The 245,199-nt window shown below is 38.0% G+C and overlaps 6 protein-coding genes and 1 non-coding gene across 9 annotated transcripts; 5 read left to right on the top strand and 2 right to left on the bottom strand.

Moving 5' to 3' along the window:
• The first annotated feature begins 44,065 nt into the window (after positions 1 to 44,065).
• LOC134804212 (insulin gene enhancer protein ISL-1) lies at positions 44,066 to 109,169 on the top strand. Of its 2 annotated transcripts, none has more exons than XM_063777187.1 (9): positions 44,066 to 44,861; positions 91,206 to 91,395; positions 98,113 to 98,243; positions 99,621 to 99,688; positions 99,974 to 100,073; positions 105,772 to 105,889; positions 106,565 to 106,727; positions 107,126 to 107,326; positions 107,446 to 109,169. In XM_063777187.1, exons 1-9 carry the CDS (start codon positions 44,759 to 44,761, stop codon positions 107,551 to 107,553), a joined length of 1,182 nt encoding a protein of 393 aa, XP_063633257.1. In that variant the 5' UTR covers positions 44,066 to 44,758; the 3' UTR covers positions 107,554 to 109,169. The 2 variants fall into 2 exon arrangements, with proteins under 2 accessions (XP_063633257.1, XP_063633250.1); XM_063777180.1 differs by having other exon boundaries at positions 106,565 to 106,730.
• Positions 109,170 to 112,186: 3,017 nt separating this feature from the next.
• On the top strand, positions 112,187 to 150,303 carry LOC134800990 (endoplasmic reticulum metallopeptidase 1-like). The gene is made up of 20 exons (XM_063773490.1): positions 112,187 to 112,434; positions 127,636 to 127,728; positions 131,864 to 131,980; positions 132,431 to 132,611; positions 133,063 to 133,224; positions 133,562 to 133,689; positions 134,011 to 134,109; positions 134,474 to 134,618; positions 135,011 to 135,162; positions 136,031 to 136,175; positions 136,872 to 136,992; positions 137,373 to 137,475; positions 137,753 to 137,945; positions 138,539 to 138,720; positions 145,037 to 145,177; positions 145,550 to 145,679; positions 146,658 to 146,739; positions 148,565 to 148,683; positions 149,355 to 149,533; positions 150,136 to 150,303. Exons 1-20 carry the CDS (start codon positions 112,381 to 112,383, stop codon positions 150,301 to 150,303), a joined length of 2,694 nt encoding a protein of 897 aa, XP_063629560.1. The 5' UTR covers positions 112,187 to 112,380.
• Trnak-cuu (transfer RNA lysine (anticodon CUU)) lies at positions 140,236 to 140,308 on the top strand. The gene has a single exon. It is a non-coding gene; the product is annotated as a tRNA-Lys (tRNA).
• Positions 150,304 to 157,766: 7,463 nt separating the features above from the next.
• Positions 157,767 to 182,546, bottom strand: LOC134804370 (serine/arginine repetitive matrix protein 1-like). 2 transcript variants are annotated; one of them, XM_063777406.1, is made up of 19 exons: positions 182,526 to 182,546; positions 182,137 to 182,335; positions 181,619 to 181,774; positions 180,931 to 180,991; positions 179,839 to 179,925; positions 179,003 to 179,130; positions 178,011 to 178,677; positions 177,757 to 177,849; positions 176,807 to 176,912; positions 176,102 to 176,233; positions 174,781 to 174,907; positions 170,872 to 170,990; positions 166,812 to 167,026; positions 166,257 to 166,431; positions 165,449 to 165,558; positions 165,012 to 165,094; positions 164,840 to 164,905; positions 164,151 to 164,495; positions 157,767 to 160,161 (listed from the first exon to the last, which is right to left on the bottom strand). In XM_063777406.1, exons 1-19 carry the CDS (start codon positions 182,534 to 182,536, stop codon positions 160,030 to 160,032), a joined length of 3,012 nt encoding a protein of 1,003 aa, XP_063633476.1. In that variant the 5' UTR covers positions 182,537 to 182,546; the 3' UTR covers positions 157,767 to 160,029. The 2 variants fall into 2 exon arrangements, with proteins under 2 accessions (XP_063633476.1, XP_063633484.1); XM_063777414.1 differs by lacking the exon at positions 177,757 to 177,849.
• A 6,565-nt stretch (positions 182,547 to 189,111) lies between these two features.
• Positions 189,112 to 195,290, top strand: LOC134804483 (zinc finger protein 809-like). Its single transcript, XM_063777534.1, has 6 exons — positions 189,112 to 189,795; positions 190,251 to 190,512; positions 191,429 to 191,556; positions 192,249 to 192,376; positions 193,074 to 193,161; positions 195,176 to 195,290. The coding sequence occupies exons 1-6, from the start codon at positions 189,183 to 189,185 to the stop codon at positions 195,235 to 195,237; spliced, it is 1,281 nt and encodes a 426-aa protein (XP_063633604.1). The 5' UTR covers positions 189,112 to 189,182; the 3' UTR covers positions 195,238 to 195,290.
• Positions 195,291 to 204,790: 9,500 nt separating this feature from the next.
• On the bottom strand, positions 204,791 to 212,298 carry LOC134804206 (ELAV-like protein 4). Its single transcript, XM_063777168.1, has one exon. It carries the CDS (start codon positions 211,929 to 211,931, stop codon positions 210,870 to 210,872), a length of 1,062 nt encoding a protein of 353 aa, XP_063633238.1. The 5' UTR covers positions 211,932 to 212,298; the 3' UTR covers positions 204,791 to 210,869.
• Positions 212,299 to 231,514: 19,216 nt separating this feature from the next.
• On the top strand, positions 231,515 to 239,233 carry LOC134804587 (titin). The gene is made up of 7 exons (XM_063777701.1): positions 231,515 to 235,491; positions 235,571 to 235,782; positions 236,783 to 236,987; positions 237,305 to 237,411; positions 237,688 to 237,863; positions 238,364 to 238,473; positions 238,899 to 239,233. The coding sequence occupies exons 1-7, from the start codon at positions 231,663 to 231,665 to the stop codon at positions 239,198 to 239,200; spliced, it is 4,941 nt and encodes a 1,646-aa protein (XP_063633771.1). The 5' UTR covers positions 231,515 to 231,662; the 3' UTR covers positions 239,201 to 239,233.
• The last annotated feature ends 5,966 nt before the right edge of the window (positions 239,234 to 245,199 follow it).

Raw genomic sequence — 245,199 nt, 5'->3', positions numbered from 1 at the left:
AGCCTGCCTATACCTACCGACTTTTTAGGGTAAGTCAAATAGGTAGCTAAAAATTTGGATTATTGTTTGGACTCTGATAGAGAAATGCGTGCGTTTTTTGTTTGACCGCGTGTGAACCTGTGAACTATAGGTATTTGAAATAGCTCGCACCAACAGCCAACCCTATTGAACTAAAGCTAACGTGAACATATATCTATATATTATATGTACTAAGAAAGCAATCCTTTCCAAACTCGGGAAAAATCTTACAGAAAACCGCAGCCACATGAGTTACTTAGATACACTGCCCACCTATTTGTGAAATACAATTTAACGTACAAAACAAAACTTAATACTTTTTTGGAGTTTTTGGCAGCCGTTGGAGCTGATGAGATCCCTGGGCTGAACGTCCTGTAGCTACTAAACTTTTAGGTCATCATTTTTTTACAGGTGCTCGAACTGGGATTGACCTTAATCTCATTTGGATAAAAGTGGTAACGGAGATGAACCCACTGGCAGTTAAATAGACGATGAGACCGCAGGTGCTACACATTCATGCTCCTTGGTACCTAAGTTCGGTATTAAAAAATAATAAGTAGTTTTGACTAGCTCATAAACTAATTATATCATAATTTTGATGGTTGATAGATGAGCATGTGGCGTCATATGGCACATCGCATGCGCACGCGTCATTGCCCGCACGCGCGGCTCGGGGGCTCCGCTCCCGCCCATTAACCAGTAATCTAGTCTAGTCCGTGCCGGGTAATTAAACTGCTTGTTTACATGTACGAGCAAGCAAAATAGGTATTCAAAAAGTGGAATTTCGAGCGTTGAGAGGGTTTCAAAGGCACGAGTTGAACAAACTTTCCTACCGCGAGAAGCACAAAATTTTTCACCTCACTAACACGAGGAAAATACTAACTGTAAGACATTAAAAATATTTATCATTCAAGATCATCGCTTAATAGTCAGTTACACCAGCCAACATGAGAAATTAGTAAAAAATTGCATCATATTAATTTTCCACTCTTGTGGATAAAATGTAACTTTCTCATCAGATTTTGAAGCTGCTGTGGTGAAAAAATATTTACTTTTGGATACCTAGGAAAGAAGTATAAAGGACTTTTAGACAACCTTTGATTATCTAAACTACAAACTTATGTTGGTAGGTTTCCAAGCTCTCTTCAGGTGGTGTGTGTTTGTTTCTTACATTTTAGCATAAACAATTTAATAAAATATTGGTACCTATAACCACATGGTAAACATCATAGCATAAACAATAATTAGGGTTTGCCTAAAAAACTTATAGACAACCTCATCTTTTATCGCAGCTATGTCTATAGTTACTGCATATCATTAACTTCCCACATTAGCTATGATGGACATTGGTGTCCACATGACAGAGCAAATGCCCTCCTGTTAACATCGCGAGATCGAAAGAGCTATCTCGCTGTCACATCGAAGAAACACCTATAAACCAAACTACCAAGTTAATGAATAAGAATCAATAACAATCACTTAACTCCCAGCTGTGCACCCTCCAAGATTCCAGGTCAGCGCGCAGATTGCGCGGGCGACGCGTCGCTGCCCACCCCACGCACTCGAGCGTGATGGTGTCAGCAAATATGGCACTAATGCTGCTGCCGAATGGTGTGCGATTACGACTTATGCGTTTTGAGATTGTTTATTGACTGTAAGTATTAAAATTGATTGAATAAATACATAGAGAAAGAAAAATAAAGATACCTGTAGCTTTACCTATCATGAATTTGACACTGACACATATTCGCTAGCGTGAGCGGAACTTACTTTCTATGCAACTCGCTCGAGTCGCTCGTACTGGCATATTAGTACAAGCCAGATGTATTAGAAAGTAAGTTAGCAGACGTTAGCGAATATGTCAGTTACACTGATAAGGCAGTCGCGGTATACAGTAGTATCTACCTTAAAATAATATGTTGATCTACTAAATAAGTGCTAAAATGCCAACAACATAGGTATCGAAGTAAGTATTATAAAGTAACTAAGCTTTGCTTCTAACTAAAAAATACCCACTAAAACTACCACCTACGTGCCATCTGCAATTTCCATTTTTTTCCCACCGCATATTCATACATACCGACATCGACATAACACGCATGTAAAAATTCACAGATTTCGTGCCTCACACGACTATCGAGCACATTGGAAATGAATCTACGGAATTCGAAAAAATATTGTCGCTGAGCGACGAGAAAGTCTGGATAAGGAAAAAGTTACAAAATAAAACTACAACGTTGAATGATAATTATTTTATTCTTAGACTAACACAAGTATCCTGGACATAACGCATGTGAACAAACAAATTGCAAAATTTCCACACGCTTATCCAAGTTTGAATAATTGTCGCCGTGGCGCATAAGTATAGGTACATATTTCATTTTTCGATTAATAAGCAGGATATATTAATGTTCAAAGTACAAGAAAATTATTACACGGCCAATCCGTAGTCAACTCGAGAAGTGGTGATCGGCAGCGGCGCCAGCGGCCCATTTGCTGCAAGATATGAAATTTTCTTGACAGCAGTTTGACGCGACGAGAGATGACCATAACAGCGTTTGTCTATGTTGCACCAAACCTGAGTTCCAATAGGTACAACCAGGGTTCAGCATCAGCTCTATCTTGGGTACTACTCTCCTAAGTGCTCATCAAGACGAGTCGGATGACCAAAACAGCGTGTGCCTATGTTGCAACAAACCTGAGTTCCTTTAGGTACAGCCAGGGTTCAGCATCAGCTCTATCTTGGGTACTACTCTCCTAAGTGCTCATCGAGACGAGTCCGATGACCAAAACAGCGTGTGTTTATGTTGTATTAAACTCGACCATTTCGTGGCACTTTTTCTTTTTTTGTTTATAAGTTTTTATTTTGTGTTTCCTTCCCTCTCCCTCTCCCTCTCCCTCTCCCTCTCCCTCTCCCTCTCCCTCTCCCTCTCCCTCTCCCTCTCCCTCTCCCTCTCCCTCTCCCTCTCCCTCTCCCTCTCCCTCTCCCTCTCCCTCTCCCTCTCCCTCTCCCTCTCCCTCTCCCTCTCCCTCTCCCTCTCCCTCTCCCTCTCCCTCTCCCTCTCCCTCTCCCTCTCCCTCTCCCTCTCCCTCTCCCTCTCCCTCTCCCTCTCCCTCTCCCTCTCCCTCTCCCTCTCCCTCTCCCTCTCCCTCTCCCTCTCCCTCTCCCTCTCCCTCTCCCTCTCCCTCTCCCTCTCCCTCTCCCTCTCCCTCTCCCTCTCCCTCTCCCTCTCCCTCTCCCTCTCCCTCTCCCTCTCCCTCTCCCTCTCCCTCTCCCTCTCCCTCTCCCTCTCCCTCTCCCTCTCCCTCTCCCTCTCCCTCTCCCTCTCCCTCTCCCTCTCCCTCTCCCTCTCCCTCTCCCTCTCCCTCTCCCTCTCCCTCTCCCTCTCCCTCTCCCTCTCCCTCTCCCTCTCCCTCTCCCTCTCCCTCTCCCTCTCCCTCTCCCTCTCCCTCTCCCTCTCCCTCTCCCTCTCCCTCTCCCTCTCCCTCTCCCTCTCCCTCTCCCTCTCCCTCTCCCTCTCCCTCTCCCTCTCCCTCTCCCTCTCCCTCTCCCTCTCCCTCTCCCTCTCCCTCTCCCTCTCCCTCTCCCTCTCCCTCTCCCTCTCCCTCTCCCTCTCCCTCTCCCTCTCCCTCTCCCTCTCCCTCTCCCTCTCCCTCTCCCTCTCCCTCTCCCTCTCCCTCTCCCTCTCCCTCTCCCTCTCCCTCTCCCTCTCCCTCTCCCTCTCCCTCTCCCTCTCCCTCTCCCTCTCCCTCTCCCTCTCCCTCTCCCTCTGCCTCTGCCTCTGCCTCTGCCTCTGCCTCTGCCTCTGCCTCTGCCTCTGCCTCTGCCTCTGCCTCTGCCTCTGCCTCTCCCTCTGCCTCTATCTCTATTCTACAAGAATGCATAGATTGTCGAATAGTGCGTTATCTACGTACTATCCTGTTTGAGACGGTCAAACACTTCGAGCAACACGGAAGGGAGGCGGCATTCGCACTATTTCCCCTCTGCCGAGGTATAAGATTAGCGCGTCAATCTAATCTAGCGCGGATAATAAAACTAGTTGCACTTGGATTTTTCACTAGACCGAGTCCAGACGCGCGCGTGAACACTGCTGCACAAAAATGCCTGTTTGCTCGGTTTTTTGTTATAAAAAGAGGTCGGGGACATCAAATTTATAAAAAGAAAGTGTTACATTTCACATGTAATATTTTTTTTAACATATCATACGTTTAATTACATTCAAACACAATTGTTATATTTTAGTCTCATGTAATTGTTGGATTTATCGATTTTGCTCGCTCAGTACAAATTGCGGATCGGTCGAGCGACAAATCCGACTTCTCATCTCTCAGAATACAATAACATACTTCAACGAAAATGTGTTAGTGTGCGTGTTGTGACACTTGTCACTCGTCCGTACACAAAAAGAGATCGAGGTTTGCAAGATTTGTCTTTGACGTGTGTCATTTTCTATGTATTTGTGTCGTCATTACAGATTGGATTTTGTATGTAAGTGTGTGAGAAGTGCGACTGTGTGCACCTTTCCCCCCGCGAAAAATGGCAGAAAGATTTGTACGGTGAGATATCGCTTGGGCCCCTCCCTTCCGATGTGTCGGAAGCCGGTGTTGCTCGAAGGTCAAACAGGATAGATAGAGTTAGACCAAGAAAAATCTGCAGCGATTTTGAAAGCCCACGCTTGCACTGGCAAGTGTTATTCTGCCGTCATAATCCCGATAATTCACAACAAACACCGATAACGAACTCTGCGAAACATGAAGTCATAAATGTCCTGTGAAAAATGTCGTTCTGACTTTTTGACTATTTTAAGGTTAGGCTACAGGGCAAACCCTTAACCCGATCGTCTTTGTTTTAGGCTCAAATTGTAGCTGACTAAATTGTCCAGAGCCGTTTTTCTCAAATTTTTGATATCATTCTTCGTTTCCAAATTATCGAGCACCAAAATCAAAAATTCGGAAAAAATTGAATTTTATTTTCACTATTTCGACCATAACTTTTTTTGTTTTTGATTTTCTCGAATAATTATTTTTGCACCTTACAGCTCTCGTGATTATGCGTCTTTTGAGCCTATTTTTTAATATCATATCTTCGCAACTTTCCGAGATATAAGGGAATCGCACTTTTTCGTGAAATCGGACCGTATACTGGAGCGAACGAAAAGACATTTCCAATGTCAAAAAATGTCGGTACCGACCGACTCAAAAAGTATCGCGTCACAACGCGATATGGTCCTATTTTGAGACAGTCAAGTGGCAAGTGTAGCGCTTCGCGGTTTTCTTTCATGTCGGCAGCACCAAGCACTCCAGTCTGAAGAGCGCGGATGCTGCGTAGCGCAGTAGCACTATAATCGTACTAATACGTACTAAGATGTATACCAGATTTGAGTGGTGGTAGCTAAGAAGAGTTCGCATAAGTTTGGTATTTATTTTATTTCTGCCTAAATAATTGTTTATCCAAGTTCAAATCATTGATGATACAATGCTTATTTAAGGATGACTCACGACTTACTTTTCTATGACATGACAGGTGATCACGTGATACTTTATACTTTCCATAGAAAACGATGCGCCGGTAGCTCCGGCCCGGTCTAACGTGAGCCATCCTTTAATTTATGTTTCTGATAAATGTGAAGCGAAATAATAATTTAGTGTAAGGATACAACTTTTACGTACCTGCCTATTTAGCATAAGTTTGGCTTAGGGTAACAGCATCTCAATGTTGGTCTCAATTGGTCCTTAGAGCCGCATATGAACCAGCGACCTATGGATATATTATATGTATAGCTATACTTACCTACTCTCCAATCAAAAATCTGTCGAAACTCATATCATCATTGTTCACGCCTAGCTACTCCTATTGTAATATCCAATATTGTCCCATGAGCGAGAACAATTGCGAACAATCGGGAATATCCGAGTACAATTGGGAATCATTGGAGCGGCCGTTGTCATCAAGGTAGACAATGGCAAGGGTTGCAACAATGAATGGTAATCTGCGGATTTTTGATTAGTCGCCATTTAGACTACATAGGAATGTATGGGATGTAATGTCATAAAGTGTCATAATTGCAAACGGCAGCTTGCCGACAAGTTCTTACGACTGCATAATTATGAATACATAGATTTAGGTATTACCTCGTAGGTACTTACACCTAGCGATTACTATTGGTAGGGTTTGCAATCCGGATCCGAAATGTATGAAATTATCCGGATCTGGATCCGGATCCGCGGATCTTTCCATACATTTCGGATCCGTCGTGCAAACCCTAACTATTGGTTAGAGTTATATGAGCTCACGGTAAAATATTATCTGGGCAGTATCTATCTATGAATAGTAAATTAGGTAATCTAATAGATGTAACACTAACAGAAAGGATATGAACTTTACTACTCACTTAAACTGATAATACTTAATGTTTTAACCGACTGCAATTTTTTTTCAATATTTCGGGAGTTAATTTTATGTTGGTCTCATGTGGTCATCCCATCATCAGATCTCGATGACAATTAGACCTCATGAAACCAACAATACACACTATATTTGTAGTAGGTAGGTACCTCAGGTCAGGACAATACAATTTTCCTGTAACGTTCACGTCACTTTAATATCGCGTCCTAAAACAGTTGTGTTACGCAAGCGCGGAGCGGCTAAATATACGCGGTATTTGTGGTACACTCCAGCCAGGCGGGCTTATCTCGGCGCTAGGGATGCCGGGATATCCGGATTTTTTACGCTTTCATATTTCGAAACTTATTAAAATTGTTTTTAGTGATATTGAACGCAAAACTTCTTGATGAAAATGAACATCATTAATACGGCGAATATCTCTAAGTGGTATCTTGCTTAGTATATTTATTTCTTAATTATTAGTTTCTGCCTGCGACTTCGTCTGCGAGGAATGATGATCGATAAAAATACTCTATGTCCTTCCGCGGGCTCCAAACTATTATCAGTGTAGATAGATTATTTATTATTGATAATTATACAGTTATTTTCTTGCCGTTTAAATCAGGCGGCAAGGCGCTAATGCCATACAAACCCGAACCTAAAAACGTCTCATTTTTTAAAGAGAAGTTGTCAGCCCTACTCGCTCGTGGCGCCGGCGCCGCTTTGAACCGCGTGGGAATGCGCAGGAGTCGAGTGCTTATTGATTGCGTTTCCGTTCAACATCACCCTCATTTACATCGCTTACGGCCTAATCTACATCGGCGGACCACTACAAGGTTGACCTATAGATCCGTAACAATTCTGCGTCATGTAAGATCGCCCTTGCATTGGTTCGTCGGAAACGAGAGCCCGATATGCGATGAGTATATATGGTCATGTTGTGGTAGCATATAGCTGCTTGGTGCCGCCTTTTAAATGGAATTGTACAATGGTGATATGATATAAATCGGTAACAAAAAAATTTGCAGGAGCCTGCAAATCTTTCCGATAATTTTAACTTAAAAACTTCCGTGACCCGTGAGACTTGAACATACCATCATTTGACTAATAATTACGTGCTAAGGTCAATGTGGCTAATTCCGTCATGCATTAGGGACTATTACGTCCACTAGCGTTTTTCTCTAACAACGAACAACATTGATAATTTCGTCGACAAAGCAGCGATTGCTTTTAGTTTCAGCAATCAAAAGCAAATGGTTTTTTTTCCTACGATTGAAAATCAAAGAAATATACGCTCGTGGACGGAATAGTCCCTATGACGGAATTAGCCACATTGACATTAACCCTGTTGTAATACTTAATTTTAATATCTTTCAGGTAGGAAAATATATTCGGTTACTTATATCAAGTTTTGTAAATCATTCCACCATTTTAGACATAAATATACCTACTTATGTATATTTTATCTAGGTATACATTTTAATTTCTCAATCATACATCGTCATCCTACACGTCATCGTTATGCTACAAAATAGGCTTACTTTATAAAATTACCCCAATCATTGGGCCTAATGTTAAGGCCAATTTGACCCATAAGAACTCAAATGATAGACCGCAAACTATAATTTAAAACGTAATAAAATAAGACATTTTAGATAGTATCTACCGCAACAATAGGATGAGACCATCAATCGATTTTAAACCTTAACAAAAAGGTTTAAGATTGAGATTGTACTAGAATTAAAAAGAGGAAAAAATGAAAATATTATGACACGCCATTGTCCAAAACCGAGGCCAATTTATCAAAAGAGCTATCTCACCGTAAAATGACGGCAAATTCATAAAAGGTCCGGACCACGCCCTCCTTCTTGGCGGCGGCGGGCTTCGCTGTGATTGGTCGGGAAGGCATCGCGTGCGCATAACTTTAATCTCTACATTGTAAAATAATGCACATTCCATAGGTATTTATTAGGAAAATTTTGCCAGAACAACGATAACCCATACCATTGACTAGTAAAGATACTTGACTGCTCCGTCTAGCGTCAAATATTTAACATGATAGTACCAGTAGGTACAATCAGCATTCTATTCCTGAAAAATAATAAAACATAATAATATATATGTATGTACATATGTGCTTAGTTTAAAAATAAATACACTCTTGTTAAGAACGGTTTACTTGTTAAAATTTCGTCACTTGTTATTAGATAAAAATAATAAGTTTAGACACGTGCTAATGTATGGTTGAAAGATTTATATCTTTGGTAAGTAGATCCATCGTCGAGCCAGTATGATGTGTGTCGATGTAGAGATCTTGGTATTGGCATTTCGTTTGCGTAAACATCTCGGCGAATTTAATATAAAACCCATTATACAATTTATTTTCATAACATATTGAATACTGCTTTGCTGCTAAACTATATTTAGATTTGATATATTTCTTATTAGTGGTGTGGCGAAGAGTCAGGGCGAAATAGGAATTAGGCTGCATGTGTGACAAAGTCGTTTTTTAGGGTTCCGTACCCAAAGGGTAAAACGGGACCCTATTACTAACACTCCGCTGTCCGTCCGTCCGTCTGTCTGTCTGTCACCAGGCTGTATCTCACGAACCGTGATAGCTAGACAGTTGAAATTTTCACAGATGATTTATTTCTGTTGCCGCTATAACAACAAATACTAAAAACAGAATAAAATAAAGATTTAAGTGGGGCTCCCATACAACAAACGTGATTTTTGACCGAAGTTAAGCAACGTCGGGCGGGGTCAGTACCTACTTGGATGGGTGACCGTTTTTATAGATTATGGTACGGAACCCTTCGTTTGCGAGTCCGACTCGCACTTGGCCGGTTTTATTTTATTAAAATGTTTTATTAAGGTCCCGTAGGTTCTTGTTCTTCTCTCACTCTCACTGAGCGTAAGCGTGAGCGAGATGGATGTGAAGTTAGTAAGTTTATTGCAAACCATAGGTATACTATGTTACAAATTCTAGAAAGATTCACATGGATCCCGGTGGGGTGTAGTGTAGCTATTATCCTCACCTAGGTATAACGTATAACTACTGTGTGCGTGATCGGTACCGCTGATATCATGATTTTGAATTTTATATTGTTGTAAGTTCCCTCAAAAATAAAAATTGCGCATCTTTAGAAGAATTTTTCATATTTTCAGCTTTTGTACATGACTTACTTGACTTAAGATCCTATGTCAGAGGCAGGGCAAAGGCAGGGGCAGAGGGCGTCCACAGTGACTCTCCATGTAGATCGATCTTGAGCTTCTCGCTTCATTTCGCTCCAAGACTTTTGTACATAAATTGTTACAAATGATTAAAGTGCGTTTTGGGGTGATATATCTCAACTTCGAAATATGTTTCCTTGATGTTTCATTTAACTGCACGCGTTTTTTTTTTCAAAATCCAATTATACCACAATTTTGAAAATGACATCCTGTAAAAGCCATCGACTTAGGTTAGACTAGTGACCGTTCCAAAATTTCAACGGTTTTGAGAAAAAACGCCGATCAAATGATCATTTCGGGATTTTAATAATCAGATTTAAATTTTTCGGAGATGAGATAGGTATTAAGGTAACCGCGTTTTAGATCTATATTCGTGATTTTTTTCTCTCGAGCGAAAGTCAAAAAATCAGAATTCTTTCAATTACTTAGTACTTATTTTAAAATTTCATATCATACATATATGTATTTTGATTTGTAGGTATAATTTTTTTATGTTTTAAAAACATTTATTTATGATTTTAAAATTGTAACTACAGGTAGGTTCCTTAATTTAATAATTTAAATATGAACTCAAAAATGCGCGTTTACCCGGAGATAAACCTAATAGTTAGATAAATTTTTCGGCCCCGAAAACCCCTATATAGCAAATTTCATCGAAATATATAATATAACAATTGCTCGTTCATTTTCGCTCATTTTTCATAACGCAGGGCCATATCAGAAAGCTTTTAACCCGCGTACCCTAAAAATCGCCTGTCAAAACATTGTCGGCGCATCAAAGAGGGTGCGCCTTTAAACTTCCCCGGGGTGAGTTGCAGAACCGAACCACTCTCACCGACCAACGTGTATTTAACCAGCAAATGGATGGATCTTTGAGTGATGGCTAATTTTAGCTTTAAAAGCCGGAAGATGTAATTTTGAAGTATGTACCTACACGTGTAAAATATAGGTTAGGGCTGTGGGCTTCGGCTTCGGTTCAGTTTTTGCATATTATGCAGTAAGTAGTAAATAATAATGAAAAGGGTTATTTGTAATACATAAATCAGAAATTTACAAGATTGGTTTCAGTTATCGCAACGCAACGGTATAAAATGTTTACTCCTAACAGTTTAAATCCAGAATATCTACTAGGGTTATCCGAGTTATTAAATCCCACTACTACATCATCTACTAGTCTCCCAAGACACTGCCTATTCATCTACATACATAGGTAGGTAGTAGGTACATATTATAATCAAAGCCCATGAGAACAAAGGAGCCAATCGCGATCCGAGTATGCCATACAATCACATCTCTGAATCACGAAACGAATTAAAAAAGAAACTTCTCAAACAATAGGCCGATGAACAAAAACAAAATGCAAAAAGTAACTGGCCGATAAAGAAACAAAACGCAAAAGTAAGTAACTGACTGAAACAAAACAATGGCCGATCGAAAACATTCGAATTTCAAAGTAGGAGCCGCCATTGGCCACAATGGCGTTCAAATGTCAGATGTGACAGGTGATAAAAATGTTACGTCAAATTTCAAAACCCGACAAGAAGAGTCCGAGTTTTCTATACATCTAATATTGAAAATAAATTACCTATAATATTTATAATAAATGTTATAGCAGAAAATGCGGAAAATCCAAAATAGGGAGGGGCTTACTACTGAATTAAAATAATGAGGTCAATATTTGTGTTGTTAACTTTGCAAGATTTGGATTTTTAAGATATTAGTAGAGTTGGACCAAGTTAACCATGCATGCATGGAATTTGCAATTAGAAAGTGAATGTCAAACTTCTATGAAAATCAGACACTTATAATGACACTCTCTCACTTTGTTATCTTCAAGTCGGTGTAAAGGTAGCTTAGACGGACTCTACATATATTTACTAACCTACTTTTTTGCACCACCGTTGCTAAATTTAATAATTCTATGAAATAAGTAAATGTTGCAATTACCTGCCAATATGGCCGGTTTGCCGTAGATGCTACGGTACCCTAAAAATGATTTGGATTATACGAAAATATTCTTTTACTTTCAACAAAGGCCAGGAGTTTTCTAATGTTGATAAGATCGGTCCGGCACGGCAGCTTCCTTTAGTAATCGTTTAATAATGGATAAGAAAAAATGAAGCTTTTATGTGAATTAAGATCGGCTAGGTTCACGTTACCTATAATTATAATTATATCATAGATGACTTCAAAATTTTATTTAATTTGTAGAGTGTGGCTATGAGACTGTACACAATTAGTTGTTAATATTAAAATATGTATATACATGTAGCATACATATTCACATGGTTCCCTCGACAAGGGTCAAGGGGAGAAAATGCGTCTAAAAATACATGTGAAAATTAATTTGAACCCAACTGTTGACCTTCTTACTTACCGTAAAATGGGGTGAGTAGGGTCAAAACTGAAATTCAAATCTCGATAACATTTTATTTTTACATATGAAAACTGAATAGTGTATATAATAAGTGTTCCGGACGTTTGTTTTAGTTTTTATTTTATTTTGGGTAGTTCCATTTCATAACTTTGACGATAAAGAGGAAAACCCACCTCCACCTCACCCCGTAGTGCCTCGTATTTGGAGTGAGACGGTTTTCATACAAAGGTGATTTTGGAAGATTGTTGGATCGATTTTTTTTTATTATGCGTATTACTATAGCTCCATTTTAAATTGGAATACATTATTTTTGTAGCATTGGCCTTAAGATCCCTTCTCACCCCCCTCTCAAACCTTCTCTCCCCATTCATAACCCACCTCTCCCCGCGAAACCTACTCACCCCGTTTTACGGTACCTCTTTATTTAAAATATTATTTGAAAACTAAAAAAATAATTTAAACTTTGACAATAATGTTTGAACGCATGTGATAATACTCGTAGATAGTTCAAAAATACTTAAAATTAAAAAGGTTCAAAATAATTTTCATTAATTCAGTATCGGCTAGATTCGCAACGCACTTGAGCAGAGGTCGTGAGAACTCAATTACTGAACATATTGTGCACAACCCTAGCTGTTCTGTCGGGGAGGTTGCTCTACCTACCGCGTCTTGAATGTCATGACCTTCGACTTAGGTCGACAACGGTCAATGTTATAAAATATTAGGCAGCAAACGCTGACCAATTGGATTTTAAGGTCTCTATTTATTTCAATATCTATTTACAAAAACAAAACCAAATTACACATTGCAAGAAACGTCATTCAGAATTAGGTAGGTACCTACTATAAAATATTCATTCACGCGAGTCAAGTCTTAAACACGTACACACTTAATTGGTACTGGATATAGATACGTATCTGATGAGGATATTAAAATCGCATCACCTAGAAGTAGAGTATATTATCGACAGGACTAACCGTGTCGAATCCGTGTCGGATGAAAACAGGGGAGGCGCGGCGTGGGAACGACACCGTGACGGATCCGCGCGTGCGACAGTCCTAATGAACCCATACAACCAATCAGACCATGCAAACTATACACCAACAGCGAATCCCATGAAAAGTAAGTATGTAGGTCCTTTTACTTTTTTTCTATAATTTGTTTATCAGCTCAAACTGTACCACCAATATATCACTAATGTTTTGAAATTGATGCAACATATCGACTAATCTAATTGCCTTTACGTCACTTAACATGCCTTGGACCGTTAGGTATGCAACTGCACCATTTTTCAAATGTTTCAAACAGAAAAATTGTGCTGATCCAGTTGCTGTTGAAGTTGACATAAAATCATAATATTGAGCATATTAGGTAATAACGACGATATATTATACCTACTGTACTCTCTCGCACGTAGATACGACAGCCATACCCCAAGGTTTCCAATGTCACCATCTGTCAAATATAATGTGGAATTGCGCTCCATGAAAGCACCATTAAACATCAAGGTAGTCAGCTTCACGTTTCGACCTTAATTTGTCAGTGTGTAGATTTCTTAATGCATAAATATCCACGTTTACCGGGTGCTAAGTAATGATCTAATGACATCACGTACCTGTTCCTATTCATATAGATTCCACTACTTAACTCTGGTAGGTAAATACAGGGCGATATTATTTCAGTTCAGTCGCGAAGGCTTTTAAGGAAATTGTCACCGGCACGCCTCCCTCGCGGTACACTGCAGGCCACTACCATACGACGTAAATATACATACAATAGTTAAGACTAAATTCGTTCGACTTTATTCTTCCAGTAGAGTAGATCTAGGTCCATTCGTTGTCCACAAGGTAGGTCAGTTGTCAGTCAGTTGTAATCATTTAACGGACGTTAGAATCTAACGTTGCTAAGCAAAAATGTCTCAACCCACTTTCATTTTGCAAAAAGATGTCAATAGTCAACCCAAAAAATTGACGCTTTAAGTTGACATCTTATTGCAAAATGAATGTGGGGTGACATTGACACATTTTTGCTAAACAGAATCCAGATGACCTATGGCATTTATCATATACGCGCTACGTCTCAATTAGCTATTAGTTGTATGCCTTAATATCTCATTTGAAACTTATATTTGTAAGAAAGGGATAAAACGTAAATTAACTAATTGAGGCGTTTAAAGTTTTACGGATAATGGAGCTATTCGGTAGTGACGATTCTACAAAGCTGAAGATGGCTTCGTACTTCGGTAAGACCATTTATTTCTGCATATTTTGAATATTGTTTATTACAATGTCCCTGAGTTAGAGTGTATTAAAGTATAACAAATCAATCTAATACTTACACCACAGACCTTATAATTACGGGTTACTGTGGAATGAGGTTGAGGTCTATTTGTGTAAGATTCTCCCATCATTATAATATTTATTTAAACAAACAGCTCGTTTAATAGCATAGGATAGCGAGATATGTGCGGCGGGCATACCGTACCCAATTCATTGTCCCGCAGTGTACCGCAGGTAGTCTACAATTTGAACCAATTACTGCATTATGTGCCGACTAATATCACATAATAGCTCGACCCAGTTCAGAACTCTACATAGAGCGAGTAGACGAGCTTTATTGGTACCAATAACTAAGTTTATGGAGCAAGCAATAAACAAGGGTACCTACAATATATACTGCTATACTAAGCCTACCTACGCTTTTTGCTTTATTACCAGTGATCGTACATTTACCAGCAGTTTGGTGCAGCGAAGTGTTGTTAACGGAATTGGTATAAATAATTTCAATCCTAATGATTAATTAGCGTTTATTGCGTTGATATTAACCTTAATTTACCATTTCAGTTGAAATTATCTATAGCAATTCCGTTAACACCACGCGAATCGATTTGGTGCAGCGGAGTGGTGTTAACGGAATTGGTATACTCGTAAATAATTTTAACCCTAATGTTTAATTAGCGTTAATTACGTTAATATTAACCTTAATTTACCATTTCAGTTGAAATTATCTATACCAATTCCGTTAACACCCTCTGTTGCACCAAAAATGCTGGAAAATGTACGATCACTGTTTATTACAGATCTAATTAAAGTGGTCGGAGTGCTACCCCTGAAAATATATTACCTACCTAATCTACCTATTGAAAATATATTTTAGTAGAAGGGCGTTGGCCTTTGCCGCCTTGGTTAATAAGCAGCAGCTTGCTTTTTTTCAAGATTTTAAGTAAAAGCTATTGTATTAAAATAGGGAACTCGGCGGGAATCGAATGTTATGAACTTTCCATTACTGATATCTTTGTTTATTTGAGCACGGTGAAGTAGGTACTACGTACTACGGTATCGGTATAATACTTGGGCGTTCTTGACAATTGCTGTACAATAAAATTGTACGTATTTATTGTACTTATTTTTGTAGTTACTTTGTTGGAGTAGGTAATGCATGAAATACTAATCGTACCTACCTACCTAACCTAATTGTTTAAGTATGTTCAGTTGAATGCTAATGTCCCTCAATGTCCTATTGTTCTAAGTGTAGGTCACTCCGCCCGCCCGACCGCGACTTCAATGCTTTAACAAATCCGGAGTTAAAGTAACTTCTCGTGTAGTAAATGTATTAGTATATTTAAGTAGCCAAGGGAATATTACAACATGAGAACATCGTTTGCCTATTGTTTTGCACAGCCGCGGCAATGAAGCTCAAAACACAATGGGCGACGAGCAAAATAGGCACGTCATCAAGAAATCGGTAGGTAAATGATTTAAAAGGCTGACCGGGAATATGAATATAATTTATTTTCGGACATATTATGTTCTTTAGTATTCGGAAGCTAAAGCACGACTGAAAAATCAAATAAAATTAATATCAATCAACTAAATTACCTCTAATAAACTAAAACTATAAGACTATAAACTAACCTAACTTATTAGTATCTCAATTACTAGGTATAAAAGGACACCAATTTCCAAATTAACAACTTAGGACATTACCTAGTTAAATTTTAAACTTTGAAATTATTAAATGAAGGTAAGGATACAACACCATCGGTGCTCAAGATTCAAGATATACACATAGTTTATTTAGAGTCTCACTTGATTTGAAATATAATTTTACGATAATCTATAACTCGAGTCGAATTCCAAACTCGCTTCTGTCTATCTGCTTATGCTTACTAATCTGCTTACGGCACCGAATACAAAAACAACCGTGACCGGGGGTGGTCGGTGTGTGATCAGCCTAATCCCCCTTCATGATCCGTGTGTTGCCGCCCTAAGAGGGTGGATTTTAAAATATCTTACAATTGCTGAGGCGTATGGAATTAAGTAGATAATATAGGTAGGTTCCTTTCACGATAGGTAAGTATTTTGGTTTTGAATATTGCCTATAGGTAAACATTTTATTTTCAGAAGAAATAAGAAACATTGCCAAATAAACTTACACAAGCAAGACGAAACCTTAAGTTAAGGGTAAAAAAAAAAAAATTGCCGAGATCACTGTCACCGTATTGCCTCTCTGAATGTCTATACTTATTCGCTATTCGAAATAGTGGCCAGCCCTCTGATCACCAGAAGCCTCTATATTAGGTGCGCTGCTAAAAAACATCATATAGCCGACCGATGCGCGCTTGGCCCCCATGGCTCATAGACAAGTGCTAATTTTAACCTCCTCGGGCCTAATAGGTAGGTACATAGTGACGTCATGTTTAAATTTTAACTTTAGCACTATAGTTAATAATCAGACATAGGATTCTATGGGGCAGAATTTATTGACAGCTAGGGAGTTCCTAAGTTCCTATATCGATAAATTAAATTATCGATACTTTTCCCTAATACTAGTGATCGCCTCCAGTTACGTTTGTAAATGTATATTATTTGTAGTATTATTTCGGGGTCGATGATAAAGTTTACACAAAGCCTATTTTATATGGCCGCTAGGTTAAAAAAAATACGATAAGTGAAGTTTCAAAAATCCCTTTAAAATAAAGAAAAAGGGAATTTAGTTATTATTTCGTTTCATGTTAATACTTTGAATAAAATTTTATTTTTACAAACAATACTTGGAGCGATCACTAGTTCATGAGAGAAGCATCGATAATTGAGTTTATCGATATAGGAACTCCCTAGCTGTCAATAAATTCTGCCCCATAGAATCCTATGTCTGTTAATAATAATACACCATTATATATTTAAAGTTAATTACAATATATATTAACAATATTTACATAGGTACTTAATCAATTTTCGACGAACCCTAATGCAGGTGACATTATTTTCTTAATTTCACTTACATTCGAATCTGATAATAAAACAATATGTGTTATTTAAGGGCGGAGTTTAAATACATATCACATATTTATGTATTTCATATTTATATTCACATATATATTCATATTTTCATCGTACTATTTACATATAGTAAGAATTCGATGTCGATTGTTTGTTAAGAAGCTTTTCAATTAGATAGTGGATTAAATATAGGTATTTAATATCTCTGTGTCTCACTGAAGTTTTGTTATTAAAATAGATACTGGATTTATTTACTCATTTATGTGTAAAATATTCCGCACGATCGAAGACGCGACTCAAACTAGAAAGCAACTTAATATTCAGTTAAACATTAACATTAGCAATATTTCAATAATCTTAAGCCCCCCTGTTCGCTCACATCCAATTTCCCTAATGTGGCATGCGGTTTCTCGATGCAATTTTCCATGCGGCCGCCGCATGAAACATTCATGAGATAATCTCGTACACGCCAAATGTTATTGATGTGCATTGATTCCGGGGTTCGTAATCGACACTGGCGATTAGCAAACGTGACAATGGTACCGGTACCTCTTCGCTTCGCCGTATGGCTATGTTGGAAAGTTTTTATAACTACTCAACTATTTGAATTACGGCTCGATTCGGAAAATGAATTAGTTTTCTACTAGACTTCAACAAGTTACGATACGGATAATTTAAAGATATTTGTAAGATAGATATGTCAAATTTGACGTTTCCGCGATTCTGGAAGTCCTCTTGAACGATTTCGACAAGTTATGACTTAGATATCCAAGTCACATCTAGTCGATATCTAATGTAGATCTAATTGATCTCTAAATCGCCTCAAGATCTCCGAATCTTATCCAAGAAATCCGAATAGGCCTGTTATACACATTTTCTAGGTAGGTGTTTGCGCATAATGCATTTAATGATTATAAATAATTTGTAACCTAGCCTAGTGAAACAAGCTTCATACTCGTAGCTGACATGTGGATAAGCTACTGATGAACAAGCTCGCAGTGTAGAAGATGCCATCTGTGTAATTTACTACCAGATGTAGCTATACGAATGAATCGTATCAAGCTATTTTTCTAAGCGAAAGCGTTTAATATACATTGGTAAAAGGAAATGCTATTAAGAATATTAAGATCTACAAGATCTAACCACGAAATATAATAATAAAGTATCTTATTAATATTTCCTGCTGTAATGGCAACCATGAGAATGAACATTCTGTGGCATACTACGGCCTAAAAAGTGCCTACCTAATCCTTTACAATATTAACACCATATTTGACAGCAATTGTGGTATTATCTATGAAAAGGGACCTTATTGTCGATGGCGCTTACGACACTAACATCGATGAGCACAAAACGTAGTAGTTTAAAATTGGGGATTCTGGCCCATTTTAGTTATTTTGATTTCCAATTTAGCAATTAAGTTTCTTTGATTACTAGAACATTCAATGTTGCTGTCTATCCAATGCGGAGGTCAATTTATGTTATGTGACGCTGATGAACTTATCAGTCATCGGGTTTAAAGATCCCTTTGTAGTTTTTTATAAATAACTCGTAAACGGTGACCTGTAGCAAAAATGTTCTGATACATAAGTAATCTGCGTAAAATTGTCTACATTAAATATTCTATACACTTTTTCGCTAGGATCAGTATTTAAAAAAATATTTAAGGTAAAAAGTTAAATATGATCAATTGTTAATATTTTTTGTAAATAACTCGTAAACGGTGGCCTGTACCAAAAAATGTTCTGATACATAAGTAATCTACTTAAAATCTACTCACACCAGAGGATGCTGAAGACCGGACGCTTAGCTAAAACGCTAGGTTGAAGGAGAAGAAGATTGATCCTAGCGAAAAAGTGTATAGAATATTTAAGGCGCTCTTATACTCGAGTTTTACGTTTTCAAGGGGGTGAAGCAGACGAGTGGTAGAATGGGCAGGCGGGCGCCCCGCGCGGCGCACCGCACCATTCCCGCGCAGCACGTCTACGTCCTTATTCTGACGACATCGGTATTCTGAATCGTCAGTTCCGAGATTTTTAGTTCGGCAATTAATATTGAAAAAGATTTATTAGTAAATTCGAATTTTGATGAGTACTTAATGAAATTAAAAACCGGACAAGCGCGAGTCGGACTCGCCCACTGAGCCCACCGAGGGTTCCGTACTTTTTAGTTAGTATTTGTTGTTATAGCGGCAACAGAAATACATCATCTGTGAAAATTTCAACTGTCTAGCTATCACGGTTCGTGAGATACAGCCTGCTGACAGACGGACGGACGAACGGACGGACAGCGGAGTCTTACTAATAGGGTTCCGTTTTACCCTTTGGGTAGGGAACCCTAAAAATGGTAGGTAAGACGGTGAGGTCGGTGAGTGTACCTAAATAATTATTAATTATATGTATACAATATGAGTGTATACTTGACTGATCATGTTTTTGTAAAAATCGATTTCGACTGGCAAAACATATTATTTTTTGGCAACCGGGTTTTTTAACCTAATTAGACCCCGCTGAATCCGAAATTGCCAGTTGATTGATCGAATTCTTGACTGGAAGTGAGATAGTTGATATTAAAGGTCCCTTTTTTTTAGTTTTTCGTAAATAACTCTTAAACGGTGGCGCATAGCAAAAATTTTCTTAAACATAAGTAATCTACATAAAATTGCCTACAAGAAAGATTCCGTACAATGTTTCGCTAGGATCAATATTCAAAGAGATATTAAGGCGGCAAAGTTAATTATAATCACTTTTTGAAGGTCTCTTTTTTTAGTTTTTCGTAAATAACTCGTAAACGGTGGCCAATATAAAAAAAATGTTAAACGTTAATAATCGATACAACATTTTCAATAAAAAAAGATTGAGTACATTTTTAGCAGGGATCAATATTTAAAAAGATAATAAAGAGGGAAAGTTAATTATAATAAATTCTAAGGTTCCTTGTTTTTATTTTTTCGTTAATAATTTGAAAAGTATGACTCATAGCAAAAACAAATTTTACACAAATAATAAACATAAAATTAAAATTTCCTACAACAAACATGTAGAACACTTTTCTCTAGGATCAATATTTAAAAAGACAAAGCATCCGGTAAGTCAATTATAATCAATTTTAAAGTCCCTTTTTAGTTTTTTGTAAATAACTCGTAAACGGTGTCCCATAGCACAATAGGTTTTTATGAATAAATAATCTCCATAAAATTTTCTGCAAAAAACATCTGAACACTTTTCTCTAGGATCAATATTTAAAACGATATTAAAGGAAGAAAGTTAATCACAATCAGTTCACAGGTCGCTTTTTTTTTCGTAAATAACTCGTAAACGGTTGCAACGGGGGCAGTTGCAAAAAATATTATACATAAATATTGAACATAAAATTGTCCACAAAAAAGGTTTTGTACACTTTTTCGCTACGATCAATATTTAATGAGGTAGGTAAAGGGGGTAAGTTAATTATAATCAATTTCCAGGTCCCTATTTTAAGTTTTTCGTAAATGACTCGTAAACGGTGGCCCATAGCAAAATAGGTTCTTAATGTTAACTAACCCCCCTTGGCTAAAAAGTGGCCTCCATGTTTAAAATTCATTTGTTTACGTAAGATGTCCGTCTTTGGGTCACGAATTTACATGTGTGTACCAAATTTCAACTTAATTGGTCCAGTACTTTTGAAGAAAATGGGCTGTGACAGACGGACAGACAGACAGACAGTCGTGCGCGGTCGGCCAAACGTCACTAACGGATGCTCGTAAATTTTGCAATTTTAACGGGCAAAATGGAGAAAAGTGATACGAATACATTGCAAAACTTGCTAATAGACCTAATCAAACCGATCGAAAACAAAGTGTCGGAGTTAAGTGCAGAATTAGACGACTTATTTGCTGAAATACGTGAAGTGAAATCAGTTTTACCGATCAAAAATACTGTGAGGTCAACCGATCTGTCCAATAACAGCGTAAACAACAGCGCCTCGTCTACACCATGCAGCGCGGTGTCGACACCGACTAGCCGTCCTGCTCGCACGCAGGCGCCTGCGCCGCGTAAAACGCGCGCTTCCGCCATCCGAACGAAAGAGAAGCTGGCTGCGCTTGTAAGCAAACCGTCAAATTTCAAACAAAAGAACCAGCTACCAAAACCGGAGTCCCAGCGCATACCGACCGCCATGAGAATACAAAATGACAACGCAAAAAATGCTGAAATTATCAAACCAAAAAGTGACCAAATTGTGAATGACATTGTACAAACGGATGATTTAAGTAAACAAGTGAATAATACCCCACATAACCCTGTACCGAAAACAAACAGTGAAAGTTCGTCTACCGAGCCCTCTAACAAAGAGACCCAGCCCGAATAGCCTGGTTGGGAGCCCCCAAAGAGCCGTCACCAACGTCGGTGCAGTCATAAACCTGCCCCCGTATCAATAAAGGGGACCGCAAAAAACACCGAGGTCGCCGGAGTAGAAGTGCTTAGATACTTACACGGGTGCTACTTCAAGTACGATTCAACGCCTGAAAACATTATTAGCCACCTAAGAAGTATTTGTGATGATGTCCAGTACACCGTGGAAGCTATACCATCGAAAAGAAATACTTACAAGTCATTCAAGATAGGCATACCTACAAATGTTTATGACAACTTCCTAACGGCATCTGCATGGCCCTTAAACACCTGCATAACCGATGGCGGCCCTTTCTCCGACCCAGGGAGTCAAGAGCTCCCAATGCAGATGCCAACTAGTAGGACGCCCTCACCTGCAAACCTAAACAATGATACAAGACCATTGCATAACACCGTACAAATGAAGATTTTACATCAAAACATAAATCGACTAGCAAACAAAACGTATAAAATTGAATCTGAACTACTGATAAGTGATCAAATTGACGTGCTTTGTTTTACTGAGCACTGGCTACAGGCTAATCAAATAGATTCTGTTAACATATTAAACTACAACCTGAGGGCCCAATTCTGCCGATCAACAAAGAACGGTGGAGGGAGCTGTATCTATGTCAGGACCGGAATCCCATGCATCGAGCGAAAAGAAGTCACGGACCTCGGAATTGAATCCCAGTTCGAGATCTGTGCTGTGGAGTGCATCGGACTTGACCTCGTCATCGTGTGTGTATACAGACCCCCGAGCGGTGATGTACCTTTATACCTATCTATGCTAAATAAACTTTTAAATCTTAATTTTATTCAAAATTATAAGGTGATAATAACTGGTGATATCAACATTGATTTAATACCTAAATGTAGTAATGTAAAATCCCTATTAAATAAAGTACATCAATTTGGGTTTAAGCAACTAGTAAATGTACCTACTAGGATAACTAATACATCAAATACCTGTATCGATCACGCATATAGCAATATAAATAGAAATGACATTAAATCTGTATCGTGTTATGACTTGAATTTATCTGACCATCTCTGTGTATGTATAATTGTTGACATTTCAAATAATCGATTAACTCAATTAAATCACATTTCCAAAAGATCATTCACATTTCAACGAAAAAATGACTTCACTCAGTGTCTAAATTTTTATCAATGGGATCAAATTCTTAATAAAAGTGACTGCCCTAGCAAAACAACTGAACTCTTAATGAATGTCATCAAACATTATTATGATATCTATTTTCCTATAAAAAAACATTTAGTAAAAAATACTGTAAGTGTGTGGGTCAACGAAGCTGTAAAAACTTTACGTAAAAAGATAAACAAAACTAAACAGGTTTTATCATCGCACTCGCAACCTGACAGCACTGAGTCACGCACCGATCGGCTGACGCTGCAAAGTTTAGAATCTGACTACTGGACAACGTTGAGACAAGTACGTAGTAATTTTATTAACAACCTGATATCGAACAGTAATGGTGATAACATGTGTAGAAGTGTATGGCGGGTAATATCGGCAGAGACGGGCAAAAATATGAAATGCAAGGGTGGTGCAATTTATGTATTTGTTAGTAAGGCTGCGGGCGACAGCGTCGGCCAGCGCGCGGCCGCTGCCGCCGCGCAGCTAAACAGGTATTACATTGATGCGAATGTAAACAACTCAAACCCGTGCGCTCGCACCGCGCTCGCATATCTAGATCAATACCTACAAAATGCACCGCCTGCACCCTACGTGTTTGAACCATTCACGTTGAATGAAATTTTAATAACATGTAAGAAAATTAAACGCAAAAAATCCAAAGAAAATAATGACATGTCTACTGAAATTATTGACTGCTTCCTTCCAGTTGTAATCTCATTATTCCTATTATTATTCAATAAGTGCATTCACGCCGGAATATATCCTGATAGCCTAAAGGAAATTAAAGTACAGCCGGTTTACAAAGGCAAAGGTGAAATGCACCTACCTAAACATTTCCGTCCGATATCACTGATACCAGTTATTTCAAAAATATTTGAACGAATGATGAGCAATAGGATAATGAATCATATTACATCTAATAACCTATTAAACCGGCAGCAATATGCCTACCAACCCGGGCGGTCGACGGCGGACGCGGCGCGCGATGTTGTGACGCGGGTGCTGGCACACCTGGAGGGCGGGCGACAGGTCGCAGCGGTGTTCTGCGACCTGTCGCGCGCCTTCGAGATGATCGACCACTTACTCTTGCTAGCCAAACTCTCCCGCTACGGCTTCAGTGGAAGTTTTCATGACGCTGTTGCCTCGTTTCTAAGCAATCGAAGGCAAGCTACATACGTGCTCAATACGAAGTCAATTCTGGAACCGATAGGATGTTCTGCTGTTCCTCAAGGATCCGTGATGGGCAATAACTTGTTTCTGATCTTAGTAAACGATATCACAACCGCTTGTCCCTACCCCGAGTACGTGATGTTCGCCGATGACACCTGCATCATAGTCAACGCCGATAATTTCGACAACTTAAAATTGAAACTTGCCCATGTAATGCATCAAATGGCCGAGTGGTTTACGGCAAATGGTATGTTACTAAATGTCGATAAGACTAATATAATTCATTTTCAATTAAAAAAGACACACAACCCAATAAATATAAAAATGAACGATATCACAGTTCCCCAAGTTGACACGACAAGGTACTTAGGGTACATGATCGACGCCGGGCTGACGTGGGCCGCGCACGTCGACCACATGTTCGACAAGCTGTCCTCGGCATGCTACGCCCTGTCCAGACTCGCGCCCACCCTGTCTGCCAATAACCTGCGTAAAGCGTACTTTGGATATTTTCACTCTGTCTTAATCCAAGGAATTGACTTATGGGCCACGTCGGCCACCTGGGAAAGACTCTTTAAATTACAGAAACGTGCCTTACGCATCATTGATCGGAAACCACTCGACCATCCGGCGAAAGAAATATTTAAAAATCATAAGATCTTAACCTTGCCACGTATATATATACTGACAGCTTGTGACTACATACGCGAGAACCTACATAACTACCAAACACTAAATAGGACGTCACGTAGGCAACCGCTGCTAATAGCTCCGAACCGGCGGCTGGCGAAGGCCCGTGCAGCGCTCAGTGTTGCCGGGGCGAGCATATATAACCATGTTCCTCTAAACATAAAAGAGGCTAAAAGCAACGCAGCATTCTCGAAAAAACTGAAGGCAATATTAATGGACCTAGCATGTTACACTGTCTCAGAGTTTCTGCAAATGACCAACCCGTTGACCCTAACACATCAAATACCTAATATGTAAATCATAACCTGTAGGTATGTTTACTAAAAACAAAGGAATGTAATAAATAATTTTAAGATAATATACTTAATGCATAATGTAAATAATTAATTAATTATGAACTGTGTGTACCTATTGTGTGACTTATAAATATGTATGTGATATTTACGAATAAATGATCTGAAATCTGAAATCTGCACGAGTGATCCTATAAGGGTTCCGTTTTTTCCTTTTGAGGTACGGGACCCTAAAAACTAAAAAAAGTGACATGTGAATTGATTGTAATGAACTTTCTTCCTTTAATATCGTTTTAAATATTGATCCTAGAGAAAAGTGTTCAGATGTTTTTTGCAGGAAATTTTATGTAGATTATTTATTCATAAAACCTATTTTGCTATGGGACACCGTTTACGAGTTATTTACAAAAAACTAAAAAGGGACTTTAAAATTGATTGTAATTAACTTACCGGCTGCTTTGTCTTTTTAAATATTGATCCTAGCGAAAAGTGTTCTACATGTTTCTTGTAGGAAATTTTATGTTTATTATTTATGTGTGATCAACAGGGTAAAGACCGGTAGTGATCACCGAATCGTAAGAGGCACACTGAATATCAATATTAAACTTGAAAGGTCCAGCCTGATGAAGTCTACGCTCCGACCTACTCGAGCCCATGTTCAAAACCCCGAAAGCTTTCAACTCGAGCTCTCTAACCGCTTTGCTTGCCTAGAGAACTTGGCTTCAGTGGACGAAATCAACGACGGGCTAGTGGAAACTGTCCACACAGTAGGGTCTAAGTTTTTTAGACCCCGCCGTAAAGATAGACCTCAGAAATTGACCGAGCAAACCTTAAACCTCATGGCTGAACGACGCTCGCTACAGTTGCAGTCTCCCGATGACGCGGAGTCATATAGGCAGCTCAATAGACGTATATCTAAGTCCTTGCGACATGATCTGCGTCTCTTTAATACTAACCGTATTAAAGAGACTATTGAGCGAAACCAAGGCTCCAAAGTGTTCGCAAAGGACAAAGCAACGCAAGCAAAGCAAGGGTCTATTGGGCAAAGCCAGCTGACAAAGCTGAAACGGGAAGATGGCAGCATAGCGTCGAGCAAAGCGGAGGTTTTAGGTGAGATCGAGAGGTTCTATGGACAGTTATACACTTCGATCGCAAAGCCCGTTGACAGCTTGGTAGGAGATCCAAGAGCCAAGCTGTCCCGACATTATACCGAAGATATCCCGGACATCAGTCTGTACGAGATTAGGATGGCCCTGAAGCAGCTTAAGAACAACAAGGCGCTGGGCAAAGACGAAATCACTTCAGAGCTTCTGAGAGCGGGTGGAACACCGGTACTTAAAGTCCTCCAGAAGCTCTTTAATTCCGCCTTGTCCGAGGGCATAACGCCTGAAACATGGAATAGAGGCGAGGTGGTGCTGTTCTTCAAAAAAGGTGATAACAACCTATTGAAGAACTACAGACCCATCACGCTTCTGAGCCATGTCTATAAGCTGTTTTCAAGGGTCATCACGAACCGTCTCGAACACAGACTTGATGACTTCCAGCCTCCCGAACAAGCCGGTTTCCTAAAAGGCTATAGTACCATAGACCACATCCATACGCTGCGGCAAGTTATACAGAAGACCGAAGAGTATAACTTGCCATTATGCTTAGCGTTTGTGGACTATGAGAAAGCCTTCGATTCGGTGGAAACATGGGCGGTGATTGACTCTCTTCAGCGATGCCATATTGACTATCGGTACATCGAAGTGTTGAAGTGTTTGTATAATAACGCCACCATGTCGGTCCGAGTACAGGAGCAGAGCACGAGGGCGATTCCATTGCAAAGAGGCGTAAGGCAGGGAGACGTTATCTCTCCGAAACTGTTTACTGCCGTAATGGAAGACGCCTTCAAGCTCCTGGAATGGGAAGGACTTGGCATCAACATCAACGGCGAATACATCACTCACCTTCGGTTTGCCGACGATATCGTATTCATGGCAAAGTCGATGGAGAAACTCAGCATGATGCTCGATGACCTCAACCGAGTTTCACAACGGGTGGGCTTGAAAATGAACATGGACAAGACGAAACTTATGTCAAATGCCAATGTTGTGCCCATCCCAGTCTCTGTTGGGAACTCGGTACTCGAAGTTGTTGACTCGTACATCTACCTAGGACAAGTAGTCCAATTAGGTAGGTCCAACTTCGAGAAAGAGGTCAACCGCCGAATCCAACTCGGTTGGGCAGCGTTCGGGAAACTACGTAATGTCTTTTCGTCCGACATACCTCAGTGCCTCAAGACGAAAGTCTTTAATTAATGTGTGTTACCAGTGATGACTTACGGCTCCGAAACGTGGTCTTTCACTATCGGCCTCATCTCAAAACTCAAAGTCGCTCAACGAGCTATGGAGAGGGCTATGCTCGGAGTTTCTCTACGTGATCGAATCAGAAATGAGGAGATCCGTAGACGAACTAAAGTCACCGACATAGCCCAACGGATTAGCAAGCTGAAGTGGCAATGGGCAGGCCACATTGCACGCAGAGAAGATGGCCGATGGGGTCGAAATGTGCTCGAGTAGAGACCACGGACTAGCAAGCGCAGCGTAGGACGTCCACCCACAAGATGGACAGACGATCTTGTTAAGGTCGCCGGAAGACGCTGGATGCGGGTCGCTTCCAACCGGCACGTATGGAGGTCCAAGGGGGAGGCCTATGTTCAGCAGTGGATGTCTTATGGCTGAGGTGATGATGATGATGATGATTTATGTGTAAGATTTGTTTTTGCTATGAGTCATACTTTTCAAATTATTAACGAAAAAATAAAAACAAGGAACCTTAGAATTTATTATAATTAACTTTCCCTCTTTATTATCTTTTTAAATATTGATCCCTGCTAAAAATGTACTGAATCTTTTTTATTGAAAATTTTGTGTAGATTATTAGTTAATTTTTTTTATATTGGCCACCGTTTACGAGTTATTTACGAAAAACTAATAAAAGGGACCTTTAATATCACATATCTCACTTCCAGTCAAGAATTCGATCAAGCAACCGGCAAATTCGGATTCAGCGGGGTCTAATTAGGTTAAAAAACCCGGTTGCCAAAAAGTAATATGTTTTGCCAGTAGAAATCGATTTTTACAAAAATGTGACCAGTCTAAATTATTCAATTTGATTAATTTTATAGCCTTTTAAAATATGTTTACACAATTTATCAATCGTGACTGAATTCCGGATTGGTTAGATGGGTGTGTGCCTTTGCTGCCCAACTTGTTATAAAATGACAATATGACGGACGAATGTCTGAAATGTCACCGTATTTAAGAATTATTTTGCTTTTCTTCGTAAGTATGTTGAAAAACATTGTGTGTATAACATATTTGCATATTTATACTGTGATTACCCATTTTATGAAACGTCCGCTAAACTAGCACAGGTCCGACGCTGACAGTGGTCACGGGCGTACTGGCGTGAGGAATAGGCGCAAGGTATTGCCGCGTAGGGTGTAATTTAGTAGGCAAAATGTTGAATTCATCAAATGATGAATGAATAAATTAACGTATCGATAAAAGGACAAGCAATAATGAAGATTTACTTAAAAGCTATCGACTGAAGTAAGTTTCATATACATTTTCGTCCTAGTACTTCTAACATAAGGAAATAAAGACAGTGTTAGGCATGTTTTCAACTTAAGATTCAATCGAGAAAATAATGAGCCGTCGTGTTTCTGACAAGCAATAACGTAGTTCAAGGACTGAAGTTATACATACTAGAAAATAATGCATGAAATCCTTGTAAAAGTCTGTAAATATGGTGACAAAAAAGTGCATTTTACTACACACCGCGCCTTAATGTAGACAATTTGATTGTAGATTACTTATGTGTCAGAACATTTATTGCTACAAGTCACCGTATACGAGTTATTTATAAAAAACTACAAAGGGACCTTAAACCCGATGACTGATCAGTTCATCAGCGTCACATAACATACATCCAGTAATCAAAGAAACTTAATTGCTAAATTGGAAATCAAAATAACTAAAATGGGCCAGAATCACCAATTTTAAACTACTACGATTAGTGCTCATCGATGTTAGTATCGTAAGCGCCATCGACAATAAGGTCCCTTTTCATAGATAATACCACAATTTGATTTGGCAGCATGAACATTTTAAAACCTTAAGCTTTGCGGTCAAACGCGCTGCACCTGTTCCAACAAATGTTCGCTAAAGTTTAACCGCGATTACTATAATCATAAGAATGCCTGTAATGTTGTTTGTTTATGGACTCACATTCGCTACTGTGGACATTGCGAGGGGAAGGTTTACCATTCAATTTATAAGTTTTGCGCCGTGGGAGATTGTTATCGGTGCATTTGTAATTAAATACTATTAGTCGATATCTAAAACCAGTTTATTACCTACTTAGATATATACCTACAGTCATGCGAAAGGAACAAAACAAACTTGAATAGTTAATAGTCAGGTATATTACCTACTAAGAAATACGGGGTATTTGCTATGTATCGTTTTTCAATGTATTTAAGTAGGTACTCAGTTATAATTGTAAATGACCATGTTAGCTTGTAGTTAGCAGTTATATTTTAAATTCCTATAAAACGTTATGTTTTAAATTCCTTTGTGAATTTTATACATAGGTACATAATTATTACTGTTTCTTTCAGTTATTTAAGCAGGATCCTGGTCTGGGCAGTCTAAGGTCCACTTGCACCATCCCACTAACCCTGAGTTAAGCGGTTAAACTTAATAACCTAATGTCAAATTGTACTGGTAACCATGGTAACTCCAGGTTTAACCGGTTATCCCCGGGTTAGTAGAATGGTGCAAGTGGGCCTTAGGGTTCCATTATGCTAATGTAATTTGAATTACGTGAAAATGAAATAAAGCAAAATATGCTATGCTGAAATATTTACCTGAAAAAATATGCTGAAATATTTACCTGAAAAAATATTTTCTTTTCAATCATTAAAAAAAACGGAAACGATAAACAGAAAAAAAACATGACGGGATAATACTTCCGACATTCGTAATAGCAACCGGAAGTGCTCGCGAATCCATCAGTCATCCGGTAGTCGCCATTTTGTCGCGGAGCCGGATTAATGGGATGGTGGATAACAATGAGCCCATGTAACGTGCGCTGAAAATTGTTAACGTTTTGGGAAATCCAAGATTAACTGGGAAGGTATATACATATAAATATGAAGCTTCTTTTAAGATTGCGCGATGTTGATGGTGTAGCTTATATAGGCCAAGATTTTTAGGGTTCCGTAGTCAGCAAAGTTCTTTCGGATTTTTATTTAGACTAGACCATATTTTGTAATAATCGCTGCCGAACCCAACTTGAATATATTGCTCTTGCCTTTGTATTTTGATCTAAATAATCCTGCCATACGCATCGTCTAAAATTACCTATGTCAAATTCGCTCACGTTCTGCTACTATGTATTTTAAAATAATTTCTCTTTTTGTTTTAGTTTTTGAATCGTATTTCTGCTGTAATGTAGACTAGTATTTTTACTTGATTTAATTGTTATTATGCTAATGCAACAATAAAGTTAAAATTATTTAGTAAATAGCTGGCCACGCATTGAACCATCACATGGATCCACTACGAAGCCACAACAGAGTACCCAATTCGTCAACTTATTGTAAACTTTTCCAAAATTTCCGTCGCCAAAACAATAGTGGCCATTTGCAGCACGCGCCGCGCACGCGCCGCCACGCGGCGACATGGCGCTCTGCCATTACTTTGACAAACTTATCACATCCCCCAACCGCGGCATCACCCTCTATGCCAAACTATACTTTACCTTAGTTTTATGGCTAGTTCAATTTTTTGGCACCGCTTGTAGTAAGTTTGTGGATTTATCCATTACAATGTTTTGTGTTGATTAGATTAATGTTTTTTTCTCTTAGGAAACAGTTGAGGAAGTAAGGGTTGGGATTCTTTTTATAGTTTTTTAGTACAATATGCGACGATAATGTTTCCGTTGCGGTTCAATTGGTGGCTAATTTCGAGTAAAGGGAGGGTAATTTATCTTGATGCTTGCAATATGATATTAAATTAGTTCTAGAGAGGGTCAAGTATGCATTTTATTCATATTCTGGAGTCAACTAAAAACTGTATCAACAACGTTAATGCTAGTAACTGCTAAACATCGACTACTAAACTTAAATTTGATGAAATTTACAAAAAAATGCACTAATATTTGTAGATATTACATATATTTAAAAAGAAAGTAGCCAAGGATTCACCCTAGCGGCACTCCCCTATTCAGCCACGTAACTTGTAATCAACGGCGCGGGTGTGAATGCCAAACACGAGGGAGCTTTCCCATAACGATAATGCTTCCAAAAATAACAAAAAACACACTTTTGTATGCATTTTGCGTTTAATCAGAGGACAATCACGGAAATTATTTGTGTCAATAATTACACGTCGTGATTTGTCCGATAGCCGATGACTTTTGGATGCACTTTGGTGATTATTTTTGATTAGTGAGGGGTGGACGGGTGGTTTATGTAATTTCCTGTTACTTACCTAGTTGCGTTTTGTTGAAAGGTATTGTCATGGCGTACCTGCTATTTAATAAGTAGGTAGTAGAGAAAATGTTGTAAAAAGTTACGTATGTGTAGAGCATAGATCATTTAATTATACCTACGTACTACCTACTTGATCCACGTAATATACTTACTTATAAATGTTGACTACTTACATTAGTATTCAAATACAATTATATTAAGTAGCACATCTAATTAAAAAAATGTCCAGTCGACAACCACTCAAATCTTTTTTGTAAAAAAAAATTGTAACTGCGTTTCACGTAAGTGAGGTGCGCAATAAGGATAATTGTATTCACCTCAATAGTTCATTATAAAAACAATCAGGGAAATGATGTAAGCTAGTAAGCGGAGTGCTTTAAACAAACTCCATCCTACGATCCCATATGGTATAGTTAGCATTCATGCATGACGAGTGCATGTGCTCCTCACTACAGCGCACCCCCACCGGGGGCCAGTGACTGACACCTAAAAGAAATCTCTTTCAATCAATGTATGAATATTAATTATATTAACATTATTATTAACACAATTCGGAAATATCCGGACAATAGAGCTGTACTTTTCTCTTTTAATGATTAAATAATGGAAGGGGTTGATTTTTTGTTAATGCAAATAATGCGAGTCTTTTTTTGTGTCTGTCAGTGTTGAGGTATGAATAAAATATCTATTGAATTGTATCTCATTGTGTAAATATACAAATATGAAATAATGATGAATAAATGAAATAACATAGTATAGATAAACACTACATCATTTATTCTTGTAGAAGTAATATGTGAAAAGATAAATTAGAAATACATATTAATTCCACCAAAAACATTTTCATGTAATTGTAAACGGTTGCCAAGAGTCACAGACGAGACCAAATAAAAAAGCGGCAATTTTTTAATAGCTTGACAGACTTTATTTTACAGAATTTTTTTGTTTTGAATTGAAAAGTATACACACGGGAAGTGGTCTAGATATTAATGAGCTCAGCTACAGAACGTGGCAATCTAACTAAGACCATACCACATATCACATTTATTAACAAGACCAAGCTTTTAATATGTATGTATCATAATAAAAATAGTGCAAATTAAAATAAATGATACCCCACAAAGTGCTGGTCATGGCAAATGCGCGCACCGGTAAAAAGTATAAAACTTATAAATGAAAATAAATGATGTTTGATCTAGTTACGAACGTCATCGTCATGCTGTGTATTGATCGGGAAATACAAGGGGTCTTTGTGATGGAATACACGCGAATTTACTGCCTACATTGCTAGCTCTCGATGTCTATATTTACTTCCATAATATGACATCTACTTGAGTATTGAAGTAGGTTTACCTACAATCGAGGTTATTTATAACTAGCCTCTGCCTGCGAATTCGTCCGCGTACCCACCGTCATGAAACTGGTTGGAGGAACAAACATCCAAATAGGTTCTGCAAGTCCAAACATAGTTGCAAACTGTCACATTTTATAAATTATTAAGATCAGTAGGATTCTTGCTACATTATAAGTTTATGTTTCGGATCCGATATCGAGTTAAACGTATAGTATTTACGAGTATGACGAACTATTCCGAGTTCCTCACTTGAGGGCCATCAGATGAGCTAAAAATATATTAAACAAAAAAAATCTAATAATGTGGGTCAATAAGCAAGATGCTTAAGCCACGTCAAATTAATAAAAATGTTGTAAAAGCCTCAGTCGTTACTAGAGCGATATCAGGACCCAATTAGGAACCCAGTCGGCGCAGGTAGGATTTATGCGCGCGATAAGTGTCGCCGCGGCGGAATGTCCGTCCGTCTGTCCGTCACGGTCGCGGGGACACGTCGCCGAACCTATCAGACCTGCGACCGGCTTAACTGCGACAAAGTACCTAAAGGATAAACAATCGACAATATCGACGTCACTGCAAAAGTTAAAAGAACTAAAAAAAAACATACCACTGTGTGTATTATCATATCAAGCAGAAAATACGTAAGGTACTCGTCACTAGTAGTATTTTAGTAGTAGACTACTCGACCATCCGAATGTTTTGGAAACTGCCCCTTAGTATGATCCTCCTACCAGTTCTACATTCCTGTTTGTTTGGAATATTTTGCGCTCTTTCATTCGTCCATAATTATTTCAGAATAAAAAGAGACAAATAGGAACATTAATATTCGTTGAAGAAACAATAATATATGGGGTACTTTAATTCTGTGTCAAGTGTGTAAATTTTTTCTGAACTATTTAAGTTTTAACATCCGTTAAAACTTTGAGAATGTTGCCATTTTTTTTACTGTCTGCTCTCGACTCGACCTCCGACTCGGAGCCTCTACCGAAATAGACGTAACCGTCGCGTGTTCGTAATACGAGGGCCGGCGGCCGACCATGTGCCGAACCATCTGGGGTTGAGGACTTGATAAGTTTTTGCTGCAAAACTGAAAGTGCGACACAAAAACTTTTCTACTTAGCTCCGGAAAAATATGTCGTCGCAGTATGTTCTTGAATAAGTGCGCAATGTACTTACGTTTTGAGGTTTCAGCAAGAAGGTGGCATTTCAGAAGTCAAAAAGTTTTATTTGCTGTTTGCTAGCAAACTGTGATAAGTTGATAACGCGACACATACCACACAGACATATGGCAAAAACAGCACACAGCAGCGAAACATCAAATACGAAAAATATACAAAGTTGAACCTGCATTATCGCCATATGTCTCTAAGTAGCGATATTGATAGGCTAATGCAAGCTTTCACGCTGGCACACAATCGAATTACTCTATCTGATAACGTATCAAATCCACTTGTTAAAAGGGATATATGATAATGATACCTTGATACCACATACAGTTTGTTCAGCATATTGTCATGCGTTAGCTTAGAAAAACAAGTATTATAATGATACCTTTAATTTATAATTATGTTAATTAAGGCATAAAAACTTGCAATAGGTAGCCAGTATACAAGTATTAGGTATTAAATTTTGTAACATGAGTCTGGGTCTGTATTTAAACACAGCTTTGGGCTAATAGAAGCCGCTAGACTACCAGGTTACCTTTTTTTGGAAAAGTAAGAATTGGGTAAGAAGGAGAAAATCAACATTTGGTATTCCAAATGCAAAACTTTACATTTCGCTGGCGGTGGCTTTTTCATAGGTACAAAAGTGGCTATAAGATCGCCATGTTACGAGCTGTCAGTAGTCATTAAGTAGTACATTATTTTACCTACTGGACGTAACGTTTTAGGCTCATTTGTGAAAAGTACTGAAGGCAACAGAGAAGAGTGTGACTTTTACCGAAGTAACCGAACAAATTATTAACTTCCTATTTGTGGCGCTGGGCATATGTTAAGATAAGATACAAAAAGCTATCCAATAAAGCCTAACCTAAACACAAAAATATGTTCAAAACAGTCCATAAATTCAGTGTATTACGGACAAAGCACTCGAAGCGAGATAAGGGCGTGTTTACAAAACGCTGCCCTATCGCTAGCATTACCGTCGATCACTGTGTACGCGGCCTTATCAAACGCAACCGCTATACTTATGCACCGGCTTTACACAAACGTGGACTTTACTATTTGTGGAGCAAGGGTGGTAATGAGCGACTCACAAACTTTGTGGCTATCGATCCATTTATGTAGTTCGGTTTCATGTTTCAGCAGAGGTAAACAAATTAAAACTTTATGTAGTGTGAAGAAGAAGGGGTGGTGGGTGTGGTAGTAAGTTTGCAGAAGTGATGAGTATTAGGTGGGGACCTTAAACTTTTATCAGGAATTAGGTGGTGGCCAAGGAACGGTTATTTTTGTTTTGGTATTGTATTAGGTATGTCAAATGTTTTTTTATATATCGGAATAATCTTGCAGATTCTATGTGTGAAATAAGCTACCACAACACAACGGCGTCTTCCAGATATTATAATTCAATATTTTATCAGTCGTAGATCGTTCCCAGCCATATGCCCCTCGAAAATAAAGCTTCATTGTAAATCTCAAGTGCATGCACATGACATGTTCTTTGTACATCTGGAGTTAAAAAATGTTCAACTACAAATTAATTTTAATTTCTACTGGAAATTTACGAAAAAGTAATTTAATCAAGTTTAGCAAATACTTATGCATACATATTATGATTTCTTTTCTTTCTACATTTACAAAGGTATACAAAATGAGACCAGAAAAAATATAATAAGTATAAGTATTCGAAAATAACAAGTGAATCCTGCCACAGTGATTTCACGTTTCGCGTCACTATAAAAATTCGAGACACGAACAGAATGTACCGAAAAGAGCAGCGATTACCACTTACCCGTACAATGGGGTAGACAGGATTAAAAGTGTGGAAGGACCTTTTTACCATTCCTGTTTGCTGCTCTTAATGTTCTCCCGTATGACAGTCTTACGAATATAGACTCTATATTCCGGTGTTAGGGTTACGTATTGGGTGAACATTTTTATGAACTTGTTAAATTGGTGTCATATTGCTTCAGTAGTTACACACTGAGTACAAATATATTTGTGGAAATGTGATGATTTTGGGTCCTTGGGATTAAGAATTGACACATTTTTCACCACACTTTTATAAATCGACGAAAAAAAGGGCTTTATTTGACTTTAATATTAAAATAAAGCCTATAAAATAAGATCACATTTAAATTATTTATCTGAATAAGTACTATTCATGATTCGTATCCTAAATACCCGTAATACTAAGGTGAGCAATCACATGGGCGGTTTTATATCTTTACACGATTTATCGCTACGACGAAGCAGGGCACCAAAATGTATGCAGTTGCTTTTATATTGGTACCTTGCTTCGTCGTGACTCGTGACAGTCGTGACGATAAACCGTGTTGTTATCGTTATCGATCACGATAAAAAAAGCGCCCATTCAAATCCTGAAAGCATTACGGGATCTAGAGGCGGCGAGGCGCTAATGTTTTTGTAGTCATATTATGTTCGCCTATTTAGGTAATGCTAGGATAGGACATAGGTACCTAAGTATGGTTCTTATGCGCGCTGTTTCTTGCACATTCCGATACTAGTCATTGTAGGAATTACTTGATACGTTTACCTACAAAACAAAGCCAAGATTTAACAAAGAAAATTTCAATATGTTTGCAAACACCGCCCACCGCATGCACGAACGGACTTCGTCCAACAATAGGGACACATTAGCAAAACCGAACACACTCTAATACCTTCATGACGCAATGTACGCTTCATCGGTTTAACACGATTTCAATAAGCTACCGTACAAAAAATGAAAAGAGTAAGTGACAAAAAGACCAACTTATTTATAAAAAAAATGGATCGTGATAAAACATATTAGGTGACCGACAAAGGTATGACAAAGCTTTTGAAAAAAGGTAAGAAGATTATAAAGGTTTTGTGATAGACGCGTTTAACACATCGCTAGGCGCCGAATCTGTTATCAGAAGTTCAGATCGGAGCCATAATAATGGGGATTTATGCCTTTATTGAAAAGCGAAGAGAGATGCCGATGCAGCACATTTCTATCTAGTCATCAATTTGCTTATTATCAACTTTCATACGATAGGTATTTTTTTAAGAAATTAAATATCAAGCGCAGCATACCTAGTCAATAAATAAAATTAAATTATAGCACCAACCTGTAGTACTGTTTAATATCTACAGACGCAATTTTACGAATTTCGAAGTAATCTACTATACATATAGCTATAAAGATCTCAAAATAATTTCAAGTATGAAAATAGGTGTGCAAAACTTAAATGACGTTTTATTTTCTTTCTATTACTGGCTTCTTTTCTAACAAAGCCTTCTTTGAATAACTTTGTTCTAAACTAGACGATAGTATTCATTTCGTTATTAGCAGGGATCGTACATTTTCCAGTGTTTTTGATGCACGAAGTGTTGTTAACGGAATTGGTATAAATAATTTCAACCCTAATGATTAATTAGCGTTTATTACGTTGATATTAACCTTAGTAGTGGTTCTAAGTTCTATGTATATAAGTATGTATTTATCTATACAAGTATGTATATCGTCGCCTAGTACCCATAGTACAAGCTTTGCTTAGTTTGGGGCTAGGTTTGATCTGTGTAAGATGTCCCCTAATATTTATTTATTTATTTATTTAATTTACCATTTCAGTTGAAATTATCTATACCAATTCCGTTAACACCACTCTGCTGCACCAAAAATGCTGGAAAATGTACGATCACTATTAGAACGTTGGATTGACAATCTAAACAAACAAATTCTATCAACAGAGAAATGTACTAATTAGGTTAGCTCCTACTCAGGGCTCCTAGTCTGGAAGAAAGTTTACTCGACGAGTGGGTATCTGTGTGCGCTGCATGCCGGACATGCCCGCCTGAATTTTCTTCGAAATCCAAAAATATAATTTCGATTTACCCTACATATGCAAACGTAGGTAACTATGTAGTTTAAAGGTATACCATACATAACGACTACTGTAGGCTCAAAGGGCTTAACGGACAAAACGCGATTTTTCAGGAGAGCCAAAAAACAGTTTTGTTTTGAGAAAAAAAATCATAACTTTTTTGCTTCTTTGAATAAACAGATGCCTGTATGTCTTCTTCTTAACTTTTTGAGCTCTTTTAAACTGATTGCTTGATCTTATAATACAATGCTTATTTACGAAAATAGCATGTCCGTTACGCCAAAAAACACGACTGTTTTTAAGACGGGCGTCCGTTACGCCCTTTTTTTATGGTTCATCTTATTATAAAAAGGGCGTAATGTACAAAAAAAAATTAACTGTTTTAGTACCATTTGGCGTAAATCCTACAATATCGTTGCAATATTTGCAACTTACAGTTAAGGAACACTATACTTCTAAGTACTATAATTTTCAATTATTTTTTCAAAACTTATAGAGATATATTCACTGTTAAGTTTTTTCCCCATTTTAGTTATTTTTTATACTTAAACTTGGCAAAGGTCGTTTTTTAGCCACAAAACCAATGTTTTCTTTTTGTTTATTTGTTATTATTACTTGAACAGAATCACTGCTGTCCTACCAGCTATTTATGTATATCAAAACAATTTATAACAATTACTTTTACTATAGAAAGTATTAGGTTTGCGTTATATCTGTTTGTAATCTTAATTTGATCATAAAATTTACTTTTACACACTATAATACTCTTCGAGCAACACCGGCTTCCGACACATCGGAAGGGAGGGGCCCAAGCGATATCTCACCGTACAAATCTTTCTGCCATTTTTCGCGGGGGGAAAGGTGCACACAGTCGCACTTCTCACACACTTACATACAAAATCCAATCTGTAATGACGACACAAATACATAGAAAATGACACACGTCATAGACAAATCTTGCAAACCTCGATCTCTTTTTGTGTACGGACGAGTGACAAGTGTCACAACACGCACACTAACACATTTTCGTTGAAGTATGTTATTGTATTCTGAGAGATGAGAAGTCGGATTTGTCGCTCGACCGATCCGCAATTTGTACTGAGCGAGCAAAATCGATAAATCCAACAATTACATGAGACTAAAATATAATAATTGTGTTTGAATGTAATTAAACGTATGATATGTAAAAAAAAAATATTACATGTGAAATGTAACACTTTCTTTTTGTAAATTTGATGTCCCCGGCCTCTTTTTATAACAAAAAACCGAGCAAACAGGCATTTTTGTGCAGTAGTGTTCACGCGCGCGTCTGGACTCGGTCTAGTGAAAAATCCAAGTGCAACTAGTTTTATTACCCGCGCTAGATTAGATTGACGCGCTAATCTTGTACCTCGGCAGAGGGGAAATAGTGCGAATGCCGCCTCCCTTCCGTGTTGCTCGAAGATAATACTATTAGGTACTTACAATAGTAGTTTTGACATTTTGTATGTCTGTTCAGTAAAACTTAATGAATATGCCATTATTTATGACATAACATCAGAGTAGGTAGCAAAAAAGGCACATGGCCAAGCCTACGTACTTCTATGGATTTAAGTCCAAACGTCATAGACAATAACTTTCATAAGGTTAATCCTATAAATTAGGGTTTAATTTAAACAAAAAAGTATTAATATTACGTCTAAACCAAATTGCAAATGGCCCAGTCACATACAAAACTAAAAGTTATCAGTCTAACCTTAATTAATCGCCATAATTATCATTTGAATATAATCATGTTTTATTATTTTCATAAAACTGATGAAAAAGGTACCCACTAGTTCAGTTTAAATTGTCAAATTTTAGTAAAAAAATATATAAATTATTAATGAGCACATGAGCAGGTAATGCAAGCACCTACTAAATAAAAAAAAATTACAAGGAAAGTACTAGGTCATCCCACTTAATCACAGAAAAGCAACATTTATAAACTCGAAATTGTACATAGTATGTCGGCGTATTTCTTACATTGAATTCTTTAACATTCGTATAAATATCCACTAATTGTGGGCGTAACGTACATTTAGTACTCAAAAATCTACTGCAAATAGGCGTAACTGACAAAAAATTTGCACAGATTTATTAAAATTTTCGATGCAAAAGGGCGTATCGTACAAAAAGTTGGGAGTTACGCCAAAATGTCTCACAAATTTTTTTTGAATTGGAAGATACGGCAAAATGCGTTGGAAAATTGTGTACAAGCATTGATTTTTCATAGGGCTTAACGGACATTTTTTTCAAGTTATCGAGACGTTAAATATACCATTCGATAGAGAGAAAAAAACTGAGTATAACTGCATTCATAACTCATTTTCGCCATTTTGTCCCTTACGCCCTTTGAGCCTACGGTAGTCGATAAGTATTATACAGTATGTATCAGAACGAAAGGCAAAGAAAGACGCCCATTAATGTTTAGGTCATACTGAGCAACTTTTACTATGGGACCAACCCCGAAAACGCGGAAAAAAATTGACTCTCCCATAGGAAATTTCAACATCAGACCAGCAAAATGTATGAAACATCCAATTTTTTTTCCGCGTTTTCGGGGTTGGTCCCATAGTAAAAGTTGCTCAGTATGACCTAAACATTAATGGGTCTCTTTCTTTGCCTTTCGTTCTGATGGTCGAGGGCGAGGGGTATAATAGAGTCGTCATGCGGCCCATGTTTCTCGTATTAACACCGCTTGTTTGTTTGTGTGTCTGTTTGTAGTAAGTACAAACAGACTTGTAGTGTGCATTACGTAACTTCCAATTGGAGCAGTAGAGGTAGAGCATTTGAAATTGATGGTTTTTTTTTTTTGTTTATTTAACCTACTTGTATATTTGTGGCTTTCTAATTCTATTGTCGCGCAGAGCAAGTTGCACTGGTTGCAAGAGACCAATCCAACCGAACGGTTTCAATTTTTTTTTTTATAAAATAGCTACGCTCGATATCAAATTACAATTAATCACAAGGCCTACCGCGAAACACAAAAATATAATTTTCGTTATCTGCTTCTATATCTCTTCCATACTCGAGCGATAGGGAGGCAAATAATGATGTTCGTGTTTCACTCACGGTAGTGCTCTGCACTTTTTGACCAATTCACGTTTAGAGTCTGTGCGGAAAGAGAAGAGTCGTGGAATGTATGAGACCTAATACATTCCACTACGAGTCCTCTCTTCCCGAACACGACTCTACTTATACAAAACTAGTTTTGGGGTACAAACGTCAAATGGCAACTAATTTCCCGAAATTCATCGCAACCCGATGCAAGCGCACGGAAGCGAAATGAATTAGCCGCAATCAATAAGATGGCGGACGTCAGTTCCGGTCAGCGGCTTCCGGCCGTTTCCGTTTCCTGCCGAGCCCTGCTTCCGGTTGGCGAAGGAGCTGCGATTTGGGGATCTTTGTCTTATTTTGAAAAATGCTGGGTTTTTAGGTTTTCTAAAAGGGCGACTTCTTATACTTACTGGGTTTCTAATTTCTTAGGAAATTGGGCGTATATTAATATTATACAAGACACGGCAAGAATGTCGAATATTACATTTAGAAGATGTAGCATAGGTAACGTTTAGTAAGATACAGATTTTATATGTATCTATATCTAAAGCTAAAATAAAATAATAGTTAAGGGACACGCGAGGAAAGCGGTGTTGTGTGGAGGTACACTCCTCTTGAATATTTCCTACTTAGTCTCTGATGCAAGGTAAAATAAATACTTCTTTAAGTTATAAAGTAGATCATTCTCCAGAAAGTTTGTACAAACCTATTTCAAAGCCTTTCTTTTTACGGTTGTTCTTGATTAGAATCCACACAATCTATCTTGTGATGTGATGTGTCGACCTGAAAAGGCCAAATTAGGGCATATATAACAACTTTGTCAGTAGAAAAAGGCGCGAAATTCAAATTTTCTATGGGAAGATAACCCTTTGCGCCTATACATTTTTCAAATTTGCCGGTTTTTTCAACAGACGGAAATGGCTTGACAGACTACTCGTATCTACCTTATCATAGTATAACAAACGACACAAGTTAAATTAAATTTAAAAAATATTAAATTTACAACTAGGTATGCGATAAATATCCTACGACCTACGACCCCAGTGGTTTAGGAAGAAAATCTAGCTGGACAAAATATGGATATCGAAAAACATAATGTTTTGAAGAAAAGGTACCTAAAATTTATTAAATATATTAAGAACGGGTCACTCACGTATACGTGAGTAACCCGTTCTTAATATATTTAATATGTCTGTGTCTCACGGAAGTTTTGTTATAACCTAAAATTTAGTATGAATTAATAGGCATATGTAGATAAAAAAACAGATTTACGATAGAATATCGTCAAGAATTGTTCCTAAATTTACTGTCCTAGTGCCACAAACCCAAACCTATAATCATATAGGCATCAGTCTTCTTTGTAGATCGGGTGAAACTCACGTCACCTGGGCGGAATGTGTCACGGTTTACGAGCAAAAACAACCCGGCGCCGGCGCCGGCGCGTCGTAAATGGAATACTTTGATAATTGCGTAAGGGGTGCATCGATTTGGTGTTCATAACGTCCCGTCGATATGTCACAAACGTCAAACGGACAATCAAATACAACCAACTTTTTAATACGCATACGTCGCAGATATAATAGGATGGTCGATTTTAGTTGTTAAAGGGGTACATAATCTATTCCTTTTAATTTTATTATAACCGATTTCAAAAAGGTGGAGGTTCTTATTTCGCAGAGATCGTTTTTAAATCCCGATTATTCTAAGATGGAGAAATAATTTCGATGATTGTTTTCTTGTTTTCCAAAAGGGTTGGATCAGGATCTCATGTTCGAATCCTGGAGAAATCGAACAAATTCTTCTTATGTTATAAACATTGATATATTTAGTGTTGCTTTTATGGGCTTAAATCCGTCCTACTGAAACTAATTAAAGACACAGTTACATTTTCACTTATCATTCTATCTTTATTTATTTATTTATTTATTCTTATTAGATATGAACCTAAATAATTTAAAAGCATGGCTATTATTATAAATTAGGTATTGTTTAAATTTTCCCTCATAATAGTCACTAAAATCGATGCAAAAGCTCAATTTTATGACACTGTAATAAAGATAAAACTACGTTCTTGACCTTATATAGGTACTTAATGTGTGTTATTAAACAAAACAGTGCATACTTTTCTGTAAAGTAAAATTTTATAACCCGATAAGTATCTACTTACCTACATGAAGTTCAGTTTTTACATTAAGCATGTCTATAAATGTATCTACTTACTTGTACAATTTTATGTAAATAGGTAGTAGACTGTAGGTACTCATTTTTAAATTTTTATCTATTCCCTATATCAATTCATTTTTATTTTTTCGCATCTGTTCCTGTTTCGGAAAAATATTTGTCGTCGTATCTACAACAGGTTATACCTCAAAATGAGAGGTGTACCTACTCAAGAACGAAATAAAGTACTGTTTTATAGTTAAGGTAATATTTTCCTCTCTAATCTGGCGATTCCACCACATTTAGCAAAAGTTTCGGAAATAGAAAAGATAACGTTTTATCTGTCATCTGCTCATTCAGAAGATAGTCTATCTGTTGTCTTATCTATGGTCCCTAATGACGTTTGGCGCGAACATTTGGCGCCGAAAGTTTTTGCCCTCACACGTTGACAAAGTAATTAGACGGGAATTAATGATCACCTTTTTTTTAGTCATTTTGGTCGAAAAAACTGCACACTTAATTAAAAAAAAAAAGATTAATTAATGATGTACGTAACTAATCGGCAGAGTCACAAAATAATGAAATATAATTCATGTGTGAAATGTTATTTAAATATAAAAATAAAAATGACAACTTAATTAAACAAAGTATCGATTTGTGAAAATAACTGATTCTAAGACAGTGGGTAGGTAGGTAATAGGCAGGCATAAAGTAAGTAGCTACAATAATATTGACAAAATTCAAGGGACATAAGTAATGTTAGTTTTATGTTCCTATCACTTCCTATGTTTACAACTTTGCAGATTTTTACTGAAAATAATTGAAGAATAGAAATGTGTTTTACCTAAATATTGCACACAAACAAGATTAAATTTTTTGTCCTAAACACTGATTTGTACCACTTTCATAATTTATTTCACATCTGAACTCAACACTGAACATAACGAAATATACGCAAAATAATATATAAATAAAAAACACTGGAGATGGAACAAGCAAAAATCAAGTCACGATTAACAAAAACAAACCAGCTAAAACACGAGAGATTAACATGGTCAGATTAAAAAATAAAGTCAGAAAAAGGAGCTCACGGATCAAAACCATAAATCATGCTCATTATATCCGAACCGGATTATTTTTTACCGAAGGAAATGTTCAAAAAAGCATCAAAAGGCTATAGGGAAGCGCCATTTTGTGAGGGTACCTTCGATCAGGGCGGGAAAACAGTAAGGTGGTGACCAATAGAATCACTCGCTTTTAAAAGGCGTTCTAAAATCCAGCCAATAAGCGAAAAGGTCGATCCACTCATGCGCTCTGGCGTCGATCCATAGAATTATAGATATAGCACGGCAGTGTGGGCTTGGCCGCTGCCGCGACAGGACGCGCATGTCTGTACAAAAACATTTTTGTAAAAAAAATATGTCGAAGTGCCTCAAAAATTTAAATTAGTGAATACTATTTTGGTGTAATAAGTTATTTCAACCTTAGTGTTTGGTCTTTTTAAGTGTCTACCTGACAATAATAGAGCTTAATTATAGTCTAATAAGGCGTCAAGATTGCTAAGAAGAAGGTAAAACGTTGTCGCACGGAGTTGGCGGTGAGCGAGGGCGTGATGGTGATGGCAAGCGGCGGCGGCGGGCTGGTGCAGTCCCCGCCCGACATGCTGCATCACCACAACCTCATGGACACCTCAAGCCACGTCGAGATGATGCCCAGTGAGTATGTCCAAGATCCCCTGCCCAAACACTTTAAAAGTCTGCCAAAAAGCAAATATTTATCCTTTTACTACATAATTGGTTTTACGTATATTGATATATGTAGGTACCTAGTTGGACACTGTAAGCTGTGTAGTACCAGTACTGTAAGGAAATCCCTTAGTCTGTAAGTCTGCCAAATGTTAAATTCTTATTCGATTTTTCATCAAGTAATTAAGATATTTACAGTTTAGCTGATTCAGCTTTAGCTGTTCTTGTTGAAGAAGGTTTTAGACAGCTGATAGTGATAGCTGATGTTATACCATTTAAGATAATATTTCAATCGAGGGGTTCGCCCTTCATTCCATGTTTATTTTACAAAATTTGACAAATAAAACTTTGTAACATGCGAAATCTTCCTGTAATTGAAGAAAAGAAGGAAAAAATATTGAAATAAAGACATAATGTAGTCGAACTGATACATGCAATTTGTTTATATTCAATTTCATTGTTTCTTATTTGAATTAACCTCTTAAAGCATGTCATAAAAATGTTTATTTAAATTTAAACTTTATTATATGTCAATAGAGTTGAATATTATAACTTCCATATATGACTGCGTATGCTTAAAGGGTTAAGGGTTTACTACGTCTAAAATGATAAGGTTAATAATATCAACTAGGTATTAAATTTGAATGTGAGTGGTTTTACTATCCGACAAACTATTTTATGCAATTCAGTTGTCTAATACTATACTTTTTAAGTACGAATAAGTTATCTGAGAATGAAACCCTTATCTGGTTTTTTAAATTATTTTACCCTTGTCTAGATAATTTAATAAATTTAAACCATTTCTTTTGTTCAAGAGAACCACTGTGCAAGATGTAAGTTAAAGTAGGTACCTACTACCTACATTTTCATTTTTTCGATATCGTAATATCGTCCCATTTTTTAACACGATGTTGGCAAACAAGCATGCTGTCCGCCTAATGTTAAGCAGTTACCGCAGCCTATGCGCGCTGGCAACTCTACTAGAGTTAGACGAGGGTGCTGACCCTATACTATTAAGCTTACAGGGATATTTCTTTGGGACCACTGGCAACTTTATTCACCATCCTATAGAAATCTATATACCTACTGGGTAAGTACTTATCAGTCGAATTAGAATAAATTGTGCTCTACTAAACAATCTACTTATTTAGCATTATTATTTATTATGATCTGACGTCCTGCGTCCTACACATATGGCATAGGCCCCAATTAGTATTTTATACAATTGTGATATAATAGAGAGTTTTTCAGTGTACCTACCGTGTTTAGGCCATGAAGCTTGCTGAGTGGCCTAAGTAAGGTATGAGATTGAAAAACTTGATTATATGACTATTGTTTACGATACCTTTTCTATGAGTAAAACAATATTTTTTCTACAATACAACGTAAATATTTGTTAATTGTGTTGAAACCAATTGTGTAGTGAGCATGTCTCATTAAACACGTCGAAAAAATATAAGACGAATAGGACATACAACTTTTAACGCACAAAGCGCTGCGGTAGAAATTTTACAGGTATCAGGGAAATATCAAAATATATTTTTTCTTAACGTCTCATGATTGGTGCTGTTACCAAATTTCCCGTTAGGTACATTAAACAAAATACACAGACACATTAAGTAACAATGCAATAGTAGGGCCAGGACAACTTACTCAATAAATTTCGTCTAACCCTAATGTCAGCATTAGCTGAAATAATTCTACCCCTCTTATAAATCAGGAAAGACTGATTTGCCCTCCCGTAACTTTTATTTGTTGGTGTATGCGAGAATTGCGAGATTTAATTTTTAATTTATTTAATTAGGTACCTAACTGTTTTCCTTTGGTGGGACACACTTGCTTACGCTACTATATAGGTAGGAATGTTTTTTGTAGCAATAAATAGGTTGGCAGATTATTATACATAGTTTGTTTTTAGCCATCCATGCGGTAGTAGGTAGCTAATCTTAAACAAACAATAGGTTTTTTAATAGTAGTTTAATAGTTATATAATTAATAGTAATATTAATAGTATATACTCGTGTGATCCTTTTATGAAACTCATTTCATTCGTTTCATAAACCCACACTCGTATTTTAATGCCTAATTATGTACAGTTACATACACTGCTTTATCTACACACATATTATAAACTTTCTATGGTATATTCACCAACCTCATATTACAGCCGATATTGGGGCACTTTGTTCTCTGGCGGAATTCGCGGATATGAGGCGGCGTCTCCGAAATATCTTTATCGCACATTTTACACGAAACTTTTGTTATAGTTACTTTAAAAACAACAAAACAAATTATTTTTTACTTAAACACTAATTAAAAGATATACTGTACGTCAAATGGCGGCAAATCGCTGCCCCAATATTACAGGGTTCTATGTTACATTTTCAAGATAAGTTAGATAAGTAGTTGAAATTCGACTTAACATAGTGACAACTATGACAATGTTCAAATTTCAGTTCGATAAAAGTGAAACATATAGCTGGTCAAGCAGATCTTGTCAGGAGAACAAAGCGGCAAATTTGAAAAATGTAGGCGCGAAGGGATGTCAGCCCATAGAAAATTTGAATTTCGCGCCTTTTTTTACTGATAAGATTTGCTTGATCAGCTATAGAACCCGATTGGGGCAGCGAAATGAAAACTTTTTTCACGCACGTCACGCACCCGTAGTTTTTAGGGTTCCGTACCCAAAGGGTAAAACGGGACCCTATTACTAAGACTTCGCTGTCCGTCCGTCCGTCCGTCCGTCCGTCCGTCCGTCCGTCTGTCACCAGGCTGTATCTCACGAACCGTGATAGCTAGACAGTTGAAATTTTCACAGATGATGTATTTCTGTTGCCGCTATAACAACAAATACTAAAAACAGAATAAAATAAAGATTTAAATGGGGCTCCCATACAACAAACGTGATTTTTGACCAAAGTTAAGCAACGTCGGGAGTGGTCAGTACTTGGATGGGTGACCGTTTTTTTTTTGCTTTTTTTTTTGTTTTTTTTTTTTTTATATGGTACGGAACCCTTCGTGCGCGAGTCCGACTCGCACTTGCCCGATTTTTTTTAATTCAGAGACAAACTAGAGTCGGGTCCGATTGCCATATCGTTCGATACCAACTAACATGCGAGATTTGTCAATATTGTATGCAATTGTCATTTCATTTCGAATAAAACGTCATCTCGACTGATATTAGAATAGGGGTCAAATCAAATTGCTTTTTTTTCAGAGCTGTTCGAAATTTGAATGCATTACCAAATCGATTTTGATATAGTAATGAAGCTATAGCTGAACAAGCAAATCTTGTCAGTAAAAAAAGGCGCGAAATTCAAATTTTCTATGGGCTGACATCCCTTCGCGCCTACATTTTTCAAATTTGCCGCTTTGTTCTACTGACAAGATCTGCTTGACCAGCTATATTACAACATTTTCACAGATAAGAAATTTACTGTAACAAAACAGTTTATCGTAATGTGGGCCATTATTTACGGATTTTGAAGGCATCATAGCGGGTTTATGATATGTGTGTAGATAAAATATTATATTAAATACTAGGTACCGACATAAAAAACGGGAAACTTAGCACTAAAGTCCTGAAGTACTACCACACCACTGGGTACTCACTAGCTTACTCATAATAAAATAAAATGTTCCTAGTTATACTGTAAAAGCATAGACTTAACCGTCGTAAACGCTGACCACCCGTGACACAGTCTGACAAAAACGTCTGTCCAGCTATACCAACCAGCCATATCTGTATTTATAATCTTTAGACAGGGGGCATTCTAATTTAGCCCTTATTACTACTACTTAGAGGCTACTAGTCACCCTAAGCTGGCCAGGGTTAGGACCGGCCACTTTCAGCTTGTTTGCTCCTGCGCACTGCGCAGCTTTATTACTGCGCTAAACGTTTGCGCAAATACTGCTTGGAATTTCTTCACTTTGTTAAAAAGGAAATTGCAGTACTTAAACCCTATTCCCCTCGTTGGCTACTAAAACATTGTGCGAGATTTTTTAAATATAAAATGCCAAAGAAAACAATAATAGGTACATTAACTTTTTAATGATAAACCCGTAAGTAGGTACTTACTAGTGATTAAAAAAATATCTAAGTATTAAAATAAGTATTTGAAATTAATAGGCACTAAAATTATATCCTACATAGAATGATTGCGACAAACGTGCCGATTAATAGTAGATTGTTAACCAAGGGATGAAAGCTCACTGCGTTCGAGCGCCAAACTACCTCGGCAGAAATGATGCCTTTCACCCGAGTTAAACACTCTACTTTTCATTTCGAATACGAGGAAAGTAAAATGCATGTGTTTTTTTAAAAACATGACTAAGTATAAATTTTTATAGTATTTTTTGAAGGTACTTTCAATTAACAATTTAGGCAAAAGTATCGTTATTTATGGAATGGGAAGTCAAATATCAGAATGGAGATTGTATAACAAATCCATTTACACCCAAATTTCAATTGCATATCGTAAAAAAATAATAAAATCTAGTGCAGAAATGTATCAATTTCTGCACACCTTTTAGAACAACAATGACACTCTTTCAGAGCATGAGAAATGAAAAAGTTATTAAATAAAATAGTTACTTTACATTGAATTATCGTTGAAATACAGATAAATACGGATACATTGGATACATAGACATAAAACATTAACCGTTTTGTCTAAATCAGTTTAATGGGCAAGCCACGGCGCTGGTATACTGCCTTATATTTTTAAGCTTCATACATAATTTAGACTAAAATTTTTGTCCACGGTGGTGTCTTGGTCAGCGGTGAGCGACGGGTCAGGTCAGGTAACCGGACCACCTCGGGTTTATAGGGGTGCGAACGGTAGCTCGCACCTTCAGACTAAGCATGTCTGAGTGCCACTGCCATCGGATGCCAGTATAATATTTATACTTACGTGCTTTTTGGACAACGATACAAGATGCTACCTGCGATTTCGTTTAGGATTTGTAAAAATGTTTTGGTTTGGTAAAGCTGTTGCCAATAGGCCATCTTCCTTAATTTCTGTTTTTATTTACTTCGAGGTACATTTAATAATAGTCAACTATGTTAACCGGGTAACATAGATATTCGCCACATCAGATATAAGATATTGGTATAAGGTACATACTTTTTACTTGCTTTTTATTCTAATAACCTAAGTATGTACCTAATCCTCTCAAATTTTATAACATTCAAATTCTATATTCATGTCGAATAATTAACCCTTACTCGTCCCCTGGACACGGCCTACGCGTGTCGGCACCTATGATGGGCACATTATGGCCTTTTATAGCCGGAAGCGGGCCGATTTGTGATTAGCACTGTGCGCCTCGGTTGCCCAACACCAGTTTGGGCTTCAAACAGGTTGCCCTATTGGGAGATTCTGACATCTTATTTGATATAGGTAACCATAAGTCGTTGCTTATGCTGGAAGCTTGCTTGCTTTTTTGTAGCTAATTCTAAGTCCAGAAAGACCACGCAAAAAATGAGCCTTAAGCGGAAAATCGTATTAAACGTGATCGTATTAGACGAGCTTTTTGGTATACGAGCTTCCCCAACCAAGAAAACCTCCCAAATACATAGCGTGGTTCAAAGGTTTGAATCAAACACGTTTATTTAATTTTCACGACCTCCACTCTGAACTCTTTTAGCGTCACCAACTGTTATTATCTACATGAACTTTCAATTGTTACAAATATTCACGCCTTCTTGATATGTACCTTATTGTGAAGGTGTTACAAGCTTTTCAATCATAATCACAAACTTGGAGTTGCACCTCTGTAATGTCTTTATGAGTGGCTGCGCTGCCGTCGCCCACGTTTCATGAACGTCCCAAAATAAAACACAAACAATCGCCTACGACAAGACTCGCTCGATTGATTGTTTTCTGATGCTAAGTGATGCTGTGCCTCTAATAAAAATGTAAGCAGTTACTTTGGGAGCCGTTTGGTTTCGCTAGATTTTCTATTCGGTTAGTTTATTTCTAACCAAAGAAAGTCGATTATTATCAGCTTGTGTAGTACGGGTGTCTATACTGACCCTATGCTATTTTATAAATAAGTAAAGGGTTATAAGTCTTTAGTAAGAGCATTTACGAATGCTTACCTATCACTTAGTTACCAAGATTTTTTTAATAAAAACAATTATGAAAAGCTGTGATATTTTAACTACAATATATTTGCAGGTTGTGTGTGCACTAGCTTGCAGCATGCAAATTTGTGGCAATGAGGAGCTTTTGTTATACATAGTTTGTAAGCGTACTATGCCGCAGTAACCACCCACGGCTTTTGGTTCCGTAATATATGTAAGTTTGCACTTGGCTAACAAACCGTGAAACCAATGACTTTCTAGTAACATTTCAATACCTATGCAATGTTTTCCAGTATTTAGACTTAATAAAAAAATTAGACATATTATAGGTAAGTGCTACTATATAAATTCGACAACGTAGGTACCAAATAAAAATGTAGGTAATAATAATATAATCCATAATTCATATGTAATAGGTACTGTACCTAAAACACTAAATTTTTTTGTATTTTTTTTTTAGTCACTATAAGCAGAATCATGAAGGTCGCCATAGGAGTCTCTCTACTCAAAATCTTTCTGCGGAAAGAGGGTTAAATTGAGGGTTCGGTTTTTACCTCTTCCCCGTATTAACTACTACATCACTTTTTTCTGTCTTATTATTTACTTTCTAGGTATGGTTAAGTTAATCTACTGTTTTTAACATTTGAACTGTGTTCGGACCATAAACACGGTATTATATAGGGGTCGTAGAATAACATATGTTTTGGAATTACCGGTATCTGCTAGTAGTACAAAGCGACGGTAGTAAACTTTGATAGCGTTATCACACCGCAATATGCTACAAAATGTTCACGTGATATTGTTACCCGTTCCCCTATAGATATTTATTCTGAATTTTGAACACTGCTTCCTATTAATAATTGAAGATAATAAACTTTTGACGTCATTTGCATCGGCATTTAGTAGCCTGCCTACATTATAGTCACCATCAGATAAGTTTTTACATAGGTATTAGTTATTTACATACTTATTATTTTAATATAAATTCTAGTAATAAATAACACAATCTATATGCTTAGTATTTATAATGTAAAATGCATAAGAAAACTAATTTGACAGTAAAAAGGTACAACGACATGGTATAAATATTCAATAAAAGTCAAAATTAATTTTATAATGCAGTATAAACACGCGGTATTTACCTACCTTTGTAAGGTATTTTATGAGCGGTGATATATTCTATTGGTTAATTAAATTAAAAGTTACAAACATGTTGAAAGTTATACCTAACTATAAACTAACCATGTTCAGTTTAAGTCAGGTTGACAAAAAATAATATTTGTGCACATAACATCATTTTTGTTCACACTTATAGGTACCTACCTAATAACCTAATATTAATTGGCAAAGCCTTGAACTTCGACGGACGGGAAGATGTAGGAATACCCAGTTTGACTTAACTAAATAGGCATTATAATTTTATAACAATGTATGGTATTACCTACTTTAAGTATCGAGCACCAAACATCTAACTGAAAAAAATCTATTGGTAGGTAAATAAAACTTACCGAGTTATTGCCTAGTTCGGCATCGTATTCAAATGTACTTCGGATGCTGGGCTTAAGTACGGCGGGCCCTTTGATTCCAATCAGATTTATCTTAACATCGAACTTCCGTAAGACTTAGGGATGCAGCGAGAGGGTTCTGTGTAGACCTGAACACTGCTTAAAACTTTTTTTTTTACTTTAAAAGTGTTTTGAAAATCTGGACCCACCAAGATTAGGGTAGGTAGGTACCTATGCCTACCACAAAAGCCATAAACCAAAAACCTTTGCCATGCGGTCATTCCTGTTTGTAGTTATTAATTTGTATACAGGATTTTTTGGCACGTGGTTTGGTATGATATATTATTTTTAATCCTGTTAGTATAATTCGATTTTTACACTATAGGCAATGCAATGCAAAAAAATTGTTACACAATATAATATTTGTTATTTTATGTAGGGTTTGGCCAGGGCCTTATGGGCGCCCAGTAAATTTTTTTTAAGAGCAAAGTCGCTGTGGTAATTTTCAATGCCAAAAAACTAAATAGACGATTTTATACACTCAGTGGGTATAATATCAGAATATCACCCAATCGGCGACAATCGGTTTAGTTCTGTCTACTGTAATTTTGATAAATGAATTTTATTTAATGTAATAGTTCCAAGTACCTACGTGTTTTTAGTTTTTTTTTCTTTTTGATTGTTTCCATGAATACATTTTTACAAGTACCTACGTGTGACACCCAATAAAAATACGGAACCCAAAACATTGTAACCATAATGCCTTCAAATTTATTATTTTTTTCTTTTCGGTCAGCTAAGGCGCCAAGTATTTTTTTAATGAGACCACGTTCGGGACATTTTCGGGTTCTTCATTTTACAAACTCGTAGGTACCTTAAACGAAAATTTTCAAAATCAATTCTATTGCAATCGAAATAAGTTTACATTTACAATAAATCTCACACGAGGATACGACATTTTAAATATTGTCAAGTTTGGAGCGGAAAATTAAGGTCTTTTATGGAGTCAAATTGTCACCGATAGGATCTCCGATCTTTGATTACGTTTGCTTTAATTTTGTTAATTTTCGAAGCCTTATTGATAATTAGGGATATAATTTAATTCAAAGTGAGGTAACTTCATAAACGAGACCCAAGTGTTCTCAATGTGAAAGTTGTTATTTTATTGACTCCGTAATACTTGTATATTCATTTTTTACATAACTAATTTACGTCGTCATGCACAAAATTATTGACCTCATTGAAGATCTGGAAGCGGTAAACATTTACAACTTTTATTTAGGTACACGAGCCGCATCAATCCTGTATTGATTTGACTTCATTCTGTCTTATTTTTTTCTAAGTTCAGAGAACAACATTTTAAAGTTACAAATTTGAAAGAGAGGTCGTCAATAAACACGAGGCGTCAGACCTGAGTGGACAACTTACTGGCCATATGGACTTCATGAGCAAAAAATGCCATTTCGAACTGGCTGGAAACGACGAAATTACATACCTACTTAGTTTAGGTACTTTTAAAAGTTCACGCAATTTAGAACTTTTAGCGGCGAGGAGAAGGGGATTAAAATGTATAAGTAGGTCTTAAATGATCTCTACAATTGTTAACCTCAGAAAACGATTTACTCGACTTATTACATTACGCGTATTTATCATGGGCATCCTGGCGTAGAAAAAAAAATCTGTATTATTTTATGTACTTAATAATTCGTTTATACTTATAGTGTGTCAAGCCATTATCGTGAGTAAAAAAAAGCGGCAAATTTCAAAAATGTAGGCGCGAAGGGTTTTCATCCCATAGAAAATTTGAATTTCGCGCCTTTTTCTACTGACAAAAGTTATTTGACCGGCTATAAGTTAGCAAACAAATGATCTGTAGTACAGATTCTGCACCTACTTGTTTCAATTTCCGACGTTATTACTCACACTAAACTTTCTCTTAGGTAGGAAATTATCCTATCCCGACCGCTACCTAAAAAAAACCTAAACGTCAGCCACAACAAGTACACAATAAATCATTAGGGCAACTACACACGGACCATATTTTAACGCCATGGTCACCGACCCAAGATTATAAAAAAAAAACAAAAACTCCGGATGTTCGACGCGCCGGTGTTGGCGACAAAAATGATGGCGCCTCTATTTTTTTTTCTTATCACAATTAAACAAATTCACACCCTCGAAGATTTTAAATAGGATTCACAATCGAGTGGCAAAGTCTTCTTCTTACCAAAAAGAATCAAATTTCAATTGAATACGACATTACTTTTGTCTAAGTATTATTTAAAACAACCTAAGTATTTAGGCTTTATTATGCTAAGCTGGTGACCCCATCACCTGAAGTTTAAGCAAATATTAAAATGAACTAAGTAAAATTTAATCTGACGATGACGTTTTTTGAATGACTTCGTAAATAGTAGATTAGCATATTCTGCAGAATTATTTGCCTAGTTTACAACTACCAGTCCAAATCGATAGTCAAAAAATCAAACTAGTGCCATATTAACTTTGACAATGAAGTACCTAAGTAACTGTGAATTATATCAATATTAATTATTAAATATGAGTTCACATTTCCTATAAGATAAATCATACAGATACACGTCAAAGAAACAGATCAAACAGACATACACCCGGGTACGGGAACAACTAAAATTAAAAGCTCTAGAGTCGGACCAAGAATAGTCTGCAGCGGATTTGATAGCCCACGCAGTGCAAGTGTCATACGATATTCATGTCATCATATCATGTGATATTTATACGTCATAATTTCATAGAAGTTTGACTTTTAAAATAACACGTGCACTGCGTGGGCTATCAAATCCGCTGCAGACTTTTGATGGACTGACTGACCAACTTGGTACCAAGTCTACCACTTATTATCGGGACATCGATACGTGTATAGCGCTGTCACGCTCATACACCGGAGCGACGTGCGAATTTGCATCACTGTAAACAACATGTTTTATAAATATTAAATTCATTATTGTAACATAATAATATGTACGTTTTTGAGAATAAAATAAAATATCACAAAAAATGTCTTTACGTGTCATACATAAATTTAGGAAACAAATAAAAAAATAACAAATAATTTTGAAAGTTGAAATGACTCAACAGCTCATCACTACACTTTATAAAACAAAGTCCCCCGCCGCGTATGTCTGTTTGTGTGCATGTATGTTCGCGATAAACTCGAAAACTACTGAACGGATTTTCATGCGGTTTTCACCTATCATCATCATCATCATTCGCTTGCCCTTGTCCAATTCACATGGCGCGGCGCAGCATGTCTTTTTCTTCCATACCTCTCTGTCGCCCGTCATCTCATCGCATCGTTATGACTTGCGTTCGTTTCATATCATGCGGTTTTCACCTACCTATCAATAGAGTGATTCTTGAGAAGGTTTAAAAGTGTATAATTTGTTGAGGTTTTTTGTAACCCGTGCGAAGCCGGGGCGGGTCGCTAGTCTTATCTAATGCGAAATTCCAATAACATCAGATCACCGATGAAAAAGTTTGAACATAGAAAATACCTATGACGGCTACGAGTATAACCCAAGAAAAAGGTTGTAAAAACTAAACAGCTAAATCTTAATAGATTCCTCGGGAACAAAGACAAATTAGCAGGTAGGCTCACCTAATGACGCATTTCTTTGGCACGTGCAAAGGCCAAGGCGCCACCTTTATCAGCCTTTAACAGTAAGCAAAGTTCCTAAAATAAATACACCATGTCACTCAAAATATTTTGCAAATGACAAAAAAGGCACATTGTCATCGTATGCCTTTAAAAGTTATGAAGCTGTCAGTATAATTTGGCAGCTGTCAAAATGGGCGGCAAGTTGTAAAATATTTTGCTCTTAATCGTTTTGGTTTGTTGGCGTTCCTATCGGCCTGGTTTTGCTCTATTAGTTATTTTTTTCGTGTGTGTCTTCATTGGTCAAAGTTTTTTAATTAAAGACTCTATAGCAAGCCTCTAGATTTTTTAAATCTTGTTTTAACAATATTGTGTAGTGGCGGGAGCTCGAAATTTGTTTACAGATTTGGGGTTGTGCACCCCCCTCCCCCTTGGTGATATTTGGTGAGGTTTTTGTCTACCCCCCTCCCCTCACACAACCTCACGTGTATTTATTAGATTTTTTTTCTTTCGACCTAATTTTAAGATAAATAGTATTGTATATAGAAAATCTTGTTTATTTTTCTATTTTCGTTAAATAGATACGCTATTTTGAAGTGCATAGTGAAGATTTATGTTTAACGAAACCGAGAAAAAGTATCTACTCATGTGGTAGGTTTTTTTTTTTGAGTTTCGTTTACTGTAGAAAAATACACGTGAGGTTTCCTTATACCCCTCTCCCCCAACGTGATCTATCGTGATTTATTCGTGACCCCCCTCCCCCTATCGAACCTAGCGTGATTTGTGCACAAGCCCTTCGGCCTAACGGCTGGTTGAGGTCACTGGCGACAAAAGAGCTGGCAGCTTCCTCGCTCAACGAATAAGCGGTTACAATTCAGCGAGGAAAAGCTGCCAGTATCTTTGGCACTATGCCCCAGGGGCCCTCTTTAGATATAGATTTTTAGTTTTTTTTTAAGTAGTAGTTTTAGTTTTAATTTCAGGTTACTTTTTATTGTTAGTTTATACTTATGTTGTTGTTCAATAAAGATTCATCATTGTAGTGGCCAGTTCTTAGAGTTGATCATTTCATGATTTGTCAATCATTACACTCATTAGATATAATAATCATGAAAAAGTCAAACCTAACCTAACCATATCATAAACTGATCTAAAATGGCATTTCATGAAATTATCAAAATAATGAGATACCTGCTACTAATAAAATAATTAAGGTTCAGGTGTACGAGTAGATGTCAGATACCAGCTTCTTCATACTAGTCCTGAATCCTGAATAACCCAACCTTATTTAGCAACGTATTACTGACAGTAATACAAGTTAATTTATATCAATAATTAATTGCGATATTATAAATATGTATAGTAATTTAATGATATTATTGAAACAATTTCTTTTAGGCATGCTATGGTAATGCTAATGATATCTTAATTAATTTTGAATGAATGAATTTATGACATTTAATTGATTTAGCCTGAGTGTGCGTAAAGATTTTGTGACTAGTTAAAATTTGTGTTGATTCGTACCCACCCTGAATCTTAGATCTAGGTAAGAGTATCATTTTCAAACCATATAAATAAAATAACCATTTGCAGAATACTAATTCGCAAAGACGATTAACTACCTATAATAGAAATATTATTTAACGGAAAAATTTGACCCTAATAGTGTAAGCGACAACCTACGGATGCTAATTTGCAATCGCAATTTTAAGTTACTTATAATCAGCGGTTTTATCGCAGTATGAATAGGCCTGATTACAGTAACAAAGAATCATGGAAATAATGGTTTCAAAGAAACATGTATCTTTGTATCTTAATACGATTCTAAAAAATGGCCCAATCTCAGTATAAACATTAGGATTATTAATATATTCAATAATTTTTTTTTTACTAGCCCATGTGTGTGTCCCACTGCTGGGCAAAGGCCTCCCCTCTCCCTTTCCAGTCCTCCCTGTGCTGAGCAAGATGATTTATTCAATAAAATAAAAGTGCGAAATTCTCCAATCGGCCATTTTGACTGAAACGTCAATCAGAAGCGAGCTAAGGATTGACGTCATCAATCCATGACATATTCCTTAGAGCAGCATAGACAACCTCATTGACGGTAATCCATTACGTCCTAACCAAAGAGTTAGGAGGTTCAAAAAAAAATTTTTTTTGCCACTAAATATTTATTACATCCAAAAAATATTATTACACGATATAAAGTCAATATTTATTTGTTTTTATATAAATAAAATGCTAAATAATACGATATTTCACCAACAAACTTTTAATTATTTGGCTGAATGGAACTATCATTGCCAGTCTGCGCCGGTCCGTCACCGTAAACGCTAGCTCCTGATGACACTCCTCGGTACGGAGTGAAACATGTCGAACGTTTTTCGACTTAAAATACGTGAGTGACCCGTTTTAAATATATTTAATATATCATTGCCATGTTGGCTGTCGTAACTAGAAAAAATTAAAAATTCAAAAGTAAAACCGGCGCTCGGTGATTTTCACTCAAAATTTACATGTACAATTGTACATATGTGGTATTATCTATGAAAAGGGACCTTATTGTCGATGGCGCTTACGATACTAACATCGATGAGCACTAATCGTAGTAGTTTAAAATTGGTGATTCTGGCCCATTTTAGTTATTTTGATTTCCAATTTAGCAATTAAGTTTCTTTGATTACTGGATGTATGTTATGTGACGCTGATGAACTGATCAGTCATCGGGTTTAAGGTCCCTTTGTAGTTTTTTATAAATAACTCGTATACGGTGACTTGTAGCAATAAATGTTCTGACACATAAGTAATCTACAATCAAATTGTCTACATTAAGGCGCGGTGTGTAGTAAAATGCACTTTTTTGTCACCATATTTACAGACTTTTACAAGGATTTCATGCATTATTTTCTAGTATGTATAACTTCAGTCCTTGAACTACGTTATTGCTTGTCAGAAACACGACGGCTCATTATTTTCTCGATTGAATCTTAAGTTGAAAACATGCCTAACACTGTCTTTATTTCCTTATGTTAGAAGTACTAGGACGAAAATGTATATGAAACTTACTTCAGTCGATAGCTTTTAAGTAAATCTTCATTATTGCTTGTCCTTTTATCGATACGTTAATTTATTCATTCATCATTTGATGAATTCAACATTTTGCCTACTAAATTACACCCTACGCGGCAATACCTTGCGCCTATTCCTCACGCCAGTACGCCCGTGACCACTGTCAGCGTCGGACCTGTGCTAGTTTAGCGGACGTTTCATAAAATGGGTAATCACAGTATAAATATGCAAATATGTTATACACACAATGTTTTTCAACATACTTACGAAGAAAAGCAAAATAATTCTTAAATACGGTGACATTTCAGACATTCGTCCGTCATATTGTCATTTTATAACAAGTTGGGCAGCAAAGGCACACACCCATCTAACCAATCCGGAATTCAGTCACGATTGATAAATTGTGTAAACATATTTTAAAAGGCTATAAAATTAATCAAATTGAATAATTTAGACTGGTCACATTTTTGTAAAAATCGATTTCTACTGGCAAAACATATTACTTTTTGGCAACCGGGTTTTTTAACCTAATTAGACCCCGCTGAATCCGAATTTGCCGGTTGCTTGATCGAATTCTTGACTGGAAGTGAGATATGTGATATTAAAGGTCCCTTTTATTAGTTTTTCGTAAATAACTCGTAAACGGTGGCCAATATAAAAAAAATTAACTAATAATCTACACAAAATTTTCAATAAAAAAGATTCAGTACATTTTTAGCAGGGATCAATATTTAAAAAGATAATAAAGAGGGAAAGTTAATTATAATAAATTCTAAGGTTCCTTGTTTTTATTTTTTCGTTAATAATTTGAAAAGTATGACTCATAGCAAAAACAAATCTTACACATAAATCATCATCATCATCATCACCTCAGCCATAAGACATCCACTGCTGAACATAGGCCTCCCCCTTGGACCTCCATACGTGCCGGTTGGAAGCGACCCGCATCCAGCGTCTTCCGGCGACCTTAACAAGATCGTCTGTCCATCTTGTGGGTGGACGTCCTACGCTGCGCTTGCTAGTCCGTGGTCTCTACTCGAGCACATTTCGACCCCATCGGCCATCTTCTCTGCGTGCAATGTGGCCTGCCCATTGCCACTTCAGCTTGCTAATCCGTTGGGCTATGTCGGTGACTTTAGTTCGTCTACGGATCTCCTCATTTCTGATTCGATCACGTAGAGAAACTCCGAGCATAGCCCTCTCCATAGCTCGTTGAGCGACTTTGAGTTTTGAGATGAGGCCGATAGTGAAAGACCACGTTTCGGAGCCGTAAGTCATCACTGGTAACACACATTAATTAAAGACTTTCGTCTTGAGGCACTGAGGTATGTCGGACGAAAAGACATTACGTAGTTTCCCGAACGCTGCCCAACCGAGTTGGATTCGGCGGTTGACCTCTTTCTCGAAGTTGGACCTACCTAATTGGACTACTTGTCCTAGGTAGATGTACGAGTCAACAACTTCGAGTACCGAGTTCCCAACAGAGACTGGGATGGGCACAACATTGGCATTTGACATAAGTTTCGTCTTGTCCATGTTCATTTTCAAGCCCACCCGTTGTGAAACTCGGTTGAGGTCATCGAGCATCATGCTGAGTTTCTCCATCGACTTTGCCATGAATACGATATCGTCGGCAAACCGAAGGTGAGTGATGTATTCGCCGTTGATGTTGATGCCAAGTCCTTCCCATTCCAGGAGCTTGAAGGCGTCTTCCATTACGGCAGTAAACAGTTTCGGAGAGATAACGTCTCCCTGCCTTACGCCTCTTTGCAATGGAATCGCCCTCGTGCTCTGCTCCTGTACTCGGACCGACATGGTGGCGTTATTATACAAACACTTCAACACTTCGATGTACCGATAGTCAATATGGCATCGCTGAAGAGAGTCAATCACCGCCCATGTTTCCACCGAATCGAAGGCTTTCTCATAGTCCACAAACGCTAAGCATAATGGCAAGTTATACTCTTCGGTCTTCTGTATAACTTGCCGCAGCGTATGGATGTGGTCTATGGTACTATAGCCTTTTAGGAAACCGGCTTGTTCGGGAGGCTGGAAGTCATCAAGTCTGTGTTCGAGACGGTTCGTGATGACCCTTGAAAACAGCTTATAGACATGGCTCAGAAGCGTGATGGGTCTGTAGTTCTTCAATAGGTTGTTATCACCTTTTTTGAAGAACAGCACCACCTCGCCTCTATTCCATGTTTCAGGCGTTATGCCCTCGGACAAGGCGGAATTAAAGAGCTTCTGGAGGACTTTAAGTACCGGTGTTCCACCCGCTCTCAGAAGCTCTGAAGTGATTTCGTCTTTGCCCAGCGCCTTGTTGTTCTTAAGCTGCTTCAGGGCCATCCTAATCTCGTACAGACTGATGTCCGGGATATCTTCGGTATAATGTCGGGACAGCTTGGCTCTTGGATCTCCTACCAAGCTGTCAACGGGCTTTGCGATCGAAGTGTATAACTGTCCATAGAACCTCTCGATCTCACCTAAAACCTCCGCTTTGCTCGACGCTATGCTGCCATCTTCCCGTTTCAGCTTTGTCAGCTGGCTTTGCCCAATAGACCCTTGCTTTGCTTGCGTTGCTTTGTCCTTTGCGAACACTTTGGAGCCTTGGTTTCGCTCAATAGTCTCTTTAATACGGTTAGTATTAAAGAGACGCAGATCATGTCGCAAGGACTTAGATATACGTCTATTGAGCTGCCTATATGACTCCGCGTCATCGGGAGACTGCAACTGTAGCGAGCGTCGTTCAGCCATGAGGTTTAAGGTTTGCTCGGTCAATTTCTGAGGTCTATCTTTACGGCGGGGTCTAAAAAACTTAGACCCTACTGTGTGGACAGTTTCCACTAGCCCGTCGTTGATTTCGTCCACTGAAGCCAAGTTCTCTAGGCAAGCAAAGCGGTTAGAGAGCTCGAGTTGAAAGCTTTCGGGGTTTTGAACATGGGCTCGAGTAGGTCGGAGCGTAGACTTCATCAGGCTGGACCTTTCAAGTTTAATATTGATATTCAGTGTGCCTCTTACGATTCGGTGATCACTACCGGTCTTTACCCTGTTGATCACACATAAATAATAAACATAAAATTTCCTACAAGAAACATGTAGAACACTTTTCGCTAGGATCAATATTTAAAAAGACAAAGCAGCCGGTAAGTTAATTACAATCAATTTTAAAGTCCCTTTTTAGTTTTTTGTAAATAACTCGTAAACGGTGTCCCATAGCAAAATAGGTTTTATGAATAAATAATCTACATAAAATTTCCTGCAAAAAACATCTGAACACTTTTCTCTAGGATCAATATTTAAAACGATATTAAAGGAAGAAAGTTCATTACAATCAATTCACATGTCACTTTTTTTAGTTTTTAGGGTCCCGTACCTCAAAAGGAAAAAACGGAACCCTTATAGGATCACTCGTGCAGATTTCAGATTTCAGATCATTTATTCGTAAATATCACATACATATTTATAAGTCACACAATAGGTACACACAGTTCATAATTAATTAATTATTTACATTATGCATTAAGTATATTATCTTAAAATTATTTATTACATTCCTTTGTTTTTAGTAAACATACCTACAGGTTATGATTTACATATTAGGTATTTGATGTGTTAGGGTCAACGGGTTGGTCATTTGCAGAAACTCTGAGACAGTGTAACATGCTAGGTCCATTAATATTGCCTTCAGTTTTTTCGAGAATGCTGCGTTGCTTTTAGCCTCTTTTATGTTTAGAGGAACATGGTTATATATGCTCGCCCCGGCAACACTGAGCGCTGCACGGGCCTTCGCCAGCCGCCGGTTCGGAGCTATTAGCAGCGGTTGCCTACGTGACGTCCTATTTAGTGTTTGGTAGTTATGTAGGTTCTCGCGTATGTAGTCACAAGCTGTCAGTATATATATACGTGGCAAGGTTAAGATCTTATGATTTTTAAATATTTCTTTCGCCGGATGGTCGAGTGGTTTCCGATCAATGATGCGTAAGGCACGTTTCTGTAATTTAAAGAGTCTTTCCCAGGTGGCCGACGTGGCCCATAAGTCAATTCCTTGGATTAAGACAGAGTGAAAATATCCAAAGTACGCTTTACGCAGGTTATTGGCAGACAGGGTGGGCGCGAGTCTGGACAGGGCGTAGCATGCCGAGGACAGCTTGTCGAACATGTGGTCGACGTGCGCGGCCCACGTCAGCCCGGCGTCGATCATGTACCCTAAGTACCTTGTCGTGTCAACTTGGGGAACTGTGATATCGTTCATTTTTATATTTATTGGGTTGTGTGTCTTTTTTAATTGAAAATGAATTATATTAGTCTTATCGACATTTAGTAACATACCATTTGCCGTAAACCACTCGGCCATTTGATGCATTACATGGGCAAGTTTCAATTTTAAGTTGTCGAAATTATCGGCGTTGACTATGATGCAGGTGTCATCGGCGAACATCACGTACTCGGGGTAGGGACAAGCGGTTGTGATATCGTTTACTAAGATCAGAAACAAGTTATTGCCCATCACGGATCCTTGAGGAACAGCAGAACATCCTATCGGTTCCAGAATTGACTTCGTATTGAGCACGTATGTAGCTTGCCTTCGATTGCTTAGAAACGAGGCAACAGCGTCATGAAAACTTCCACTGAAGCCGTAGCGGGAGAGTTTGGCTAGCAAGAGTAAGTGGTCGATCATCTCGAAGGCGCGCGACAGGTCGCAGAACACCGCTGCGACCTGTCGCCCGCCCTCCAGGTGTGCCAGCACCCGCGTCACAACATCGCGCGCCGCGTCCGCCGTCGACCGCCCGGGTTGGTAGGCATATTGCTGCCGGTTTAATAGGTTATTAGATGTAATATGATTCATTATCCTATTGCTCATCATTCGTTCAAATATTTTTGAAATAACTGGTATCAGTGATATCGGACGGAAATGTTTAGGTAGGTGCATTTCACCTTTGCCTTTGTAAACCGGCTGTACTTTAATTTCCTTTAGGCTATCAGGATATATTCCGGCGTGAATGCACTTATTGAATAATAATAGGAATAATGAGATTACAACTGGAAGGAAGCAGTCAATAATTTCAGTAGACATGTCATTATTTTCTTTGGATTTTTTGCGTTTAATTTTCTTACATGTTATTAAAATTTCATTCAACGTGAATGGTTCAAACACGTAGGGTGCAGGCGGTGCATTTTGTAGGTATTGATCTAGATATGCGAGCGCGGTGCGAGCGCACGGGTTTGAGTTGTTTACATTCGCATCAATGTAATACCTGTTTAGCTGCGCGGCGGCAGCGGCCGCGCGCTGGCCGACGCTGTCGCCCGCAGCCTTACTAACAAATACATAAATTGCACCACCCTTGCATTTCATATTTTTGCCCGTCTCTGCCGATATTACCCGCCATACACTTCTACACATGTTATCACCATTACTGTTCGATATCAGGTTGTTAATAAAATTACTACGTACTTGTCTCAACGTTGTCCAGTAGTCAGATTCTAAACTTTGCAGCGTCAGCCGATCGGTGCGTGACTCAGTGCTGTCAGGTTGCGAGTGCGATGATAAAACCTGTTTAGTTTTGTTTATCTTTTTACGTAAAGTTTTTACAGCTTCGTTGACCCACACACTTACAGTATTTTTTACTAAATGTTTTTTTATAGGAAAATAGATATCATAATAATGTTTGATGACATTCATTAAGAGTTCAGTTGTTTTGCTAGGGCAGTCACTTTTATTAAGAATTTGATCCCATTGATAAAAATTTAGACACTGAGTGAAGTCATTTTTTCGTTGAAATGTGAATGATCTTTTGGAAATGTGATTTAATTGAGTTAATCGATTATTTGAAATGTCAACAATTATACATACACAGAGATGGTCAGATAAATTCAAGTCATAACACGATACAGATTTAATGTCATTTCTATTTATATTGCTATATGCGTGATCGATACAGGTATTTGATGTATTAGTTATCCTAGTAGGTACATTTACTAGTTGCTTAAACCCAAATTGATGTACTTTATTTAATAGGGATTTTACATTACTACATTTAGGTATTAAATCAATGTTGATATCACCAGTTATTATCACCTTATAATTTTGAATAAAATTAAGATTTAAAAGTTTATTTAGCATAGATAGGTATAAAGGTACATCACCGCTCGGGGGTCTGTATACACACACGATGACGAGGTCAAGTCCGATGCACTCCACAGCACAGATCTCGAACTGGGATTCAATTCCGAGGTCCGTGACTTCTTTTCGCTCGATGCATGGGATTCCGGTCCTGACATAGATACAGCTCCCTCCACCGTTCTTTGTTGATCGGCAGAATTGGGCCCTCAGGTTGTAGTTTAATATGTTAACAGAATCTATTTGATTAGCCTGTAGCCAGTGCTCAGTAAAACAAAGCACGTCAATTTGATCACTTATCAGTAGTTCAGATTCAATTTTATACGTTTTGTTTGCTAGTCGATTTATGTTTTGATGTAAAATCTTCATTTGTACGGTGTTATGCAATGGTCTTGTATCATTGTTTAGGTTTGCAGGTGAGGGCGTCCTACTAGTTGGCATCTGCATTGGGAGCTCTTGACTCCCTGGGTCGGAGAAAGGGCCGCCATCGGTTATGCAGGTGTTTAAGGGCCATGCAGATGCCGTTAGGAAGTTGTCATAAACATTTGTAGGTATGCCTATCTTGAATGACTTGTAAGTATTTCTTTTCGATGGTATAGCTTCCACGGTGTACTGGACATCATCACAAATACTTCTTAGGTGGCTAATAATGTTTTCAGGCGTTGAATCGTACTTGAAGTAGCACCCGTGTAAGTATCTAAGCACTTCTACTCCGGCGACCTCGGTGTTTTTTGCGGTCCCCTTTATTGATACGGGGGCAGGTTTATGACTGCACCGACGTTGGTGACGGCTCTTTGGGGGCTCCCAACCAGGCTATTCGGGCTGGGTCTCTTTGTTAGAGGGCTCGGTAGACGAACTTTCACTGTTTGTTTTCGGTACAGGGTTATGTGGGGTATTATTCACTTGTTTACTTAAATCATCCGTTTGTACAATGTCATTCACAATTTGGTCACTTTTTGGTTTGATAATTTCAGCATTTTTTGCGTTGTCATTTTGTATTCTCATGGCGGTCGGTATGCGCTGGGACTCCGGTTTTGGTAGCTGGTTCTTTTGTTTGAAATTTGACGGTTTGCTTACAAGCGCAGCCAGCTTCTCTTTCGTTCGGATGGCGGAAGCGCGCGTTTTACGCGGCGCAGGCGCCTGCGTGCGAGCAGGACGGCTAGTCGGTGTCGACACCGCGCTGCATGGTGTAGACGAGGCGCTGTTGTTTACGCTGTTATTGGACAGATCGGTTGACCTCACAGTATTTTTGATCGGTAAAACTGATTTCACTTCACGTATTTCAGCAAATAAGTCGTCTAATTCTGCACTTAACTCCGACACTTTGTTTTCGATCGGTTTGATTAGGTCTATTAGCAAGTTTTGCAATGTATTCGTATCACTTTTCTCCATTTTGCCCGTTAAAATTGCAAAATTTACGAGCATCCGTTAGTGACGTTTGGCCGACCGCGCACGACTGTCTGTCTGTCTGTCCGTCTGTCACAGCCCATTTTCTTCAAAAGTACTGGACCAATTAAGTTGAAATTTGGTACACACATGTAAATTCGTGACCCAAAGACGGACATCTTACGTAAACAAATGAATTTTAAACATGGAGGCCACTTTTTAGCCAAGGGGGGTTAGTTAACATTAAGAACCTATTTTGCTATGGGCCACCGTTTACGAGTCATTTACGAAAAACTTAAAATAGGGACCTGGAAATTGATTATAATTAACTTACCCCCTTTACCTACCTCATTAAATATTGATCGTAGCGAAAAAGTGTACAAAACCTTTTTTGTGGACAATTTTATGTTCAATATTTATGTATAATATTTTTTGCAACTGCCCCCGTTGCAACCGTTTACGAGTTATTTACGAAAAAAAAAGCGACCTGTGAACTGATTGTGATTAACTTTCTTCCTTTAATATCGTTTTAAATATTGATCCTAGAGAAAAGTGTTCAGATGTTTTTTGCAGAAAATTTTATGGAGATTATTTATTCATAAAAACCTATTGTGCTATGGGACACCGTTTACGAGTTATTTACAAAAAACTAAAAAGGGACTTTAAAATTGATTATAATTGACTTACCGGATGCTTTGTCTTTTTAAATATTGATCCTAGAGAAAAGTGTTCTACATGTTTGTTGTAGGAAATTTTAATTTTATGTTTATTATTTGTGTAAAATTTGTTTTTGCTATGAGTCATACTTTTCAAATTATTAACGAAAAAATAAAAACAAGGAACCTTAGAATTTATTATAATTAACTTTCCCTCTTTATTATCTTTTTAAATATTGATCCCTGCTAAAAATGTACTCAATCTTTTTTTATTGAAAATGTTGTATCGATTATTAACGTTTAACATTTTTTTTATATTGGCCACCGTTTACGAGTTATTTACGAAAAACTAAAAAAAGAGACCTTCAAAAAGTGATTATAATTAACTTTGCCGCCTTAATATCTCTTTGAATATTGATCCTAGCGAAACATTGTACGGAATCTTTCTTGTAGGCAATTTTATGTAGATTACTTATGTTTAAGAAAATTTTTGCTATGCGCCACCGTTTAAGAGTTATTTACGAAAAACTAAAAAAAAGGGACCTTTAATATCAACTATCTCACTTCCAGTCAAGAATTCGATCAATCAACTGGCAATTTCGGATTCAGCGGGGTCTAATTAGGTTAAAAAACCCGGTTGCCAAAAAATAATATGTTTTGCCAGTCGAAATCGATTTTTACAAAAACATGATCAGTCAAGTATACACTCATATTGTATACATATAATTAATAATTATTTAGGTACACTCACCGACCTCACCGTCTTACCTACCATTTTTAGGGTTCCCTACCCAAAGGGTAAAACGGAACCCTATTAGTAAGACTCCGCTGTCCGTCCGTTCGTCCGTCCGTCTGTCAGCAGGCTGTATCTCACGAACCGTGATAGCTAGACAGTTGAAATTTTCACAGATGATGTATTTCTGTTGCCGCTATAACAACAAATACTAACTAAAAAGTACGGAACCCTCGGTGGGCTCAGTGGGCGAGTCCGACTCGCGCTTGTCCGGTTTTTAATTTCATTAAGTACTCATCAAAATTCGAATTTACTAATAAATCTTTTTCAATATTAATTGCCGAACTAAAAATCTCGGAACTGACGATTCAGAATACCGATGTCGTCAGAATAAGGACGTAGACGTGCTGCGCGGGAATGGTGCGGTGCGCCGCGCGGGGCGCCCGCCTGCCCATTCTACCACTCGTCTGCTTCACCCCCTTGAAAACGTAAAACTCGAGTATAAGAGCGCCTTAAATATTCTATACACTTTTTCGCTAGGATCAATCTTCTTCTCCTTCAACCTAGCGTTTTAGCTAAGCGTCCGGTCTTCAGCATCCTCTGGTGTGAGTAGATTTTAAGTAGATTACTTATGTATCAGAACATTTTTTGGTACAGGCCACCGTTTACGAGTTATTTACAAAAAATATTAACAATTGATCATATTTAACTTTTTACCTTAAATATTTTTTTAAATACTGATCCTAGCGAAAAAGTGTATAGAATATTTAATGTAGACAATTTTACGCAGATTACTTATGTATCAGAACATTTTTGCTACAGGTCACCGTTTACGAGTTATTTATAAAAAACTACAAAGGGATCTTTAAACCCGATGACTGATAAGTTCATCAGCGTCACATAACATAAATTGACCTCCGCATTGGATAGACAGCAACATTGAATGTTCTAGTAATCAAAGAAACTTAATTGCTAAATTGGAAATCAAAATAACTAAAATGGGCCAGAATCCCCAATTTTAAACTACTACGTTTTGTGCTCATCGATGTTAGTGTCGTAAGCGCCATCGACAATAAGGTCCCTTTTCATAGATAATACCACATATCTACTAAATAACTCATCTTAAATTGCAACCATGTGAGAGTTTGTGTATAAAATGAGTTATCGTGATAAAATTTTGTAATGTATTTATCATCCCTAATGGTAATATATGGTGCTGAATTAACAATATCATTCGGATTCAATGGAAATTCGTAACTAAGTATGTAAACGATGTCTACCACCCTACCACCTACTAATTTATAACGTCACAAATGGCGTGCGAGGCGTTTTCGCGCGAGGTTTAAACTAGCTATAATAAAATGCAATTATTTATGTTAAATCTTATGAGTATAGCTGAAATATTGTGTTTCTCGGAACCAATACGAAATACGAAAGTGTGCCGACAATATTAAAAGGGATTTCAAAATTTGTCATCAGGCCTATTATATGTTAAGTACTTATAAATATTATCTATACAATATAAAAAGTTGTGAAAATGTTGCCGAACGGGTTTACTTTACTTTACACACATATACCGTTGAATATCTAGTTTCACTATTTCTACAATGTGCCCTATCTCCTCATATCAAAGCCGATTATTCAACAAAACACTCTCAAACTCGGACATACGTTATCTTCTGTCCCCCATAAAAGACCTACAATGTCCCTTAAAAAAAAACAAAAGAAATGTTTGAAAAAGCGTTATCTGTGGCCGGCGCCAGTGGCAGCGAGGCGGCGTTTTTTTAAAACCTTTTTTCGAAGCAAAAATCTCGTCTCTTGCCTTCGTAATTGACAGAATTTACGTGCGAGATAAGACGGTTTATATTGTTAAGAATAACCCGTTTGGTTCCCTTTCGATTTCTAAATCTGTTCGTTCGGGGACAGTTCGATTTTTAACATTGTATTTTGTAAACTTATTGGTAGGTAGGAATAAGTTTGTAATAAACGCATCCATTAACCTTATATTATCAGTAGGTACGTTGCACTCCACTCCACTGTAACATTTTTGTTACGTGTTGGTGAGTGCGTGCAAAACGATCGTATAGGTACTTACAACTAAGAGCGTTTTCACATTGTCCGATCCGATATCGGAAATCGGAAGGAAGTAAAATTTAAGATATAGGTATGTGTTTCTCTGTATTTATTTAATCATTTATTAAATAATTATTACTAAAAAACGATGAATAACGCAAAAAAGGCGGACTTTATGCCAATGGCACCTCTCCTGCAGCTGGTTTTGTCATAGACGCCTTCCGACATCCGATATCGGAAAGGCGCTTATCGGAAGCGCCTTTTCAGCCATGTCGGAGCCCTCCGTCAGCTGTCGGACCGATAATATTTGTTTGTGTGCGTATGTATAGGCATAATGCTTGTTGTAGTGTGCGTGACCGCTAAAGACGGCGCCCGCGCCCCTGCGGCCTGACTACGCGGATGTAGGATCCTATACATCCGATATCGGATCGGACAATGTGAAAACGCTCTAAAGGTAAAGATAGCAAGATGATACCGGTTCAGATAACATTGTGTATCAAAACTGTATATCTGGCGTTTTTACAATGCCTACCAACAGATTCTACTTAAGTTTCTCACACATCTCTCATCAATTAAAAACGTCACTCAATACGATTATTTGCTAATCGTGGGAACGTACGTCTGTCCGTCTGTCACGTCCACGTCCCTAAGTGCGAAGGAATTTGTATTGAATAAACAGCAAATATTGTTCCAGATATTCAATTAACGGTCGGAAATAGTGGGCGCAATTATTAATTTAGATCCACTTTCACGATTGGCACAGATTTCTTAATTAGTCAAATACAAATATTAGTCGGGACTATTGAACTATTTTGCAATTACATTTGGTACTTATTCATAAACTAAACACGGAATAAGAACGAGTATTTTTTATACAGTTGGCCCTGGTCGCGGTGCTCCTGTGCTAAGCCTAATACAGGTGTCACTGGTGTCAGAAAACTCTGAAAAGAGCCAACCGCAAAAGCAATTCTTTATAGCTTACACAGACAGATTAAATGATTACTTGTAATATTACAGGTTAAAGCTTCATACGTTAGATAAGTTGGAATTTCGACTAGCTTGTGTTTATTAATTGTCCAGTATAAGGATTTACATACTATAATACTGATAAGTTCAGAAACCACTTTTTAGGGTTCCGTACCCAAAGGGTAAAAACGGGACCCTATTACTAAGACTCCGCTGTCCGTCCGTCCGTCCGTTCGTCCGTCCGTCTGTCACCAGACTGTATCTCATGAACCGTGATAGCTAGGCAGTTGAAATTTTCACTGATGATGTATTTCTGTTGCCGCTATAACAACAAATACTAATAAAAAGTACGGAACCCTCGGTGGGCGAGTCCGACTCGCACTTGTCCGGTTTTTTTCCATATGATTTTGTCAACTTTCATCGATGGAATAGAATTAAAAAAAAATCGGACTTATGCCTCTTATGTAGGTATTTAATCCATATTGTACATCCATACGCAATTAGGCCATTTCCACTTAACTGTCTTCCGAACATTAAGGGCCGGTTAGCAGTCGTCAAAACTCTGACGGCCAATGTCACTCCCTATACCTATACATTTTGTCATGAAAATGACAGTTAGACGTGACTTAAACATAACTTAAGACGCGCTTTAACGTAGGTACGAGTTAAAATGAAATGCTCATTCATTACATAAGCTGATAATTATCTAGTTCAAATGTATAAAGATTCTGTTCCATTCCCAAGCCTTGTATTTGTCGTATCTTACACTTCCCGAACTACGCACTTCGCATACAGTATTCGATATAATATTTTTAGATGCATTTTATAAAAGTTGAGGCTGCGATCAACTTTTTATCCATCATTCATAAAACCACGTTGTCATAAAACCCTTTCCGGCTACTGGTCAGGTTGTGTACATTTTTTTAGTTACGGCAGTGTTACACTGGGCGATTATTAATACATATTTTTAACACGATTACAGGTCAGTATTTATTTTTTAAGTTTCTCCAACTCCAACGCAACGCAGATCGGTTACCGACGTCTAGGTGTATTTGTGGAGGTCTAGATGACAACCTAAACAAACAATATTTTGAAGGTCAGAATGGACTAAATATACGGGTAATGCAATACCCATGCACATAATATTTGCATCCGGCATTTGTAATTATGCTGAAAAAATGTGATTCGGTTCCATTAAATTTGACGAAGACTGAAATTCAATTGAAATAAAACTAATGTGGCCAGGAACCAGGATAAAGTCCTGATCCTTCCGTATTTTAACGCATAATCTCGCACAAAATAGGTAGTGAGTTCATACCTCCTTAATGCTTAAATTTGTCCTAGTGATTCTGGCTAGGAAATAAGTGCAATTATATTGTATCCTAGTTATCCAGGTCCAATACCTGACCTACACTGCGTACTTAACCCTCTTTTAGGCATAGTACGATTTTTGACCACAGTTGATTTTTTAGGCTCTGGCTCTAAGGTTGAATTTCTATTGAAACGTATGTCTGACTGGTAGATTTAAGGTTCAAAAGGACTTTCGGGAAATCTGACTTCAGACGAATCATCAAACCTGAATTATTTGAAAAAAAGGTTAATAGGCAAGGAAGTAATGCATTATTAGTCAAGCCCCGTATAATCCGTCTGGATATACACGGGGCCTAGTGTGCCCCGGTCGCTAAGCCAGGTCCCGATAATCCGACGTCCTACCGGGCTTGTCGCTAAGTCGACGATGGGATCTTTAGCCCACGTACTTTGATTGGCATGTTGTTTCAACTTCGTATTAATATAGAGTAAAGCGTGTTTATAAGAATTATAAGTGAGACAAGAAACTTCGTGTCAAGTAAGTTTTTGATCTGAGATTGGTCGGATATTGAATATTTTATTTTGTAGGACAGAATTTTATTAATGTAGGTACGCTAAACAATTATTTAGCTCCCTACTCATGTTTCTATTTATTTCACTGCACAGACAATAAAAAGCTTGTTGAGATGATTGCTTCCACTATCATAAATTTAAATACTCTAAGTCTTTGTGATATTATATTTCAGTTTTTATGGTGAAATTCTTACTCCATCATCAGTTATAGGGTTAATCGAATACACGGAAATGTCTAACCTGTATTTTTATAATTTGTTTTACTTTAGGAGTATACTTTTACTTCAAATTATAAGAAGAAAATAAGTAGCTGGAGAGAATTATTGTAATATGCTACGCTACTTAGGTACATCATATATGTACCTTTAAGCAAAACTTCCAAATATGTACCAATCTACCAAGTGGGTTGACGTACGAGTATGAAATTATATATTTGTAAGTGTAATTTTTTTTACTACACAAAGGTAATATTGATTACATATTTATACCTATTTTATTGAACTAAGTGCGTTATACTAGCTGATCAGTGCAGTACGTACTTTAATAACCTTCATACAAATTAATTCTCATATACTTACCTGATTCATAATGTAGAGCTCGTAAAATGACTTAAATGACAAATCAATCGATCGGGCCCTGTAATCTCCCATCTTTGACGCAGTGACGCCATCTAGACGGAGATACAGCCGTCACATACCTTTATCTGATCCTGTGGGGCCAGGAGAAACGTAACAGAGTTGAAACAAGTTACAGCATTTTGACTCTATAAAATACGATTATGAGCCTATTTTGCATGCATACTTTTATCTGATCCTGTGGGGCCAGGAGAAACGTAACAGAGTTGAAACAAGTTACAGCATTTTGACTCTAGGTAAAATACGATTATGAGCCTATTTTGCATGTATACTTAACAAGCCTTAAAATATATAGTTTAGTTCATTATTTCTGTATATGGTTATTTTAGATATTGTAATCTTCTTGACAGAGGTGAATATATTTTTACTCACGGCACGATTCGGGAAATGAATTAGAGATTCACTAGATATGAAATAGCAAAGATATCTTGCATTTGCGGTTGAGGTCATAACCTCACCAAAGGCACCAAAGTTACCACATTATAAATGAATGGCATTCCTTATCGGAATTCATACCCAGGTCCACCAGCTTCTTAGGTAGTCACTATCAATTCGGCTAAGGGGGCCGTTACCAACAACATCAATACTTTCCGCCAGTACCTATCTCCCCAGAAGCAAAACCCCTGAAATTTGACTACGATTCGCTCTTTCCCTGGCCCACACCGCACGGTAGCGGCGTTACCAACATATCGATGGATTGATAACATTTCAGAGTGACTCGCAGAATTCAGTTCACACGCCTAATCCGCGCCTGCGGCACAATGTCCAAGAAATGCTTCTCGGATGCCTTTTGCCTAAGCGATCAACTGATTATCTGTGTAATCACTCTTAGATCTACACAGGTACCTAATGAGAAAAAGCCGTGAAAGCTAATTGCAGATGGCGCTTTCGAAAATCCCCTATCCCTATAAGTTTAAAGGACGTCTTGATCACCTTCAATAGAGGCACATAATATATATTCAATATACTTACTTACTTACTTACTTACTTGGTTGGCGCGGTGACCCAAAATGATTCTTGGCCTCCAACACAAGAGCACGCCACTTTGATCGCTCCAGAGCGAGGTTTATATTCAATATAAACTAATGAAATATGCTCACTATACAAGCAGTTGTTCTACACTTTTTTATTAACAGATAATATATGCTACAATTTATAACCCTCACTTACAGTACAGGCTCAAAGTTCAACTTATCTACTTAATACGAGACATGTTAACCGGGGCAAACAGTTCAACAATAAGCTAGTTTCGTCCGCTGTATTTACTCACATATTTGCCCTTCCTATTACCGGCGCAGCCCTTTACGCTATACCGCAGTAGGACCTGCTAATTTTTACCTCCATCCTTTACAAATATCTTTAAACCAACAAGAAATTACATACGGGTCAAAATCCCGTCACATATCAACTTATATCCTATACAAATTGCATGCGTAATTCTTTTACCCAACGCGGGATTCTGACCGCTATTGACAGTGTTAAGTCGACTTTATTTGTTTGACGAGCAGTTTGAGCTGGAACCTGGTGTTTTGTTTCGCCTTTCGTGCAGAAGGGACAGAGACGAATGTAGAATTGTAGATACAGATATATAATTATTGATTGAGACTAATTTACTTATCGAATTCAAGTTCGCTTTAAAGATAAGGTAAGTAACATTGTGTTCAAACGTTCATACACTAATGCCATTGGGTCCATTACTTACAGATCTCATTTGGTTTGATGAAGCATGCAGTCCAAAACCACTTTTATACACAACCCAAGATCAGGAAACTGCTTGACCAGGCACACATTACACTGAGCTTTCTCCACAAGCGTGGCGCATGTACCGACGCGCTAGAGATAAGCGTAATATGTGTCTGGTAGTAAACTACCAGGCCCAATATGGACATTGCATACCGAGCACGAGAAACTCGTTCGTCTTAGGTGAACCAGTACAAGCGTATCCACCGATTGTATATATAGGTGTAGGCAAGTGTAGGTCACAGTTAAACGGTTAGATGGGTCGCCTGAATTACGCGATGGGAACAGTCCAGAGCTGGCGCAGCATTCCTTTGATGAATATAAGAAGACAGATCTGACAGATAATAGTGGTTAGCTTCATGACTTACGGGGTTGATTCAAGACATTTTCAGTCGAACATCGGCATTTATAGGGTTCCGTAGCAAAAAGGTACAAAAGGAACCCTTATTATATTGTCTGTTTTATCAATTCTGCGTATTTATAATGAGTTTTACGGAAGACATTATCTTTGCTCCAATCCGATACAAGTCATACAAGACTTATCAACAATTGAGATAAGACAATCATCGAAAGTAGTTAACTACACAATTCAGCGTTTTTAATCAATCTACAAAAAAATTATGAGTCGGGATTCTTTGTAAACTCTGACAGGTATTACTCCCAAAAAAAGTCACACACAGTCTTTTATTGAATGCTACTTAACATTGCCCGATATTGACTCGATTTCTATTTGTCTCGTAATTTCGACCATAAATGACTCCGAAGTAGCTCCATGTCACGTCGCCGAACTCTGCCCATTAAAAAACCTTTCAAAACAAAAACGGGCAGGTCTTTTTTGGTCCAGAGGTGGTGAGTACACACGCGGCGCGCTTTGGCGGCTTTGGGAAAGAGGAGACAACACTACGGGGTGGCTTATGCATACAGTGGCTATATCTATTCTAAACTAAGATTATTATTGCGAAAATACGATTTGGTCACAAGGGAAAACAAAGTTCCAAACACTGTCATGAACTTGATAACTTTCGTAGACGGCCAGCCTTACATTACTTATGTCATATTTACCCTGCAAAACTCACTTTTTAAAATAGAAATAAAACCAAATGTATAATGTACTTACTTAAGTCTTACTATAGTTTCTTGATTGGGGTATTAGGCGACTTTTATGTTATTTATTTTGTATTATTTTTATTTTATTGCTCTCAAACTCGTTTCCTAATTCGAATGTTATTTATTTATTTACGAGTATGTAAATTTTATATCTGTCGGCGGAGCGGCGAATTTGAATTGAATGTCTATAATGCTTGTTAATTATTCATCTCATTTAGGATTATTAATGCAACAAAAATTTAAGATTCAGATTCCAGAAAAATATTCGCTATTAACATTGTAAATACTGCTTTAGCTAAATTTAGTCCGTACTTTGTGGTTTACAACCAATGAAACTTTTAATGTGTTCAACGATTGAATTTCCACCGTGTACCTAATGTTAGGTTCAGGGAGTAACTTACACGATAAATTAAGTAACAGTAATAATTACTTAAATACCGACATAAAAAACTCATCACACATATAAATGCTCTTCCCGGGATTTGAACCAGGGACCTTCGGCTTCATAGGCATGGTCACTACCACCCCCTAGGCTAGACAGGTAATGTAGGTACATAGTTTGTGATCTTCTCCTCTCGTACAAGGGAGTAATGTATGTTAATCAATAATTGCACTTCACCTGTAGTCTCTCTGGCTGCCCCGCACGGTGCACATATAATGGTCGTGAAGATAAGCCGATAGCGGCGTCTTTGAACGAGCCGCCTCCCGATTCGATTATTGGACCTAGGGTTGCCACTGTCTGACGTAATTTATGGAAAATGGAAAGTGAAAGATGTCTTCTTGTAGATTTTTTTTTCTTTTCATTAAAGACGTGCGGAATAATAACGCCTAACTCGGTTTTAGTTTTGGCATTCGTTCGTAAAGAATGAGAATTCCGCTACAATGCACAATTTTACGTGAGACTTATATGTACTACAACTCCTAATACCCTTCTGTACGGATATGATGGTCGTTTTTGTCTAGGTACGTGACAGCGTGATAAAACGGTGTCCGTCACTTTCTATCCCGCGGAGTTAAAAAGTGACAGTAATTTTATCACGTGGATAAAGATGGATAAAGCCATCCATATTACGCTGGCTGAACTAATACATATTAGCACCTATTGCATGGATATGGACTTAGTCACCCTATGGGGTTACCTACATTGTGAACAAACGAATTCAGATATTAACTGAAAAATAAACTGTAATAACTGTAATCGTAATCGCGGCTTTGTACGAAAGATATGGAAATTTGTATAAATATTAACAAAGGTTGTGTTACACATATAAGTATGCTAATTATGCCACTGTTGAAAGTGTTGAATAAAATGACTGAATAGGTAGGTATATATATGTAAGTAAAGAGGAATGTCTACGATTGCATTTAAAGTCTACAGTCTACATGCAGTAATACCGTAGGAGGAACTTATGAAATCTGTATCTATAAATAAATTCGAAATTTTCACTTTTACTAACGCCGCCAGCCCTATCACGCGACACGGCGGCGGCGGTCAGCTCATTATTGACACAATAAATTCTAACGCACGCGTTTTAAAACCAGCCTCACACACACGGACATGCACACCCAAACACAAACAATGTGCGCACGCAGCGACGATCTATGGATTACGGCGCGAGATCTCGTGCTGATTAATCCAGCGGATCAAGATGATGTCATTCGTACTAAATAAAGTGATCGAAGGGTTTTTAGAACGTAATATCTGGTGCAAATCTTCCATAATTCACCATGTGATTTGGAACTATCATCGTCTCCGTTTTCCTAATAATAAATCAGAATACCGTTAAGTCATGTTAGTATCTTATTTTGGATAACTATGTTACTTATTTTCATCTTTTATAGACAACAATTTTGTTGCAAAACAATAAAACATGTTATCCTACACACAATTAGACTAAATATCATAAAAATAAATGCATGCATTGGTATTTCATTTGAATAAAGAAATTAAAATATTGTGGTATTATCTATGAAAAGGGACCTTATTGTCGATGGCGCTTACGACACTAACATCGATGAGCACTAAACGTAGTAGTTTAAAATTGGTGATTCTGGCCCATTTTAATTATTTTGATTTCCAATTTAGCAATTAAGTTTCTTTGATTACCACCACCATATTTACAGACTTTTACAAGGATTTCATGCATTCTTTTCTAGTATGTATAAGTCCTTGAACTACGTTATTGCTTGTCAGAAACACGACGGCTCATTATTTTCTCGATAGAATCTTAAGTTGAAAACATGCCTAACACTGTCTTTATTTCCTTATGTTAGAAGTACTAGGACGAAAATGTATATGAAACTTACTTCAGTCGATAGCTTTTAAGTAAATCTTCATTATTGCTTGTCCTTTTATCGATACGTTAATTTTTTCATTCATCATTTGATGAATTCAACATTTTGCCTACTAAATTACACCCTACGCGGCAATACCTTGCGCCTATTCCTCACGCCAGTACGCCCGTGACCACTGTCAGCGTCGGACTTGTGCTAGTTTAGCGGACGTTTCATAAAATGGGTAATCACAGTATAAATATGCAAATATGTTATACACACAATGTTTTTCAACATACTTACGAAGAAAAGCAAAATAATTCTTAAATACGGTGACATTTCAGACATTCGTCCGTCATATTGTCATTTTAGAACAAGTTGGGCAGCAAAGGCACACACCCATCTAACCAATCCGGAATTCAGTCACGATTGATAAATTGTGTAAACATATTTTAAAAGGCTATAAAATTAATCAAATTGAATAATTTAGACTGGTCACATTTTTGTAAAAATCGATTTCTACTGGCAAAACATATTACTTTTTGGCAACCGGGTTTTTTAACCTAATTAGACCCCGCTGAATCCGAATTTGCCGGTTGCTTGATCGAATTCTTGACTGGAAGTGAGATATGTGATATTAAAGGTCCCTTTTTTTAGTTTTTCGTAAATAACTCGTAAACGGTGGCCAATATAAAAAAAATGAACTAATAATCTACACAAAATTTTCAATAAAAAAGATTCAGTACATTTTTAGCAGGGATCAATATTTAAAAAGATAATAAAGAGGGAAAGTTAATTATAATAAATTCTAAGGTTCCTTGTTTTTATTTTTTCGTTAATAATTTGAAAAGTATGACTCATAGCAAAAACAAATCTTACACATAAATCATCATCATCATCACCATCTCAGCCATAAGACGTCCACTGCTGAACATAGGCCTCCCCCTTGGACCTCCATACGTGCCGGTTGGAAGCGACCCGCATCCAGCGTCTTCCGGCGACCTTAACAAGATCGTCTGTCCATCTTGTGGGTGGACGTCCTACGCTGCGCTTGCTAGTCCGTGGTCTCTACTCGAGCACATTTCGACCCCATCGGCCATCTTCTCTGCGTGCAATGTGGCCTGCCCATTGCCACTTCAGCTTGCTAATCCGGTGGGCTATGTCGGTGACTTTAGTTCGTCTACGGATCTCTTAATTTCTGATTCGATCACGTAGAGAAACTCCGAGCATAGCCCTCTCCATAGCTCGTTGAGCGACTTTGAGTTTTGAGATGAGGCCGGTAGTGAAAGACCACGTTTCGGAGCCGTAAGTCATCACTGGTAACACACATTGATTAAAGACTTTCGTCTTGAGGCACTGAGGTATGTCGGACGAAAAGACATTACGTAGTTTCCCGAACGCTGCCCAACCGAGTTGGATTCGGCGGTTGACCTCTTTCTCGAAGTTGGACCTACCCATTGATATAGAATAAGAACTGGATACCCAATCAGCCGCAAAAAATGGCCCCGCAAAAGTAACGTTAAAACAGATCACGCGTTACTTTTTCGTTTAGTCTTGTATGGACCGCTCAAATGTGAAGTTGTCAACAATGTCGTTAAAATATGCAAAAATAACAATGATAAAACAAGGAAAAAGCATGGAATGTATTTCTTTCGGTTAGTGCTTTGGATAGCATTACATAATTTATGTAATCTGGTGGTAATTTCATGGTTTTGAATAAATTATTTTGTTAGTACCAAAGAAGGGATGTGAAGGAACAAAATCTAATGAGTCGATGTGAGGTTAATACTTTTTTATTTTTATATGGAATTCGTAACATATAATATTATGTTTAAATTCAAGATTTCCAAGAAAACCTATGCGACGTGCAGAGTGGACTGCTATTATAGCAAGAGATAGGGGTGATGCAGTTTTAAACAAAGGCAAAACGGCACTTGTGTGTTCAGCCCATTTCCTTGTTTCCGACATATACACGACCAATAAGGTCATCGACTAACTGTAAATGCTAAACCTGTCTGAACACAGTGACAACCACAGGATTTTTTGATAAAGACCATAACCAATCAGTACCAGTAGCGACCTAAATGTCCCCGTGCACTATATTGCAAAGAACTAAAGCGCGAAGAGTATTATGTAGATCTAAAATACACAGTTATTTAATAAGTTGAATTTATTTCAAGGAAAATAGTATTTAAAGACGAATGCTTACTTATTAAAAATAAATTTGTTTTATGATAACTTACAAGGGTTGTTACCATGAATTAATTTTATTTGAACTCCCGATCAAATTAAATTTGTTTCATTTATTACTTTGATTTTTCTGTACAGTAATACCTATTAAAATGTACCAAAGGGACTCTATTCGTTCATTATTCTCGTTTGACGTTGTTTGACGTAAATACAATGGTGACGTTACGTTTAGTGCCATCGGACTTAAAAGTTTTAACAGTGTTGGTACTAATGTTTACAAATTTGACACTTAATGCTTAAGACAGTAAGTTCTTTTCCGTACAAAATATTTATCTTGACTCAAAATTTACGTAAGCGTTTTTATCATCAATGCAAATTTTCCGCTAATGTCATTCTGACCCACATTTTGTTGACGTTTTTGTTCCGCTCTGTGTGTCTATTTCTAATATTAAGTCAGTGGACCTACCTAATTGGACTACTTGTCCTAGGTAGATGTACGAGTCAACAACTTCGAGTACCGAGTTCCCAACAGAGACTGGGATGGGCACAACATTGGCATTTGACATAAGTTTCGTCTTGTCCATGTTCATTTCCAAGCCCACCCGTTGTGAAACTCGGTTGAGGTCATCGAGCATCATGCTGAGTTCCTCCATCGACTTTGCCATGACTACGATATCGTCGGCAAACCGAAGGTGAGTGATGTATTCGCCGTTGATGTTGATGCCAAGTCCTTCCCATTCCAGGAGCTTGAAGGCGTCTTCCATTACGGCAGTAAACAGTTTCGGAGAGATAACGTCTCCCTGCCTTACGCCTCTTTGCAATGGAATCGCCCTCGTGCTCTGCTCCTGTACTCGGACCGACATGGTGGCGTTATTATACAAACACTTCAACACTTCGATGTACCGATAGTCAATATGGCATCGCTGAAGAGACAAGCACCGCCCATGTTTCCACCGAATCGAAGGCTTTCTCATAGTCCACAAACGCTAAGCATAATGGCAAGTTATACTCTTCGGTCTTCTGTATAACTTGCAGCAGCGTATGGATGTGGTCTATGGTACTATAGCCTTTTCGGAAACCGGCTTGTTCGGGAGGCTGGAAGTCATCAAGTCTGTGTTCAAGACGGTTCGTGATGACCCTTGAAAACAGCTTATAGACATGGCTCAGAAGCGTGATGGGTCTGTAGTTCTTCAATAGGTTGTTATCACCTTTTTTGAAGAACAACACCACCTCGCCTCTATTCCATGTTTCAGGCGTTATGCCCTCGGACAAGGCGGAATTAAAGAGCTTCTGGAGGACTTTAAGTACCGGTGTTCCACCCGCTCTCAGAAGCTCTGAAGTGATTTCGTCTTTGCCCGGCGCCTTGTTGTTCTTAAGCTGCTTCAGGGCCATCCTAATCTCGTACAGACTAATGTCCGGGATATCTTCGGTATATTTTATAATGTCGGGACAGCTTGGCTCTTGGACCTCCTACCAAGCTGTCAACGGGCTTTGCGATCGAAGTGTATAACTGTCCATAGAACCTCTCGATCTCACCTAAAACCTCCGCTTTGCTCGACGCTATGCTGCCATCTTCCCGTTTCAGCTTTGTCAGCTGGCTTTGCCCAATAGACCCTTGCTTTGCTTGCGTTGCTTTGTCCTTTGCGAACACTTTGGAGCCTTGGTTTCGCTCAATAGTCTCTTTAATACGGTTAGTATTAAAGAGACGCAGATCATGTCGCAAGGACTTAGATATACGTCTATTGAGCTGCCTATATGACTCCGCGTCATCGGGAGACTGCAACTGTAGCGAGCGTCGTTCAGCCATGAGGTTTAAGGTTTGCTCGGTCAATTTCTGAGGTCTATCTTTACGGCGGGGTCTAAAAAACTTAGACCCTACTGTGTGGACAGTTTCCACTAGCCCGTCGTTGATTTCGTCCACTGAAGCCAAGTTCTCTAGGCAAGCAAAGCGGTTAGAGAGCTCGAGTTGAAAGCTTTCGGGGTTTTGAACATGGGCTCGAGTAGGTCGGAGCGTAGACTTCATCAGGCTGGACCTTTCAAGTTTAATATTGATATTCAGTGTGCCTCTTACGATTCGGTGATCACTACCGGTCTTTACCCTGTTGATCACACATAAATAATAAACATAAAATTTCCTACAAGAAACATGTAGAACACTTTTCGCTAGGATCAATATTTAAAAAGACAAAGCAGCCGGTAAGTTAATTACAATCAATTTTAAAGTCCCTTTTTAGTTTTTTGTAAATAACTCGTAGTTATACAGAACATATTTTTATAGCGCAAAAAAAATGCATTCGTGCAATACTTAACTTGAAATACAGGGAAAGTTGTGTTCCCGGTTTCAAATATTTAAAGCTCTTAACTTTTCCTTCGATTTACATCCTAGATATAGCTCTATTTGTAAAAAGTAACCCTCAACTATTTGTACTCGCATCTCAAGGGCGCAGGCTGCCAGTGAGAACACAATATGAGCATAAGTTACGAGCGCCAAAAGGAAATACAGCCCTGTTCAATAAGAACATTCTTAAAATGGCTCCTATTATCTATAATAAGATACCAAGTGACATCCTAAAGCTAGATACAAAATATTTCAAAAAAAAGCTGACAGAATTACTAATTCGTAAATGTTATTACTCAATCAATGATTTCCTAAACGACATAGATAATTGATATTGTAAATGGAATTCCTTTCCCATATAAATTATTTTTCACATTTTTACTGTAATATCATTTCTTTAATAATATATTTTCATTTTATATAAATTGCATATGTTATGACCTTATGACATCATACGATATAGATATTTTTTTTTTCAATAACTAGTATTTTGTATTGTTTGCAAGTTTGATTGTGATATTTGTAAGAATATTATTAATGTCAAAGTATGCACGCAGCATGTTATTATTTAGGTTAGGCATTACATTAAATTTGTACATCCGCATTTGTGGATAAAACATAGTGATCGAAATGTATTAAAAGTACCACCTGTATTTATTACCTATGTTATACAAATAAATTTCTGATTTCTGATTTCTGAACGGTGTCCCATAGCAAAATAGGTCTTATGAATAAATAATCTACATAAAATTTCCTGCAAAAAACATCTGAACACTTTTCTCTGGGATCAATATTTAAAGCGATATTAAAGGAAGAAAGTTCTCACTTTTTTTAGTTTTTAGGGTCCCGTACCTCAAAAGGAAAAAACGGAACCCTTATAGGATCACTCGTGCGACTGTCTGTCTGTCTGTCCGTCTGTCACAGCCCATTTTCTTCAAAAGTACTGGACCAATTAAGTTGAAATTTGGTACACACATGTAAATTCGTGACCCAAAGACGGACATCTTACGTAAACAAATGAATTTTAAACATGGAGGCCACTTTTTAGCCAAGGGGGGTTAGTTAACATTAAGAACCTATTTTGCTATGGGCCACCGTTTACGAGTCATTTACGAAAAACTTAAAATAGGGACCTGGAAATTGATTATAATTAACTTACCCCCTTTACCTCATTAAATATTGATCGTAGCGAAAAAGTGTACAAAACCTTTTTTGTGGACAATTTTATGTTCAATATTTACGTATAATATTTTTTACAACTGCCCCCGTTGCAACCGTTTACGAGTTATTTACGAAAAAAAAGCGACCTGTGAACTGAATGTGATTAACTTTCTTCCTTTAATATCGTTTTAAATATGGATCCTAGAGAAAAGTGTTCATGTTTTTTGCAGAAAATTTTATGGAGATTATTTATTCATAAAAACCTATTGTGCTATGGGACACCGTTTACGAGTTATTTACAAAAAACTAAAAAGGGACTTTAAAATTGATTATAATTGACTTACCGGATGCTTTGTCTTTTTAAATATTGATCCTAGCGAAAAGTGTTCTACATGTTTCTTGTAGGAAATTTTATGTTTATTATTTGTGTAAAATTTGTTTTTGCTATGAGTCATACTTTTCAAATTATTAACGAAAAAATAAAAACAAGGAACCTTAGAATTTATTATAATTAACTTTCCCTCTTTATTATCTTTTTAAATATTGATCCCTGCTAAAAATGTACTAAATCTTTTTTTATTGAAAATGTTGTGTGGATTATTAACGTTTAACATTTTTTTTATATTGGCCACCGTTTACGAGTTATTTACGAAAAACTAAAAAAAGAGACCTTCAAAAATTGATTATAATTAACTTTCCCGCCTTAATATCTCTTTGAATATTGATCCTAGCGAACAATTGTACGGAATCTTTCTTGTAGGCAATTTTATGCAGATTACTTATGTAATAGAACATTTTTTGCTATGCGCCACCGTTTAAGAGTTATTTACGAAAAACTAAAAAAAAGGGACCTTTAATATCAACTATCTCACTTCCAGTCAAGAATTCGATCAATCAACCGGCAATTTCGGATTCAGCGGGGTCTAATTAGGTTAAAAAACCCGGTTGCCCGGTTAATATGTTTTGCCAGTCGAAATCGATTTTTACAAAAACATGATCAGTCAAGTATACACTCATATTGTATACATATAATTAATAATTATTTAGGTACACTCACCGACCTCACCGTCTTACCTACCATTTTTAGGGTTCCCTACCCAAAGGGTAAAACGGAACCCTATTAGTAAGACTCCGCTGTCCGTCCGTTCGTCCGTCCGTCTGTCAGCAGGCTGTATCTCACGAACCGTGATAGCTAGACAGTTGAAATTTTCACAGATGATGTATTTCTGTTGCCGCTATAACAACAAATACTAAAAAGTACGGAACCCTCGGTGGGCTCAGTGGGCGAGTCCGACTCGCGCTTGTCCGGTTTTTAATTTCATTAAGTACTCATCAAAATTCGAATTTACTAATAAATCTTTTTCAATATTAATTGCCGAACTAAAAATCCCGGAACTGACGATTCAGAATACCGATGTCGTCAGAATAAGGACGTAGACGTGCTGCGCGGGAATGGTGCGGTGCGCCGCGCGGGGCGCCCGCCTGCCCGTTCTACCACTCGTCTGCTTCACCCCCTTGAAAACGTAAAACTTGAGTATAAGAGCGCCTTAAATATTCTATACACTTTTTCGCTAGGATCAATCTTCTTCTCCTTCAACCTAGCGTTTTAGCTAAGCGTCCGGTCTTCAGCATCCTCTGGTGTGAGTAGATTTTAAGTAGATTACTTATGTATCAGAACATTTTTTGGTACAGGCCACCGTTTACGAGTTATTTACAAAAAATATTAACAATTGATCATATTTAACTTTTTACCTTAAATATTTTTTTAAATACTGATCCTAGCAAAAAAGTGTATAGAATATTTAATGTAGACAATTTTACGCAGATTACTTATGTATCAGAACATTTTTGCTACAGGTCACCGTTTACGAGTTATTTATAAAAAACTACAAAGGGACCTTTAAACCCGATGACTGATAAGTTCATCAGCGTCACATAACATAAATTGACCTCCGCATTGGATAGACAGCAACATTGAATGTTCCAGTAATCAAAGAAACTTAATTGCTAAATTGGAAATCAAAATAACTAAACTGGGCCAGAATCCCCAATTTTAAACTACTACGTTTTGTGCTCATCGATGTTAGTGTCGTAAGCGCCATCGACAATAAGGTCCCTTTTCATAGATAATACCACATATGCGGTCCTAGTTTCTTATCTTGTCGATCTGACGTTGAGTTAACTAGACTAGTCAGATAAAGCAAAGTTAGACTAGATATAAAAATGTTCTGAATGATGAATTACTACTACTACTAATTAAATGGAGTAGTGTTTAAATAACATCATTTTACCCAATTAGGTACATGTGCACGTTAATAAAATTATTAATTGGCATTATAAAGAATTACTACAATATTACAATTTGATTGTCTTTGTAATTAATTTAATTTAATTTATGAAAACTTTCAGTAGCCCAGAGCTCAAGCCCGACGAAATACGATATGTATATGGGGAGTACGGGAGTTTTGCCTGGGTTGGAGATTTGGACTATTTTATGAAAAAAATGCCAAAAACGAATAGCTTAATATTTAATATTTTTTAATGTGCACATTAAACATATTACAATATATTATATAAAATCAACTGAAAAAAAAACACTTCCGTTTTGTACTCGTACGTACTTTCGTGACTGTACGCTCCACTATAGGCTCCACATGTAAAAATGTATAGGTACAGTCGACGTCAAAGTTGTGTTAATATGTTTACAAATTTGCACCTTACTCCTTTGTAATAAGGCGAAAAATGTAAACATATCTTTGACGTCGACTGTACCTGCCACATCGACCGTCGTGGCCATTGTCTTTTTTCTTTGAAGACATTTTATCTTTATGCCTCATTAGAACTTGTCCTCTCCCATATTATTACATAACTAGATTTATTTTCCACGGCAATTACGTTAAACATGCTTGAATGATAAGTTAATGATAGTTAATACCTTTGTAATGTAAGTACGGATATATAGCATGTTTGATGCTAATGATAAATGATAATTTGGCATGTACGTACTCGTATAGTAAAAGGCTGGATATTTTAACGATCTGCATCATTTTATTTGTGGCGGTAGGTTTAACTATCTATTACCTATCTCGTAGTAAAACTTTTACGATTGTTACTTAACTAAGTACTAGCTTACTTGAAGAATGTCTTGACAAGCCCTCGTCGTATACAGTAACATCAAAAGTAGTACTTAATTATTTAAGTACTCTATTAACGACTATTAAAACAGACACAAAATTATCTAAGAATTTTGATGTTTATATGACCAGGCAAAAAAATGTTGTAAATCGCGTCGTTTAATTTTCTCCTCTTTCTGTTCTTTGAATAATGCAAATTATAACATTGAATCAGAGTTCATGTTTGCCGTCCTATGCCTCGAGGAAAATCACCTTAAATAACCTATATTGTAATATAACCAAGTTGTGTAAAATTAACAAATAGGAAAATAATGCAAAAGACAGTTTAATTCTTAATAATACATTTGAAATACATATAATTAAAAGTAAGTAATTTAAATCTTCCCTTGAACTTACAATCCAGCCCTGTTCAACATTTTTCTTAACATTGTAACGATGTGAGACATTCATAAATATAAAAGAAACTGCAAAAATAAGCGGATCCTAACTAAGAAAACAAGCAATTAATAATGTATGCACTTGTCTATCAAATGAGTAATTAATGTAATTATTTCAATTATAAACTGCCTTGCCGCCTGTCCGTTTTGTAGCGCCATGTTTATTTGTCTAATTACGTAGACGTTTACAGTTTACTTAACGTTATTTGAAATAGTAATGATTGTACAAAAAATTACTCAAGAATGCCTTGTTTTCCGTTCTCCTTTTACTTTTTGATAGGTTTTGAATGTTCCTTTTATTCCACCACGTTGTACAATCGGCTGCAAAAATATAATAAATAGTAATAATCGCACCGCCCTTGCGTTTTTACTGTTTTTGAAGAACACCCACACTGTGATGGTCAGACATTTTTATAGTCAAAAGCAGGCAACAAGCGTAAAGTTAAATCCGTCACAATTGTTTGTACTATAAAAAAAAATTATAATGACGGGCAAACTGGTGGCCCACTAGTAGGCGAACATCGTGACCTAATAGAGACATGTTTCACATGTTCTCCAACATACTTAATGTGTAATATGTATATGATAGGTTGTGTTGACAGCAGTAGACACACGTGACAGTAAATCTGACGCAACCGTGTTGCCATTCACAAAACATAAAACAGGAATCGTTTACCGCCCCCGCAGGCCATGTTATCGTTAAATTAATCATTAAATTTAATTAATCATGAACGTTTATGTCACGTCATTCATTAGACTATAAGCCGTTTCGATGTAGCAAAATTCCTGGGCGGCGTTTTTGAAAGAAGCTTTATTGGACGAGGTACTCATGCATTCGTTAAGAACATTTTTAGTTTTTTGCAATCTTCACATACCAACCTTTAATTGGGGTTTTAATATTAGTCCTCCGAATGTTATTACAAATTTTATGTTTCAAGTCATTGGAAGTTTGACTGTTGAATATTTATACTACCTCACCTTCTACTTCTACTCACCTACTCATTTGTTCTTAAGAAAGAGAATCCCTGGCTGACGTGACGTGATACGTTCTTGGCTGATCCCAAATGCTATTTGGTGTTATTGGGACATATTCTGGGATAACATTTGGGTGCTAATTTGGAGCTAATAGGACAAGCTAAGTGCAATTATAATTAGGTACATATGTTGTTTGTTCGTTATCTTTCTTTCTAGAACAGAGCTAATAAAACTTAAAAAGGCTTCATGGCTTAAACTTATTAACTTATCTTAAAGCAATATAATGCTTGCTTTACGACATCCTTTAAAACAATGCAAAGGATTCGCAAATAAAACTTAATAATTAAAATAATTAAGCAGGTTTTAGCATTTTACTGCACCGTTGCAGGTTTACGAGGTATTGACTTCGACGAGATCGAACCATTTATTCTTAGCAAATCTATAAATCTACATAATTAATAATGACTTCGCCTAGTGAACCTAGTCTTTTAACCATCATTTAGGTATATGTTCAAAGAACTTTTAATATCGTCAGGTGACAAGCAAAACTCACTAAGTACTATCAAAAAAATAAAGTAACAATGCACTTTATTACACTTGTAACACGGTTTATTGTCCAATAATTTCAATGAGGTTAGTTAATGACTTTTGCTTGTCACCCGACGATATATAATTTATTAATTATAAAATAATACCTAATCATTAAAAAATAAAACAGTAGGAAATATAGAAATATTTGAACATTAGTCAAGATCAAGACGAGCAATGCAAACGTCTTGTTTGCATGTATATGTGCGGTCACAAAATAGTAAATTGACATGAGAATCAATTTATATGAAATAGGATTTGTCAAATTTATTAACTAAGCAAACGTATGTTACTTACATATTTTATTAATTCTCTCGTGCATGGTTCCTTTGCGCGTATGGCGGTCCCGTCACGCTGCACTCCCGCGCACCGCGAATCGTCGACCTCGCTCTCCGCATTGTTTGAGCCACGGTCAATAGCCTCAGCCAAGCGAATTGTTGAACCTGAATAAAACACACACATGTACAGTCAGCGTCAAATAGATAGTGAAGGCCAAAATACATCATAAAACACCTTTATTAGGTCCCATAGAAATAAGGATGTGCCCCGATCCCGATATATTTGGTCACTTTCACGAGTTTGACGGCACTATAAGGTATTACAGTCTACGCAAGCGAAAACTTTTTACTCAGAAATTATTATGGGACACTACTAGAATTTCGGATCCTGATATAATTACAAACATTGTTTGCTGAGAGATTTTATATAACTCCACATTTAATAACATTAAAAAATAGCAGTGCCCTCTGTTGATTTAAATCAAAAACACCTGTCTGATGTACCTATGACAAATCCTTTACAGAAAACCTCAATCAATAAACTATTCTACTATCTATACTATATTCTTATACAACCTCATAATATAGCACATTATGTGTGACAGAGACACCCCACTGCGCTCGGCTCCGTCCGTGGGCGCGGCCGCCACGCCCCCTCAAATTATCGATCAGGCGTATAATTTATTCATAATTCTTTTATTATTGACGTATTATGATGTTTCGCATAATTCGGCTATTTTTAAATGTTCTGAGATTTTCGGCCATTAAAATATCATAAGAATTAACTTATATGCTCCGACGGTAGCGGGTATTATATCGAAATGATATTGGCTAGTGTGTCCAAGTGTACGAATCAGACTACGCGTCGAAAGTATTCTTCATTATCTAATAATTTCACAAAAAGGTATAAGGTTATATTTATATGTATGTAGTATGTACGAACAATTAGGTAACTAGACTGTGACAGATGATTTAAATCACAAACTGTAGAGATATGTGACGTTTTGAACCAAAAGGTACCACTGGTACCACATTGTCGGTTGTCGATAAGGTTGATTTCAAGTGAAAGCCATATGGAAATAGTGCCTTATTGACAACCAACAATAAGTACCCTTTTGGTTGAGAATGGCACATATATTTACATACCTACAACTTATCGGCAGATACTTTGGAGCGTTGTTTGATCCGCTACTATTAATGCCGTCTGTACCTACCTACTACCTACGACGTAGATGTCTGCGAGAGCGACACACTAATAGTCACATTAGAAATTGTTCTTACTGCTAGCATCATAAATAGGTACGAGTAGTTTCTTCAAGCTCTATCTAATCTATCGTTATTTTTGTTACAGAAAAGCTCCGGCTGTCGTTATGCGTCGGGTGCGGCGGGCAGATCCACGACCAGTACATCCTCAGGGTGGCACCCGACCTGGAGTGGCACGCCGCCTGCCTCAAGTGCCAAGAGTGCCGCCAGTTCCTCGACGAGAGCTGCACGTGCTTCGTCAGGGACGGCAAGACTTACTGCAAGCGGGACTACACTAGGTTAGTTGAAGATCCAAGTACAGAAAACGCTGTCGTGAAATTGTTCCAAAACCAATGCCGAATTAATAAGTTAGCGGTTAGGGTACCATACCATGTCTAGGGACACCAAATCTGAGGAATAGTTTGATTCAATGGCTGAGCCTGGGGAGAGTAGCGGAAACATTCCGTAGAAATGCTTAAAGCATTAAAATTTTGTCCGGCAGTGCCCAAAACTAAGGGGTGACGGACAGTACGGACACAGCCTCCAACCTCCGATCACTTAACAAAAACGTATTACTACATTAAAATTTAAATGTCTGAACTTATTTTTCCTTTTATAAGATGAGGATTTGGGATCCAACCGTAATATTAATGAAATGGATCGAAAAATATGTTAATATGACGACATTAGATGTGATATAAATGATAAGTAGGATATACTTACTCGTACGTATGATGTCTGTTTTTTGAAATTTAGAATCAAAATAAAATTAAGTAACTACATCTAAAACAGTTTCAAAAGTCTATTTACAACTCGTAAATTATCAGTTTCTCCACAATAAAAAAAAATGCTGCAGTTTGAAAGCAATGGGAAGCGTAACCCCAAATTGAATGAGCGGTGATTTCCCGGCCTCCCCCGTAACTTCCGACCCGCTATTAGCGTAACCTGATTCCGCCATCTTGGGTTACAGGCATTAGCTATTTACAGGAGCGAAATGTTTGGACTGATGCATCGCTTGTAGATGAAACTTCAGGCTTGTTAATAGCTAGTCTATTATTAAAAATAGACATACACACATTCTATAAAACACAAAACATAAAAAACCTCTTTTTGTTTAAGGTACTTATTTTTGAAAGTTCTTAGTTGTGGTTTTCTGTGGATTAATATGTAGTTAACAATTAATTTGTATGAGACGCCCAGCCCAGGGGCCCCAGGGTGCCTAGCCAAGGCGACAATCGCTTGCGCTACGATAACTAAACGCTTTGAGTCTCTCTATCACTCTTCCATATAAGTGAGACAGTGACAGTTGGGTTTCTTTCGCTACACACCCAGGTGTAAAAATATACGTACTAAAGTAGATCCTATGATTCTTAAAGGAATAGAAACTGTTCTCAATACATCATCTCAGAAATAAAAATTTCGAAACTCCTTTCTTTCGAAAAATACAAAATTATGTTTAAAAATATCCCGTATAGGTACTACATACCTACCTATCTATACCTAACCCTTTGTCGTAGCGAGCGGAAACATTTGTTTACTCTCCGGACCATCCCCGCCAGTGACGGACTCGGATAAACAACGGAAACATACTCATTTACAATCAATATTATTTATGGTTTACCGATCAAGTACATCCTGTCAATTTTGTAATTGCTTGTTAATGATTGATTAGATGAAAATATAAACAAATAAATCCGGTGCATGAAAGAGTTTCAAATCTAAGTTTACGTTTTTTGTAACTTTAGGAAATTGTTGTGCAATGCTTAAATATTTAAGTGGGTAGGTATAAAGCCAGGTGGTTTATTTTTATTCCTGCAGTGGTTTATTACGAAACCGACTTGTTGAAAAGGTCATTCTGTGATCATTTGTCGTCATTATACCTATGCGACGACTCGAACCCAAAGAAAGAATAATACTCACTAGGATCTGGATTCTTAATTACTTATAATCTTATGACGGTACCCAAATGAGTAAGTAAAGCTTTGAATGACTGATTAGGTGTCACCTATAGTTAGGTAGGTAAGGTTAGGTTAAGCCTACTTATACCTACATTTTTATTTGAGAAGCTGCATCCTAAGTCGCGTACATCAACGGTGACTAGGTATAGGGTGCAACGGGGCAATTTCGATTGTGGGATAATTTCAACTAATCGAAATATCTTCCATGTTTTACATTATTGCAGTCGAAATAGCCCCGCTGCACCTTAGTCTGTCCGCGGCTTTTCAAATAAAAATGTAGGTATGTAGGAAGTAAGTAGAGTGACACGCAGCTTTGTAAACCAAAACATTACAACTTATTTACAGAAAATATACGAGATAAAAAAACGTAATCGAAAACCCGCTTATCCGGCCGGTGTAAACGGGAACAAACATACCATAGACATATCAGGTTCCCGCCGCCCGCCGTGCTGTCATACTGACGTTTGTTTTGGCGCCAAAATACATAATGCTCAGTCAAACCTCGTTTGTTTTCTCTTCGGCACATCAGAGTATAGACTACAAATATTATTCTACCGTCGTGAAATCCATTTCTGAATTTACGCGTGAAATTTCAACACTTATTTCGTGGTAACAAGGTCGAGATATTCGTAAAGTCCTAATACCATAGACAATATTGGGTTGTTGATGTGTAATTCTATATTTTACCCGCGAGAGATGGAAGGGTGAAAAGATAAACATTAGCGGTTATTTTAGTGAATTCATCTTTGGTGTTGAGTAAAAAGAGGCGCCGGCGGTCTGATTGACGGACTGTTGGTTCGATCCGTTTTGGCGACTTTCTCTGTGTAAACAAACTCGTCGTTTAAGCTTTTATTGCAAACGGGAATCCATGACATAATTTTAGTTTACTTTACTTTACCTCTTCTTACATTTACATTACGCTGTAGCTCTATCTTCTATACTATCATCGTCATCATTTAAATTAATAATTGTGTCGCCTAACTTCAAACTCGGCTAAATCCATTCGACCCTCTCAGCAAATCTCTACCCTATTACCTTTTCTTGATACCAAAATCGCATAATCTGACAGATGGATTTACCCGAGTTTGAAGTTAAGCGACTCAATTATATTATCTACTACATATAGAGTTGACATTTTATTCAATAATGTTGCAAAATGTCATTTTCTTATCAGTGTATAGTGCGTGCATTTCGCTCGTACTTGTTCGTACATGTACCACCACGGGCGAGTGATAACAAAATTACATCATTTTATGAATGCAAATAAATAACTTGAAAAAAAAACTTGATATCATTTTGACATCAAAATGTAAGTTCGAATTATCCTCCTGTATTATTTAAGACGTTGTAATCTATCTATCTACCTTTAAACGAGCAGTTCTTGTTTATTTATTTATATATTATATTTCGGGGATCTCGGAAACGGTTCTAACGATTTCGATGAAATTTGCTATATGGGGGTGTTCTGCTATTATGGGGCGATATATCGATCTAGCTAGGTCTTATCTCTGGGAAAACTCGCATTTTTGAGTTTTATGTTTTTCGAGCAAAGCTCGGTCTCCCAGATATTCATACAATAAATAACCTAGGTATATCAAAATAGCTGCCTACCTATTATACATATTAAGTACCTACGAGTAGCTATTTATTTCACTGTGTGTGGTCACATTTCGCAGCTGCGTCTCACACGGTACATGTCATCTTTTGACATTTGACAGAACTGTATACACACAGTATGAAAGTATTATATTTCATTCGTGTTGAAAATATAATTATTATTTTTATTATCATATTTGACCAGGCTCCAATTTCACCACGGTGACAGGTGCGACAATTGTAAAACATCACTGTTGCTGACGTCACAGGCATCCATGGGCTACGGTTACCGCTTACCATCGGGCGGGCCGTATTCCTGTTTGCCACCATCATTGTTTTATTAAAAAAAACTTTATTATATCGGAAAAAAACAGATATTTCTCTTGCTAAGTTTATGACAATTGTCACAAAAACACTACAATTGTCACGAAATTCCGACATATAACTCATTACCTGTCAAGAATTACCTACAATTCTTCTAAATCTTGACAATTGTCAGAAACTTCGCAAAAGAAATATCTGTTTTTTCCGATATAATAAAGTTTTTTTTTAATAAAACAATGATGGTGGCAAACAGGAATACGGCCCGCCCGATGGTAAGTGGTAACCGTAGCCCATGGATGCCTGTGACGTCAGCAACAGTGATTTTACAATTGTCGCACCTGTCACCGTGGTGAAATTGGGGCCAGATGTTAATGTTGTAATAAAGTCATCGGTGTATAAATAACTGATTATTTTGAAGTACTTAGACTAAAACGCGTTTCAAACTGCACTTTTTCTCGGATAAGGTGGTGTAACTTAGTCCCTAAGTCTACCCTAAGGAGTAAACAGATTTAGGGCCACTTGCGCATTCTAGGGTTAACCAACTAACCCGGAGTTAACCCTTTAGCGCCTCTTACACCATCCCACTAACCCGGGGTTAACCGGTTAAACCGTTAATCCATTGTCAAATTGTACTGGTAACCATGTGGTAACTTCAAGCCCCGGGGGCCACTTGCACCATTCACTAACCCGGGGTTAACTAGTTAAACTTGAAGTTACTATGGTTACCAGTACAATTTGACACTGGGTTAACGATTTAACCGGTTAACCCCGGGTTAGTGGTCAGAACAGTTTAAGCCTGTATAAACTGATATAACCCTGTATGGCGACGGCTATGTTCTTGTGGCTCTTAAATAAAAATGTTTTATTTCAACTTCGTGAAGCCTACAAAGCGAAAAGATCCAATAGCGAATACAGAAACCTGAATATAATGCCGCACCCTGGTCCTATTTATACGGAAGCGTCTGGAACTCTTTCGTACTTGCTTTTGCTTTTGTCCTGAAATTCGTCACTCGCTAGGGTTGTCAGAACGTCAGCGTTTAATTAATTTTTCACTTCTCATGCTCAAAAAGTGCACCTTTATGTCGTGCGTAGACGACATAAAATCGCATTTTATGCTCTAGAGCATAAAGTAAAATCATCTATTACGACCCTTATTGACTTAGCAATAAAGTCCATATTCTGCCATACAAACTGCCAGCCCTGCCGGCGCGCCCCCGACCGGCGCTCTCCCGATCGGCGTGTCCCGCGCCTCCGACCGGCCCAAGAACAATTTTCTTTAGTCTTGAATAAATACGTTAAAATAACCTAAAAAAAATGATTTTTTGTATATTTTCCTCGCAATCGAAGTGAAAAGCAGAGTGTACAACAAGGGCATAAATGTCCATTTTTACCCTCGTCTACTATTTTGGTCTTCGCTTCGCTCAAACCAAAAAATTGCCTCGGGTAAAAATGGGTCACTTTATGCCCTTGTTGTACAATCTACTATTCTTTAGTCTGAGGTACCTATGTCATTTGATATTTACTGTGAGGAACATATTATTATACATACATTATGGTGAAAAAAAGCGACGTCTTACATTAGCGAATTAAAGGTATGTGAGTGTAAAGTTTTAAACCCGTGTTGTGCCAGAGGGGGAAATATTCAATTCCCTCTTGTGCAGTAGGAGGCCTGTGCTGCTATTATAATTTGCTTTTAGTTCTAATTATTAATGATGAAACAAAAATATATAAAAATAAATTATCTACATAAACATAATATCATGCGTCATGAACTCGCTAGTAGAATGTTTAACAGAATAAATAAGTAGCAAATCCTGTATTAACTATATCCATTAGGTAACTGTAATTATTAACCTGGCTTCACGGTTAACGATTCCAATATTTAAGTAAGCATATTTTTCTTCAAACCTACCCCCTCATCGGCAACCCTAGCGAGCAATGCTTTTAGCCAGATTGGGGCGGCCTCATCCGCTAAGTGCCGGTCAATAACCTCGCTCAAAATGTGCTTAGGGGTTTGGGGTTCCGTAGCTGACGAGAATTTACAATGGGGTTCCTTATTTTGATGTAAACCTCTTGTGGGGTATGAAAACAACGCGTCTCGTGCTGTGTGAGATCGATAGCTTGGCAGTAAATGCAAAGGCTGACTCTAATTACTCTGTAGATAAAGAGATACGTATCTAACAGTCATCAAAACTAGCACCATACATATTTGTATGCAAGTGTGCTAAGCTAATAGTTTTGCTGACTGTATCAATCTAGACTATTATTTGTGGTACAGTTGCCATCAGATATATCGGAGCGGCCAAGGTGTCCAAAAATATCTGATCACGCACCACTTGATAATAGAGGATTTGTTCAGATATTTGTGAACACCTTGGCTGCTCCGATATATCTGAAGGCGACTGTTCTGTCAGCACCACGTGCACCATTCCACTAACCCGCGGTTAAGCGGATATACCGTAAACCCAGTGCCAAATTGTACTGGTAATCACCATGGTGACGCCAGGTTTAACCGGTTAACCCCGGGTTAGTCCGCAATCCACTACCAATACAGCTCTTACTGAAACAAAGAGCAAACGGCCGCCCGTATCTCTAGCGAGGACCGATTGACTCAAATCAATTACTCAAACACACAAAAAAAAACCCGGGTTAGTGATTAGTGCAAGTTGCCCTCAGAAGCAAAACTAATAGCCAACACGGTCGAAGAATTGAAAATTATATGCGACTGAAGATTTAAGAATAAAGCTTGACATATCTACATGAACACTGTTTTCTGCGTAACTATACTAAATTAGTAACTAGTCTGCTGATTGTCTTATTATTTATAAGTAAATAGGAGTAAATAAATAGGGTCCGTAGGGTGTGGAAATTAAGTACTGCAGCGATAAAAGTTACTTTATGCCCTTGGATATTATAACTCTTCTTTTCTTAAGCCCCCTCCAGACTATGCGCGTGAATCGCGGGCGAAGCCGCGAACGCGAATGTGGAGTCGATTTAGCTGTCTGCGAAAATCGACGCCACACTCGCGTTCGCAGCTTCGCGCCGCGATTCGCGCACGAGTGTGGAGGGGGCTTTAGAGCCATTTACAAGCAGGGGTATGGAAAACATTAATAACATATTGCTGTCTTTGTCTCGCAGGTTATTCGGTACAAAGTGCGACAAGTGCGGGTCGTCGTTTAGCAAGAATGACTTCGTAATGCGAGCCAAGACGAAAATCTACCACATCGACTGCTTCCGCTGCTGCGCCTGCGCGAGACAACTAATACCTGGTCAGTATTAATACGGGACTGTGACTGCCCGCACGCACATTGCCCGTAGAACCGATGGACGTTGGGGCCGAAAGGTTCTCAAGTGGCGACCACGTACCGGGCGCAACGTGGGTAGACCCCCCACAAGGTGGACTGACGACCTGGTAAAGGTCGCGGGAGTCCGCTGGATGCGGGTGGCGCAAGACCGGTCATTGTGGCACTCTTTGGGGGAGGCCTATGTCTAGCAGTGGACGTCCTCTGGCTGATATGATGATGATTATGATGTGACTGCCCTGAACACGCCCTTGACTAGTTTTGTAAATATTTCTGATATTTATAAATACTTTTATTTTTTCGTCGGTATTAGATAAAATTTTGTGGATAGGTAGGGCGATTGTGCACTATAATGAATTTTACTGTCCGGCAGTCCGAGTTTTTACGGTCCGACATGGCACGCCATTAAATGTATATAGTAGCTTGTGCACTACACGTAATTTTACCGTCCGACATTTTACTTTTCCCCATTCCGGAGCGTTTTTTTCCGGTCCGAGATGACAGTTATGAAAAACGTGTTTATGCTTGTGCACTGCGTCTGGAATTAGTATTATTCATGACTTGGCCGGGCGGGGGGGGGCGGGCTAGGGGGGGTGTCTGTTTCATGCCACTGCGCCGCACCTGCAAGTAAAAAGACGGACAAGTGCACAAGCCAATCATCCGTTTTTTTCATGCCACTGCGCCGCACCTGCGAGTAAAAAGACGGATAAGTGCACAAGCCAATCATCCGTTTTTTTTCATGCCATATCGGACCATGAAAACTCAGACTGCCGGACAGTAAAATTCATTGTAGTGCACAATCGCCCGTAGAGTTCCCTCAACTTTGGACATTCATAGTAGAACGTCTAGTTGTGCAAGGAAGAGTGGGAGGTGACAGGGCTAGAGGAAGATCACCAATGAGATGGACCGACCAAATCAAAGCGTGTCGGCCACAGTAAGCGAATGCTCACGGAAAGCAGCTCTACGGGAGGAATGGCGACGTGTCGTTAAACGAGTCGTTCAAAAGTCTACATAATGGCCACGACCACTCTGTCAAGTCAAGAGTGTAATGAAGAAGAAGAGTTCCCTACTTTGTACTCTGTAATAATAAGTGTAAATGATTTCACTATCCTAGCAACTCTTCCTCTGAGTTATGGTTTAAGGTAAACGTACTGGTGCTCGACGCGGTCCCAGTACATGTCATCTTGAAACTTAAGTCATTGCCAATAGAGGTGACAGCAAGGTGTCATCTATTGGACATTAGCATGTCGAGCACTAGTTTACCTTACCTTATTGGAAAAGACGTTTACCTGATTGGAAAAGAAATCGAGAACAAAATAAAACCGGGCCTTATTATTATTGCAGGAGACGAATTTGCGTTGAGAGAAGGCGGTGCTTTATATTGTAGAGAAGACCACGATGTTTTAGAAAAGGTACGTATGTGGTAAGCCATTCACTTCTATATTTTTTATCTTTTATATTTTTCTACCTCTTTCTCGATAGCTATTTTAGGGTTAATAAATAAGATCCAATGTGTCTATTTTATCTTTTGTGGTGGCCCGGCTACTGTTTTTCACATATATTTTTTTACATTTTCGTCTACGTCATGTAAAATACGTATATACCTCACATAGATACTATATTGTGGTTTATAGATGTTTAGTTAGAAAACTGTGCTTGGGCACCACGAGCAAAACTAAAGCAGTGACTCCTTCCAGACTGCGAACACGAGCAGCGGCAGCGGCGCCGAGAGCAACAACAACACCACCCTTAGCAACAACAACTCACACCATCCGCACGAATTGGGCTCTATGTCCGGTGAGTAAGACTCATAATACAATGACACATGCATTACAACATAAGCAGGTTGTCAAGCAACAGCAACCTTCACAACAACAAGTCACGCCATCCGCAAGAGTTGGGCTCTATATACGGTTAGTAATGATCATATCATATAAGTAACTAATTGTGCCTTCATTACTGGTCGGAGTCAGCAAGCCGAATAGGTCCGAATAATTAAGATAAAAACCACTGGACAAAAGCAGCAACCACACCAAAAACAATAGAATATCCACACGAATTGCGTTATACATATGTCCGGTGTGTAAAAAATCCTTAAAATTAACAGATTGAAAAAGTTGAAAAGGAAATTCTTAAAGTTTGATAATGGTAATGCCAAAACAAATATCCGAGAGCGAGAGCGAGAAAGGAGATATAAGTTTTCGTAAAAACGATTTAGAGCCATTCAAGTTTTAGGCAAAATTGTAAAGACAAAAATAAAAATAATTACGTAGATCTTAATTTATGACATGACTATATTACACAAAGGTTGAGTATCTCGTTAAAACCGCACAGTTTAAGTACTTTGAAACCATTCCCTGTAAAATACCCGCTTTACTCATTTTATCCAGGTTCAAAGTTATATTTTTTCAATAGGCCTCATATATAACCGCAATAAAGGAATTGTATAGAAATTAGTTGTTTGAAGTGTCGCGGGGATAGTTATCGGTACACGAGTAATTAGACAGTTATCGCGCGGTTTGGTGATACAACAGATTTGTAACATAGGGCTGACACTTGCGCTGTGAGTAATTCCAATTGACAAAAAAAACTTAAGGTAGGGTAGTAAGTAGAGTATACCTACTGTTATGGACGCCTATTCAAACTTTAAGAATTCTTACTTTATTTGAAATTCATGCGAATGCGAAATGCGCTGCAAGTCGTGTTAAATGTAGTCAGCTGCAGAGGAAAGTGACCCCGCTGCATACAACTTTGTATGCAAAGCGAATAGTAGATGCTGCTGACTGTACCTATACTCCGAGTCGTAATTAGATTCCAAAAAAAGTAAGAAATGTTGCCACTGCAATAATTTGTTTGTAAAATAGTAAATTTGTTTTTATAAATAAACACGCTAAGATAGAAGATTTATTGGTAATTTTACTCCTACGATTTAAAAAAGTACTTTTATTTACTTATTTTTACATAAATACAAGACGCGCTAGTAAAAAGTGGCAACATTGTCTTACTTTTTTTGGAATCTAATTATGATTTTTAGTTTACTAGTCATCAGTTTTTAAAATCTCTATGCCACCCATTCCCGATAATGTGTATAAAAATCCCATTGCCTGGCCCCTTGAAGATTTTATTGGCAATGTTGTACCAATCGCAAAAACAAACCAATTTCAGACTGAAGGCAAATTTCAAACTTTATTAGGTGTGTAACATCGGCAAGTGTATAAATATTTTTTTTTTATATTTTAAGTTTTTTTCAATATGTAAAAACAACTTCATTGACCGGTACGATCATGAGGCGTATTCTGATTGTAATAACCGAATTTACTTGAAATATATTTTTATTTTTGTTTCGTGAAAGAAACTAATTGTTTTATAACTTTTTTAAAGTACCTATTAACTATCATAACAACGCTTTGAATATTAATCAAGTTTCTAATTAAAAAATGCTCTATAATCAAGGTTCTAAGAGTATCGAAAACTCCTTCAAAAAGTTTTACAAGCTCGTAAATGTAACGTAACACTGTTTAACGTAAACGATTTGGAAATATTTAGTGGCAGCCCTAGCTGAAGTGGCTATCGATATCGATGGCGCAGTGATTGGTGTATCACGATCACACGCGCCGACAAACGCACGCCGCGCTTTCATCTCGCCGACGCTGGTTCCCACAGTTGGGCTTCTACATCAAAATACCTAGTAATATTACAAAAACTACATTATTAATTATTGTGATACCTATGCCTAGTTACTAGGCCCTAGTAGGTAACTGCATAATAGGGGATATTACTGCAATGTTCTGCCGCCAGAGTGCAACAGTATGTAGTAGGTACTCTAGTAAATTCATAGACTAACTTATACACACTGTACCTAAAACTGTTTTTTGACAAGTTTTCACAGACAATAAAATATGACATTGATGCATCAAGGCGGTTTGTTAACAAGGGCCTACCGGTAAACGCGAAAATCGAAATTTAGGTATCTGCCTTTTTATCGCTCGAATATGCAAGAGTGATAGAGAGGCAGAAACCGAACTTTCGATTGTCGTGTTTCACGGTAGGCCATGTGATTGACGTAGTGACGTATGATGTGTCATTGATGTTTGTTTACTGTATGTGTACTAGTTACGCCACCTACGCAGAGCTTTGCCTAATATTTCCTATTGCAATGTTACAAGTAATTTTTCGGGACAATTTTACAAGAATTTATATAAAAAAATAAATTGTTTTTGTAACAGATATCATTTCGGACAATGTAGATAAAAGAAAGATTACGAAGATAAAAAAAAACTGTAGGCTTCCGGCTTTAATATCGATATTATTTATTTTACTTCCCGTTATAATTATGTCGCTAGCGCAATCTAAATGAAAGGATGGCGATGGCGTCGTAATACCGCCGCTGCAAAGACGTTTAATATAAACTAAATTCTATTTTAACTAGCTTCTGCCCACGACTTCGTCTGTGTGCTGCGAGGAAAGATGATAATAATGATACCCTATGTCCTTCCCTGCGCCTCAAACTATCTAGATACAATCTGATACATACCAAATTTCATCTAAATCAGTTCAGCGGTTTAAGCGTAAAGACGAGGTAACATACAGACCGACCAGAGACAGAAAAACATAGCCGACATAGAGTAGTTTTTATAAATAATCATCATCATTATACACGCAGACGAAATCGTGGGCAGAAGCTAGCATGTATTACAAATGTAAAAGTAACTGTCTGTCTGTTATCTCTTCAAGCTTAATTAAACCACTGAACCAATTTAGATGAAATTTGGTATTGAGATAGTTTGAGACCCGAGGAAAGACATAGGATAGTTTTTATCATCATCATCATCCCACGCAGGCGAAGTTGCGGGCAAAAGCAGTGGGGAGACACTCCTCTTTTCGGGCAAACTCGGCTCCATTCGGCTCAGCATTGCTTCGAGCGATTATTAGGGTTGGCACCACTTGACGTCCTTTTGCGTGCACGACCACAGATAAGATAAATACATACAAGACATGCAGTCTGCCACTTTTCCTAACGTTCCCTACATAATATCAAAACACACATGGCTACAGATTTTAGAAGTTAATGTTGCTAGACTTCATCTTTACATGACAAGATAATATGATATGATGGAATACTTTATTACCTTGTTCACCAATGAAATACCCTCAATAATTATTATGACGATATAAATTCCATTTCACACGTCCACGCCGGATTAATGCCTCGTGTTTGACACGTGTGAGGGGTACTTTAGGTGCTTACCTCGATATGCAAATGGACATCGTACATTATTAAACAGACTGGAGCAACCGGAGCCTTATTTTCTATGCATTTGACGTATGAAAATAACATTCGAATACTTAGTGATGGTCTCGTACTTGCACTCTATGTTCTCATTTGTTTGTGCATTATTATTATCGGTCGGTGGTCTCTATCGAATCAGACGTAAAAGACGAGATAATAACATATCTGATACACATTAAAAATAATAAACAAATAACACAGGTATGGACTTTCGCCCTTGTCGATGAAAGATAAAAGATTTATCTAGGTTTTTTCAACCTGACCTATTTTACTTACAAATACTTAGCTGTAAGTTTCCGACAATAGCACAAGGTAAGTACATATCTATCACATCATTTGCATCGCAGTGGAAATCGCATGCGATTTGTTGCAAATAGCAATTACCTACTTACAAATTGTTACCTAAGTGTTATGCAGAAAGATCCAAAGGGACCATCATCGAATTCGAAAATAATTGCCACTCAAATATTACAAGAGCGATAAATTTGAACGAAACTTATGCACATTAAGGGTCGGTTGCACCAAACTGTGTGTCACCGTTAAAGCATTCGCTAAATGTTAATGTATGGGAAGTTTCATGCCACACTGTTGATTAACGTTGATCAGTTCGTTAAATGAGGTTGGTGCCTGTCATCGTTAAAGCGTTCGCAAAATTTTATTGTATGGGTATTTTCATAGTTCTCTATTGATCAGTCTGTCAAATGTGGTTCGTGCAACTGGCCCTTAGAGCCGTTACGCAATGTCGACTAGTCGCCGGCGACTTGGGCTCTCGGCGACAAAACATAGGCCAGGAGACCAAGCCAAGCACAAGCATCACTAAAACATATTGTGTTCTTCACAATTATGTTCGAGAGACAGGACGGATACAAATTTGTCGTCTCGACAGTTGCTCGCAGTGTGAACGTTTCCATTTGAACCCGCGTTCCTAGTGGTCGTCGGCGACCAGCAGTCGCTTGTGCGTCGCCACTAAGTACGCAGCGAGTCGCCCTGGTCGCAGTCGCTAAGTGCGTAAATGCCTATATAAAATAAGGAAGTCACAGTCGCCGTCTACTGAATGAGTCGCCGGCGACCAGTCGACAGTGCGTGGTCGTGCGTGCGTGCCCTTGCTACACGGTCGCCGACAAGCCTTCAGAATTCAGACCGCGTGGCCATGGTCTGTCCCGGACCGTGTAGACAGTTGTTTCCAACAAAATTTGACCAAAACTGACCAAGGACAGACCAAGGTCAGACGGTTAGAAGGCTTGTCGGCGACTGTGTCTTGCTACACTTGCTTGTGGGCTTTTACTCTTAAGACGTTCGGACTTCGAAATAGTCGCCTAGGGCAAAGACAGACACGCCGAGTCATAAATCTAAAGAATTATATATCGATTATTGGGTCATTAGTCTATAATCTGCATTCATCTTAGATGATATCTTATCAATCCTATACATGTAATATAAGTTTTCATCGCATTGATTTACAAGAGATACCTAGGTACAATTATTTTTTGTTTTGTACATTCTAATGATTCTATCTCTTTTTGTGGTTAGTGTGTTGACTGTCAAACGCAAAACAAAAATAGGTAATCAAAAACATTTTATTCATAAAATACGCGGTTCACGTTAATTAAAATAAATTGTGCCCAAATAAACATTAAAACGCCTGCTCGATTTATACCGCAAATATTAACACTTGAGAACTTGGCTACAATATAAAGGTAGGGGATAACTAGATAAGACATTAATTTACTAGATCTATGAGATGAGAATAGATTGGTATAGTAGTGAACAATAAGTACAGTGACATTGTGATTATACTGATCAAAAACAACACTTTGACTGCATATTATTAATCTCTCGGACACGCGCTTACAAGCCGGCGAATAATACATTTACAAAGGACTTACTGGACTTAGCCCCCGTCCGGCTGGGATTAGCGTAGGTGTGAAACAGGCTCAACCCTTTGTTGACCCTTCAAAATTAGAATGACTTTAATGATTTAGGTGCCAATTATTGTAACTTAATCAAACAACGAACATAAACATAATTCTCAAAAATATCCGTTAAGCTAGCACGATCAAATCAAACTTCACAAGTTTATATTTGACGCTTTGACGTAAAGCGTGGTATTGCCAATTGATAAAAAAAAAACAAAAATCGGGTAAAATATTAAACTTATATTATAAGCAGCTTTAGTTATAACCTTTATTTCATTTGGTATTTCAGATTCTGGCAGTGAGTCAGGCTCCCACAAAAGCGGCAGAGCGCGGACTACCGCTGCAGCTGACGGAAAACCGACGAGAGTTCGCACTGTACTTAATGAAAAACAACTACATACGCTTAGGTTGGTATTTCACCTGTCTAATTTCTTGGTCCAATGTGCATTGCGTCTCACTCTCTTATTATATGTGAGACGCAAATACACATTGGACAGAGAAATTAGACAGGTGGAATACCACCCTTAGGTATGTTCTTTTTTTTAATTGTACCGCTACCGATAACTTCCTAATGTGTGATGTAATGTATATTATGTGATGTTAGTTTGTTTCTGGTCTTTTTTATCTGTATTTCATTTACCTTGTTGTTTGAATGTTTGCCACGAGAATATACAATTTCTATTCTATTATATTCTAATTATCTTGGTCGTGTAGTACCTATTGGAGGCCCTACCGCGGACACCGAATTTCGCAAATTGCGGGAATCTTTCTCTACCATTATAATTACGCTTTAATTGGAGTAAAAGAGAAAGATGCCCGCAATTTGCGAACATCCGTATTCACGGTAGGCCCTCTGCAATGATAATTGAATTGTATATCGATTCTTATGCAATTAATCAGCATGTATACTGTGTCATCTGTGTCTGATATTTCTTAAAGGTTGTACTTAATCTTAGGAGCGCATTACCAAACTAACAAACTAAACAGGTAGATAGGTACTTTGTACTGTGTAACAACGCTAATCTCTCAAAACCATTAATTATAAAAATGTACTACTGTTAATATTCGTTGATATATTTCAGAACTTGTTACGCGGCTAATCCACGCCCCGATGCTCTGATGAAGGAACAGTTAGTGGAAATGACTGGACTCAGTCCCAGAGTTATAAGAGTCTGGTTCCAGAACAAGCGTTGTAAAGATAAGAAAAAAACTATACAGTTGAAAATGCAGATGCAGCAGGAGAAGGTGGTAATTTATCCTTTGGTATACTTTTTAATTAATAGTTTTTAAAACTTAAGTAAGTTTAAGTACCAATTAATGTAAAAAATTGCCATTAAACATCTGCAAATGCTATTTGTCAGCATAAAAATAATAACCTGGCATTTCATACTTGAAAAGAAAAGATTTGTTTCAGTTTAACATCTCATGGACTACATGGGTACACCCAGCTGCAAAAGGGCATATCTTATTTATGAATGGAATTTAGTCATAAAGTGGGAATGCACTTTTGCAGCTATACACCAATTTCGTTACTTTCGCTGCGAGTCCAGAGTAGTTAAATTTTTTGATAATGTATCACACTATCACAAACGGTAGATATGTTATATGTATTACCAAATTAATCACCTATCCCTATACTGCAGGAAGGCCGCCGCATGGGGTACATGTCGATGGGCGTGCCGCTCGTAGCGGGATCGCCGGTGCGGCACGAGCCGGCGGGCAGCCTGGCGTTGGAGGTGACGGCGTATCAGCCGCCATGGAAGGCGTTGTCGGATTTCGCACTACATGCTGACTTAGATCGCGCACCACATCACAGCGCGGCTTTTCAACAGCTTGTAAATCAGGTACTTTTTGTTAATATTTCGAGTAGATATTACCTAATAATACAAGTTTATAAATGCTGATTGATAGGTATGTATATGTGTTGCGTAGTACATATTAATATAAGCGTTATTATCAACAGATGCATGGTTACGACGTACCATCCCTGCCACCTCCACGGCCGCCTCACGGTGAGGACAACTACGTGACCTACCTCGAGAGTGATGATAGCTTGCCGCCTTCACCCTAGTGCACCCTAACGTAATGGCCGCAAGGCCCTAAAATCAGTGCTGTCTGACTGAAAATAAACAGTGCATTGTACAGGAATATTTCGCAAATAGCATGACATTAGATAAAATCTTAACGACGCCGATCAAGCATTTGTTGGATACCTATCACTGTATCTTCAGTCAGGTTTAAATTTCAATGGACTTTAAAATTGGAATACACGAGAAATCATACCAGTTAGCGTTAAATTTTCGTCTTTGTTTATGGAAATTGAATGTAGGGGATAGTGCAAGATTAATGCTGTATTCATTTTTATATCCGTGGTTTGATAAGTTATTGATTTTGAAAATAAAAACTGCCGGTGATATCTGTCGTCTGAGTACATTCTCTGGAGCACGTGATAACTTAATTGTTTGACTTATAACCAAATACATACTAATAAGTAAAATTACCTACTACGAGAGCAATACCAATACACAATAATATATGTATTCTTTGTTTTGTTATTATTGTTGGTAAAACACTACTTAAAGTACCTATTAAACATTTTCAATGGCAAAGTTATTGAGCTTCTCGTGCGTAAAAAGAATCTCATTATAAGTACCTAAACATAATACCCAACGTGTAGGGAAGGGTAAATGAAGAAAGATAGTTTACCGGTTACCTAAATAGACTGTGTCCTCGAAAACTCGCTTATTCAATGATGGCATTATCGTGTATATCTGTGCGTTATCACGTGACTGTCAAGCAATTTAGTATGTTGATGTTTACGTCAAATATTTTATAGTTTTTTTCTACTTGAGGAAACTACTCATTTATTTGGGATGTTGTTATCTATGGAGGTTCACCTTAAGACTCTTCATTAATTTTCTCCTTCCTGTCACAGGTTAAAAATCATATGAACTATTCAAATGAAAATATACATAAATTGTATATTTGTAAAGTTAAAAATATTCAAATATATGTTATAACTTGCTTTTATGTGATGTTTACCATTAGTTTGTTAGTTATAAATAATTTATGTATTTTCATATTTTGACTAAGTAATGTCTATTTTTTACATAATTGAACTAAGATCACGACCTGTTAGCCTTTGTCATGTATATAGGTTTTGTGTAAATATAATGTAAAAATTGCATATAATATACATATTGAATAATTACCTACTACTAGCTACTTAATAATCAGTATAACGTAATTTAAGTGAACAAAATAAACTGCGTGTTTAAATGTTCTAAAAATATGACAATGAGTGTAAACACAAAGTCTTTGAAACAACTTTTCTTAAAATATTTCTGGATAAAAAAATCGTATAAACAGTTAACAGTTAGGCCACACGAGTGCCTTTGCAACGCGCGTTAAAAAAGCGCTCGAATCTGTCCGCAGCCGCATGCTAAATTCGATTTAACGACCAAGGTAAAGTCGAAAATCCAACAACGCTTGATGAAAAGCGCCACCGCCATCGTATGAATAAATACACATGTATCCATCCTAGGGTGGTTCACGTTTGTATGGGATAAATTCAAACTCTAGCTAGAAGAAGCGGCACTCCCTCATTTTGTTACACTTGTTGTTTACAAAATACGCCAAGTTTTGTAATCTTATCTCAACTACAAGGGGGTGCTCAAACACATTGAAAATTTTAAAATTTGTATGAAATACAAATAAATCAATCTATTATTTTTTTTATTTTTATGTAAGTAGTAGTTTTCACATTATTTGAAAGTGTGATTTAAAATTTATTGTGTAAAAAAACTGTTTATTTCTATTTTTTATGATTTTTAGGTGAAATTAAAATAACCTTACTTTTGAAAAATTATAAAAAATAGAAATAAAAATGTTTTTCTACTTTAAAACTTGTAAATCACATGTGTCAATAGTGTGAAAACAAATACTTCAATAATATTCTGAATAATAAATACTTTTTTTTTTGGGTTTCATACAACATACAAAATCAAATTTTTTTAAACATGCAGATACGTCTGCGAGCGATATTCCAAATTTTATATTAAAGGAAAAAAATAATAATAAAAATTAAAATAAAATTTGGAACATACAAAATGTCAAAGTGGTTGAATACCCCCTTGTAGTTGAGATAAAATTACGAAACTTGGTATATTTTATCAGCATAATAAGTGTAACAAAATAAGAAGGTGCCCCGTCGGAAAAAAAATGTGTTTTGAACCACCCTAATCCATCCATTTGTGTCATTCCAGCGCTTTTTTAACGCGCGTTGAAAAAGCGCTCGTGCGAATGAATTTTGCCTTTTCCGCACAATTTTGTACAATCTTATCATCGTATAACCATTTTGACTTTACAGATAAAACAAGTATTCCTTTGGTTTGTTGTACAATAAATTCAAACAATTTTGAAGAGATTACCAACTTTTAATTTATTTTGTAGTTAATAAAACTATACAGTGTACCTACTTAGATTGTGAGCATAATAAAAAAAACGGTGAGTACTTAACTATTCGTTTTCATATTTCAAAGTTTCCATATTGATTGATATGACAAGTTGACAACCTGTGGCCTATTTTATAAAGCTACAAGTTACAATTTACAAGCGGAAGTCTCTTTCTAACCCTATGTGTTAGAACGAGACTTCCGCTTGTAAATTATAATTATAAAATAGGCCACTGACCTCTCCCCTATCCCTTAACAATCGTTGAAATAAGTAGCTATAGATTGACCCAGGACTGTCTCATTTCAAACATAGATCTAGAACAGTGGTGGGCAAACTTTTCTTTTCATGGGGGGCCAGAAAGTTTAGGAAATTTAAGTGGAGGGCAGAATTGTAGCTAAAATTTATTTAGATTTGTGATAATCGTGGGCCAATGCCATATACCTACCTACTAATTATTTCATAGGACCGGCGGTGGGCCGGATAAAATCCATTCGCGGGCCGCAGATGGCCCGCGGGACGTCCTTTGCCCACCACTGATCTAGAATCATACTGTCTTGGTATTAAGCTAGTAAAGCCTGACCAGGAATATATGATCACGCGCCATGTTGCGGAATTTTACTGGAACTAATTTTTCGATACCATACCACACCATACTATACTGAACTGTCACCGTATACAATGAGAGTAACAGCGCCCTCTTGACAATGATCATGTAAGTATTCCTGGCCAGGCTTTACTAGCATCCAAAAGAAAGGGATGAGTACCTATAATTTTCCTGGTTCTTACTGACCGACTAGTTGAGTTTGCCAGACTATAGTACCGTAAAACGGGGTGAAAAGACACGATTTTCAACTTCAAGGACGATTTTCGCCAATAATCCAAATGTAAAAAGTAAACATTTTGATATTATTTTTTGAGTCTTGGTTAGTTCTTCAATTTAGCATTTGAGAAATAAAATTTTACCTAGCCAATTCAGAGAAAATCAAAGAAAACTACCTGTTTTCTCCATATCCTTAAAACGGGTTCGATAGACACAAGAAAGGGGTGAATATAAATATTAAGTTTTAGTTGTCATAGGCATCGAATTTGGTCATTATTATGTTGATAATCTATTGGCAAATGGTATATATATCTGTTAAACAGCTATTTCACACAAAATTAGTTTTTCGTGTCTTTTAACCCCCAAGGCGTGTCTTTACACCCCTTTGTTGTATCTAATCTCTCCCTATGGCCTAACTATTCACCCCATATGCGTGTCCACTGACCCCTTTATCACGTAAAATTGCTATTATTAGTTTTTTTTACAAAAAAAATGCTTCTTTATAGAGAAAATTAGTGATATTATTTATTATTTAGGTACTACAGATACTATATTACCAGGTTAGCTAACTTTTACTAAGTTAATGTCAAAACATTTACCGCTAGTTCAAAGTTCAGACAGGCTTCGTTTCTTACCTCGGCGAGACCTTACTTTAGAGTAAAAAAAATCTAACTTTTAGGCAGTTTGATTAAGTTATTTTAGAATCAATGTAGAGAATAAATAGTCTACTATATACGCATTCCAAAAAATCTAATTTTAGAGATGTACGTTTTTAAATATAACAACTTGAAAGAAAAGGTTCAAAATGTCTCTATTCACCCCGCGATTTCTGTTGACCCCGTTTTACGGTACTGATAGTAACCGGCCACTGCAGCTTACTCACCATCAAGAACACAGCACTATACTATGCGCTATACATATACCTAGGTATTTCCAGCGCGTTTTTCACTATGTCCCTACGGAGAAAACGGCTTCGGCACCATTTTAAGTCGTGTTTCTAATTTTGTAAGGAACAATAAGCTTTAAATATCAATAATATTGAGAAAAAAGAGAAAAATGTACATACAACATCTACAGAAGCATTGATTGTTGAACTTCAGAAGATATTTCTTTTCTACATGTCTACGGTCCTTTGCAAAAGACAAATTTAAGGGACGGTTAAGACTGATGTGGCTTTAATAATAAAAATTATATGTTGAAGTTGTAACCTCTCGCGATACCTACTCTATTTCAGCTAGTGAGTATTATATTCTTTGATTTCAGCCTAGAACTACATTTCTTTTTTAACTATCCTATTCTTGTACATATACAATAACCAGGGAAGTTTTTAGTCTACTGCTGGTAACACTATATCTGTCAAAAGTGTCAATGTCAGTTAAATATCATTCTATGCTATTGCTACATTCTACATTGGAAGGAAAGAAGAAAACGTCTGATAACAATACAGATTAGGAACTTTTTATTTATTGGGCGAACTAAGCGCGGCAAATCCAGTCTTATGCTTTGGATATGCCGGTTGCGGACTGCTATTTTAAATAGATTGTAAAAAGAAATTTTATATAATAGTAAAGTTTTAGAAACACTGTATGTGTAAAAAACCTAAGTGCCTTTGAAAATAATAAAATGAAGTTCGAAGATGATCAAGATGACCGCTTAAACCTGAAAAATAGGACTAAGGTGAGATATTTTGTAATTAAATTATTTCCGTGATTTGTAGGTAAGGGGCTGTCCATAAATTACGTCATCGATTTTTGGCGATTTTTGACCCCCCCCCCCCTATAATCATCCAAAAATCATGCTTCAAATGACCCCATTTCCTCCTACTTCATGCTACCGTCATCCGATGTCCAGACCCCCCCCCCCTAATTTGAAATGACGTAATTTATGAATAGCCCCTAACAGAAGGTAGGTTTTTTCCCTACAAATTTAACGGGACACAAACCTCTTCAGACTTTGAATGTACTTAATCAATTTTTTTTAAACATTTTTATTTATGACAGTTTGCAAAATCCAGTGAGTATTAGAACATAGTGATTATATGCTCTTTGGTGAGTATATATTATTATGTGAATAAGTGATGAATAAACTTAAGGATTCACAGTACCTATTATCTCTTGGTTAAAAGTATTACATCAAAATCTATGTATTGGTCTTATAATGGCTTTCTACAATTTCTTCCTTCGGGTCAGTTTTTATTTATTATTGTGAAATATTTTAATTAATAGGGTCATTTAACATATAGCCATGGAGGTCACCTATCCTGTAGGTAGACTATACATCTGTTAGACTTTTTGGGCATTATGTATTAATATACAATGTATTGTTACATTATTAAAATTGATGCAGTTTTAATAAATTTGAAAATATATTGTCATCACTGTAAAGAAACATTCAACACACTGAAAGAATGACTCATTAGGGGTGTTGATTGGTTATTGGCTACTGAATCTAACACAGGGGTTCCCATTTTTTATCAGTGTGCGCCCCACTTGCAAGTTTACATATAAAATTACAGCGCCCTAACCTAGTTATTCGAAATAGATAGGTGCATGGTGAGAAAGATTGCCTCACGGTGCCCCTCTTTACTGTCTGTGGCGCGCCAAGGCGTCGCGACGCACAGTTCGGGAACCCCTGCTCTAAAAACTGCATAAATAAAACACTGGTCAATGCAAATGGCCCACTACTTAAAGTAGAAAATTTGGATTTGCATTATTTCAAACATATTAAGTACAGGAAACTAGAGTACCTACTCGTACCATTGATTATTTTTAAGATTATTTATTCTTTACTTCTCACCATTAGGCCATCAAATACAAGGAATACTAAAGTTTTTATCTTACAATATTCAAAATAAACTTAATTTATAATTAACTTAATTTATTTGGGTGATAAATTTAAAAGTAAGATGAAAGTTGTCTAACTGCCCCAAAAACCGCTGTTCATACAAGCACAGGCCCCATTTTCCTCTCTGGTTATTAACATTATTAGAAATATTTTGACACAATTTGATGTAGGTATATTGATGTAGACCAGCGGTCGGCAACCTTTTAGCAACCAAGGGCCACATAGTAGTTAACGAAGTTGACGCGGGCCGCACTTTGTTAATATGTGTGAATTTATCAGACATTGTACAAAATAGCCAGGAAGGCTCGCGGGCCGCAAGTGAGAGGTTCCCGCGGGCCGCCTGTTGCCAACCGCTGATATAGACCATTGATTATTACCTACAAGAGTTAGGAGCATTAAAAAAGGCATATATTAGCATAGCTATGCCCTATGGTTAATACCTATACTAAAAGTTGTGTTAAAACATGACATCAATATCCAGGGAGGAAAATGTGGATTATGTTTGTATGGAGAAGTGGTTGTCCCCTTTTCATCTTAAACTATGGTTTACTTGTACTTGGTTATTATTTTGTTTTATAATGTAAGAATTTTAACAACTTATTCCTTGGATAATTTGAGAAATCTACTTGATAAACTCTGCTTGAACTACACGTAGCTAAATTGTGTCTACTATTTAGATTGTATAACTTATCATAATTTATAAAAGGGCTTAAGCTATTATGACCATTGCTGAAATGTTACTATTCTACAATGTTGTATTTCACATGCATTGCCCCTGTGATTTGTGAGTTAGCTGCTCCATTGTAATAAGATGAAAAAGGTATGTATAAAATAATATTAGCCATTAGCAGGGGTGCGAAACTCCTGACTTCGGTCAAACTCGGCTCCGCTCGGCTCAGCATTGCTCCGAGCAATTATTAGGGTTGGCACCACTTGACTTCCTTTTGCGTGCACGATCACAGATAAGATAATCACTTGATTTTTGACAACCCTAAATAGCCGAAAGGGATAGTGCCATATATTAGAAAGAGACAGCATGATTCGACCCTGAACCGCTGTCAAACTTCGTTTTTGTAGGAAGTTTCCTTTTTGTACGGTAGTACTATTAATTATTCTGTGCCATTAGTGAAATCAACTATACCTATACTTACTATATTTAGGTAAGTCTAGTAAGCTTGTACTTTTTAGGGTTCCGTAGCCAAATGGGAAAAAAACGGAACCCTTATGGATTCGTCATGTCTGTCTGTCTGTCCGTCCGTATGTCACAGCCACTTTTGTCCGAAACTATAAGAACTATACTGTTGAAACTTGGTAAGTAGATGTATTCTGTGAACCGCATTAAGATTTTCACACAAAAATAGAAAAAAAAAACAATAAATTTTGGGGGTTCCCCATACTTATAGTTCGTTTTTTTTAGCATTAGAAATAAGGTAAACAATCTTGATGTGTCTTTTAATTGAAAAACACATTTTAAAAATAAGTTACGGCAAATATGTAACAATTATGAACCTCTAATACGATCTTTTATATTCTTCTGCTTTCATAAGTAATAGTTATTGATTTTTATAAAGCGTTTTTTCAATTAAAAGACATGTCAAGATCGCTTACCTTCGTACAAGTTCTTTCTAATGCTAAAAAAAACGAGCTATAGAACTGAAACTCAAAATTTTCTTTTTTCATCAAACCCATACGTGTGGGGTATCTATGGATAGGTCTTCAAAAATGATATTGAGGTTTCTAATATAATTTTTTTCTAAACTGAATAGTTTGCGCGACAGACACTTCCAAAGTGGTAAAATGTGTGTCCCCCCCCCCTGTAACTTCTAAAATAAGAGAATGATAGAACTAAAAAAATATATGATGTACATTACCATGCAAACTTCCACCGAAAATTGGTTTGAACGAGATCTAGTAAGTAGTTTTTTTTAATACGTCATATGTCGTAAACCGCAATTTTATTCTGTTACTTGCTGCTACGGAACCCTTCATGGGCGAGTCCGACTCGCACTTGGACGCTTTTGAAATTTGAAATTGTCTTACAATATAAAATTGACGTTGTTGTATGATAAACACAAAGCACTAAACATTTGTTATTTTGCAATCTTTAAGATAACCAAAAGATTGAAAATAAGGATGGTAGCAGTTTGAGATAAATTGTTATCTAATCAACCCACATCTCCTGTTAGAGATTTTTTGCGTAACTTAGAAAAACTAGGTAAGTGGGTAAGGGCGCATGATAGCGGGCCCCGGGCTCAGAAGCAGTAGCTGAAAGATAAACGCTAAGACAAGAGAAATAGAGTCGGGCCACGCTAAGTTTTCATGCCAAGTGCCATAGGCAGGTTTTTGTTTTTACCTATTTTGTGTGAAAGACACGCAGCACAAATATTTGGATAAGTACGGCTAGGTAGGTAGGTATGTGGTGGACCTAAGCCTAAACCTACAGTTCATACCTATTCAAGTAGATATCCCGGAAATTCGATATGTTGATTCAAATTGTCATAAAAAGATTAATAATAAAAAATAGATTAGCGTAGAAACCAATAAATATTTGATATATTACTTTAGTGCAATAAATGTTAACAACCTTTCCTATCTTAACTATGGCTCAGTCTTTAGTGATAAAGCTGGCATTTCGTGGTACATTGGTAATGGCAATGAGAACTCTAAAAATAAACTATCCGCATACGTAATAGGAAGTATAAACTAGCAAAAAGCAGAGCTTTGTAAGGGCTCGCGGAATTTTTCTACCTATATAGTTATAATTACTAAGGTAGTTTTTAATATGAGATTCATCTTAAAAAACCGGACAAGTGCAAGTCGGACTCGCCCGCCGAGGGTCCCGTACAAATTTAACGTATTTATTAATTTATTTACAAAAAAAATTGTTTTCAAATATTTTCCCAGTACTTGTAGTGACGATATTACTTGCCAAATTTCATAGTTCTAGAAATTCTAGATCAATGGGAATTACCATACTTAAGGGGGCCCACAGATTACCAGTTCGCCGGACGATATCAACCTGTCAGTTGTTCGGAGCTGTCAAATTTTGCGTTTAACTGACCGGCTGATATCGTCCGGCGAAGTCCGTCAGTAGGCCCCTTTATAGGTACATTTTGATTCCTTTGAGAGTTTCGAAATATAATTTTTTTGCGGCATAAACGGCCGTATCTTTTTTTCCGATCACTTACAACTCTTAGAAGTTTAAATTTTTCACAGCTTTTAGGACCTAAGTTATGCTTTTAATTTCAACTCGATACATCCACGCGTTCCCGAGATAAAAGGTCTTAGTAGACAGACGGACGGACAACAAAAGTGATCCTATAAGGGTTCCGTATTTTTCCTTTTGAGGTACGGAACTCTAAAAATGATATGATATGATATAAGGGCTTCTATAAATAATTAATACCCCAAATCATTTTGTATTATATTATATCAAGAGTGTTTGTATTATATTATATCAATAGGTACTTATATTTAATAGTTTAACTCCGAGCAACACTTACAAATGTCCGGAGCACCTATAGCTTCTTGACCGGTAGACATGAATATGGGCGTAGCGATGTGACAACCCCATCGCGTGCTGATGGACCAGTACAATCAGTCAACGCAGGGTAGCTTGTGGAGAGCTGTTGGGAAGAAACATTCCCACGGCTCCTGGGAAGTGGGAAGTTCTGCCACCCGATAGAAGGGTGGATAAAAAGGGCCCTCTGCCTCTGTCTTGCTTTAGCCGGTCGTCCAGAGTGGAAAGCGACATCGTTATTGACATTTGAAACGATAAGGCAGTAATATCGCGCTGCAATACTGCTGTCGACTGCGATATTAGTGCCGACTATATTACTGCAAATGTCAATAATACTGGCAGCGACATCAATTTTGACATTTGCAACAGTAAGGTAGTAATGTCGCGCTGCAATACTGCTGCCGATTGCAATATTACTGCAGACTACATTACTGTCGCAAATGTCATAAACCCTGGCAGTGACATCGATTCTGTCTTCTGAAACAGTAAGGCAGTAATATCGCGCTGCAATACTGCTGGCGACTGCGATATTCCTGTCGACTGCATTACTACCGCAAATGTCAAATACCCTGGCAGCGACATCGATTTTGGCATTTGAAACAGTAAGGCAGTACTATCGCCCTGCAATACTGCTGCCAACAGCGATATTACTGCCGACTGCATTACTACCGCAAATATCAAAAATCCTGGCAGCGCCTGTCATTTGCGCGCTGCAATACTGCTACCGATTGCAATATTACTGCAGACTACATTACTGTCGCAAATGTCATAAACCCTGGCAGTGACATTGGTTTTGTCTTTTGAAACAGTAAGGCAGTAATATCGCCCTGCAATACTGCTGCCAACAGCGATATTACAGCCGACTGCATTACTACCGCAAATATCAAAAATCCTGGCAGCGATATCGATTTCGACATTTGCGCGCTACAATACTGCTGCTGACTGCAATATTACTGCCGACTACATTATTGCCTCGAATGTCAAAAACCCTGGCAGCGAAATCGATTTTGGCATTTGAAACATAGGCCAGTCATCTTAAGCCTAAAAAGGGGCTCAACTTCGGAATGAGAGATATAAAGCTGGAAACTCGTATACACCTTCGTTATGACGTATTGAAGGTTCTCTTATAAGTCATGGCATATTGGCATATATCGTGTGCGCGTCGGAAGTTATTCCAGGTCAAAGGTCAACAAAAAACGGGTTTTTCGCGGATATCAAATTTTCTATAGCTTCAATATTGTTTACATGCAGGTAAGAATTGTAGGGCATTAAATTTGCGACGAGTTAGGTATCAAACATTTTTTCATGCGATTAGCCATTTTCAAGATATACGGCATAGAAGGCGCAGTGATCGGACATACGTACTATTAGTTGATTTGATAGTGAACGACACCTTGCATGTTGTGACTATGCGCTGAAACTTGGCACAGTTGATTCTTAGCTGGTCTTGAGTAGATTCTGTTCGGGAGCCATCGAGAGCCACGGCACATTTAGTGGGGGGAGGGGGGAAAAGCGACGCTGCCGCGCTTCAATTGAAGCATCATTTCTCTAAAGCTATATATATTAGGGCATTCATTCCCGGATAAATTAAGGACGGGGAATCTATTTTTGGAACAAAAACGATGCACTTTCTAACAAAAAAATAATAAGAATGAACTGAAAAGTACTTCAACTCGCTATTTTAACTACAGATAAAGAATTTGAATCAATTAGATTAAAAGACACGTGTGGCAAATTTTTTTCGCTCCCAGTTCCATACATTGGTTTCGAAAAAATTGCAACACGAGAGTTTTTTTTTAATTGAACTGGTTCAAAATTATTATCTGTAGTTGAAATAGCGAGTTGAAGTAGTTCACAGTATTTTTTTTAAGAAATAGGTTTCAGTACAGTAATTTTATCCATCTACGGTTCCCATCATCAGATCAGCTCGATATCAATACATTGTCATCGATTTCTTATAATGTATGGAAAATTTTAGCTCAATCTGAGACCATTAAGTAGCCGAGAAATGGTTGGCAAATATTGTAGCCAAGTTTCATAGTTACCTATGAATATCGGGAGTTAAATAAAAGCATATGAAAACATTTTCTTGTATTATTAGTACTTAAAATCTACCTCTTTCCTGTAGAAATACCTAAAGTTAAAGGCTATAAAGCTTAATTTGCTGATTAAACCTCAATAAAGGGTAAAACCCCTTTTTGTATTAAACTATGTTATAAAATCATTACATATACACACACAAGCTGTTAACTAATGTCCACAGGAGGGGCCACTTTTGTTTTAAAATCTATGTATGATCCATAAGTGTCATTTTAACGATTAAAAAACTTTATAGAACGTTTTATTCACACAGATTACCAGCTCGCCTTGCGTCATAGTGCGTTTTCCGTGCCGCTGCGCCTTCTATGCCGTATATCTTGAAAACGGCTAACCGCATGAAAAAATGTTTGATACCTAAACTCGTCGCAAATTTTATGCCCTACAATTCTTACCTACATGTAAACAACATTGGAGCTAAAGAAAATTTGATATCCGCGAAAAACCGATTTTTATGACCTTTGACCTGGAATAACTTCCGACGCGCACACGATATATGCCATGACTTTTAAGAGAACCTTTAATATGTCATAATGAAGGTGTATACGAGTTTCCAGCTTTATATCTCTCATTCCGAGGTGAAACCCTTAATTTAACTGGGCTAACAGTAAGACAGTAATATCGCGCTGCAATACTGCTGCCGACTGCGATATTACTGCCAACTGCATTACTGCCGCAATTTCGAAATCAATCACGTGTGATTTTAACCGCCATAGTAGTAAAAACGATTATCGATTAAATCAAAAAATATATAGTCACGTATTAAATTTCACCCATAATTAATTATGATTACCTACTAATAGGGTATTTGACTGTACTTAAGATAAATTATTTTACACCATGCAAGAAATAAAGCACCAGAAGATTAATAGAGAAAGGTAGATAGCAGTTATTTTTAGTGTCAATTTCTATTTTAAAACCCGATAACAACTATAAAGAGTAGGTAATTTGCTTGTGACGTCACATGCTAGTGTTTCATATAAATTCCATAGTAGCAAATCGTTTTGACAGTTCGAAAAAAGAAACTCATTTGACTAGTATAGGTAGTCAAACAAATACCCAATTATATTGAGCCACAAAAACCCAGCGCATTTTAACGGAACAACCTTTAACCTTGTCACTACTAACGCCATCTGTTAGAAAAAGAAATAACTAACATTAGTCCAACAGATGGCGTTAGTAGTAATACACATTATTTACCCTTTTATTTATTTTTTATGTTTATATAATGATATTTTTATGCTTGATAACACATCTAGACATGAATATAAATTACTACGTTAAATCTCAAACCTAACAGTGCGATAGTTTTTCCGTAAAGTGTACCACAAGAATGCATAGATTGTCGAATAGTGATAGGGCTCGCTTCGCTCGCCCTAATAATCGATTTGAAACTATGTACCTATTAAACAAGTTGAAAAATAACGCCGACATTTTGTAAATATGTAACTGATTTACAAAAAGTCGACTAGATGAGAGTTGGACTACACGCTATCTGTATAAGGTTCTCTAACTTCATATAATACAAAAATTGTGACTTATAAAATAGCCTCATACCTAATAATTAGCTAGAACACTTTAGGCTGGAGAGAAGGGCATTGTGGTGCAAAATGCGGCTGCGCATTGGTACCGGTGATTTATGAATATAATTTAGGACTTCGGAGAAAGTAAAGGGAATTTTGAAAAGAGTCACAAGAGTCAAGCAAGCTTCGGTAGCTCAGTTTGGTTAGATTGCAGCGGTGAATAAATAGGTCCTGAGCAGGGATGTTACGGAGCTCCGGTTCCGTTTCCGTTAAGGCGGAACTTCCGTTTGGTATTACACATCCGTTTCTGTTCCGGTTCCGTTATGTTTGAAACGGAAGTTATAACGGATGTCATACCAGTCATTCGCTGATCGCCCCGCTTGCCACGTGCTACGCTAATTTGTTGTTTGTTTGTATACTTACTTTGTTTTATTCGTGTTATTAAAATTAAAATCGTAGATGTCCTGTTGTGTACTGACTACTGACTGTGTGTAGTGTGTGTGGTGAATGTGAATGTAATGTGTAAAAAAACGCACAATGAAGCCGAAATCAAGTTCGCTTTGGAACTATTTTGATGAAGTTAGTGGGGACACGGCTATAAAGTGTAAACTTTGTCTGAAGGTTTATTCTAGAAAGGGGAAAACGACTACATCGTTAAAAAGTCAGGCTCCGATTCTGGTTCCGATTCCGTTTTCGGTTCCGTTTCCGTTTTCGGTTCCGTTAAACTAAATTGAAAACATCTGTTTCCGTTTTCGGTTCCGATAAAACCACATCCGTTACATCCCTGGTCCTGAGTTCGATTCTCACTCATGAGTCATGGTGATTTTTAACCGACTTCCAAATCTCAAAGAAGGTTATCAATTCGGTTGTATGTTTTTTTTTTATGTTTGTTACTCCACATCTCCGTCATTACTGGACCGATTTTGAAAATTCTTTTTTTGATTGTATGTATATGCATACAGATTGGTCCCGTTTTTGTCAAAACCCAGTTCTGATAATGGGATCCATGAGGAATCGAGGGAACTCAAATCTTAAAGGCATACATATAGTGATTTTGGGGGGTTTTTATCAACAAATCAAGCTTATACATCCAAAAAAGTGACATTTGATGAAGTGGCACTGCTGATGATGATCAGAACGGAACTCTTCAACGACGCATAGTTCACGTTTGGCGATTTGTCCTCTTCGTTATGTTTGTTAAGCAAGTTAAGTTTTTAAGCCACATTTTTGTCAAGCTCGAGTTCTGATGATGGGATCCATGAGGAATCGAGGGAACTCCTCAAATCTTAAAGGCATGCGTATAGAGATTTTTGTATTTACATCAGAAAATCAAGCATTTTCATTAAAAACTGTCGCATTTCATTAAGTGTAACTGCTGATGATGATCAGAACAGAACTCTTCAACGACGCATAGTTCACGTTTGGCGATTTTTCCTCTTCCTTATGTTTGTTAAGCAAGTTAAGTTTTTAAGCCACATTTTTGTCAAGCTCGAGTTCTGATGATGGGATCCATAAGCAATCGAGGGAATTCCTCAAATATTAAAGGCACACGTATAGATTTTTTTTGTATTTTTATCATAAAATCAAGCATTTACGTTAAAAACTGTCGCATTTGATGAAGTGGAACTGCTGATGATGACCAGAACAGAACTCTTCAACGACGCATAGTACACGTTTGGTGATTTCGAATTTCGATTTTGACTTGGACTGGAACCCGGACTCGGACCCAGAACCGGACTCGTACCCGGATCCGGTTCGGACCCGGACCCGGACCTGGACTCGGACCCGAATTCGGACCCGGACTCGGACCCGGACTCGGACCCGGACTGGACCCGGACTCGGACCCGGACTCGGACCCGGACCTTGACCCGGAAAACCACTATGATACCTTAACTAAATAAACCACTATGATTACCTACCATAAAATGTAGGTATAAAGTATGATGATGCCAATCTTACTAGCCCCTCCCGCTCAAACCCCCGTACACCGCACCGCATGCGCCGTTAAGTGGGTTAGGTTAGGTTTGAACTGCGATCCTCACAGAACCGAACTGCTATCAGAGAAGTGGGTTAGGTTAGGCTAGAACTACGACCCTTACAGAAGCGAAATGCTAGTAGAAAAGTGGGTGGTTTTACCTCCTTTTCTACATAGTGCACAATCTACAATAATCTTTCAGCGGCCAGCCGGCCACCATAGAAGTCGGTTTTTTTTTCTTAAAAATTATTTTAGCTAATTTATACCGACACCGTGTTTAAAGTTGTGTGTCCTGTTTTGACCTTTTAAGTATTTCATTTTGCACTTTAGATATTTCGGATTGTTAGTCGTAATCTTTAGGTTTAGACTTTAGGTACATCGCGATTTAGACAATCTGCTGAAGAAACGGAATTCTAATACCTATAAAAAAGACTTCCTACCAAATCATTACTAAATCCATAAAGAGGGGCCGTATTAAAGCTAGAAAATTAGAAGAACCTAAGGTGTTCAAAAAATATGTAATCAATGCCTCTATTATTAAGATGTTAAAGTGCAGGACCGATACCGTGCTTGACCCCTCATATATATCTGATAACGAATGTACCTATGTTTAGTTTTCTACAGAATTTTATACAATGGCAACAACATATTATAAACTCATCTGTTTGTTGGAAAGTTTCCGTCATCTTTTGCTTAGTTCACTCGGTCCCACAAGCCGAGTAGCCACAGGACTGGAATCTTGCCTAACAATCTAAAGGTGTTAGGCTGCCGTTCCACTGAGGTAGAGATGAGCGGAGATGAGGGGAATCAACCAATGCTATTGGTTGACAACTGGAAGACAACCTAAAAGTGCATCCAGAATTCCAGATTGCCCGAATGCGTAGAAAAACTAGAAAATGCGAGATTCACGCGCTACGCACGTGCATGTAAGCTTTAGATTGCGTGCTTAAGCCTGATATAGAATGGCGCGTGCAACTGCAAACCATGCACTATAGTAAACAGCGCGCATGCGTCCTTCGTCCGGGTCTGCGTCGCTTGCGCGTCGAAATAAGTATTAGACAGATAATAACAAACGCGCTTTCGACGAGTACCTACCTAATAATAAATATTATACATACCTACTTATCAAGGAATTCTTTACTCATTGTCATAATATGTTGCTGAGTAACATAAAATAAACAAAGGCCCTTCCTTATACCTAGAGGCGTGCCTGGGGTTTTGCGCATACCTATACTCATTTAATGCGGGTAAGAATTTCAGTGATTCATTTCACAAACATCTATATAGTCACAAAATATAATCTATATCATCAATTCAACATTCTACTTCTTAGAATAAGGCCTGATGACAGTAACAAAGAATCATGGAAGTAATGGTTTCAAAGAAACATAATATATGTTAATATGATTCTAAAAAATGGCCCAATCTCAGTATAAACTGAAGGATTATTAATATATTCAATAAAATAAAAGTACAAAATTTTCCAATCGGCCATTTTTACTGAAACACCATCAGAAGCTTCGAGCAACACCGGCTTCCGACACATATCAGAAGCGATCTAAAGTAGTGACGTCATCAATCCATGACATATTTCTTAGAGCAGCATAGACAACCTCATTTACCGTAATCCATACGTCCTTACCAAAGAGTTTGGAGGTTCAAAAAAATACTATTTCGCCACTAAACATTTATTACGTCCAAAAAATATTATTACACGATATAAAGTAAATATTTATTTGTTATTTTATAAATAAAATGCTAAATAATACGATACTTCACCAAAAAACTTTTTAAATTATTTGGCTGAATGGAACTATCATTGCCTGTCGTAACCAGAAAAAATGAAAAATGAAAAAGTAAAACCGGTGCTCGGTATTTTCACTAAAAATTTACATGTATCTAAATGATTAATCTTAAATTGCAACCGTGTGAGGGTTTTTGTATAAAATGAGTTATTGTGATTATTTTTTGTAATGTATTTATCACCCCTAATCATAATATATGCTGCTGAATTAACAATATCATTCGGGTTCAAGGCAAAATTCGTAACTGTAAGTATGTAAACAATATCTACCACACTCTACCACCATCTAATTTATGACGTCACAAATGGCGTGCGAGGCGTTTTCGCGCGTGGTTTACTAGCTACAATAAAATGCAATTATTTATGTTAAATCTTATGAGTATAGCTGAAATATTGTGTTTTTCGGAACCAATACAAGTGTACAGACAATATTAAAAGGGATTTCAAAATTTGTCATCAGGCCTATTGCCCACAATGCTAAATGTGAATTTACTCGAGCACTGCATTGGTTATACATAAATACCAAAGATACATTGATTGAGTAATAAGATGCGTAAAATCTAAGGTGGTGGAATACCACATTTCATTCCACCTGTCCAATTTCTTTGTCCAAAGTCAGTGCGTCTCACTCTCTCACTAAAGCAAAATGTGAGACGTATTACACATTGGACTTGCACAAAGAAATTGGATAATAGGTGGAATATCACCCTAAGACAAATTCGTGCTTCGAATTCCACAGGTAAACGAGATGGCGCTGGTCATCGTGGTATGGTCAGCTCCATACATTTTGCAGTAGGTAACTCGAGTTACTGCAAAATGTATGGAGCCATTATGGAGCTGTACAGCGCCAAGTAGAGAGGCACAGTCTAAGAAAAAAACATGTCCCTTAGTTTGACATCCAAAAGTCATTTTTAGGGTTCCGTACCCAAAGGGTAAAACGGGACCCTATTACTAAGACTTCGCTGTCCGTCCGTCCGTCCGTCCGTCTGTCACCAGGCTGTATCTCACGAACCGTGATAGCTAGACAGTTGAAATTTTCACAGATGATGTATTTCTGTTGCCGCTATAACAACAAATACTAAAAACAGAATAAAATAAAGATTTAAATGGGGCTCCCATACAACAAACGTGATTTTTGACCAAAGTTAAGCAACGTCGGGAGTGGTCAGTACTTGGATGGGTGACCGTTTTTTTTTTGCTTTTTTTTTTCGTTTTTTTTTTTGCATTATGGTACGGAACCCTTCGTGCGCGAGTCCGACTCGCACTTGCCCGGTTTTATTTTATTATTTTTAGCAGAGATATATATAACTCCGTATAAGATAAATAAAGTCTAAGAAAAAAACGTGCCTCGGAAATCAAGAAAAAGACATTCTCGAATAGATGGCGCCATACCTTTGGCATATTCTCGGCTAGATGGCGTTGACAACACCGTTTGATATTTAACAATTTTAACACATATCAGTGAAAGAACATGGGTCAGTATGGAACAATAAAAATTAAAAATCATTTATCCGTAAACATATTTTGATTAATTTATACATTTTCAATTTTATTTTAAGTTTTAATCGGTGTGTCGATAGATGGCAGTAAATGTACCGTGACTACAAAATTTACTTTGGCAATAGCCCTCTATACTATCTATTCTCTTTGTTTTTAGTTAACTCAGACTCAACAGTTATGTCAATGTCTATATAAAGTAGGAAATTCTTCACTAAATATTCAGCGCCATCTATTGAAAGGAAGTGGAGTTGTTTAAGCATCGAACGAAATGATTGGAACTAGAGTCTTATCAGTTATCAGCATTGGAAATCATTGTAATCTACAGGGTTCTGTTTTGTAGTTAAATAAACTTCTTTCAGGTCCTTATTATAAGGTACCTACTAATCTCATCTCATTTACCTATTCTAATTCTAATGTTCCTTCATCTGTATATTATACCAGTATTAATATCTTTAGTAAATAAATCTTATTCATTACTTATACATATAGTGATAATGTGACTTTTGACTTATTGCTATTCTACTCTACTTGATAACGGATGTCATATTTCTCAATGGAACTCATTGATTTTTATGATATCGTGTACGTAATCTGATTTAGGAAGTTCAAAGATAGTCAGTTAGTCAGTGGGCGTGAGCCGTTAAGACCGTACAAACGCTTATCGTAATAAAAATGGGCAAGGCGTATAAACATGTAAGATGATTTGTGATTTACCGCTAGTGTTTTAATCACTTATTAATTAAATTGCAATGTTACTAACGTTGGAACCATCACGTTTTATTAATACCTGTGGCCTTTGCAATTGATACAATTAATACTTTTATTACGTGAATTGAATTACCTGTTTTCTTTTGCTGTTTCCATATCTTTTGATTTAAAAAGCGTAAAATTATTCACATCAATGATACTTATGCATATGACAATAAAGTGTAAACTAGACTATAATCAAATCGTTAATGAATTCCTTAAGTGTTAATTAGTGTTGCATTGATCTGCAAATAATTATGGAATTAACTAGGATCATTCTTTTGAGTGCTATCTTATCCGCCACGGCTGATATGGGCGGTTTTTTATATGATACTCTGCGCCCATGTCAGTACAGCAATACATGAATGATTTAGTGTTTTATTGAACTGTTGCTTCTATTTTATTTGAGTCAACAATAAGAGGCAGCTCCTTATCTATCATAATACGATTTTGATTAGGTTTAATTCGGCTTGTTAACTTGTGTAGAGTCGTTGTTGTCGTTTATATATTGACTATGTCATTGACTTGTCGTTTATACGTCATAATTTCATAGAAGTTTGACGTTTAAAATAACACTTGCACTGCGTGAGCTATCAAAATCGCTGCAGACTTTTCTCGGTCTAACTCTATCAGAAAATTAACAATCTGCATGTCGAATAACGGCGTGGTACTACATGGCACTTTTTCCAGATATTTCATAACTGCGCTCGGCTCCAACGATTAATACTTTGTACCTAAATCTAATCATTGGGTTTCGTTTTACAGGAACTAATTTATAATCTGTTCACATCTCACCTCTTTCAAAACTGAACATAAATACAAGTGTTTGTCAACTATACTTCATAAATGACAAGATCGATTTTTGCAGAATCGTCCACATATTAACTATGAGGTTCCGGATCCGGAGGACCGCCAGGAGAAGCCATGGCAGCGGGTTAATAATACTCCATTCATTAATACGGTACCAACTGACCAATACCGCCCTAACACATTCTGTCCTGGTGAATGTATTTGTGTTTGTACTCTGTCGATGTACCAGACATTAAAACCCTATGTTACATCGGTAAATTACTCCATTTGAATGAGTAAGTAATGTAACGCAGGGTTGTATGCGTGTTCGGGCGAAATACAGTGATCAGTAGGCCAAGCACATGATTGGTGCGACAGAGTATCTCGCGGCGAGATAGACTACCCGTCATTTTCTAACAAAGTTAATAAATAAAAGAGGGACGGGTAGTCCATCTCGCCGCGAAATACTGTCGCGCCAATCATGTGCTAGCCCGGCAGGTGCCTGTCGTATTTTGGTTTTGTCGTGTTTTCTCCATGCATGATTCAAGAATGACCGGTATTATTAAACATTCAGTATGCTTGTTCATTCATTGCATGGCTTCATACGTATCGGTTTCATTAAATAAGGTCTAAGTACCTTCCATCTATCGCTTTTACCCAAAAGCCTAGTATTAGGTACCTACCTACTTTAGATTTGATCAACTCTCAATAGTCCTTACACCCCTGTAGGTGTAGGGGTCGCCTCTGCGTGCGTCCCATGAAAATGTTATTCATGTATGTAGGTATATGTATAGACTACATGTAGTGTTCACCATCATCCATCTGCTGCTATTCTTTAAAGAGTGATGTCTAGGACAATCACTCATCACAACAGAGCTCCCAGTCACTATAGGTGTCTAAAAAGGTCGTGTTCATTGGTTACATATCAGAATACCGAAAGTTGATTTACCTAATGTCAAATCACCTATGCTCGATTCACCTATTTTTTTAAACACCTAATGGTTTATTAACCTAAGCTCATAACACCTAATGAACGAATTACCTAATGCACGTTTCACCTATATTTTTTTTACCTAAGCTCAGAATACCTATGGTCGATCTACCTAAACTTGATACACCTAATGCTTGAAATACCTAAAACCGATTTACCTAATACATGAAACACCTAAAGCTGACATACCTAATGGACGATCCACCTAAAGCTGATATACTTAATGAACGATATACCTAAAGTTGATTTACCTAATGGATAAAATACCTAAAACTGTTATACCTAACGAACGAAATACCTAAAGTCGATATCCCTAAAGGACGGAATACCTAAAGTCGATATACCTAATCCACGTAATACCGAAAGTCGATATACCTAATGTACGATATCCCTAAAGTTGATTTACCTATTGAACGAAATACCTAAAGTTAATATGCCTAAAGCACGTAACACATAAAGTTGATATACCTATTAGGTACTGTTAACTGTAAAAATATGGGTGCACAAATCATCTCAAAAATATGTCCCATAGCTCTTATGTCAGCGAATCAAGAACTATGGGACATATTTTTGAATAAGTTGGCTACACCCATTGACGTAGAATATCTAAGGACGGGCTTTACGGGCACTAAAAATGGTACTAGTTCAGCGGTGTTACTCACGAATTCCAGCCAATCATGCAGTCTAACGCAACTAGTTGCGACCAATAGCGCGCGTAATGTGAACTCATCAACCAATCGCGCGCATGATGCGAACTCATCAACCAATCGCGTTGTAGCGGTTTCACACCGCTATACTGGCCCCTGTCATGCCTCATTATTATTGCCCGTAAAGCCAGTCAGTCCCTAGATATCTATGTCAATGGCTACACCGATATTTTTACTGTTGACTGTATGTAATGAACGAAATACCTAAAGTCCTAATAAAAAATCATTTACTGCAGATAATGTAAGTAAATATAGCATTAATAATAAAAATAAAAATAATATTATATATAATTAATAGATACCTATAATAAAATTATTAAATGATAAAATTCATACATTTATTGATTAAATTCAGATTAAAATCTCTAAAATAAAAAGCAAAATATAGTTTAAATCATATAATGTTTATGCGCAGTCGAAAATAAATTAGAATGTGAAACTTAAAACAGGCAGTAAGAAAAAACGCCTTTCTTTGACAGGCGTTTCGACAGCTATTCCGTTCCATTCAGACAACTTATTAAGAACGGTTTTTCAATATTCAATATTAAAAAAATAAACGTGTTATAATGATGAAGAGGTAAGTAATAAAATATGAAATATGTATATTTTCTTACATTAACAGTAGGTTTTTATGTTGATTACGACGTTTAAAGGAAACTAATATTAACACTCATCAATAAGTAGTCATGAATTGGACAAGTATAAATTAAAAAAAAATTGAAAAGCTCTAGTTCGCGAAAACCAACTTTATGCACGCTAAACAGCTACGTAAAGTAGCACTTTTTGAGCTGTATATAACTGTATTAACTGTATAATTGTATATAACTGTGTTTATTTTAATTACATGTAAACTTATTTTTTTATCGCGTTCTAAAAAAACTATGGCCTTCTACCCTGGAATTACCCTAACTACAACATTTATGGCCACAAGTTCAAACCCTTGATAAAGCAATAAACTATTAATAACAATTTTCTTTTTGCTGATGTTGTCTGAAATTTTTACATCACTTTATGAAAACATTTTCCTTAAAACTCCGGCATTCAATAATAGTCACACCTGATTGAAGATATTCGAGTTTATTATGGCCCAAATTTTGGAATGTAGGTACCTAAATTTATGGTACCTACAATAATGTAGGTACCCTACCTGTTTGAAGGTATTAGCTATAGGTATTTCGTTCGTTAAAACATATACCAGCCTTAGGTATTTCGTGCATTAGGTATATCGACTTTATGTGTTACGTGCGTTAGGTATATTAGCTCTAGGTATTTCGTTCAATAGGTAAATCAACTTTAGGCATATCGTCCATTAGGTATATCGACTTTCGGTATAACATGCATTAGGTATATCGATTTTAGGTATTCCGTCCTTTAGGAATATCGATTTTAGGTATTTCGTTAGTTAGGTATAACAGTTTTAGGTATTTTATCCATTAGGTAAAACAACTTTAAGTATATCGTTCATTAGGTATATCAGCTTTAGGTGGATCGTCCATTAGGTATGTCAGCTTTAGGTGTTTCATGCATTAGGTATAATAGCTTTAGGTAAAACGTGCGTTAGGTAAAATGTGCATTAGGTAAAACGTTAATTAGGTGTTTCATCCATTAGGTTAATTGAGTTTAGGTATTATAAACTTAGGTCATTCAATGTTTAGGTAAAATGATCGTTAGGTAATTAAAAAATAGGTGAATCGAGCATAGGTGATTCGACATTAGGTAAATGAATTTTCGGTATTCTGATATGTAACCTGTTCATTGAATGATATTATTTCAATATCTATATTATTTGTCTCGTATGCGTAAAATATGTGACTCTTGACTACTCTACAAGCATTTTACACATTTAACTTCTTTTCTAGATTTTAGGTAGCTACTTGTTTAAATTTTTACCGTTTAGCTCCGGTGCTAAAAATATGCCAAAGTGCATATCAACGTTGGTATAACCTGATAAGGTGTAAATGTGAAAATTTAATATGGCGTAAAAATACCTTATTAGGTAGGTACTTATTAGCATGTTTATGACTTTTGCACGAAATGACGTCGGTGAAGTTATAAGTATATAGTAGTTTGTGTTACAAGGGATCAAAATGATTTATTTCCGTCAAGTACGCCCTTGACGGAAATAAATCCTAAGCGTAATGAGGGATTCAAGTATTAACGCCCAAGACGAAATCATTTTGATACCGTGTGACACATAGGTACTGCTTTTCACATCAACTATGAGGAAAATTAAAAAATCTTAGTGTTGACACAAATTATTATGTTTCAAAATATTATTCAAGCTAAAAAGAGAATGCAAAAATTAACAAAAACAGTGTCCTAGAACAGAAAAGTGCCACTTTGATCTCCCCTAGCAGGGAGGAAAAGTACCACTTTGATCCCTCCTAGCGGGGAAGAAAAAGCCCTTTTCCGAATAGGTGATATGAAAAGTAAATTTGTTGCATGCCGGGCGGTTACCGTGATATCGAAATCTATCTTCATCTCTATCGCTCTGAAATCATTCGAATGCAGACAGAGGATCATCGCATTACGCGCGGTAACCTTTCAGAAGATGCGACTAATAATATTCATAATAGTCAATCTCAGACAGCATACATTTTCTGAATCAGGTCCCCAGTTATTTCATCATTCTCGTGCTGGGTTTCTATCTGCTGTTGGCGTACTCGACGCAGGCGGTGGAGGATGACATGCCTCGGCCCGTGATGGATGCTGACCTCAATAGAGAAGTGAGTTTACTTGCATAAAGTGTAAAGGTTCAATATTCAAGAGCAAAGGGTAGGGGCCATCACAAGGCCTTGTGATGCAGTCACAGTCACAGCCAATGCAGATTCGACCTTGGCGTCTGCATTTGGGCCACCTGGAATGGAGGATCGTCAGGAACTTCTTGACGATTGTGCTTGTTGGTGCGCTTATCGCGCATTATTTTGGATTTAACACTCACCTAATGTTTTGTATACAATTCTTTAGAAAATATATCCATATTCTATGCTCGTAATCTATTTATAATGCTATTTATAGGCGAAAATGGAACTAAACTGTATGAAAATTGGTCTAACTTAATGTGTGTGAGATTTAGCTTCAGAAAGATCGCAATTAACAACAGAATACTTAAATTTGTATACCTACAATACTATATTTTTAGTTTGCATTGTGTTAAACTATCTTAATGTTAACAGAACAGAATAGCGTTCAGCGAAGAGATGGCTCTGCAGTACCTGTACACAATAATGGGGGATAAGCCCCGCGTGGCCGGCACCGAGTACCACCTGCACCAGACCGAGGTGGTACGCGACCTGCTGCTCAACGTCACCAGGAACGCCACGCTCCCGGTCACGGTGGTGTGGCAGACGGGTACTGGTGAGTCACCGTTTTGTAGTTTGTACCGTTGTATTGTATGCATTCTTCGAAGGAAGGAGAGGTAGTATATTAAAACCTGCCTAATTAATACTAATACTACATATCAGGTACGTTCAATACGATTTCCCACATTTAACACTGGTCCTTGTAAGTGATTTCCATTCATTTTTTCACGGTTAAAACGCTTTCCCGCATATGGCGTGTTTTCTTAAGCTTATTTTATTTTGTGGGCAAGTCATTGTGAGAACAAGGAACGAAAATAACTATGATGCGCCCCCAATATGCCACGCAATATTTTTTTAGCGATACATATTAATTTATATACCTTTTGACTTCTCATGAAAAAAAAAATGTCTACCATGTGGCATGGTTTGATCTGTTAGGTCGAATCCTAAACTTCAATGTGCACTAAGTACTAGTACAGACATTTTTTTTTCTGTTTTTATTCCAGGTGCCTTCAAATTAGACCACGAGATACCTTATTTGGGGTGGTACTACAACGCGTCCAACATCGCCGCGTTGTTAGAGGGCGATAGCGGGGTGCGAGCGAACGGCGAGCTCGGCACCACCCTGCTGCTCAACTGCCATTACGACTCTGTGCCTTTTGCGCTGGGTAAGTAGGTCTATTCTGTGTGGCACGATGGAGATCAGAGAATAAGTTACGTTTTAATAGATGCATGTATAAGATTAGGTGGGGTAAGAGAAACACCGGGGCAAGATAACCACTTGTAGGGAATCAACATACTGGTTCTCTTGTCCCGAGCAAAATAAACTGTTTCTATTATCCCACCTGACCTCATATCATTTTAAACACTTCGCCTCGCCGGTTTACTTAACCACGTCTGCCTGCCTGTTTAAGATTATGTTTAGGTATGTCACGATTGATTTTATTTACTGAAATTTATTTTAGGTACTGATTTCTGTGACTGATTAGTGTTCCGTTTTTGCAGGGGCTTCCGACAACGTAGCTTTCTGCGCGATTCTGGCGGAGATTCTACACCGGCTGGCGCAGAGAACCACCAAGTTTAAACACAATCTCATCTTCCTATTCAACGGTGCAGAGGAGAATGCTCTCCAGGTATACACATACAACCAAGACATACCTGGAAAGTAGTATTAGATTAGTAAATTTCAAAGTAAAGGTCTCGTAAATAAATAATTTCTAAGTGACTTGACGGGAAGACTTACGTTACGTGTGCATTGTAAACGAAGTGATTCCATGCCATGCATGCATTCCGTGGCCTTTTGAAAATTCCTCCCATGCCATTTCATTTAAATTTTTTTTTCAAACAAGGTTTTAGTTTGTAGATGGCAAGAAGCGGGCTCTCTTTCTTAATAAAAGATATAATGATTTTCAACCTTTACCAAGAAGAATAAGATCGATTTTTGTGTGTTATAGGGCTCGCACGCGTTTCTGCAGCACCCGTGGGCGCGGAACATCACCGCCGTCGTCAACTTGGACGCGGCCGGCATGAACGGGAAAGCAAACGTCTTCCAAGTATGTAATTACAATATTAATTACTTACGTCTCCTTTTACCAGAGGACAGCTGTAGACTTAAGTACTGATTTCTATCACACTCTTCTGAAAGGCAAAGAATGACTGCGAGGATCAGTGCATCCACATGGTACCTGGCTTCTAAGTTTTAAATTACAGTGCAAACCGTCAAGGAAGTTTGCAATACTTTCGGGTAGACTAGTGGCTCCGTGACCTGTAGACCTCGCAATAAGCTTAAAAAAACTTCGTTGATTAATTACTACAGCAAACTCACAATGGTCTTAAGTGCCATCATAGTGCCATAGAGCCTACTGGCGCTTAAGTCCTGCAAACTGTATTGTTATTATATTTTAATGTTTATTGTAGACATTAGACACCCGGCTTGTCCGCGCATACGCCAAGTCCACCAACCGGCCTTCAGCTCAGTCGTTCGGAGAGTTTCTGTTCGGGTCCGGGCTCGTGCCTTCCGACACCGACTTCAGGGTATGGCGGGACTACGGACAGTTCTACGGTAAGGATGGGGATAGTCATCACTGGCATCCCTCTTTTTGGGGTTATATTATAATACTAGTATTATACTAGCATTATATACCTACTAATACATGCTAGCATAAGAAAAATAAAGCTAGCAGTATGACTATGCCTAAGCTCCACTGATAAGCAACACTTGCCAAACTATAATATGGCATACAGTAGGCGAGATTCCGTTTAACATTAGAAAACCATATAACAGCGAAATGTGCAGTTATAAAATACAATTGCGACATTAATAGCGGTATCTGGAATAATTAGCCAGCATGGGGCGCCAACGAATTTTTTTTTCGTCTGTCTCTTACGGCTTGCACCATTCACTTACCCTGGCGCTTGTGTTAAAGGCTTTATTTGATTAGTATCTGTTGGCAGGTATCGACATCGCGTTCACGAAATGGGGCAACGTGTATCACACGCGCAACGACAACCCCACCAACCTGCAGCCCGGCGTGCTGCAGGCAGCCGGGGACATGCTCCTCAACCTCGCCACCATCATGGCCGACATGCCTGAACTTGACGAAAAGGTAAACATCCCCTTATTCATAAACGTTTACTAAAGTTGACAAGCCGATAATAATCGTTTGTCCCTTTCCGACGTATTGGTATGATGGAAAGGAACAAACGATTATTATCGGCTTGTCAACTTTAGTAAACGTTTATGAATAAGGGGGCTACACCTTAAATAATCGAAGGAAATGAATGTCGAAATGTCGTATTTTGTTATTTTTAATGACGCGTTACGCCTGTAGTTAGAAAACATTTATTCTCCATGTTAATAAATTTTATTGCAACTTTTACCAACTATAGTTCGTTTTTTTTAGCATTAGAAATAAGGTAAACAATCTTGATGTGTCTTTTAATTGAAAAACACATTTTAAAAATAAGTTACGGCAAATATGTTACAATTATGAATCTAATACGATCTTTTATATTCTTCTGCTTTCATAAGTAATAGTTACTGATTTTTAAAACGCGTTTTTAAATTAAAAGACATGCCTAGATCGCTTACCTTCTTTCAAGATCTTTCTAATGCTAAAAAAAAACGAACTATAGATGGCGCTTTATTTTGTTTTGTGGTAACTGACTCGTCAAATGTCAACTTTTGACAACCTGGGGCCGATTACATAAAAACTTTTAACTAATATATAGCAGAAGTCTCTTTCTAATCAAAGGAATTGGAAAGAGATTTCCGCTAATATTATTAGTTACAAGTTGTTATACGTTCGGACCCAGAGTTACCGCATTATGCACGGGGTCCTACAGTGACATGTATTTAGTTATTATAAGCACGAATCTTTCTTGGAAGTAAGAAAAGTAAGAATTGTTATTACAGTCGCCTTTTTGTAATCATGTTGTATTGCAATTGTTAGTGATTTAATTGAATGATGACAGGCGGAGCCGACCACTATGGTGTACTACGACTACCTGAACAGCTTTTTGATCGCGTACCCGCTGTGGGCGGCGTACTTAGTGGACGCGCTGTTCGCCGTGGTGGCGCTCATAAGTGTGGGCTACTTCGTGTTCATCGTTGGCGTGCGTGAGTATAATAATATTATACCTGTCTTACTAGTCTTACTACATACTACCATCTACCCTATGTAAGCAGCAGCATTTTGGTCTATCCGTACAAACGTGTTGTTTTCGGGTAGATAATGCTTCTTTTATTAAGATTTAAGGATTTAAGCTAAGAATTATCATACAAAGTCTAAGATGAAATGGTGAAGATAAATTTGTCTTAACTTGTCAGATCTATAAATCCAAACCGTTGACCAGTTTTAGGGTTCCGTACCCAAAGGGTAAAACGGGACCCTATTACTAAGACTCCGCTGTCCGTCCGTCCGTCCGTCCGTCCGTCCGTCTGTCACCAGGCTGTATCTCACGAACCGTGATAGTTAGACAGTTGAAATTTTCACAGATGATGTATTTCTGTTGCCGCTATAACAACAAATACTAAAAACAATAAATTAAAGATTTAAGTGGGGCTCCCATACAACAAACGTGATTTTTGTCCGAAGTTAGGCAACGTCGGGCGGGGTCAGTACTTGGATGGGTGACCGTTTTTATAGATAATGGTACGGAACCCTTCGTGTGCGAGTCCGACTCGCACTTGGCCGGTTTTTTCTTTCCTTTTCGTTTTTCGATACTCCAATCTGTGATTTTTTTTAAAGTTTGTAATATTCTCTAACTTTTACTCTTATTTTTGTGAAACAAAGTATAATTGATGACATTGCAGGCAAGTCTACGTTCCGCGGCTTAGCTTGGGCGGTGCTGGGCCGCTTGGTGTGCACGCTGGCCGCATTCGGCGTGGGGCTCGTGTTTGTGCTCATCATGAGCGGCACCACCACGCAGCTCAGGTACTGATATACTAGCGTCGTATACGATGTGTCCCGACTGTTTTATTCAATTTTGCATTGTATTGCAGTGCTGACCGAGTAAGTTGACGAAAGCCCAGAAGTTGGCATCATCACACGAATTTGCTTTTATACACGAATTTTCTAACTACTTGCTGCATTTGCCGGATTCTGATGTAAATACGTTGCCTGTCACAATTTTTAAAGACCGCGTACGTATTTTATATGGGATGGTCGTAAAAGGGGAAATTAAAGCAAGGAAGTAATACAAAATCGTCGGTCCGGAGAAGTTAACATTGCGTGTTGACTATAGACACGCGAGAACTAAATATCTTTTCACACAAATAGAATGTAATCATGAATCTTCAATTAAATTTTTGCAGATATCTGTCTCATCAGTGGATAACCGTCCCGATCTACTGGATACCCTATGTCCTGGTTGCCATGATTACATCCCAACTCTATGACGCTTGGAGTAGCAAAAAGGTTCGTACTTTAAAGGCCACGAACTTCCTATTTTTTTTTCTAAAAAGCCAGGTCGCTTATTGACGCTGTTTTTCGTGTCAACGATAAAATGTCTGCTCGATCATATCTAAAATACGAAGAACTTTAACAATTCAAAGGAGCGTCATGCACTTCTGTAAAATCATTTGACTTAATCAAAGAATACCATGTATTACAGTGTAGTGTACATAAGTAAGAGTACCTATATATCGTATCTAGGATCCAAGCAGATTAATTGATGAAAATGAAACTGTTCCAGTCGGGACTTAACCGGTCGTTCCGCGCGCTGGAAGCTTCAGCGGCGACACGTTTCATTCTCGCCGTGTTACTCCTCATCATGACATGCATCCCCTCGCTGACGACCATGCGATACATATTCGCGGTGCCGCTGTTCCTCATGTCTGTCTTCTCCGTGATCCCTATCATGCTGGTGCGGTATCTGCGAGTACCGGGTAAGTGTCATATTTGTATCTCCAATCAGTAATTTTAACACTAGTGCGCCGCGATAGTATCGCGCGCGCGAGATAGACTACCCTTCCTTTTCTAACTCGTGTTAAGCTTGTCCAAACCGGTCGTTATACGCGCGCTTCAGGCTTTAGTTGCAATGCTATTCATACTCGCCAATGGCGAGTCGGAGTCGCTGTACCTATTGTGTGTAATGTGCGCTAAGCGCAAGAAGGCTATCCGTCTGCCCGCGTCCTTGTCCGCTATCTGTAGATGTCTGGTGTTTATCTCCAGTTACCAACGATCGTTTATTGTTAAATATTGCGCCGAAAGCTACAACCTCACCTATGAATTGACCTATCCATCCTATCTACTCGTATCCTCCTATCTATTCAATCACATTGAATCGGTGGCTAACAAACGAAATTTAGGTAGTATGCCGGGTGCGTCTCGAGCCCGGGTGTTCTCCGCAACAAGTCCAAGGTCTTCCGTATCCTTTATTGTACGTACCCTGTTCAGGAACCATGCACCGTCATTAATGATGATGACCAAATACTAATTAAAGGAGGACATAATTTTAATTTAACTTTGTTGCATGCAGCATGGCAGCAGCTGTTCGTGGAAATGCTGGTGTCTGTCCCGGTGCTGATGTTCTTGTTCGCGCTGTGCCTGCGCATCAACTCGCTGATGCTGCCGGTGATGGGCCGCAGCGCCAGCAACTCCCCTGACTTCCTCGTGGGGTTGCTGAATCTTGGGTTGGCAGCACTGGTCACCAGCGCGGTGGTAAGCGATCACTGTTCTAGGGAATGTTCACTGTTCTGCTGGTGTCCGTTCCGGTGCTGATGTTCTTGTTCACGCTGTGCCTGCTGCCTGCGCATCAACTCGCTGATGCTGCCCGTGATGGGCCGCAGAGCCAGCAACTCCCCTGACTTCATCGTTGGGCTGCTGAATCTTGGGTTGGCAGCACTCGTCACCAGCGCTGTGGTAAGCGATCACTGTTCTGCGGAATGTTCACCGTTCTGCTGATGTCCGTTCCGGTGCTGATGTTCTTGTTCACGCTGTGCCTGCGCATTAACTCGCTGATGCTGCCGGTGATGGGCCGCGGCGCCAGCAACTCCCCTGACTTCCTCGTGGGGCTGCTGAACCTTGGGTTGGCAGCACTGGTCACCAGCGCTGTGGTAAGCGATCACTGTTCTACGGAATGTTCACCGTTCTGCTGGTGTCCGTTCCGGTGCTGATGTTCTTGTTCACGCTGTGCCTGCGCATTAACTCGCTGATGCTGCCGGTGATGGGCCGCAGCGCCAGCAACTCCCCTGACGGAAGTCAGGAATCCACGAGGAATCGTGGTGCTGCTGAATCTTGGGCTGGCAGCACTCGGCAGCGCGGTCGTAAGCGATCACTGTTCTACGGAAAGTTCGCTGTTCTGCTGGTGTCCGTTCCGGTGATGATGATCTAATTCGCGATGTGCCTGCGTAATACTCGCCGCAGCGCCAGCAACTCCTCTGATTTCCTCGTGGGGCTACTCAACGTGGGCCTGGCGGCACTCGTCACCATCCCTGTGGTATGTAAGACTAAGCTATCTTTCTTACATGCGGCTTTCATTTATGCCTCATTAAGACGGATCAAGAACATCCATTCGATTATCGTTACATTACGGTAGCTATTTGGTCGATCGACTGAATTCATTGTACTCTGTAGTTAGCAATGTATCGAATATTACATGCAAGTTCCTCATCCGTCTAAATGGGGCGTTGGTTTCGTTACCACTTAACTTTCATTTTGTCACATTGAGATAGACTGTGAAAGTTAGAAGTGATTTTACTTCTAACTTTCACAGTCTAACTTGCTGTAATTTTATGGTTTTCATCAGCGGTTCCACTAGACTAGAGCTTACATAGTTTCCGAGAGCAAAGAATTACATTTTGTAACCTAAATCTGCTAATTTATAGGTTATAAAATGTACTAAGAACACATGTGAGAAAAGAATAATTAATTAAGTATATCAATTATGTATATGTGTAAATGTTTTTTTTACAATGATGAATTTTTGAAATTACGAAATCGTCGGTACTCGTATTGCTATTAATTTTAACAGTTATATAACATAATATATAGCATATCTAAAATGATATAAAATTGTGTGATAAAAAAGCATAATACTTCTGATGTTTTGTATGCTCTTATCATTTGAACCCGTTACCATGAGTATACCCGTATTTGTTCTTTTGTTGTTCTATATCTGTTAACAAAATTAGGAGGAAGTAAATATGTTTCGACACTTTCGACAAGGCAGCCACAGCCCGGCTTGCTCAGTCGGTAGAGCATGAAACTCTTAATCTCAGGGTCGTGGGTTCGAGCCCCACGTTGGGCGCAAATGCATTTTTGTTTTTATCTGATGTTTTTTAATTTTTTCAATGTTTTGGCATACATAGAAATGCATTGTTTAATTTTGTTTATAAAAGATACAACGCCATTGAGGTCAGATGCAAAACTCATTTATTTCCAAACTACCTTCAGCTGTCATTACAATTCAATCCTGCAAGTACCCATCTGAATACATAACATACCTTTCCACCATAATCAACAAGTCTAAATCAACACATTATTCATTACAAAATAGTTATACAATCAATAATCATTGGGAATTCCTATGATGTCGGGCCATAACTCTGGTGGTGGAATCTCAATAGGAGGATCTTCTTCAGCTGAAGACTGAGACCCAAATTCAAGCTGTCACAAGTAGGAGCTTCCATCGGCTGTCTCAGTGCTCGAGCTATAATTTGATCAGCGTGGCGACGATGCAGCTCTCCATCTTCCGTTCTTACCACATAAGTGCTGGGTCCCTCTATTGTCTCAACCTCGCCCTTTGCCCACTTAGTTCCTGGCGTGTACATTCGCACGAGCACCGGTTGATGCAGACGGAAGGCGCGGGCGCTCGGCCTTTGCGCTGCCTGTTCCAGCTGTTGTTCGGCACGGCTCGGCGTGCTCTCTGGGTGTAAACTTGATATGGCTGTTCTGTACTTGCGTCCGTTAAGCATTTCCGCCGGTGTTTTATTAGTAGAGCTGTTAGGGACGGTGCGCAAAGCGTATAAAGCTTTTGCCAGTTTTTCACTCCAAGCCATGTTTGTAGCTGCCATTTTCTTCAATTTGTTTTTAAATCTTTGCACAGCCCTTTCTATCTGCCCATTCGAAGCTGGGTGGTAGGGCGGAGTGAATATGTGTCTGATATGGTTCCTCCTTAAAAATAAATTGAAGTCCTCAGACGTAAATGTCCTGCCGTTATCCGACACCAAGAGATCCGGCAAGCCTTGTGAGGCGAAAATGCGTCTCAAAATAGTAATTATGGAATCTGCGCTCATAGATGGAACAATTTCTGCCTCTATCCACTTGCTGTAAGAATCGATTAATAGCAAGAAGGTTTTTCCCTGGAATGGACCAGCAAAATCGATGTGGACTCGACTCCAAGGTTTTTCAGGCATGACCCATATTTGCGGATCTTTAGGTGGGTTGTTCCTCACAGACTGGCAATCCTCGCACTCAGCCACGACCTTTTCGATTTCCTTGTCCATGCCGGCCCACCAAAGATACCCTCTAGCGTATGCCTTTGTCTGTACAATCCCAGTATGTGGAGCATGTAGCAATTTAAGTACCTTTTGGTGAAGCGAAGTAGGTATGATGACTCTGTTACACCACAATAAACAATTTTTATTGTGTGAAAGAGCATCTCTGCGGATCCAATATGGTTGCATTTCAGGATCTGTATTGGAGCGCGGCCACCCATGGAGTACGTTAAACAACACCTTCTGTAGCATCTGATCTTTCATGGTTTCTTCAGCAATAGCTTTTACATCCAGGTTCCATCCCAGTGGTTGCTCTTCTAGCAAAAGTACCAGACAGTCTATATTTGGGTTCACCGAAGACGTCTCCGGTTCTGTCCACCTGCTTAAAGCGTCCGCATTTCCAATCAATTTGCCTGGTCGATATTTGATAGAATAACTGTATCCGTTAAGTTTTAGCGACCACCGTAACATTCTAGGCGATATTTGGTCAGGAATTGGTTTCTCCGGGTTGAACAGACCAACTAAGGGTTTATGGTCGGTGATGATGCAAAATTTCCGTCCGGCCAGAAATTGATGATACTTAGTTAGCCCGAACATTATCGCGAGCGCTTCTTTGTCGATCTGCCCGTAGCGTATCTCGTGTGGTTGTAGTGTCCGCGACGCCATCATCACCGGCCGTTCGGATCCATCTTCCATAATGTGAACCAACACGGCTCCCAAACCATAATCTGACGAGTCACAGATCAGTAACAAATCTTTATTTAGGTCATATCCGACCAACGTACAATCCGATGACAAAAGATTCTTAGCTTTATTAAACACAGCTTGTTCCTTATCACCCCAAGTCCACGGTGATTTCGCTTCCAGCAACCGGTACAATGGTTCAAGTAATGTAGCTTTGTCGGGTAAGAATTTCTCGTAGTACGTGTATAGTCCTAAAAATGCTCTTAATGTCTCTTTGTTTGTGGGCGCTGGTTTACCCTGAATCTCTTCTACTTTCTCCGGAGTCGGATGGAGCCCTTCGGCGTCCAGCATATGGCCCAAAAAGGTAATACCCCGTGAAGCAAAGACGCATTTATTAACGTTTAGTCGAAAACCCAGATCTTGAAGTTTTTTCAGTACTGCATTCAACCTCTGGTTATGTTCTTCCATATTTCTCCCTGTGATGGCTACATCGTCCAGGAGACACGCGACTCCTTCCATATCTGCCAGGGTGGTAGACATGAGCCTTTGGAAGATACCAGGCGCAGCGCTCACTCCGTAAGCCAAACGATTCACCTTCATTAGTCCGATGGGTGTATTTAGTGTTAGCAGCGTCGCGGTATCATCGTCAACCTTGAGCTGAGTGTACGCCTGCTTCAAGTCCAGTTTGCTAAATATACTTCCCCCGCTAAGCTTCACGAATGCCTCTGTCGATGTAGGGAGCGGGTATGTGTCAACATCTATTGATGCGTTAACCGTAGAACGATAGTCTCCACAGATACGCAAAGATCCGTTATCTTTCTTAACAATTCTTAAGGGAGTAGCCCACTTTGAATATTTGACTGGTGTTAATACGCCATCCTTAATCATTTGACGCAGCTCATCGTCCACTTGTTGTTTTAGTGGGAATGGTACAGGGCGCGCTTTCATGAATCGTGGCGCGGTCCCGGGTCGCACGTGCAGTGACACTGGTGGTCCCGTGTACTCTCCTAAACCCTCCATAAACAAATCTGGATATTTATTCTTCCATTCAGCTACTTCCTCTTCTGACCAGCCCACGCCATCCACTTGCAGCCCCAACTGCTTAAACCAGTTCCTACCGAGCAAGCTCGATCCGCGGCCGGCGACCACCAACAGTTCACACTGGGCTTCTTTGTCGCCTAAAACCACTCGTACGTGTACCAACCCTAAGATTCTTAAAGGGGCACGGCTCCACGTAACTAGTTTCACATTTGTGGTATTTAATGGGGGTGGGTTGGACCACAACTTTTTAAATGTCTCCTCAGATATTATAGACCTTGAAGCTCCGGAATCTATTTCCATTAATAATTTGGCACCATTAAGATGCACATTTGCTGTAATCGGTTCACAGTAATCTTCAGCGCAGACATAGATCCCATTCATCATGTCTTCCTGGTCCGAGTTGGAGTCACATGAACACTTGTCTTCGGTCACATGGACCTTACCTTGTTTCTTATTGCAGGCCGAAGCAATATGTCCATGTCGCTTGCAATAATAACACTGAGCCTTACTGAAAGGGCACCGCTCATTCGGTTTATGTACCCGGGCACAATGTTTGCAATTCACTGATTGTATTTTATCAATTTCCATCTGGTCACTTTCGTTATGTGGAGTTTGCTTAGATGTACTAGCACGCGCTTCAGGATACAAGTCTGGGAACGTCGCCTGGTAGTTAAGACAATACTGAACGGCCCCCGTATACGTGAGGTCCTTGGTCTTCAACAATTCGCGGCGCAGGCGCTCGTCACGCACCCCAAGTACTAGTCTATCTCTCAACTGTCGCTTAAGATCGGCAAAGTTACATTTAGCACCGAGCAAACTTATCGCGCCGATAAACTCTTGCACGCTCTCTTGTTGTAGTTGTACGCGTTTATGAAACTTCCCCGCTTGTAAAATTTCATTTACTTCCGGCTCAAAAAACTGGTCCAAAACACGGATAATGTCCTCAAATGCAACATTAGTTGGCCTCAGCGGGACCAGAAGTGATGCAATGAGTGAATAAGTGTCTTTGCCACACTGGGACAGAAACAACGAGCGCGCCCGAGTCGGGTCCAGCGCCACGCCCGCCACGTCCAATGCACATAGTAATTGGTCCTTATAATCACACCACTTGTCCGTTTTTGGGTTAAATTGTCCAAGAAGCACCACATTAGAAAGATTACTGTTCATTTTGCGCACAAATTACATTAATTTACCGTAGTCGCCAATAAAAGATACAACGCCATTGAGGTCAGAAGCAAAACTCATTTATTTCCAAACTACCTTCAGCTGTCATTACAATTCAATCCTGCAAGTACCCATCTGAATACATAACAGTTTATGATGAATACAATTCCTAGTCTTGCATACATTTTAACCGACTTCAAGATTTTACAAGGAAGTTCTCAATTCGGTTCTATATTTCTGATATTGTTAATTTCCAAACTAAGATTTCGTGAGGTTGTACGAAGTAGATATTGTAGATCACTATTACCTGCCACCAATTATCCATTATCATCAAAGCCTCCGTGGGGGCTCCGCAAGAAAAAGCGAAAGAAATCAATAACCAGCTCTCCTGTATCTCTGGTCCACAGTTAATTTGTACAACGAAATTTTTTAATTTGGGGCTCCGCCAAATATTTTACTTTCAAAAAAGGTTCCGTCGCCAAAAAAAGGTAGCGAACAGCTGCATTATCCCCCTGTCATTATTGCAGTTTTGAAATTGGAACCTTCTGTTATTCCATTTTAATTCAAATTTCGATTTGGATTAAATCCTTTATAAAGGCCTCAGGCACTCAGGAGGATATTCTCTCCTAAGCATATCACACTGATTGCAGTCGGGCATCGAGCTGCTGTTCTCCAGGAAGCGACTGTGGCTGCCAACGGCAGTGGCAGGTCTGGCGGCGCTCGTCATCATGTTCCTGCCTTTGGAGCCCTACGACGCCGCGGGCACCGGCCTGCAGCGGCACTACTGGTTTGTGAGTAGCTTCCCTATATCTAGATAACTTTGCATGTCGCTTTGTCGCTTTAAGAAATGGGGACGATGACTTTCGAGGCTAGATGTTCTATTAGAGAATATGACGCCACAGTGAAAGCCAAGACGCTGGTTCAAATCCTCCTCGGATACCGGGGTGGCTATGTTTCCAACCACTGGCGATGTCTTCAGTCCATCTCGGTAACTTCTTTCCAATATTCTTACACCTTACCACGGTCCAAGCCTCCGAGGCCATCATATCTTTTAGGTATCGTATTTATTAGGTAAACCATACGGGGATTTAGTTCGAAACGTATAATTAAGTAAAATTTATATTGCTATTAAATTTTCTCATCACGCCGTTTTCCACTTTCAGCACACAGAAATAATAAATCACACGGTTACCCCGCCGACCAGTATCTCTGGCGTTACGGTGACGAAGATTGACCCCTACACCATCTCTCGGACGCGGAGGGCACTGGCTGACTCCGGCCTCAACTACACAGGTACACCGTTATAAATACACCGATACAATCCCACGTGAACGCCGCGACCAGTATGTAAGAGGTTACGGTGACGAAGATTGACTCCTATACAACTCCTGTAGTATCGCGTGGGTGCAGCGCGCCCTGGCGGACTCCAGCCTCAACCACATGTTTACCTCCACAATTATAAATACACATGTTGCCACACCTTATTGATTATAATCGATGCAATTATTGACTCTTTCTATCTAGCGCCAGCAGGTTTAAAAGTGACGTTTGTTATATCATGTCGACACATAATGTGTCCTTCATAGGCAGCGATAAATTTTAACCAAACAGTTAAACTGACAGCTACTTATCATCCCATAGAGAACATGCTGTATGTATAGATCTCGTTATTAAAATACGAATGTATATTTATTCCAGTTTACAAATAGTTAAGTATCTATTGTCGAACTTACAAGTAAGTTTACTCTCACGTATTTGAAACTTAAAGGAAATCCCATTCTCTATCGTTGCACTTTTTACCCAGTGTTCAAATCATTATTATAAGTATTAACACGCCAATGAACAAACCCTGACTGACCTGTGACATTATGCTATCTCTTTCACTTTTGCTACGACACTAAAAGTTTGATAGAGATGGATTAACCTCCTGAGACTAAATGTACATTAAAATGTACATATTCGTTGCAATCTAATTTGAACCTTTCATGAACTAAATAAAGTTGCATTTCTTTTGTTTCATTGCTGTTTAAAACAAACGAAATTCGTTCCAATTTACTTAGAGCATAAGGTTCAAATTAAAAATTAGGAAACTTTATATGGTGGGTCTTTCGAGGTTAAGACCCCGGTCGTTTATTTTATTGACGGTTAACTGTGAGTGGTATTGAAAGCCGCCTTGGCCGATCTATCCTACAGGAAATTACGTGATTTGGATCCTTATGTTTAGGGTTTTTATACTTCACTTCGTTTAATGAGTTTTTCTCTTATTTACAGTGAAAGCTGACTTAACGGAGGACTGCGAGCAATACATTTTCTGCAATCTGCCGATGTTCAGAACCAGGTTGCCTAATTCCTAGTATGTATACATACTCAATACTTTTTTATTCGCGTATTTCATAGATAAAAGAATTTTTATTTGTGTAACTTTGGCTTGGTAAGTTTCTAATAAAATTGTTGTTATGACACTGTTATCTCGCTAAAGGCTGGGGCCTTGTACTGGGGTACACAGTGGTGAAGGATGGGCCATGCCACGCCATCGCCATTGTGTACAGGGGGCAATGGTATACAATGACGGACGACTGGCCGTCAGTTGTCAGCCGTGGTGGGCAATCGGGAAGTTGTCGGTTTTTTGGGACACACCAAAGGAATCGTGGCGTACCGTGGCCTATGGTGTTCACACAGTCGCCATTTTTTGTTTAGTTTATCACTGACAGCTTGAATTCTTGACCATTTGATTAAATGTTGATAGCCCAAAATGTCATTATCGTGGAATAATGAAGAAACTTTTCAGTTTATAGATTTATATCAATCAGAGACCCGCTGTTGTGTATATTGTATGTATATGCATGTATATGTATATGCACCATCCAGGCCTTTAACATCTTGACAGATGATTTATGCAGCGTCTGTAAGCGAGGAACAACGTCTCTCGTGGCTACAAGCCAATGCGGGACCGGCATTTGCGACCGCAATTTATGGCAGCTGAAGCAGGGAGCCATGTCGGCACCATCAGGTGGATTGTGCCTCTTTGCGCGTTTTCGGGCAAGGTCTTGGAACCATGCGTTGTCGTGAATTTCGCGACCTTTCGCGATGGTAACCCTCCATCCATCGCGATCTGACGCGAGCTCCTCCCAAGTGTCCCTATCGATATCAAAAGCGACCATGTCGCGTTTCGCGCAGTCCTTAAAACGCAGCAAGGGACGTCCAATGCGGCGCTTTTTAAATGCTATCTGGCTCAACATAATCTGCCTAGGCAAACGAGTGCTATCCATACGCTGCACATGCCCAAGCCACCGCAAGCGCCTCTGTTTCAGCAGGGCGGTGATGCTAGGAAGCTGTGCAATTTCCAGGACTCTCTCGTTAGTGACCCTGTCCTTCCAAGTGATGTTGAGGATACTCCGAAGACAGCGCATGTGAAAGGTGTTTAGTCGACGTTCCTGATTAGCGTACGACGTCCAGGTTTCGGCTCCGTACAAGAGCGTGCTCAGGACGCAAGTTTGATAAACAATCATCTTGGTCCTGATAGTAAGATGTTTGTTATTCCACACTCTTGTACGCAGCCTGCCGAACGTCGTGGCCGCCCTGCCGATGCGAAGGTCAACCTCACTGTCGATGGAGAGGTTGCTCGACACGGTGGACCCTAAGTAACAGAACTTGTCGACCACCTCTAAGGGTACAGTCTCCAGGAGGATGGATGGTTGGAAAGTGTACCCTTGCGCTAAAATTACGGTCTTCTTCGTATTGATAGACATGGAGAACAGGGAACACGCGTAGGCAAGTTTGTCTATCAGATTTTGGAGCTCGTGGGGTGTTTCAGCTACGAAGGCGAAATATCTACGTGATATAGGCCTACAGTTGCGCATTGCAAATCATGGACCATCCTTGTGTACTGGAGCCTTAAAGTAGTATCCCGAATTAGACAGACTGACACCAGTTCGGAAAATATTGACTTGATTTTTTTTGTGTCATAATTTCAAGTGCCATTGTGGTGGTAAGTAAGATTAACTCCTCGTTAGAGTGACGTCTCGAAAATTTTCATGTAAAAAAAAACAGAACTTCGTACGAAGATTATGAACTCTGTTTTTTCCCTAATTGTTAATCTTGTTGTATTGATCTTACATTCTAACAAAAGTAAGGAGTCTATACAAACAGAGCCATTGAACTTTAAACCTTATTTCCAGCGCGGAAGCCCTGTTCATCGAAATGCCGCCGCCTACAGCGTTCGCCACGATGCCCAGCTTACGGCTCGAAAGCAGGCTGTGCTCTGGCACTAACTGCACGCTTCACTTCGCTTTCGACGGTGAGTCACCGTGACATACGATATAGAACCTTATCTTAAGCGCACAAGGTTCACCGACTGCTTCCGCTACGTCTGAACACTTATTTTTAATGGTTAGACCACGGTTAGACAATCCATTCCATTCATAACGTTACGTCCTCATTTACGCTCATGGTTCATAATAACACTGCCGACGGCATTTTAAAGACTACATTGATATCATAGAATTACTGATTTAAATTCGTCGGCGAGTACCGTACCGTTTGTGGACGCTAGTTTATGTAATCTCAGACTGTACTGTTAATTATTGGTCTCACTGTTATAGTGAAGGGGCCCATTTCTCGAACGGTTTTAGACTAATAATATTAGTCCATGAACTGTCAGTGTCAAATCGTATGGGTTGCCATGACAACACACTAATAATAGTAGACTACGCCTTATGGGCCCTTGGTATGCTTAGGAGCAGATCAGCTCCATATATATTCAACTTAAACATTAAATTGTCATGATTGCTATGTAAATGGCAACTTTTTGACAGGAGCACACGAAAGGCTAATATAGTTCGAGAAATGGGCTTAAGAGCTATTGAGCGGGCACTAGATCATCATACGTCATTTCCTCTCGCCCATTAGAGGAACCTCGCAACAGAATGCTTTGCTTCTGTTTATATGTATAGACGTTTTTTTTTTCAGGGCCGGCACACAACACGTTGACCCTATGGCCCCGCTCCGGGTCCATCGTAGCGTGGTCGTTCGACGCGGACTGCGACCCATCCTTCATACAAAACGACCGCCCCGCGTACACGATCGTGCAGGCCTCGGCCACCTACAGCGATCCGTTCGACACGCAGTATTTCTGGATCACTTTGGAGGCAAGTTGCCTACTTCGGTTTCTTCATCGAACTGTGAAAACGCGATATGTTCTCGAGTAACGTAAACTCTTGTATTTGACATTTTGCTTATTGCTTTGGTTTCTCATCACTTTTTTATTACGAGGTTAGTTAATGTAACCGTGCTTACAAAATCATAATCCGATGTATGCATGGTTAGTAAAGTTGTTTCTATATACCTACAAAATTGCATGGCCACTCTATGAATGAATTAATTCATATTGTGTTCATGTAATTTTGCAGCTCGCTGTACTTTGTATTTCCCAATTTAAAGACAGCACCAAACTCCATAACTAAAAATTAGGGCCGTCCTGAAAAATTCCGCGTCATCAGGGTCACCCTAAATTATAGAAGTTTACATTAAACGGGTCCCGGGTGTTGCACCATCACTTGCGCTAGTATAGCTAGATCAGACCATAATAAAAATTATAGACGTTACACATATATCGGATCGGCCAAGGCGCTCAAAAACATCCGAACATGGACTTTACCGTCTCGATAATGTTCAGATATTTGCGAACACCTTGGCCGCCCCGATATATCTGATGGCGACAGTACAACATTGTAATTTTCATATTTGACAGGTGCCGGTAGCGCAGCAGTCGCAGGCGCTGCTGGACATAGCGCAGCACGCGCACAAGAAGCAGCACCCCGAGCTGTTCACGCGCGAGTACCAACAGCTGCTCGACGCCATGCCCGACTACTTCAACATCGATAGCTCGCTCTCCATACGGAATAACTACGTCTTTTAGAGCAGACATTCTCAAAGTGGGCTCCGCGGACCCCTAGGGCTCCGCAAAGCCACAAATCAATAACCAGCTCTCCTATATCTCTGGTCCACAGTTAATTTGTCAAACGAAAATTTTTAGTTTGGGGCTCCGTCATATATTTTGTTTTCCAAAAGGGTTCCCGTCACCAAAAAAGTTTGAGAACCGCTGTTCTAGAGATATACCAGCAGCTTACCCTACTATGCATTCAAGGTCTACCGTTTAACTGAGGAGGTTGGTAAGAAGTTGGTCAGGTATTGTGAAGCTAATTTCGTCAGGTGACAACCAAAACTCACTAATTACTACCGCAAGTTAATAGCAAGTGAACCATATTAATACTATTACATAATAATAAATAAGGTTGATTTTTGTTTTATTTATTATTTTTTTGTAATAAGTGAGTTTTGGTTGTCACCTGCCTATTGTGTCATGTAAAACTGTAATATATAACAAACTAGTTTTAGTTCTAAACTCTGGTACCTTTTGCTTAAAAATCAATCCGCAACTTTTTTACCAACCGCCTGAGATAAATGGTAAAGTTATAATAGGACAGTACTTGCCGCCATCCAGCGTGGCTCACTGTCTATTTTTATACCACTTATACCTTATACCTATTGGTAGCCTGAGTACTTTTTATTTATTTAAGAAACAAACAGTCTTTTATAGTCAGTTTTTGCATTGAAACTGACTGAAGTAGCATGAGTAGCTTGACAAGTATCCGTTTCCGAAATAATACGATGGGAATGGATTATTCACTACATCTGTAAGTAGCTATTACAAATTCGACCATTTTTCGTAGAGAAATTAAGTACTTAAATAGCCGTAAGTAGTTGAACAATATGTCATCAATCGTCAACTATTTTAATTGATTTTATTACCTACTCATAATTTTTACAAATGTTGTAAAATAAAATGGGTTTGCTGTAAACGATTCTGATTTCTGAATAATTAAGTTGTTAACGAATTAAGACCGCAACGAGTCCTCGTGTGTGGCAGCTTGACTTATGAACGTTGCAGTTATTAACAAAGTTGCTCAAGTTAGACTTTTATACTCTGGTTATGTTAAGTTTATATAGTATTTTTCAAACACGAAGTAGTAAGTGGCTGGTGTCATCTCCATATAATTTTAAACTTTAAAACGCCAAATCCCGCAAAATTATATTGAGATATGATATGACATCTGTCAGCGTACCCTTCCTGTTTGAAAAATACTATAATACGATTAATAAGAGTAGAGTTGTTATGGTTTTTAGGGTTCCGTACCCAAAGGGTAAAACGGGACCCTATTACTAAGACTCCGCTGTCCGTCCGTCCGTCTGTCACCAGTGTCTGTCATCTCGTGATCTGTGATAGCTAGACAGCTGAAATTTTCACAGATGATGTATTTACGTTGCCGCTATAACAACAAATACTAAAAACAATAAAATAAAGATTTAAGTGGGGCTCCCATGCAACAAAGGTGATTTTTGACCGAAATTAAGCAACGTCGGGCGGGGTCAGTACCTACTTGGATGGGTGACCGTTTTTATAGATAATGGTACGGAACCCTTCGTGTGCGAGTCCGACTCGCACTAGGCCGGTTTTTTCTACTCCGGCTCTATTCATTCGTTCTAAATATATGTATGTATTTTATGATTACCTATAGGTACTTAATTACGTGGTATATTTCAGTATGTAATGGTATGGTCAAAAATCTGAAGACTATTTTATTCGTAGTAGTCTTTCTATTAGATTTTTTAACCAAAAGTTTTTCTATTGAGAAAGATTAAAAAAAAAGTCTTATCTAATCGTCTTTTAAGTAATGGTTTGACATGTAATACGTATTGAATGCCTTCATTATGTTATTAAAATTACGTGAATAATGCCGGAGCAGCTAAAAACGTTGAAATCGACCCATTTACATTAGAAATATTAGCTAGGGATACGCGTACAGTCAGTACGTATATGTTATTTAATATTTTTTTTCTATTTTCTGTTTCGTTGTTTGTGCATGTAATTTTGTTTACACACCGACTACTAATATAGCTGTTTACATTAAAAACTTGATTTTTATTTTCGAAAACTTTTAATACGAGGTATAATTAAATATGAATATATTCATTTGAATAAATGCGCCTACAGCTTTTATTAAAAGATACTGCCATTCATGAGAAAGACCCCCAGCAGAATTCGAAGTAGTGGCAGTAAGTATTATCAAAGTATTATTAAGTAGGTCTTCGTGGCTCAAGACTGAAAGTTGTGTAGTGGTAATCACACACACAGCACACAGGCTAGGTGTGGCTTTATCGCCATTGATACCTACTTGATAAGATAGTCTCGAAACATCCAGATTGGAATATTTATAACACTACGTTTTGGGTGTAGCAACTATGACGAAAACTGCGCTGTGGATTGATATTGTATTTTATGAAATGAAGTTTCATTACTACTTGAATAATGTCTATAAATGAACACTGCCAGGAACCCGTACTGAGCGCTCGTAACTTTGGCCCCGATGTAAGACAACCCACTAATAGGCGGGTTATCGGTATGGGTAGCCATTGATAACAAGCGGGCGCATATCGCTAGCAGGGTTGACACCATATTAATTAGCAGTGATCGTACATTTTCCAGCATTTTTGGTGCAGCAGAATGGTGTTAACGGAATTGGTATAGATAATTTCAACTAAAATGGTAAATTAAGGTTAATATTAACGTAATTAACGCTAATTAATCATTAGGGTTGAAATCGGGGGGCACGGCAGTGCCCCCGCCAAGTCGAGCGCGAAGCAAACACTGCCGTACCATCCTTTACTGGAACAATTTCGCCGCATTTTCAGGCCCCTATTTGAGAACCTCTGGATAAGACCAGAACGCAGAAATGTTCGTCATCCAGTAAGCTATAATCACATACTTAAAATCCAAAATTTCAAGTCTGTAGGACATTTAGTTCCGAAGTTAAGCGAAAGCAAAATTTCGCATTTATGACACTCACTCACTCATGATCAGAATAGAACTAGTACTTCCCATAAACTCAGAGAGCTGAAATTTGGTACAGAGTTAGGGTTTAATGGCCACATAAAGGGAAAACTATAAAAACTAGGATAATCGAAGATCTGGAGTACCTGGTGACCCTGATTAGAAAACACAAGAGCCCAACCAAACTATTAGAGATCGACATACCGCCTCTACAAAAAATATTCAACTTGGTGGGCCGCTTCATTTGATGTTAAAAATCGAAGGTCTGAAGTATCTGATGAAGAACCCTCAGCTGTATTAGAGATATGGTAATGCCCCGTTCTCCTATTGGTACATAAAAAAAATTAATCAATATGCCCACGTTTCTACAAAAAGAAGTGAAATCCCACCAAAAATATTCTGTAAAAAACTAGCCAAGTCTCGATGGAGCTGCTTGTTTATCTCTAAAAAGTAATGAAATCTAGACAAAGTCGTGCCAAGTCTAAGGTTCCTTACTGCGATTTCTTTATTATTATTATTATAGTTGTGTGACTTGGCCGTTGAAGGGTACACAAGTAGGGGTCACAAAACCGTGCGTATTTTAGAAACCCCGTTTTTCGGTTTTAGTGAAACAGCAAAACCGGGTTTCCGGTTTTTTCGATGATTTCGATTTTACGTATAATTTGTAAAATAAGCAAGTATTTTTAGGATCAATATTTTCTTCCATGGAATTTCTATTTACTTTATCTTTACCAAGACCATCCAATTCCATCAATAAAGTTTTTAACTAAGTAAGAAATCTAAAACGGAATGCCTAAGCAAAATATTATATGACTACGGTGTTGACACAGTCCTCCTTCTGGAAATACACGCCGCTGATGATGCCCAACTCGCTAAACGAGGTAAAATACCGGGATTTGATTTGGTAGCGGCATTATATCATAAACAATAATAGAACTTCGACATTACGGCCGGTCTTCTCTTACTGCCCTGGTCAACGTTATTTCAAATAACATCGATGGCAAAAACACGCCACCACGATTATTCAAATCGGCGAAACGCGGATATATGCAACATATATAAGCCTCCATCAGCTCCACGTAGCTGCTTCCTTACTTGGAACACCCGTCCCTTTACATTTGAGACTTGAATAGCCACCATACCAGCTGGGGATATAGGAAATCTGACGCCAACGGGGAGGCGATCATGGACTGGGCAGATTTCTTTTTTATTTATTTATTTAACAATATATTTACACGGCATTACAGACAAGCCAATACACCGAGAAATTAAACATTGCAACACACACAGTATACAAACACATGAAATATATAAGGAGACATTAAACATAAATGCTGGACAGCCTGTCATCCATCGTCTCGCAGAACTTCAGACATTCACGGCACACAGTCGCCCATCTCCAAGCAAACAAGTCACATGCAGGTGCCGATGTCAGGAGCGCATTGAGCAGCGTCAGCGCACGATAGAGCGGCGAATTCCTATGCGACACCGTGCGCGCCGCCGGCACTGCCAGCAGTTGACGCGCTCGCGGCCTCAAAGTGATTTTTGGCAAGTCCGGGACATACAGCCGTAAAACTCGAGCCACAAGCTCCGGGCAGTCGGACTCCCCACGCAGTATGCGACAAGCATTGGTCATCAATTTATTGTTGCGCCTTACTTCTAGGGAATTATATCCGAGGCATCCGAGTAAATATTTCGTTGAATACGTAAAAGGATAATACTTAACCAAATTTTTTTTTAATAAGAATCTTAAGAATGCCTTTTGGATCTTCTCCAGAAGTAAGGCGTAAGTGTGGATTCGTACGGGTGCCAGATGATTGACGAGGCCTCAAGCTTACTTCTGACCAATGCGCTGTAAATCATCCCTATGGCCCCAATGTCCCAGCAGTCCTTGACATTGCGGATCACAAAGCCTAGTCTCCTAAAAGAACTATCCGCGAGTGTACGAATATGCTCGTGAAAGCTCAGGCGCTCATCAAAGGTCACACCAAGATCTTTTACGGTAAAGACCCTGGCGATCACCTCAGTTCCCAACGTGTACTGCGGAAGTCGGGGGGTAGCGGAACGACTAAACGTGCACACAGAACACTTGGAAGTATTAAAAAGCAGTTTATTGGCTATACTCCAGTTTGTAACTGAGGTAATATCCTCTTGAAGAGAGACAGTATCCGCTCCACTCTTTACTCCATACACAAGCTTCAAATCGTCAGCGTATAACAAACATTGAGCATGCTTGACAACAGATTCCAGGTCATTGATCATGAGTCCAAATAAGAGCGGGCCAAGTATCGAACCCTGACTGACAGATAGGTACAACACTGTTTTAGTCGTTTCTAACAAAAGCAAAGGAACATTCAAATCAGCTCGATGGAGAAGTGACCACAACCCGGACCTAATCTTCACAACGAGAGCAATAGACGGTACCCCAGTGGCCGCCGAGCGGTACGTGCTAGCGGATTTTCCACACTCTCAACACCACCTAGTATTAGTTGTCATAGGTCTGAAAATACCGATGGTTGAGCCGCATCCTGCCTATCACCACATTGCGGAAGTTTGCTTATGCTGATGACCTGCCCCTTGTGTCACAAATGGCCAGCTTGGAAATGGAACCAATACCCTGGAAAAAGACCTGGATCTATTAGATAACTATTTCTTTCGGTGGCATTTGTGCCCCAACACTTCCAAGACCGAGGTGTCCTGCTTTCACCAGTGCAACAAACTAGCCAACAAGCAGCTGAGAGTAAAAATTCAGGGGCAATCTTCTCCGACACAACTTCCTTCCTAAATATCTCCGAAACGTCCTGGATTGAAGCCTTAACTTCAAGGAGCACCTATAAGCAGCCTATCTGCAAAACTGGGCAAATATATATAACGTCGGAGACTAAAAAGCTGTTCATTTATGCAATTAGTGCGTATAATGTAGGTAATTTTTTTTTTCATTTGATCTTCCAAATAATTAGACTATGTATATAAAACTGTAAAATCGAAAAACTCGAAATTTACGGAAATGAAAATAACAGGATGTTTGATTATGAAACTGAACAGCCCTGGCGCCCGTCTAGTGGGCGCTCGGCGTACACTATGTACCGTAAAACGGGGTCAACAGAAATCGGGGGGTGAATGGAGAAATTTTGAACTTTTTCTTTCAAAACGTACATCTCTAAAACTAGATTTTTTGGAATACGTGTATAGAAGACTATTTATTCTCTACATCGATACTAAAAGAACTTAATCAAACTGCCTAAAAGTTAGATTTTTTTGACTCTAAAGTAAGGTCTCGCCGAGGTAAGAAATGATTTGAAATGAAGCCTGTCTGAACTTTGTTCTAGCGGTAAATGTTTTGACATTAACTAAGTAAAAGTTAGTAGCCTGGTAATATAGTATCTGTAGTACCTAAATAATATCACTAATTTTCTCTATAATAAAGCATTTTTTAGCAAAAAACTAATAACAAGCAATTTTACGCGATAAAGGGGACAGTGGACACGCATATGGGGTGAGTAGTTACGCCATAGGGGGTGATTAGATACAACAAAGGGGTGTAAAGACACGCCTTGGGGGTTAAGACACGAAAAAATAATTTTGTGTCAAATAGCTGTTTAACAGATATATATATCATTTGCCAATAGAGTATCAACATAATAATGACCAAATTCGATGCCTATGACAACTAAAACTTAATATTTCTATTCACCCCTTTCTTGTCTCTATCGACCCCTTTTTTAAATATATGGAGAAAACAGGTAGTTTTCTTTGATTTTCTCTGAATTGAGTAGGTAACAAATTATTTCACAAATGCTAAATTGAAGAACTAACCAAGACTCAAAAAATTATATCAAAATTTTTACTTTTATTTTTGGATTATCGGCGAAAATCGTCCTTGAAGTTCTAAATCGTGTCTTTTCACCCCGTTTTACGGTATTATGTTGCTCGTTATATGTGGCTGCGCCACCCACGTAGCGGGCGCCTGCCCATATCATATGGTTTTTGGTTTGGAGTAGGCACTTTTTAGTTTTTTTGTTTGGCAGTGTGTTTTGTGTTAAGGGAAGTAATTTTACAAATAAAAGTCCAGAGAATTTGAGATAGGTGTTTATTTAAAAATTCAGTCTAGATTTTTTATAAAAATCAAATAATGACCATTAAATACATATAAGGCGCCAATGAAATCATCTCTATGAAACAATTTAATTGCACCATCTATTTCAAGATCATTATTTAGTGCATCAAAACGCAAACGTAACCTTAGAACTTAATATGTATACATGTTTACAGGGTCAAGTTACAATAAAAACACGATTTAGAACTTTTTTTAGTTTTATTTGAGATCTGTACATTTTTCTGCTCTGCAGGTCTGGACATCAGCGTCAAAGGCCGACAAATAGCATTCTGTCCCTGTCGCACTAGCTGTGTGACAGGGACAGATGTTGTATACCGGCCCCAAACACTAAAGCACGGAACCAGTAGGCACTTTCAAAATAACAACAATATAGTTGAACATAATGGTTTATTGAACAGCGGTTACATGTGGAAGCAACTATGTATTACATCTGTTGGCCTAATGCAACACTAACTTTGTGTTGACATGTCCTTTGTCTGTCTTCTCACATCAAGATATATGTTAAACTTACATTAAAAACTTGCATTCATTCTTGCATTAATAGCTTAATACAACAAAATTAAATGTCTTAAAATCTAACATGGTGACATTAAATTATAGTCCAATAGTCCCTGCATACCAAATTATAAAAAAATAGCTAATTGCACGTTTTGTTGATAGTTAATTTAACTACTACTTCTAAATATTTTGAATGAGGTATCATAATCCTCTGGACAAATAATGAAATCAATAAAACTCTATGTAACGTTTTACCAAATTAATGATAGTATTAACACAGTCACACAAATTGCAGTAGTCATTTCAACGAAAACAAGAGTGGAGAGCTTATTCAAAATCCACAGCAGTCGTGCTAAAGTGATTACGTAATTACTGTAAAATACAGAATGAATATTGTTCTTCCTACATTCACTAACTTTTAGTAATTTTGTCCAGAAACAGAGACACGTTGTAAACTTTAGTATAAATGCAACTTTCATTAAGATGAAATGATGGTATCGAAAATAGAAGTTATAATTTGTATTGTTGCTACCCTTTATAGCAAAATATATAACTAGGCATAGCAACTATTCACAAGTGTCATGATTATTATACAATTAATGTTGCAAATACAAACACAATACTCACTATTTGTATGAAATGTTAACCATTTATTGTTAGTATTTGTGTAAAACTAGATACAACAAATTATTGTATGAACTATAAACTAAGAGACAATTTTGCATTAGTAATAGTCATCTAAAAAAATGTATTTACTTGTTATTTTTATATTCGGACTGAGCAGGCAAAACATTTGTTAAATAAAAATAGCCATGCCCTTTAATATATTGATAAGAAAATAACAGACTGTAACTAATATAAATTTAGCATTAATTTTGAGACCGAATACAATTAACTTTATTGGGGTGCAGATTTAACATAGATTCGCTCAATCTTATGAAAAAATAAACTCGTATTCTATACATACCTATAACTTTTTTAACAAAGAAACTGAAATATTTGCTTACTGTACCGATGTTGTACAAATAATGGTATATGTGTATACCTTGGTTACATCTAATTTGCGATTGACACATGAGTCTGGTAAGTCTGTCAGAAAAGAAATACTATTTTCATATTAGAAGCCTCATACTATTAGATAATGGGTTTAAAAATATCGACGGCAGGAAAATTTATGGATAATAAAAACACATGTCAATCATAAAGTAGAGGTAATTTATCTACATTAAGATATGTCAATACAATAGGAGATGGCTTCATAAAATATGCAACATATACCTACATTTTTTTTTCATGCTTTGAGTTAGACAACACACATGGTTTTTAACATTGTATAGTCACATGATAGGTACAATTAAGCTATCACTAAAGACTTCATAATCAGGTCAGGCCTAAGCTATAATTCGTATTTTGTTTTATTCTCACACTTAAAATGCAAAATATTGAAGTTTTGTAGTAATTTAGTGTTTTGTGTGCCATAATTTTCACAAAGACAAAAAAATGCGATAATATTACAATTAACAAGGAACTAATACAAAATGTAAATAATGTTTCATCAAGCTAAACCCAAAAGAAGCTTATTAGAATTAGATTGCCGTGAGGCCTAAATTTCACAAAATTTGCCTGTTGAGCGTTGTGTTATACGTATATCAATGTTTTAACCATTCATTCTATTATAATGACAGTTGTTTTCTAATAAAAAATGACATACAATTTTATAATATGACCATGTAATTAATTTCAGTACTCATACATTTCAAAGATTTGATTCCAAGTCAGTCAATGGGTTTAGTAAAAGCAGACGTAAATAATAATTTACTTAAAAATAAAAATTTTACTAGGTGTATACATTATTTCAAGGTTTTTTACTATATTTATTTTATTTTATAGCACATCTCACTGCAGTGTAAAAGTGTTACGTATATTTGAAAAATTATCTGAAGAAAAAAAAGAACCTACGGCATACTATCTCAAAAACATCTAGGTGACATTTAGAGAGGTACAACTGATTGAAATAAATCTGCCTCTAAATAGTTTTTAATAAATGAGTAAAATAATTTTACATTATACAATGAAACTTTGCACTTAAATGAAAAAGAAAAAGCATATAACGTATTGAAATAAAGTAAGTAGTGTGACTAAAGTAAGGTGACGGTAAGGCGGCTGGCGGCCACCATTTTGTTGTTGAACTTCTTGCGGAAGGCGCCGGCCGCCACGGTGCTCTTGAACGTGATCTTGGCGCTGCGATCTTCCTTGTCCAAAATTAAGCTCTGGAACATTTAACCCAGGATTTCGTAGTGCTTCTTTCTCGTAACTTATTATTAATATAAAAATGACTTACATCTGACTATACATTAGAGGCAAATTAAGAAAAATGTTAGGTAGCTTAAATAAGTACAATAATATACAGTTAGGTAATACTAGAATATAACAACAAGTAGCCAGCATAATGTTGTTAAACGTTGAATGGCCAATGACAGTGTAACATTAGCTAATTTGAACCAGTTACAATTATAGTAGGTAATTGTGAGGACATTCGAAATAGCACATAAGTATATTAACTTATTTGAGATCGTCATAGGTACATACATTGAATGATGAACATTATTAAATCATATTTACATCCTTTTTTAAAACATTTTTATGGTTGTAGTGCGATCTGTTTCTTTTAAGCACTTAACACTTTTCCTATTTCCAGCATGCAATCTCAACATGAACTTATAACTATAATATCAAAATCGATTGCACTCGAGAGTTGATTACAATTATGCTGATGCTCTGGTTAAGTATTATCACGTTGAAATTGTATAGTACAAAATGATTTTCAGTAAGGCATGCATTTATTATGACCACAATAATTCGCTTAGGTAATGTGACAAGAAAAAGTTTAAAAAAATCGGTTTACCGATTTGAAAATACACTTACAAACGTCTGTCATAGTCTGTGTGGAAAGAGAAGAGTCGTAGAATGTATTGGATCCCATACATTTCACGACTCATCTCTTTCCGCACAGACTCTATCAATATCACAATTGCAAATTGCTGCAGGCAATTAACTTTGTACAGTTTACTCTTTTAGTCTTTGTAAAGACAACGAGAAAGTAAAAATAAAGAACATCCAATGTAGCCTCAGACATACTCATTTTGATTTTAGATCTAGTTAATGTACAAATTAAAGTAGGTAGTTAATCTATTTTTTTCATTTTCTATTATGGCTTCCATTATCGGTACTTGATAAGTACCACATGCCATTAAATGGACGTAATTACGTTTGCAATTGACATAAATTAATTTATGTCAATTGCAGTAAATGTCTAATAAAAAGTTAATTTCGCCTAAATATAAATACAAAAAAATATTACATATTTTTTTCGTAGCACTTACTCTTCATATTATTGCATAATACACATGTACCCAAGTTACACTGAAAGTTTTTAGAATGGCCCGATAATGCCATTTTAATTTTTGAAAACGTGCAACTGTGCTTATTATTTGAGGTACATTCTTCGGCTGTCATTTGTTTTTTAAGATAAAATTAGAAGATTTTTTTCGACGATTGGAAGAAGAAAGTTAGAATAGTCTTCTGTCATCTTCCTCGCGTTATCCCGGTATTTTGCAACGGCCCATGGGAGCCTGAGGTCCGCTTGACAACTAATCCCATGATTTGTTGTAGGCACTAGTTTTTACGAAAGTGACTGCTATCTGACCTTCCAACCCAAAGGGGAAACTAGGTCTTATTGGGATTAGTCCGGTTTCCTTACGATGTTTTCCTTCACCGAAAAGCGACTGGCAAATATCAAATGATATTTCGTACGTAAGTTCTTAAAAACTCATTGGTACGAGCCGGGGTTTGAACCTGCGACCTCCGGATTGAAAGTCGCACACTCTTACCGCTAGGCCACCAGCGCTTCTTAGAATAATCTTCTGTATTTTTTTAAAGAATTTTCTGTATTTTTTATTTGATAGTTAGAATCACACTACTACAATACCAAATCGTCATACTAAAAGTTCGTTAGTAAGATTGAGCCGGATGTGCTATTCAGATTCTATGTTAAAAACATGTATACCTACGCGATGTGTCAACTTGTGTCGGATTGAATAAGTATCATAAGATTCATAAGATATAAAAACTTTCAGTGTTACCCAATACTCAAAGATATTCAAGATCATTTATATCTGAACAATAATGGATCCAATATAGCTGAACAGCGTACATTCTTATAGTATTTTTCGCATAGCTTGGGTACGGTGACAGCTATCATCTCAATACAATTTATTATCTTGGTAACGAAGATACGTACTGAGATGACGGCTGTCACCGTAACCAAGCTGTTTAAAAAATACTATAAGGATATGTGTACACATATGTACATATATCAATGTTTTAACGACGTTTGTTCCTATGTAAATGAACCTGACTATTAAAAATTCCTCATTATGAGAATTACATTCACAAGTTCAGAGAACAATTGCAATTCATTTACAAAATTAATAAACATGTTACTATAAAATAATATATTTATTTCTATCTGTATGTATATAGGTACCTATATACATAATGTATATATGTATATAGGTACCTATTTATCATATACAGTAATATACACAAATAAATATCACAGCTCATAATCACAGTATGTAAAACAGTCAATTTTTTTTTTGCTCAATAAAAGTAAAGTATAATAAAGTAAAACAAGCAAACCTTAAAATACCACAAGAGGTAAGTAGCTGTTGGTGCTCTAGATAAAAAACAATCCACATTTTATTCTACTACTACTCTAAATACAAACAATATTGTAGCTAAAACTTTCCCCACGAGAGCTTGTCTGTTGTGTGCGTGATTTTGCTGCTTGATTTTTATATAATACTTCTAGTATTAGTCTATTTACTATTATCTAGTATTATATATCACCATTGTTTTATTGGACGGTTTGCTGGACTATATAATATCTTCGTCAAGCATTATCATACCATGTTTCATAGGGTAACGCTAGTTTGGGTTAACTAATTTAGAAGTTTTGGCATGTGTTAAAATTGCCACGTGTTCTAGGTATTTATAAGCTCTTCAATCAAGGAATAATAGAGTTATTTTTGTATCTCGTCCATCAATTTTCATTTAATTAAAACTTCATTTTGTTTATACAAGGCCAATTAAGAAACTATTGAATATAGAAGAATGTATTGGTATGGTGCTTCGAATTATAATTATTAATTTGAGAATGAATATAGAAAAATATGGTAAAGGTCATGTAACAAACACTAAACTTACACATTATCGGAATCCCTTCAGTTGTGAAAAAGCTGTTATGTTATTGGTTGGAGTTGGTAAAATCTCAAAAGAAAACAAGGTGCAAATGACTAGAGTATGACTAGTATTAAATACTTATTATACTCTCTTAAGAGGTTAATGGATAGTTAAGTTACATAAATAACAAATATCCTATTGCGCAACCTGTGCGAAAAACTGGATATAAGCAATTATTTCATATTACGGGTTATTCTACCTACAACACCAACAGCACTTGATATATCGCCGGGAGAGTTCTTAGCGACATTTATGACAGTTGCACACCACACCTAATCAATGTGATAACAAAGTCTATCATGCCCGTTTCTTCATTTTAAGTCATGTCATGTTATATAAGAAAATTGATAACCGACCGATGGCGTGAAGTCGATATCCAAGAATGGTAACTTGTGAATGTGAACAACTAGCGCGGGCTGAAGCTGACACAGAGAACGCTTTGGAGAAGTTTTTCTTTGCCATGCAATTTGATGTTTAATTGGCGTTGGGCAAGGTCTTACGTAGAACAGTGCCATTTGCGTAGAGCTCTGCGTTATCAATCTCTTTTCAAACATTTTTTTATTTCTGGAACTACTGTTTTCGAAACTGGAGGTGCTTGAGGTTTCGACTGGATATTAAATAAAAATGTAAAATTCACGCCATCATGGAAAATGGTCAGTTTTTACATTATGCGCTCCCAAATGGCATAAACGACTCCCGAAATTTACAATGGGAATTATTATTGGAATTTGCATGCATAAGAGTTCCACAAAATTCCAAGTTTGTACAAAGTAATCGCAGCATTTACTTCTGAATGCATGATAACACGTTTGTAATAGGGGTGTAAATAAAGTTCTTGCAGAGCCAATATGTTATCTGGTGAAATCCATTCATTTTGCATCTAAACCAATACAGAACTCAACTGCCATAACTGCCACAAGTCTACACCAAGTCGATATCTGTATATAAGTATTACCTGCACGTCACTCCCCGCTAACGTTTTCAACCTGGTGTCGGTGATCCCGTGCGGGAGGTTGGTGACGCTGGCGACGAGGCCGCTGTCCTCGTCGAGCAGGCGGTCGTCGTCGGAGCCGCTCTCGTACTCGATCTCGGGCTCGTCGCGCTTGATGACGATGCGCGGCTTGTCCGTGCCGATGGCGGTGCGCACGGCGCGGCTGAAGATGCCCGGGTTGGGCTTGCTAGGGTCGTTTACCTCGATGCGCGAGAACACGGATTTCTCTTTAGTCTGAGTGACTTTGCGCTGTAGGACGACGCGGCGCGTGAAAGCCTTGGATTTGTCCTCCTCTTTCTCTTTTTCAAGCTGTAAAATAGGGTATTATACTGTATTTAAAATAAATTATTTTACACCATGCATGAATTAAAGCACCAGATAATTATTACAAAAACACAGATAGGAGTTATTTTTAAACACTAGTTCTATTTAATAAATCGGATAGAAATATAAAAAGTAGGTGAGTTGACCGTGACGTCACGATGTAATGTTTCATATAAATTCCATATTAGCAAATCGTTTTGACAGTTCCAAAAAAGTAACTGATTTGACTAGTAGGAAAATACCCTATTGATAATTAAGGTTACATATGGCAGCTCTGTAGAAGATGTCTTATTATTATAGAGAATAAACTGAACTGGATAGTAACTTACCTCTTTGTTTTCAAATATTATTCTCTGTCGAGATTTGTTTGTAATCTGTTCCGTCGTTTGTTTTGGCTGAAAAATAAAACACAGTTTATAATATTAACCGAATTTGGAAAGCTATTTAATCACCTTTTATATTTCATTGTTCGTTCATTTATTATTACTATGCGAGATTTACCTTAACAACTTTTTTCTGAGGAGTCTCAGTATCGATTTTGGTAGAGCTTGTCACAGTCGGTTTCTTAGCTGGAGGAGATTTTTCTGCAAAATTTTAAATTTGGTTAGAATAATGCATATTAACACGTTCGGCGGCGATACTTACGGTGATACTGCTAAATCTTAATGTTTAAACTCAATTGGCAAGTACAGCTATAGCCGTTACCGCTGCTGAACGTGTTAAGGTTTTAGTTATATAGTTTTAAAGGATAATTCTGGTGATTTTCGGCCTTACGGGTTGTAGGAAGCGTAAATAATAATAGATTAATACCTATTAATCTCATTTAGTCATAATTATCATTAATAATGGCCGTGCTTTACCTTGTTTAACTATTATTACCAATTAAATGGTGCTAAAGGTCGGAGTGTCAAAGTAATCAATTTATCTAGTGTTGTTACCTCTCCTCTTCTTGGGCTTTTCATCGTCGAAGACGATCTTCTGCCGGGGCAGCCGCGGTGGCAGCTTGGAGCGCAGGTCCACCGCCGGCTTGGGAGGCGCCACCTCCGGTCTGAATCAGAATAATAACACATTACTACAATATATACTTACATACAGGCAAAATTTGCGTTTAGTAAATAAAGTTATCCAAACCTTCAACAACAGTTTTAAAAAGATGGCACGCAGGACTGCGCCGCACAAACAAACTACTGTTTTAATGTATATCCAGTAGGCTTGTGGTGGACAAAGTAATCCACGTAATAATGATTGAAAACTGGGCCATGTTGCATAACAAACTACAACTAATATTACAAGCGGAACTCCTTTTCCAATTTCACTTATTAGAAAAGGAGTTCCGCTTGTAATATTAGTTGTAGTTTATTATGCAACACGGCCCAGGTGGTAATATTTAGTGATTTGTGCTGTTTTTAATCAAAAGTGTACCTACTTATTATCGGTTTTTAACAATTTCAATTAGAAATCAACCTTATCGACAACCAGCAATGTGGTACCTTATGACTGAAAACGTCACAATTGACAATCTTGTAGGTGTTAGAGCAATTTTTTAGGAGTTTTATATTTTAAATACGCTGCCGGAACTAACTTGTTAGTTTTCTCCTTGAAGCGACCGCTGTCCTCGTCGTCGCTGAGCATGTCCTCGATGTCGCCGAGCAGGAAGGCTAGATCATCGTCCTCGCTGCAGCGCCTCTCCTTGCTCTTATGGGGCAAGGGTTTTAAAGTCATACATAATACGCTGCCGGAACTAACTTGTTAGTTTTCTCCTTGAAGCGGCCGCTGTCCTCGTCGTCGCTGAGCATGTCGTCGATGTCGCCGAGCAGGAAGGCTAGATCATCGTCCTCGCTGCAGCGCCTCTCCTTGCTCTTATCGGGCAAGGGCGGCGTCAGAGCGCGCTCGGGCGACGCGCGTGGTGGTGTCAGGTTTTCTGCAATTAACATTCATTTATAAATTGCCACTTCCAATAAATATGGAAACTTTTAAATCTTGCAATATGAGCATTTTAAATGGACGTTTCACTACGTGTTAATCTAAAACACGAATATTAGTCGGCAAGCTACGAAACAAACAAATCGTATTTCTAGTACATATTTAGGTTGCTTTTAAAACAAGTTCTTGACATATAAGTTCTAGTCATATTCGTGTATGAATTGCCCATAATATTTATTTATTTAACTGATAGCGGAGCCATATAAGGCCAGTCCAAAGATGCAGTAGGTTTTTTATGGTCGTATTGTTATAACAATAACTTACTAAACAACTAGACTTTCCCTATATCTAACTGTATCTGGGTATTTAATCACTTACCGCAAGTAGAATTGACTTCTGCCGCTTCCTCCTTCACTGGTGACCGGTCTCTCTTCACAACCTCAGGTTTTGCCTTCCTTTCCGGAGAAGACCGTGTCGTATCAGGTTTATCCAGCTCCGGGCTGGTTGTTGAAGGTTTGTCTGGAGAAGGAGCGGGTTTACTTTCTGGCGGCGGGTCAGGCTTAGGCTCTTTGGCTTCGTTGCGTTCGCGCTCTCTGAAAAATGGCCATTAGTATAGAAAATGTAATTAAACTTTCACGAATCTAATAATTGGCATTTACATGGAAAGGAACAAATACAATACGTCATGCTCCCTGGAAACCCCACTGTCTGTTTTGTGATTTATTGAAACGTAATGCTGATGTACACAATATGTACTGAATTAGTACATACTTAAAAAAAATTGTACCTCAATAGATCGAGAGTACAATTAACTCAATTCGGACTTGCTGTAGAGCATCTCCCCAGCAACCCCAAAATTTAATTAAAGAAAATCACATAAATATATACTTTTTAGCAAAAAAGACGCCTAAAAAAAATTGTACTGCAGTTTTTAACGTTGATTAGCCATGGCTAGTTAAATTACCTAATTGTCGCCAGGACGCAAGCGCCTCCAGCAGACTTCTCAAACGTACGAAACTTTGTATTTTTATACAGGTACAATGAGATACACACATTTTATTTATGTTATGAACTTGGTTTCTGGTGAGAGTACCAATATTTTCTTATCAACCAGCAATGGTGTAGTTGCATTGATCATAAACGTATGTACTTATTTTTAGTCGTGCCTACGTGTTTTTTATATGACGTTATTGAAGTATCTTGATAACGTTAAAACGAAGATTAGGTACTTTTATTTTTATTGCTAGGTAGGTACTTATAGGAGTTATAATTCATAAAACCATATTTTTATATCTCATTTTTAATTGTTTAACGTAAAATATCACATACGACAAGAAAACATAACAAACAAATCGATTGCAAAATTATTTTTAAGTTATCTTATTGACAAAATATCATCATCTAAACATAATATAAACCCATATAAACATTATCACCTAAACATATATAAAACTCGATTGACTTTTTGCATTTTTAATAAAATTAAATATTGATGTAAATAAGTATGTTTGATTGAAATGGTTTACCAAAATTTATTTTATGTACAGTCATCAGCAATAGTATGTTATACAACTAGGGTCGCAAAAATATATGACGCGCTCTTATTGCGCTCCAAATAAGAACGTGTCACATATTTTTGCGGCCCTAGTTGTGTAACATACTATTGCTGATGACTGTACCTTTGTCTTGAGATCATCATAGCAGTACCAGTAAGGTCCCGTTTTACAATGAGCTGTAAAATGACCAAGTCCTGTTGCAACTGTTGGAGGTACAAACTCAATAATTGACGCTAGGTCGTATCGTCTGTTGCTTTGCAGAACTAATGTTTTTGGCACTTCTTTTATAGTTACTGACTACAGTCACGACGACTTCAAATATAATATGATCCGATAAATTATAGGTCATTGTAACTGCGCCAAAAGATTGTTCGTTATTACACTTTGTATATTCATTGCTCAACATAGAGTTGGGTAGTTTTAGTTTTACGTTAAAAAATTAAAAATGAGATAAAAAATATGGTTTTATGAATTATAACTCCTATAAGTACCTACCTAGCAATAAAAATAAAAGTACCTAATCTTCGTTTTAACGTTATCAAGATACTTCAATAATGTCATGTAAAAAACACGTAGGTACGACTAAAAATAAGTACATACGTTTATGATCAATGCAACTACACCATTGCTGGTTGACAAGAAAACATTGGAACTCTCACCAGAAACCAAGTTCATAACATAAATGAAATGTGTGTATCTCATTGTACCTATATAAAAATACAAAGTTTCGTACGTTTGAGAAGTCGGCTGGAGGCGCTTGCGTCCTGGCGACAATTAGGTAATTTAACTAGCCATGGCTAACTCGATCAACGTTAAAAACTGCAGTACAATGATTTTTAGGCGTCTTTTTTGCTAAAAAGTAAGTATTTACGTGAATTTTCTTTAATTAAATTTTGGGGTTGCTGGGGAGATGCTCTACAGCAAGTCCGCATTGAATTAATTGTACTCTCGATCTATTGAGGTACAATTTTTTTTAAGTATGTACTAATTCAGTACATATTGTGTACATCAGCATTACGTTTCAATAAATCACAAAACTGACAGTGGGGTTTCCAGGGAGCATGACGTAATACAATTCTTACAGATTTTCCGCGTGAAACCTTTCGAGCGTTAATAAGGCATCCGATATGGGTATAACGTACGTTAATTCATGTCATGTATAATCTCCTGGTACGCCTGGGGCCTATACCACGAAACTTTACAAGTGTACAATTCGACAATATTGTTAAATTGTAAACAAAAATACGTACCACAGTCATTTTACATATGTCACATGTACAATTCTACAATTTACTAATATTTTGCATTTGAGGACCGTAACACAAAACAGAGGGTATGTCAAGATAACATACATAATTGTGACAAATGTAAAATTGTATTTATTACAATTTAGTTTTTAGACAAATATGTAATAATATAGTGACATACGTAGAATTGTATTTATTACAATTTGACAAATATGTATTAATATTCCTCACTTAGTTTATGTTGAGAGTATTTCATTTTTATCGTTAAAAATACCTTACGAGCATAAATAGTATATCTTTTTACGTTGTCATTAAAATCGGCTGAAAATGTTTATGCAAAACAAAATTACAGTTTTATGCTTTCGCTGTACGTCCTATGACGCCTAACAACTAATTCTTCTTCGCTACTACTATCACTGGTACTGAAAATTTTAACGAAACAAAAAGTACTGCGGTAGAATGGATCTACAATCATTGTATTATGCTCTTGCAGCTCTTCACACACGCCGAGAGAATTGTCAACTTTTATTTACATTTCCACATATATGTATGGTTCTTCTACAATTAGTTGTAACACAAATCTTTTACGTACAATTGTCAATTACAAAGTTGTCAAATTTTCCGGAAAATTGCTTGTAAATTGTAATATTTGGTGATACGCGTAATTGTAGATTAGTCGCGACAATTTACATATTTGTATAAATTTTCCATTACAATTTTGTCATTTGTAAATATTGTGATATGCCTAGTTGTACTAAAGACATATTTGTAACTTGTCACTTGTAAATTGTAATTGTAAGTTTCGTGGTATAGGCCCCTGGATGCAAATAGCTAATTTGCTCAAGCGGCATATAAATGAGAAAAACAAATGTATGAAGCTTGCAGCGTCAAGGGAAATGGTTTGAAACGTTTTAAATGGGATCTTCGGGTTAAGGCTTCGAGCAACACTGAAGGGAGGCGGCATTCGCACTATTTACCCTCTGCCGAGGTACAAGATTAGCGCGTCAATCTAATCTAGCGCGGGTAATAAAACTAGTTGCACTTGGATTTTTCACTAGACCGAGTCCAGACGCGCGCGTGAACACTGCTGCACAAAAATGCCTGTTTGCTCGGTTTTTTGTTATAAAAAGAGGTCGGGGACATCAAATTTACAAAAAGAAAGTGTTACATTTCACATGTAATATTGTTTTTTACATATTATACGTTTAATTACATTCAAACACTATTATTATATTTTAGTCTCATGTAATTGTTGGATTTATCGATTTTGCTCGCTCAGTACAAATTGCGGATCGGTCGAGCGACAAATCCGACTTCTCATCTCTCAGAATGCAATAACATACTTCAACGAAAATTTGTTAGTGTGCGTGTTGTGACACTTGTCACTCGTCCGTACACAAAAAGAGATCGAGGTTTGCAAGATTTGTCTTTGACGTGTGTCATTTTCTATGTATTTGTGTCGTCATTACAGATTGGATTTTGTATGGAAGTGTGTGAGAAGTGCGACTGTGTGCACCTTTCCCCCCGCGAAAAATGGCAGAAAAATTTGTACGGTGAGATATCGCTTGGGCCCCTCCCTTCCGATGTGTCGGAAGCCGGTGTTGCTCGAAGGGTTAAGGACATAAGTGTACGTACTTGTCCTGCAGTTGCTTGTGCAGCTGCACGGCGTTCTTCCTGCGGCGCACCTCCTTGGCGCGCAGCACGCGCTCGCGCAGGCTCTCCTGCTCGCGCACGCGCCGCCGGTACTCGCTCTCCTGAATAACAATGGCGTATTAGGCTAGGGCTTAAGGGGTCATCCATAAATTACGTTACACGAATATCATGTTTTGTTGAACCCTTTGGCTATTTTGTTTTCAACGAAATCAGGAATTCCTTATTTTAATAAAAGCAATATTAGAAATTTTGTGACACGAAACCGATTAGGTATAAAAATGTAACGAAGAAAAGGGATTCATCATTGCAAAAACTTATCTAACTGTACAGTGAATACAAAAAAAAAAATCTAAAAAAAAAAGTTAAAGTGACGTCACAAATGAAATTGAAGACCTGTGAAGTATTTTCCTCACTTATAATTATAAATTCCATTTTTTAAAGGGTGTTTTACTTCTTTGATGTAGTTCTCATTTATTTGCTTAGCTTGTGAATGTCTAGACCGTTACTAGGCTACTATCAAAATGTTAGGGGCCTAAGGTCGAGCACTGCTGAGGTACGTCTACAGATTTTAAGTAAAAATTATGACATAGTGATACTTACTGAAACCTGGCTGAATGATAGCATTTTTGATTGTGAATTATTTGATAATCGATATGCGGTTTATAGGCGAGATCGCGAGACCTCTAATTTAAACAACTCAAAAAAATTGGGCGGTGGTGTTCTTATTGCTGTTAATAATAAACATGTGTCGAGAAGGGAGCAAGGGTGGGAAAGTGAGTGTGAGGACTTGTGGGTCACATTAGACATAAGGTGTGGCGAGCAGGTAGACAAGTTAAGGTTATGCGCAGTTTATTTGCCTCCTCCGATCTCGAAAAAAACGTTGGATGAATTTGTTGATAAAGCAAATAATGTTCTAGAGATTCCATGTAAATATACTATAGTAGTGGGGGACTTTAACCTCAGCGGTATAACGTGGACTGCCGATGCTTCGTATACTATGCCTACTCAATATAATAACTGCTTGCTTAAAAGTACTTTGGTTGATTTTATGTTGTTAAATGATTTCAAGCAATTCAATGCGGTGACTAACTCGAGAGGCCGTATTTTGGATTTGGCACTGTGTAATGAGGAAATTCTAAGAGTTTCAGAAAGCTTGTCTCCGATTAAACACACAGATGTTTTTCACCCGCCGTTGGACTTAGTAATTGAATTACCTGGTAAAATAGTGCCTAGGATAAATAAATCTAGTTCCAATTTTAATTTTTATAAAGCTGACTATGACATTATTGTAAGAGAGTTAAATAAAATTTCATGGCGTGACGTACTAGACAAATATAGCGATATAGATGAAATGGTAGAAAGGTTCTATGAGATTTTGCGTGACATAATCAAAAGAAATGTGCCCATGACTAAACACAATTGCAACCGTGCCTTTCCGGTATGGTACTCAACTCATCTAATATATCTTTTAAATAGAAAACACAAATATCACGTTAGATTTAAAAAGTACCAAAATCCACTAGATAAGCTAGAGTTTGATTACCTGAGGGTTGACTGTGAAAAGATTATGAAAACATGTTACAATAGTTACATACATTCTATAGAATCACAGATTAAAAAAAAATCCTAAGTATTTCTGGACCCATATTAAGAACATACGTAAAAATAGTTCAAATTATCCTCCAGTCATGTTGTATGAGGATAAACAAGCTAGTAATTCTAGTGAGATTGGTAACTTATTTGCAGAGCATTTTAGTTCAGTGTATGATGACAGCGATACGAATAATAGTGTATATCAACCAAATTGGAGTAGCGGGGAACTAGCTGTAATACGGACGGGAGATGTATCTGGTGTATTAGCTTTCACACAGTTTGAGGTTGAATTACAATTGCGAAGGTTAAATGCTACGAAGGGTAAAGGCCCAGATGATATTCCCCCCGTATTTCTAAAAAACTGCGCGAAGTCACTTTCCATGCCACTTATGATTATATATAATGCATCTCTAAAGTCAGGGTTATTCCCATCAGCGTGGAAACGAGCCAGAGTTATTCCGGTATTTAAAAGCGGCCGTCGGGAATTAGTTGCAAATTATAGACCCGTTTCCATATTGTCTTCGGTGGTCAAAGTGTTCGAGAGGCTGGTGTATGCTGCACTATTTGATCAGGTTAAAGGCGGGCTCTCTCCATATCAACATGGGTTTATGCCCAAGCGATCGACTTGTACAAATCTTTTTAGCTACGTCACTGACCTTACAGAAGCTGTCGATGGTGGTCATCAGGTAGACGCGGTTTACACTGACTTTTCGAAGGCTTTTGATAAGGTTAATCACAAAATCTTAATTAATAAATTGCACAATTTCGGCATTACAGGTAGGTTACTTAATTGGTGCCAGTCTTACCTTCAGGGCAGACCTTCAACTGTGGTAATTGAAGGCACTCAGTCTGACTGCTACACGGCACTCTCCGGTGTACCGCAGGGGTCTAATTTGGGGCCATTATTTTTTAACATATTTATTAACGACATTACCTATGAGTTCAATAATTCGGCTGTATCGCTGTTTGCGGATGATCTAAAATTGGTACGGGTAATAAAAAATCCGTCGGACGTCCATCTGTTACAAGAGGACGTGGACGTATTAGTAAAGTGGTGTAGGACTAACAAAATGGTTCTGAACCCTAGTAAATGTTACCACATAAAATTTAATCGGAAACAAAATCCTATACCATCAAAATACTTCATTCTCAACAAGGCTTTGCAGGAAGTCAATGAAATAAGAGACTTGGGTGTCACAATGGACAGCAAATTACGTTTTGTGAGTCATGTAGATAAAACAATAAATGCTGCCTTTAAATCTCTAGGGTTTGTGTTAAGATGTGCTAGGGAGTTTAAAGAATGTTCAACAATGGTGACCCTCTTTAACTGTTTTGTAAGAAGTAAACTAGAGTACTGTAGCATTATCTGGAATCCTAGTTACAAAGTACATATTGAAAGGATTGAACGACTGCAAAAACGATTTACTAGACATCTTGCGTATCGCTTTGGAACAGGCCGCCAAGGATATAATACAAGACTTAAACAATTTAAATTAATATCTCTTAGTAGTAGGCGTAGTACGCTGGACCTGATGTTCATGCATAAGCTTCTAAACGACAAGATTGATTGTATGCATATGGTTAGTCAGATAGGGCTAAAAGTGCCGTCTCGTTTGCCACGTTATCCTTGTGCCTTACTCTATGTGCGTCGTAGTCGAACTAACCTATTAGCTCACTCCCCTCTGCCTCGCCTGGCTCGCCTATACAACAAGCATGCTAACATTGTCCCCTCACTGGATGTGTTTCACGACAGTGAAGCCTCATTTAAAAATAAATTATTATCTGCTGGCAACCTCAGCTAGCTCGTCTAACTCACCTTAGTTACGTTGTGTGGAAAAATTATTGTTAATATTGAGTTGTTAATTAGTATTTTATAGTGACTTATTCTAATTATTGTAACTTATACTTACTTAGTTTTTTCTTGAGTGTTAACTTGAATGTGTAAATTATACATTATAATACTTAATGCATGCTGTGATTGCCTGTAAGTGGGGGAGCAATAATAAATGTGCCCTCTTAGTATGTTACTTATATTTAGTATGTAAATTGTATCTTCTGTTGGTGATCCTAATAAATAAACAAACAAATAAACAAACAAAGTAAGTGTAGTGCAAAATTAAGGCTAAGCGCGTATTCTGAGACGCAGGCGACGCAGTTCACGCAGCGCAGCGCAGATCAGATTTTGTAAAGTATTGAACGTCCTTTAGCTACGCAAGCTGCATCGCAAGGACGTTCTACACTTTACGAATCTGCTCTGCGTGAACTGCGTCGCCTGCGTCTCGCCTAATGTGTGCGTACCTCGTCAGGCGGGCGGCGCGGCTCGGCGCGGTCGGCGCGGTCGGCGCGGTCGGCGCGGCGGCGCTCGGGGCTGTGGCGCGGCGGCGACGGCGGCGGCGAGCGGCGCGGCGGCGTCGGGGACCGCATGCTGCAACCGATGTACGATTTTTATACCGACAGCCTACTTTTCACGCTTACCGCAAAATTTCATGAATAAGGGTATTCTTTGATGAATAAGGGTTTTGTGTTTGTCCTATACATTACATTTGCTTAGGTATTTAACACATTCGTTGCCACCCAGCCAAACAAGACGTCCGCGCCAGCCAGGCCACAACAATTTCGTCATACTTAGGGCATACTAAAAATTCCAGGTCACTTCGAAAAAATAAGTCATCTCATATATCAGAATCCAGAAACATTCAGTATGGCCCAAGTATAAAGCAGTAGTACCACGATCCAGACTATCGGGTCGTCCGGCCAGGGAACGAAATCATAAAACACCCGATAGTCGGGTTTTCGGCACTGAATGTGTTAATAAAGTTTTTCTACTCGTCGACTATAATTCTTGAATTAAGATTTCTTATACCAAACTGCAATTGGGGATTTTTAATGTGTTGGCTCCCAACTCAACTATAATATTCATTTCGATACAGTTTAGTCAACTATAATGAAATTGACCAATCACAGCTCGCCGCGGCCCGCGATCAAGAGGACGAAACAAAACCATAGCTCAAATTCATTATTTATTTTAGGTTATATAGTAGAAACAATTGGTTCATAAGTCAGAAACCCGCATATGACACCCTTAATATAGCAACATCCATTGACTACGAAAACCACTTAGCGTTGCTTGTTAGTCTCCATTGGCTACGGTGGCCAAAATCAAGAAAAAACAGTCTAAAAATTGAATTTAGCGAGGAGCAAGTACCAGGGCCTCATGAGTTACGAGAAGGTGTCGTTGACCAACCCGCCGTGGGGCGCGGGGCGCGGCAGCCGGATCGCGTACCAGCATGAAGGACATGAAGGTATCGCGGCTGTTCGCGTATCTTAGCTGTATACTTTTGGTTTTTTTTATCTAAATGATTCTACTAATTTAGTATTATTTTTGTTGACGCGTAGAAAAAGTATTGTATACAATAGTGATATAATCAAGCTTTTCAATCTCGTACCTTACGTAGACAACTCAGCAAGCTTCGTTGTCTAAACACGGTACTCGACTGAAAAGCTCTCTATTATATCACGATTGTATAAAATACTATTTATACCGCGATGGCCATTTTATTTTAAAAACCAGACTAATGAAAAAACTAATGGGGGACCCCTCTAGTATATGGTAGTGTACCGGCGGCGCAGGCCCTGCCGGTTGGCGTTGATGAACTCCTCCTGGCGCCGCAGCAGGTCGTCGTCGCCGCGCCACGAGGTCGCTTCCGGAGCCAGCTCGTTCTCGATCTCTATTGTCGTGTTCTCTATATATCTGCAAAATTACATCAAGTTATAACAATCAACAAGGTTTAGTCTCCCTTCTCTTTTGGGTTCGAAAATCAAATATTAGATATAATATATGTTAGAGGCTATTCAAAAATAGAGTAAGCCCGTCAGCCCAGCTCACCTGACGAACAGGTAGAAATGCTCAGGCTTGGAGGGGTGATGAATCTAAGGGTGGTATTCCACTTATCCAATTTCTTTGTCCAATGTGTACTCATCTCACATTTTGCTATAATGAGAGAGTGAGACGCACTGACATTGGACAGGTAGAATACCACCCTAATAAAACCTCAGGAGTAAGACCTTAACAGTCTGTGTCTAACAAAAGTGACTTAAAAGTGTATCAATCATTCTTATTTTCTGTATTATGCACCATGGTGCTACTAATACTACCAAAATAGCTAGTGCTCATAGATTGAAAAGTGTGCTGTATACAATTAGAAATAAACGATAAATAATAGTATTTTACAACGAAGTTTCTTTTGTACAATAAGAGCTCAGCCCTCCTATTACGAATTAGTACGATTACCGTTCTTAAGGAAGACTGCTAATCAGTTGTTACCTTTGAGGAGATCGCCTTGGGAACTTCCTACTGGCGGCCCGCGCCAGCGCGTTTCTCTGTTCCGCGATGAACCGCTCCGCGGCGTCGTCGATATCCTTGATGGGACCTGGGTAAGAAATACACGCTATTAATCTAACTAAACAATCGAAGATGATGGATCAAAAGTAGAATATGACTAAGTGCCAGTTGCACCATCCGTACTTGACAGACTGATCATCGTCATCCGGCGCGCCGCGGCGGTTTACTATGTAACTTTCCATACAATAAAATTTAGCGAACTCTTTAACGATGACAAACAATTTGGTGGAACCGAGTCAACTAAAGCCTAAGTCATCAAAAATAAAAACACACTTCAAGCAAACATTCGAATAAAACATCCTTCACTGAAAATCAAATAATTTATAATTATTGCATAATGTTTGTATCATCACGATTGTTACGCCATTTAGGCTCCTAGCTAAATGTTCAATACTTACGCTATAGAATTTCCAATTTAGCAAGAACCCTAAATGGCATAACAATCCCGCGTGGTGAGTGTACTATAAATTAACTACTATCAAGAAAGTAGTGCATTCGGAAGTTAAGAAGGGAAAAATAAGATGAATAATTTGACTTGGTAGCACAGAGAACACAAGCATGCATTGTTTAAAAAAAAAAGTGATAGGACATGTGATAATGAATATGTTTCTACTTTGTACATCCGTGTTTTTTTATGGGGAAGGCTACTGTAAATTAGATTGTCTATCTATGGCACTGTCATTGAATTAAATAAAAAGGAACTACGAAGTTTGGAGCGCCTTCTACAATCAGCTTTTAACGGCCTTCCCCATTAATAATATAATATATGTATGCAGTATGCATAGCTGTTGTATACATAAATTAAACAAGCGACACTAGAAGGCATATCCAAATTTATATAAGTACACAGCATGCACTATTCAATTAGTTACCGAATTTGTTTTCCAGCGTAGGGCTCAAGGGTGGCGACTTTTGAATGCGCGTGGGAATGTACGTGGGCAGCGCCAACCCTGCCCGCATCGTGGCTGGTTACAACAAACACCACATGAGCAACTCGCAATAATGTCTCAATATGGCGGCTTTATTTATGTTTCATACATGATGGGATGACCAAGTTTAAACCAGGACCTAATTAGTAATGTTAAATTCCAAAATAGAGTCAAAGAGAAACCAGTAAAAACCTTACCTTCAACGGGCGGTTGAAAATTTCCTTTAAAATGCGGGTTGATAAGAACTTTCTTCCCAGCCAATGCTCCAGGCAAGGTAGGCGGCAGTTGAACTGGTAACATCCTCACTTCGGGCTCTCTTCCTGGCGGTTTCGGCCCAAATTCATCAAGCTTCGGTATGTTAGCGGGCAGTGGCAAGCCTGGCAGTGGTTGCCTAATCGTTATCTGAGGCATGTGTTGGCTGTTAGGAACGACTTCTCTGACTGGGGGACCAAATGGTCTCGGATTGAATTGAGGTCTCTGGAAGAATCTAGGCTCAAAGTTAGGCCTCATCGGACCGAAGTTTGGACGCGGCTCTTCCATGTTTGGTCTGAATGGGAATCTTTGGAAGTTCTGGAATGGAGGCCGATTTTCCATGGGCCTAAAAGGTTCTTGGATTATTGGTCTTTCTGGGGAGATTTCTGGTCCCATAGGGGGCATGGGTTCTGATCGCATTTCCGGTCTAGGTTGAGGTCTATTGTCGGGCCGAATATCTGGGCGGATTTGCTCATGTCGGACAGGTGGTCGGATTTGGTCTGGTCGAATATCTGGCCGTATTTGTTCTGGCCTTGGTTCCGGTCTGATTTGAGGGGGAGTTGGTCGCACTTGGGGCGGAGGGAATGAGGGACGTTGTTGAAGGAAATTGCCCTGAAACAATACACAATGTTTTCAATATTATTATCATAAAATAATAATAAGTGTGCACTATAAAATATTTATTCGTTTTTTACATATACTGAATTTTGGAATTCAGCAAGCTACAATGCAACTCCTTGAATGTAGGATAGTGTAGTGTATAAGAGCTAATTTTGAATCTTAAAGGCTCGAGGTTGCGGGGCTCTTTAGAACTTGCAAAAAGGTCACAAAAACAGTACTAAATCTAGTTTGGAGCAACCAATATGAAAACTGTAGCTGCTGTTATTTAGGAGTGGAACTTAATCTTGCTGCTTGTATGTGTAGCGGTGTCACTCACCCGGTGCACGTTGTGGCGGCGGTAGGCGTTGTTGTAGGGCTGCTGGAAGCGCGCCTGGAACTGCGCGCTGCGCCACGACGTGCGCCCGCGCCCGCCGCTGTACCCGCCGCGCGGCACGAACACTTTGTCTGCAAGGAACCACATACTCGTAGTTGCAATAGGGTATTTTCCTACTAGTCAAATCAGTTACTTTTTTAGAACTGTCAAAACGATTTGCTAATATGGAATTTATATGAAACATTACGTCGTCACGTCACGGTCAACTTCACCTACTTTTTATATTTCTATCCGATTTATTAAATAGAACTTGTGTTTAAAAATAACTCCTATCTGTGTTTTTCTAATAATTATCTCGTGCTTTATTTCATGCATGGTGTAAAATAATTTATTTTAAATACAGTATAATACCCTATTACAATAGCAAAATATCACGCCCATGAATTAATTAATTAATGAAACTATTTTACAGAAGCACATGATGTGAATGAGGAGGAATCTGAAATAAGCGGTTATGCTCTGAAAATTAAAAATTAAATATATTTTTTTGACGACCGGTCTGGCCTAGTGGGTAGTGACCCTGCCTATGAAGCCGATGGTCCCGGGTTCGAACCCTGGTAAGGGCATTTATTTGTATGATGATACAGATATTTGTTCCTGAGTCATGGTTGTTTTCTATGTATTTAAGTATTTATATATTACATATATACATCGTTGTCTGAGTACCCATAATACAAGCCTTCTTGAGCTTACCGTGGGGCTTAGTCAATTTGTGTAAAAATTTCCTATAATATTTATTTATTTATTAATTTATTATTTATTTATTTTTAATTACTCACCTAGAGAATCAGGAATATCACGAAGTTGCGGAGTTCGCTGGGCACCGGGAGGCCGCTCAGAGAGGAACCGTTCGCGGTTGTCGCCATCTAAAGAAATCAAAATAAAAAATTAAGCATGAAGAAGACTGAAGGCAACAAAATATTGCCTGCCCGTTTTACAAATAATGAATAAATAATGTTTCTCAACCTGTAAATAAAGCGTCGTGACAACAAAACAAGGTAGTGGTTTTTAGTTGAATTTTTTTTTCAGTAATGGGGGTTGTGTACATACAGCTATAGGATTCTATTCTTAATTAGTGTACAGGTTTTTAAAGGATGGACAGTGAACTTGTGATACTTTTATCTTAGTTAGCGTTTAACAAAAGTGTTACGTTTTTATAAACTGATGAGGTTTAAAATAGATTGCCCACAAATATTACAACTTCTGTCTTTCCGTGCTCCATCTCGAACTCACTGAAAACCCATTACCAAAAAAACGTTTTATTTTTTATGAATGCAATACCAAAATAACGTTTTCTGCGTGATTTTTGTATAAAACATGGCTTTACTATCAATTTAGTGCAAATTAACATTTGAAAGTAGACAGATGTGCACATATTTATGTAGTAATAGTGTGTAATTACTTAATATAACGCAATTGTTTTTTGTATGGAAAGCAAACCACCTTAAGTTTTTATTTGTCAGATCTTTTTTAGGGTTCCGTACCCAAAGGGTAAAATGGGACCCTGTTACTAAGACTCTGCTGTCCGTTCGTCCGTCCGTCTGTCACCAGGCTGTATCTCACGAACCGTGATAGCTAGACAGTTGAAATTTTCACAGATGATGTATTTCTGTTGCCGCTATAACAACAAATACTAAAAAGTACGGAACCCTCGGTGGGCGAGTCCGACTCGCACTTGTCCGGTTTTTTGTTTTTCTTTGTATAAATGCATGCTGTGTTTACCTTTAAGTGATTGTTGTACATTAGAATATCAATAAAAGTGCTTGTATGTATTCTTTCTTTCTGTAAACAGTTGTTGGTGAACCAAATAAATAATGAATTAATGTGTACAGTACTAAAATAAGTCTTCATAAGAAAGCCATAAAACTTACTTGGGACAGTAACACTCAGTTCTGATGGCACTATTTGTGGAGATTCAATAGGTGCGGCAGGCTGTAAACATAGAAAACAATAATGTTGTCAACCAGTGCAAAACATACTGCATTTGCTTTGTCAACTCTGTTCACAAATTCTTTATAATACAGTGTTCAGATAGGTACAAGGCATTTTTGAACATTTTCTGCTTGTAGGTATCAAGTAAACTGTGTAACTCTATAAATTGCTAAATTGAAATGATATTGTTGACACTACACATATAATAATGCTACATATATTATCAGGTGACAACCAAAACTCACTTATTAAAGTTATTACCATCACAAGTTCATAGCCATAGTGAACCATGTTAATAACTAGGTACCTACATAAAGTTGATTTTTGTTTATTTTTTACTAATTAGTGAGTTTTGGTTGATGATTTGGGAACCAAAAACATGTGGACTAAGGAGTTGACAATAGTATTCCTTGTGTGCTGTTTAGAAAGACCAAATTCTGATTTAATATCAAGTCAATTAACACATTCCCTGCGGTAGGGGGTTGAAAGACCTCATGTAAAGTATGGTTAATTACGAGTTACATTGCCGCAGCAAATGAATTAAACTAGGTACATAAAACTTACAATGATGCAAACATATGGGACATTTGGCAACTGAAAGGGACAACAAATGATAAAATGGCTTACAATTGCAGGTGGTACCACAGCAAGCTCTGGTTCATAGACAGGAGGCTCATAAGGGGCATAAGTGGAGCGGTCCTGGATGGGTCTGTCCGGAATGTTGGGCACCTCTACAGTTATGTTGGGAACCACACATTCTTCTGCAGGAGGTTGATATGGTTGCTGTGGATAGGAGTGATTAAACAATTAACACACCACTCCCCCGAATACAAAGGTAAGTGAGAGAGGTAATAGTGGTACCACAATTCTTTTAATTTTGTGTTTCAAAAATAGCATACCACAAATAAAATAAATTCAAAAAATACTTTTTATTAAAATTTCAATAAAAAAATATTGAAATGTTAGAGCAGGGGTTGACAAACTTTTGAGAAGAAAAGTCGAGCGCTGAAGAAATCACCAGTTCTAGGAATCTCAAATAGCCATAGAAAGTAGGTTGAAATACAAATCAAAGGATGTATCAATGACATTTCGTTAAGTTGTGAAATTCGTAACTACCAGATTTTATGATCTTGTAAAACCCTTACTTGACTGTATGGCATGCCATGTCCTGAGAATTCTGAAGAGCTAATATCACTTCCATCATTGTAGTTTGGATCTATCGACGTTGGAACGTTCTGGGGACCGCTTTCGTAGTCATCAGCTAAGAGTTGATCCTCCTCTTCATTGCCAAGGTTATAATCTGCAAGGCTATGGTCCCCTAAATCGTCAGCCAACAAGTCTTCACTGGAAACAAATAACATCTTTGAATACCAAGCACGCGTGATTACTGTGTTAGTCGAAAATCATATTCAAATGGACACTTTGTGATTTCGAAACACTTTGCTGATGAAAAGAGAATCTTAGTAAATTGTTTTCACTTATAATTATAGCCTTATAAAATAATGGTATTCTGAAAAATAAGTAAATTACTAACTTATCCGACATGTTGACACAATATTTTATCAAGAATGAATTTAAAAAATACATATCTCTATCTATGGTTTAACTCTTGTCTATGGTTTCTAAACTATTCCAGGCACATTTTAAAACAATAGATCCCAGTCATAGAAGGTAGGATCGTATAGAAGTGGTATACGCGTGCCTCTGTGAAGTCCCCTCCAGACTATGCCAGGGGTGCGAAACTCATGACTTCGGTCAAACTCGGCTCCGCTCGGCTCAGTAGGGCTACCGCCAATACCGAAAATCGTCAATTGCGGGCATTTTTCTCTGTCACTCTAATTACGCCTTCATTGGAGTAAAAGAGTAAGATCCCCGCAATTTGCGAATTTCGGTTTTCGCGGTAGCCCCTCAGCATTGCTCCGAGCAATTATTAGGGTTGGCACCACTTGACTTCCTTTTGCGTGCACGACCACAGATAAGATAATCACTTGATTTTTGACAAACCTAAATAGCCGAAAGGGATAGTGCCATATATTAGAAAGGGACAGCATGATTCGACCCTGAACCGCTGTCAAACTTCGTCTTTGTAGGAAGTTTCCTTTCTGTACGGTAGTACTATTAATTATTCTGTGACTATGCGCGTGAATCGCGAGCGAAGCCGCGAACGCGAGTGTGGAGTCTATTTCGCTGTCGGCGAAAATCGACTTCACACTCGCGTTCGCGGCTTCGCGCCGCGATTCACGCATGAGTGTGTAGCGGGCCTGAGGCAAAGAGAATATAATCACTACGTTTTAAGAGACGGCACTTCCATACTAGCGATTTGATTAGTCTGTGTGTATGTTTGGTGTTCCAATCAAGGGCCCAACGTTTTCTGTTCTCTTTCACGGCGCAGCAACTAGTATAATTTCTCTCTCCTCGCTCTTTTAAAAATGCCGTTTGTCAAAAAAGGACAACCATACTGTTGACAAGATGGACTTCAAATCGAGTGTTACCTTTTTTGATGCGCCCAGGCTGTGTATGTGTGCGAAAAAGCGTATATGTGTGCTCTTTTAGGGATGTCAAAAGTCGATTTTAATCATGTTATATATCGATAAACGCTACACAGCGGAACGAAATACCGATTAATTGAAGATTCAATATCTTCGTTAAACATAAACATAATTGAAATGCTAATGGATAATTAATATATTATAATGTAATAAAATAATTCAACTATTGCGGAACACATATTTTAGTAGGTATTTATGTATTTTAATGAAATATCTGAACTTTCCCTTGGTTCCCTGCTGGGGCGTGCCGATAAAATTGTGGTCTGATAACCACAATAAAGAATAAAAGCGTTTTTGTTCATTTTAGGTATCGTTAAACCTTTGAAGTAAAATTAAAATTGCAAGAAATGTCGATAGTTTATCGATATGACTTTATCGACATGGCTACAGCAAGGTGGGCCTCATTGTTAATCGTACACTAAACAAAAGTGGCAACAGTGACAGCGCGCTGAGACGGGATTTCTATATATTAAATCTATGGTTCCAATCATTACCAACATGTATGACAAAGAACTGTCAAATAACAATAGTACCAACATAACAGACTTAAATTATCGATATCGATAAATTGGGGAGGGTTGGAACATGGGCCCCTGTCAGGGTGGATTTCAAAATCCTGCGAAAACTTATGGTTCAGTCTTTATAAAATAAACTAGTAGGTTGTGCGAGTTGCAACTTTTTTATATGTTTTTAAGAACTATTATCTTCATGTTCCTTCAATTACCATCTCCAATAACTTAATAGTTTTTTTTATATAAAATGTTTTATGTGTCTAAAATCATCACCGTCTACCGGAAAAATCTGAACCTTATTGTTTGCAGTGAAAATTATAGCATACCTATCGTACGATTGCTATTTTTCTTTTACTTATATCTTTTCCATGTTGTTGTTTAACACATGGGAAAATATGCAATAATTCCTTCACCGAGAAAGTACATTTAAAAATATTAAAAATTTTGTCACGAATATTCGTCAACACCGTCATGGTAATGTCAATGTGAGCTTATCTCCGTGTATGAACAACGAAATACCGCTAAAGGTCCTTGCCCTATTTTTCACTTTAATATAGAATGCCAAAAATGATTTCACTATAAAGTCACATCATTTAATCGTGAGAAATATTACGAACAAATTTGTAAAACGTAGTTTATCACAACAGAGCATCATCACCGTTATGCTTTGGTTTAAAAAAGTTACAAATGATATATTAGAAATAATTATTGAAATGAATGGCAAACTACATGAAGTTTATTGTGTAGCATAGACATTAACTACTATTATTCGTATTCTAGAAATAAAAACAAGAAACTCTCAAATCGTCAACACCATACCCATCATCACCGGGAAAAAATGACGACCGGTGATGATTTCATGTGTATGGTGATGACGGTTCTCAGAAACTTTTCTAGTTATTTTGCTATAATTCATTATGAAATTAAGCTGTATGTTTAAAAAACGTTCTCTATGTCTTCTAACACTATATAATGTCTACCTTATAAATGTAGAAGAAGATATGACTATTTTATTCACACTAGAGGATGGTTAGTTTTAAATAACATTTTGACTGAAGTAGGCAAAATTTAGGTCACTTAGAACTTAGAACATACAAATGTTTATTTTTTATTATCTAATTGACCGGAGCGTAGCGAAGGTCTACGTTTCGACTGGAGCATTTTGCTTTTGTATGTCCGGATGTTCTCCTCTACAGGTCGTAATTCTTAACCGAATCTCGTGAAATTTTGTGACTGGATTCTATGTCTAAATAAAATTTTTTTGTCCGTCCGGTTTTTTGATTTTTTTTTAAATGGCGGAGTTGTGATAGCTCGCGCTTAAACAAATAGTGGTATCGGTACCATACGAGTGTTTTCTTTTTGAGATATGTTTATAGATTAAATGGCCAAAAATTCAGAAAATTTATTTCGCTGGTTTCGAAGGTATGGAGATATTTAATTTTAACTAATTTTAATTTGAGAAGGAGTAGCTAAATTTCGTCAACCCATCTAAGAACTATTTGGCTCAGTTTGTAAACGTTCGCTTTTTCTGTTTGCACAGAGGGTCTGGGTTCAATCCCCAGTAATTGTATGCTGGGATATTATTATAACTTTTTGTATTTTTTTACACATACATTTCGTATTGTTTTTTTTTAATTTACTATATTTAAAACTCTTAGCACCATGTTATTTAAAGCTCTGCTCGCGAGGTCTACAGCTCACAGAGCCACTAGTCTGTAATTGCATGTTAGTCGTGTTAAAACAAAGTATTTAAACAAGCAACATATATTAAGTTTTAACCGACCATAGGCTACGGTACTGGCTCACTATCGTGATGGCCTTATGTTTTTTGATGATATTATATTAATTGATGTATATAAAAAAAAAAAAAAAAAAAAAAAAAAATTACAGCAATTAATAATTATACCATTAGGTAGTCACCGGACCCAATACCTAACATTTTGTAACTTATGACATGCATTACAAGTAGGGGTCTTGCAACTTATAAAACACTGATTATATATTAATGTTTAGCTATTAAACAATATATATATGGATTTAAATCATTATAGCTATTTTTAAAGTTAATTTATAAAACAACAAAAATACAAACTTATGCAATGAATCAAATTATCAAAAAAAAGTAATATATCATAAAAATTAAGCTCACTGGTAAGCCAGCAATTTTATAATATGATATAAATACCAAGTTATGCAGTAGATAAAAGAAGATGCGGGTTTAAACTGATAATAAGAGTACAATATTGTTAATATGATTTAACATTGAAAAAACTCAAAAAAATAAATGAATACATAAATTGCCTATTTCGGAATATAAATTATTTAAAATTATACAATAAAAATACTTGTTATATATTTATTTATATGAATAAAATGTATTTTTTATAATTTTCTAACAATAATTTATGTAGCTAGTCTTATGTTCAAAAACATGTTATTTGTAATGTTTATTAAAGTTCTAAAGCCTTACAATTAAAAAAAGTTTTTGTTTTCTTAATACGTTTTAATACATATATAAATTCGTTCCCAAATCGTCATTACCGTACATGCAGTGTCATTACCGTCTATAAAAGAGTCATTACCATACCATGATTGTCATCACCATCTTGCGTTTTTATTTTCCGAAAGCGATAACTTCAAATATAAGCCACAAATGATTGTATAAATACCACAAATATCCTCAATATACAGCCCCCTATTACTTTACCCAGCTAGAATCGTGTTAAATTAAACATTTTAAAAAAATATTTTTTTGTATGGTGAAATTTTTGGTGATGAAATCCACCCGTCAACAAATTTCGTACTAGAAATCAGGTTAGAATCGAGTCCACATTTAAGTCGTATGTTATATAATAGTGTGGGCTTTTAGTGGACTAATACATGGTTGGACTTAAATGTGAACACGATTTTTATTTATTAAAATAAAAATATGTAAAATGATTTTTTTTAAATAATTTAATGTAATTAATTTAAAATACACCCCGATGGTCCGACGGTCCACAGGTAACAGAGGAAAATGTGTGTTCACCTTCTTGAATAATAAAATGAAGTCTTCCTTTACAACTTATTTGCGCCACTGCCTGCATCTGAAAACATTTAATAATTAAAACAGAGACACATACTTTTTCTTATATTTTAGGTTAAAATCTTAAATAATAGAGAATATCACGCAAAACTCTGCGTAGGTAGCGCCACTACCACTATCTGTCACAATCTGGGGGTCTACCGCAAAACAAGAAAACCGAAATTTCGTTATCCTCTCTATCACTCTTGCATATTCGAGCGTTAAAAAGGCAGATAACTAAATTTCGATTTTCGCGTTTACCAGTACTTAGGACCTTGTTAACAAACCACCTTGATGCATCAATGTCATAATAATTTATTGTCTGTGAAAACTTGTCAAAAACAGTTTAAGGCAAAGTATGTATAAGTTAGGGCGATTGTGCACTACAATGAATTTTACTGTCCGGCAGTCCGAGTTTTTACGGTCCGACATGGCACGCCATTAAATATATATAGTAGCTTGTACACTACACGTAATTTTACCGTCCGACATTTTACTTTTCCCCATTCCGGACCGTTTTTTTCCGGTCCGAGATGTCAGCTATGAAAAACGTGTTTATGCTTGTGCACTGCGTCTGGAATTAGTATTATTCATGACTTGGCCGGGCGGGGGGGCGGGCTAGGGGGGGTGTGTGTTTCATGCCACTGCGCCGCACCTGCAAGTAAAAAGACGGACAAGTGCACAAGCCAATCATCCGTTTTTTTCATGCCATATCGGACCATGAAAACTCAAGACTGCCGGACAGTAAAATTCATTGTAGTGCACAATCGCCCATAGTCTATGAATTTACTGGAGTCGGTACTAGTCGGTAGTACTGCACTCTGGCGGCAGAACATTGTAGTAATATCCCCTATTACTAGATTCCAAAAATATATAATATAATGTCCATTCCATTAATGCACAGATGATAAATAATTTTCCACTAAAAATATTCGTAGAAATAATTATAGTCATGTTGTATACCAGGAAATTCACTCATTTTATTTTATTTATATTGATAAAAAATTAGGCTGCAGTCGATATCGATACTTCGTATCGATACTTGTAGTACATCACTAGTTCACAATGAAAGTGGATATGAAATATCTAATTTTCGATGTGTTTATAGCCTGCTACACCAAAATAAGGCTAAAAGTATCTAAAGCAATACTTACCGGTCTTCATCTAATGGAAATTTCGCCATAAACTTCCTTTTTTGCGATTTTCGCGAGCGTATCAATTGCCACATATTTCGCACTGAAACAACTTAGTTTTCGGTGGCATTTAAACAAAATCTATTGACTCACTGTATGTTCTTATCACGTTTGACTGTTTTGGAAAATAACGAAGGCTTTTAAAAAATAAATTGCAAGAAATACGTAAGTAAAACCTACGAACCGCCATGACAAGCAACAAAGCAATGTGGTTGACAGTTGACTTGACAGATAAATAGCACTGACGTTTTATTTTGTTTTTTTGGCTATGGCTAGGTCACTGAAGTCCATACAAAACCTTTTTTTGTTCCTAGTTGCGTCAGCCTGCTGTGAGGGACAAAACATACGCAAAGGCGACACTGTGATTGGTCGAATTCATTTGTTGCCCACCATTATCCATACTAAAAAAAAGGTGGGGAACAAATAAAATGTGAGACTGTGACAAGAACAAACAATAATAGCTCTTTCGCTGCTACTCCTACTGAAAGATACATAAGACTATCCCGTTCTGTCAGTTACCCCCACCACTCATGCCAGATCCAGGTATATCCTAGATTCATGATCCCAGTGCATCCACCTGTTTGCTGATGACTTTTAATAACAATTCAAAACATGTACCAATAATAATAAAAACATTGTTTATGAAGTAAGTCAATTTATGTTGAATTAAAATTAATGTTGCTTCGAAAAACAAATATTTCTTGGGTGAACGAAGAGCATGCATTATAAATAGTATCTCAAATAGTTACAGTTGTCTGTATTATTTGACAGTTGATTCTGTTAACCTAAGCTAAAAGTTACAGACGTTACAGTACAAAACAAAATAAGTTGTTTTTGTATTATCTTTTTTGATTCCATCGTAGCATATAAATAATGTCTGAATCAGACTTTGAAATTGAATATTTAGATGAGGATGAAGAAGTTGTACAGCAATGCGTGCAAGCAACAGGAATTGCTGATAGCTCTGTGCCCGATGCTTTGAATAGAATACCGGCATCTCCTAAGTATGTTGTGGAACTACCAGCACCGGAATCTAGCTCAGGTTCTCTGCTTGTGGAACGAACACCTGTGGCAAGATCTTATAAGCGAAAAAAGCCGAGAGATGACGACGACTCTGACTATGACCCAACTGATGATTTTGAAGTGCCTGGTCCGCGTCGTTATAAAAAGAAGATGCAAACGTCGACCCCACGACCACCGACGACTGTCGAGCGTAAACCAAGGGTTACCCACATCACGAATAAAAGAGACGATTTAAAGTTTAGAAGAACTTTGGGCTTGAAAATTCCAAACTTTGAAGATCCTCTTTGCTTGCCCGTGAAAGCAGTTTTGAAGGATGAAAGTGACGCAAGAAAATTGAGAAATTGGAATAATTTGTGCTTGAACCATTATAGGAATCATGACACTACTTTAAAGCCTGATGCTGGAGAAACAGTGGGCTCTCAACGAACTGTAGTGTTGAGGAATGTCAAAAATAAATTAACAGGTAAAATCAGGCTAGGCATATTTGCCTTTTATATGCTATTGTATACTTTGGTTGTTCACAAGATAAACCTAATTTTGACATGCTCAAGTTGAATGTAGCAATGTACATCCCGTAGGTACTGATCAGTGCTAAAGCATACCAACAATTTGTTGATTGCAGTCAGGGGCGTATTTACCCTAGGGCCAACCGGGCCATGGCCCGGGGCGCCAACCCCCAGGGGCGGCATGAGGCGGCATATGCCGCCCCTAGCGGATTGCACTTTGTTTTTCTTCCTTGACTACTGGGGCGGCGCAACGTATTGGCCCGGGGCGCCAAATTTCAAAATACGCCCCTGATTGCAGTTGTGTTGATAAATGCTTAGCAAATTTATTGATGTCACTCTAAAGGAGGTCTCTCTCTCTCTCTTTAGGACATTATGAATTAAGAATGCACTTCAATATTATTTTATGTTTAAGGCAAAAGTGAAACAACAATATGGGGCAAGCTGACAGTGCAGAGCGAAACTGACAAGAAATCTGAAGTGTTCCAATCTGTACTACCCAAATACAGAGAGGCCAAAGTCCTGGACTTCCCGGTGACTGCATCCAGGAAGGGAAAGAGTGTGCGGAATGTGGACACAGTTGTGCTTGTCAAGGAGGATGAAAAAGAGGAGACGCTTGTGGTCTACAAGCCTAAGCAAGCTCTTAGTGCCATCTATAAACTAATTGAGGAAACAAAGTTGGTATTGCACATACTATATCATGGTATAATAATATACTCCGCCTGGTACTCTCTTCCCGTCTTTTCGGGGTCACGTGACTGACACAAGCCTACGTCATCATGCGACAGCGCTATATGATAATATGCGATAGCGCTATATAAAGTGGCAACATTATTGTAACGTAGGCTTGTGTCACTCTGGGAAGAGAAGACCATGTTTTATTAGACTTGCACTATATGTTAGAATATTATAATGTAATTATTATTGGCTATGCACTTGTATACATAATAATTTTTAGAGTTCCATACCCAAAGGGTAAAACGGGATCCTATTGCTAAGACTCCACTGTCTGTCCATCCGTCTGCCTGTCACCAGGCTGTAACTCATGAACCGTGATAGCTAGACAGTTGAAATTTTCATAGATGTATTTCTGTTGCCACAATAACAACAAATACTAAAAACGTGATTTTTCTTTTCGTTTTTTGTAATGGTATGAAACCCTTCGTGCGCGAGTCCGACTCGCACTTGGCCAGTTTTTTGTTAATCTTTAGCCATTCAGGAATCAAAACTTGCCAAGACAAATTTTGATTTGTCAAAGTGAAGATTTCTATATAGGATTCTCATACCTACTAATATAAATTATGTCTCTATTGTAAATAGGTTTGACTTAATAGCTTATTTTCTAAACAGAGCTGGTGGTGGTATAAAAATAGTGTAACCCCCTTATTCATAAAACTTCACGGGCCTGATTTCGTTAAATTATGTTTTTCCCTTTCTTACAAATACATAAGTCAAAATGACAGATAAGGACAAACGATTATTAGCTAATTGTGGTTTGCAGCGCGTTTATGAATAAGGGGGTAAGAGTTTATCCTTTTTAAAGAAGGATATTTAGATTTCAAACTCAAAAGTGTCAATGATTTTGTCTTGCAGTGAAACAGAGGACCCCAACAAGGAAGACGAAAAGAAGAAGTACCTTAAGGAACTAACAGCTTGCAAATTATGTGCCCCCTGTTACCAAGGCTCATGGCGCGGCTACAACAAGACTGATAATAAGAAAAGTTAGTATGCCCTTATGACTGTAAATTAAATCCTCAAATAAAAATGTTTCCAATTTCCAATCAAGTAGTTGTTCCAATGGCCACATAACACACTTTACAATGGACTCCTTTTGTTTCACATAAAGTTTTAAGTCAAAATGTATTGTTAGTCATATTATCATTAGTCCTAAAACTGAAACCATTAACTTTTCAGGAGTTTCGTAAGGTTATCCTATAGGTAGGGTAGGTTAGGTTTGTTTTATGGCAACCCTGAAAAGTTACGCGTTTCAGAACCAAACTAACGAAAATGCGGACAAAGAATACATTATGTCTTAAAACTTTTTCGAAAACAATAGAGACCCTTTAAAATGATCTACAACAATAATATATTATACAATACACAGGTACGGGTGGTATTCCACCTGTGCAATTTCTTTGTCCAATGTCATTGCGTCTCACTCTCTCATTAAAGTAAAATATGAGACGCAATACACATTGGACAGATGGAATACTACCCTTATGCACTTTCAATACCATAAGCACACTCATCAGTCATCAATCAATCTAAGATAGGGTAAAAACAGAAACAATTTATTAAAGTTTTTTGCTGGATTGTTTCTTTACCTAATTGTTCAAACACTAATTCTATTAGAGAGAGATGATGGCAAAGATTATCTTTTATTTCATTATTGATATTTACTATTATTCTTCAGAGAGTGTGACCTGCCCAATTTGCGAGCGAACATTCGTGAGCGTGTACAACCTGCTCGCGCACGTGAAGACACACAGCAGCGAACACGTGAAGCGCTACAAAAAGGCGCTCTCCAGGACCCTGGCTAGTGTAAGTAGCACAGTCTATATAGACATACACGATTGTTTCCTTTAAAAGGGCTCCCAGACCCATTTTATTTACTTTAAGTAATAGACTTTGTGCGGAAAGAGAATGGAATGTATGGGGCCCAATACATTCCACGACTCTTCTCTTTCCGCACAGACTCTAGAAAGAGAAATACTTAAAAGTGTAAATTTGCAAAATATTGAGTTTGCATATTTGTCAGCTAAAGGAGATGGTTATGACGTATGTTTTGTAACGTGAGTGACGTTCAGCAATCTAGTTACCAAAAATCATGGCACTGAACATAAAGCTACATTTTTTCACTAGTTATTGCATTTTATTATTCGTTTGCCTACATATATGTAATAATTCGGCCTATATATGTTTCACTGCTGGTTACTGGTCTCCTCCCATATATGCGAGAGATTAGGCTATATTCCCTATCGTGGCCCAAAAATGGGTTGGGGACTTCACATACATAATATCTTTTGTATTTCTTTGCAATGTATATGTATAAAGGTTTCCTCATTGTGTTTTCCTTCACCAAAACTTACTGATAATAGTGATAATTAAATAGTATTTCGTATATAAGTCTAAGAAACTTATTGGTACGATCCGGAGTTCAAATCCGTTACCTAAATGAGAATAACACATCTTACCGTTTTGCCTATACATTGTCTAATATTTGCGCATTATTCCTCAGGTGGTGGAGTACCATTATAAGTGCCGCATTTGCAACGAGAAGTGCTCCAGCATCAGGGATCTTCGCAGACACGTCCTCACTCACCAAAGTAAGTGATCTCGACCACATCAGCGCTTCTGCCAAGAACTATTATCCCTCGCCTAATGGAATTACCTCACCCCGCGACACTAGGCTGACGATCTATTGCCAGAATTTCATATGGGTGCTTGACAATTTCAAGTTTAAAAAACGGGGCTAGTGCGAGTCGTACTCGCGCACGAAGAGTTCCATACCATAATGCAAAAAACGGAAAAATAACGTACCATTCAATTACTGACCCCGCCCGACGTTGCTTAACTTCGGTCAAAAATCACGTTTGTTGTATGGGAGCCCCACTTAAATCTTTATTTTATTCTGTTTTTAGTATTTGTTGTTATAGCGGCAACAGAAATACATCATCTGTGAAAATTTCGTCTAGCTATCACGGTTCGTGAGATACGGCCTGGTGACAGACGGATGGACGGACGGACGGACGGACGGACGGACGGACAGACGAAAGGACGGACAGCGGAGTCTTAGTAATAGGGTCCCGTTTTACCCTTTGGGTACGGAACCCTAAAAATGACAACATTTTCTTGTACAGTCGCCATGAGATATATCGGAGCGGCCGAGGTATTCACAATATCTGAACAAGCACTCTAACGCGTTAACGATAGAGGCGTGCTCCGCGTGCTCAGATATTTGCGAGCATTGGCCGCTCCGATATATCACATTACGTTAAAATATTTTCAACTTTTTGAGTTTACACTCACAACGATGGCGCGGGAAACTAATTAATTACGTTATTTACCTACTGGAAATCCATAGTAAAGCTATTTGTCCACTTTGGCGATCGCTAGCCACACAGCATTTTACAGCGATATCAGTTGTTCTAAAGCCCATAACAGCCTAACATCAGACCGCAATATAGCACTATAGCCATTAAATATATTGAAATGAACAAGTTCACAAATTAATATAAAATATATGGGAGACCGAGCTTTGCTCGGGAAACATATAAAAACTCAAATATGCGCGTCTTCCCAGAGATAAGACCTAGCTAGATCGATTTATCGCCCTAGAAAACCCCCATATAGCAAATTTCATCGAAATCGTTGGAGCCGTTTCCGAGATCCCCAAAATATACCGGGTGTGGCCTGTAACATGAGCAAAAAATTAAACTGTAGGCTCCTCATACTGACCAACATTTGTTCAGCGACTTTTAAAAATAACTTGGGGTTTGATTTTTAATACACTTTAAAGTTTATTCTAAGACGCAATGTATTGCGAATTTTGTTATGTTTTGTATGAAAAATAGGGAGTCTAAATACTTCATAATTTTTAAAAGTTGTAGAAAAAAAGTGTCACCGTTTGAGGAGTACACTCTATGTTTTAATATTTGCTCGTGTTACAGGCCACACCGTGTATATACATATAAATAAACAAGAATTGCTCGTTTAAAGGTAAACAAGTGTTTTTTCAATTTTAAAAGTGGAAAAATGACTGTCTTAGGTGAGACTTGAACTCACGGCCTCTGGATCGATACTCCAGCGCTCTGCCATCTGAGCCACCAAGACCTCATCCATAGCCAGCAAATCTTTCCACCATATTATGGGTCAAGGGGACCCTAGCGACATCTACCGTAAAAGTGTTACACTTCTTAACCTTTTCGACGCCGTGTCAAACACAAAAGCTGTCACTCAGACGCCACGTCACCGAAGTGTCAAAACTGAAATTGAACTTTATGTATATTATGCACGTAGGTCTATGTTGCTCTGTGATCTATGACCGATTAATCGGTCTCTGGCGTTGAACCTGCGGTGCGGATATATCGGTCATTGGAGTCCAAAAGGTTAAACGGCCACCGGAGTTCCAAGTCATATTGGAAATTCACCAGTTACGATGTGCTACCCATACCAATTTTAATTTGTAACAAGCAAAAACGTCTGCGAGCGATGCTATTAAAATTTATTCTAAGCTTAATAGCATCGTGCGCAGACGTTTCTGCTTGTTAAAAATTAAAAGTGGTATTTTACTCATTCATGTACCTAATTATAAACATCTGATAACATGTTCTTTTTCAGGTCTTGAGCAGTTCCAATGTGAAGCATGCAACCGCGTAATAAGAAATGACTTTACTATGTAGCTGGTGACCGCCTACTACTATGTAAGTGCAAATTAATCTTATAAGTACCTAGGGTAATAAAATTATTTTTGGAACTGATTAATTATGTATATTATTTATCTGGACATAAAACCTTACAAAAATTCTTGCTCTTTAGAAACCTACTATATTTTTAACCTTCTTTGGCTAGTAAGTTCCGCTATATGCATGAGTTAAAAAAAAAACCGAAATTATATCCTACAACAATTAAATAATATACTTAAGTGATAAGTCCTCATTTTCCTCTCTGTATAATAATGTTAATATACAGATATTAACATTATTAAAAATATTTTGACACAGTTTGTTGTATATGAACCATAGCTATGCCCCTAGGGATGTTTGATTTTTTCGAATCTTTAATTATTATAAGAGTTAGGACCATTTAAAAATTTGTATGAAATCGCTCCTAGTTTTACACAATTAAAAAATCGAAAAAAGTCAAACATAATGCACCTATGTTAATTTACATCAAAATTATGTTAAAACATTTTCCATAATGTCAATATCCAGAGTGAAAAATGAGGACTACGTTTAATAATATGTCGAAGCGGCCGCATTGTATCCTCACGTTTACACATTTCTCACGTTCGTCATTCCAAAACTTCGTTATTCTTATTATTATTCTCTTTATTTATTTCTCATCTTAAGTTAGGTTATTTTATAATATGAATATAAAAGTAAAATATAAAAACACTTACAAAACAATAAAAAATAATATAAACACATTATAAAAAACCTAACCTAGGGTGCCGCCAGCAGCGGGGCAAGGCCCAAGCTACCGGTGGTCAGGGCTGCAGAGAGAGGAACCGGCGGACTATCCGCGCCGTGTCCAAGATCACCGCCTTCTGCATCTGACCCTTGATCCAACCACCTAGCGAGAGTCTCTCAAGGTGTTGGTCGAGACTCTTCGCTATTAGACCGTTTACTGAAACGACTATTGGGACAATGATCGTCGAATCAACATCCCACATGGCGGTTATCTCGTGAGCCAAGTCTAGGTACTTACTGGACTTGTCCTTCTCGGCCTTCACGTGATTCTCATCATGGGGGATGGTGATGTCAACGAGCACGGCCCGACGTTGCGATCGATCTATTATCACAATATCAGGCTTATTCGCTACAATAGTCCTGTCAGTGATGATAGATCGATCCCAATAGAGCGTGGCACGACCATTCTCGTACTTGTAGTACGGTACTTCGCGGCCCACAAGGTCATATAGAAGACCAAGTTGCTGGTGAATAATCCTGGCTACGAGATTATGTCTGTGCAAGTACTCGCCGTTAGCAAGATGAGAGCAACCGGAAATGATATGCCTGAGTGACTCTCCGGGACGGCGGCATGCCCGACAGATGTCGACCGTACCGTCCTTCAGGATATATTTCCGATAGTTGTTCGTCATCATCACTTCGTCCGCAATTGCACAGGCAAAACCCTCGGTTTCTCCGAAGAGGTCCCCGAATCGTAACCAGTTCACCGACGCGAGCAGGTCCACATCGGGTCCCGTGAGGGCCTTGTAGAACCGCCCGTGTAGCACCTTACTCTCCCATGCCGCCTTGCGATCCGCAGTACTTAGTACCACAGGTTTGCGCCAGTTCTCGTTTGCCAAGGAAAGCGGCGTGAGGTTCCTATCTACTGCCACCACATCACGATGCATCCCACACTCGTTGTTAAGGAAATAGTTCCTGAGATTGTACACCTCGTGGTTGTGGAGATCCTTGGCGTTTAGGAAGCCTCGGCCTCCACACTTCCGTGGGATGTACAATCTCATAACTGACGAGCGTGGGTGTAGCATGCGATGTGCGGTGAGCAGTGATCGGACCCTCCGATCCAGGGCGTCCAGCTCGGTCTGAGTCCACCTTAGTATGCCAAAGGAGTATGTGAGTAGAGGCATTACCCAGGCGTTGAAGGCGCCCACTTTGTTGCCTCCTGACAAAAGACTGTTAAGGACTTTTGTGAGCCGACTGAAAAAGCGCTCCTTCACCGACCGTCTAATACCCTCGTCCTCAATACCCAACGACTGTGACATACCAAGGTATTTATAGGTTTCTGATTCAGAGATAGATCTGAAAGACATTGTCTCAGAAAGTTGTAAATTTGTTGAATTTACAACCCTCCCCCGCTGTACATGCATTACCGCACATTTATCGACACCAAACTCCATGTGGATGGCACTACTGAAGACTTCGGTGGCTTTCAGTAGCTCCAACAAGTCTTGGCTATTTGGTGCAAATAATTTGAGGTCATCCATGTACAGAAGGTGAGAAATGACTTCACCCTCTCTCCGAAGCCGGCAACCTAGTCCCAAATCCTTCAGCAGGGTGCTGAGGGGATTCAAAGCTAGGCAGAACCACAGGGGACTCAGACTGTCGCCCTGAAAGATTCCTCGCTCAATCCTTATAAAATCCTGCGGGCCCGGGCGGTCATCCCAGCCTCCTGGTTGACGAAGGACTGTGGTCCACTGTCTCATACACGCGCTTAGGGAGGCTCTCAAAGCTGCATCAACTTTATACAGCTCTAAGACCCTCCCCAACCATGAATGAGGCACCGAATCATAGGCCTTCTTGTAGTCAATCCAAGCGGCCGAGAGGGCACCCTTGTTCCGCCGGATTTGTTGGCAGATGGTGGTGTCTATGAGGAGGAGCTCTTTAGTACCACGGGACCCAACCCTACATCCATTTTGAGCGGAAGCCAGAATATTGTTTGCGACAATGTGCGCGTTGATTTTTGCTCTCAAAATGGATGTAAGAAGCTTGTAGAGTGTAGGCAAGCATGTGATGGGTCTGTAGTTCTTCGCTTCCGTGGTACTACCGGACTTATAGAGCAGGAAGGTGACACCAGTTGTTAAGGAAGGTGGGAGAGAACCAAGCTCGAGGGCTTGTTGAAATTGTGCTGCCAAGCAGGAGTGCGAGCATCGGAACCACTTTAGCCAGAAGTTGTGCAATCCACTGAACTGGAAAAGTCCTGGGCCGTGCGGATGGCACAACTGACGTCATCGGGGCTGATGGTGACTGCCCCAATAGGTTCGATGGACTCGCACTCACGCTCGACAACACTCATCCAACCCCCCTCGGTGTGTCCGACAGGCACCGACCAGATGCTACGCCAGAAGTCGGTCATGGCAGTAACATCCGGCGGCTGCGTGTCGGGCGTACGAAGGTTGGTTTCCTCCCACTTTCGGTACACCTTCCTTTGGTCACCTTGAAAAAGGCGATTCTGCTGAAATCGATCCACACGCTCTCTGTAGCGGCGAATACGGTTTGCCCATGCATAGACTTTCTGCTTTAGAAAGTCGATGCGCTCTGTGACATTGGCCATGTAGTCGCGGGGCCTAATATCCGTCCCCGCGAACTCCTGGTTCACAAAGCGCATTACTCGGGGGCGATTGTTGCCCCCCCTGAAACAGATCAGCTTTGCGATGAGAGTCCTAAACGAGGTGATACGTCGCTCGATCCGCGCTTGCCATGCAGGGACACCTCCGACGGTCCTAGGTGCACGTTCAGCGTCCGGGAACTTGACGCGAGCAACACGGCACGCCGCGATGGCTCCGCAGTACATGATCGAGTGCGTATCATCTAAATCTTTACTAGTCCGCAAATGTGGTTCTAGTAAAGCGTTTAGGGCTCCCATTAGCGCTAGATTGCGTCTATTCATAGGCAGACGTGGTAATCGGGGCCTAGAGTTGGTTGTGGCGCGATACTGCGTAATCGCCTCTTCCAAAGTCCTCCTCAGTTGCTCATTAGCAGTTGTACTCACATTCTGACTCGCGAAGTCCCCCTCGTCGGTACAGAAATCAACCCGTGGCGCCCCCGGTGCCAGGTCGGGTGCGGGCACCGGATCCGGCGACGTGGCGGGCAGATCTCGCACCGAGGTGGAGTCCGCGCGAGCAGAGAGAGCCTCCTGGCGAAGCCGATCAAGTGTCGCGTCATCCAAGCGCTTTAGCCGCTGAATGACGCGCACCTGATCCGATAATCGCTGCTCCGACACGGTGATGGTAGGTTCAAGAACCTGAAACAGAGGCAGTATTCTCGAACGATAGGCTGATAGCTGTGTTCCCCCCTCTGTAGCCCCATAATAGGCGCGCATGACATTCTCGTTCATGTTTCGAGTCCATCTCATGCGTCGCACTATACCATCGGTAGCGGGAGCCGTGGGCGGGGCAGGATGTCCCGCAGGCCCCAAGCGTGCCGGCAGCGGTGGCCGCCCTCGTCGCGCAGGTGGTCGTGGCGGCGGCGGCGGCGGCCCGCTCTCGTCACTGGACCCGTCTGTGTCAGGCGCCGTTGCAAACTCGTCGCCTGACGACGTTGTGGACGCGGAACTGGACGGAGCGGGCGGTGGTGGTCGTGCGTTGTTGGTCGACTCCGCTGCACGTCTTTGACTCCTCGTAATCATTCTTTGCATACGTTATTTACTGTTTTGCCGTAATATTGCGTTGACCGTTTTGTCAAACAAATGTCATGTCCGTGGCGTGTGTATGGAATTTGAGTCACACGTATTTTATAGTTGATATTTTATATTTCCACATATTTAGCCAGGTCAAAGGCTCATTTGATGGCAAAATACACAATAGTTTTAACAATAAAAACGTATAAAAATATAATTATGTAGCTGGTGACCGCCTACTACTATGTAAGTGCAAATTAATCTTATAAGTACCTAGGGTAATAAAATTATTTTTGGAACTGATTAATTATGTATATTATTTATCTGGACATAAAACCTTACAAAAATTCTTGCTCTTTAGAAACCTACTATATTTCTAACCTTCTTTGGCTAGTAAGTTCCGCTATATGCATGAGTTAAAAAAAACCGAAATTATATCCTACAACAATTAAATAATATACTTAAGTGATAAGTCCTCATTTTCCTCTCTGTATAATAATGTTAATATACAGATATTAACATTATTAAAAATATTTTGACACAGTTTGTTGTATATGAACCATAGCTATGCCCCTAGGGATGTTTGATTTTTTCGAATCTTTAACACATTCAACACCAAGAACCCGACTGTCGGGTACACTGTTCGTAGCGACTACGCGCTACATACGACGAAACCGTGGCTACGCGCTACGAGCGTAACCCGTAGCACTTAGTGGTATTGAATGTGTTAATTATTATAAGAGTTAGGACCATTTAAAAATTTGTATGAAATCGCTCCTAGTTTTACACAATTAAAAAATCGAAAAAAGTCAAACATAATGCACCTATGTTAATTTACATCAAAATTATGTTAAAACATTTTCCATAATGTCAATATCCAGAGTGAAAAATGAGGACTACGTTTAATAATATGTCGAAGCGGCCGCATTGTATCGTCACGTTTACACATTTCTCACGTTCGTCATTCCAAAACTTCGTTATTCTTTATTATTACACATACGGTAGTCGTCAACACTAGAAATCCGCAATAAATAAGTTTTTCACTTCTCTTGCTCAAAAAGTGCACCTTTATGTCGTGCGTAGACGACATAAAATCGCATTTTATGCTCTAGAGCATAAAAGTAAATTTTTCTTCTAAGACTAAGGTAATCGGTCTCAACAGCCAAACAGTTAAAACATATTGCACAATTTTACTGAGCAATAAAATTGTGTAGATGACAAAACTTGTTATATTATTTTATTTTTGCTACAATTTATTAGAAGTCCGTATTTTCTGTCATTAAATTTAGTAAATCACATAAAATAGGAGTCGATTATCGTTCAAAAATGCTCCGAAATGTTTGATTGGCAGAAAACCAAGCGTCTGAAACTCTGATCACATGTTGAAAATTAAAAAAATATATATTAAAAAGTTAGTTGGCGGGAATTGGTTATGTATTATGTTCTTTCGCTTTACGCCAATTTCGTGGTGTAAATTGCCGTGAAAATGTGTTTTATTTTCCTCGCAATCGAAGTGAAAAGCAGAGTGTACAACAAGGGCATAAATGTCCATTTTTACCCTCGTCTACTATTTTGGTCTTCGCTTTGCTCAGACCAAAAAATTGCCTCGGGTAAAAATGGGTCACTTTATGCCCTTGTTGTACAATCTACTATTATTTAATTCAATTAAACTTTTCAAATGCAGAATCAATATTTTGCTCCCCCTCATTTTGAACGATCAAACAAGGGGTGCAGTAATTACACATGTAACGCCATGTGGTACATTTGTTGATTATTCCTATCATACATTATTAAATTTATTAATTACTACATACATTACTACATTAGATATACTTAAATTTTACCTAGTTAGATGACAACTGACAATGCAATTAATGACTAGTTCATAAAAGTGCACTTACGTCATGTACTTAATGATTCGGCGATATATATTTTTAATTAATTAAATTGCTCTAATGATAGTAGTCAATATTATGATTAACAAGCAAACGAAAAAACCTTTTATTTTTTAGATAATAACTAATAATAACTTAGCCTATATATACGTCCCACTGCTGGGCACAGGCCGGCCTCCTCTCATGCGCGAGAGGGCTTCGGCTATAGTCCCCACGCTAGCCGAATGCGGATTGGGGACTTCACATACACCTTTGAATTTCTTCGCAGATGTATGCATGTTTCCTCATGTTTTCCTTCACTGAAAAGCTAGTGGTAAATATCAAATGATATTTCGTACATAAGTTCCGAAAAACTCATTGGTACCAGCCAGGATTTGAACCCGCGACCTCTGGATTGAAAGTTGGGCGTCATAACCACTCGGCCACCGCCGCTTATTTTTAACATACCGGTTAAAAAGGGATTTGTGATGATACCAGCGTTTATTTTTAGCTAGATTAGATCTATTATAAGTTGGTTGCGCGTTTTTATGATATTAGCTATATATTATGTTATATAGAATTTTAGATTTATTTAGTTGGAACTGCAACTTGCCATAATACTTATGTACCTACCTATGTGAGTTCATAAAGTTCGCTGGATAGAAAATCAAACGGATTAGGTACATATTCCACAAATTGGACTAGGCATGCTTCTCCTTAATACGGTTTTCCCCTAAAACGTGGCTTGCTTTTTGCTGAGTCCTTTTATAATCGTATTAAGCAGGTTTAACGGAATAGTCCACATCACAAATCAAAAGCGGTTACTATAAGTCGATTTCCCTTCAGTGACTATCAAAGAACTTTAGTTAAAGTCATGATGCGTTTTTAGTATATTTTTTGTTCCGACGTCATAAATCAAGTAGCTTTATCCAGTGAACTATACGCTCCCATTCTATTGGTATCCCATAGTATCCCTATCCCCTGTCATATCACCCCATCGGACCCCAAATTTGACGCGTGACGTCAACAGTTCATTGACCTCACCCCCGCGTTCAATGACCTCTGATTTTGGGATGTTGTACATATTACGAAAACAAACTTTCTAAGGGAAAGTTTGGGATACGGATAAAATACTTACAAATGGTTGTTTATATTTATTTAGGTATCTTTTTAGGTCGCAAGGTCGAACTCCACCCGCAACAAAAATGTTAAAAATTGTTCATTTTTCACTCCAAAATTTTGTAATACATACTTAGTACAGTTGTTATTAGTAAGTTATCACGTTCCTTTCACTTTATTAAAATGTATTTACTACTTAAAAAAAACTCGTATGTACTCTGTCAACCAAAAGAAAAATGAGTGGCTAAATAGCAGTATGAGATATTTTCAAAGTAGAAGTGACTATTTTGGTACTAAATTCGTATGTGTAGGGACTACCTCAGGCTGCTGGTTAACAGTTGTGCGGTGGTTTTCTTCAGAAGGTAGCGTCATTTCTTAATCTAGTTTTAATAACTAATCAATTTAGCTACTTACTTAACATATTATTGGTCATACGCAGCTTATCCTTCAGCCAGTCCGTAGTTCCAAATTGCCTTCCTTAAGTAGTAAACTTATAAATAATTATTAGTGTTTCTTATCATGACTTAAAAAAATGCCAAAGTGCTAGAATAAATCTCTACATGGGCTAAACACATTTAAAAAAAAAAGGTAACTTCTGTGGACACTAAGAATAAAAGTAAACGAGTTACGAGTACGTATTATATACCTGTCGTCATCTTATTTGAGTCTCAAGTACTGAAAAAATATATCCCGCCTATAAGCCATATGTTAAATTCTCTAACAACCGGAGTCGCTTTGTCTGTAATTTTCTGTACAAAACTGTCTGCCGATTTTTGCGGGGGAGGGGCATGTCAAATGTACCATATACTTACTTTACTCTTTGGTCCATACCATGAGTATGACCATTAGACGAGGTTTTCGACAGAGGGGTAAGCTCTTAAAGGTTTCTTTTCGACTCCGGTTGTTCAATTCTCTAAGGTAACGGCGTTGATTTCTATATCCATTTGCCACCTTATTTCATTGTAATAGGATGTAAATTGTTGTTAACATTTTTACCGTTTTGATGGGATTGCCCGTATCACTATAGATTTACCAGTCGATTGCACATTGCAGAATTGACTTGATTTAATTAAATAAAAACACTTACCTAGAATTAGACCAAGAAAAGTCTGCAGCGATTTTGATAGCCCGCGAAGTGCAAGTGTTATTTTAAACGTCAAACATCCATGAAATTATGACGTATAAATAACACTTGCACTGCGGGGGCTATCAAAACCGCTGCAGACTTTTCTTGGTCTAACTCTATTTACTTAAATCTAATACACCAAACTGTAGAATACAGCAGCGATAAATGCGTCAGGAAACCCAGGCCAGTCATACCTTAATCTTCATTCACAGCTTGGCAAAAAAGAGTAAAAATTAAAAAGTGGCAACATTGTAGTGTCGTCCCTTTCAAACCAATTCATATAAGAGAACGGGTACGTACATCTAAGATTTCCTGCTATTGAAAGCATGCCAACAAATTCCATATTTATAGGAACCCTCGAAAATTAATAAAACGTGTCCATTAAAAACTACAAAAGCAAAATCTTTCAACACAATACAAATTTGATTTATACGGTGTATCCCTACGTCGCACCTACCATTAGGTCGGGGGACGGCGACAATGTAGCTCTGTCACTTGTTCCTAAAATAATACGAGGGTCCCATTGTCATAGATATGAGGTGTTGCGAGAACGACTAAAACGTCTGCTGTTTATTGGAAATTGTTATCTGCCGAAATATGAAATACTTGCGTTTGTATGAGGCGTCGCTGCAAATAGATTGCCTCTCGTGGGCGGGGGTGGTAGAGGGAGGTGTGGGTGGTAGAACTTTAGGGGTAGTTAGTTGCGTGAAGGGAGGTGGATCGAAATTGGACAAACTATTATTATTCTTTTTTAAGAACGTTTCTGCTGTTTATTCGTACATTTCTTTGTATTAGCCAGTTTAATTAAAATACCGATACGTTAACCATGAAATTAGTATCCCATATGCCAATACTAGTACAAGATGGTAAAATGTAATACTATGTTTTCCGTAGACGCGCTTAATATTGTAAACCATTAAAAAAAATGAAATTATTCTTGATCGCAATTAGTCGGGTAAATTAGATCTGATTGGTTTTTATCGATATTTTATAAATGGGTTTGGGTTGAAATACAAATGAAAGCAACTGCCATCGGGTTTTTTATATATTTAGAACAAGAAATGTATAGTTACAACCATTGAGGATATTAAATATCATATTGTAAAAACTATTGTATAAAGTGAAGAGAATGTGACATTTTTTCATATTTTTTTATTCAATTGTAATTAATTCCCATAAATTAATAATTATAGACACATAAATTACGTGAAAATATTAATGAATAAATTACTTAAAACAGCCAAGTAACCACTACTGATGTAAATATTTGGTTATTAATGCTTACAATAGGAATGAGTATTTTAAAAATTTCTATCCCGCTTGAAGGATATCGCGTAGCAATTTTCCAAAAACCGCTTCGGTCCCCTGAACCGAGCGTTTAAGCTCCTTATTGGTGTTTGGAAAACTTTACAATAATTCAAAAATCCTTAAACGATCTTACAAATTATCGGGAACAACATTTAATTCTAAGACACTAAAACTGAATCAACATTAGTTTGGAATGTAATCGACCTCCCTCGCCCGTTCGCGAGCCGGAGCCGCAGCCGCAGCCCTAGCCGCCGGGGCGCGCCGGCCGCGCCGCTCGCTCCGGGCAGCGAACCGGCCAGGGACCATGATACCAGGTTTAGTGTTTTCTTAATTCCATCTACTATTTCTTGTGCAACTCAAACTCCCCACAAAAGCTATAATGAAGTAGAGGTAATTATTAAACCGACACAATAAGTATATAGAAATACCTAACCTTTAGGTACAATATTAACTAAATCGGTTAATACGATCAACACAGACACCTACTTCTTAATTTTTATATAGGTAACCATAAAAAGACGAAAAGAAACTTCAACATTGATTTAAATACCGGAAGATCTTAAGTGTTTTTAACTTTTTTTTTCGAATTTTTTTATTAGTTTTATAAAATACGTATTTGTATCAAAGTGGAGTCAGCTAGCGAACGAGGAAATGGCTGACTGTTTCATAATCTCATTTAATTATAAATATCATTGCTTTCATTGCCTAGTACACCTTAACGTTGAAGTTGGTAAAATACTTATTCAATACTTTATTTTGAGACACTTATCTTACGATGCACATTTGCTCTAATTATTTCCTATCCTTACTCGAGTCTGTTGGAAGTCGGGATGATTTACTGTGTTTTAAATACTCGCAAAGACCTCGAAAAGTATCTATGATACGGTCCATACTTTCAGGTCTCTAACAATATGGAAATATGAATGAATATTGCCTACGTTTACGTACTAGGAGTATCACATGCTACTCTGCACGATTCTGTGTTTGTCCCCATTCTATCACGTAACCTGAAATGAATGGAGCCGAAAGGCAGGCGCGAGGCGTCTTGTGTTTGGACACGAGTCCGGCCCGTGCCTGCTCCCGCCCTCCGAGAAATGGGAACGAACCATTGTGCTATGCAGTTAATAGAGGAATCAACACCGAAAACGAACTTCTAATAAATAGACAGTGAAATTGATATTACATGATATTACTTTTTTATTTATTTAAATTCGAAACTATTGGTAATTTATTCACAATTCGCATTCCGAAGCTGGTCCGATGCCGTTGTTATATTTACATATTTATTGCAACCTTTTTAGCGAATGGTCTAAGCGTAAAATCGACTCGTCGTTCGACGAAGCCTTGGGGTTTTCAACGCAAGTGTCTTTCTGGCCTTTTCACTGTCTATAATGATAATTACAGTGCGGCAGCACACGGCTCTCCCTGACTCCCGCCAGCGCTCGGCGACCCAATACCAGCGTAAGACGGCTTTAAGAGTTAATTTAAATTTATAATACTCCATTAAAGCTTAGTTCAACTGGTGTAAAAGCGCTGCATTTCAGGTAATAAGGACTAGGTCATCACTCGTGAAATGCAGAAATTTAGATCAAAAAGATCTCTTTAAAAATATTGCTTAGTTTATTGTCCCTTATCGACATATTATATTGCTTTCGGTTGTTTGTCGCTGGTTCGCGGCGCGAGCGGGCGCAGCGCCGCCGGTGCTCCGCTCAGGTGACGATGATCATGCGATAGCGCAAAGGGAAGCGACAAGGCGCCGCGGGCTATATTATATAAAATTACGATGAGAGTAGGTACCTAAGAGCTATGCTAGAGAAACAGATCCAAAAGAGGAAGTATGGGCTGAGCAAATGGATTTTATAATTTTACGATAATATAGCCGATGCAGCTTTGAAGTAGGTGTTGTGCAAACTTTTTGACGTATGACGTTAATAGTAACACATTTAGTCGATGTCTCGAGTTTTCTGTGGCGTCAAAATATTTCAATATATCGATGGTATTTTGTCGATACACATTTGGCACTTGCGACTTTTTTAATTATTGAGCATTTGACTAGAATAAATACAGCCTTAAGTGCCACAGTCAGTATTGAAATATTTTCACGCAGAGAAGTTAACTTATGTAGATTTATGTCCTATGGAAGATATCATTTCTTCATTGTGACTTAACTAGGGTTCCAGCCTCTGGCATTATATCTGCTTTGTGCTTGCCGAGGCCGGTTCCTTACCAGACTACAAATGCTATTTAGCCTTCCTATTTATCACCGATTCCTGGACAGTCATTAATGTTAGCTGCATTCTTGTCAATTGATTTACTTATTAATTATGGGCCATCAACCTACGACTGCATCATCCCTCTCCCTTAATCTTTAATATAATTTAAGATCGACCGTCACGTGTATTTATTTACTTTTATTTTTTTGCTAATTTCACAGCCTCATGTCAATTAGCCTATGCGTATTTAGAGTATTGTTTCTGTGTTGCCAATTAATTACTTTATTTTATATATTTTCTTATTTTCATTAAAAAATGTTTCAAAACACCGTTCAAAAAGTAGCCGTATGGTATTGATAATAGGGGTGCTTTTCCCTAGGCTGGGTTCGTTACCTACATTGACTGTGTCCACACCACTATTAGTAGAACGTTTTGCCGACTGCCTTACGACTATGAAGATATGAATTACGGTATATTTTTAAAATACATATAAAAATATTAAGTTAACATTATGTGTAACGTAGCGTGCTTAACTCACAATACATTTATTGCTTTTCATGTTCACGAACTACTCGACCCACTAAGCTATTGAGCACTATTATTAATTTATTATTATCTTTTTTATTATTTTGTTTAATTATTACCGAAAGAAGGGTTGACGCACAAAACATTCTACTAATACACGCTGTAAGCCACTTTACATACCTAACGTAACGAACAACCGCTCCAAAATATTTTGAAATTTTTACTTCAATTATTATTATTATTTATTATCTAAAAAGTCGATGAGTTTTCAGTGAATACTTTGGTGTTTTCGTTTCGATTCAAACGTCAGTTTAAATCTTACATTTACGCGAAAAGCAATCCCAAACTTGAAACCATATTAGGGTTAAGTTACCCTAAACAATAATTATTTACCTTTTATTTAATGAAACTTTACCTCCCTGAGCCCGATTAATCGCCCATTATAGTAATTTCCTAATAAATAAATCAATTTAGTTTTTTAAGCATTACTCAAACCGGCAAATGGATACCATCGACAATCCATCGTGGTACATTATTTAATTTATTTACTGTAGGTGTGCTGTGTTAGACATCCACCGTCTTGAACATGTGGCAAGCGCGCGAAAGCCGGTCTGAGTAAGCTTAACTTACCGAGAAGTTACGATATAAATTAGACATTAAATAAGTTAAATGCACACCTAATAGATATACACGTAAAATACAATAATTGCACGTACACTAAATTAATGAGTCGTAAATCTAACAAAATTTGAAATTATCATTAAGGTTATTATCATCAACATTAACTCCAACTATTCTTAAAATTATCAATTATGAATAATACAATCCCTGCGAAGGGGTAAAAACTAGAATAGTTGAAATTTATATGCTGATGCAAAACAACACAAACACAACAACCACTATAACCTAAAGACGACTACATTATAGTTAGGTACAGTAGGTTAGCAAAAGTTGTGCTCGCGACCACTCCACCGCTTGCCAACCGTCGTAACACGATCCATAATTACCATCATTTAAATTATAATCAAACTTTACGCCGAAAATCTACACCTCGCTTCGGTAAAGCACTTTTCAGTATAAAATTACATACCTACAGATATTAATCCATCGTTCCTATACAATTCCACATGTTTTCTTTGCCATCTGGCCAATACCGAACGCGAGGCCTAGTAACGAAAGTGGTAACTCACAATTTCTCTAAATTAATACAGTATCCCTAATAATATTGAAACATATTAAGACTAAAATTGGAATCTGCAAGTCAAGCTGTATGTAAAATAAGCAAATTTTGTTAAAATTAGTAAATAAATAATTAGTAAGTCGGCCGCTAGCCATGGCCTTCGCCGCGATTACAATAAATAGACAAACAAACTGCGGTCGGCCAGGTCGACCTAGCCCGACGCCTCCACTCATTTGTTAATATATTTTTATTAAATTAATGGCTATTAGTTATTGCACGTTTTACATTTATAATAAATATATAAATACTTGTAAATTTTAATCTCCATCTTTGGTATGTAATGAGTACCTATTAGTTAATATCTGAAATGTTACAAAACTGTTTTTTACATAATATTAAGTATATATTCTTTTTACAAAAATCGTAGGGTCGTTAGGACGGCACGATAATAATAATCTATTCAAGTTCGATGTTCTTCAATAGGTCTTGTCGGGTCGAAGTGGTTCTGAGGCGTGTCAGACGCGGCGGATTATTTAAACATTTTTCCTATTTACAAATTTTCATTTAAACTAAGACAATTAAAGCCTACTTCGAATAGACGCAGGTTCGCATCCATACATTATTATTATAGCAGGTACCGATCATATGTTTAGACATCGATTATTATTGGAAACGATATCGTTAGACTAGAGTATGCACCATAGTTCCGCGGTGGACTGTCGTCCTCCGTCGCTCCGCGTGCTGTCCCCCTTTCACGTGCGGCGAGGAAGCGTGAGCGAGCGAGACGGCGCGCTCGGCCGGGCTGAATCGATCGCCGGCCGAGCGGCCCCGAGCGCCTTCGACCACCCCCCACTGGGAGGGCGACGCCATAGTGTGTCAGATCCTTGTCAGTGTGCGTTACCGGTATCTACTACCGTAACCCGCTTCCTAGTTCCTCGTATCAAAATTTTCTCAAAAACCTAACCTACACATCTTTCACGCCGGGCGAGCCCGGGACGTCAACACATCTCCGCGGATCTCAATCATTTTTAAAATTTTATCAAAACCTATCACAGTTTTTGATTAGTTTTCATCCTTAATTAGATTAATATATGATTAAAATATACATATAGATAATATATATTTTCCAATCTTTAACAATATAACACTATTTTACTTCGATTAAGTGCCTGAGAAGCGCGAGCTTCGTTCCATTACTTTTGGCCGGTCCGATATATGTAATACTAACAGCTAGGTACGTTGTGTGAGCGACAGAATGATTTATGCATTATATATATTTGGCAAACATGGACCGGGCGCCGGGCCGGGCCGGGCCGTGCCGTGCCGGGCCGCCCGGATGCCGTGACGCCCCGGTGGAGACGTGACACGCACAATACGACAGACGATATGATCGCGTATAAAATCCACAAAGGAGCATTACACAATTTAGGCTATTATTGCTAATTATTCATTATATTCGAAAACTATTTCTCGTTAACCACAACCGTTCATAAGCGAAGTTTAATATCATTATTTTGTTATTGACTATTACCAATATGTGTGGGTTAGTCAGGCCGTGTGACATTGTAAGCCGGCCTAGGTCGTGTCTAGTCGGTGCAGCCGGACTGGGTCCGGACCTGCGCACCGTGCCTTGTACGAGCCGCCATTTTGTTTCCTGAAACACACTTAACCCAGTTCGGTATATAGGCATACGTACGTGTTTATATGTCACCGGAGCGGCTTCGGACAAAGGGTCGGTGCCTTCGCTTTACAGTAAACGTAGAAAATGCGGACGTCGTCCGGTCTATTCGGGAAGACAGTCTAACTCTTGTTGTTCTGGTATCCGCGGTATGTATGGGTGCGCGCCTGGCGCGTGCCGTCCTAGCGGCCGCGGCGCCCGCGGCGCTTAGATCGTCTTGATTTTGTTGGTCTTGAAGCTGACCTGCAGCACGCGATTACCCAGCGTGTATCCGTTCAGCGACTGGATGGCCACCACGGCCTCGTCGTAGTTTGTCATTGTGATGAACCCATACCCTTTGCACTTGTTGGTCTGCAGGTCTCTTATGACTTTGACGCTCTGAACGGCACCGAATGGGCCGAAGAGTTGCCAGAGCACGTTCTCCTCTGTCTCGGGCGCCAGGTTGTACACGAAGATGCACCACTCGGAGCCCACGGCTCCTGGCAGGACGCCGCCCAGAAGCTCCCCAGCCAACGGGCTGTAGCGTTGTAATCCCTTGTTGATGGCCAGGAGAGACTTGCCAGAGCTGAAGCGGCCGAGGGGCGCAGGGAATCGAAGCGCCGCCGGCAGGTAAGCCGCTAACGGTGCCAAAGCTTTTCCATTGTTGGACGGGTTGTTCGCAAACTTCACTGTGATAGGCTCTGTCGCTCCCTTAGGCACTGTTCCATTCAGTTCCTGAATGGCTCTTTCGGCCTCCACGCGTTGATCAAATCGAATGAATCCCACTCCTTTAGACAGTCCCTGTTCGCCTCCGGTGAAAGGCCGCCCGCCAGAATTTTCGCACAAAATGCGGGATGTGATGATGCGGCCGTAAGGGCTGAAGAGTCGTTCCAGCTCACTTTGAGTCATAGTTTTCGGAAGCCCGGACACGTAGAGATTGGCGCCTTTGATGGCCTCACTGCTTGGTCGTGCGTAAGATACTTTGATGGTTTTGTTCTGGAGGCGAAGTCCATTGAGTGTCGAGATGGCTTTCTCCGCATCCTCCGGACGGTGGTAGTTGACGAACGCATAGCCCAGCGACTGGCCCCCGCCGTGCAGCGCATGGTTCAGAGCATCAGGGAACGCGGCCCCCTTATTCCGGATGAGCTTGCAACTCTCCACTTCACCAATACTAGAGAAAAGGCTCCGGATCTCCTCCTGAGTCATGCTCTGGGGCAGGTAGTTGATGATGAGATTGGTTTTAGACTCCTCGCCGGAGCCATTCTGTTGCTCGCTGTCGCCTTTCGACATGGTGGCTCAAATCATAAACGTAAAGAACGAAAGGGAAACGAAAAACGCGGTAAAATAAATAACACGCGTACGTCCGAATGGGTAGCGCGCGCGAGCGGTATTGCGAGGGGTGGCCCGCGCAGGCTCGCGCAGGCCGGTATCGACCGCGTTATGTAACGCCGTTCGTTCACCCCTCTCCCGGTTGGTATAGTGTCCGAAAAAACCAGATACACCCCGCATCGACCCGCCCGGGATGCTGGCCTAACCGGGTTCCGCTCTGCCCTCCATCTTAGCGCCGTGCCGGCTGCCGGAACGCTCAATAACTGTCATTACACGAATTTCCTCGACTTCCACCTCACCCATTCTTCTTTGATATCGTAACAACGGTCTTTAACACGTTTTAGGCGAGAAGTGACGTTATTTCTAATATTACGATGTACATCTTCACATTCATTATCGAGTTGCTTTCATTGACTCTTACTTGAATGAATGATACGATCGTAGTAAAATAGGGTCTTCTACGTTATAACTGGCTACTCAACATACAAATAAACCTATGCATGGTAAATGCGACCGTTTTAAAAGTAGTTTTAATTATTACAGTTAGTTTAATAGGCTTTTAATTTTTTTTAATATGTGGGCATCTGGGCTTTTTATTAATATAAATTTTGTTTGAATAGCATCCTAGTGAATCAAGAAAACTTATCAATTAGATACCTACTAATTACTACCTACATAAACTTAAGGTTTTTTCTTATTAGATCAAGTTAAGTTCCTTGTATATCTATCTTCTCGTTAATTGCAAAGAAACAATGGTTTCCGTGCCCTGAAAACACTATATAAAAAAACCGGACAAGTGCGAGTCGGACTCGCCCACCGAGGGTTCCGTACTTTTTAGTATTTGTTGTTATAGCGGCATCAGAAATACATCATCTGTGAAAATTTCAACTAAGGTCACTGTGGCGAAGTCCGGCATACTTTTTTTTTTGTCTTTGGAGTGATCTAGTTCCGTTTCTAATTATTCACCTATGTTACTGCTTGTAATCGCATACGATGAAGAATTTAATAATTAATAGTTTAGCCTTAGTGACAGATCATTTCAAGCACAAATTACACAAATAGCAAAAACAATGGCATTTTTTAAAATTCGGCGAGTAGACGGACTTCCCGTGCAGTTTAAGGGAAGTCCGTCTAGTTATGATATCAGCCAATCTATGGGTGCGTATATGTTCGTAGTCAAATTCCTAAAAAGAACGGATCAAGACAATGAAAAGTGTATTTTAAACTTGTGGTAAACCTTTTTTGGTAAATAGTTAAACATAATTATGTTTTTGATTTCCGAAATAAAAGATCAATAGTAATTTTCAAATGAATTTTAATCGTTTCTTTTAATTTACTGAGATCAAAATTTAATAAAGTAACATCATGCGCAAAGATAGGAGGATTTTTTGATACCTTATCAAATCGTTATAATATTAAAGTCGCAAAAACAGTTGGTAATCTCTGATTTAACGAAAGTCCGGATATGACGGACTTGCCTTGAACATAATAACTTTCCAACTTAGTCAAATTTTAATGTGATAAATTGTGGAACGTATAATTACAAAACTAAGCTAATTTCTGATATTTTAAAAATAGAATAAAGACAACTGGTTCTTATGCTACCTACGTAGTTACTTTCTGATGCACAATCTTTTCAGAAACTATTTTTAACAATTTTTTTTCGAACGGCTGTCGCACTATGACTTCGAGTTCAAAACACGAAATTACTTGTTGACGTGGATTGCTCTGAAGTTGGTTGTCACAGCGCCATCTGTTTTACAGTGACGGAACTAGCGCGAAAAACTAGTTAATCGACTGGACTCCAAAGTCGCATACGCCTTCAAATTCAAAAGTTATAACGTGTTGACGGACTTGCCTTGTAGACGGACTTGCCCACAGTGACCTTATCTGACTATCACGGTTCATGAGATACAGCCTGGTGACAGACGGACGGACGGACAGCGGAGTCTTAGTAATAGGGTCCCGTTATTTACCCTTTGGGTCCCATTTTTTACCCTTTGGGTCCCGTTTTTTACCCTTTGGGTACGGAACCCTAAAAAATAACGAAATAGGCGCATTTACGTTCTACAGCAGACTTTTCCGGCTAAAAATTTGATTCCACTTCGAAACTAAGACAAATGTATTCATCTGTTGAGTCTTGATTGAAATTCAGCACTCTTTTCGTTCCTTTCTATGTACTTTAGATAATGAAGGATTTTTTTCCAATTCTCGCAGATGATTTTTCGTCGTTGCTTGTTTGAACTATAAAGACGTACTTATAGGTCTCACAATTTAAGGGTAATGTAACCAGCCACCACTGGAGTGGGTCAATGTATGTACTTATTACAGTATTAGGGTGAATCCATTCGGTATTATGATTAACATAAGTTTGCCGTAAAAAGACGCAAAGCCCCGAAAAACTGCAGCATTAATGCTGTCCGTCTGAACTGAATATTACCTTTACAACCTGAATATATGTTACTCAAAATACGTAAATTCATTCTAAAAGTAGCAAAGCAGAATAAAGTGTAAAGGAAAACACCTCTCGTTGTCTCTCGAGTTTCCATCCTGTGGAATATTTTTGATTTCCATATGCAAAGCGAAATGTCACATAACACGCGGCAATTTTATGCCATGCATTATTCAGATATTGAAGGGGTTTTATTTCAGATCTTGGCAACATCAGCATGTAGCTTGGATTGAAACATGTGCATATTATAGAAAGGGTTTATCAGGGTGTACTATTTTATTACCACTAACTTATTTAAAATGTGTTTTTGAAATTGAGTCTTACTTATAGGTACTTACTTACACAATTTTCAAGAGTGGGTGACATTGTTTGTTTCTTTTTTCATCGAAATATTTTTTTATGTATACAATGTATACATAAAAGTACTATCGAAACTCCTACCAAGTTATATATGTTGCAGTCAAAAGTGTGAACTGGTCAAAAGAACTTTTAACCGACAAAAACAGGCAAAACTGCTTTTGACTGAGCATGTTGGTCAAAAGTAGTTTTACCTGAAAATCATACCTATTTCTGGCAGCAGTTTCGTTTTTAGGGCGTAGCAAAAAAAAAAAACCCTAACCTACCTATCTCTGCGAGTACTTTTGACTGATAGTAACAGTCACAATTACTATTAACCAATGATTTTCAGGTAAAACTACTTTTGACCAACATGCTCAGTCAAAAGCAGTTTTGCCTGTTTTGTCGGTTAAAAGTTCTTTTGACCAGTTCACACTTTTGACTGCGACATATATACTACTCTGATGAAAAGTCGAGGAAATACTTACATAAAATATTATAGGCACATCTAAAGTGATTTGGATATTCTTATAATAACATGTGTATTTCCTATTGGAAACACTAAATGCTGATGAAGAGCATCATATTATGGCATTTAAACTATTTAATGAACTCGCATTGACTAAAACACTTAAGTTTTTGTTCCTGTTAACGATATTATAATATATATAACGATTTTTATTATTCTCAGATTTTTATGTTAATAGGTACAAGGCATTGCCATAATAGCGCCGGTAGCGTGGAAATGGAAATTATACCGAGGTAACGTTAGGTAGGTATATGGGCGCCTCGGTTCCATCGCTTAAACTATAAACTTCCCAAGAAAATTACAAATGCATAGCATAGTCCTAAGCAACATAACCATTTTATTCTGGTCGTTGGATAAGGTGATGATAAGGTGGTCAAAAATATCGATCCATGATGGTCAAGATTGAGACGATGGTAACAATTTCGAAGATTTGCAGTGCATCACATGCGCTCCAATAAGTACGAGTGGGACGCAAAATGATACGACTGCCAGTACATTTCATTGCATCAAACGTATCATAACCACAACCAACACAACCTTAACAAATTGTTAATTCTGAATCGCTTCCTCACTGATGTTAGTACTTGCTACGAGCTACGGCGTAGCACATACTACGTCAACGATTCACTACCCCCCACCCTATTGGTACGAATACGAAGCTTACAAGCCAATGGCCAATACGAATTTTAGTTGTTCGATAATCTGTATTCGATAAGATCCTGATCTGTCAGTGTCAAAAGTGACATTTCTTCAACTGAAACACTAAAACTCGAACAGGCCTGTAATTTGAAATTAATAAAAATAGGTCACTGAACGGTTAAAAAGGCTGGAAATAAAAGAAGTCAAGCTTCCATGCATTTTATTTAGTTGTATAATAAAATAAAAGTAACATCTTTGTAAGCCTCAAAGCCAAGCCGTTTTAGAGACGAATGGCTACGTTCTTGCGCATATAACAACCCAACACGATAATACCGTCTTCATACCACATAAGGTAAACGTACTAGTGCTCGACATGCTAATGCCTAATACATGACACCTTTCTGTCACCTCTATTGACATGACTTAAGTTTCAAGATGACATGTACTGGGACCGCATTGAGCGCCAGTACGTTTACCTTACCATATCCGTACCGTCGGGGGTAAAAATAGGAAGTTCATGCAATATGCAGGCGGTTGCCACGTCGGTTTGCACGTACCTACCTAAATAAGCCTGCGCTCCAGGTGGCCAGGGCTGCCGTTGCACAGAAGCTATTTGTACCTATTAAAATATATCTGAGAAAAATTGTTTGGTAAAAGCGAACCACTACACTTTCATCAATTTTACTTCGTTCGCTTTATTATATTGGTGTTTGTAATTCAAACACTTTCAAACAAAACTACGATGCTCAAACTACTAGGGAATGTAACCGATAAATATTATTTAGAAATACCTGTAATTTACCTGTCCGTCCGTAATTTTCATACAATTTCTTATCCAGTTATTCCCTAGAGTATACGAGTGCGGTACGTACCAGAATCATGAGATCATGATATTCATGATGGGATGATGTCTTCTAGACTGTGCTAAACACATAACATCTGTAATGAGGACAGAGCTGAAGTATTGATAAATCCCAAATGTCATTATTACATCTTACATGTAGGTACTGTAAACATACCTAAGAACAATGACAACAAGTACACTTACATGGAATTCAGTACCTACAGTATGTTTAAAGTTTTCATAGTAGTTAAAGTTAAATATAACATAGATAGGTAAATTCCTGTGTCTTGGACGCTATTATGACCCGTATTACCTAGTGGGTAAAAGCGCTTAAAAAGGGAGACTTTTGCGACAACATTTTTTTTCATTGTCACAAAAGCTTCTGATTTGTGTTATCGCACCTCGTTTAATCTTTGCAGATCTTTTTCCGCTTGTCACAGCCCTGTGGAACAATTTAAATGCTAATTCCACCGGCAAAGGCTTTATCGTGGTTTATACCGAAATGCGAAGATGAAAGATAGCTCTCACGGAAAATATTTTGCCCGGGCAAAGTAATATAATGTTGTTCTTTATTGTTCACGTTGTTTACTTTTTATGACATTCTAAAACTACCATTATCTACTATTAGAACCTATAGTCGATCGCTGGGAGTTCTTATGTGGCGACCGCATACCTACAGGAGTCCAAAAGATGCATTTTAGAGAAGTCGCAGAAACACTAATGGTAATTTTACGTAGGACGAGGCTTTAGTTCATCAGTATATGTCTTTCGACTCATGACATAACTATAGTCCGCACTTGGCGCAGGTACCTATATTATACATATTTATTTATTCAAATATTATTGCACTAACAGATAAAAATTTACAAATGTCGGACTTAATACCAAAAGGCATTCTCAAGTATCCACAACATACATTTTTACGTTTTCGCATAACAAGGTCAAATCTTGGGTGCAATGAACTCCACCCCAGATATCTTACGTATTTCCCTTATATGCGAATTACTCGTACGGTAAAATGTTATAAGTGACGCCGTACTGATCGGTAAGGAAGCAATGCTCAAAACTTAAACATTAGTACTACTGATGTAATGATCATTTGATTCATGAAGATATATGTAAAACGTCGCTTAGGGTGTTTTTCTACCTAAGTGTTGTATAAGGCTTGTCTAAGTTACCTTGGGGTGAATGTGAGAAATAACGATGCTCCAAGCCACTTCAGGGTACGCAGCGAAGAAAAAATATTGTGTATTTTGCAAAAGAACAATCATATCAACATTATTACAAAACCTATCTTAAAATAGAGTCCACAGGGCTTCTTTTCACTTGCACTAGTATATACGGAAGTATCACCTACAGACCTAGTAGCCAACCAAAGTAGAACCTTAACGAAAGTCCCTAAGGTAGATTCTGATATTACGGGTTTCAATTTAATTTAAGCGAGGTGGTAAATTGCTCATGAAAAATGAACTCAACGTGAAGGAGTGAAAGTCGTTTTTGGCATGGAAATTGCTTTATTAGGGGTAGCGTTGTACATTTTGAGCCGAGGCGAGGGTGGTTAGTTCGTTTCCACAGTACCGTTTTGAAGTTAAACAATTACCTATATTATTTTATCTACACTCATTTAATTACAACGAGCATAAGAATAAACTGTTTTATTTTATTTTATCACACACTTCTGATATTTATGTGAAAATGTTAATAAAATTACAACAAAATCAATTCATTCTTTATTACAACAAAATCGATTTTATTGACCGAAGCGAAGCGAAGGTCTACGTTTTGACTCGGGCGTTTTGCTTTTGTATGTCCGGATGTTCTCCTCTACAGGTCGCAATTCTTAACCGATTCTCGTGAAATTTTGTAACCGAATTCTATGAACCGATAAAACAAATTTGTCGAGCTGTTTTTGAAAATTTTTCAAAATGGAAAAGTTGTGATAGCTCGCGCTTATACAAATAGTCGTATCGGTATCATAAGAGTGTATTCTTTTTGAGACATTTTTACAGATTAAATGTCAAAAAATTCAGAAAATTTATTTCTCTGGTTTTGGCGGTATTAAGATATTTAATTTTGTATGTCCGGATGTTCTCCTCTACAGGTCGCAATTCTTAACCGATTCTCGTGAAATTTTGTAACCGAATTCTATGATTCGTTAAAATTTTTTTGTCGAGCCGGTTTTTGAAAATTTTTCAAAATGGAAAAGTTGTGATAGCTCGCGCTTAAACAAATAGTCGTATCGGTATTATAAGAGTGTATTCTTTTTAAGACATGTTTACAGATTAAATGGCCAAAAATTCAGAAATTTTATTTCGCTGTTTTATTAAGATATTTAGTTTTTACTTGAGAATCAGTAGCTAAATTTCGTCACCTCATGTAAGAACTATCATGTTGTATATTGCAAACGTTCGATCCCCAGTAATTACATATATGCTGGGATATAAGTTTTTGTATTTTTTTACACTTACATTTCATATCAATTGTTGTTTTTTATTTTATTTTTTTATTTACTAAAATTAAAAACTTCGTATTTTTTATTTATCAAGCGCGGGCTAAGCGTATTGTAAGCAGGTTCGATAGATAAGGTTTTAATTGTCAAATTAGATTCTCTAAATTCTTCTAAACAACGGCGCCATACATTTACTCAGTTTTAAGCTCTGCTCGCGAGGTCTACAGCTCACAGAGCCACTAGTAATTAGATAGGTACTTACATTCAAATTTCGAACATCTTTGAAAAACAAAACAATTTGATTTCACCTCTACTCTAATATCAGTCGAGATACCGTTTTATTCGAAATTAATATTAATTGCAAACAAGTTTTAAAAATCTTAAATGTTAGGTAAGTTTTAAAAATCTTACATATTAGCCTAGGTACTTGATATCGGACGATATGGCAGTTACGGCCGACTCTTATAGTTGGTCTCTGAATTAAAAAAAAATGTACGGCTGCGTGACATGCGTGACAATAGTTTACATTTACCGATTTACCGCCAATTGACGTTCAGTTTATCATGTAATTAGACTATTTAGTATGTATAACATTAATTTGTGTTGTTGTTTATAAAGTACTTACAGCAAAACATTCGTGTGAAATGAGCGATCAAGATATTTCGGAGACGCTACCTCACATCCACGAGTTCAGTGTCATAGAAACGATGCTGCAATGCCGGTCGTACCTATCATGTGGGTCCTGAACACATCATAGACAGCTTATAATACGTGTAGAGATAAATCCACATAAGTGTTGTTTATGGAATACTCTCGTGGAAGTCTCGGTAAGTACGTTATAAAAAACATACCATGTTAGATGTAAGATTTCGCTGAAAATAAATTAAATGAGTACCTACCTACTTAGTACATTCTATAGAAGGGTCTACGGTTTGTTCTACCACAGACCAGGAAAAATCAGAACATTCTGAATTAAATGGCAATACTCATCCATCACCGAATAATGGGAGTGATTCTGATAGCTTACGAGCGGCTCTACCGATCATCTTTCTTCAATCGTCTCTTACTGGGAAACCTTCGGCCCGTTTCGAACTTTAAGATACGTCAGTTAATAGATCTAGAAACGATATGGAATACATATGTCAGTGTCAAATTTGACGTTTCTTCAAACAAAAACGTCACTTTTGACACTGACACATCTAATACATATCGCTTCTAGATCTATTGAGGTATCTTAAAGTTCGAATCGGGCAGCTTGTGTATAGCACATCTCGGTTTACATTGGGTGTTAAAAACCGAATGGCGGATGAGTGTGGGCACTCGGGCGAGGGTCCGGGATGGGGGTCAACGACATCAGCTGGCTCGGGAAATAACACTATAGGTCAGGTTACATTCGCAGGTTGTGCTCTACACTCACTACTGTTTTCGTACATTTCGCCGGTGCACTGAATGAAACTTGCTAAAAGGGTATTTCTGGTTGAATTTTGTAGTTAATGAATTGTATCTAAAATGCACTTGAATACCTTCTTACCTATTTACTTCTAAACCCTAATTTGTAGACCAAATTATGAATTGCGCTTTCTTACTTTTATTTAGAAATTTTTCTCTGTTAATGGTATGTTAAAAACATACTGATGGCAGGTTGTATTCGCTCAGTGTATTACGAGCCATATGCTGGGTACAAACGTGACGCACTGACAATATGTCAAATCCCTACATAATATTATATTTAAATGCGAATGTAACTCTGTTTGTCTGTTTGTTTAAACCGCTGAACCGATTTAGATTAAATTGGGTACCGAGATGAAATTTTTATCTCGGTAATTGGCACGTTCTGCTTAAATGAAAAACCTGGTTAATTGACTAAAAATTGCCGGTCCCTTGAGATTTCAATTATCCAGGTTTTACTGTAGTTGGAGGCTCGAGGAAGGACATATGATATTTTTTATCAATCATCATCATCATTTCACGGAGACGAAGTCGCGGGCAGTTTAATATATAAGTAGGTATTTGAATTTAATGGATTGTCCAATTTGCCAATGAACGCAGATCTCGCGTACATATACTATTATACTCTTTGGAACTCCCAGAAAACAATTTCGCCTACAGACGCTTTAACTCCAAACTTTTCCCATTTCTACGAGTCATTATTTGAGTTACAAAGTTTTGTTTAATGTTTGTCTTTGGTTAACTCCGCTTTAAGTAAATTTTCGGAATTAGCTTTATGAGCTCTTCCTTGGCGTAGGCTGGTTGCGAATGTCTTCCTAAAAATAAAATCCTGCAAGAATAGGACAAGTTAATTTATGTGAATAGAGTTAGGTATAATGTGATAGAAAGTTTACGAAATCATCCAGTTTTGATAAAGTATATATATATATATATATATATGGATAAAAAAAAGGCTGGTTCCGAAAGTCTTCCTAAAAATAAAAATCTGCAAGAATAGGACAAGTTAATTTATGTGAATAGAGTTAGGTATAATGTGATAGAAAGTTTACGGAATCATCCAGGGGGCCGATTTTTGAAATTCGACCGCTCGATTTCGTGTATTTCGTTCAATAATATCTCCACTACTATGCATTTAAATTCTACTAATATAATTGAAAACGAGTGGTCAATACCACTCGATTTCCAATTTCTATGGCTCGTATTTCAAAAATTAGCATTTCGCCGTTTTCCACCGATTTTCGAGTGACGAAATCGAACGATCGAAATTCAAAAATCGGCCCCCTGTTTTGAAAAAGTATATATATATGGATAAAAAAACACTAGGAGAGACAAATTGGATCTTTGACCTAAGTGACTCATGTTATTTAATTAGATCTAGACACGCGGCAGCGTGTCAAGCCAAGTTCAAGCAAAGGAACTGGCTAGCCAGCGCCGAGTGTATCTTTACACGAACCACTTGGTGCCACTTTTGACCCTTCTATAACTCAAAACATATTTAACGTAAACACATAAAACTACGTGTGTTTAATTATATCCATAAGGACATCTAGAAGCCTAAATTTCATGAAGCTAGCTCAAACGGTTATAAAGATATGAAGGTCAAAAAGTCGTAAATTTTGGGACTGACTGACTGACTTATAGTACCTAAACCTAACCTACTTCCAGATGACCTAGAAGGATGAAATTTGGAATCCAGCTCGGTTATTGTGTGTAAGCGTAGGAAAAAATCTAAAAATAAAAAAAAGTTAAAAAATAGGGGGGGTCCCCATACAAAAAAAACATTTTTTATTGTGACTGACATATAAGTACCTAAACCTAACCTACTTCCAGATGACCTAGAAGGATGAAATTTGGAATCCAGGTCGGTTATTGTGTGTAAGCGTAGGAAAAAATCTAAAATTTAAAAAAAGTTAATAAATAGGGGGGGGTCCCCATACAAATTTTTTATTTATTGTGACTGACATATAGTACCTAAACCTAACCTACTTCCAGATGACCTAGAAGGATGAAATTTGGAATCCAGCTCGGTAATTGTGTGTAAGCGTAGGAAAAAATCTAAAAATAAAAAAAGGTAAAAAATAGGGGGGGTCCCCATACAAAAAAATATTTTTTAATTGTAGCGTTGGAACCGTTAAAAGCAGATATTTGAAACTATCCCAATATATGTATTATTATATTTGCTATATAAAAGAAATATAAAAATAAAGTTAAGTCAAAAAATAAGTGGTGTCCCCATACAAAAAACTTGTAATACGCGCTAAACGACCGGCCAACGGTGTGTCGTTGGCGGCGCGCGGCATCACATAATTAATACAAAGAACAGAAGTGAAAAAACATGCGGCGGAAACACAAGAAAAAACATTAAATCTCAATACCTGCCTTGTTTTCTTTACAAAAAGTATTGATATCCCATCAAAAACATAAATGTAAAAAAGGAGAGCCAAGTTCAATACAAAAATTATGCTTGGCTGTGGGGTTCGCCGCAAAAATAATGGAGATCTAAATGAGTGCCAAGTTCTATGCAAAATCCAAATATGTATTTATAAGAACAAAATAACATTATAAACAAGTATTAAACTCTATTTCTTTGCTTTATTGGATACCTATAACAATTGCTGTTATTTAAAAAAAATGTGAGATCTTAAAGTAGGTTAGATTTGGCTTGGCTAGTTTTTATCAGAATTACAATATATATATATAACTGAATAACTTTATAAAATGACTGATGTAATGAAAACTGGCCAAGTCAAATCTAACCTGCTTTAAGATCTCATATTTTTTTTAAATAACAGCAATGGTTATAGGTATCCAATAAAGCAAAGAAATAGAGTTTAATACTTGTTTATAATGTTATTTTGTTCTTATAAATACATATTTGGATTTTGCATAGAACTTGGCACTCATTTAGATCTCCATTCTTTTTGCGGCGAACCCCACAGCCAAGCATAATTTTTGTATTGAACTTGGCTCTCCTTTTTTACATTTATGTTTTTGATGGGATATGTATTACATTAATTATAGTATAGACTTAAGAATTTATTGATCAAGCAATTTACTGTTAAGTATATCTACGCTTGATGCGCTACGTCGTAGCATTTTTCCTAGAATGTGGAGAAAATGCTACGTAGAGTGAATGGGGTTACACTTTCTAACAAAACCTACATTAGGTAAGTACCTAATCCTTTTCTAAGATTTGTTCGTAGCTCTCGCGTATTACTCGTATTTGTAGGTAAGTACGAAAAAAATCGGTAGAAGTAAAATGTTCTAGGTAATTATTGTAAATAATAGCAACAATCGTAACGAATATGTCACATTTAAATGCATAGTCGTTTCACCGCAGTTTAGTAATAGCCGCACCCAATTTGCAGTAGTTTGACGGAGCACCGCAGGGCAGATCTGGCCAAAGCTGGCCGACCACCGAGACAGGGGCCGCGGTCCCTCGACCGTGCACCCTAGGTACGAATAATTCAACAGTCTGTATCACCCTTTTTACAACTCCCCGTGAGTAAGTAATATATGTAGAGTAGAAAAAGGGCCGAGCTTGTAGAACAATAGGCTAGTTTTTTCTACTCGTCGACTGTAATTCATGAATTAAGATTTCTTATACCAAACTGCAATTCAACTATAATATTCATTTCGATACAGTTTAGTCAATTATAATGAAATAGACCAATCACAGCTCGCCGCGATCAAGAGGACGAAACAAAACCATAGCTCAAATTAATTATTTATTTTAGGTTGTATAGTAGAAACAATTGGTTCATAAGTCAGAAACGCGCATGTGACACCCTTAACATAGCAACATCCATAGACTACGAAAACCACTTAGTGTTGCTTCTTAGTCTCCATAGGCTACGGTGGCCAAAATCGACAAAAGCAGTCTAAAAATTGAATTTAGCGCGGAGCAAGTACCAGGGCCTCATGAGTTACGAGAAGGTGTCGTTGACCAGCCCGCCGAGCCGCGGTGGCCGGAGCGCGTACCTACCAGTCTGAAGGTATCGTGGCTGCTCGCGTATCTTAGCTGTAGGTATAATTTTGGTTTGGTTTGTTTGTATGATTCTACTAGTTTAAAGTATAATTTTTGTTGACTCGTAGAAAAAGTATTGTATACAATAGTGATATAATCAAGCTTTTCAATCTCGTACCTTACTTAGGCAACTCAGCAAGCTTCGTTGCCTAAACACGGTACTCGACTGAAAAACTCTCTATTATATCACGATTGTATAAAATACTATATTGTTATTTTGAAACTTAATTAAGAATCGTTGATAAGATGATAACCATTTTAAATCTTCCACGTAAAAAAAACGCAACGTTCGTTGAAAATGCGACAAGTGAAGTGACGTAACAAATTCACAATGACCGCGTTTAAAAATAATTTAAGTTTTTCAGTGTATTTTAGTAAATATCATTTGATTACAAATTAACCCTAAACTTGGCAGTGTGCATTCTTATGCACGTTACACTTTTTAATAATCTACGCAAAAAGTTAACAGCTTCATATAATTTTTTGACGCATATTTTTCGACTTGATACTATACTTAATTGGTAAAAAATTGTTTTATGTCGCTGGCATCTCTGATTTTGAGTGTAGCACGCAAAACGTCAGGCCGCGAAGATGAGTCTACGCATCGTATGGGAAAAGTGGTACTTTTTAGTGTTTTCCTTTTAGATTTGGGTCTGTTTATGATTGTTACATAAAAAGTGAATATATATTATTTACAATAACGTATTTTTATTAGTCATTGCATTGTTGTTATAGATAGCATGAACTCGTTTTATTGTATGTATCTACAAATGCACACCGCCAGCTTCTCTACTAACAACATGCTTTTTTAAATGTATCTTTAAAGATACATTGCCAGGTTAAGGTTTCAGAATGTTCATTGTAAGAAATTATTGGGATTTTAGGACAAATTACGATATTTTATTATAAAAGGTATTTAACTATGTCCTTCAAGTGCCATAAATATTACAGATAAGGCTACAGCAACAAAATAGAGCTCGCAATCGGGTTGCTCTTATTCCTCAACCCGGGGTCAGATCAGAAATAGACAGCAGTAATTGCCTCCATCTTAACTATCTTCTCTAGAGAACCTAGACTTGTTATCAGACAGCGATCATGAAACAACAGATAGCGACCTCAGCCCAGCGACCACTGCTAGCCATGACCAGCATGCCACCACCACCATCGCCAAAGCAGGTAACATTGCTAGTACATTCAGAGTGAGTCTCCAACTACAAGACAAACAGTAAGCCTCTCTGAATAAGCAAATGCGAATGCCCCTACATCATCCCACAATTCTATTCCATCGCTATTTTCCTACATCTGCTATATCCTACTCTGCAGCTTCAAGGCTCCTTCCCTTGCAGTAGCTACTCGATCAAAAAAACTAAAACTATAATTGTGACTCAAAAGAAGCCAGTCCAATCAAAACCTCTCACACTGTATTGGAAATGTAGCGATTTACGGGAATTGGGCTATTCAAAATTGAGTAGACGTTTTTGAAAGGCCAGTAGTCACAGATAATATGTAAAAAAATAAGTCAAGTAAAAAGTAGCTGTTGCAGGGGAAGAAGCACTGAAGCTGCAGAGTAGGATGATAAATCTGAAAATGCCGATGGTATATGATTATGGAATGGTGTTGTGGCATTCGCATTTGCTTGTTCAGACAGGCTTAATGATTGTCTCGTAGTTGGAGACTCACTCTAAAGATGTACTAGCAATGTTACCTGATTTGGTGATGGTGATGGTGGCATGCTGGTCATGGATAGCAGTGGTCGCTGAGCTGAGGTCGCTATCTGTTGTTTCATGATCGCTGTCTGGTAACAGGTGTAGGTGCTCTAAAGAAGATCGTAAAGATGGAGGCAACTGCTGCTGTCTATTTCTGATCTGACCCCGGGTTGAGGAACTCAGCAACCAGATTGCGAGCTCTATTTTGTTGATGTAGCCTTATCTGTAATATCTGTGGCACTTGAATAATATATTTAAATACTTTCAATAAATAGAATATCGTAATTTGTCCTAAAATACTAATAATTTCTTAGTAAGACGTAAATATTCTGCAACCTCAACCTGGCAATGAATCTTTAAAGATACATAACTCACCTTACAGTGAACCTGGCAGTGTCTCTCCTAGGATACATACCTAATTTAATGTTAATTTGTGAATCCTTGGCAGAGTGCATTTAAAGATACGTTGTATAAATAAAAAACTCAAATACTAAGATTTTTTTTATTATTTTTGTACCCTTAATTCAACCCGTATCCCTTTTTTCAAGAAAAAAACACGAAAATCCAGCAAAATAAATCCTGCCAAGTTTAGGGTTAAGATCGTCGTCGTCTTCCTCGCGTTGTCCCGGCATTTTTGCCACGGCTCATGGTAGCCTGTGGGCCGCTTGGCAACTAATCCCAGGAATTGGCGTGGGCACTAGTTTTTACGAAAGCGACTGCCATCTGACCTTCCAACCCAACCTTTGTATTTTAGTAAATATCATTTGATTACAAATTCAGATAATAACTATAATTTTGTTAGTTATAAGAGTTCTAACGTGAGTCATTTTTTATATGTACATTCTTCTCTTTCTAAAATACACATTTCCATAGCAGGTAGAGGTAGGAATGTCAAATTGGTGTGTCAGTCAGCCGTATTCGAACAATGAGATACGTCAAATACTAGATATTGAAACGATATGGATTGGATATGTCAGTGTCAAAAGAGTGTCAAAATACACGTTTCTTCAAACAAAAACGTCACTTTTGACACTTGTTTGACACTGACATATCCAATCCATATCGTTTCAATATCTAGTATTTGACGTATCTCATTGTTCGAATACGGCTGAGTGTCTTAGTTAGTAAGTGAATTTGCAGAAAAGCACTACTTAAAACTATACACGCGAATATCCGTTCAAATCAAAGACATGACAAACTCCGTATAAGATGAATAAAGTCTAAGGAAAAAACGTCCCTCGGAAATCAAGAAAAAGTCATTCTCGGACAGATGGCGCATACACCTTTGGCCTATCCTCGGCTAGATGGCGGTGACGACACCGTTTCATATTTAACAATTTTAACACATAGGTATCAGTGAATGAACATGGGTCAAAATTATATAAAATAATATAATCATTTATCCATATCAAAGACATATGTAACTTCGTATAAGACGAATAAAGTCTAAGGAAAAAACGTGCCTCGGAATTCAAGTAAAAGTCATTCTCGAATAGGTGGCGCACACACCTTTAGCCTGTCCTCGGCTAGATGGCGTGACGACACCGTTTCATATTTAACAATTTTAGCACATAGATATCAGTGAATGAACATGAATCAAAATGATATAAAAATAATAGAATCATTTATCCATATATATACGTTTTTTGATAACTTTATACGTTTTCATTTTGAGTTTTAGTCGTGTGTCGATAGATGGCAGTAAATTTACAGTGACTACAAAATTTACAATGACAGGACCCCTCTATACTATCTATTCTTTTTGTCCATATATATTAATTTTTTGATAGTTTTATACGTTTTCATTTTGAGTTTTGGTCGTGTGTCGATAGATGGCAGTAAATTTACTGTGACTACAAAATTTACTATGACAGGACCCCTCTATACTAGGTATCTATTCTCTTTGGTTCAAATGTAGGTAAGTATGTAGGTACTCTATGGCACTAAGTACGAGTACATATACGGGCCGCGCGCCAAGCATGTGCCGGCACACGACACGGCCGGCAAGCATGGAGAAGTGTTTCACTGCTGTAAACTTGTAGTGATGTAAACACATTTTTTATAACATTTTTAGTATAAAACTACACAGATTCAATACTTCCGATGACACTTGAATAATTCCGATTTTCGTCATCTTTTTGATATTATACAGGCAATCTTGTAAATTCTGCAATTTTTATATTAAAAGAAAAAAATGGATAAAATAAAAATACGCTTCTACGGAAGCCTTCTATTTCTACTGAGCTACGGAAGCCTAACAGAAATCAGTTGGTTATGTGATAATGGCTACAAACTGGGTCCCACAGGATGGATCTTGGGGCAGGGGAAGACCAAAACGGAGATGGTGGGACGACCTTGACACATTAAGTAAAGAGTGGCGGGAGTGTGCATCGGATAGGACCAAATGGCGGGAAAGAGGGGAGGCCTTTACCCAGCAGTGGGACACTCCTATAGGCTAAGAAAAAGATAACGGAGACCAGACTTGGTGATAAAAAACAAAACAAATAAACCAGAAATTTGGTTTTAAGTAAAAGTCGGCCGTTGGACATTAAGCTTGTAAGTATCAAAGATGAAATGTGTCTGGGATATAAAAACACGGAGTTTAGACTTTTACAGTAAACGAGTAAATTGCTGTGTATTACTTATCTTACTCTACTCGTACCTACCTAAGTTTAATTTGCAATTGTGCATGGTGACTTTATTCTTTAATCCGCTAGCTAGGTCATTAGGTAGACAGATCAGATTCTTAAAATACAATGCGTGTTTCTCTATTGCTTTCATTATACGTTAAACTCATACTTTCTTAAATGTGGGAAAGTAACCCATTTTCTGCTTTCCAAACATTTCAAAACGTTGACAACTGTTTATTGTATCAGATGAGCGTTAGAGTGTTAGGTTCGTGTCGTGAATCCCGCACAACAACAAGCTTATCAACCAAGAACACGAGTTGGCACGTCGCCAAGAGATTTTGGCCGGAAGACGGTAAGCGAAAAACTGCCAAAACAACCTTTGTCGATTGTGTTACTTGGGCGTATTGTGGAAAATTTACCGTTTGTTGAAAATGGCATATCTTATTATCGAAATAAAAAAAAAACATCAACAATTGTAAAGTACTAATACATTATGTCAATTGAAGCCGTAGTAATATATAATTTGCCAATACAAAACCAGTTCCAAATAAACTTAATCCGTCTCCACAAAATCTTGTCCCCTCGTTAACGGCACGCGCACACTTATAATTAGTAATGGGTCTCCTGTCCCGCTCGCACAGATTTATAGGTCAGCAGTCTGACTACAAGAAGCGAGAATGGACATCATTTTCAGCAACATTAAAATAAATAGGAAACAATGTTACCTGAAATATTTGATAGAACTATTTGCATAATTCTACTTGTATGGGCTTTAGGATACGGTGTACTCGCATGCATAATTCATAGCTAATTTATAGGTAGGGTTTTCAATTTTGCAAAATAAATACATACCCGAGAACGCGGAATTTTGTTTTCTCGCGATTTCGACATTGGTTCCATAATAAAAGTTGTTCAGAATTACCAAAAAGTCACTACGCAGAATATGGCTGGTGGTTAAAATTTCACCCTGTATTATCTTTTATGTTTTAATGAACTCTTTCACTCCAAAGCTCCCACGCATGACCTAAATTGGCAAAATAAAAAGTCAATCATGAAAAATAAAAAATAACCGGCTGCGCCTCCCGTACTATATCTGAAAGGGTGACAACCCTTAACATTAGCATTTTTAAACTGGGCCCACTCCAATTTCTACCACACTAAAATCCCTACCATCCAGCCCTATATTAAAGCTTAACTAAGGGGGTTAAAGATCAAATTTGCACAGTGTTTTGTTAAGCGATAGTAAATATAAATTGGTATTCTATCCCTCGGAAAAAATAATAAAAAGAGGGTTGCTTGACCATTTTGACGTGCAAGATTTATTTAGGTCATTTCGAACATGAATTTTGACAGATCGTGTCAGATAACGCTGCCATTGTATTTTAATAGTACTTTTGTTTGTTTCCCCTTTTAACGTCAGAATGGGGATAATGTTAATGTATTTATTCTGGAATGGGTAATATTGTAGTAGTTTGATGAATATGGATTAAAATGTGTTTGGTATTTAGCAATATTGAAGTTGGTTGCTTGGTTGGTTGACATTTATGATAGCACTTTGTCTTTATGGTAGTATTTATGGTACGTGCATGAGGAAGGATTTAAAGCTACGACACCCAGTTTGACCTGAAGCACATCTGAACCACTCTGCTACATTTTACAGCACTGGCCGATGACGCAAAATAGCGATAACAACTAACAACCCTTCGAAGTAAGATAAATAGTAATTGAATTATTTTTCTGTTATTCTGGGGCAGAAGCATGGTAACTAATATATACTTAATATTTCAATCGTCAAGCAAGTGACATTATGACATGTCATGCCATGCATAGTTTTATACTGTCACGCCGGTCTTTCTAAATAAGTTTAATGAATTGAGTCTATTATTTATTGTCCCTTGCCAATAATTATACAGCACATCTATGGCACTTCGCAATAATATAAAATTACAAATATTATAATTCTCAATTAATTTTGATTGTTTTATTGGAATATGAACCTAAATTATAAAACTACGTAGTCGTATTGTTAATTACTTACGTTTACGCAGATAACGAAACAAAATAAGGCCTCACGATGAGAACACTATGATAAAACCTGCATTCAATATATGCAACCATTTCTGGAATAAGATATTGAGTTTAATTGTATTCTGATGAAATCATTTGGTTGGTACTATAATCATATTCTCTTATACGCAAAATATACCTAATTGAGGTAACTTAACCATTGAATTAATCTTAAATTGTAACTGATATATATGTCATAAATGTACCTACCTATCTTAGTAATCAAATTTTTTTACAATGCAATTTGCATTTTCGGGTCATTTGTTCTAAATATACCTGTATCTGTGTGCATTACTGCAGTTTTGGCAAGCACCACTTCCTTATGTCTCGCGGGAGAGCAAAGCAAATATCTACTTAAAAATAGTCAAGGAAAATGAAACCTTACGCTGTAGGATTAAAAGCTATAATGTGGCGAACAAACAGACACTGACATTTCATGTAATACATGCGAATGTTTCGAGACAGGAATAAAGCGGTCCAGTCCACAAATCGGTCAGACTCTCACTGATTTTAGATTTGTTCGGACGTGCCAATTTCACCTGAAAGTTAGCAACCATCGTAGTAATGAATAGCAAGAAAAAGAATAAATACCGCCAAAACAAACCACCTAATCCAATCCCCCCGCAGAAACAAGAGTTGAGTGAACCATCGAGTCCATCTGATGTGACAAATACTGAAATTGAGAGTGTTGGTGAAGAACGTGTGCCTAATATTGTAAGTGAAAATGATTCTGAAGTAAAAGAAACTGAAGAAACTCCTAAGAAGCCTAAGCGAAACAGAGGTAAAAAGAAAATAGATGATGACAAGAGTGTTAAAGAAGACGAAGTTAAGAGTGAAGAGATTGTCGGAGAAACAGATATACAACCGGTTAAAGAGTCATTAGATGAATCCAATATAGCTCCAACTGCGCGTAAAAAGAAAAATAAAAATAAAAAGGGACAGGGATCCACCCAAGGAGAAAAAGTAGAAGAAATTAAAGTTGATAAGGATGCTCAAATTAATGAGAGTATTGATCATAAGGAGAATCAAGAGCAACTGTTAATTTTAAAGGACGAACCAGAGCAAGAAATTAAGTCAGCGAAGAAAAAGAATAAAAAGAAGAAAAACCGCAATGACTCTGAAAGATCCGACAAAGCAGAAGAAGTATCTTGTACGTCTGAATTCCAGAAGTTACTGTCTGAAAGTGCAAAAGTTGAAGCTACTGCGCTACCTCCTACAGATGACATCAGTGTTTCAGAAGCTACGATCAAGGAAGTAGAAATATCACCACAGGTTTCTATACCGTCTGATAGTATTTTAAAAGAAACACCGCAAAAAGATGAAGGTAACAAAAACAAGAAAAAGAACAAAAAAGATAAAAAACCACACACAGTTCTTGATGTACCGAACCCTCCAGAAGAAATAAAGTCTCATGAAATAATATCAGCCGAAAATGTTGACATTTCAAGTAACGTCACTGAAACTACTAGGGAACTAAATGTAAAAGAAGCCCCAGAAAATCAAGTAAGTGACGAAACAATACCGTCTTGTTCTACAGCGGGCGAAATTAGTTTAAAAAATAAAGCAAAAATTGCAAAGCCGGTGGGGAAAAAGAAGCAAGAAAAGGGTAATGAGATTATTGAAAAAATCATAGTTGAAGAAGCGAAAGTTACTCAAATGGAACCTAAAGAAGAAACTAAAATAACCGATGTTTTACCAACAGAAGATTTAGATGATGTAATACTTGTGCCGCTAACGGATATCGCACCAGATTGGCAAGAAGAAGTGAAAATAGAAGAAGGCAATGGACCAGTCATCGGCTGTGAAGATAAAAATGACACAATAGATCTTGAACAATTAAGTCTAAACCACGAGAGTAATACAAACATGAAAAACTCTGTTCATGTTAAATCTGAATCCGAAATAAGTAGCACCTCTACAGAAACGGCAGTACAAACACCAGCCGTAAATCTCGACTTAAAAGTAGATAATACTCCAGAAGAAAAGGTGAGCTCTCAAGAAATTAAATCGAAAAACATTGAAGTCAAGAACGAAAATAAAAAAAGGGATAAAAGAAAGAAATCTCCTAGACCTACAACGCATAATGAAAGGGCGTCAGAAATCGGTATCCCAACTGCAATGCCTAAATCTGATGAAGTTTTGGTAAATATAAGTAGTAAATTGCTCGAACAGACAGACGTTTTATTTGAAGAGAAACAGGATGATAGCTACTCCGAACTTAAGGTGCCACCATTAGAATCTGGAAAGATAAAGGTTTCTGGTAACGATAAAAAGAAATCTACAAAAATATCAAGTAAAGATGAGAATGCGAAGAGTTCTGCAATAAAGGAAGATATTGTAGAATCTGAATTAACTCCAGTCGGCGGGCTAATGTTACCAGCAGAAACCAGCCTTGAGACAGTTAGGATACAAACTGAAGACTTGGCCGAAATACATTCAGAAGTCCAAGATGAGAAAAAGGCGACTGAGAAAGATGAAATGGAACGCGTTCATACTCCTGATAACTTAAAGCATCAGAAAAGAAAGAAGTCACCAAAACCTATTGAACTTAGCGTTGCGTCAGGCTCCAAAAGTTCTCAAAAATCAAAGCAAAATACTTTGAATATCGATGATATCATAATTATTCAAGCAGAGGTTGTAAGTGAAGAAATGGCTCAAAAAGGTGATTCATTTATTGCAAGTGAAGAAAGCACTGATAAAAAGGGCACTATTAAAGCAGATGTTATTCATGGATGTGAAAAGTTTGGAAAAAGGAAAAAATCTCCTAAACCTCCTCAACAGGGTTTTACACAAGAAATGAAATGTATTTCTGAAAAAGACTGCGTTTTAGAAACTCAGGGAGAAGTACAAATGCCGGTAACTCCTATGCCACAAGATATAAAGTTATTACCAGAAACAGGACTATTACCAGCTGTTGAACTAGAGACACCAAAAAGCGATTCATTGCCTTCACCTAATGAAGTCACACCTGACTTTATAGAACATCCAAGATGCTCAAGTGAGCAACTTGACAGTAACAACAATATGGTCATTCAAGAAATTCAAAATCGTGATGGGAATTTAAGTGTACCTGTAATAGTACCCGATACTCCGTTTATAGAAAGTAGTAATATCAACAGCCCAGAACTGGTACCAAGTGGAATTGGACTGATAGGTAAGGAAACTGACACTAAACCCCTTGAAGAAAAAACTGACCTTAAATCCAAAGTTTTGGAAGTAAATCAAGATATGGAAGAATTAAGAATGTCTATTGAAAGGTCATTAGCGGAATTGACATCATTAGAAAAAAGTGATAAAGATGTTGAAAAAAAATTGGAAAAACAAAATAAACAAAACGATGAAAAGACTAAAAGTTTCGATCTCAAACAAGAAATACTTGAAGTTGAAAATCGACCTTCTTCTGACTCAATTTTAGACACGCTTGCGGTAAACAAAGAAGATTGTAAACATGCCGAAGCAGAAGTAACCACATGTAAAGAACCTGTTTGTCCTGCAAGGAAGGATCACAAAGGAAAAGGAAAATCCAAGAAGAAAGGTAAACAAGAATCGATGATACAAAGCACATCAGCACAGTCACCCACGAATACGACAGATACTGAAAAGTCATCACAGCCTGAAAAGAAAAACGAAGAAGCTAATAAATCAGAACAGTCATCTAGTAATACACAAGGAAAAGAAAAGCAACAGGCCAGTGGAACCAAAGGTAACAAGGATGATGATTTAATGGCGAGTGACAATATTGGGAAAAGTAATCAAACTGAATTCCATCCTATTGAAAATTTTGAAGATGCAATGACATCCAGTGTCAGTGTTGATGATGTAAATAAAACGTTTGAAATTATTGCTAACGAAGCTAATTCCAGATTGAATGAAACTCAAAATAATCCAGAGATTAATGTAACAGCGCCACAAGAAGACGATAAAAAAAGTAGACAAGAAAAACAAAATCCTATTTCGCCGCCAAAAAACTTGTTAGGCCACCCCGACATTCCTGTGCCATCGAGTAGAACCGACTATAAAAAAGAAAAGAATAAAACGCCAAATAGCAGCCAAGCTAAAGTTAAAATAAAAGACGCGAATCAAGTAGAAATAGAAATTCCGGACAAATCTAAAGAGTCTCAGGCGGAGATTAAAAGCAAAGTCTTGAACTTTAAAAAACCCGATGAATCAATATGTGTTACTAATCACAGTGAAGATTACATTTATAAGTATAGTTTTCGAAAAGTGTTTCTGCAATGCGCGTGTCATGTCTGCAAAAAGGATTTGAAAGCGACTAGAGTCCCTTGTAGCTATTGCAATTTAATTTTCTACTGCAACCAGAAACATAAAGACGAAGATTACTCTCAGCACCAAGCATTGTGCTTTGCCGTTTCGAGAATAGTTCATTTGAAAGGTAACTATTTTATTATGTGTGACATAATGTTGTTTAAATGTTTAGAAATAAATTTCCAAGGATTATCTTCCATTTATAGATCAAAAATTTATCTATGCCGACTCGCGCAACGTGACTGGTCACAACTACCGTCTCCTGCGCATGCAGATGATCGTGTCCTGCGAGAAGGTGCTTAAGCGCAGACTAGCACCGTGGGAGCAGGAAGCCCTGCTGTACCCCAGGATGTGTGCTCTCTCTAGCTGCAGGGAGTGGAGACAAGGAAAACTGATGGATTGTGAGGGGTGTGGGCAGGTAAGATATAGCAAACTACAAAAAGTAAGCTTCTTAACATTTGATTTCCAATTCTAATGCATAGTTGACTTGACACACCGTTTAACTAATTATTAGGATGTTATCAGAAAATATTCATTTTAATTCTGGAGTTTTGAAAGCATGTATGTATTTACCGACCTATATCAGGGGTGCGAAACTCCTGACTTCGGTTGAACTCGGCTCCGCTCGGCTCAGTATTGCTCTGAGCAATTATTAGGGTTGACACAACTTGACGTCCCTTTGCGTGCACGACCACAGATAAGATAATGTCTTGAATTTTGACAACCCTAAATAGCCGAAAGGGATAGTGCCATATATTAGAAAGGGACAGCATGATTCGACCTTGAACCGCTGTCAAACTTCGGTTTTGTAGGAAGTTTCCTTTCTGTACGGTAGTACTATTATTTATTCTGTGCCTTTATCTATTTATGTATAAATAGTATCTAAACACAATGCGTTATTTTTAAAAGTCCAAGTACAGTCACCTGCAATAATATGTTACTCTTCGAAGGCCGCAAAAATATGTGACACGTTGTTATGGCTCTACAAATAAGATTGTGTCAGATATTTTTGCGGCCTTCGAAGAGTAACATACTATTGCAGGTGACTGTACATACTTTAAATTTTGCCAATTAAATTTTAGCCATATTATATTATGAGGATTTGTCATGTAATTTTTAGTTTAGTTTGTTTAGTTCTTAGTTTAATTTATTTTTGTTAGTTCTAATTTGTTTTTAGGTGGAAAGCAAATATAAATTACTTATATTATAAGTACTACCTCAACAAATACGAACAAAGTGCAAACCTTAAACATATAGACTGCCTTCTTAATTACCTACCTACCAATTGCGTTACGTAGTCTAAAGTTAAACGTGTTGTTTTAGTTGTTTACATACATTGTTATACCGCAACACAGTGCACAAAGAATAATCATTATAACGTCCTTAATAAAATCCGGTAATGGTAAAAATCTCTCCAGATATCGTATTGCTCGGAAGATCCAGACCACCTCCCAAAGAGCCACTCCCGTTGGTGCAAGTCATATAACCTGTATCGTGGTCTGATAAAGCACCAGCAAACGAAAGGCCGCCTGGAACCAAAACTGCCTACAGGTGTGCTGGAGCTGAGTCCTCTACCGGAGAACATCAATGAAGTGTTGGCAGCGATGTATGAACAGAAGATTGGTGAGGAAAACATACAAAACTTATTATGGGACCAATGCTTAAATCGCGAAAAATTTGATTTGGTGAAAACAGGCATAGAAACAGGATATATTCACATTATTAAAAATCTAGGTGTCAAGTTTCAAAAAGAAGTGGGCGAAAACCGACTTGCAAGGTGTAAGTCATCCAGTCCATTACCTTCGTTGTCAAATATTCTAATTTAAGAATTAATTTATATTGGGTAAATAAATAACTTCTCTGTTAGTAGGCTCTTTTCGCTACATAGCGGGAAATATCTGTATTCGGCTACGTTCGTAAGTTTACCTTTAACTTTGCAGACATGAGCGACATAGAGTATGCTGCGCTGACGCAGCTCGCGACCGCGCCACTTACCGCACTCTTTTGTCTGCAGCACAGGCCCAACTCCGCTACTGGAATTACTAAGGTTTTACAAATTTTTTATACTTTTCATCATCTCCTTATGGCATTCCTACAGCCGGCTATTTCAAACTGGCTCTTATCTAAAGGTATGCAGATTTAAAAAATATTAAATCTTTATTATTTAAATAAAGATTTAGTAGAGAACCCTGCCAGGAGATGCTTTATGTGCCACTCTAATTCGCACAATTATACCTATTCGATTATAAAAAAAAATATCTATCGCAGAATTCGATTCGTCTTACACGTACTGTTGCATCAAAAATGATTTTTTTTTCTTTAGAAAACATTGACTCTCCACATTGTGGGTGCTGAACTTCAATTCGAAGCCGACGTGCTTAACAAGTGGGAAGTATTCCTGCTACACCTCCTGCCTAACGTCGAGGAAATTAAGGTTGTGCTGGTGGGCCCAGACCTTAACCCCTCCAACTTACCACTGGACCTGCTTGGGAAGATCAGGCTAGTTGTACAATTTTATTAGGAGGTACTGTAGTATTTGCTGCCCACAGACAAGGTTTTTATAGACAAGGTATTTGCTGCCTCATGTGGTAGAACTAAGGTGGGATCGGACCCCATCCTAACCCTACCAACCCGCTGTTAGATCTTCTCGGTAAGATCAGTTTATTTGTACAAGTGAGAGGTCTCGTATATCTGATCCCTCAACTCGCTGATGGCCTCATCAGCGAGTTGAGGCCACTCGGCTGCGACGATTTTTCTCCCAGCCGCCTACGAACTTACCTACCTCTCCACCCTGTAAAGTGTTATGTTTCCAGAAACTAGATCTGCTCGTGAAGATCAGGTATGACGTGCAAGTGGGAAATATTGCTTATACATCTGGCTCCATGGCTGGCCGGGTGATACTGGTAGGCCCGAACCTCGATCCATCTAATTTGCAGCTGGCACCGTTCTTAAAGATAATTTTGCTTTGAAATTTTACTTTATTTTCAAATGTTTTGCAGATATTGCGAAAACTGCCAAAGAAATAAACGCCGAGTAGTATTCGGCTTCCAGGACAAACGAACTTACCACGAATTCTGGGCGAGCGAGGACTTCACGGTGCCTGACTTAGGTAACGTCAAACTCTTAATTACTTACTCTACGACTCTTCCATTATTTTAAGAATAGATATCTCTCTTCCTGAATTTTACCAATTACGTTTTACAGATTTTCATTAAATCGTGATACGGCCTCGATTGTCCCCATCCCCGTATCTACTCGTATTGTGCTAACCCGAATGTACAATCCCCACATGTCCAATTCCCCAAACATCCAATTACTGCACGTCTAATGTATTTCCATAAGTTTTTTTTTTAATTTTTTGGCGTTTTCGTGTCAAAGAAACAAAGTCGACACAGATTCGACCGATGTAGAAACATGATAAAAACTAACATCTCTCTTCGGGATCGACCTTATCCTATTCCTCCTTCTATATTTTAATTTGATATGTTTTTATTCTGCACTAAATACCTGTACTTACATAATTTATTTTTTCAGTCTGCGCCTTCAACCCAAGCATCCAGCGTTCTTCCGCATACAACGGGAAGGACACCTGGCCTGCTACCATCAATTGCATCCTTAAGCTCAAATCTCCTTTAGCTATCACCTCCTACACCCTCTCAGAGTTGACCAGCGACCTCCTCAGGGTCCAGGAGTGCGCTACAGTGCGCTACAATGTTCTATGCGCACCACGAAATAATTGTTTTGCTAGCGTACGCCCTGATAGGAACTTCATCTCAGATGATGAAGCTCCCCTGTTGTTTAAGAATCATTGTGTTACCGTTGTATGTGGTGTTTAGTGTGTTTATAATCAATAAAGTTGTTTGTGATTTTGTGAGATTTTTATTTAAAGTTCGTTTGTAATTTTGTGCGATCTTTATTTAAATAAAACTTAGGTATCAAGGGTTGTTATTTCCACGCCTAAATATTTAGTAATAAGCAAGAGTTACGACGGCTTGGACCAAAATAAGAAGTAGCCACTTAGCTCATCAGTGATTTCCTCAGAATCCAGAATTGTGGTAAATAATATTAGAATAGGAACTCCATGACTGAAGCTCCTCTGTTGTTTAAGAATCATTATGTTATAGCTTTGTATGTTGTGTTTAATTTTTTATTATTAATAAAGTTGTTTTTGAATTTATGTGAGTTTCACTAAAGTTAGAATTTAGACACTTCGGGTTGCTTCGGGCATGTGAATTAGGGGCGCTCAAATCTTCTTTTGATCATAGAGTAAGGCAACTTGCTGCCCCTGGCTGGAGGTAGAAGAAAAATAAACAAAACTAAACGTCAGTGACAAACATGTGTCCAATTGAAAACTTGTACAACGTTTCCACATAGTTTCCACATATAAACATTAATTGGCTGTATGAATCTGGATAATAAACAAAGTCTAAAAGTGTGTTTTAAAATTAAGCCCAAAGTGTAAAACATGCCTCAACTGAAGAGGACTACTTGTTGCCGAGAAACGCAGCTCAACATGTAAACAAAAAGAAAAATGTAGGTAAGTGGAGTTCCTATACTTTAAGCCTTTAAACTTTTACATAGTTATTATTTTATTCGATTTGATTTAACCTATATATAGCTTTCGTGGCGTATTCCTATTTGTCCCCGCCGAGCACAGATGGGAATAGGCGCACATAGGTGTATCTGACCCTAAAAGCTGGCCAAAATTATTTGTTGACATTTTTAATATTATTTGTATTGAAATATGTGACGTTCCACGTAGACTTTAGTAGTAGTATAAGCATGGGCAATTACGCCACTGTCTTCCAAGCCGAGACATTCGCTATAATTGCCTGTGTGCATGAGAATATAGTTAGGCGAACCCAAGGGAAGAATATCTATATACTCAGCGACAGTCAGGCCGCTCTCAAAGCGCTCGAAGCTCCCAGAGTGGACTCTAGACTGGTATATAATGGCGTCCAAGCCCTGAACCAGCTTGGAAGGCAAAACAGAGTGCAACTGGTATGGATCCCAGGGCACGAGGGATTCATAGGCAATGAAAATGCAGATGAACTCGCCAGAGCCGGATCTGTAAGTAACCTTATAGGTCCGGAACCATTCGTGGGGCTCTCACAGGGAACCATCACAACGGCTATTAAAGACCATACCAAGACCAAACACCAGGAAGAATGGGATAGTCTGACGGGTCTAAAGCATGCAAAGCTCTTTATGCAAGGAATAGACTCCGGCTGGAGCAAAAAGCTTTGGAAACTTAGCAAAAGACAGCTCCAAATCATAACGGGGGTGTTTACTGGCCATTACGGGGTCAAAGGATTTCTGGCCAAGATGGGACACTCTGACAACACCGATTGTCGTATGTGTGGCGAAGAGGAAGAGACAGTAAGACACTTAATGTGTGAATGTCACGCCCTCGCCAGACAAAGAATGAAGGACTTTGGAGCAGGATACCTGGAACCAAAGGACTTTAAAACGCTACCCATGAGCTCCATCATCCGACACATGGATATGGTGGGAAAAGCTCTTGAGTAGTTGACGGATCTCTTCTAGGGGGTAACTGCACAAAAGATCCCTATGGGTCGAAGTGTATCCGCAAGGGCCCCCGAAAACAATAAGATAAGATAAGATAAGACGTTCCACGGCAAAAGGTACCTTATGGCGGCTGGCGCTTACGTTGCATAGCGCCGCAATAATATTGGAGCGGCGTAATAATAGCGTAAGCGCCAACCACCCTAAGGTACCTTTACCCCTGGGACGTCACATATTATTATGCTATTACACTATGTTAATTTATTTTGGTGAGGTTTTACACATTTTCGCATCATTACATTGGAGTCGGATAGTTTGTATAATTTACAGTTAATACAAAAATCATTATAAATTATGTTTAGAGTCGGACCAAGAAAAGTCTGCAGCGGATTTGATAGCCCACGCAGTGTAAGTGTTATTTATACGTCATATTTTCATAGAAGTTTGACGTTTAAAATAACACGTGCACTGCGTGGGCTATCAAATCCGCTGCAGACCTTTCTTGGTCTGACTCTATCTATCAAACTGTTACTATAACTTACTAGCTTTTGCCCGCGACTTCGTCAGCGTGGAATTAGTGACAACAGCTAAAGTGGGTATAGCGCCTGTATAATAGCAATTAATCATTCAATTTGCGCATTGTTTACTTCAATTACTAGGCAATGCATTAACTCTTTCAATTCCACCCCCTTTGCACTCTCTTCAGGGATGTATTCCGACATAAAAACTATCCTATGTCCTTTCCCGGGACTCAAACTATCTCTATACCACATTTCAACTAAATCGGTTCAGCGGCTTAAGCGTGAAGAGGTAACAGACAGACAGACACACTTTCGCTTTTATAATATTACTAGCTTTTGCCCGCGACTTCGTCTGCGTGGAATTAGTGACAGCAGCTAAAGTAGGAATAGCGCCTGGATAATGCTAATAGCAATCATTCAATTCGCGCATTGCTTACTTCAATTATTAGGCAATTCATTAACTCTTTCAATTCCACCGGTCCTATGTCCTTCCCCGGGTCTCAAACTATCTCTATTACAAATTTCAACTAAATCGATTCAGCGGCTTAAGCGTGAAGAGGGAAAGACAGACAGACACACTTTCGCCTTTATAATATTATTAGTATGGATTATATTTGATTCGTCTTTTTGATTTTGTGGATGTGGCACAATTAGTTCACTGCATCGAGTTTTTTTATTAAATTCTCTCTCTTCACAGTCCATGGTCATCCGAAAAACGTATTCTCTAGTCACAACTTTCACGCCAGAGGGACCTGTGATGATAAATCATTAAATTTAATTCTACAAACACAAAACAAAGTTTGTTTGGTAAAATCGTTTATTGTTAAAAATAAGCATAAATACCAAAGTAGCAGTTTATAGCACCCCAACTTGATAATTGAATGCAAGAAGACTAAATGCACTATCAAACCAGTAAAAAATTACGGTCGGGACAGGTCCCGCAACATAACTTTTGGCATTTTGACTTGAAGTAAAACCAGAAAATTCAATGTGGAAGTATGAAGTTACTTAAATGTTACATGTCAGTTAAAATAGACTTGTCAATTAAAAAATAATATCCAAATTAGATTTAAAATACCTGGTGAATTATTTTGATGAGCAGACATTTTAAGAAAACTACTTTTGTAGCCATCTAAATAACGTTTAAAAGTTGTAATTTTTATCACACGTAATCCGCACTCGCACGTGTGTTTAACAAATCGCTAATTTGACATCCAATTGACAAATACCGTCAGCATCCAGCGAAAAATAAATATGATTCTATAATCTAAGGGTTCCTCGACTAATGAGTCTAGCTACCCGTTTATAGGAATTCCATGGTATAATTAGGGCGAGCGAAGCGAGCCCTATCACTAATCGACGAACTATGCATTCTTGTGGTACACTTTACGGAAAAACTACTGCACTGTTAGGTTTGAAATTTAACATAGTAATTTAAATTCATGTCTAGATGTGTTATCAAACATAAAAATATCATTTTATAAACCTAAAAAAATAAAATAAAGTAATAACACTTTGTATTACTACTAGCGCCATCTGTTGGCAAAATGATGAATTAACATTCGTGCTAATGTTAATTATTTCTTTCTCTAACAGATGGCGTTAGTAATAAATAAATAAATAAATATTGGACATTCTTATACAAATTGACTAAGTAAGAAGGCTTGTGTTGTGGGTATTCAGACAATACGATACCTATGTGGTGTTTTCAAGTTCAATAATGTCCATGGCGCTTACGCCATTAACAACGATGAATACCAAAGTGGGTACAATTTTGGATTCAACCCACCTCGCTTCACTTGGTTTGATTCCCATTTTAGCAATTAAGTTTTTGTGAATACCTACTAGAACAATCAATCTTGCTGTATATTTACTGCGGAGGTCAATTTACTCGTATGTTTTGTGACGCTGACGATGTGATGATCAGTCATGTTGTGTTAGCAAACTTAAATCGGGTATTTTCAGTTCGAGATACAGTTTTGGCGCCATTAATTTATTACGTAAGACGATTTTGGGGTGGAGGGGGGTCGAACATATCTTATTTTTTCTTACAAGGGGGTGGGAGGGGGTTTTCATAGTTCTTAAGTAAGATCACAAAGATGCGATTTTTTTTTTAATTTCTATGAAATTATGACCTTTAAAATAATACTTCCACACTCTATGCTATCAAACACGGTGCAGAGTTAGCTTAAACGAGCTCAAGTACCTTTGTACAGGTACAAATAAACATTCATAAAAATATTTTTTTGAAAATAAATTATATTGGTGGGAGGGGGACGGGGTCAGCTTATTCTTATTATTTCTTACATAGGGGAGGGATGGGGTCAAAAGCTGGCAAAAATTGTCTTACGTAATTAATGAATGACGCCTTTAGTGTTACTATTGCTTGGAACTGCTAAAATTATAAATAAAGATAAGCATAATTAATACAAACTTCAGTGACTTAGGGCCGATACAGACGGACTACAACCCGACTGCAACTTGTATGGGAACTGCACGCCAATCGAAACGTCGGCGTGCAGTTCAGCAAAATGACCCAGTACCCTGGCAGTACCTAGTGGAACTCAGGTTTGGTGTAACAAAGGCACATTATGGTTTGGTCATCCGACTCATCTTGATGAGCACTTAGGAGAGGTACCCAAGATAGAGCCGATGCCGAACCCTGGCAGTACCTAGTGGAGCTCGGGTTTGATGCAGCATACATAGACACACGCTGTTTTGGATATCCGACTCGTCATGATGATCACTGGGTAGATCAGTACTTTCAGTACCCAAGATACCTGATGCTGAACCCTGACAGTGCCTAATGGAGCTCGGGTTTTATACAACATAGGCACACGCTGTTTTGGTCATGCAACTCGTCTTGATGAGAACTTAGGAAAGTAGTACTCAAGATAGAGCTGATGCTGAACCCTGGCTGTACCTAGTGGAACTCGATCAGGTTTGATGCAACATAGACACACGCTATTTTGGACATCCGACTCGTCATGATGAGCACTTGGGAGAACAGTACCCAAGATAGAACTCATGCTGAACCCTGGCAGTACCTAGTGGAACTCAGGTTTGTTGCAACATAGGCACACGCTGTTTTGGCCATCCGACTCGTCTTGATGAGCACTTAGGAGATTAGTACCCAAGTTATAGCTTATGCTAAACCCTGGCTGTACCTAGTGGAACTCAGGTTTGGTGCAACATAGGCACACGCTGTTTTGGTCATCTGACACGTCTTAATGAGAACTTGGAAGAGCAGTACCCAAGATAGAGCTGATGCTGGACCCTGGCTGTACCTAGTGGAACTGTGTGTGTTAGTTTATGTGCGGAGCAGCGTGATTACCGCCAGTAGGTGTCCAGACGGGATAGTTTTTCGATCAATTGTGTGGAGTGGACGCAAAAATAAATTCAAGAACATTGGCTCGCTGACCCAACATTATGTAGGAAAGCCAGTTGGGTTCCTTACAAAAAGTACTGGGCGGCCGTGTAGGATGTAATAAGCACTTATGAAATTGTATATTACGTGTGGATGATATTGGCAATTTGATTTTGTCGTCTGGACACGTTTTTAAAGGACAAAGTAAAAGCTGTAACAGACAGGCGTACCGGACAGCAACCGGTTCGGTACGTTAAGGTAGAAAACCTCCGCGAGCCCTTACAAAGCGCTGCTTTTTGCTAGTAATATACTCCGCCTGGTACCCCATTCCCGTCTTTTCTAGGTCACGTTGACACATGACACACTATTATAGAGTCAAAAGAATATGATGTGCACTGAACAAGCATAGCGAACTGAAACA

The sequence above is a fragment of the Cydia splendana genome, chromosome 2 (genome assembly GCF_910591565.1).
Source record: "Cydia splendana chromosome 2, ilCydSple1.2, whole genome shotgun sequence".
Lineage (NCBI taxonomy): Eukaryota > Metazoa > Arthropoda > Insecta > Lepidoptera > Tortricidae > Cydia > Cydia splendana.
This window is presented reverse-complemented; position numbering and strand designations above follow the sequence as displayed.

What these genes read in the sequence shown, in the direction of transcription:
- LOC134804212 (XM_063777180.1), top strand. Translation starts at nt 44,759, where the DNA reads ATGGTGATGGCAAGCGGCGGCGGCGGGCTGGTGCAGTCCCCGCCCGAC. An exon ending in CCACGTCGAGATGATGCCCA is followed by an intron (nt 44,862 to 91,205) that starts GTGAGTATGTCC and finishes TTTTTGTTACAG; the next exon opens with AAAAGCTCCGGCTGTCGTTA. An exon ending in TGCAAGCGGGACTACACTAG is followed by an intron (nt 91,396 to 98,112) that starts GTTAGTTGAAGA and finishes TTTGTCTCGCAG; the next exon opens with GTTATTCGGTACAAAGTGCG.
- LOC134800990 (XM_063773490.1), top strand. Translation starts at nt 112,381, where the DNA reads ATGAAGTTCGAAGATGATCAAGATGACCGCTTAAACCTGAAAAATAGG. An exon ending in ACCTGAAAAATAGGACTAAG is followed by an intron (nt 112,435 to 127,635) that starts GTGAGATATTTT and finishes CGATTTTTGCAG; the next exon opens with AATCGTCCACATATTAACTA. An exon ending in TGCCTGAACTTGACGAAAAG is followed by an intron (nt 135,163 to 136,030) that starts GTAAACATCCCC and finishes GAATGATGACAG; the next exon opens with GCGGAGCCGACCACTATGGT.
- LOC134804370 (XM_063777406.1), bottom strand. An exon ending in ATGGCATGCCATACAGTCAA is followed by an intron (nt 181,775 to 182,136) that starts GTAAGGGTTTTA and finishes TCCTATCCACAG; the next exon opens with CAACCATATCAACCTCCTGC. An exon ending in AAAGCCCAAGAAGAGGAGAG is followed by an intron (nt 165,095 to 165,448) that starts GTAACAACACTA and finishes AAAATTTTGCAG; the next exon opens with AAAAATCTCCTCCAGCTAAG.
- LOC134804483 (XM_063777534.1), top strand. Translation starts at nt 189,183, where the DNA reads ATGTCTGAATCAGACTTTGAAATTGAATATTTAGATGAGGATGAAGAA. An exon ending in TCTCCAGGACCCTGGCTAGT is followed by an intron (nt 192,377 to 193,073) that starts GTAAGTAGCACA and finishes ATTATTCCTCAG; the next exon opens with GTGGTGGAGTACCATTATAA. An exon ending in ACACGTCCTCACTCACCAAA is followed by an intron (nt 193,162 to 195,175) that starts GTAAGTGATCTC and finishes GTTCTTTTTCAG; the next exon opens with GTCTTGAGCAGTTCCAATGT.
- LOC134804206 (XM_063777168.1), bottom strand. Translation starts at nt 211,931, where the DNA reads ATGTCGAAAGGCGACAGCGAGCAACAGAATGGCTCCGGCGAGGAGTCT.
- LOC134804587 (XM_063777701.1), top strand. Translation starts at nt 231,663, where the DNA reads ATGAATAGCAAGAAAAAGAATAAATACCGCCAAAACAAACCACCTAAT. An exon ending in ATTGTGAGGGGTGTGGGCAG is followed by an intron (nt 235,783 to 236,782) that starts GTAAGATATAGC and finishes AAATCTCTCCAG; the next exon opens with ATATCGTATTGCTCGGAAGA. An exon ending in CCGCTACTGGAATTACTAAG is followed by an intron (nt 237,412 to 237,687) that starts GTTTTACAAATT and finishes TTTTTTCTTTAG; the next exon opens with AAAACATTGACTCTCCACAT.